Below are 278134 nucleotides of genomic sequence, written 5' to 3' on the forward strand. Positions count from 1 at the left end.
CTCACATTGAAAAATTTCTTCCCAGTATCTAATCTAAATCAACCTTCCTTCAGCTTAAAACCAACATCCCTCATCCTGTCACTACACTGCCTGATAAGAGCCCCTTCCCAGCTTTCCTGTAGGCCTCCTCTAACTACTGGAAGGCTGCCACTGCAGCTGGAACTCCAGTCATCTGGTTGCCTGCTTAATCATGGTAACTTCCCAGTTCAAATATCAGCTGAGTTATTTGCTCCACACCCCAAGTTGAGCTGCTTCAGCAACTTCGGTTTGTATTCCAGAAGTCTTATTCTTGCTTTGGTATGCCCAGGTCTGCAGGTGATTGTTGCAGGAGTCTGGAGACATTCCAGCCGTTCTTGGACAGTAACATTGATTATTGCCAGATCTTGCAGAATAATTTTCTAAGTGTGTTGGGCAAATGCAGTGTATTTCAGCATCTTGAGTGCTACACGGGAAGGGTTAGGTTCGCACTTGAATATTGACACAGATCAGCTTGCGGAGGTATTTGTTTCTTATCTACATATTTGAGGTATGTTATGGTTTCTCCTTATCCTTTCAGGAAATGCATCTCTGAAGTTGATTGTTACTTTTTCTTTCATTCCTGTTTTCTCTGTTCTCTTCTGTTGTAAATATTACAGTGTATCCTGTCAAAATAGCAATTTACTTTGAGACAGACTGTGTTCTTACAAAAATTTCCATCTTGGAGTGTTTGTGGCTGTTTTGTGTGCTGACTGTTCAGTGTTACCAAGTGACAGAGCAAGCCTTTATTGCAGAGTCAGGATACCTGTATTTGTAAAGCATCTACAACAGGTAGCCCTGATATACATTCTTTAATAGGATTTCATCATGTTTCTAAAAGCAGCTGAAAGAAATTGCTTTTTAAAAGTGCCATATCGCATTAAATGGGGTTATGTTCAGTTATCCTCTGTCGGGTGAAATAATTCACAGCTTCTTTAAATGCAAGCTGGGAAGCTGCCCCCAGGCATTTTAAGATTTTTTTTATTTATTTATTTGCTAGACTTGGAAATACTGGAAATAACAATTTAAGCAGAATCCATAGCTGTAGATGACAGTTGTCTGGTGTAGATTTTTATTCTTCTTTAAGCCTCATCCTACCATCTTTGGTAATACCAGAAAAATATGCTAACTTGGAAGAAGTTTAGTGAATTCTTTTCAAGCTCTTTTTTTTTTTTTTAATAAGGATCGCTTAAAGTTTTTTGGCTTATAACATATTTTCTATGCACGATATAAAATATATTTCACATAAGGAGTTTAACTGAATCCTTTAGCAAATATCAGGGCTGAATAGATGAATTAATGTTATTGATAAGACTGTTTTATGGACACACAAAATTAGCATAATATGTCTCATTTTATTATGGACTGTTAGGTATTTTCTTACAATGGTCTTATGGAATTGTCAATACTGCATTCAACAGAAGATTAAATACATATGTTTTATGTCTTAAAAACTGGAAGTAGGCAAAAATGTGTGCAACTGAGTCTTTCTGTGCATTCTTGATCTCTGAAAATGCAGTAACTGTGTTCCAGAATGAAGGGCAGCCTTTTTCTTTTCTTCAGCCATCCTCAAAACCAGCAGGTTTTAGACCTAGTGATTTGGCATGTGGTTTTGAAGAAAGAGCAGTCAGGTTTTGGTTTTTATTACAAAGAGGTAAGACAGTCTTAGTTTTGCAGGCTACCATCTTGTAATATTTTTAAAATAATTTATTTGTAAATAAAATAGCCAATATAAGAAGTTTTTCTCTTAAGTATAAAAACGAAGTGCATTTCAACATGCACTATGACTTGTATGTATTGTCTGTTGCTGGTCTCCAACAAAAACACTAGATCTGATTTGTTGATATTGGTATATGAACATATTTCCATTTAGAAATATGTAGGTCTAGGAGAGTTTGAAACTGCTGCCAGCTGCTTATGGTAGAGCTACCATCAACTTTTCTTTCCCTTCCCTCAGTCATGCGGGGGCCAGCAAAGCATGGAAGGCTTTCAGCAGATCCTAGAGCTGCTGGCACTGATAGTATGATCATCATTCCCAGAGCCTGGGCCACGCACCCTAGTCTTCAGGACCCCATCTTGTAGACAGCAGAATGAATATAATTCTTTTCCAGCTGTCTGAAATGGATTTTCCTAAATTAATTTGCAAGTACTTAATATGCTTCAAGAAACCTAATTGGACTTGTGAACTCCTTACAAATAATAAAATGCAGTGTATTGCAATAAATATTCTGATTAGTTCTATGCAATAGTGTTTGAAAATGTCAGTAGTTCAAAACATTACTAAAAATACAGACACTGGCTACCTTGAGCATAAGCTGCATGTATGTTCTGTAAAACACTGGTTTTCTCTTCTCTAGTTCCCACTAAGTATGAATTATCATGAGAAGAAGAGACAGGAAACAGTTAAGTGAAAGTAGGGCTACACACAAACGTATAGTTCATTAAACAAAAATATATTTTTGTCTCTGTATTATCTAGATAGATATATGCTATCTTAAATATAATATATACATAGGCACTATAGTTTTAAAACTGTAGACACTCGTGTTCAAATATGTATAAAAGTGGTAAAGAATCCTGTTTTCTGTATGTCAGTAGGGGCTTATATTTGATACTCAAAACACTGACATCCTTATTGACTTTTGGCCTTAAAAGGTCTAATGCCAGTTAATCTATTAGTTCCTGTAAGAGCGCTCAAAAGGTTAAAAATGTGAGAAAATTATCCACCCAGATTAAAAGGTCTAGAAAGATAAATGTGCTATTTTTGTACCTGATTGACCCCTTGTGGAATATCAGCAAAATGCTTAGACATACAGGACCCAGTAACTTTAATGAAAAAAAGAACCATGAAATGTGATTTCAAATAAATCTTTCAGATGAAGATAAACCACTCTATATACATGCAGCTTAATAGAATATAATTGTTTTAATCAGTGTTTGACATACACAGTCATTAACTATACAGATAATTTCTACCTTGTTTAATAAGATATTAATCCCACAGCTACGCAGCAGTAAGTGGAAATCATGTGGTATCCAAACAGTAGTGCGAGTTTTCTTTTTTCCCAAAGCGTTATTATAGAGAGAACACTTGCACTGTAACTGGTTTAAGAAGTTACTTTGATTTTATGTGTAGGAGTTTAAGCTGGTGTATCACAGTACTTCAGCAGTGCTCACATTCACAAAAACAGACTGTCCTTCAGACATCTGAGGCCCATTTCAGAAGCGTTTTGCTTTGCTCTTTCACCAGCAGAAATTACTGAAGGACACACATCTATCTACTTTCCCCTGTTCACAGAAAAAGCCTCCCAGGCAGAGGTTTCAGTTCAGCACATTCATTACCTTTTAATTGCTTCTAAATTGCATTGTGACCTGCCACATCAATAGCCGAATCTCACAGAAACTAGCACAATCTGAGCGTATGTGTTGTTAAAAGCTTAACTGGCAGTTGTTTTGCTACTGGACTGCATAAAGGACACTACATGAAGGGCAGTGTCATTTTGGGATGTTTTTAAATAATGTATCATTAATGTTGTTTCGAAGTAGCTTTAAGTATCAGCTTGTTTATATGCCAGAAACAGTTCTTCTGGGCATTTAGCGGCATCAAACTTTGTTATATTACTATCAGATTTGAATATATGTTTTGAGTTTTAGTTCTCACTAACTAAATGTAAAAGTTTCAATGTCAGCTGTGGCATTGAAGAGCTTCTACTGAAAATGTACTTCCATGCAAAGTCAGAACTGAATAAAGCATTTTATTTAAGATTCTTAGCCATGGTATAAAAACCACCCTTGGAGAAAAGATAAGCTTGAATAGGTTTTAGGCTGAGCTACAGCAGGCATGATGCCATAAAAGGTAAGCTATCATACCAACCACTGAGGAAGCTAAGGTATAAAAATTGTTGCTCCCTTGGAAGACTTATTCAAAGCTATTTTGCAGTCACTTATAGAGTGTAACCACATCACCCAACTTTCTAATAATTTCAGGCAGCAAGCATGTGTGTGTTATTCCTTTGGTTTACTCCTTCACGCCACCAAAAGAAAGCACAATTACTGTAAGCCAAAGTGTGTGGTTCAAAGCATTGCAAGTGCACATTTCCTTTCTTTCACCTCTTACTTTTGGTAATACATGTCTATAGAATAAGTAAAGCCATTGCTCCTTTACAATGATGCTCTTTGCATCTTTTACTGGAAGAGCAGTTAACAGCAAACAACAGCACTATTTTAACATGGCAGCTTCCTTTTAAATTGCCCTGCTTTTTAGGGATTGCATCTGTTATAGTAGATGACACTTGTCTGCTACAAAGACTGGTGTGGCTTCATTCTGTAAGACACTTTCCATTTTAGAACTAGGAATCTTTTGTATTGTTCCACAGGCTGCACCAGTCTCTGCAATGTGGGACACTGCAGAGATTCAAAGGAAGGTGGTTTGATTCTGTTTATTGATGATTTGTCTGTTGGCTCTTATGCACTAACACATAGAAAAGTCTAGGTCATTCTTGAGGTGTTTTCAAGTTTTGAGGCTATTTTTTACTGAGCACTTTCCTCAGAACAGGCTTTCCCCAAGCATGCTAGGAATATTAGAAGTCCTAGATGTCCTTAAAAGTACAACAGCATCACCCAACTCCTCCCAGGTTCCTAAGCACTCTTTCTTCTAACAGGTTATGAGACCCCTGGAGGCAACAAAATGCTGAAACTGGCACACAGAGTGAACTGGCAATGCTGAGGATGAGGAGAAATACCAACAGGTGTCTTTGCTGGGATTCTTGGTGGATGGGGCAGCCAGAGACCTAGAGTGGCCCACTGTTAAATGTTTACTACAAGAAAGATGGATACCACATCCAGGTAGAGTTTGAGTACTCAGGTTGTATTGTAGTTCAGTAGAACCACCTTTCAGGTTGTATTCTTAATTCACATACTCATTTGGATGTAAGGGTATTGAGAGACAACCATGCAAGGTATTGCAGCTGCAAACCAGTTTTGCTTTCTTTTGGACTATCTCTCAGCTATTACTGAACCTTGGATGTCTACAAAGAGTTCAGGAAACTTTGCAGACTGAAATGAACTCTTTGGCTGGAAATAATACAGGAGTGTGTTATTGCCTTTTGTCTAGTTAAAGACATTAACAAGATTATTAAGCTAATTAGATTCACATATAAAGAAAAATGCTGACAGAAGATCTGTAGCTACAGTTATTTAAGTAAGCAGACTACATAGTTATACTTGTCAATTCTGACCTTAAAAGCATAACAGTTATCCACTATATAAAGCGTTGCTTCAAAGCTACTTTCAAATTTATCCTAAGGATGAGAAAATAGATTATTTACAAGTTTTATCTAGGTTAAAGCAGAGTATTAGAAATATTAACTATAGCTATTAACTGCTTTCACTTTCAAAAGCATTTTGCTTTTTGCTGCATTAAAAACAAAAAGAAACTGATCTTTCTGCTCTGTGCCCCAGAAAACTCTCTTAGTACAAAGGATGTTAGACTACTGCATTTCTACAGAGTTCAATGGTATATTTCAAAAAGAGGTCTTTCCTGATCTTTCTCTCCATATGGTAGCTTTAAAATGTTGAGTGACATGATCTACTGCAATGCTCCAAAAGTATTTGATTGTAATCAAAGATAAGTCTTTCCTCTCAAAGAGAAAAAGTTAAATGACCTTGCTAAATAAAAAGCTAAATTCAGAAGCGTTTAAAAAAAAAAATATGAATGCATATGTCTTAACTTCAAAAGTTGAATGACTCACTCCAGGCACAGGCTTTCACAGGGATTAGTCATTTCACTGTGGGTCTTCACTCCTTAATAAGCGCCATACAATGTTTGAAGCAGGTACTCAGTTGATCTCACTGTCATACCCTGGCTCTGCCTGCAGTAAGCCAGGTGGACAACACTTGTGCCTAAACACTGGATAACTGTTGGGTGTGATAAGCATGGCATAGCTTATAATTCACAACTGGGATATTGAAGTATCCAGGGAAAAATTATTCAGACTTTCTGCTGTCCAAATGTGATATGGAAATGTGACCACTTTAAGTGTTATTTCTGCTATAAATTCATTCAGTCTTCCATATAACGAAAACTATTCTCAGCCACCATAGGCTCAGTTGCCAAAGGCTCTCTGGTTGCATTCATGACTATCACCACATGAACTGAATTAGCAGCTCTGTATGTGTTAGGTGTAGGTTAGCATTGCTGCTCATGTGCTAACTCCACTGTACCACTCTTGCAAAGCAAAAAAAAGTGAAAAATTGCCCAGCAGTCAGTGCCACTGAAGGGATTTTCTTGCTGGTGTGCAACTGACTTGTAGCTAATCAAGGTCTATTTTGCCCCTTTGTCCCACTACTTAGCAGAGGGAGCAGGAAAGAGGGGAGCTGTCTTGCAGCAAGAGGATGTGAAGTGGTGTTGGGTTCCCTCAGGCAAGGACAGACCTCAAAGCTCTTTGGTAACAACTTTAAGTTGCACCAGGACCAGTATAACAGAGTGTCTTGCTGAGACTTAGAGTTTAACCAGACTAAGGCTCAGAGGTGTTTTCGCTTGATGTGCTAGGCTTGTTTTGTACCTTCTGACAATTGGAAAGGTGACATCGTTGTTCCAAGGTCACAAGAGAGGATAAAGGAACCACGGGAAGAGAACCTAAGTGTCCTGTCTTTCATTCCTACACATTAGTCTCAAAATATCTTTGCTTTCTTTGTCCCTACATGTTGATCTCTTTTACTTCCACACTGCTGATGTGTTTTTCTTCTGAACTGTAGAAACTGCCAAGCTTTGAAAACAGTGTTGTGGGTAATGAATGGTATCAATTTTGTCGAAAGAACTGTGTATGCATAATATAACCATATTAACACTGATGAGCTAGCTTTTATGATTGGTGAATAAATCCTGAGGACTAGATCCTAAGTAAAGTTAATATGTGCCACACAGATATTAATCGATGGAATAAACTATTCCTCTTTGTCTCTGTAGCACTGTGAATGTTTTAACTGGAAAATATTCATGGAAAAGCCCAAGATATTAAAACAGACTGAAACCTCCTATATTTTTCTTCCTGACTATGATACTGAAATTTTGGTGTCTTTTTACAGTCTGAAATGAAAATGGCATAATATTGAGCAGAAGTATTGCAGAATGAAATAAGCACACACCAATAAAATAAAGTAACTTCACTATGGAATCTTTCCATCCTCAATTACATGAAATAATTCTGTTTATAACTTCAGATGAAATGTTGTTTAATGAAAATCTCATACAGTTTGAGAACCGAGTTCTGTGGGGTGAATGGTATTTAGTGGGAAAAGTGTAAGAAATTACTCTGCATATGAAGCGAACAGAAAAAAACATACCTAAACAGAGCAGGAAAAAAATTCTGAATTATGGCCATCACTGAATCGGCTCTGCTTCATAAGGTTTATGTGTTACAGTAGTTAATAAATATTGCACAGTCTACCTAGAAGTACTCTATAAAACCATCTCGCATAGCTTTCTGTCCTAGCAGTGGCAAAATGAGGTTGAATATGTGGTGGCAGCTGAAGTAAGCTCCTGTAATTCTTGGAATAGAAAAGGTCACGATGAATCTTCCATCTCTAATACAGTAGTCTCTAGATTGCTCAATTTTATGTTCAGCTGCATGTGTTCTCAAGAGCCCACTCGGAAAGGGAGGTTTTCTAGAGTACAGAGAAGTATAATTATACCTGTGAAGGAAATGTGGGTATGCAGCAGTATTACGTTACAGGAGGGCTATGTCAATCCGGGAAAATTCTTGAGGCTTCACTAGATTTCAGTGGGACTGAAAGATGAAATTTATCTTTCTGTGTCAACTTTGAGAGTTAAAATATCCAGTTAAAACATCTTTACCGCACAGGAACTCACAACCACACACAACCATGTGAAAAATAAAAAAGGGAAGCTGCAAATGTCGAACGACTTGTCACTGTGGGGTTGCCTTTTAGTCTGTTCTAATCCAATACCTGAGTGAGGATATAAAAATAAACCAAGTTACTTTTACAAATTTAGAGATGAAGCAGGAGATTTTCAGTAATCAACATTCCTTCGTCTGTGGCTACTCATACGGGCTTCGCAGAACTGAATGAGATTTCCTGAAGCGCTCTATGCAACATTGTCTATAAAGTTACTTTGTCCCTTTGGAGATGTCTCCCAGCTCAGTGCCCATTTATTCTTTCTTTCCAAGCATACTTTCATCCTAACCTCTCTTGTCTTTGGAAACATTACTTGTATTTCCTTTATTATGGAAACACTGTTAGCAAACCATGGCAGCTGGGAAGTTGCATTTAATAATGCCATAATACAGCTGGATATAGATATATGGGTCCAGCAGCTTGAGCCTAAGTACAGTCAGTACATGCCCTTTCTCTTATACAGCATGCATCCTAATGCATCATAACACACATTTACTAATTGGTTTTATAGCTTATTCACTTACTGCCCGTACCAATCATTTTTCTTGCTGTGCTCCAGGCTGTATTCCCTGATTTCGTGTGTCTTGCTGTGTAACCTTGAAAAGTGCGTGAACACCATAAATGTTGAAATTAGATTTGAAATTAGCTTTCTTTATGGGCTCTCTTTCCCCCCACTATGGTCTTGCAAGAGAATCACCTTTAGACTTTTACTAAAATAGTTTAGCTTCTAAAGTATTGGATAATAAATTGTTCATTCTAATGTTATTTCTTAACAGTTGCAACAGAAATTATTTGTAAATATAAGAACAATTTTCTTGTGACCTCTTTAGAGTTAAAAGGATGAAAATCAGTTTGGCTGGTACACCAGCAAAATTTATCTCATCTATTAAAAGTCCCAATGTTTCCACCTAAATACCTACTTCCAGAAAAGTAAAAGGTGGTTGGAGAGTTAGACATGATCATGTGTATTGTGAGAAAGTGCAGCTGGGGAGAGCTCTGGACACTAGAATCCATTATCTAGTTTCTTCTGTTGATTTTTAGATCATTACACTTATATGGTCTGAGAGCTGTCTAAGTACTTCCTGCAGGCAATTGACATCCAATGTGTTATCAGCTAAAACAAGAGAGATTATCTATTGTTTGGAGATGTGTTTTCTTCTCTCAACACAGTACTGTGAGAGCCTAAACAGGTGGTGTATACTACAGGTATATGCTTAAGTACCTACAGATGGGTGAAGTGAAACCCGTCCCTGGCAATTAATGTGTCTGAGGATGAACTTTGAAACATGTTTGAGAGAAATAGTGATGGAATAAGAGTGTGTTAACAAAGTTACACAAGCTCCCTCCCACCTTCAATATAAAGCTCTTTACTTAAGAGAATTAGCTAGGAAAAATCCTGTCTGGAAGATTAACGAAAACAAATTCTTGAAGCAAGTAGTGAAATGATTAATGAAAGTTAATCTTCAAGTAGAATGTGTGGAGATTTCACTGTTTCAGTGCTCACAGTGTGTCTGGAGAAAGTTTTCACTGACTTCAGTGGATTTGCAAGGACTTGCACTGTCAACTGGGCTGGAGCTGTAGCTTCAAATCCTTGTCAGCCAATCAGAAGGGGCTGCTTCTGCCTAAATTAGTGTCTTAAAAAAAGAAAAATCAAAGAACGGTCCTGTGTGTATAGAGAAATGAAGGACAGAGAAGATATTACTTGGTCCTCATATTGTCTTATTAATACCATAGCTACGAAATTTCTACACAGATAAGATAGTATTTGTATTTTAGGCAGTTAAGATTTTTAACTTTAGAATTGGTAGTGAATTTCATCGTATAATAAAATTTTGTCTACCTCCATATTTGCAGAGAGTTAGGATCCAAGTAGAAAATGGTCATCAAAACTTAAATAATTCAAGCCTATCATCTTGTGCTTATAACCCCATAGCACCTCAGAAAAGAAACTCATTATTGATTATGCCTAAGGCTTAGGATAAATTACGTCTCTCTGTAGTTAATTGTACCCCACGGTACTGTGTCATTTCTGCTGTGGCAAGCTCAATTTAGTTTTGTGAAAGTATTACTCGGTCAGATTTGCAGATGGGTCTAATAGATACCCATTAATTAGGTGACCACAGAAAATGTAGAGCTGTCCAGTTGGGAAATGGGACTTCGTAATGAATAATGTTTAGATGTGCCAGTATTAATGGCATCTCAGCATTTGTTGATTTGTACCAGCGAAAGCAAATCAAAGAACTATATAAATAGGTTCAGCTGAACTTGTGTTTTGCATTGCAGATAAGTTAAAAGTGGCTAGTTCAGGTTCAGATCCTAATCTATTTTAAGTTATTGCAATGTTAAGCTCATGGCAAGGTTGAAGCCTAACATTGCTTATTTATGTCTAATCGTGTATCAGTAGTAGAATGAAGAATAAAAACAGTGTTTGAAAATAGCAGAGACTTGTCAACTTTATATCTTTCTCATTGCAGTAATAAACTTGTTTACATAGCAGAACCCAGTTGTTGGGATGATCTCAGCCTGTATGCTCTTGTAAAAAGGCAGAAAGCTCAGGATTTTGTTGGAGCATCTAAGCTTTCATTCTGGCATCACTTATTTGTCATGGAAATTGTTGCATTTAAGAACCATTTTAGCAACAAATCCATATTTCTACTGTTCTTCCTGCAAAGTGGCTTGAAACAAAGTGAAACCAGTCACACATCAGAGCTGTAGTGCCTTGGCTTTTGAAGTCTATGTTCTCCATGGAGGTGCCCAAAATCTCCTTATTCTTTGGTGTAAGTCCTCTAAAACTCATAGTCTACTAATTGATTGCACTGTCCCTGTATTGCATGGCAATTAATGTGACTTTGCTCTTCTAGACATGTCTCTCCTCTCCTAGCTGCTTCTTGCCTGAGAATTCTCTTTTCCATCAGGGAAGAGATCAGTCAGGGCTTAGAATCTAACAGTATAAAAACTGTAGCATTGGTTTCTGTGGTTGTGTTTGTCTTGATATATGCTTTGTTGAAGCACAGTGGAAATAGTGTGGGAAACAGTTCAAACCTAAAAGGCTCATGTCCCCTAGGGCAGTGTTTCTGGGTACCTCTTGACCTTCTGTGATTAAAAGTTCTTTTTAAAAATGACTGGATAAACAAGGACTACCTTGAGCAAAGGTCTTCATTGCTTTGAGGATTATTTTTAAAGCATAATTAGAATCAGCAAAACTGAAACACATAAAGGTCTGTAGTAAGCATCCAAATTGCCTTGAAATAAGCAATCTGTTGTATCTCCGTCTTTATAGAACAGAAAACTGATAAACTGGAAGTGCTTTAACGGTTCAGGTTACTTCTTTAGACTCTAGTCTTCTTAGAGTTTTCAAAAGCTCTGTGGAACTGTGAATGTCTCGTTTTGCTTAAAATAAATTATATTACAAAAAATATCACCAAGAAAATGGTTGCAAATGTAGCAAATGCTCTTTGATATTACATATAGTCTTCTCCAGCATGTTAAATTTTTTTTTTGACTCTTAGATTAATTAATGCCATATCAAGTTATTTGGAATAAAAGTAAACTGGGTAGAATTTGCAGAACTATATTTTTTCTCAGTGGATGGTTTCTATGGAAAGCCCACAATACATCAGAGGATTCTTTTGTGTGTGTGGCAGCATTTGGAGAAAAATAAGACTTTGTGAAAGCAACTTCTCAGATTTGTAGATGAACAGGAAAAACTAAAGGTCTAATTTACTATAAGCATTGCTTAAAAGCTCCCAGTTCTCATTCATCTAGCTTGCCCAGGTGGAAAAACACTGCTTTCACCAGAGTAAAATATTATCTTTGTCTAGAGCAACACCTACAGCTTGTATATAATTTCACTGAATTTAGTGATTTATGGTCTACATTGTATTATTTTCCAGGATGATTAAACAGTGAGACAAGAACATGAAATGATTAAGAAATTGATTTGGCAGGGTTTCTATAGCTACACTTAATATGACTTAATTATTTCTTGGAATTATGATGAGGTTTACATATTCTTAATTGGGTGAAACTTTAAGCTGGAAACATAATGTAGTATTTTATCTGGCTGACTGATTTCTATGTTTAGTCCATGTGTACACAATTTTAGAGTAGCTTAATGATCATCTAGTTGAAATGTCTACCATGTGTAACACCAATTTTTGTCCTAGAAATAAGAAAAATAAACTTCAAAATCTCTAATGAAAGTTGTACACTATTCTATACTTATGAAGACAGTGCATTTATTTTTTTACATGCACTTAGTTCCGTGAGTCTTCTGCCGCACATTTAATATTTACCATCTTTCACTTTACAGTCTCAGTATTAATTCTTCACTGATTCTGCACTGAAGCTAATATATCCACACTTGCTGACTACGTAGATAACTTTGTTAGAAATGAGTATTCTTATAAGGCAGCAAGCAAGCAGTTTTTGTACATTACAAAAGAGAATGCTTTATGACAACTTTGAATTTGGATTTTATAGAAGAAGCTTATTGTTTATTTTTTTAAGTATGGTTTGAAAACGTTTTTCTTTATGGTCTAAGAGGACAGAGAAATAAAATGTGAGCATTGCCTAAGTGTTTCCTGAAAAAAATTATAAAGTATAGTAGCTTGCAGAATATAAGGAGAATGCAAGAAGATGTTTTCCCTGTGTTTTCATCTAGTGATCAACAATGTCTGAGATTATGTCTCATGGGTTAGACATGTGGTTTGACACATGCCTAAAACCAATTAAATGTTTCAGTCAAAACATTGAGATGTTCCCAAAGACTGTTGTACAACCAGCAATTATTATTCTTTCAGAGGCCAAAAGTATTGTCTCCTTCTGTGGTACCTTGAGTGTAGTCATCAGTTCTTCTTTCTAATTGTTATATTGTTTTATCTGTGTGGAAACTATAGATTCATCTGTCTGTCTGTTCCTTATGCTGTGGAGCGTAGAATAGAGCAGGTTGTCTGTCCCATGCACCATTGATGCCACACTTGCAAGAGGTTCCATAGGCAAATGCAGCAATCAAAACAATCAAAGACTTTCATAACTGTAAGCTTATAAATGAAATCTTTAATCTCAGTGGTTTGGGGTTTTTTTGGTGTAGCTAAGTGAATGGGAACACAACAGCCTTGTTATTTAGAAGCAGAGAGTTCAAAACAACTCACAAACACAAAGTGATTTTTTTTTTAATGCACTTAAAACCACTTGCACAAGATCTCCCTTCTAGGGGAAAGGAGGCGTCAAATACATTTCAAATTAAACTTACTGGAGTATAGGTACCTCTCTTTGAAATGGGAATGCAGATGGATTTTCAAAGGAAATTATCTTAGATACTTATTGATCACTCGGTATCCCCATGGCAGAACTGCAGAAATTCCTGTTGATTTCTGGAGGCTGTTTCAGCACAACTGTCACTGTGCCCCTGTATCTATCTGGGATCTTCTCCACCATTTTTCTCTAATGCATGAAATCCAACGGGGAACACATCTGCTTAGGAAAAAGGTCTGATGTTATTCCTCATTTAGGTGACATCTTGATCAATGGAAATTGTAAAAAGAGCATAGTTGATTGTTCAGGATCTCTACCACTGTCACAGTGATACTCAACTAGAAGTGTAAAATACTCATTAAAATATCAGTAACAAGAAGTCTGATAAAGAAACAGACTACTTTTTATTTAGTGGAATTATGAAATAAATAGTTAATAATTTACACAAAAATTCTTGTAGCACTTCCAGACTAAAGGACGACTCGTTGTGATGATGATGCCTCAGACAGAAGGAAATTTTTAAAATTTCTGTGAGAAAACAAAATAATTGGGGGGGGGGGGGGGTGGGCACGGTGGGTGGAGGAGCAGGAGAAACATTTTTCCAACATTCTCGTTGGTGGCACACTATGCTAGCCTCTTCTTTTAGTTACACTTTAGGAAGTATATGAGTATGAGTAAGTTGTCCTTTTCTGCTATCTGTCAGTGCTTTTCTGTTTCAGCTACATGCAAAGCTATTGGAAGAAACAGGAGATTTGCTCTTAGAGAAGGCAGATTATGTATGTCCTAGTTCTTTGGTCAGAACAATAGCAATAGTAGGACATGTAGATGAGGGAGCTGCAGAGATCTTAATGAAAAGTTATTGATTGGGTGGCTTATATCATGTACCTTTTTGTAGTCTTGTCCTGAAGGTACTTTCCCAAAGTCTATGTTGGATACGCATAGCACAGTTGTGAGTAATGTGTGCCAACAAACAGATTTTCTTTTGCCAGTCCTGACCCTGCACCAAATTCTTGTTTTTGTTTTGGGGTTTTTTTCTTACGTTCACACTTCTGTTCGTGATAGTACCTTTCTGGCTGATCTTGATTTTTAGATTTCCACAGTATATTTCTTTCCTTTCCAGTCATTTCTGACTGATGTTGATTCCCTGATGAACCTTGGTCACAGATCTCAATGTCAAGTAAAGCTTCTGGAATTCTCAAGTGTTGATTCCTCCCCATCAGCTTTGGCTCAAGTGTCCCTATTTTCTCATGACTGTCCATGCTTACATGCCCTGCCCTAGGAGACTGCCTTTTGGCCTCTTCAGTGTAGCCACTGATAAAAGTCCAGCAGCACCTCTGCTTGCATCGTTCTCAACCTAAATAACAACTTCTTTTTATGAGATATTGATAACTAATTATGGCAGGCTATTGTATTAGAGTAGAGGCCAAAGACAACACTCAGATTAGGGTGACAAGGTTCTGGGATTCCTTCATTCTTAAGAGACTTCTCTCTCAAAAATATGAGGTCACTGTCTGAAAAACTTCTGTTCTATTCATGCCTGCATTGCACAGCTACAGATCTATGAAACAGAAAAGAAATTTATACTCATGCACCAGCAAGTTTGTCCATATGTCATTGTGGAGGACATATCTCCAGCAGCATCGAATACTGCATTTTGTTGTATTAATTTTCACAAGTCCTTTTTGCATGTTACTTCAGTCATAGTATATTGGCCACTCTAATGTCACTCACTGTAGCTTAGAGCAATTATCTGCATGCTTCGGAGTGAATTCTGCCTCACAACTGAGAGTTAGATTACTGGCTTGTTCTCAGCTTCAAGTTTCATTGAGTTGTCGGTGTGCCATAAATGTGATCGGATATGGGTTTTGAATGTATGAGGTAAAGCACTTGCTAAAACCACTGAAAAATTTGGACTACACTTGGCAAAAACCTAGAGATGTAACGCAGTTGGTCTCCTTGTATATATTAACTCAACACACTTGTTCTTGTAATTTAAATAAAATGCTTTCTGACTTAGAGATTCTATGGGTTATCCTCAGATAGTGCTGTACACAGAACCTGAATGACTGACTTCATCTCTTGACAGAATTTGGGCTATAAGTAGTGTACAGAAAGAAACATTGATTGAATAGATACAATCTAATAACATTCAGCAAGACTAAGATTAAACCGAAGAGGATTTTTTGTACTAATGTAACAGCAGCAGCAATGATTTAAGTACAGCAAAGCCACGTGAAAACAATTATTTTTATAACTCTGCTTGGACCCATAGGAAAAAATATATCAATAATACAGTTCCCATCTGAGTTACTATTTTTTTAATTTAGTCAACAGTTGGATATATATTTAATTGAACAAAATATATATTTCTTTAGTTTCCGTAATTATAAATATTGTATTTAATTTCTTTCTACCCAATTAATTTTCTAATAAGAAACTCTGCCCTAGAAAGTAGATACGCATCCAATGCAGTAAGGAATAGCACCAAGCTAGGAATATTTCCTCTAGATTTATAGGTTGATATCTTCAAGTTGGGTCATAATAGGCTTTTTATAATCTTTCAGCTGTCCAAAAGATTGGTTTCCTAACTTGACACAAATGTGTATGAATTCATTAATATGGAAGATGCCAGAATTTCAATATACTATGCTTTTTGAACTGGCTGATCCTATAGCCATAATAAACACAAAAGGCAAGCGGTCTTTCTCACTAATGTATTATTAAAAGCCAGAAGGAAAATTATGTATGTTATAGAAAACATTAATTCTCCCTGGGCAGGTTCTCAATGCCTTGACTCCTTTCTGAGAACCCTTAGAAATGGTTCCCTACACAAATTCAGGATGAGAGGGCATTGCCTTAAACTCTGCCAGGGGAGGTTCAGGCTGAACATTAGGAAAAAAATTTCACAGAAAGGGTCATTGGGCACTGGCAGAGGCTGCCCAGGGAGGGGGTTGAGTCACTGTCCCTGGAGGTGCTTAAGGGACGAGTGGACAATGTGCTGAAGGGCATGGTTTAGTGATCGATAGGAATTGTTGGACTCAATGATCCGGTGGGTCTTTTCCAACCTGATGATTCTGTGATTCTATGAAATTTGTCTCTGAGCAGATATGTGCTCTTAAATATTTCTCCACCAGCTCTCAGATGCACAGCTCTATTAACAATTTAGTTGTGATTTCTTATACAAATATGTCATAGTTCAGTCAGATTCCAATGCTGCCATCAGATAAAGATGCTTAGTTCTTTTAACAAAGTGCTAGTCTTATCATAATGGTAGTTTCACAGGAAAGAGCAAAATTAAGGAAAACATAAATCTGACCCACTGACACACAGCCGCATTCATAAAGAAGATTACAAGAGGCATAATAACTATGTTATTACCAGTCGGAGTAGAGATTTCATGGCAGGTAGGATCCCATTGTAATCTTTCCTTCGTTTTTTATGCATATCCAAAGAATTTTCAGTAAGTGTTGTGATAAGTTAAAGTAGGAAGCAATTAAACAGCTTCTCTGTTTCCCCTGTCAGCTTGCATAGCAGTATTTTATTTCTCAGGTGGTATTTTGCTTTAGAGAAATATGATTGACTCACTGCCACACTAATTGACTGCCTCTTATTTTGTACTGTATTTTGCAGAATTAGCCAAAATCTCTTTTCCATGTTCTGCCTTCTCTTGGTAATGTAACAGCACAAGACCTGTGGGGGAAGAAAGGAGTTTTTAAACAGAACACAACTAACAGGAAAAAAAGACTCCAAGGGCCCTAACAGCAGTATCCCCAGTAGAATTCTTCACGAATATTTTTGGGGGAATACTGCAGTGATGTTAATGGGAAGACTTTTGATTCTGTGCCTAAGAACAACACTTTGGAATACAACATCGTATAAGAGTCAGTAAATTACAATGAACTTCCATTTCTCCTTTTATTAATGCATCTGCTCATGGTTCTGTGATGTGGTCTCATGAGCTGTGACCTCGCTTCTTCACCAACACATTTCCCTGCTGAAGAAGTGAAATAACATTACTGGTTTTATTTTAGCTGGACTTGCTGAAGTACTGTTTTTCTTGGGGATTACAAAGACATGCTGGTTTTCAGTTAATAAGCAACAAATCCCAGACTGGAAAACCTACTGCAGGTGCTTTGTTTCTGCTCAAGTGATGTCAACCCATTTGGTTAGTGGTGTAAGTAGTTCAGAGAAAGATATGCAGATAGCAGTGGTAGTTCTGGGTTATTAACAGTCATCAATTAAAAACTACAAGACTAAGAACAATACCTAGAACTTTAGCTGAGAAGTGAGTTACTTAAGACAATTCATCATAAATATTTTTAGCTTAGTTTTTTTGACACATGCATCAGAAGAATCACTTAAAGCAACATCTTCTCTTTTGCATACATTAAGTTGATTCACCAGCACATTGTCTTATATATAGACATGCTGGTTTTATGAGTATTTACTTCTGTGTAAGAACATATATTGGGGACTGAAATTCCATCATTGTGATTAGAAGTGATACTACAAGAGTTTTTCCTCTAGTTAGTACAGTATAAGTGGCTTAGATGATTCAAAAAAAAATAATTGAATCCTTTCTGGTTTTCATGGTGTGGTTATTTTTATTTTCTTCCTTCCATCTGCCATCTGGATATAAACCTATTGATTTTTCTAGTATTTTATGTTTGTGGGGGTTTATTTCTTTTTTTTTTTTTTCTGTTGATGCAGTAGATCAGTTTCCTTTTTATTACAGGGAATCTTTTTGACCCAGTTTTTGGAGGACACTTATGTAAACTGAAACAAAGATTAGTTATAATGATGATGTGAGCAGGGAGATAAAACTGCATTGATCCAACATTGACTATGGTCAGGAAGAATAAATCACACCCTAAAGAATAAGGATGGTGTCAATAGCTTTGAACCTCTTTCTTATTTCATATCATTTTGGTTTGTGAATATGTGGTTATTTTTTTCCCATGTTACTATTTTATTTACCAGAAATTATCTTGACAGGATTAAAAGAATATTGTCAAAGGCCTGCTGAATACTTTTAGAGAGAAACATTGCAGATTCTAGTATGCAGATTCAGGTAGCTGATAGCCTTCTGGATACACTGTAGAGCTCTGTCAAACCACTTAAAAAGAAATGATGGCTCAGGCTCTACATAGTTATAAGTTTATTTTAGTTATATAGGCTCAGAATTAAAGCAACTAGTTCTTGTTTCCAGATTCCTTTTAAGGTTGCGTAGCAAGCTCTGTTGAAGAAGAAGGCAAGTTGGGGTTGATCCTAAAAGTTAAGGTTCAAATTATAATGGATGCATTAAATCACATCTCTGAACAGAAAAGCTACAATCAATATATAAACCCCTATGAAGACTACATGTAAATTAAACCTAGATGTGTAACTTTAGAAAACCAGTCTCCAAATAGTGTTTCTGGTTCTTCTTGAAAGTACCCTCACTTAGCCTGACCATAGAGATACTTTTTTTACTGAGCAGAGAGCATGCCTGTCCAGGTCAATTGGAACCAGTTTCTCAAGCAGAATACTCTGAGAAATGGTGTCAAAGGCTTTACTGAAGTCCAGATACACAACATCCACAGCCTTCCCCCTGTCCATTTGTGGATAACCTTTTCATAGAATGATATCAGGTTAGTTTGGGAGGACCTGTCTTTCATAAACCCATGCTGACTGGGCCTGATCACCTGGTTGTCCTGTGTGTGCTGTGTGATAGTACTAAAGACGATCTGCTCCGTGATCTTCCCCAGCACTGAGTTCAGGCTGATAGGCCTGTAGTTCCCTGGATCCTCCTTCTGACCCTTCTTGTAAATAGGGTCATAACCTTTGCCAACCTCCAGTCAAGTGAGACTTCCCCAGTCAGCCAGAACTGCTGGTAAGTGATGGAAAAGGGTTTGGTGAGCACCTCCACTAGCTCCCTTGATAGCCTTGGCTGGATTCTATCTGGCCCCATAGACTTGTGATTGTCTTACTATTAAAGACTGAAGTAAAAAAGGCATTAAGTACCTCAGCCTTGTCCTCATCCTTTGTCACTGTTGTTCCCCCCTGCATCCAGTAAAAGATGGAGATTCTCCTTGGCCCTTCTTTTGTTGTTTATATATCTGTAGATACATTTTTTTTTTTTATCTTTCTCAAAACTGGCCAATTAAAGTTCTACCTGCACTTTAGCCCATCTGATTTTCTCTCACTTCATCCTTGTAGTCCTCCTGAAGTGCCTGCCTCTTTGTCCAAAGCTCATACTTTCCTTTTTTTTTTTCTGAGATGCACTCAAAAAGCTCTCTATTCAGCTAAGTTCATTTTCTTCCCCACCAACTCATTTTTGGCATATGGAGGTGTCCTGCTCTTGCATCACCAGGATTTCCATCTTGAAGAGCGTCTAGCCTTCCTGGGCTCCTTTGTCTTTTAGGACTGCCTCCCAAGGAACTTTATCAGTCAGCCTTCTAAACAGTCCAAAGTCTGCCCTCCAGGAGTCCAAGGTGGCTGTTCTGCTGACCCCCTCCTTACTTCTTCAAGAACTGAGAATTCTGTCATTTCACGATCACTGTGCCCCAGGTGTTCCCTAACTGTCACATCTCTCACAAAGCCTTCTGTTCGCAAACAACAGATCCAGCAGGGTGCCTCCCCTAGTTGGTTAGCTCAAAAGTTGTGTCAGGAAGTTGTCTTCCACACACCTCATATCCTGGTGAGATATGAGAAAACTTTGTGAGAATGAAAAGGATTTCACATTCAGATTTTTCTCTATTGTAGTCATTAGATACTTGCTATTTTGTTAACACCTTTCTGAACAGTCATCTTTCACTGACTATAAGGAATTATAAGCTTGCATTTTACCTTCTTTGTGAAATTTTGCTGGGTTCACCAAACAAAAATGGAACCATTAGTCTTAAGAGGGGATATATATTCATAAAGTCTGATTAAAGTCTTAAAAATATGAATTAGCTCCTCTCAAATGGATATGGAGAATTTTGGCAAATTGCACATTTTTGCAGAAAATTTTAACAACACCATTGTGCTGAAGTCCTATATTTTTTGAGGACCCAAAAGCTTAATCGGAAACAAAGTTCTCTATGTTCTTGAACTGTGGAATAGAATAATTTGCTCCTATAAGACATTTCTTAGCAAGGTGTTTAATTAGATGATTGGAATTTCTTTTCATGCTGGGCTTGTACAGAGGAACCTAAGAAGGTATAGACGGATAGTTGGAAAGTATTTTAGACCCACAGAATTGGTAGCCTGATCAGGCTGGGATCCCATGCTCTGAGTTGCCTCTCATTGTAGGGACGTGTTAGATCTCCAGAACACACCTGGGCACGTTACATATACTTCTCTATTAAGATGTTATATGACGGCTTAAAATAAAAAAACACAAAAACACAAAAAAAAATCCAAACCCCAAAATAACCCAGAACATTTCCATGGGAAACACCTACTCTCTTTCTTCATTCATGAAATAAATTATGATTTATAAAGAAAAGTAATAGAAATACAGAATAAAATCATAGAATACTTTGGGTTGGTAGGGGCCTTAAAGATCATCCAGTTCCAACCTCTCTGCCATGGGCAGGAACACGTCCCATTAGATCAGGCTGCCCAAGGCCCATCCAACCTGGCCTTGACACCTCCAGGGATGGGGCAGCCACAGCTTCCCTGGGCAACCTGGGCCAGTGCCTCACCACTCTCAAGGTGAAGAAATTCTTCCTTATGTCTAGTCTAAATCTGCCCCTCTCCAGTTTATACCCATTGGCCCTAGTCCTATCACTATAAGCCTTTGTAAACAGTTCCTCCTCAACTTTCTTGTAGGCCCCTTCAGGTACTGGGAGGTTGCTATAAGGTCTCATTGGAGCCTTCTCTTTTTCAGGCTGGACAACCCCAACTCTCTCAGCCTGTCCTCATAGCAGAGGTGCTCCAGCCCTCTGGTCATCCTTGTAGCCATCCTCTGGACTTATTCCAATAGTTCTATATCCTTCTTATGTTGAGGATTCCAGCACTGGACACAGACTTCCAGGTGGGGTCTCACAAGAGAGGAATAGAGGGGCAGAATCACCTCCCTCAAACTTCTGGCCATGCTTCTTTTGATGCAGCCCAGGAAATGATCTCATTTTTTTTCCGGGATACCAAAATCCTTCTCATATGAATTGGCACAAGTACAAATCATTCTGTGGAAATCTTGGGCCACCCTCTGATTCTTCTCTTAATAGGTTCTTTGTTTTCTCATTGAGAGTTGACACAAGAACATCAACTTTAGTCTTCTTACCTGACTCGTCCTTGGTAATGAATTCTCCTCAAGAGAGTGGAGGACTTTGTTTCCCAGCTAAGAGGAAATATTTTTTATAACAACTATATACATTTGTGGTGTCTGTTACTTAGCCTCTGGCAAGAAGAAAACCCTGTTGCCTTCCAGTGCAGGAGTGTAAGAAGGGGTTGTGGAGTGGCTTTTAGATTCACCAGCTGTCATCCCTACTCTGGTGGTGTCTGTAAATGAGAAGGAAGCATTTGAAATGGGTGAGGGATCTGTGGTTTACCTTCTGAGGCACATCGGGGGAGAAATCTTGAATGTTTACATATATAAAGCTACAGCGGCAGTAGAAAGGACAAAGAAATCGAGGAATTGTTAAGGGGAAGCAAAAAAGTGTAGATGGATACACTTACAGAATAGAAGAGAGACTAAAAGAGAATTAAGAATAAATCAGAAGGAAACAGGGTGAAAATACAGAGGGACTACAATTGCTTGTGGAAAGCAAATTTAGATTCCTTTAGTTCTTGTACTTCCCCCTTAGAAAATGGAGTTAAATCAAAGTAATGAAGAGGGTAGGCAAGAAGGGTCATAAAAGGAGAAGAGGAATCTCAGATTAAATGGATAATAAAACAATTACTGTGGAAAATATTAGAACAGGTGACCATATGAAAAATTTATTTTTTCAGTTGCAGACGAATATGCATAGGGATAAAAATTCACCTAGTGTGCCAAAAGCAATAAGGACAGTCTTGGGTGCTCTATCTGTTTCTCTTTCCAGATTTTATTTAATTTGACTACTAATTTTCTGACTAATATGTGCTGCCTTAAAGTACTGGAGAACTATTTTATGAAATGTGGAAAATAGTAAAATGTATCTAATTATCTGTTTCTAAGCCTGGCTTTGTGTTTATTATTCGGGGCACCAGCAAGATACACATCAATTCTTAGGAAACTGATTTCATTTCATTAACACCCCGACTAGCCATTTCTCTTGCAAATTTATTTTTTGGCGATTTATTCAACCAAGTTATGACGCACTTTGTCTTTACAACATATTACATATCTCATATTGTGTCCTCAGCAATGGTTTGTATCTTGAACACATAATGTGAAATCACATGCAGTATTTGGTGGATAAAAATTCATGGGAAAATTGGCTTTGTATATCTCTAGTCAACATACATTTAATGTAGATTATTATCTACGGTTCTGGTAATAACCTGAAGCCCTGGGTACAGTCCATTCCTGCCAAAAGGTCTCAAGATACTGTATTTTACTGCCTGGTACTGCTCTCCTTATGGTTTGCAGTATTCATTTTTTCATTACATTTTTTCCCTCTAAAAAAAAAAAAAGGACAAACTATTTGTAGAAGGCAGTAACTTAGTAGTTAACAAAGCAAAACTCCTTGCTTTAGCATTCTGACAGCAATACCTAAAGTATAACAATGTGGGTATGTGTATAAATTAAAAGAATCAAAATTCTTTTTCAAATGAAGATGTGAATGAGCTTGAATTTGCTTTGTATACTTAATTTTAGTATTCATTTTGGGGGTTTTTTTGTAGCTTACCATGAGAAACTGATGTTTGCATCCACGAATTTTTCGTAATACTCTACATGATCTTCTCCAAATTATTTGAGATCAGTAAGCAGAAGAGATTACATAAGCCATATCTGAAAGCTCCAGATCAGTTTAGTCATTTAAATGTTTTTTTTTCTAGTAGAAAAATAAAAAATGTATCTCAGTAAAGATCATTTCAATGGCTATGGAGACCTAAATCTCCCTAACTCTAATTCAAATAACTAATCATATTCTATAACCAGTTAAAAGCCAAAAATTTGTAACAGGCAGAAGCAGAAAATAAAAATAGCTAGTAAATAACAACACAAACAGCTTTGTATAATAACACTTCAGTGGTTTTGATTCAGTAAACAGCACAAGGATATCAAATTGAACTACTTGATCATTAAAGAAAGAAATGTGACCTATACGAGGTAATTCTAATTAAAATCCAGTGTCTGTGCACTGAAATTTACTTCAGCCTTTGCAAGGTTTTTGCTTTCAAAACTAATTAGTTATATAAAGTGAATGTGTTTTGATTTGGGGGATGCCATATTCATAAACCTGTGATACCTAATGCCTGCTCAATCCCCTTGTCTTGCCTAACTTATTCTCAAAAAGTACTTGAGCTTTGTGGCCTGCTGTCATTCTTTTACCATGATTTTACACTCTCTTTCCTTTTTGTTCCTTAATTGTGCTGTCCTCAGAATATTCACTTGTTACTGGTTAGACTTTGTTCATAAGGGCATTTTATATTTTCTGAAATGTATGTACTTGTGGGAGGTAGGACACAGCAAAAAATGTATTATGGATATCACCTGTAATGGCAATTCCTATTTTTAATCCTGTGCTGGTAACTCAGTTGTAGTCCTTGAGTTAGCCAAGAAAGATCAGAACTTGGACAGGGAATAGCTCAGTCTGGATACCAAGCTCTGCAAGCAGCTGAAATCCTAAAAAATTACATTCTAGCTATCTCTAATAATTATTAGGACATACGAGATTGAAAAATTTTGCACAGCATGTCAGACAATGGGAGAGGAGAAACTGCATTTTTTTATTGTTCTAAATGTCTAAAATCTGTTATTGTGCCACTTGCAGAGGTTGCAAGCACCACCAAGCACCACAGCATTCTGCGTGTCTACATAATAACATCTCTGCAACTGCTGCTGCAGTCGCTTTTGCTCTTAGGTTAAACAATGTAGTTGATAGCAGAGATAGACTTTCAGGTTACCTCCCCATTTGCTAATGAGTATGACACTGCAAGTCAACCATCCTCTGTGGAGATCAAAATAAGGCATTCACTGTTCATTTTAAATTGTTTTGCACCGCTGGTTAGAAAGTAATCAGGGTCTCAGAGAATCCAGAGTTTATAGTGTTTTCTGTTGCAGATAAAAAGGCATTTGTAACATGAACGTGTTAGTAAAATATTTCTTAGCTTACCATAAATCATTTGAGATCACAGGCTCTTGTTAATGGAGTAATAACAGCTGATCTTGTTCCTCACATGTTTCCATTGGGGTTTGCAAACTAGATAAAATAAAAAAAAAGACATCTTAGCATCAAGTAATGTTATAAAATGTTATTGCAGTAATGGTGTGTTTTCCGTAATCTTGATAGGTTAATGTTTGGTCTGTCTCACCAGAGGCATGGTAATATTTAAACGCTTTAAGGGGAAAGTTTAACAGTAAAATTATTTTATAAGATGTGGTTTGCATGGCAAAAGGATGCAGTTTGCAAATGCAAGTGCCAGTTAGGAGGTGTAAGGTATGCATTGAATGAATGACACTACAGCATCTGAAGACCAGTGTTTGCCTCTTTATTTTAACTTTTAGTATTTTTTATTCCTTCTTCCCCTAAGATTGATTTCTTTGATTTGTTTAAGCATTCTCCACCCAAGATTTAACAATGCCATCAGCCTTTTACTAGGATAATGGCTGAGATGAAATTGCTTTTAACAATCATAGTTAGTTTTAAGTGTGGTGATATAGTCTGACAAAAACAATTTTGTCACAGTTTGTGTACTTAATATCGACCAGATTCAGGACAAGGTAAACTGGCTTTAAAGAGATTTATTCTTTAATAATGTGACATTCTTAAGGATCTCTATAAACAGACAGAATAAGTTGTCTTTTGTCAAGCCGGTAAACATTTACCTGTTTCTTTAAGCAGATAATTCATTGTTTATTGGGTTTAACTTTATGGGACGGTAATTAAAATAAGCCAATGTTTCTACATGCAGATGAGATTTTGATATATATAAACTCAGGTTCACTAAGCACAAGTGAAGGCAAGTCTTTCAAATGCTTGGTGTATATATGCCTTCACCAGAACCAGGAAATCATTGGACCAGAAAACACTAATATATATCGTCGCTCCTGCCCCCCCTGCAAAATATTCTGATATCTAGATCCCCACTTAGATGCATGTAGAGGTCACTTTTAGTTGTACCTGCAGATAAATCACAGTACTAACATGGCTTTGCTCTAAGCATTAAAATCTTGAATGTGTTGCTGTGACTAAGGTAGTTCACTTCATATGGTTTTGGGGCAAATGAATTCTGCATTTCTCTTTCTTTGTAACAGCTGGTGTAAAAATCTGTTTTCATATTTCCATTATTGGGTATGGTCCCCTGAAATGATAAACAATTGATATTTTCTGGAAATCCAACTGTATCGGGTTTCACTGACAGCAAACATGAGTGCTAGTGGCAAGCGGTAAGATTTGGCTTAAAACAGAATTTCCAGTGCTTATTTTTCTAGGTCTCCTGTAAGTAAGTCTTAAAGTATGAAATTATAGAACAATATCAAATTATTTCTGCTTCAGTTGTATTTATTGACACAATTCCATTTTACTGACTTTCCCTCATCCTTTTTTTAATGTCTTATATCAACACCATATTTGGTTTTCTGTCAAAAAATACTGCAATATAATTAAAATTTTAAATGTAGTCAAATTTTACATGCTGGTTTGTTATGTTCTTTTTAAGAAGTGAACAATACAGCATACTTAAGACTAATTAAAATTAAAGATCTGCCTTTTAGGATATCGTCACAGAGAAAGACTCTTGCCTACTCCATAATCATTAGATGTCATTTGTTTGGACTTTTGGATATAAATCTGTGTAGATTGCTCATAAGAATATGAGTACAGTCTTTTAATATTTGCAGCACAAGGTAATTCCTTATCCAAGTGAAATGATCTTCAAAAATCAGAACTTGGTGTAGTGTTCTGAAACTTGGGAACAGCAGAAAAGGATGTACAAGTTCTATATTCTTTGAGTGTAGTTTATCTAAGGTTTGATTCCTTTTAAGTTAACATTTTTGGTGGTTTTCTTTTCAAATTCATGATTTGTGCTATTTTTCTGAGGTATTTAATTTTTTTGAAAATTGTTAGGTTTTTTATTTTCATCTTGATATTTTTGAGAATCTTGGTATAACAATGGAAGGACCTTCTGGTTCCTTGATAGATTTTTGCTGTTGTAGATAGCAGAGCCATATTATCCATTTTCTAAACCAACAGATATGCAGATGTCTTCAGTTTTGGGGCCAAACCTCGCTTAGGTTTAATTACTAATCATTCCTCTTTTAAAGTGGCCTCATTCCATTCCATTTTTTTCTCTCCTCTGCTTTCAGGACAAGAAAGACTTCTTACAGCCCATCAAGCAATGAACTACATATAAATATATTTACCTCTAAGGAAACGTCTCCGTAATTTCCAAAGTCCTTCCAAATCTATTTTTCTCCCTCTCTTCTTTACTCCTCTCCCCTTCCCCTTTTTTTCTCTTTGGTCACTGGATCTAAAAAGTTATTTTGTTTGTGATGAAGTTTAGTCCTAAATTGATGAGAGTTTCTTTTTTTTTTTTCTGAAAAAGCCTAGAATGTCAAACCTACTTGTTAATGCAGAGCTTTGGAGGAAAGGAGGAAGAAAGGAATGGATTATTTTAAGATTGTAAAAAGCTATCTAAATCCATTTGAAGCCTCAATGAATAAAGCCATGTATGAAAGATAATTCTGAGAACAGCAAATATGCTGAATATCGCAAAACATCTCAACAATTTTGTCAGCCACACTTCAAATTTGTGTTTTATGATACTGTTGAAGGAGAAATGACAGGGAATGTTGCCTTGTTGAGAATCATGAAGAATTACAGATGTGTCATTCATGTTTCTTTAAATTTTACCATACACCCAAAAGGAAGGGATGTATAAAATATCAGTAATCAAATGAATCTTGAACTTGTTAGCAAGATAGATTTGATGCTTTCTTTGAGCAGACATCTTGTTTGACTGGAAAAGATCTTGCCTCCAATTCCTGTCAAACATGTCGGCTTCTTGCTGTCAAAAAGTGCTGTTCCGTTTCTGGTCTTTCAGCATCACTCTTTTGCTATTACAAAGCTGGTGCTGTTGTCTGTCAAGCCTGCACAGTCTCAGTTGGCAGACTTATCTGTCTGCAGCAGGATTAGACAGAAATATGTCTCCTTCACATGATGCTGTAGCCTTAGGGTGCACCAGCCATGGGAAACTTGAGTACATTAGCTTCAAAGAAAATGCAACTTCTTCTGACAGCATATTCTACAAACTACCCTTGAATCCATTCGTCAAGTTGGTTTTTCTATGTCTTTAATATTTACCCTTTGTATTGTTTAAATACTTCACCACTTGTCTCTAATAGTTGGGTATTGTAACAGTAAGTGTTAGACCATTCTATTTATTTTATGTTGGTTAATATATTTCAAGATATAATGAAAAAGTGGCAACTGGTCCAGTACAAAATGGTCCTGTACTTGGCAGCAGAAGATATGTATAAATGGCATGACAAGCTTTAATAAGAAAGAGTTTCCCAAAATTGACGCTGTATCCTGACGAATGGTTTTCTTCAGAAGAGTTAATGTGCTCCATGGATTTATTTGGTGGAGAAAATAAGAAATAATGTGACTATCATTTGTGAAACTCTTGTCATCAGCTTATTTATGCACTGCTTCTGTTATTGCAATCATATTAAAAGAGCAAAATATAACTTCAAGACATAGTTATTTTCATTAGACTGTGTACATACAGTCACGCTCAAATATTTATGGACACATGCACAAGCTTCCAAATGCACATATATAACCACGAATGAACGTTTTGTCTTCCAGGAAACAGCATCTCACAGCATAGTTCTAGTTAGCATGTAAAATATTAGGTCATAAATTGTGTTTATGCTTTTTGGGTTAAGTTGTGTCATTCTTCAAATAGCCTGGTGTTATGCATTATAGCATTTAGTGCCTGTGTAAGCTACTCGCATATTTGCTTCTGTGACAATGGTGGTTCTCATCCATGAAATTTCGTATTGACAGCAGACGTGAAGCTACTAAGAGACTACGTAACTTTTTGCAAATCTGTTGCTTGACCACTGAGAATTCTTCTCTAATGCAGGTTTCTTACAAACACATTTACAGCTAAACCTTTACAAATCCAACCAAAAAGATGAGTATTATGGAGCGTTTACAAAAAGCAATTATTTTCGAAAACTTCAACTCTTGGAGAACAACACACAGAGAATGTATTCAAGGATAAGGTCAGCTGATCTTTAGCAATGATAATGCTGGTGAAAGTTTGAGGGTTTGGGTTTGTCTTTTTTCTCTTTTTGCAATACTTACCTTTTGGGCAGCAGTGAGCAAGTTTTGCCAGGGATTCATCTGCAACATTTTCTGTAAGAAAATATCTATATTTTGCTGAGATAAGCTTTGTGATTCACCTCTGTGCAATCAGGCTTCGCTCAGGCTTTATGGCTAAAGATCTCTCTGTGGTTCATACTCAGCACCTTGGGACTGCAAGAATTATATGGTTTCAGCCATGCTGGGCTTGATTCGAGAGCAGGATGCTGCTGTCAGTACTGAGTGGGAAATCAAAAGAAAGATATAGCTGACAGATTTTAATGCAGAAATAATACAGAAATCTGACTGGAGCTGAGAGTGGCTGGTGTGTAAAAACCTGTGGTGTCAGAAAGGTAGTGAACATAATTGTTGAATAGGGAGAGGCTGGAAACCTGTCGAGAGGAAAGTAAAAAAAAGTTGCACAATAGGGTGAAAAATAAAGTCCAATTTAGCTTTTAGGGTACTAATTCAAAACCAGACCAGGCTGAAGATTTAGCAACACAGGCAGAGATGGTGTTTTTGTCTAAAATTTTTTATACACCCTAGCTGTTGAGTTTGAAGATCTGTGTGTATGGAGGATTGCCACAGTGACTGGGAGCTTAGATATTGTGTGTCTATGCTGCATTTTTTATGAAGGTGTTGGTATCCTTGGGTGCCCCTGCTGTGTTTCACAGTTATATGAACTGAATCCTGAATTAATTATAATATTTATTGTATGTGTTATTAATCAAGGATCATGGTTTAAAAGCAAGATCTCTTACATGTAGTGATTAAGTCAGATTTCCTGCTGATACATGTCTTATATTCTTTAAAAACTTGTATCTGTGAATAATCTTCTTTTTTCTATTGCTAATATGGAGCTATCTGTGTGCTGGATGGCTTGCCATTTCCAGAGTGTAAATTAGTCAATTGGTAGCTGCAAACAGGAGATGAGCCTACCTGCTTTCCCATCTGTGGGAACACTAATTAGAGTTTTCTTTTTCTATTTAGCCATCTTTTTTTTTTTTTACTGAAACTTGTAGGAACTTAATTATGTCTGAGAATTTTGCTGTCCCTTACCCTGTACCAGTTGGATTTTGATAAATTTAAACAGTTGAATTTCTCAGTTATTAATGTAAAAACACTGGAAAAGGCAGCGCAGCCACGTAAGTTTCATTGCCCTAGGAATTAGGGCTAAAAAAATTACTTGTCTCATAGCAAAACTTCAGTGATGCAGCCAAGCAGCCTAAGCCATAGTTTTAGGTCATGTGCAAATATTTATTCCTGCCAAGCATGCATTTTCATATTACAATGGTACAAAAATCAGATTCTTCTCATAATCAAAAGCAATTATACCACTGCCTATCTTAGCAATAAGATCAATAGAATGGAGTGCAGATGCTGCCCAAATACTTATTCTCCATGACTCCACTGGATTATTTTTAAAGTATCCTTTAACTTAATGATATATAAAGATGGTTTTGAATAGTTTCTTCCTTAACTTAATCTTCACAAATGCTCTCAACAATGAGATTTATCTAAATGTCTGATCTGTACTGTTCAGAACAGAAGCTGTTACAATGTTAACTAGACCTTCATTTGTCCTTTGTCATGTGTTAACAGCGGTAATGTTCTGATTTTGTGACTGCAATATAGTTCTCAAGAGTGTAATTTGTCCCAGCTAGACCATCTGAAAACAGATACTTCATGCTCATTCTACCTCAGTAATTCAGTTATTTCTTCAGTAATTAATGTTATTTTAATCAAAGTTTTTATATATACCTCCCTGTATGTACCTGGGCATAACCTAAAGGAATCCCAATAATTTTATGTCCCCTCTTTCTTATTGCAAATTTCTCCATAAATGTCTCTGATTATAACAACAGAAAGTTAATGAAACTGAAAGCCTCGTTCCTGTTTATTGCATAGGTTAGAGTATCTGCTTGAGACCACTCAGGATCTGGCCACATATTTATAACTCCAAATAAATCTGTAAACTGCAGTAAATATAAAATTCTGTACATCTGTTGTTTGGGGGCTGGGGGTGTTTGCTTTTAATGCTTTTAAGGATTTGTTTTGCTTGTTTTAATTCAAAACTTTCTGTAGTCGCTATTATAAAAGTTTGCACAAATGCACAGGAAACCCTTGCAGTAAAAATTATGCAGTCCAATAAAATAAACCATTTTTCTCAGCATGAAGTTGGAACCACTCTTTCAGGCTGAAGTCAAACAAATACTTGAATATGTGCTTAAGTATTTGAATTAAGCATATAGCTACGGCTAAGCCTTTCCTTTGCATGTCTAAATGAATAAGATATGTTTTATTTTGTTTCTGCTTACAGTACTTACGGAATTGTATTATCTATGATAAATTCAACATTCTTCTGTCCAAAATTCACTTAGTTTGGTAAGTATAAATGACCATGAGCATAAGAGTTTTTGAACTTCTCCCCTACATGAACGAATTTGAGAGCTATTACAAAATTTTGTCTATTGCATTTTGATATAAGAAAGTACTTGGATAATTGCTAAATAATTAAACGTCAGAAAGTGATTCTATTCTACGAACAATTTCTGTGCTTTAGAGGGGAACAGCAAAATTTTGCATTAGGGCAAAACTTTCAACAGGGTTTGTGGTTTTTTTTTTTGTTGGTTGTTACTTTCTTTTAACCCTTTCCTACACCCTAAGAATCTCTCTCACAATATAAAACTTGAATGTGAAATTCAAGGTAGATTCTTCTTGGCATATATTTCATCAGCAATGAACTTTCTGTAATCAGAACTTGGAAGCAAAAACATGAAGACTTGCAGCAGTTTTAAATACAGAGTCACAGGGGAAAACAAAAAGTAACTGATGATTGGAGGTCTGAACCAGCTGTTTTCCTGGAGTCCAGGGAGTCCAGGGTTTTGTCATTTAATTCCCTGTTCAAGACTGTAAATACTTGCAAGTGATAGAGACATTGCTCTTTCTGCTCCCACTTATTTTGCTCCCAAAGGAAGAATGGCTGAATCCTAAGACATATCTTTTGCTTTCCTTTTCTTTCTCTCTTGGCAGCTGTGTCAAGTTTTCTCACCTCTTTAAACTGCTTAATACTCAAATTTATGCTCAGAAAACACAGATACTTTACTGAAGAACAGCAACCAAAGGCACAGAACTGGATTATTTCAATGCAGGGTGGAGCTGAGGGGGGAGGCTGAGCTCCCTGCCCTTGCCTCTTAAGCACCACCCTGTCAGGCTCCTTCCCTAACAGCTGCTGATTTGGCTAAAGCTAACAGGCACAGCTTGTCCAGATATCAGGACATCCCTTCATCAGGAACATACCCTGCTGCTTGAGACTTTACTGCTCTTGATCAGAAGGGCTGGCTCAGGCTTTATAAGCAAGACAAGCATCTTGCTGGCAGTTTGTGGGAGTGACGGGCAGCCTGCATTGCCCAGGTCTCTCAAGACCACACTCAGGTGGGTCTGTGCACACCAGAGCCCTGTGCCTTGACAAAGTAACCTGGACAATAGAGTGCAAGGTTGCCTTTTCCATCACTACCGTTCCCTTAGTCAGCCTCAGGGGCAATCCCAGCCCAGTACGTCTCATGGTGGCACCTAGCAGAGCAAGTCCTGTTCTTGGTTCTTTCCTTCTCTCCCCTCAGTCTAGCAAACGTGCTGCCACAAAGGATGACTGAGAATTCCTTTGCAAGGAGAGGGAAGTGGGTTCCCATTTGCAGCTCACACTTGGCAATCAGGAGGAGGATGGACATATTGGGTCAGATAAAGATGAGTTTAGACCTATAGAAGGGTGGTGAGAAAGCACAGGGATCAGGAACAGTTAGGGGAAGATTTCCATGCTTGAATAAAGTGTGGGAAAAGAGAAAGTCCTCATGAAAGTGAACCATCTGTACTGATATGTACTCTAAAACTCTCCTGCCCTCTTCTAACTTCTGTCCCACCCAGAGTCCTTACAACAGTGCTGTCTTCCTCAAACCCCTTCAACTCATTTCTTCTCTTAAGAATTCATCTGAACATATAACTTTATCTCATTGCCCCTGAAAAATTCCACCTTATCTACAGGGCAGAATGCTTTGAGATTACTTGGTTGATCAGTGTTGTGGTACCCAACAAATACAATGTGCCCAGGTGGCAGTCAGTGGTGACAATGTCAGCCTTCATATTTCACAGTCATCTCTCCAGGCAAAAGAAACAACTGTTTCACTGTGCTTGCAAAAAGAAAAACTCTTGTATTACCCTAGCTGTAACAGCTTTAAGAATTCTAGTCCAGAAATAACATTTCTTGCTTGAGCCTGCCTGAACAGTGCAACAGAGGATTAGGACTGTCAAGATACAGGCATCTACTCTCAGTCATCTTGGTGAGAAACAAGTAGGGAGTAGAGGGCTTTTGTCTCTGCCAGACCTTCCAAAGTCCCTGCCTTGCTTCCTCAAGATGCTTTGCAAACCTGCACAGATATGAATGCAATTTGCAGCATTTGACTCTAGTACCCTGTCTGGTTGGTCTCCATCTCCTGTTTTCAACATAGTTCCCCAAGAGTTTCTTTTGATTTCAGTTTGCCTCCTGCTTCTGACTTGGTTTGATGTTATTGTTTCTCCAGACACTAGAAAACTCATTCAGTCAATGCTATGCTGTATTTTTTTCTTATTTTCTCACTTCCTTAGTCAAGAGAAGAAGAAACATATAAGTATCCAATGGAAGTCTGCAGTGAGAGCTGACCTTGAGACTGATTGTTCTTTTGATGGTATAATAGATCTTATTTGCTGTATGCTACTAAACTGTGTGAACTGTAGGCAACGAACGGCCAGAGTCCTACTATGGCTACTATGAGCAGTGCAAGCTCTTATTTCTGTAGAAGAAACTAAAAGGTCAAGATAACCTGAAGAGATCTCTCAGAATTTACCTTCTTGCAAAATTTCAGAATTGACTTCCAGCCTATTCTGTTTTTCACTGCAAATGCCTTGTCTCAAACTTGTAGCTGATATTTCCTGTTTGATGTGAACAGAACAGACAGTTGTCAGCTGCTGCCAGTGCAGGGGGGAAAGATTCCTTCTGAATCTTGTCAGAAATGCTGTTTTGAGGTTAACCCCATTTTATTATGCAAATACCGCAGTCCTAAGCAAAATCTGGATGACCCACCTCTTAGAAATCAATTACAGATTTTGAAACTTCTGATGAGGTTAAGTCCTGCATGCCCCATCAGACTACTGCTTTGTACAGATTTCAGTCCTTGGTAGTTTTTACTTAGCTGTTTCTTCACTTCTTTAATGAGAGAATAGCACTTCTCCAAGTGCTTGAATAGCAACCAGATCTTTCCAAGAGGCTAGTGTAGCACTGAACCTCTTGTTCAGGCAGTAACAAAGCAGTCTGTGTGGAACTAAGAATGAAGAGAACTGGGGAGAGTGATACTGTTTTAATGCTCTTCTTGTTGACATCTAATTCCCTGGATACTCTTTGAAATAGTTACTTTTCTATAAAACCAGCAGGGCTGTTGCCATTAAGAGACTTCTTGATGTGTCTTGCTTCAAGAGAATTTTTCATGCTGTAACTTATGTACACATGTGCATGCCTATGCATAGAAATATAGTTACTGAATTTATGGCACAAGCTATTACTGCTTTCCCTTTTAAGCAATCACAAACAAGACTATGAAAAATTAAAGGCGGCTACAGTGGAGCTGTTGATGCACTAATGTAGAATTACTTAATCTATATCTAAGCAGTTTGATCCATGCTATCAATACCAAGATGAAAGGATAGTTTCTGCTCTTCTAGTAACTAGCCTTTTTAGAATTCTGTCATGCTGAATTACATGGCTCTTATCATTTGCAGATCTTTTTTGAAAGCAGCCTCAGGTTACATGCATATTGGATTACCACGCATCAAAGAGATTAAAATAGGTGTGTTGTAGAGATAAGGGTTTTTTCTTTTTCTACTTGCAAAAAAATATTACATTAAAAAGACTCTTCAGAAGAAAACAAAAAGGGGTGAAAGGAACCAAACTGAGAGAAGGAGCTCATAGTAAATTGCAGAATGGCTGACAGATTCCTGACAATAAACACAGGTGTTTTGTTTCTTGCTTTAATGTGTTTTATGTCCTCGTGAAGAAGCATAAAGTTAGGCATTAACGTGTGAGAATAGAAGCTACTTACACATTACCAGCTCATTTTATAGTTTTGTGAAGTTATAAAGAAAATGGCAGTTACTTTCAGATGGTAATTTTCTCAGGTACTCCTCACTGACAGACCTGATGTTAATTTATAGGTGACCGAATATCTTTCAAAATGCAACACTTCAATTTATTCAGCAATTTTAGAAGAAGAGTTAAGGTGGGGCATCTGGTTTTAGGATTTCTTTTATCCTGAGGTTTGTAAATTTGAAAGTGGCATTTGATCCCATTCCTATTACCTATTAGCAAAAATAAAAAAGCCAGCAACATGAAATTGTGAAGAAATTATATGCTGCTATTCATAAAAACATTTCAAAGAGCTGCCTGTGCACGGAAGGATCAAAACCAATTAGGAGATCATTGAAATTGCAGTTAAAATTTGAAAGAAGAGTAATTCTCTCTGGAAGAATGGCATATACATATATGTCTACCTCGTACTCTTGTTTACTGAGGGAAAGTCCAAGCTCAGAGAAAGGCTTTTGGCCTTCACACCAATCCAGTTCTTGAAAGCTGACAGATTAACTGATGTTGATTCAAGGAGCTTTGGTGGTGGTGTTTGATGGGAAGGTCTCCTGTATTGAGTAACTCAACTTGCAAAATAAACAAAAGACTGAAACACTGTGAACTGTATCAAGTATAACCCAAAAGAGGTTATCTATGGTGCAGGATATTCTCTAGACAATCTAAAAAGGACTGGGTTTGGAAACTTCATGGCTTACACATATACCTCCAGATGATGTGAATATTTTTATTTAGAGCATTATAAGGAAAAAAATGTGTTAGTCTACTAGCATCATTAACTACTAGGATTAAAGACACAGTATTAGAAGGAAGTAGAATGTAGCTAAGATTCTAGAAGGTGTAGGGGAATTTCATTTGAATCATAAAATCATAGAATAACCAGGTTGGAAGAGACCCACCAGATCATCGAGTCCAACCATTCCTATCAAACACTAAACCATGTCCCTCAGCGCCTCGTCCACCTGTCCCTTAAACACCTCCAGGGAAGGTGACTCAACCACCTCCCTGGGCAGCCTGTTCCAGTGCCCAATGACCCTTTCTGTGAAAATTTTTTTCCTAATGTCCAGCCTAAATCTCCCCTGGCAGAGCTTGAGGCCATTGCCTTTTGTCCTATGCCCTGTCACTTGGGAGAAGAGGCCAGCTTCCTCCTCTCTACAACGTCCTTTCAGGTAGTTGTAGAGAGCAATGAGGTCTCCCCTCAGCCTCCTCTTCTTCAGGCTAAACAACCCCAGCTCTCTCAGCCGCTCCTCATAAGGCCTGTTCTCCAGACCCTTCACCAGCTGAGGACAACTGTGTATATTTTTCACCACATCTTGACCAAGGAATATTCAGATTTAATACTGACACTGAAACAGAGTGGCAAGCAGCTAAACTCTGGTGGTCTTACTTGCCTATCCCTGAGTGGCACAGAAGTTACCATTCTCATTCCTCCTGGCAAGGGCTGTAATGGAATAAGGAGCTCCCAACCAAGTTCCTCTTGTTAAAGCACATCTTGAGGAGAGAGGCAAGTGTTTTCCATCTGTTTGTGCATCAGTGCTGTAGCTCATTCTTTGTGACAATAAAGGTGATTCAGCACACAGAATCTGGGAGCTTTGTAGGGCTCTATCCTGTAGGGCTTTATAGTGGTGCATTGCCCAATCCCACTCACCCCTGCTATGCTTTCTGTCTACAATAGCATGCTTTGTAACTCAGATGTAGCTGTGTTTTGTACTATGCTATTTCTTGTACATATTTCTGAGTACATCCTCAAGATTATAGGTTTATCCTTGTAATCAAAATGTCATTCAGATTGCATTCCAAGATCAAGCTCTTTATTGCACTAGTAGTGATGAATCCCTGAGAATGCCTAGTATCAATCACTAAATCTATTGATTTAGGAGCATTGACTGAAGATTAACATAATGACCACTCAGCTTTTCTAAAATACTGTATAAACTTAACAATGGTCTGTGCCTCCCACATGTATGACTCAAGATCATAAACACAGCAAAGCCAAAACGTAACATTTGGCTTTTCCTTAAGCCTGCCATCATCTTATGAGCCTACAGATAATAACTCTGAATTCAATCCACAGGGACTGTATTCATACCAGTTGATTTCGCTGAAATGATTTCTGGCAAATTTAACCCTTCCCAGGGAAGTGGTCTGCCTACGGGTGCAATCTGCTGTTTCCTGATGGAGTCAAGACAGTGGGATTTACAGAGGAACAACCCAATTTTCTGCCTGTTCATCAGGTCATGTTTGAACATGCTATATGAATTACTTTGCAGTCAGAAGCCAATAGTTTACAAAACTAACGCATATTATTTTTCTGTAACCTCATCACCTGCGGTGTTCAGAAGATCATTGTTTTAAAATTTATTATCTAGCAGTAGCAATTGGCTTACTGGTAGGCCTGGTAGACTAACTTTTGTAGCAAGACTTGACGTATGTTTTGACTTAGTTTTTGTGAAAGAAAAAAGAAAAAATCAATCAGGAAAACTGAAATTCTCAAATTTGAAGGGCTGCATCAAAATAAGAAAATATGTCAGCTAATGCATACTAATCAATGCTTTGTTTTTCACCTAGAAGTTTCCAGTGAAAAAGAAGTCTCAACCAGCATAAGTAGTTCATCATGTAAGGAAGTCCATGAAAATGTGAATGTGCTGATTCTGAGCTAAAAAATACTGATAAATTTCATATAAAGGCAATCCAGGAATAAGTTTTTAAAGATTCTCCATTATTCTGCAATTAGTTACAACGCTAAGGTTATTTCAAGGGAAAGAAAGTAGATTTGATAACTTGTTTTCTTTCTTATTTCTCAGATAATTTATTAGTATTGAGGTGGGAAATCTGACTAGTTATTACCGGTTCCATTGCATTATGTCTGAGCTTATATAAGGGGTTGTTTTTTTCATTTCCTTTAAGCACTTTGTTAGCAATTTTATTTCTATACTTGGGACTCCAGCAAGAGTGAGAAATACATTTTAATAAATTTAAAATATGTTATAAATTTTGAATAAGAAACTTCCTCCTAGATTCTTGAGAGCTTTTGGATGTAGACTAAGGTGACAATGGACTTCAGGGTCTTTGGCAAACAGTGGACCTAACCTGGAGCTTTAAGGTTTGCCACGAGCCATACTAAGGTATCTTTTACTTACAGATAAGTCTTGCTGATGTCTTGTTTTGCAGACATATCTTTAATTATAAGATTTTACTCACATTCCATCACTTCCTTGAAAACTTGTGATACTTAAAGTTTTCAATCCTTTGCTTAGTGCTGCTGAGTTCTTGCCCAAATAATCTAGGTCCAGATGATTATGATGTCTTAATTAAAAAAAAATTCATTTCATGTGAGGAATAAGGATCAGAGGGATTATTAAAAGCAGAGTATTTTCTTCTGTGCTAATACATTTCAAAATAAATGTCAAAGGAAGAGAATAACAGAGTATATGTCAGCAGTTCAGTGTCCTCAGAGCAATGCATCAATAACTTTTTAAGATCTTCTGGTTCTTTCATTTCGTATTTAATTAGGCTTTATAATTTTAATAGTAATTTCTTTGAAATTAATACATTGATGCATTCAAATATTGGACTTGAGCTTTGAGAGTGAAATTCCAAGATCTTCTGACATATCACAAAAATCTTATGGCAGCATAAGATCTAAATTCATACTTCAAGAATTTCATACATTGCTCTCTCATTCTTCACAGCTGCTAGCACCTAGCTGAACAAAATGTGTCTGGTTGTTCTAATGCCTGAATTTTGGTATCTTTCCTCACATTGATGCCATTTATCCCAAATTCTCTTGATGCTAACACTAGTGTTGTAGGGGGATGATTTGTGAATTGTGAGTTTTGAAAATCTTAAATCCCCTGTAGCGATAAAGGAACAATGAATGTTTGGGGAACAATGGGGGTTGGAACAGGACGATCTTTAAGGTCCTTTCCAACCCAACTATTCTATGAATACTCCTCTGTAGCTACAGAAATGGTTCTCCTAGAGGAGTGCCAGTTCATCATGGAGAGCACAGGACAAAAATGATCACAGTTGGGTGCAGGGACTGGCTTCAGAACTTAATTTGCTCCTTCCCACAACCAGGGACTGGGATTATGAGTGGATCTCCAAGAGCCTGAGTCCTGCTCTTTGTCAGATAGTAAGCCCCCTGCATTATAAGTGTAGCCAGCTGGCTTAGAAGCCAAGTGCAACTCAAGAGTCAGAGTTTGGTCTTCCTGGCTGTAGCATCTCATCTGAATGGTTCTATTGCACAAAGCTGTTCAGTCACAAATCCCACATTTTGTTCATAGCACTGGTTCAATGCGTGATCTTAAGGAAGTCAAATCGCTCATGATTAAGCGAACCCTGACTGGATACTAGGTGCCCACCAAAGCCTCTGTCACTCTCAGTCCTCAGATGGACAGGGGAGAGAAAATATAACAGGAAAATCATAGGCTGAGATGTGGACAGGGAGAGATCACTCATCAATTGCCATCACAGGCAAAATAGATTTGATTTGGGGAAAGATTAATTTAATCTGTGCCAATTAAATCACAGTAGGGTAATGAAAAATAAAACCAAATTTCCTCCCACCTTTCCCTTCTTCTCAGACTCAACCTCATTCCTGAGGCCTGTACCTCCTCCCCACCCAAACAGCCCAGGAGGATGGAGAATGGTGTTGTGGTCAGTTCATCACAAACTGTTTCTACTGTTCCATCCTCCTTAGGGAGAGGACTTCTCACGCTCTTCCCCTTCTCTAGCATGGTGACCTTCCCACAGGAGGCAATCTTCATGGACATGAGTCCATCTGACAGGCTGCCGTTCTTTACAAACTGCTCCAGCATGGGTCACTTAAATAGAGTGCAGACCTTCAGGAATGCATTTCACCAGCATGAGTCCCCTCTTCCCCTATGGGGTCATAAGTCCTGCCAGCAAACCTGCCAAACCTGCTTCGGTGTGGGCTTATCTCTCCTCAAGTCGTGCCAGGAGCTTATTCCAGCATGGGCTTTCCACGGGGTCATAGTCTCCTTTAGGTACATTCACCTGCTTTGGATGGAGTCCTCCCCAGGCTGCAGATGGATATCTGCTCCACCATTAATCTGCATGGGATGCAGGGGGTCAGCCTGCCTCACCATGTTCTCCACCACAGCCTGAAGGGGAACCTCTGTTCCAGTGCCAGAAGTACCTCTTCCCCTCCCCTTCCACACTGACTTTGGTGTCTGCAAATATGTTTCTCTCACATAACCTCACTCCTCTTTTTGGCTTCAGCTGCTGTGTGCAGTTCATTCCCCTCCTGCCCCCTTCTTAAATATGTTATCACAAAGGCATTACCACCATCACTTGGCTTTACCCAGCAGAGGGTCTGTCTTGCTGGCATTGGCTCTATCAGAAGTGGGGGAAGCGTCTAGCAGCTTCTCACTGAAGCCATGGTTGTAGTCCACCTGCTGCTAAAATCATGCCACATAAACCCCGTATGTTGCTGTATAACAACTGATGGTGAATGCTACACTTTGTGTTTATTATAGCATTCAAATTCTACTCAGAGAGTTTCCAAACAACAATTTTGGGACCCTGACTTCTTGGAAGTAAAATATTTCATCTTTTAACAGCCCATCCTGGTGTTTTTCCTGTAGTCCAGTCCCTGGGAATATTCCTGGATTTTAAGTAGCTCTCCATCAAGAAAGAATAATTTTCATTGTAGATTTCTTTCAACACAATTTTTTTTTTTTCAAAGTGCAGCTACTATGTTAGTTCTGTTATTTAGTTTAGCTGTGTTTGGAAATTCTGTTACAGGGGGTAGGTTAAGTGATTAAATAGTTTCAAAATCTGCAGTAAAAACCAAGCCCTACTATTGAACTCTCATCTCTTTTCTTACTCTTAGAAGGATTCTGAAAACATTGGGAAGTACTTACCATAATTACGTTTTTTAAATATTGCTGGATTTTTTTTCTTTACCAGATACAAGTCAATTAATTTCATTAGTATTTTACATTAAGAGCAGAATAATCATAAAAAAGAAAAGCAGGTGTTGCAGTTATGCTTAAAGCATAAACAGTTACAGATCTGGCAGGAAGGAGGACAGGGGACCTTTGGTTCAATGCTAAGCATGCCTGAGAGTAAACCTCTGCTTTAATAAATGATTAATTATGCCGAAATGTATATTGCTTAAAGCATTTGTGGTTGAGTAGCATTTTTAGGGCATTAAGGGATTAAAGTGAAAGAAATTTGGTTTATCATACAATTAAAACTATTTAGAAATAGGCTTTAATTCCTGCTGCATTCAGGAAAACAAAAGTGGTCTGATTTTTTATCTTCACTCATCTCAGATTATTTTTGTCTTTGTCTTTATACAACTGAGTTACACATTCTTCTGAATAAATTCTAAATGGCTGGTTAGCAGGAAAGTAAAAGCAAGCCTGAACTCTTTATAGCATTAAATTAAGGACAAATTACTAAGATTATTTTTGTGATTGCTATCTATCGTAGACTTTAGTAAAAATAATCACACAGTGGAAGTGTAAAAACTTTGATTAAGAGTTAATCTGTTGTAGTTCAGATGGCATTAAGTTATAAGTTATTACTGGAGAAACTGATTCAATCAAATTTGCAGAATGGTGACAGTTTTTCTCTCAACCAAGACAAAATCTCAGTAGATAATTAACTGTAGGTTTTGAGATTCTCTGTCTGAAAGAGCAAGGCTAGAAGGTATTTCGGAACAAAAACAGACAAAGAAACTGAGCAAAAATACTGTGTTTATGTTTAGACATGTCTGTAATACAATTCATTTTTAAAAAGCCAACTGCAACAATAGAATTGGAATGTCTAAACAGGTCAAGTACAACTGTTTTGTTTAGCCAACATACATCATCAGCTTTCTTTAAAATTTAAGATCTGTGCTACAATTTCTGAACTAGAAATCCAACTACATTTTATTTTGTTAAAAAGAAAGCTAGCATTCTGACAGTGACTGAACTGATGCTGTAAACAGGAATCTTACCTATAATATTTTTTAGCAGAAGGAGGAATAAAGGATTTCACTTTCTACGTAACATGCAGTAATGACTAACATTTAGATTCTTTAGTGTGTTAAATAATATTCCATATTTGATGCAGCATATAGATATTCTGTTATAAAATATGTTTGGTTTCTCTGTCTTTCTCAACCTTTTATCACTGGCCTTGTAATGCCATCAAAGTTTTATGGCATATGATGATTGTGAAGTCACTTGTTTTCCTTGAGAGATAATAAATTTTGAGTTTCAGTACTGCTGAAATGTTGCCAGTCAAATAAGTCTTGATATGATGTCCAGTGAGGACAAGTGAGTGTGCTTGTGATGGAACCAGATCAGCCTACACTTTTCACTCTGTGATTAGTGTAGTATTCTGAAACCTTTCTAAATATTAAGATTTTAATTGAGACATATAATTCATCCAAGGCAAGGCCATTTTCTATTTTTTTTATATTAAGGAAAAGACATAATTTACAGAGGTATTAGAAAAAAATTTAAAGTCCAGTTGTAAAAGCTACCATAGTGCTACCTGGAGTGTTGTGAAGAATAAGAGCAGAAAAGCAAACAGACAAAGTCAAATAGATTTAAATTGACCTGAGGAACTTCTATAGGCTATTCTAGTTGTTCCAAAAGACAAATACGGGAGATCAATCAAAGAAGAAATAAATATACCTCTAGATCTCATGAGCAGCTTCTTGTCAGAAAATAACCTAGGCGTATTCACTAGAATAATTAAATTCTTAAGTTTCCAAGAAAGTCAGGAAGTCATCAGAATAAAAGGAAGTTACGATTTCAAATTTCCATTCCTGTAGAGAGTGCATTTTAGATCAAAATTGTATAAGCTATGTATAACAGTGATTGTGGGAATGCCGTCGATGTGATTTCTGCCCCTTCTCTCTCTTTGTCTCCCTCCCATTACGTTATGATGTGCATGTCAGATCAGATCCGAGGGACCTGGGCTGTGTTCGGGGATTCATTTCTGTAACTTTGGGTGGTTGCATCCCTGTGTCTTGGCTGTGCGCCCCAGTATCTCGGTGTGTTCATGTTTTCCGGAGCCAGAAATAAATACTGCTTTTGATATTCACCTTAGGAGTGACCATATTGGCCTCCGGATCGCCACATAGACAAATGAATCCACTTTCCCCCCAGTCAGGGCCAGACACAAGTGTGTGGCTTGTGGGTCCGGGTTGTGACAGCACTATAGATGCCCTTCCCTCCCTCTGCTCATTTAGTGCAACCTGTGATCTGTATCTCCAGATTGAATGCAGTGGTAACAGTACAGCAGTGTAAATTTTAGCACCTGTTGTTTATAGAAGTGCAGACAGGAGAGCAGCAGCTAGAGGATGTTTCCCTTGAAGAATGTGCTGCTGAAGTCTTCCTGGGCACTAACCTGTGCACTTCTCCATACTCATGTAAATTGGGTATTCATTCATCTTCTTGTAATATAATAAGGAGTCCAGTATTTTTATAAAAGAGATTTAAAAAAAAGAGAGTTTTTAAAAATGTCCACTCTTCTCTTTTTCTCCTTGAAAAAAGTTAATATTCTAGTGAAAAAAAGTTATATATGCATTTTGAACTTGTAGTAAGAGATGAGTGTGGTGAATGAAGGTCACAATTAACAGGGAGAATAGAGTTTTGTAAGGAATAGTCTCCCTACTGTTAACCCACAAGTACTTATTAAGTATTTAATATGGTACAAGACATGGTATTGTGGCTTATGCCTGTGGAATATTGCAAGGAATCAAGACATTGAGCAGAAACATAAATAGATAACTTGCTGTATTCCTTTCTCTTTGCCACTTAAAGTTAAGGTGGGATAGTTCCAAACCTGATGTTCAGATGGATACTTGCGTCTACATGATGACTTAGTGAACTACTCAAAACGTCTCCCTCTCCCACTCCCTCTCCTCTCTCGCAACCACTGCTTTTGCCTCACAGAATGCTTTTTAGTTCCCATGTGCTTTGGCAGCAGTAAATATTTTTTGATGATTTAGATTGGATTCACACGTGGTCCATGTTGAAGAATTAATTACTTTTGGTTTTGCATGGAATAGTCATTGAAAGCTAATTAGCACTGTCTAGTACTCCCTTCCCTCCTTGCCACATGCTGTTAAGAGAGCAGAAATGTCATAGGACTGGGCATAACTTTCTTTCCAGCAGCTGAATTAGAGTGATACTCTCTCCCTAGGATGTAAAGCGTGACATTTCAAACAGGAGTGATAGGAGATGGTCTTGGTGTTGCTCAGTCTAACAGAATTTGAGCATGTAAGGCGTTTTCACAGATTTTGAACTAAAACAATAGTGTGCAAAAGAAACATTGATAACATGATTTGTTAGGCCTGGAATACAATAAATGAGCTGTAACATATAAATTGGATATCTGTGCACTTAAGTAAAAACAAGACTTTCAGCAACAAGCCAGGAACTCTTCAGCTAAGGCAGCCAGAGGAACAGAAGGTCCTTGGAGCATTAATTAATTAGAGATTGGCTAGGGGCCAGCTGTGAAAAACACAGTTAAACTACTTTCAGCTGACGTAAAGCCAAAACTCATCTAGAATGTTATACTCTGATCTAGTTAAGCATGTTTGCAAGGTATTGGAACAGGTGAAGCAGAAAAATTTTTAGGTGGATACAAATGAGGGCCTGGAGAACTCCCCCTGGCCTCCAGAAAGGAGAGGAGGAATATGGGCCTTTACTGGGCTACAAATCCACCCTTGAGGATTTCTCAAGCAACAGCACAGTACCTTGCAACAGGAACAGTCTTACTGGGATTGTGGTAGGGAGTTTGCTTCCAAGTAGTTCTTCTACTGCTTGGTCTAGGATTAAAAGACTGTGTCTTTTCCCACCATGTGAATTCCACCTGCAGAAAGAGGTAAGTCCAGCTTACATGTTAATACATCTGCCTTGCAAGACCTATCCAACATCCTTTCTGGGTTATTCTGACAAAACAAGAGCTGGGTGTACACCACTGTCCAATGATCAAACCAGAATGAAAGCAAGAAGAAAAAGAAACAAAAAAAAACACCAGCCACCCCATCAAAGCTCAAAACAATGTTAATGCATTGATCAGTGTACATTTGTACATACACAACAGAATTTAAAATTATGAATATACACATAGAGTATGAATAAATGCCGTCTGAAAATCTGAATTTCCAGAGCCTATTAACTGATACATGTATGAATGGAACTACATAAAATGATATGCTATAGTAGGAGTTTACACTGAATGCTACTGAAAAGTTCTTTGGGTCATGTAGACATGAAGTGTATGGATTTAAATGTTTACATCACACACATAAACAATATTTGCTATTTTCTGTAAAGGAAAATTTAACTTAATCCATCTCATAAGCAGCACGTGAAACTCTAACAGACATACTTCTGTTTTATAATGGTGTTCCCATAAATCACACACAAAGTGGTAGTTTCATGCAGTCTCAAACTCCTAGGTTAAATGAGAACTAGTAATTGGAATTAGCTACTGTTTTTGTTGGACTATCTTTGGATATATTCATCAGAATTAGTCAAAAAGCTAGAAATGTCCTACTATGTGGTAGTGTTCAGTAAGATATCTAAACTGTTGATGCTGCTAGTACCTCAGTAGAAAAAATAGATTATTGATTTTCTTAGCTATTAAAATGCATGGATTATCCACTGCAGTAGTGATAATTATTTGCAATGTATAGATCAAAAAAATATCTATTGCCTTCAGAATCAAATGCAGTTAATAATGTTCAGAAATACTCTTCAGTGGAACCAAGCATTTCAAAGATGTTGAATGCACAGGTTTCTATAAAGTACCTTTTCCCTCAGACTTTCCTTCAGTTCTTTGAACAACTATGTTCTGAAATTTAATTTTTAGAGCAGTGGAAATCTATGATAAATGTCAAACTGCATAGGACATTTAATCAGATAACTTATTGCAATGCTATTACAAGTTAACCTATGCCAGATGCTGTATTTCCTTTTTGAGTAAGAAACAGAAAATGTTCATGTGGGATGACATGCACAAAGAGAGTTCCAGAGCTTTAAAGTTCCAACAGCCTTGTAACGCTATTTGACACACTCAAGTGTCTTGCACTTTAACACATTAATTATGGAAAACAGTGATATCACCAAGAATGTTTTTGCCTTGAGTATATCAGCACTAGAAGCTGCAATTCACTCTGAAAAACTCTGAGCTGGTGTATCTTGCTGGTTTTTGTTGCTGGCCTTTTCTTGGCCCTTTCAGGGGAGGAATAGGGAGTTAGGGATATTAGAGAGAATTATATGTTCCCGTTTTCAGGGGAGAAGACTTAATTTCATAAGTTTGGCAGTCTTATTTATTTCTCCCACCTATGCAGGAATGAAGTAAGCTGGGTGACGCTGCTGATTTCAACACTGTGTGTCCCAAAATCTGGACATTAGCTGCCGAGCAACAGGAGTTTGATAGTGATGTTAAGCCCTAATGGATTTTTTTTTCATTCTGTGGGATACCTAGGAAGCTTGTTCTATGTATTTGGTTTTCCAGAAGGTTTATTCATATAGGATGCTGTTGGCCCATTTTAGTGTGTGCAGAGCAGAGTACACTGGGAAAAATAGATGTTAAGGATGGAGGCCTTACCCATGCTTTCAACAAGCTGTCCTGAGCTTTTTCATCAAATCTAGCTAAACAGTTATGTACTTTCCCTTCCATGAATAGTTCTTTGCAGTCTGAATAAGGCTTTGCAGACAGAATAATAGTGTTCTTTTGACCTGGAGAAAAAAAAAGATGGTAATGCAGTGGATAGTTCCTATCCCCTCATTTTGAGACAAGGGTTTTTTTCGACTTATTCAAGAGATGTAACTTATTTTTGTGTGTATTTTTAAATGTGTAGTACAATTCTCAATGGGTAACCTATACCATGATTCACTGTCTTTCTGTTATAAGTAAACATCTTCTTTCACACGAAAAAATCTTATGTTTCTCCCTACCAGACAGATTATCTCATGTTTCACATAGGGATGGTGCTGAGCATAGGTAGTTGCTGTGAAGAAAATGTCTCTTTCCAAGTCATTCTACATGAGTACCCCTCAAAAGCAAAGCCCAAAAGTGGATGTTATTTGTTTTCCTTTAAATTAACTTTTACCTGCCTGTCCATCAAGTATCTGATTTTATTAATTTCTTCATTTTGCGTAATGCAGAACAGTGACTTACCAAGGAATGCATGTGCTTGGTGATTTGAGTTGTTTGGATGCCTCTCCTCTGTCTCCCTGTACCATAAAGAGCTTTTGTTTTACTTAGGTGTATGCATTTGGAGGCGTTTTCAAATTGACATACAGTAGATAAAATTATAAATATTTTTTAGGTTGATATATTAAGGCACAATGCATTAAGAGTGTGTAAATTGAAGCTTACCGCTTATTTTCATAATCAATCTTGACTTTTCTATTGACCTTCATTTCCTCAGAGTACTGTTGCAGGAAGAGATCACAATTTTTTCAAGCCATATGTTTTCTGAAGAGAGTTGTATGTCAAAATTACTAAAAATAAAGCAAATAATTTTATCCCCAATTGCAAAATGCACAATAATGCTGAGTAGCACGATGTTGTCTGATTTGCATATATCTTACTTTTATTACCATAATATCTTTCTATTGTTGGCATTCTTTACCTACGCTCTCTATCTTTATACTCTCTATTTTTGGTTAATTTAGAATATTCTTGGTTATGGCCAAATTAGTCTGAGATTACCGTCTCTGCCTATGGTGATATTTATTTCTTCTTCAATGTCTTCCCAGATCTTTTTGAACAGTGCATTTGAAATTACCCTCTCCAGTTGTGGCACAATAAATCATGACAGTTGGAATCACCTAAGGTCAAAAACCTTTTTCCAGAAGGACTTGCATACTAAATGCATTGAGAAACGCGTTGTAACTCTTAAAAGGCAAAGTGATGAATAAGTTATCAAAGGAACTTTTAACAAGAGTGGAAGTAATATAGATCCCACAGGAAGCTATTATGACCCCATTAATACCACAAGCCAAAGTTTTACTTTCTGAATATAATCTAAATTGCATTGAACTCACCAGCTATCAAGGGAAATAGTTGATGTGGTCTTGTGGTCGATTCATTCCTTTGATTTCTCCAATTGTCCTTTTCCCTCCCCTCTTTGTTTACATGAATGGTTCAAATTCAATTACATAAGGTACGGTGATTTGGAAAACCATTGTTTGTAACAGGGTGATGTTCCTTGATGCTTATGAATAATAGTGAAAATTTCTGTGATGATCCATATGTGATGCATTCAAACCTTAAGGTACTGAGACTTGAGCCATACAGTCCTCCATGTGCATTGCTCTTCTAGATCCTCTGAGCATGTTAGGTTTTGGATGCACCCTTCCTGAAAGGCTCGGAGCACCATGACCAGCACAGCACTGAAGCAGATGCTTGGCTTTGCTGGAATTAGTACTTTTCAAGCTGAAGGTGTGCTTGGGCAATATGGAAAAGATGGCCAAAGGTACCTCATGACTTACCTCACCTATGTATGAATAAGAAATTTTGGTTAAGGGAGTGGTTTTTCTGTTGTGTAAACCATCTGCAAATCATGAATACTAAGGTGCTGTGGGTGCTAAAATGAGTGTCTGTGCACAGGGTGAAGAGGAAACCTATTCTGAGAGTTGGAAGTGTTAAGATTATGGTTGGACTTGATGATCTTACAGGTCTTTTTCAACCTAAACAATTTTGTGATTCTGTGAGCATGATGTATGTCTGCGTGCATATGTAAAAGTGCTCCATGAGGAAGCACTTGCCTGCACGCGTATTTTGGGAGGAGGCCAGCCCCAGCTGGAGGCACTGCTGTAATTAGTGGTGGCAGCTCTTTCCTGACCATGACCAGGCCAATAGCTGTGGTCAGCCAAGAGCACCATCCTCCATACAAGCTTCCAGCTTGAGGAGCTGCACTTACAGCATTCCTAAAGCCCATTATGGGACAGCTGTTCTCCACCTGCTTAGCAAGTCAGGGCCAGCCAAGTGATTGTTGGCTGATGGAGGTTGTGCTGGGCAACAGAGTTGGCTGCAGCCCTCGTCCCACCTATGCTGTACTATCCATCACCCAGCGGTCCATAACACAGCCTCAGCGCTGATCCTGCAAGACACCTCATCTGTCAGCCCCTGGGCCATCTCCTAGCTGGCAATGGCTGTTGTCTGACACCCTTCCCCTGCAGCCAAATAATGTCATGACTAAGCATGACTCCATTGTTTCTCTTCCCTTTCCCTTTCCCCTCACTTACTAGGGGATAACGGCAAACAACTGTTTCCTCCTGAGCAGCCTCCTGTGAGCACAGTGACACACTGGGTCTTGACCAGCTCTGCTCCAAGCAGTTTTATGGCACATGGCTTTTCTATCTCATCTTTTTTTGTCAGAGAGGTTAGCTCATCCTCACGAGTTATATAAATGCATCCCTGGAATAGATATTATGCTGCAGTTAACTGCTAGCAGCATTGATTTAACCTGGAAAGAGTTAACTCCATTTGTTCTCACAAAACCACAAAAAGCATATTGTTTAAAGACAAGATTTTGCACTTTCACTGTTTGGGAGAGTGAGACCTAGTTCTGGTATATTTAAGGAAAATGTCTAGGTCAAAGGAAAAAAAAAGTTTGTCTTTTGACTGCATTTTCTCCAGAAGGCAGCTAACAGGCTGCACGCCTGCCCTTCCCACCCCCAGCAGTTAAAAGTTTCCAGCACTTTGCACAGCTTTGTTTTTAAACCAGATCTCCTTATAGTGTCCTCACACAGGAAAGTTTTTAAAAATAATATTAAGTGACTTGAGCATGTTAAAACTCCTCATGGCATATAAATGTGTTATTTCAAATATTTCTTACTTGTATATAGCTTGTGTGTTTCTATGCATTTAGCATTGCTAAGCAGTGACAGGAACTCCATGGTGAAGCATACCAGCTACTAAAAGTGTCTATCCTTAGCTTCCTTGTTATTGTGAGCGGAGTCAAAGAAGGGGCTCTACTAAATGGAATGACATCGCATGCAGCAGTCCACAGTAGATTGCTGCTAAATAGCCTTCACTCACAGGTTTTCCTTAAAGAAGGATTTGTGTGGACCTAATGTGAAACAAAGAAACTTCATCCTTCATGCTTGACTCAGGCAAGCTCCAAGCATTCCCGGGTACCTTGACATAGTAGAGAATGATCCCGAAATGTCTGTCTTCCTTAGTGAGGTGGAAATTTTATGCCATTTCTGGCCTTTGAGAGAAGCTTTTGCAGTTTTTTTGTAGTTGTATTTTTTTATTATTATTATTATTCTACAGGATCTAAATATAGGGCATATGCTTTATATTACTATTTCTTAACCAACTTCATCTAAAATATTTATTAATGTCTCATTTATGTTGTTAAGTTGTTAACTCCACTTCCCTTCTTATGCTCACCGAATTAAAACATTATCCTAAGATACATAAGAAAAAAAATCAATTAAATAGGATGAACTCTTAAACAAGCTCATGCCCGCAATGGAAAGAACAAAGCTGAGCATTGAGATGGTTTTGTAAAAATTAATTTCAGTCAGACCAAAGCTTTTGAAGGAATCTGATTCTTTATTTATCCTTTCTCTTCTGCATTTTTAGAGTCATGCATTCAACATTCCATCATATAGTACATATCAAATAGCCAAGCAGCCCTAGAAAGTACTCATTATGTATGCCCTTCACATTTTTTGGCAGCTTCAATTCTATGACTCATTTTATCATGAGCTTCCACTTTGATGGCCTTTAAACTGCCTGTTCATAGGTGTTAAAATGACTGAAAAGTTTGAAATCCTTTCTTGGTACAACTTATTTCTATAACCCAATTAAATCAGATGGTGTGAGCTGTTTCTTGACCATTCTTTCTTGTATTGCTCATTGCTTTATATATCAGGTTTTCAAATGTTAAAACTTGAGGAAGCCTGAACTTTCTCTCTCCCTTGTTATCGTGGAATGCAGCTAAAGCCTCTTTGTCATGAAAATGTATTTGATAAGCACTTAATCATTAAAAGATTAAAAATAAGTTGTTTAATTTGTCCATGACAAACTTGAAATGTATTTTTGGAATATGCATCTGATTCTTATGAGTGTGGCTAGATTAGATTAGCATGCCCTGCTGGGTCAGATGTGGACTCTAAAATGTCTGTTTATACTTGCTGTTGCTTTTCCTCTCTGGAGAGAACCCTTTAAATGCACCCTGCATGTCCTTTTCCATAGCCAAGTGTGTGCGTAGAACGAGAAACTGTTCTGCATGAGCCTGTATTGTTATAGTAGAAGATGTCGTAGATCTCTTTGGCTTACATCTCTTTACCTTACATCACAACAGTCACACTAAATAGAATGACCATCTGGCTGTACTTTAAGTACACCCTAATCCCATTTCTCTTTTGATTCTTATGTAGGAATCTGCTACCACTCACTGTTGGAAACAGAATGGCAGCTCTGCCCACGTATGGCAGTTCTGCATTTCAGTTTCAGATATCAAGCCATGTGATCCCAAGGAGGCAAGAGGAGCTGGAATTATGTTGTTATTTGTTATATTTAGGCAAATGTGAGAGCAGGTTACCTTTTGTCATTCACTTCAGGGCAGGGAGCGATATTCCTGCCTTGTATTCTGCTGCTCTGTCTCCTGTCTCCTTACAGCACCTCCAAGCTGACTGTCATTTTGCAAAGTTCTAGACAGTTGTCATATAAGATATTAAGCTATTACAGTGTTATGTGTCTCCATATGGAGCCAATCTAATGCTAGATTTTTCTTTGGTGTGTTATATGTAACAACTAAAACTATATGACAATGAGTTTTACTCCTTTTCTTTAAAGAATTCATGTGATGTTATATTATGACATTGTTCTCATGCTTAACTGAAGTGAGATACCAGTGGAGTAGGAGGGAATTTTGTCAGCAACATCAGAGAGCTAAAAATGTTCTTTAACGATGCTAGAAAACTTTTGCTAGCATCAGATCACCTCTGTTGTACATATAATTGGTTATAATTTGGTAGCATACTAATCCACATTGGTGGCTACATGAAGTTGATTTTATAACTTTCAGCTCTTTCGTGTCACAAAATTGGTTTATTTGGTGTTTATGAACTTTTTCTTTAATGCATTTGGATAAATTCATGCAATGCATATTTCAGTACTAAGAAGAGAAAATTGGATATATTTGATGGTTCTTAGCAGATACTAGCTAATTTTTATATTAGATCAACCCAAGATTGACATTAATACTTTTTTCCAAAGAGATGAGGAGTGACATCAAGTTAACTTACAACAGGTGAGAAAAAGGAGCTAGTGTCAGAGCCAAAGTGTAATTATTAATCTCAGGGTTTCATATATTCAATTGGAGCACAACTCATTCTTGTTCAGCCTTTACTGCTGGGAAAAATGCTCATCTTTGATTGGATTAGGGTATCATCTCAGATAAATTATAAAAATTTAAACTGTTCTTCCAGATTTATGATGTATTTCTCTGTACAACCCAGCAGCAGAGGAACAGTGGAGTTTTCAATTGACAATATTGGACATAATCACAGTGCTAAAGAGGGATTTGAGGGATGTCACCCTTCACTAGTATTTTCTATTAGTTCAGTTTTAAATATATAACACTTGTTTTGAGAGTTACTAATGAAATACAAGTGTGGAAAGTGGTTTGTGACCTTGGTCTCTCGCTAAGCTAATAATGTTCAGGGGAAACAGGATGGTTTTGTGTCACTGTTTCCAGTTTCGAACTTGTATCAGATAAGCTATTTGTAAATCAATCCATTTTCTCTAACAAAACAAAATTGTTCAGATATTAAAAAAAAAAGCTTTATGCTACAAATTTTGTGTGTGCATAAAATCTAGTTAAATCTATGTATTATCAGGAGTGTTTATTAAGAGATTACTAAGAACAGAACATTTGGGACAATAGAAGATGCATCTGTGCCAGTATTTTAAATATGAAGTGTATTTTATACTTGGAAACAAAGAAGCCTGGAGGAGGTAGAATAGTGGTTGTTTGAAAATGACCACGTAGTTAGGCTTTGAAACCTGAGCACACTTAGGATTTTCAAACAGAAAGAGCTTGTGGACTTTTATTTTCTCATTACTGTGGAGGGAATTTATGTGTATTCTGCCAGTCAGCATTAACAAGGGATAGCCAAATAAATCTCCTATTGCTTTGAGGGTTAATCTCTAGGAGTATAAATGACCAGTGGCATTGTTATGCAAGGGGAAATGCAAAATGTTTTTTTTACAGACCTTAACATTTAAAATGAGAATAATGCAATAAGTGTTTATGGTGCATAACCAATAATGCAATTTTAGATTCAACTTTCTCGCATCAAAAAAAGCAGTGACGTGTACCAAATTCTACTGTTATTATTCCAAGTGTAAGTAAATATAACATTAAATATACAAGAAATCACCACTAGTCATTTGTGAAATTATCTAAATACAAATTAGCACATTATGTACTCACTAAATTTTAAGGACAAGTACATAAATTCTCTGAGTAAATGAAATGAAGCAATTTTATTGTCTTCTAAGGCTTATAGAAGCCACTGGAAACAGAGAAATCTTGTCCTTGGCCATACTTTGTGCAAATAAAGATATAAAATATCTCCTAAATATGTATGCGTTACAGTGCAGTGCTGGTAGGATAACAAACATAAAGATGTCAAACAGCAGCTAAGTCTAACTGGGAAAAAAATAACCTTATTACAAGGAAGTATTAGTGACAAAAATACAGATTGGGTCATCTTTGGGTTTTTAAGAGACTGGAGTCTCTGACATGTCACTCAACACTTGTGCAAAAAAGGGGCTCAGTAAATGCAGCAAGTGCCTGCATCTAATCCAGACTCTTCTTTACTTCCCTGCCAAAGATCTTGAGTGTTAGATGTCTTATCCTTGCCATGATGAGGACCCTCCTATTTCCCAACCTGTAACATGCCTTTTGGTCTCAGAACTGTACATTTGAAACAAGCTGCTGTAGCAGTCATATTTTTCCAGGGCCTCTTGTGTCAAGATTCTTTCCCTTATTTCACACTGCTGTTCTTTTGCTATAATTCTCATGGCCTTGCATCTTTAAACCCTAATACTGCTTTTGTAGTAGTTTCTCCTGGGAAGCAGTTGCCACTCCTGTGAAAATCTCCTTCTTTCCCTACATTTTCTTACTCATTATTCTATGAGCTTTTGTTTAGAATAGAGAAGGACCAAAACTTAGTGCAGAACACAGAAAGCAATTAGTATTTGCGTATTAGTTCAGTATTACCCATGCACAAAAGCTGAGTAACCAGTAAGCATGTAATACTTGTGTCAACACGCACATTAAGAATGCTCCAGTCCCACAGAAAACATCATTAATGGCCATCACCAACAGGGAATTTGAGAGGATCCTGATGAAAACTGCACAGTGCTGGGAGAAATTACGGCATGTTCATGGCCGCCACACTCTGCTCTGGAGAGAATATCCTGAGGAAGTTTTTGTCTGGGGATTGATTTCATCACTGCTCTTTCCTGCTTGCCACTGGGAAGAGCTCTCCTCTCTGCTCCTCTCTCCTCCTTTTTTACCCTAAAGTAACTTCGAAGTCTTTGAAATTTTAATGTATGCCATTAACTATGAACCCTCCTATGTTCCTGTCTCAACATCTTTTGCGCAACGTTGTCTTCCATGTGCACATGAGAACAAAGATTCCTCCTGTTATGGTCCTGTAGCTTAAACAGAAAAGATGGTAAGTATTCCACATGAAATGTTATCCTGAGGCAGATAAGTGGCCAATTTATCTCTCTCAAATCCCATATCTGTGTTCAGCTTATTGATCTTCACTGTTCCAACTTACTGGTGATAAAGCACTCTATATCCAGCCACCGATTTATATAGTATTCAGTTCTGTGCTTGAGAACTTTTCATCCAATTGTATAGAAGCCTCTTCATAAAGAAGTGTTGCCATATAAGTATAGCAAAATTATTCTATGTTTGGTTGGATTTACATTTCTAGTCAGCTATAATGAATGTATTTTTCTCCTGGTTCAATTAAAGCACATAACGCAGGACCACTAGTTACCCTACAATGAAATTCATCTCATTTTGATCACTCTGATTTGAGGATGATTTATCCTAATTCCAGATTTCTGTATGCCTTCAAAATACATGTAGAACCAAATATAGAATGGAGTCATGATCAGACTTGGATAGTCTTTAAAAAACATTTTCAAAAAGGTTTTTCAGAAGGCTGGAATGGTCAGATGTAGCCTGATATTTCTGCTTTTTCTCTGAGATGAATAAAGCTAACTCTCAAAAACTCTGACGCAATCTAATCTTTTGATGTTTCTTAACTCCAAAGAAAATGGAATCTTTCCAGAGGGAGGTCCAAAGAAACTCCAGAAAGAATTTGGAAGAGCTTTGAAAATGATAGCCAGCTGGTTGTGAAGCAGCAGGCTGCTACTAGAGAAAGTGCTGCAAAGCTAATAATAGCCTGGAAATAATGGCTAGCTAGCTTATGCTTTCAGAATATCTGCCTGAGTATATCCCCTTCATCCAACAGCTAAGTATTTCAGCTCAGAGACCACCTGTGTAAATCATCCTTTTCAAGAATGTGAGGTATAGAGGAATGCCATGTAATGTGTGTTCTTCACATAAATAATCATAACTACCATATTGTTAGTTGACTGACTTCTGACACACAGCATGTAAAACCACATTATTATTGTTTAAAAAAAAGAATGCTATATATACACAGAAAATTGCTTCTCTCTTTTCTTTAAAAGATAGAGAGCTATAAAGCTTATAAAATGACAGTTTGACTGAGTATACTTATAAAATTATATGCTTTACTTTGAATGTCTGCTCCAGTGATACTTGAGCTCAAACAGGACACAGACATATGGGAAGACTTATTTAAAAACTCAAAGCTTTACGCTGGTGCTGAATAATTCAATCTTTGATGCATTACTCATATGAAATAGGTTACTGCTAGATGTAATTCCATGGAGTGGCTCAGCCTCAGAGAGACCTGAGGGTGTGGGTACACTATGTAATGTTAACACTTTGGAGACAGGGATCATTCCTGATATAGGACATGTGTCTGTATAATACAGACATCATTAGGTCTTACCTGTCTAATAAGAAATATTGACAAATATTCTGAAAGAATAGAGCTGCTTACATTTTTAATTAGTCCTATTTACCATAAAAGTTGCTTAGTTTCTTTATGAAGTGCTCAGCTGTATCATATAGACCAACATACCTTTAATAACCATGCATGTTACTTTGGCCAAGTAGTAACATAATTAAATACAAAGGAAAATCCAGAGTAAAAGATACAAATGGATTTGGCTTTAATGGGCATCTTTATAGTGCATTTCATCACTTAATTTCTCTGGTTTCACTGACATTTCCCATTCTGTATATGAACACATGGGAGTGCATGGCCTGTCACTCTGCTCAAGGTCTGTGTTTGATAACAGAAGTAGTGGAAGGCTAATTGAGGAAGCTCAAGCCGGTCAGTGATATGCAGGCATTCTTTTGGACTGGATATATCACCCCTAATATGTATTTTGGGCTGTGCTATGAAGATGATGCCTCAGTTTAGGTGACATCAGGTGATGAGGTGACATCAGGTGATGAGTCAGCAGAAATTAATCTCTCTTGCCAGGTCCTAATCAGAGTCCCACCCCAATTTCATCTCTAGCCAACAGGGAGGAATGAGAGAACAATATATTACAATTTCAACCTATACAAGCATTACAGTGTTACGTTACACAAGTGCTTAGAATGACAGGTAATGTACTTATAAACCTGGGCTAGAAGTCTTGACTTCAACATCTTGGCTTTCCTACTTGGCTCACCATATAAACGGTGTCACAAGTTACGGTCCAAGTAAGAAATCCAAAATTTTCTGTTTGTTGCTGTACTATAAATTGGAAAAGCTGCTTATGTTGAATGATTGAAAACTAAGCAACTAATTTTATAATTTTAAGCCATGAGGAGAAAAGGTTTCCTGATACGACTGCTCAATACTGAGGAAATATGAACAGTTTGTAAAATGTTTTAAAATAAGCAACTGAATAATAAGTGGATAAGGAATAGAAGAGATCTAAAGGGGAGAAAAAATGAATACAAGGGGAAAAAAAGAGGAGTTTGTGACCTAGAGAGTACAGGAAAGAGGAGTGAGAACTATGTTTCTAACAGAGTTAGAGGCCACCATACTGAAAAAGGATTCTGCTATAATTTCAAACCAAGGTATTTGATATCTAAACCTAAATGTCAACATTAAAAGCTGTGATCTGATTTCAAAAGCAACATAGACCTTCCTGGTCCAAGTTGCTGTAACACTACAGACACCCACCCATTTAGTCTTGGAGTCTGTAAATTAGGATGGGATAGTCACACTGTTTTTTTCAATGCCTAAGTTCACTTCTTTATGCATCTATTTGGAAACAACAGATCCTCCATTGCGGTACAGTATCGATCATAATAAAAATTTTGTAATCTATTCTACAGCTTCTATATGTGACTAAAATGCTGGTTTTATAAATAGTAACTGTTCAACATATTTATTTTTTCATAGTTTACTGGTTTTCCCTGTAAATGAGTTACATTTTTTGTTTTCTTTTAATTGGAGATAAGAAGGTGGCAAATATAAAATATTTTTTGTCATATAAATGTACAGTGAATGTTTGAGGTGGAGCAAATGGAATGCATTATTTGTATTCCTCTTGAACTCTGAAATTCCCAGTGGTGGATTTTGCTGTCACTTCCAAATGGCTTCCAGATTTGCCTTGCATTGGGCAATGTTGTGTCATAACCAATACTCTTTAACCAAGTGACAAATTTTGAGGTCTCCATCCAATTATTTGAAATTTCTAGCGCTTTAAATCCAATCGGTGAAAATCATCTCTCTTGGGCATAAATGTCAGAGAGATTTGGTGGACTTCAATGAGAACAGAAATGTGTTTCTGATGTGTTGCGGTTAGACTTCACAGGAACTCAAGGTGACTTCCATTGTTCACAGGTCATGGGGCATCTTACCTCTTGTACACGCTATAGAATCAGCTGTTCATCATCTTGGTGTTAGAGGCATACCTAAAATATATGTGTGTGCGCATATAGATAGAGATAGATGTATATACACGCAGCCCTCTAACTAGTTGTTCTGGGTGATTTTGACAAATAAATAGATCTGTATGTTTGAAAGGAAATAGAAGTGTGTAATGCAACTTCACCACTTGATTGAAAGCTGACTGCTTGGAACATCAGCACAAATATTGCTTAATTAACTTAAAAAGGCCTCCTACCTCCAAATGCTTTATTCTGTCTTTTAAAATGCAAAATAGTCAGACCTCACTTTACAATATTTTATCTGTAAATATAAGGCAGAACTTTCAGAGATATGAAATACCCATTGAAACCATCACTATTGATTTAATATAGTTAAAAATAAGGGCCAGCATAAGGGTCACTAATCTTGCTTTCCAGTAAAAGAGGGAAATATATTTAACCACTGTATAAATGCTTCAGTAGGAACAAGACATAACTGTTTTAAGAAATTTTTGGTAATTTCTTCAATCTGAAATGTGAGACAAAATATTTATTGACATTTCACCAAACTGAACTTATGTTTGCCACACGTGCATTCTCTGTATTTACAAACAGCAATAGTTTACAGAAGTATAAGACAGATATAAGTGTCAGGAAGTCAGACAGGAATGAAAATGAAAATAGTTCTAGGAATAAGCATCAGGATTAAGCAGCTGTAACGACAACATTATTTGCCTTGTTCCACTAGGATCCTTAATCAAAACAAAACACTTTTTGTCATCCTTCGTTGTTATTGCATGCAGACATACATATGCAACAGTTAAGTAGTGCAAAAGTAGCACAGAGGCCGTTTCCTACAAGTCTTAATTTTTAACTATAACTAGCAAAGAATATAAAATAATGTGTAAGTAAAAATAGAAAACATCTTTATTTGGATTTCCATGGAAAAAAGTAATCAAAGTTGTATGTGTATGCTTTACAGCATATCTTCAATGTCTTCTCTTTCTTTGAGAAGTCACTTCTCTGTAGCAAAGTTTTTTAGCAGCTAGGAATGTACCATGGCAACAAAAGCTTGAAAGAAATACCTCTGGACTTTAGTGAAGCTTTTGATAAACCGTCACCTGGGAAATCATGTAGACGGAATAACATGGGGGCCAGGAGGAGAAATATAATGTGACTGATGAGCTGTTTGGAGAGCAGATGGTGATGTATATGGAGAGGAACATACCAAACGAGAAGTTCTTTAAAGATCTGTGTTCGAGGGTCCAAAGAAGTAATAAAATGATACAGTGATGAAATTGCCTGGGGAAAAAAATAAGCTGGAAGGCATTATTAGGATATTATACATGAAAAAATGGAATTATTTTATTTAGTGTAATTATAGTAATAAAAGTAAGTTTAGCAACACCAGTTATTAGTGCACATTCAAAATTTAATCACAAGCTCTTCAACTGTACAACCAGCAGTTCCACAAACTGGAGCTTCTAATCATCACAGAATCACTAGGTGAGAAAAGACCCACAGGATCATTGAGTCCAACCATTCCTATCAACCACTAAGCCATGCCCCTCAGCACCTCATCCACCCATCTTTTAAATAATTTGATTTAAATTTAATCATTAGTCATTTAATCATTTGATGATAATCAGATTATCTGAATAAGCAAGGTCCAACACAAAAGAACCATAGAATCATTTGGTTGGAAAAGACCTTTGAGATCAAGTCCAACTGCATCTGTCTACCACTACAACATATCCCTGAGCACCTCATCTACCTGTCTTTTAAATACCTCTGGGGATGATGAGAGTCTGTGCTTGTTCTCCCCATGTATTCTACTCTTGTAAGACCACACCTGGTGTATTGTGTCCAGTTCTGGAATCCTCAACATAAGAAGGATATGGAACTGCTGGAACAGGTCCAGAGGAGACCTAGAAAGATGATCAGAGGAATGGAGCACCTCTGCTATGAGGAAAGGCTGAGACAGTTGGAGTCGTTCGGCCTGGAGAAGAGAAGTCTCCAGGGAGACTTTATAGTAGCCTTCTAGTACCTAAACAGGACTGAGAGCTGGGGAGGGACTTTTTAAAAGGCCATGTAGTGATAGAACAAGAGGAATGGCTTTAAGTTGGAAGGGAGACAATTTAGGAAGAAATTCGTTATGTATGGCGTGGTGACGCACTGCCACAGGTTGCCCAGGGAAGCTGTGGCTGCCCCATCCCTGGGGGTGTCCAAGGCCAGATTGGATGGAGCCTTGGGCAGCCTGAGCTAGTGGAAGGTGTCCCTGCCCATGGCAGAGGAATTGGAACTAGATGATCTTTAAGGTCCCTTCCAACTGAAACCATTCTACAATTCCATGACACACAGCTGCATATGATGTTGCCAATGTTCAAAGCAATTCTGCAGATCATTTTCTGAATGGCTGTTGAGAATCTCTGTCATTTTTTACTTCCACATCCTCTACTGACAAAAACTCACTGTTCACTGTAGCACACTGACATTTTCCGACCAAGGCTAAAAAATGTCTTTATTTGAACACAAGTCCACCCACGCTGAATGAAGCAATCAAGTTGAGCCTTGTCTTACTGTGACAGGTTTGAACATATTCTATACCCATCTCTTTGTCTCTCCCCTCCCACTGTTGGTTCCCAAGCTGTAGGGTTAGTTTTTTTCAAACCTCATAAGTTTATGCACCCTGGATGGCTGGGAGTTGTGAGTGTGCATGAACAAATCCACTGTAACCTTACTGTGTGTCAGATGATCTGTCTTGTGTAGATGCCTGGAACTAAAGCTGTCAGTGCTCAAAGCACTGTTATGTTACCTGAAATACTGTGTGTAATTCTGGAAAACTGAATTCAGACTAGAGTGGGGAGGATCTGCAGTATCTAACACTCGTTGCAGAAATACTAGCAGCTAACATGGAGTCATAGCTCTCTATGTAAAAAGCTGATGCTCAGAGCACAACAGAGCTGTGTAGCCTTACCAGCTCAGTCCTGGAAGTTGTACAGTGCCCCAACACAGCAGTGTGCCCTTCCTAATTAGCTCAGCCTGTCTGCAGGTGTATTCACTTGCAGAAATTCATAAGTGGTATTGAAGTGAAGGGTCAGTGTTGGTACATGAACAAAGGAAGATTAAACTGGAGGTAAATAATTCTGGGCTGGAAATGAGAAAACTGATTTTAGCTATTAGAAATGACATCTGAAGTTCTGAGGAATAATCTCACCACCAGCAGCTGAGAGATTGAACACTGTATGCTGTTGAGATGTCGATCTAGTATATTTGTGGAAAAGAATATCTTTAATATTTTTCTGCAGCATGGCGGTTTGGATCAAAGGCTGCGGGTCCTTTCCCAGTCATCTTGTAGTGAAGGTTATTTGTTATTTCCTAGGTGCCACTGTCATGCTTTCAGGTTTTTTTCACGCAAGCGGATGGAGTTGTGTACAGTTTTTGGCTAAACTAGTTACAAAGGTGTTCTGTGCACACCTTAGCATCCACACAACGGAACTGTTAATGCAGGTTGCCTAAGTAGATACGGCATTATATTCCTGCTTTGTTGTATATCTCTCTGGTATTTGCTTTCAATATAAAGAAAAAGCAACACCATGTCTTTTCTACTGCCTTCCTGTGGGCAACAAGGAGATGTTTTTTTTATTTTAGTGATGAAAAACATGTAATATACATTTTTGTATGTAAAACTAGGAGTATGCTGCATGGAAGACTTCACAATCCAATGTTTCTAGCTGAGTGTTAGTTCTCATGTAGTATTTGACAGTATGAAATTGTTGGACTCCATGATCCGGTGGGTCTCTTCCAACCTGGTTATTCTATGATTCTATGAAATAGTCAAATCCAGACACAGGGTGTGCATCTGACCACTTAAAAAAGATATAAATTTAACACTCAAGCTTACTCTTTAAATGGCAGTGGAAAGTCCAGATATCATTAAGTAGCACATTAACTAGCTGTATTTAGCCTCAAAAATTAGCTTCTGATAGATTCTTGGGATGAGATTTAAGGACCTTGTGTAGATTTCCCAAGGATTTCCCAATTTTATATTTGCTCTAGAAGGGGTTCTACCAAAACTCAATTTATTTCCTGTACTGTATGGAACAATTTTTTTGAATTCTAGTGTCTGTACAGAGCAATCAGCAAGTGAACTCTGTTTCCTGTCAGACACTGTCTCTGTCCTGCTGCTCCTCAAAGACATTCAGCTTGAGTCAATGTTTTATCTAAAGAAGGTTAAATAAAAATAGGGTTTTCATGTTGTATTAATATTAATGAATGGCTTGGTTTTCCATTAAACTGTGACACTTTGGGCAACACATTCATTTCAGTTGTTTTCTGTTGTATTTACGGTTAACGTTGCTTATCTGCTGGTGCAGTGCTCTCTCACCTTTCAGGATTGATTCTATTGTGCCTATTAAACATCCCTTGATACAGTTTGGTGTGTCATAAAGGCCCTTCAAACTGAATTTGATGTACTTGAGAATAATCTCAATTCTTTCAACCCCTTTGTGTGCAATTTGAGGAAACAATGGTATCTGTTAAAAATTTAGAGGAGAAAAGGAGTGGATTTACAATCCCTGGGAGGAGGTTGTAAACTCTTACTGGGATACTTATAAAAGGACTTTATCACACTTGAAAAGCAGAAGTAGTGGAAAACAACCTTCAGAAATGTAACCTTCAAGGCTGCTTCTTCTCCTTGAGGAAACTGGTTCTGTGTAACTTGTATTTTTTATTTTGCAAGAAAGTTAGTTTTTGTCTTTCTTGTTTCACTTCTTGAAATTATTTCAAATGTGTTGGTGGTTCAGTAGAGCAAACACTAATAGCTTTGTAAATAGGAATCCTGACCCTGCACTGATTAGGGTCCAGTGATATCAAGTTTTTGATAAGATATAGAGAGAGAACTAGGAAGACTTAGCAGCATTTGAATCTTTCGTAATTCTAGGCCAGGGTAGTTCTATGTGTGTAACCTCAGCTGAGTGTGTCATGGCCAAAAGACAAGGTAATTGCATTGCATATCCTGCTGTAAGAGAATTGTCACTCTCAAGCTAGTTTTTCTGGTCTTGCTTCCACATTACAAAAAGTGAAATTTTCATACTTCCCACATTTTTGGTGACATTAGATATAAAATCAAACAGGAGAGTAACATGATGACCAAGTGATCCATTGATGTAGCTTCATCAAGCTGTAAGTGCTGGTAATGAAGCCCAAATCAAGTAAGAGAGAGGTAGTTGTACTTGTAGTATGTAGAGGGAACTGCTAACAGTACAATTCATACAAAATAGATTCATAAGAAGGAAAGATACACCACTCATGTACCAACCTCTTTCTGAATATTTGTGGCCATTGCTCTCCCATTTATGTAGGTGTGTTAAGCACTTACTTTTAAGCGTTCCTCTTACCACTGTTATGAAGTATTTTATGCTTTGCTCCCAAAAGATATCAGAAAGATATCTGATAGATTATCTTTGAAAATAATGCTGAGGATAACCAGATGTAATTGCAATTCCTCCCTGTTACAATATTAAAAAAGAGAGGAAAATTGTTGTAGCTTCAAAAACAGTTAGCACTTGTATAGCTGCCTGTGGTCCCAGCTTAGAAATTGAAAAGTATCCTGTGAAAAATAAATAAATAAATAATATTATTTAACTATGATATAAAATGGTTGTAAATAACCTGATAGCTGTGTAAATTTATTAACTGAACAAAAAAAAGAATGCAAATATTTGCTAGTAAAAATTTAAGCATCATTTTGCTTGCCACCACACAGACAAATAGTAAAGGCTGTCTGCGTAGATAGATCACAGTCTGCATGGTAGAACATCATTAAATCATTTGACTAAATCAGTTAACATGGTAACTTAAAGGATTCTCATTAATATCTGTCTATCGTATTTAGGGAGAATCCTGAAATTTGAGAATGTTATGCATGAGCCAGAAAAGTATTGTACTTAGACCAGTAATTAAAATATCTCTTCAGTTCTAATGTTGTAATATTGAGATTCCAGCTGTGTGAAAGTCTTATATCACTTTGTATCTCAGGCTTGAAAGAGGTGAAAATTTTTATGTTCAAAAAATAATAGGCTTTCCCTAAGGAAGCCATTAAGCATCTTGCTTCTCTATGGTTCTCCCTAGTGTTTCAATTCTTTATAATCTTCAGTTCTGTAAATGCTAATATTGTCTATTAGTTTAATTTGTGCCAGACAAATGGTGATCTTTTATAAAGCAAAGCCATTCAAATATTACTGAAGGTATAACATCTTGCAAACAGTTGAAGTTAAAGCCCCATCCTTCACCTGAAATGAAGCATTCTTTATTGACCCTGACCATCATTTATGTTTGTCGGCCAACTCTTATTACAAATATAGTCTATATATGAACAAAGAAAATATAAATATTTGAACATCAGTAAATGTCTTGTGATTAATATTGCAATAAATCTGTTGATACGGAGGATTTACTGTCTCAGATTTATGAATTAGCAATTAATTTTCAAGAGAATTGACCCCTTTTTTAACTTTGAATTTTGTCTAAGGATTTTTAAATTATTTTCTGTATACCCCAACCAGCTTTTTGTTGCTTTCTAATTCTACATGATCTCTGACCATGTCTGTGCAGTTCTTCTTTATTCACAAATTAAGGTGGTGTTCTAGATTTCTGAAAATGAGACAATTGTGAAATGTCCTATAGAAATATATTCAAGCTACTTTAATTATTTTTTTATAATTACTTAATAATCTTTCTTGAAGTTTCAAAACTGAAAACTTAAGGGGGGCTTTAATAAATATAAATATACTTTCACAGAACTCTTAAACTTATTAACACTTTCAAATTATCAGCCTTCCAAGAATGGATTAATTACCATTAGTAGATACATTTGTCTGGGTGTGTGCAGGAGTGTTTCTGACAAAAGTACAACTTGCCCTCACCAGCCTAAAGTTTTTAGACAGGTACAGGTACTATAATAACAAATAGAAACACATTTTGAGCCACAAGATCCATCCTGAGAACTGGTAAATGCAAATTTATGCAGCTACTGTTGCATTGTCTGATGTGTGGCACTCTCTGAAGAATAATAGACAGGTAACTCAGGTGAGACTCCTGCTTTCTGCCAGGTAAAAGCATCTATGTCAAAGAAAAGCTGTCTATAAACATCAGATTTTATTTGATTTCGACAATGAACTAATGTGAGGCCTTCCAAACTACAAATATTGTCCTTCTGCAGTAAGAGGTTTAGAGGTACAATGTTCTTATTCAGATGGAAGAAATAGTTCACTTCTAGGAAGCCATGGGCAGTCTTTAGGGCAGGTCAAAGGATGTGGAAAGATAATATTTCTCTACTGACACTATAGTGGTATAGTTTATTTCACTTTAGTTGTTCTAAGGCCTGGGCTGGCCTTGCCTATTCTTATATGCACATAAAGCTGACTCAGGAAAATGTATCCCCTACTTTCTTCATCTGTGGCATCTTCGGCAGCAATACTGTACTATTTGCATAATACAATCTTTATCAACCCAGAGCTTTTACTATTATAGGAATCTGTAAACTGAGACATTTAGCTTTTATGTTTATAAAAGTTACTTAAAATAAAACCAGCTTTTGTAATCCTCGTGCTTTTATCTAGTGAAAGCCGTTATCTTACTTTTAGGGAAGATGTTACTGATTTTCAGATCAGTTTTACCAAAGATACAAGATAGATATTAATTTTCTTCTCTGAATTAGCACAAGTAATTCCGTGCCACTGAATTTATGCAACAGCTGTGTAAAACACAGTCTTCCAGAGAGTACTGATTGGTGCTCACTAAAATGCCTTATAGGGTCAACTGGAGTAATGATGATGACCATTAGTTCTAACAGGTATCATACCTATTAAGTTGTATTTCACTGTGGAAGAATTATCATGTATAAAATCTGAGAATAAAATTAGTAGGTAGTGAGCATTTGCCTTTTTAGACAGAATCACTGGCCTTTTTGCCAGCTATTTTGCTTTTGTTGTATGATACAGAGAGGATCCGTACTAAGGCAAAATGTGTTCTTGTGTTTTCGAGCATTCCTCTTGAGAAAAACAGATGAAGCTTGATGTATATTTGTGTACTTGAAACATGATCATACAAAGTAAACAACTCTGCTGGCATACCTGCAACACTCAGAGTTGCCACAAATAACTCTAGTTTATGCTAAACAGAATCCTCCATTCCACACATATCTTATACAAAAAGCAGAGTCATTTTGTTTGTAAAGATGACTGAAACTCAACATAAATGTACTGTGAAAATGATTACCACAGGTAACCGGTAAAAAACAGCCTAAGCAACTTTATATATTTATAAATATATCTCTTATTTTCAGTATATAAAAGAAATTACTTTTTGGCAGATCATTTCAACCAGTCCACACTCTATAGTTCTATTTATTTGAGATGGACTCAAAGAAGGACCTGGACCTGGATCTGGGCACCTGGCCTCCAGTGATGGTCAGGATCTGAATCATGTAAGTGGTCTTTAGCTTAGCTATAAAGTTAATCAAGGAAAGTCTGGGATCCGAGTTCATTATAATTTGGAGATATTTGAAAGCAAAAAGCTTTATGTTGTGTCTTTAACTTATGACACCTGAACTTTATTTTCTTTTAATTAAAAGATCTGGGTCTTTCACAAAAGTAGCTTGTAACCCTTATATGAAAATACTCTGTGAATGGCGTTCTGTGATAAGTCTGATCTGGAAATAAACATCATGATGTATTCCCCTAACCACAGTATATCCCACATTTAAATAAGATAAGACTAAATAGCTATATTTGAACAGTCGAAGACACAAACACAAGTGTATATTCCATAGTGGAAAACAATCAAAATGCCCACACATGTTTTAATTTATCGCTTTTTTTATATCAAATGTTGAACTAATTATAACCTATAGTACTTTTGTTTGCATTCCATATATACATAATAAGTATTGGCACATTTCTCAGGAGAAACGTAGCTTCCCTGGAATAATGATTCTGGTGAATTAACATTCTGGTGAAAGGATATGGTTTTGCTTAGCTGCTCTTTTTTATATTATGGTTTCACACCTGGTTGAAGGTACAATCAAGGAGGATGTTCAGCAGCTGTGACCAATACAAATGCACTGGGTCCTAGATACCACAGTATCCCTGTGCTGATAGGCCTTTCTCTTCTCATCTCATCGATGAAGTGACTGTCGTTGCATCTGAGTGAGTCTGCAATTGTTAGAGTCTTTTCTATCAAAAATGTTTGAAGTAACAGGGTATAGCTTCTATGTTTTTGACCTTTAGTATGTGCATTCTTCTCTATCTTTATAGACTAGTAAAGGAATAGCAGTGAACAAGAATTGGACTCTCCTCTTTCCTCAGAAACAATAAGGTTCTATTCATAAATTCCAAAACTGTGTTCTTGTTTTCATAACCCTGAGAAAATGTAGACTTCTTCTTCCTTACCATGGGATTCCTTGATAGACTTCACATATATCTTACTATACTTTATGGCATATCTTGACCTTTGTGGGTTATTCTGGTTTGGACTGAACTTTAGTCATCTTAGCTCTCCAGAGTTATTCTCTTCTCTATCTCCTTGTCTTTAGTCTCTTCCAGTGTGAAGTGTCAACTGTTCTGACTTGTGCTTAGTTATTCTAAATGGTTTTTCTTTTTTTTATTCAGTTATTTTCATCACCATTTTGTTATGTTTCTCCAGGGAACACCTGATGTGAGCACAGTGCTTTGCATCTGAATTAGAATATTCTGTTCTGTATGAATTTTTGCAATGTATCTATTACATCAGGGTCTCAGCACCTCCCAGTAGTCATTAAGTAACCAGACCTGTCACGCATTATTTGCTTTCCTTATCCCGTCCTTAGACTTACAGAGGAGTATTTGTCTCTGGTATGGTTTTTTGTTGCCATTATTTTGAACATGAGGTGTATTTATTTTTGGCACCAGGAAAGAGATGAAAGAATCGTATTTTGCACTTGTAGCAGAAGTGCCAAGTTCTTGGTTACCAGAGATATTCATCCCAAAGCCAATCCCCAAATAAATAGGAGTTGCCTAGCTTTTACAAAGGTATATCTGTGAATTTTTTTAGTAAAAATCTAATGATTCCTATTACTGCTGATATTTGACTACTCACAGAGAACTTTTAACCATGAAATTCACAGTATTTTACTGATGAATCTTAAGGAAAAAAAATACTGACTTGCTATTCAGCGATGTGTCTAAAAATGTTTCTTGGAATGTGATATCTAATTTCCGTTATAATGTAGTCAACAGTATTGCTTAGAAAGAGGAATAAGATCTGTTTCTTAATACATATGTATTTTTTCTTAACTTCTCTAATAAATTTAGTACTGGTTATTTTTTGTAAATGTAATTACATATGCAGGTTACAGCTTACTTGCTTTTGTGTCATCTTCAGAGGTACTGTATTGGCTTCATCACTGTCATATATGTAAGTGTGGTGGTAGCATCTAAATGTGAAATACCTATAATGAAAACACAGATGAATACTAAAAACTATTTTTTTCCCCATGAAAATGATGCATTACTTATTTACAGATTTTTGAAGTAAAATATTATGAGGGAACTAATGCATTCATAGTGCTCAGAAAATTGAGTCAGAATTTGTTATCTGATAAGGACTGTTGATTTTATCGCCTCTCTCCATCCCATGAATAGTGAACACTGAGGCTCTTCCTGCTCAGAAAGGCTTATTACTGTTAGATTGGCTTCTAAACCAAGCTAATACAGGTTACAGAGTGTAGTAAATTGGCAGCTGCTCTCACTGATGAAAAAAATAATTGCAGTGTGAGGCAGGAGAAATTCTAGACTAATTTTTTCCTTAGCAGAAAATAGGTATTATCAAATTCAGGGAAAGCTATGTTAAAGTAACCTCGAATTCTTGCCTTAAAGCCAAAACCAGCTGGAATTTTCAGTCATGGTAATGGCTATATCTGAGCAATTGCATAATGAGATTCCAACACCTGAAGAAGTCTCTTGTATATCCCCCACCCAATTCAAAAGTATTATTTTTCCAGAAGAAAACTAGTATAGCAAAGACTTTTTTCAGCCCCCTTCAGAATGGTGTCCTTGAGACCTTTTTAATGCTTTCACATGGGCTAGACTGGTAAGGCTGTGTATCTGAAACTGGAATATAACGTTTAACTTTAGGAATTCAGAATCAGGTTATTGTAATTTCAGAAAAGCTAACAAGGAGATCTCAGCATTAATATGAGTATAATCAGTAAATTTAAAAATCAGGTTATTTTAATTACTTTTCTCAAATTCTCATGTGTAGACAAGAAAATATGTCAATTGCTAATTAAATAAGATATGTTATAGTAAAAAATATGAGGAGACTGAATTAATTCATACTGCTTTATGTCATAATGATCAGTGGTTAATGGTGGGAAATTAAATGTGAATAGGGTCAAAAATGGTTAAGCAAATATATGGTAAACAGTTAGAAGACCTAATATAATCTGAGGAGCAAACTTCCTTGGCTTCTTTCATCTCTGATTTTCAGTGACCCAATATGAATTGTAAACGGGTAGATGATTGCTAGGCAGGAAAATTTTATTGAGTGTTCTTTGCCAATTTCAGCAATAATGTCTTTTGAAATTCCTGCAGATCATTTTACCACAATCTTCAGTATAATTTCCTTTCTACAAGACATACCATTTTACTCTAGCAGAAGGAATACTTTCAGAAACTGGGGTAAACATCTGATGCAGCTTAAGGATACACCCTGAAGCAGAACATAATATTTGCATAAGAAATGACTGGCTTATCACATAAATTTTCCTGTGTAATTTGCTAGCTTGCCTCCAAGGGGCATGTAAACCTGAAAGAGAGAGAAGTCAAATGTAAAAGAGGTATTTCTGCTTCAAAAGAGCATCTTATCTGAAGAGTTAGTATATTGTATCCTGTATCCTGATGGGAAAGAGTTTGTCTCTCTGGAATACACTGAAAATTTTGTAGACAACTTGTGTGATGACTTAGTTAATATATTGAAGATATATTCCTTGTATTTTATGCTGCAAAAGTATGGTATCTTATACGTCCTTTCTTAGAAACTGAATTGCAACATCAAGGTTATTGAAGATGACAGAAGTATTTCTTTATAACTGAATTTCTGAGAACTGGTATTGGTTTATCAGAATAATGTATCCCATTTTAAAGTAATGTAACAAAGAAGCTATTTTTAAAAGCAGGAGGAAGTGATATACATGAGGTAAAAATGTGAATTAACTACATACAATCATCAAATCATTCAAGCTGCATACAGTAAAAGATTGGAGAAAAATGGTGACTGGGTGGTGTTGAGCATGCACATAAATAGATTACTCGGAGCTGAAAATACAGCTCTAAATACCAACACTGAGAGAAAAGTGTAAAAGGGATGGTAGAGTGCTGGTAGAGTGTGATACCAAGAATTGCTGCTTTAAATATTTATTTTTATAGATGTTGCTGGTTGGTGATCAGGAAAATTGGAAAGAATCTTTCCACTCACTGTATTTTATTAATCACAAGGGGCTTTCGAGAGGAACATAGTTGTACGCAGTTGGTGAATTATGAATGTGATACCTCTCCTGCATTTGACAAATAGAGGGTGTTGTGTGTGTAAGCCAATGTCTGTTTGAAATCAGTAAAAAAGGACATTAAGTCCAGTGGGCAGCAGATTAGATTCTTACTCATTGAACATAAGAGATTTATCATTGATTCTTATTTGCTTCTCTCAGTCAATAAACTACACACAGCGCTATCTGAAATATTACTCTTTGTTGAGGTCAAGTGTCTTCCACATGTCAACTAGTTCATGACACTAATGGCTCAGAGGTGTTTTCTGGAGAAAGGTGGTGATCATCTGTGATTTAATTTAAGGAACCTCGAGGTTATAAAACACAACGAAGGATTTCTTTAGGAAATAATTTGTAAATTGATACTTATCAAATTCAGTGAAGTAAAATCAGGCTGCACCACTGGTCCATTCACCTGTAGATTGTGCATATTTCTTCGCATTTATCCAAACCATTGAAAGCCAGGAAGATGCTATTTCTGTAGGATTGCCTGTAGTCATACACGTATGCAACTGTCAGCATCTATCTTGTGGCTATAATCTATTTGTAAGATTCAGATTGTTTTTTCTCCTTATTTGGCATTTGTGCAGAATTCAATGCATGAATGCTTAGACTGTATGAATCACCCAACATCCTTCCAGTGACCTCAGTGGAGTCACTGGGTTTACCTCAACAACACAAAAAATAAAATGTTGCTCTCGTACTATCTTCAAAATAAGTCTTTGTGACTTATTGAAGTCTGGGTTTGTAAAGTTGTTGTGCCCAAAGCACAGTGCTAAATAAAAAGAGGTTCTGTTGAATAACCGGAAAGAGTCTTTGTGGCCAGGCTTTTGAGAGCCATGCTGTGTTGGTCTCTGCTGGAATCCATATTTTGCATATCTTACAACAGCAGCATTTTCTGTCAATGCCAGAGCTGTTATAGTCAGTCATAATTCATGGAAATATAAAATCTTAGTAATGCCAAGTGGTAGGAGGACAATAATGCCAGACTCTTTGCAATGCATTACACAGGCATACTCTAAACAAATGGAAAGTTCTGTGACTGAGGATGGCCAACTCTGACTCCTTTTACAGCAAGCATTTGATCATTTGCATGTCATAATGTTTTTCACTAGACTGTAATTCTATGAGAATGTATAATATTCTTTCTGTCATTAGTTTGGCCATGAAATCTCATTGCTACAAACATATCAGGAGGCAAAATCACCCACCAAATGACTAAGAACAGACTCCACCTCATTAAATGGGTGATTAAATTGAGCAATGCCATTACCAAAGTGAGTATGAGGGAATCAGGTGAAGGTTAAGAAATACTGCACTGATTAACAAGCTCAATTATATAAGGCACAAATTCATCTTTTGGAGATATTGAAGTGAAATAGCAGTGCAGTGTTGCAGATGGCAGTTGGCACATCAGTCTTGTTCTTGTGATAAAGAGGAACATCTGCAAAATCTGAAGCAGTAGTGTAATTCATATTAAGGTTGAGAATATAGTTTGAATGTAGCTGAAACTGAGTCAGAAACAGGAGCTTTGTTGTTCCAGGAAGAATATGCAAGCAGGGATTACAGAGTCAGAGTTGCAAAGATCACTCTGGTGCCGCCACAAAAGATACTTCATAACATCAAAGCAGAACTTACACCTGGCTTCATGTCAAAGGCTGCTTGGTTTGCTTTGTTACAGATGCTTCTTTCTCTTTCCCTTCACTGCATGAGGTGGTGACATTGCTCATCTGCAAGATGGATCTAACATCTTTGTAGAGCAGCATTTTCATGCATTAGGACAATCCTCTGTTTGCCTGTTGTGAACAGGCTGTCTACTTTACAACACCTGGGCAATGTAAAGAACCAGCTAATGAAAAAAATCTTGTTTTCTGAATACCTGCCTGCACATTTCTCTCCCAAATGCTAACATAAAGGCAGATTTTGTAAAGTATTTTGCTGGCTAACATGCATGTGGATAGACAGAGGGGCCTTTGAGTATGCTTGGGCACAAACTCCCGCTGAAGCTTTGATAGAAGTAAGCTTTCCATTGTCATCTACCATGAATTCCTTCAAAATAAGTAATAAAGCCAAAGAGGGACCTTAAATAATTTCACAAAGGGAAAAGATCAGCTGGTTTTCTCACAGTACAGTGCTGTGAGCCAAGCTGTCATTGGCATGGGAATAGGTTTTCTCCATTGGCTGTTTTATCCTGAAGGAATGTTTTAATATTGACTGTTCATCTTTTCAACATCTGCTTCTTTCAGTTTTTTCTCATCATCTCTTTTTTGCTTTCATCATTTTGCCATGAAGGGATTATTGTAGGTGAAAATCTTTTAAATGCATCCCATTCAGATTCAGTTGAAACTTTCAGAAGCCTTTAAGCCTTTGCTTAAAGCCTTTAAATTATTGCCAGCGCTATACTGATCACTGCTAGAGACCGGGTGCATGATAAAAACTGTGTGCTGGGGAAAGAATTCATAAGGCCACGGTGAAGCCAGCAGGGATGGTGCAGATCATAAACCCATTTACTTCTGTAAGTGTAGTGATTGAACTACAAATCCCTTCCATTCAAGGTGGCTGAAATGGGGGAATAAATATATTTTTCTCTCAGAACTATGTTGAACACTTGCACTGACTTTACCTGTAGCTATGGTATTCAGCAATCTTGGAAATCCAGTCCCTATAATTCACTGTATTCACCCTTCAGGGAGAATAATGTTAAGTTCTGATGTGTTACCTGAGCCAGTAAAGATTTCTTCATGTTAATGAAGTACCCTGAAAAGAGATGAATGTTGGCTCACAGGCTCTCTGAATTCAAATATTCATGTAAAACTACTCAAAATTTTTAGGTGTGGAAACTACTTTGTCCGTGTGTGATCTCCTATGGATACAAAAAGTTCTCCCTAGGGATATTTCAATACTTCTATAGTAAACAGAGAAGCACTGATCATAAGTAAACTAAAGCTGAAACCATCTTTCATCCTTTGTATTTCAACATTGGATTCATATGAGTTAGGCATAGGTTACTAAACTTCAACTACTACGGTGTACGGTGTCTAGATTATTTTTTGCTATGTCCCCTTAATAAACATAAACCCAAGCTTGGGCATTATTACACTGGTTTTCTTGTTTTAGGGATTAAATTATTTACAGCAAGTAGTTGCTATGAGTATTTAATATGCAATGTTTGATACCAGAATGGAATTATGATTGTAACTTTCACCTAAACAAAATGGTATTTATTTTATTCTGGCTTGGTTATCTTTCTGGCTTGGTTTACTGTGATTTTGCTACTTGAGCTGAAAAAGCAAGGAAATTAGTAGGCCCTGTAGAGGTGGTAGGAATAAAGGGATTTACTTATGTAAATTTACTTATGTAAATTTATTTATGTAAATTTTCTACTTTGTAGTCCTCAAAGTCTGTGTTGTTGAAAGCATTGATCAAAGTATGTAAGTGAAGTTCTGCAGGAACACTTGGTGGTTTTGGGCAAAGCTCAATTTTATTGCTTCACTCTACAAAGAGTAGCGTTCTTCCTAAAGTGTAGTTTCTTCTCTGCCAGAGCTGCAAAGAAGAGTGTGGGTAGTTCATTCTAGCTATCCCCATACCATCATGCTTCATGTCTTGTGAATTTATTCATCTGTGGTTTCCTCCGCATTACAAATTGGTTCAAAATTTTCACGACACTTTGAGGAAATTAGGAAATAAGCTTTTTCCAATCCTATGAATAATCTTTGCAGACTATTCAAATTCCTTATGCATGTCCTTGCACATGTTTTAAATAAATATTTTTTTTCAGTAGAATATTTGTATCTTTCCTCAGTCAAGGAAAAATGTCTATCCAAGATCTTTTCTTCTGCTTGCATTATTTCAATACGTATCTATATTCTCCACAGATTATTGACAGTGAATATTTTCCTAGGCAGACACACATTAATTCACTGATACTCGTTAGTGCAGAAATAACCTTCTTTCTGCTAAAAATTAAGCCAGAAATCTTCCTCACTTAGTCTCACTGGAAGATTGAGCTGAATAATTGAAATGTGCTTAACCGAACATCTGCCCTTGACAACTGGCAAAGGGATGCCATCTTCATGCAGAAAGTAGAGCTGGGTATGCTGATGCCATCTACTCCACCGGCCGATAATATTTTTTGTAATCTCAACATTTTTGTGTACATACATTATGGTCACTATCCTGCCTGCACAGGTTAAGAGGTTCTTGTTACACCTGAAATCAGTTACAAACTCTCTGCTTTTCTCCTACTAATCCGCACTTTCCATGCAGGTGAAGCTGCCTATGAATAGGTGTATTATCGTGAAAGGAAATGCTTTTCTGATCGAGATCTCTTAAAAAACTGCAGAATTTTAGAAAACTAAGAGTGGAAGAAAACTCTAGAGTGAGAGTCCCCTTTACATATTGTAAACTGATTTTTGCCTGTTTTACAGTAGCCTGATGGAGTTGGCCCATGATTGTCCTACAATCCACTATAGATAATCCAGATAATTTTTATTGTCCACCTTAGTATCTAGAAAGGTCCATTGTAGCTAAGAGCTCACTCCTCCTATAAAGTAGAGAGGATTTCAAAGTTCAGCCCTTTCATGTGGGAAAAGATAGGAACAAGTCATATACACTATCTAATCATCAGCAAATGAAACTGCAGTCTGTGTAAAGGCAAGCCCTTCTAATAAGCTTCAAAAAAAGACTTTTACACCACCTTTAATGTTAATTTTCACATGTCCTTCAAGACCACCTGTTATTCTTTTGGTATTCATGCACACTGTGGCAATGATATCAGTATGGAAGTGCTTTATCACAAAGCATATTTTACTTGAAATTTCATCCTGTTCATGGCTGGCAAAACAGTGTATTCACTCTTGTATGGGCATCAGAGGAATCTAATTATATTAACAAGGAAAACTTTATAAAGTATTGCCACAGATATTTGCTTAGGATATATGGGAAAAAAACTTTGTAGTCATCATGGTAGCCTAACACAAGAAAAGTGTTTTTCTTCCTATTGTGTATCTGAGATATCTTCCTATCTATTGTGTATCTGAGTATTTGACTCTCAGACCATTTAAAAAGTAATGGATTTGTGCCACACGCCTGGTATTCAAAATTTTGCTTAGCACAAGTAAAAGAAGTCCATTGCTTCCAATTTTTGTGAAGTGGATCTGAAGTTATGCCAGTTGGAACATACTGTTATAAAATTGCACTTTTCAAATAGAGAGAAGATGAGTACTCTAAAGAATTCGGAACCATTTTCTCAAAAAACTTATTTTTTTTTAGTACTTCATTGCACAACAAAGAATAAACAAGTATATCAGGTAGGACCAGTAGAAGATAAGATAAAAGAAGATAAGATGAAAATCCTGTCTAAATAGGACAAAAAAAATTTCTTGGGTTGTGGTTGATTAGATATGGTTTGGCGTGTGGGTGTTTGGGTATTGTTTGGAGGTTTGTGTTTTGTTGTAGTTTTTTTTAATTAAGCTAATGAATGCAAGTAGTATGTCCCTGGTTTCTACATAAAATATAGTAAGACATATACCCAAATAACAAGTTAGTAAAGATTCATTTTATGTTTGTTGCTACTATTTTTCAATATTTTCAACAAGTCTGAAAACATGAACTCTGGGGCCTTTTCAACTTTATCACTGACGCAATGATCTCTTGTTAACATGAGCAAAGAATGCAAGGGGCATTTTAGTCCTGGTAGAACATCCCACAAGAAATTTGAGTTATCTGGGTCAAGTGTTAGGCAGAAATCACTGTATTTACAGTTGAAAATCTCCAGACTAATTCATAGGTGATTGATCATCTTTTGAAGATGGTGTATGGAACTGACTCCTACGGATTTTTGGAAGTATCTAGTATCATTTTTGTCCCTATCTTACTATAAGCTCTTTTCCATTTCTAGTTGTTTGTATCAGAGTATACTCTGTTTTTTATAGAACGTGGATAAAAAGAATTTGTCTGCCAAATTTGCTGGTTTAGCTTCATTCTTAAGGATACCTTTTTCTCTTTGAAATTAGTGAAAGCTTCCCATTACTGGCTTTGTAGGATGTTCACTGATAATATACCCTTATCTGGTATGCTAAAGCCAGTATGTAATGAAAATGCCTCATCTGTACTTTGAGCTAAATTTAGCTCTGTGAACATCTCTGTTGCAATGCAGGAACTTCTGGGGTACATGACACAACCAGCATGCATCCCTAGGAATGTAGCCTTGTGGGAGGACATTGCATAGGACGGTTGTTTGACAGCAATTCCCACTCCTACCTGAATATTTTCTTCCCAAATTTGATAAGCCAGGGGCAAGGAGTATTGTCGGTCACAGTGTAAGTGCTGCTTTGACTCAGTTCTGTTCTGCCCAAGAGATGTGAGGCTGTTTGAGAAATTGTCCTCATTGTTTTGTCTCCTCTTGAGCAGTATTAGGTTCGACTTGAATCGGTTTCTCAGATGCAGATGATGCTGTTGTTAATAACATGACACTTGAAACATACTGTGCCATTACATCAGCAATGCAGATGCATAAAGTAAATGTGATAGTAAATCCTTTATGCTTTAGAATGCAAAAGGATCTAAAGATTGCCAGTATCTTAGTATTTGTACAGGTGCAGTCTCCATAAGTTAGCTTTTGTTGAATTATAATGATATTTTGTTGCTTTTCTTCTGAATATCATACACACTTATGGCACTTTAATTCTAGATTAGACTGATAGTCACTGTTTCCTGTGCTGACTTTCCTTAAAATATTATTTTCTGGTATGTGAGTAGCATCATTTTATTTCGATGATCCAGAGGGACAGGAGTCAAGCCATTCATATTAGTACACTGTATAAACACAGTAATATAACCACGCAAACATTCTTCTACAGCGGAATTTCATTTTTACTTTAAATAGCTTCACATACTTTGGCAGTAATATTTTTTCCATGACAAGATGTACAGAGGTGCACCTCTGCTCATGTCTAGTATTACCCACTCCGTGCAAGAGCATACAATTTTCTTGTCAATGCAACTACCATTTCCATCTAACAAAAACCTCTTTCGAGAGGTCTCTGAAATTTAAGAGAAACTTGCAGTAACTCATGCTTGTAATCTGTGATTAATACCATGGGTCATGTAAATCAATGTTCTATTTTACAACAAACTCTGATTTCACATACTATGTCTTAAGCTTATACTGAAACACAAAATCTGATTATTATAATTTAGTAGACTGGTGGACAGGTGACAACAACAATGAAGTCTAAAAAATTGCTGCATGAAATCCTGAGATTAAAATGTATTTGTTCAGATGTGCACAAAGTAATTCAAAGAATCCTATAGAGCTGGACGAATTACAGTCTGAAATAGCCCAAACAAAAATCTTTGCATTGGTATGTCAGAAATGTGATTTAGTGTAGTCTTTATTATATTTATGATCAGGCTATTGAGTTTGGGGAGGGTGAGAGTGTGTTTTCATAGGAAGGCCTTCAGTAGCACTGAACACTGGATATACTGAATTGTTTCTTTGAACCACTTGTAACTCAAAGGCTTGAAAAGTCACTACGTTTTCCACATAAACCACAACAAAGATCAGAGTCAACATTCAATCTTCATGACATTAGAGGCACTATTTGGGACAGAAAGTTAAATTCAGTTATGAGTTTGTTACATGGAAGTATTATTTAAAAACTACAGTAGTTTCTTACCTGAGGTGCTTGTATAATGATTAAAATTTCAGAAATTTCAATATTTTATGAAAAGACTACCTGCCAAAGCATGTTCAATGACATATTTGGAACTGTCACTGGGTTTGGCAGTCAAAATTAAAGACAAGGCGAGATTTACATCTTATAATAAAAAGCAGTTGTTCATAAATATGCATGATCTCTGTAGTTCTACCTCCAGCCTTCAGGTGTCTCAGTGAAATATCTGAGCTCTATAGGACAGACATCTTAAACATTTGTATTTTTATTTGCTACAGATTTTAATATTTATAATGGCCACATTACAGCAGAGTGGATGAAAACTTTTCTGGTGCTGAGGGCATTTCTGACTTCTCTGACTAATCCATTTTGCTGCCCTGATTTGGCCTGGAAACAGCAAACAGTTACTGTACTGAATAATCTCACAAATTCCTGGAGCTAGCAACACATGTTGTATGCTGCTGGAAAGTGTGAAAACCATGCTTTGCAGTGGTAATAGCTATTTGTTTATTTTTAATTTCCTGGTTCATGAAGTGCAACTCTCAGTCTTGTATAATTCAGACTGTGCTTCTGCCTACTTGCTATGGCCCATGATTATCCAGATTTCCAACCGTCTGGTCCTGCATTGAATGAAAACTCAAGGGGAAATATTTCAAAAGCACCAATGCAGCTAGACGGCTGTCATTCCTATCTTTGATTTTTTACTTTCTTTGGCCTTAAAATTTTCTACCTAGAAAAACAAGATGATACCACGTTTTTTGAAAAAGAAATAGATTGATTCCTTACAAGAGCCTTCCATTCTTAATTGATGTCCAGGTTAAGACTAATCTCGTATTCATACAGAACAAGATCTAATCATTTTCTTTTTCAGTTAATCTGCCTTGCTGTTAGCTCCTGAGAGTAAAATAGTAACATGCTAATTTCTTTTGGCTTCATGGCCAAATATAAGTATTTCTCCAGGCTCATTCTTTGCTGTTCGTCTAATAGCTGTTTTAAGGTTTATGAGAAAAAGTAAAACCTACCACAGGGATAATCTCAAAGATGGCAAGCAGCTTTTGCCAAATGGTTCACAGCAGCCCTGCAATTATTTTATTGCTTTATTTCTCAGAAGGGAAACACTCTTTTCTCAAGCTTTTGCTGTAAAAATTGTGAAACTAAAAAAAAAAAAAATTATTTCTGTTTTAAAGGTCTGATTTTAACATGAAAATTATTTGCATTGTAAATGTTTTCTAGGCAATTTACTTGTCATGAATGTCTATTGTATTGGAAACATCTACGGGGAATTGAATATATTATTCTGCATGTACTCAGGAATTTATAAAAAGACACAATGACAATAACAATAGAAATATTATGACTAGCTGCAAGCCCCCACGTACAGAGACTGGTTTCAGCTCAAATGTGACTTACTGAGGTCTGAGTTTAAACCAGTCCTTCTAGCAGGGATTAGGTAAACCTTATTGTACTTTCATAATAAGGAGAGCACCAAACCAAATATAAATATTGCATGGTATTGACAGAACACATCCAGAGCTAATGCACAAAAATAATGCAAAAAAATAACACATAAGGCTTAAAACACGGTTGTGTTTGTGCCAGCCTTATTCTGAGTGCAAAGCTCAGTGTTGTTGCTGAAAACATAGGCCAAGAAGTGTTGCTATGGCCCAAGCTCTGTTCCATTTAAAAACCTGCAGCCAGAGAGGAATCCTTGAAAAGCCCTTCCTATTTTTTGCAGGAAAATGTGTCCTAGGGGCAGTGGTTTTTGTTGAAAATCTGAGAGAACTTGATTTTTACATTTTTGAAAAAGTGAGCCTGAATTCAGCCCTCAGCTGTTCTGATCAGTCAGTATTTGCAGTAGCACAGGGAAAGCACAGCAGGCTTTGAAGTAGAAGAGAGTTTTTCCAAGCACTAACAGGACTGAGATGCAAACAATTTGATTTATATCGGTGAAAACTCTCCAAGCAGTTTCTTTTATGGCAGTCTGTATTTCAGCAAATCTTGATTTTCCATTTTAAAGTTATTAGCCTGTTGATTTTATTTAAATGCAGTTGCTCATAAGAGACTGAATTGCACTGTGGTCAGACGCAGTGCAGGTGGTGGTTGCGTGTGTGCAACAAGAGTGTGCTGGTTTCCATTGTGCCTCCTTTAACATATGTTAAAATTTCGGGTTTCATTCTTTCTATAACATTGGGAGCATTCAGGGATTTGGTAGAAAGCAAAGGCATACAAATGGAGTTCAGAAGTGAAATTATTACACTATTACTTGATTAGAATTTATTGGGATTTTTGCAGAAAGAAATTGCTGGAAGTTGTCAGTTCACTAAAAGTAATCATTTTTCTCCAGAATGCAGTCTACATGGAAGTCTCTTTTAAGAAATTATTTGTAATTAATAAAAATACATAATTTTGATGTTTCCTGTATGGAATGTACTAAGAGGTTTAAGTTTAAAACTAGACTTTCAGTTAGTCAGTGTTTCTGAGATTTTTGTCTGTTCAAGCCTTTTGAACTGGGGATTTCCTCTTTCAATGTGAAAACGCCTAGAGATGGAAAACCTTTACCTGTCAGGCCTTATTTGCTGTTCATTGTTGGACAGGAGAATTTAATTAAAGAACAACTGTGTGAGATATTCCCTCCCCAACCATTTAATGCCACCCAAACAGTGGAAGAAAGCTGTTGTTATTAAAACACTAGTAATGAGAAGATTAAGGTATGACCGTAATTGTCCTAGAAATCCTTGAAAGAGCCAATAAAATACCCCTAAGTATAGCTGATATGTCAGAGCTCTCACATCATCTCTGGTGGGGAGTTGTTCTCCATGGGTGATTGGTGGAATGTGATGCTTTAATGTGGAATATCATGCTTTAATATGAACACTGGCAGTGGTGAACTTCTTGGAAAGTTTTTTCTGGTGCATACATAGTAGCTCCCGGAGTCAGGAGAGCACAATCCTGTCTGCCTCTGAGCTGGGGCTGGAGTTAGCACCAGGCTTGGATAGCGTAAGTTTGCTGTGAGGGCAGTTGCCGAGCTCGTGCTCTGCTGGCTGCTGCCCTGCTGGCAGCGCAGGGGCGAGTGAAAGGCTTGAGCTGCACTCGGCAGCTCTGCTGAGGCTGCCTTGGAGAATGGGGGATCCTCCAGTGCCAGGAGAGCCACCAAGCAGCCGACTCTCAAACAGAAAAGAACTAGCTGGAACAGGCTGCCCAGGGAGGTGGTTGAGTCACCTTCCCTGGAGGTGTTTAAGGCACGGGTGGACGAGGTGCTGAGGGATATGGTTTAGTGTTTGGTAGGAACGGTTGGACTCGGTGATCAGGTGGGTCTCTTCCAACCTGGTTATTCTGTGATTCTGTGATTTAGCTGGCACTGGATTCATGCTCTGTCACAGATCTGAATTTTAATCCCTGACGGTGAGGGTATAATATGATTTATCCCATCTTCACCCTTTGGACAGCAGCACTTGCTGGGAAGGTGTGAGCAAGCCTCTGAATGGAAGTGAGCTGTGCAGCTTCCCTGCACCTCTGTATGACTGCTGATGGGTTTGTTGTATTTATGCTGGGCATGATCTGAATAAAAGTAGTAAAACCAACGGACCTGTGACTGTTCACGATGATGTGGGATTGTAACTGCATTTTTTTTATAAAATCCAAATATATAAGGGATTCTGTTGTTAACAGAATTACCATAAAAATCTTTAGCTAACTTAATGATACAGCACAACTTCACTGAAGCTCCCACAGACTTCACAAACTGCTGTTTTCCTGTCAAAATTAGTGCAGGATCATTTTCTAATTAATTTTTCCACTTGGCAGCTGAAGCCACTGCTCACCCTCTTTCTTGCAGTGTTCTAATATTGCACTTAGAGCCTCACAACAGAGGCAGAAAAACACCTGCCCAGTTAAATAGCATTCAGAAGGCCTTTTTAGCCCCTGTTTATTTGGCAACTATGAAACAACTGACCTGGCAGTGGGCCTGCTCCATACTAATCTGCTGAATTGGGCTTGAGTGAAACAGTACATAAATCTAATAAACCACATAAACGTTGTTATGGTGAAGGCTCTTCCCAGTAAAGAGGAGATACACAGTGCCATGCAGTGGGTTTATGCCTAAGCCTCACAGAGGAGGCCCAAATTAAATCGTATCTCCAGAAGTTGCTGCTCCCTAGATACCAATATTAAAATAATCTATTTCTAAAGATAAATTTTTCCCACACCTCAGAAGTGAAGTACATCAAATGCTGCAAGAAGGAAAAAATAGTAGCTGTAAGGATGGTTTCAGAAATTTCAGTGTGTGTAGAGGAAACCCAGGGCTGTTAGCATATTTTTTTACCTTTTTGACAGCAAGTAAATGTTCTGTGGCAGACAAACATGCAGGAAATAAAATTTTATGTTGTACTGTAGCCATACTGATTACATATCTATACAAGACTGGCAGACTATCAAAAGACACACATTTTCAATGTTTCTGAATGTGACTTGAAAGCAGCTTGACTTCTGTAATCATAAAACTGACAAGTGTACTCTGCATATGTGGACCAGATGATGTCTCTTTTCATATTAGCATGGTGTTGTACAACCAGTCCAGTGAGATCAAAATGTACTGAGAGGCAAAGAGAATTTTCTATCTTGCCTAAATATTGATTACAAACCAGTTAGCTCCTTCTCTTTTCTAGCCTACTAGATTACTGTTTAAAATAGAAGTAAGCACTGCTGACAAGTGTTTCTTTTCTGTTCTGTACATCTTAGCAAGCTGGAACCAAATTCTCTTTTCATTTATCTTAGGCTAATCCCTTATGGAGGAGTGCTGCTGAACATGAAAGCAATGATAACTTATTGCAGGCATATAAATATCTTTGTTTATATGTGTACATTTTTATACTTGCAAGATATCTAATTGATCTATACTGTACATGTAAGTTGGATTTTGTTTTTTCCCTCTCCCACCAGTACTGTCACACAGAAATACATAAACCAGGGGTAAGCATATCCTCCAAAAACACCTCCATTTTTCAACTGTTGTTCCTGCCTACTAGAAATGATGTGCACGATTTCTAGCTCAGTTGAAAACTGGGAATAATTCATGATGCTATTATCTTTATTTATGGAAAGGTAGTACATCCAGGTAGAAATTATCATTCAAAAATTGAGTACATGATGAAAAAAAACCCAAATATGGCAACACAACAAAATTCAGTTGTATTTTTGAGCTCATTTCTTTCACAAGGATAGTACATTGGTGTACATATACATACTTACCACACTGGAGAAAGTAATTGCAAGTAGGTAAAAGTAAATGTAAACAATTTGACTCCACTGCAGATGTCAAGGCCTTCACCATTAGTGTCAAAAGGTATTGTTGTGGCTACTGCTCCCTGGTTTGATGAAAAGTTCTGTCACCATCATACACAAGATTTTCTTTGTTTGTGTAACAACACTATGAGTTATTGATTAAAGAAGAGGGGAAAAACAGTACAAAGCTGGGAAATTAATTATTGTGCAGAAAACACACTTACTGCTATACAAAACCCAGGTACAGCAAACTGACAACCCCAAGGAAAAGCCATGAACTACAGTAGTATGGGGTGAATTGGAGTAAAATACAGGTTTGCACATATCTCAATGGAAATGATCACTCAATTAAAAAAAAATTGAGAGTAATCCTTGGTTCGGGTATTTTGGTTTCAGACATTTGGACTTTTACATTTTAATCTATGAACTTTAGTCTGCATTTGGTGAAAAAAAAATGTTAGGTAATCATCTATAATGCTTGCAAATCAAGCAAAATTTCAAAGATGAAAGTACAGCTTTTCCTGGGTTGCTTTTGCCTAAATGTTCTCAGCTATAATGTACTGCCCATGAATCAAAGAAAATAATTTCACTGGAAGTAGGGGAGAGACTTGGACAAGCATATGTCTATTACTTAAGAGGTAGCAAATAATGGATGGTATGGAAAGTACTGAATGTTCAATGCTCTTTTGCTGCTGACTTACAGAATGCTTTAATGAAGTTAGATGTTTAATAGTGTTAAAAAAAAAAAGAATAAAATAAGGATTAGGAGGATATTCCAAAGGTAAGGAAAGAATAGATTTCAGGATAATTTTAGGAAAATCAGAGGTATTAAGGTCAAAAAAAAAAAAAAGAATACTTGCTGCAGAGCTCTTGGGAAACTAGCCAAGGCAGTCTGACAAACAAAAGAGACAAAGTAGAGAAAAACAGGTATAACACTGCTTAAAATAGCTGATGTTCTGTAGTGTATAACTCTTGTCATCTGACTTGCATATCAACAAAGATATCAGATCAAACTATTACATAACAACATTGTAGGCACTAGGAGACTTATTAAGTTATGGGAAAACACTAGCATGATACGGATAGGATAAGCCTAGTCTATTTTGCAAGCAAAATTAATGGTGGGAAGCCATAAATGGGATGTATGTTGATTTTGCCCCAAATCTATCAAAAGTAAGCTGACAAGTCAAAAATAAAGTAGGTATGTTCAGCTGTCATTCCCAAACAATAGTTCAAAAAGATGCTTTTCCTTTTTGTCATCATTGTACTGTAGCCCAGATGTCATATGTTGGTCAGCAGGATAAGGAAGCAACGCACATTTTAGAGTTTCTTTTTTCTTGCTGGCTAGTGATAATACTCAAAGCAACAGCACCACAGCTTATGTTCAGTGCAGCACTGACTCCCAGGACACAGAGCAGCTGTCAACTGGTTTTGCAGGCTCAGAATACATTCTCTCATATTTCACTCCAACTCCCTGAGTCAGGGATCTCAGCCGTGTCTGAGGTGCCATGGGCAAAGTTTGCAGAGAGGAGCAGACTCTCCCAATTACACCTGATTTACAGTGTGGTGGCAAGGAGGGATTCTTTCCAGTGTATGTTTGTGCCAGTGCATTTAAAACACAAAACTTGGGTGCATAACAGTTCAGCTTCTTGTCTGTCACAGTTTAAGTTACTGGTTTATTAGATATTATCTATATCATCCCTTGCCTCCCTTATGGCTTCACAACAGCAGTGTGGTTGCTAAAATAGTGTAGCTGACTTATAGCCTGATTACTGTGTCTACATATAGAAATTGGAAGTTCCTAGGGTAGTGTTCCAGGGTGATGCTTGTTCTCAGCAGGAAGTTTCAGGCAGGAACCTGATATGTTGTCTGTTGATATCCAAACCAGAGACCAAATTTAGGATTCTGTCACTGTCTCTGCGACACATCCCTAGTGTCACAGGCTGGTTGCACAGGCTTCTGTATCTATATGAATGAAGCCTGTCTCCGAGAAAAGCCTAATCTCCATAGTGGATACCGAGGGAAGGGCTTGTTGGGATCATTACCAGAAAATTTCTCTGCTACTATTGCTGAAAACAATTCAGTGAAATAAATACAATGCTTTTCAGAGAGAAAAATATATAGTGCACTAAGACATTCAGTGTAACAATTTTCAGCATGCTTTCTGCATAACTAGCATTCTTTTAGAGAAAATAACTAGAAGGCACCTTTAGAAATCTTTTTTTGCTTGGTGCTTTTCAGTATACAAAGCTGAGAGCACCACGCTAGCACAGATTTTAAAGAGCAACTGCTATTTATGCTGGTACTTCAAAACCTCCTGAAGTGAACTTTTCTTTGAGCTTCTCAGTTTAAACCTCAACTACACATTGTCACTGTGATTTACCTGTGGATGCTGAGCATTAGCTTAGTCAGGAATGCTGTATGTAGCCTTTGCTCAAAGTCAAGACAAAATCTACTATGAAAAACTCTATGCAGTTGAATGCGTTATCATTCCATAGGTGTTAGAATACATGTGTATGCTGATCTGTACTTTGAATAAATTTTATAGCTTTAAATGATCAAGGTTTGAAATAAATGATTGGATATGCCTTGTGAGAAAATGTGTGATGAATAAAAAGATGACAGATACTTTGTTTTGTGCTGAGACCTGGAGCAGATTTATCTTGTTTAAAAAATTACTATAGTGATGATGAGATAATAACTTGAAATTTCATTTTCAATTAAAAGAGAGATTTGCTCAGACAAGGCCTTCCTGGAATGTTTAAAATCTTTTCAGGCACAGTGCTGCATTTTGAGCTTTCTACCCGCTTCTCCTTTTATCTGTATAAAGTTGCATTTGTATATGTGAACAGCTCACTCTTAGCAAAAACTTATGACAAACGTTCCCTGCTGAAAAGGGACGGCATTGATTTCCCCACAGCCAGCTTTTAAACTGTAAAATCATTCCATTCACTTGACCTGTGACTTGAAAAGAAGACTTAGGAATGGATCTGAAATCCTTATGAGTGCTGTTAAGTAACATATATGTGGCAGAAAAGACAGTAGCACCCACTCAAAACCTGCGCTGGTTTTAAGCATGTATTTCTTGTGAAGCCCCAGCATACTGTATAGTTAATATACACATTAAATTATCTCCTCAGTCTGAGGGAAATGATACCCTTTAACTGAAAAAAGAAAGATAACCTTTTTTAAACTTACTGAGCAGAAGCTGAGGAGACCTGAACGTCCTGCCTCCTTCTGGACTGGAAAGTATTTCAAACATTTTTTGTGACATTCCTTATTTGTCTGAACGTTCTTACGGTTAAGTATATTGCTGAAAAAATATGGGCCTTGTGCTGTACTTGTGCAGGGAAACTTTAAGGTGCCCAGCCACTTTACAGTGCCTGTTTGCTGCTGGTGTAGTGTTAGGCACGTTTCCTACCCCTGGCGAGCTTACCCAGTGATTCCAAGACTTAGGCATATTTACTCTCCAAACACATAGAAAAGGCAATTTCAAACAAAATAAGCAGTGAAAACTTCTGTTTTGAAAAGACTTCTTGAAATAAATTGTTGCTTGATTAATAGCAGACCTTTCTTATAGCTTTCTGCAAAATTAACGTTCTGTTAAAGAAAACGAACAGAAGTTGCCTCTATAAGCCTTGGATTGCTTTGGGTGTGGGCCTTTCCATGACTTCACCTGCTTTGGAATCAGACCAGTGTAGTTCATTAAAGAAAGATTGATGCCATAGAGGGTAGATATCTTTGGATTTAGCATTACGCCAGCAAAGATGTGGCATTTTCACAGGCCTCCATCACTGGTGTGGTGCTGGCCCAGCCCCTGAAGTGCACACCCCACGGAGTTGTATTTCCTACTCTACAATGGAGGAGCTGGCACAACAGCAGACTTCGTATTTTTGTCAAAAACATAATATGCAGTAGACATATTATGAAAATTTGCTTAGTGAAATAGGGACACTAGAGAAAGAAAGCATGCGTGCCTGACAAACGGTCCAAGCTGTGTTCTTGAATGTAACATTAAAACTCCTGTCTGCAATTGTCCTTAAAATCATAGCATCAAAGCTCATCCTCTTTCTTACTAAAGTAGGTATTTTGTGAAAAACACAAATTAACTCACTCCTTATTAGTAATTTTCAAAATATCTCAACTTTTCCCGTAAAGGCAAATCCTATACCTTATCCACTTAGACTGTTGTGATACTTACAGTCTTTCCCATATGCTGGTAGTTGCTCATTTATCTTGCGCTAGTGATAGTCGTCTTAGCTGACCTGTGGTGTGACTTTAGCTGAATAGAATGCAAAACAGGAGCTGGTAAAGAACATTTTTACATCGGAAGGTCATAAATATTGAACAGATTCTCTATCACGCTTGTAAAGAAGGGTCTTGCGCCTCTTTTGGTTTTGCAGTCAGTCTTTGAAAAGCAAAGGCCTAGCAGGAGTAGTGGGGTATATATAGAATACTTCTTCACACTTCTAAAGGAGAACAAGACCCACTTCTGGAATTTTAATAATAAGTACAAAGAGTCTGAGATTTTTGAATCTACATTAATGCAGCGCTAGTACTGTAATATCAGGCTCTCGAAAATCAGAATATTTTAGAAGGTTGGGCTGTTCTAAGTGTAATGTGGCTAAGCTGCATATCCCACATTACATATGGCATATTTTAATGGTAAGAATGTATTAAAACTTACATTATAAAAGCCACTTTCTTGTTCAATATGAGAAGCTTATGTTAATGAAGAGTGAGAGACAAAGTCACATTTGAAGGTGATCTGTTCAGTGGTTAGGAATTTTCATACCTTAGTTTCACATCTTATTTTTTAGACATTAAGTTTTTCATTTAAATAATCATTAAGAGTGCTGGCTGAAACAATCTGTACTCTACTTAGAGTTAATCCATTTGCTATTTAAATAACATCAGGAACTCTGAAGAAGTGATATTTCTTGTTTTTCTAAATGAAGATAGATATATAAGTCTCACATATTTTTTAAAACAAACAAACATACTTGGAGATTTTTGAGAGTAGCAGCCAGCTTTAAGATGCTCATCTGTAACCTTTCTAGTCAGGGTGCACTGGGAAATACAGGTGGCTGAGGAATATTTCACTCTTTTTTGTTTGAGACCAACACTGAAAATTCTACATTGAATTCATTTTATGAGAGACATAGGAGTTATCAGTTTATAATTATTAAAATGTGTGAGGTATTTTTACTTCTTTATGAAGTAAAGTACTTCTTTCTTTTAGAAATCCATAAAGAAGTATTACTGGGCATTTCAGTTTAATTCTAGAGCCTTATTTTGAGGAGAGTTGCACCAGACATTTCCTGATCTTTCCACGGTCTTTAAAAGAAGCAATACACTATGGTGGTTAACCTTGACACCTGATTGTAGGAACCTCATGTCGCTTAGAGTTTTCACACTGATTCAGCAGGGCCTTGCACTCTGGCTCCAGTGGAAGGAAGCCATCTGGGAAAATGTAGATGTGGTGGAGACCTGACTGAGTACAGACATTTCATCCCCATGTATCTACTGTGCTGCCACCAGTCCTAGCCCTCTGGAGACTTCCCTTGTGCCCACAAAGCAGGAAGACTACAATGGGGAATGAAACACCTCTGCCCCACATCTCGTCCTCAGGCTCTATGATTTGTGATCTTCCCTAGGTCACTTAAACCATTCTTTTTATCTGTAAATATAACTTGTATCTCCTTAGGAGTCTTAATTTAGCCTGACTTTAAAGATACAATCTGTCTCAACTACTACTTACTGTGTTACCTCAATAAGGACGGCACGTTTAGATTTTACACTTTTAGCTTTTACATTTTACACTTGTACATTTTTCTTTTCACAGGAGGAAAAGTGGAAAAACTGGGGACTATGGAATTCCTATGTGTTTCAGGTACCAAAGGGTGTTGTTTGTTTTGGTTTTTTTAAATTAAGATTAGAATCTCATTAGGAGAGACATTAATATAAAATTTAGTTTTTCTTTTTTTTTTTTTGAATGGTTCTTAAAGCATAATAAACTCTCATGTAACATGCTGAAGTCCAAACACAGTTGATAAAGACAGATTATAGTCTGACACAGGTAAAGTTTTTAAATAGAAGCCCTTTGCTTCCCTTGCTAAGTTAAGCTCCAGCTGTGCTTTGGGCTTCCTGACCCCATCCCTATACAACTGGGCAGTGTCCCTGTATTCTTTTTCAGGTTCCCTCTCCCTGCTTGCACTACCTGTGCAGTTCCCTCTTGTTCCTGAGTTTGACCAGCAGGTCTCGACTCAGCCACGCTGGTCTCATCCCTTCCCTGCCTGATTTCCTTCACCTGGGGACTGGGCGCTCTTGCGCCTTATGGAAAGCATCCTTAAATATTTGCCAGCTCTGTTCTGCTCCCTTTTTCCCATGTACCACAACCCGGGGGGCCTACTGAGTAACTCCTTCAAGAGTTGGAAGTCTGCTTTCCCAAAATTTAGGGTCCCGACTATATTCCTTGCTTGCCCCATATCCCTCAGGACCTTGAACTCTACCAGGGTATGATCACTGCAGCCCAGGCTGCCTCCAATCTTGATGTCACTGATGAGTTCACTAGTATTAGTGACCATCAGGTCCAGTATCGCATCCCCTCCAGTGGGGGTCTCTATTAGCTGGGTTATGAAGTTATCTTCGACGCGCTCTAGGAGTCTCTTGGATTGCCTACAGCTTGCTGTGCTACTTTTCCAGGATATATCAGAGTGGTTGAAGCCCCCGAGTAGGATGAGAGCTTGTGAGTGCGAAGCTTCTGTTAGCTGGAGTTAGCTTCATCAGTAGTCTCTCCTTGATCAGGTGACCTGTGGTATACAGCAGCCACAAGGTTCCTGTTGGTTCCTTAGTCTTTTATTCTGACTCACAAGCTTTCAGTCTGTTCGTGGCTACTCCTCAGCAACAGCTCTTCATGTTCTATCCCTTTCCTGACATAGAGGGCAACGCTTCCACCCCTCCTCCCCTGTCTGTCCCTTCTGAACCGCCTGTAGCCATCAATAGCAACACTCCAGTCATGCGATTCGTCCCACCAGGTTTCAGTACTGGCAACCAGATAACATGATCTTAACAGGTACTGTTATCTGGAGATTACTATAATAACATATCTGGCCCAAATCCAACAGCAGATAGTTCTGTTCTCTGCTCCTGTATACTTTGCTGCTGGCTACAGTTAAAATTGAGCATGTTTCATTCAAAAAATATTAGTATCTAGATACCAACTATTCATCTACTCAAAGATACAAAAGGAACAGTAAAGCTTATTCACTTCAACATAATGACTTTGTTAAGCAAACGGGAACAAAAATAGCTCTGTAGTATAGGAACAAAGAGAGTTTCCATAAATTGAAGAACAGGACAGGGATGACTGCTACACTTTCATGAACAAAACTGGTGATTCCTTTGATAAGCAGCATCACAAAACCAAGCTGTATATAATTAAAATGTGTTTTGACTTCACGTAATTGTGAAGACAGTGTAAATCCTTGGAGCTATATCCATCAAAATAAAAGGATTCTTAATTAATAATTTAAAAGCCTAGCCACTCCAGTGAATGTTCCTGCAGGCTGCTTGTGACTACCTTTACAACCACTGGAGAATGCTAAGCAGAAACAGCAGTGACCCTTATGGACATAGATACTCTTTTTCCACATATCACTTCCTAAATAGTTTTTTAAATAATCTTTGGATTGTTAAGTTCTTTGCTCTCTGCTACCCAGGATGCTAGCTAGTCACCACCACATTGTTGTAAAGATGAAAAGACTGGAAATAACACCTAGACATCTTCACTGCTCCATGCTGACAGGGCAGAGGCAGGCTGTATCGATCGTTGCATCTAACTAGTAATAAGAATGTACACTCAGCCTTGTGCCGCTTTACATCAAAGCAATATAAGCCAAGCTTTCCTTTTGCACAGGCCTGCATTCATTTCTCCAGTTGTCAATATGTCCTGATACAGCTTTTAGACACTTATCAATATTTAACTGCACTCCTATTGACTCAGCAATTACACAGTAATTGATTTAAGATTGATTATCACCATGTTAACATTTTAATGGTCAAAGACTAATACAACTAACTGAATGTGAAATTATATTAGGTTTTTATTACCTTTGTGCATGCACATTACTGTCACCAGATTTTACGTTTCACTTAATGTTGTATTGTTCATCAAAATAGTTAAAGTATTAAGCCCTGTTTTCACAGTACAGCATTTTTATTAGAACCAAAACATTCAAATGGACTCCTTCAGAATATCTTGTTACTGGTTAAAACATATGAAAAGGGTGTGTACTGGTAAATAATGAATTAATCCACTGTGCCAAACATAAGAGGCAGTTAGCTAAAGATAAGACAATAAAGTTATTTTATCAACTGCAGTGTTGTATCCAAGATCTAGGTTTGATGAATGATGCTTTTCATGAATCATTTTCATTGATTTCTTGCATGGAGAGGCCTGAGGTGTAGTCAGAGCCAAGACAGGTTTGAGCTCTGCCAGCTGTGGTGGTTATAAATATTAGCAAAGAAGAATATCCCATAAATAAAACTAAGAACATGAAAAGATGGAATCTTTTTCCAGTACAACAGTGGTTAACTCAATCCTACTGATTTTGATAACTGTTCAGAGTTCTTGGTGCATGAGATGGAGTCAGAAGTTGTGTGTGATCCATTACGTACCAGAGCAGTGGAATTTGAGGGCAGGACCATAGGCAGTCAGGACCAGTTTGGGATTTTATATGTTAGACAGGAAGTGGAATTACAAATAGTTACTTACATTCAGCAGGTGTAAGACAAGAAATTGTCATAAAATACAGATTTTGGGTAATTCAATAAGAATGGGATCTGATTCAAGTACAACCTGGTGATCTTGCCCACCTTTACATTGAGGACAGTAGTACCTCACCTTTACTTGAGCCACATGACAAAATGTCATTCTTATCAAATAATCTGAGGGGTTGCATGAGTGTGGGAAACCTTGAAAGACAACAGGAAGCTTTCTCAAATTGTCCAGGAGAATTATTCCTGAAGATCTGATAAATCTATTTTTTAACAAGATACTGGTTGAATCACTCTTGAAAGGGCTTCAAACTTAGACTGTGATTTGTCAAAAAATACCATTAAAATATAGAACCAAGTATGTAAGAGCAGAAGGCATATTTTAAACATACAGTTTATTCAAACGTGCTTGTTATTACTACCATAATAATTCAGATCAGTAGTTTTTCTCCAGTGAAAAGCCCATGCAAATTCTGAATGTAGGGAAAAAAATAGATCCTCCTCTACAAATAATGATCACTATTGAGAAGCTGATTTTGAAGCAAAGTTCATTTCCATCTTGCACCTGCTGCACTTATTAGATGAGCATTAAACATCCAGGAAACACTTCTGCTCTGACCTTACTGCAATTTAATTTATTTTGCACTGTTTGTGCATAACTAAACTAGGTCTAGGCCCTGGAGTGGACAGTTTGACTCCTCTCATTGACTGAAACTGAATTTAGGACAGTTGGGGAAAAAATAAAAAAAAAATAATAATCCTGGCCAAGAAAAAATAGGGGTTTCTGTGTTAAGGTTCCTGTGCATTCAGTCAGTTTGGATAAAGAATTACACTTTTGGATAGTTATCAGCATAAGGCTGGTAGATGTTGCACCATCACTAATTTTTTATTTTATTTTTTTCCAGTTTTTAAATGAAGTGTGCAGTAGGCATAGAACAGAACTATGCATATTGGGTGTAAAAGTTGATTTTTACTCAGACTACTGATGCTGAAATGAATAAAACATTTTAAAATGACAAACCATTGCATGTGTCTACAGTTCATTTCAGCACTTCATATTTTATTTAAAACTCTTATCCATAGGTAGAAATTATTGAGTTTCATATTAAATATTTCATTTTAATTAAAGCTCAACAGCAGAGGAAAAAACCAAACACACACACCCTCTCAAAAAGCCTGACACCACAGAATTGTAACACAAGTCTTAAAATCTCCTTTTCTAGCTGTCCTGCTTGAGGCTCTGAGGAGCCGAACTTTTAGAGCCATCGAGTGTCATTGTTTTATTGGAAAGACGCAGAGGCTGCAGCTGCCCTTACTTCCTCAGTTATATCCAAGATAGCTCAAAACTCATATCTGGGATAACTTGTCCCTGGGGAAAATGGTCCTTAAGTTCTGGATCCTTGAATTCTGCATGCAACCATAGGCTGTTTTCTTCTCCCTTAACTGACATAGCAGGCCTTAAGCGATGCACTTCATTTATTTATTTATTTATTTATTTATTTACTTACTTACTTGTTTGTGTCTAATGAGCTTCGAGTGAAATTTAAGTACGGGTGTGCTCTCTGTGGTTGCTGATCAGAGCTAAAATGAAGCACACTGAGCTGCCATAGTTCTCATGGTCTTCAAGGTGTGTCCTGTGGCATCTCTGACATTTGCAAATTGCAGGCAGCGATGCTGTCAAACCTTGGATCTACCTCCTATTCTCTTGTTGCTTCTTTCCATCTTTCTGTAAATCCTAAGTGGTGTCCTAAATGGACTCTATGGTGGTGATAATACTTTCTTTTCACAGAGGATTTTAACAAGGTCAATGTTTGAACAGCTTTGAAATCTGTGACATATGACTTGTCTCTTATTGCTCTTACAAGCCTGCATGTTATATTTTTTTTAAAAATACCAGTGCTTTCTTTATATTTAGCTTCCTTAGAACAACTCTGTAAATTAAAAAATTCTTTTAAATATAAATTTAACACTGCAGCAAGGTTATCTGTTCAAGCTGGTCAAAAGAAATGTGAACCTGCAGCTAAAAGAATGCCTAAGCCAGATTGAGCCTTATATATAAAACTCATTATAATGTGGCTGCAGAACCACCAACATTCAAAAAGCCAGAAAGAGAAAGCAGAAAGCAGTAATCAGTAAAGGCAATACTGAAAAGAAGTAAGAACTTTGGCAATGACTCTTCTACTCTGGCTGTGTCTTTCTTAAGCCTATATCTTAAAAAAAAACCAAAAAAAACAAAGACTGTGATTTATTATATGTCAACATTCCTTGGCTCCAAATGTATGCCGAACCAAATTCCTTGGCTTCAGTGTAACAGATGATCCAGAAACAGCTGATTTGTATGACAAATTACACCATTATAGCCAGTCTTGTAATTAGGATGGAAGTTAGATATGTTAGATCCACATTTAGGAAAAAAAGCTACGAAAAGATTAATTGCAGTATATTAAAATTCTAAATTCATCGTCACTGAAAATTTTCTTCATTTTATGCCAGAGTGGAAGAAGTCCAACGCATTTGTGAAATGAATCCAAAACGCGCTAATATGCCATGATGACCTCATTCAAACTTGAGGGCCCAAATGTATTATAAAGCATAATTACTCTAGAGCTAAAAATCTTAACCAAGGCTTTGAGGGCCATGTCTGTGAAACACAAATTAAAATTGCCATGGTTCATGTATAAACAGAGAACTTAATCAAGTAGAACCCATAAAAGCAAGGCCTTCTTAAATTGCCCCAAGTATCAAAACATAAAATGTATTATTAGAATGCCCATGTTTTATTACGATTTTGAACACTGCTCCTTTTTAAATGGATTTAAAGGCCTCCAACGTAGTGAAGATTTCCATATGTTTTAAATTATGCATTAAAATTTCTTTCACATTGGCCAGCAATTGCCACGATAGAATTTCTTTCCTTTTTTTTTTTGTTTTAAACATAATTATGCATGTAAACATGCAGTATTTGGATAGAGTATTATGATTCTGTGCATGTCTTGCTGTTAGGGTAATTAATCTAATTTAAGTTTATTTGAATCATAGAATGCATAAGATTTTTAGTAATATATTGTCAGTCACTGAGATGTCATAGAAGGGGCGATGGTCTTTCTTCATTAGACTTTTTCCAGGATAGCAGTGTAACTTCTGAGAATACTGCTCAGGGCTATTTAAATCAGTACATCATCTTTCTGTTAAAGGTAATCACAAAAGTCTTCTTTCAAAAAGTAACCTGATGAAGACAAGTGGGGTCAAATCTGACAAAGACTAATGATTCTTCACTGCTGAGAAACTCACTTAGTAATGAAATGTTCAGATTAAACCAGAATTTCTGTACTGAGCTTTGGGAAACTACTATTTTCATACTGCAAGTGAACAGAGTTTAAGCACAAAACAAACCTCCTGCCCTTCTTGTCTGACTGCACCATATTAAAAAAAAAAAAAAAAAAGGCAACAGAAAATCCCTGGCACTAGCATTTCATTACTTTTCTATAGTATCTATAGCTTAATTTATCCTGAAATGATTATAGCTTGATGATCAGCTAATTAGGAACATTCATCATAATTTTCCTTGGCTGTTTGCAAAATATTACATCTGGGTAATTTACTGCAAGTTATTTCATGAATGCCTGCTTAAAACAAAACACACACACACGCTATAAGCAGAAGGAACATCTCGTTTCATGATAACATTATTAACAACGTTTTGTAACTGGCTCTGAAACTGCTTATAGGAACAAACTGAAATCACAGGAAATGCATAATGGAGAGTGCTAATGTGCAAAAACGTGTTATCTTTGTTACTGTGTAAATTGTTCTATGTGTCAATAGCCATTTGCTCTACATTATTCCCTGATGGGATGGATGACTGTTGATGCATTTTCTTTTATTTCATATGCATAAAATTATGTAATGAGTCATTTTTACAAAGTTAAATTTACTGTTAGTGTTTGCCATACGTGACTCACGACCAAATGGGCCTTATATGCACTTAAGAAATCAGTGGAAAACATTAAATGTTTTGAAATTGTTAGAATGGCTTTGCTATTTGTTTCAGGGAAGATGCTGCTCAGTCATCTAGTAATTACAACAAACATTTTTGCCATGAAATGGCTGAAAACTAGATGTTCCTTTGCCATTGCAGAGGGAGTGACTCACATCCATGTTAATACCACAGAAAGCAGTTTGATATTTAGTTTTTACAGCTGGACACATTCATTAGGGCATACTGTTTCTTTCCTTCTAACACTGGTCCTTCTGCCTCTATGCTGGGTTGGATTTTGTTTCTCCAACTGTTTTCTCTGATGTCCTGAATACTTTCTCCACCACTCCCTAGATAATAATCCAGCGTCTCTATCCTTCCTTTAGAAGAAAAACAACATAAATAGTTATTGTTCCCTTAAAATTACAGAAACTTATTGCTCACATTCCCTTTCCAGCTACCCTTGTAAGCTCTTGTTTTCCCATCACAAGGCTGCAGTGGCCCAGGAGATGGCCTCTGGACATAAGTCTCCTTGTTAAACTGATGGAAACTGGAGATGCAGAAAGGCAAAGAACAGGGAGGGTGACAATGTCATAAGGAAGTAAGTGAACATTGAGGGAAGAAAGAGAAAGGAGGAACAAAAGGGGGGAGAGAAGGTTAACAGGCAAAAGCTGATAAAGAACAGAGGGCCCAAATGTTGAGAGAGATGGTGATGAGACAACTGGAGAGAAAAGGTCAAGAAGATGACCAAGAACAATAGCCTATGAATAAGGTAAAAGGCATGAACGCGTGGCAAATTAACCCTCTGAGATGCCATAATGTTAACCAAAATTAATCAGGACAGCTCTTCAAATTTACAGGTAGAAGATAAGGCCGTAGCCCACTTCCTAACAGGATATTTATTATAGCATTGCACGGGTTAATTTTGTGCATTTAGCAAATTAATGCTTTAATTTCCCTTCTAAAATTGCTTTTTTTCAGGATTCCCTTTAAGTTGTCTCCCACCTCAATAGCTTAATCTGTATTCCTGATACAATCTTATTCCTATTAGCAATGTTTTTTTCTAATATGGCTTCAGAAAGTGGTATTGGATTTTTGTTTTCTTTCCTGTATGCTCATGGAAACCTGGAAGAGTACCACTGAAGTCCTTGCAGTTCCACAGATGTGAAATTTGTTGAACTGAGAGATTAATCCAATCCCATCTGTGGTTCTGGAAAGCAAGTTTTGTTCTATTGACAAGCCAAATTTTTTACAAAACTTATAGTTTAAACATAGTCATTTATACAGTCAATGTCACATGATCCACACTGAAAATCTAAGAAGCTAGTTAACTTTTTCTATGTATAGAATGAAAAAACATGTTGAGATGCACCTTTAAAGTAAATAACAGTCGCTGTTTATTAGCAGTATTTATACAGATATGCTAGTAAATAGAAGAGGAACTCTACAGCCAGGAATTTTTTTTATGCTATGGATCCCAAACAAGCTGCAAGTACTACAAGTTTAAATAAAATAAACAAATAAAACTCTACGTGTAAAATAATGTGACTCAAAGAAGATAGAAATGAAAATCAAATATGTATGTTTCCCACACAAAGTTCATTGTTATGTAAATCTAATTTTTGTATATGTATAAAAAAAGATTCATGAAATTTGTGGTTTGCAAAATGAGAACTTGATTTTTAGATAATACGGAATATAAAGAATCAGATGTATGGGAAACTGAGCTGGTAAACACAGATTTCTAAATCTTTTGATCCTTGAAATTTTGCTGCTCTGTGACTGCCATTCATAACTTTATCTGTCTTGTCTATTCCAGAATAACTGGCAAAACCAAAAAATTAAATGATAATGTCAATGTCAAAACTTTATGTTAATCAGGGATCTGGACCCAAAGCTAAAGTGAGAATTGGAAGGTTTGTTAGGAATAGATTTCTGATTTTCATTTTTCTTTCAGACAGCAGCCAAAGGAATTGCTGCTGGGAATGATATTCAACAGACCACTCTGCCTTGGAGAGGCCATAACCAAACTAGGCAAGAGTCGTATTGATTTACTACTGTCTTTTGGCTCCACTGGAGCAGCAGGTATAAATTTATTTTGTATGATTGTCTGAGAATGAAGTAAAAAAAAATCCAGGTACTTGTTTCCTTCAAAGGCTAGTAAGAAACAAAATATTTCTCCAAGCAAATTTGGAAGGGTCCTTATGTCATCACTGATCACTGCTCTTCCGTTCAAGACTCCCTGTATTTATACTCCCCTCTTGCATTGTCTAAACACACCCCAGTGAAGTGAGACAGGTTCAAGGGAACTAAAAGTAATATGTTATTTGCTCTATTTGAAGAGTAACTTTTGCATGAGGGAGTGTTGACCAGAATAGTTTAAAGCGTTTCTTTGTATTTGAACAGCAAAAAATACAGTAGATGGTAAACAGTGGAGAGTGACTTCTTCTTTCCAGACCCATATAAATGTTGTCTTGGAAAAGTCACTTGATTCAAAACCTATTCTGTCTTTGAGTGTTCTTCTGTGGTAATCAAATAGACTTTCAATAGACTTCTAAAATTATGCTTTAAATGTTTTAGTGTTTATACAGGAAACAACTCCACACAATAAAATAACTCAGTGTCCAGGTGTTTACCCAGTGTTTGCCTTACTTCCCTAATGTTTATGATAAATAGTGCCCTTACTAATGCAGTGTTTGTTTCCTTCAAGTATTTGTAGACGGCTGTCATGTACCATTCAGTTTCTGCTTAGTTAATCTGTGAACGTATATCCTACTTTTAAACATTTCTCAAAAGTCAAATACATCATTTTCCTTTTCTACAGTGTTTGGCAATGTTTACTTGCGCCTGGCAGTGAATGTAATATTCTCAGTGTGACTGTGTAGGAATTATAGAAATGCATTAAGAACATTATGATATTACTAAGAATACCGCACAGAATTAGATACCTTTTTGTCTACTTTTAAGCTTAGTGCTTTACTGCCCAGTGATCAGGTCCCTTGTAGCTTGAAAAGAGTCAGAGAGAGGTATTCCTGGCATGGAGGGACAGAAACCAAAGGAGAGACGCCTCCACTCAGAACACCAAGGAAGGACCAGTGAGTACTAGAAAACAGAGAAGACCGTCATGATTTTGTCTTTGCTCACCAAAATGAATTAGCACTTCAAGCCTGTAAGAGGTAATTATGAATCTTTTTGTGGAATTGGTTAGTAGATTAAACTGTGATAGTATCAGATGAGGCTAATGACAATAGTTCTGCTCCTTTTCTTTAGCCCTTAATACTAGGTTGGAGCATTCAGTGGGCCTTCTACCAACGGACTGGATTTCATACTATATTTCCCACTATAGTCCCTTGAACACAATATATAAACAGCAGCTCTGTTCCTAAATCCTTAGGGAATCCAACACTTGGAGTCTAGTGCAGCTAAAGCATGAGCATATAAATCTTCTAAGAATAGACTTTAATTCTCTAGAAGAAAAAAATAGACATTCTTTAATTACTTTTGCTTGCTTTTCTTCACTTTACATTTGTTACAATGGTGAATCACAGATATGATAATGTTATCCTCTTTTGGAAATGATTGTTATAATCATAAAAGCAGGGATATAGCTGTTCTTTTGAAATTCTCTCTTTAGGATAGAGAAAAAAGTCAGACTGACTAAGAACTTATCAGTTTTAGTGTGTTTCATTTTTATTTCAAAGGGGAATTCTTGCTAAATTGTAGAGTCAAACACAAGAACCAGAAAACTGTGACTACAATTTGAGAGCTACAATTAGAAGACAAAGGTCTGAAAATAGCAGGAAAAGAGAGAAAGAGGGGCCTTAAAAATACAAAATATTTGTAAAAATTTATAACCCTGAATCAAAAAATATCTCACTCAGGTTTGCACAAGTGTGTCTCTGTGTAGATTGTTATATGCAATTGTTATAAGTAAAACAGATGTCGTAATGACTGAATTAATAGGTGAAAGATTAATGTTATGTATATTGAATCTGGTGTACAAATGTGACTTCCAGTTTGAGACATGAAGCACAAGATCTCCAGGACAGCAAATGTCCTTTATACATGTCTGTTCAGGATCTAACTGGTGGCTTATTGGATTGTGAGAATAAGAACAGTAAAAACAGCCAAGAAGAAACACGCAACAGAGAAGTTAGCTAAACAACTAGAACAAAACAAAAGTAACACAGGGCAACATGTTGACCATCATGGGATTGTTACCATTATGAAAGCAAAATATAGCAGAAGTACACTAAGCAATTCATCAGCAGCTGTTGTATAATAACTTCCCAGCACAATACAGCTTTGATAGTAAGTGTTGATAGATTTGCCTGTTGGGTTGACAGCCCAAGTGTCCTGTCCACAGGGGACATCTGTGTTCCTGCTGCAAGGTACAGAAGCTCTTGCTCTAACTGCACCATGGTGCTCAGCTCTGATTTTCCTTAATTTTAAAATACTTTTTCCAGAAATTTGTTTTCGAAAAAAATGGAAAATGGCAGAAATGTTCAGATATGGAGCTGCACTTGGTGAATTGCTAGTTCCCAATTTGAGACTTCAAAACACTTTTTTTTTTCACATTAATCTAGGACATAGTTTTTCAGAAAGAGGCAAAGAGTTTGTAACTTTGTCTAGGATATTAATACAGTTGCTTTCTATAGCTGCTTGCATTTTAAGTCAATTCATTTTCTAAAAAGCTACAATATGCTTCAATATATTTTTTCAGATATGATATTTTAAAACTCAAATACTCCTTTTCTGCAGAGTAGTGCAGAATTCACTGTGTAAGAATCTGCCAATTTCCCTTCACGTTTGATCTTTGCTTCCTTGATCATTTCCGTAATCTCTATCACTTTAGCTGTCTGTGCCTCCACTTGTAGCATTAACCTTGATATTTTGTAATAGATGTCTCACATGGCCTTTGCTCTTTCCTGTTCTCTCCCTTAATTTCCTTGGTTACCCACACTAGTGGTTTTCTTCTTTTATAGCCTATTTATTTCCCAGTAATATGTTCTTTCCTTGGACTCCCATTTAATTAAATCTGTACTGTCAACTTGAAAATCACATTTCCTCTGAAAATGTTGTGTCTTCTCTTGTTATAAGAAGCCCTTGAGATGACTCCAGCTAAAAGGCAAAGCAGATTGAGGCTGGGGAGAGTAGGGTTGCCTTTCCTTTTTTTTTCATTTTGCTTAACTTGTGTAACATTTCAGCATTATTTGAGTGTCTGATATTTCTGGTATCTGAGAGGATTCTGCCACTGGCTGTTTGCAGAAAGAGGAGAGAAATGACCCCTCCATCCTCCCTTCATTTCCCCTGTGGCCTTTAAGGAACATGTGATTTGAGATCTAGTCAGTACTGAATGAATTAAACTGTATTACGTGGCTGCTTTAAAGGAAAATTAGACTCAAGACCTCTTGCTCCCCCAGTTGTTAGGGAAGGACCAGGATGTGTGGGGGCAATTCTGCAATATTTTTATTACAGTTTTGATGATTTCTGAAGATATAACTGCTTCTGTTTGTTCTTTGTTTTTCCCTGCTCTGCAGTTCTGTACTAATCACAGAACAAATACAGCTCTCTCAAATAAACCAAGTGTTGCATTAAAAGTTCTTTTTGTTTCTAAGTATCCTCCATTTAGAGAGAAATTGCTCCTGATGCACTGAAGCTATGTATTATGGGATTATATCTACTCTGAAAATTTCTAATTTTGAAGCCTCATCCAAGTGAGTTTTATAATAGAACTATCATCTCTAGCTCACTTCAGCAATGCACTTACAATCACCTCACACAAAACGTGTTTGATACTTTAAACCCACTTGAAAATAGATAATGAAAGTGGTAGCAATATTTTCATATTTCCTATAAACCCGAGGATTTAAATTTGATTTTTATATTTAATTAAAAATATTCCTGAAATATATCATGCAGATCAAATTAATATTTTGCTAGAAATTTTATTCTGCATTTAACTGAGAAATTTTGTTTAACAGAATGGAAGAAAAAATACTGCCTGTTGGACTCAGGGGAGTGTAAATACAGGCAACCAACATGTAGAAGAAATACACCTTACTTGCTTATAACCAAAGCTCCTCAAGGTGAACTCTGCTCATTCACAGCCACCACCAGCAGTTCCCTTTTATTTTGAGTTTTTTTATCAGTTCTGCTGTTGTGGAAACTGCTCTTGTGCCATAAGCAGGAAACCCCCAAGCTTCCAAAGAGGCACTGCTGGGAAAAGTTCTGCTACACCATGTAGTGACATGTGTCACTGTGACAATGTTCCCTGTGACAATGTTCCCTGAAGGATGCTCATTTCATGTAAACAACTCCCTTACATGCAAAATATACTCTCAATGACAAATTTGTTATCGTTTCCACTGGAAAGTACTTATTGCAGTTTTATTTTGCAAATTTGGTAATGTGTAACTCCAAAGGTACTTCTCACAACACGAAGTAATCTCTCTGCAGTCTTCCATAATGTACTGTATCTAGTACTAAATCTTTGTGAGGCAAGCACTATGATTGAACAAAAGTTTGAATGACTGCAATGAATAGGGAATGTGGGCACTAGGTAGAAGGAAAAAGATGAAATTTTCTTCCATAAGATAAATGGAAACATTGGATAATATCGTGTTTAGGAATAGGAGGTAAATTTTAGTTCTTTATACAAGAATTCATACAAATATCATATTTTAACACATTATTCTTTTATGCATAAATATTGGGGCTCTTCCTTTCTGATTAAAATGAAATATATTCAATTAGCTTAGATTAACTATTTGGAGAAAGAGTACAGTTTTTTCAAGCCCTAGAAGGTGCGATGGTAACTTAAGAGTTACCATTCTAAAAGTTCATAAAATCTTATTGTAAAGAAAGAAAAAAAAACAAAAACACTTTATTCCTGAGGAACTTTCAGAGCACTCTACTGTCCTCCACAGTCCTGACATTACTTGACTTTCTGGAGCCTCTTGGAAAGGATTTACAGACCAAACGTTTTGTTACCTGTTTCAAAATCTCTGGGACAGATCTTTGGTACTGGTATTTCCTTAGACTAATGTGGATGATATTCTGAGGCTGTTAAGGATTCGTATTATTTAAGTTTACAGTGAGACACCATCAAATGCTGGTGGTAAAATTCTTTTTTTTTTTTTTTTTTTTGCATTACTGGTAAGATGTATAAATAGGAACTCAGATGTATGGTAGCTGTGAACTGAAACAGCTGGGGCAGATAAGGAGTAAGATATTTATCCCTTTAATGGAATGACTATCTGAACAAACAGCATACTGTTTCTTTAATAATGCTCATAATCAACGTATCTTATTGAATATTCATCTGCTTCTGGATGCCCAAACAGCAGCCAAAAGCACTTTTTCCATCTTTAGTTGCCAAAGAGCTTCTGCCTTTTCCATCAGTGTCCCTCAGAGTGGTTATCCATGGCGTTTAGTTTTCAGGTTGTCTTACAGTGAGCATTTTGTAAGGTTCATTTTCAATTTTCAGTTCAGCAGCATTGTAGGCACAGAGCATATTATCATGATTTTATGCACTGTTTCTGTATGCAATGCAGGTTCCTGGTTTCAGTCTCTTCTTTGGATTTTTCATATCTGCCTCTCTTGTCATGCTCTGCCCTTGTAACTGAGATGAGCTGAGGCATTTGAGATAACCCTCTGCGGGTATATTGGCAGCTGGAAGCAAAACAGTCTCATTGGCAAGGTATAATTCAGCATTTTCTTTCACTCTTGATCCTTGAAGATTATTGACCCGCAGAATACATAGCTCAGCCTATTAGGTATACTTTTTAGTTGCTTTCACAGTGCACATGGAGGAATAACAAGGTATGAAGGCAGTACTATGATTTTGCCTTCAGTCAAATTAAATGAGATTTAAATCAGGGGAAACTTCACACAGATGACTTGCACAAGGATCAGTTTTGTCTGAGAACACTAATATGATTTTCATTTTTGATTAATCTGATTCTCCTTTCACACACCATATGAATAAAAAGTAACTTCAGTGAACTCATTGGATCTTCACGATTGCTAAAAAGGACATTTTCTGACTTACGTACTTCAGCATTTTTAACACTAACCAGTGAAAAACAGATGCATATATACATACTCAATGGCATGCATTCAGTCTTTTCTTTGTTATGTTAAAGCAAAAAGAAGAAACAATATGCTAGCTATTACCTTAATGTGTAAGATATAACAAAGTAAAACAGAGCTTCCTCCTCTTTCATTTTGCAAGGAAATTAATTTTGACCATTGCTTTATATGAATTTCCATGATGATAACATAGGTTAAATAGAATTCTCAGCTTTTCTACACAAAGTTATGACATGGACAATTCCTTGTAAATCTCATTATCATAATAAAATCCTGTTAAAATATGCTAGGGGGAAAAGAAACCCCAACATTTACATGCAGTCTGCCTTAGTGATTGGCATCTTTATGGTATCTAAGTGCTCTTCATGCTTCCGTATGAGAATTGAATTAAATAACCTGGAAGCTCAGAGTAAATGTTTAAGCTTGATTAGTCCTTGAAAAGCAATAAGATGGAGAAGATGTTGCAGTACTTGCTTGTGAAACTATTCAGAAATTGAATTACAGACACTTTCAGGGCCACATCCCACCCTTATATAATTTACAGAAGCATGTTATTTCCCTGACCCTCAAACCTCCTGTACAACTGTTTCTATGTTTAATAAAAACAACTAGATCATCTACTTTGACAAGCCAAAACTGGAAGTAAAATTTTAAAGCCCAAAGCAAGCTATTAAATGTCATTTGCTCAGTATTGCAAGTTCTCATTTCCTTCTGCAGCTGAAGGTGTTCAGTACACTGGATGATGCTTGTAATGTGTATGCAGCACATACACTGACTTCAAACTTTTGTTCTGTTTAGAAGAGGTTAATGGTCTCTGAAATCTTCAAAATTAAAAATTCACCTTGAAATGGGTTATTTTTCTCCAAGTTTCCTTGTTTCCCTTTCCATACCCTCTGACTTTGTAGAGTTTAGTCAGTGTTCTGGAAGAGCCAGATAACACGGACGTTACAGCCTCCATTTGAACTCTGTTACTATATTGAGCATGGTGTCTACACTGCGAGCTCATATTGGTACAGCTGTGCTGCAAGTGTGTGTAGTGGATGTGAAGTGGGCTGATAAAAGCATTTTTTTGTTGATGTAGATATGCTATTTCTTGAAGTAAATGGTCAAATCCCATTCTTTTGTCAGGAAACCTCCTTATCAAAACTCAGATAATTACAAGTGGTCCCTGCTGGAGATGGCTTTACAGAGTTGGATCTGCTAACTTATTAGTTCATTCAATAAATGGTTTAGCTGAAGTTCTAGGTATTTCATGTTACAGAAAGCAAGAATACAAAAATGGGATGACATGAAGGGCAACATTATTAGTGTATGCAAAGAAGATGTCAGAACAGGTAATTTAATGGTTACAGTAAGATTTTTAAGAGATTCCTTTAATAATTTAAATGTAGAAGAGTACTGATTTATCAGTTGAAACTAAGATGAGAAAGTGAAGAATAAGTCTTCTAGGCTAACATATTATATTAAACTATCTTATATTAATCACAAGTATCATTTTTTCTGATATCTGATGTAGATGGAAATTGGCAGCACAATTATGCTTTAATATAAGCTATCACAGACAACCAGTTTCAAAAATTCTGGAAAGTACAGTTTGCTTCCTGTGGGCGAATATTTATACTATAAATAATCTTTTGTAGACAAAAAAAAAATTCCCAAGCACTATATCTCGTAGATAAATTATAAAAACGTGAACCGGATTACAGCAAAATAACGTTTCATTAAACTGTGGTGGTCTATGCTCTTCAACTTTGAATTTATTCCAACCTCATTGATAGACGGCTCATTATTTAAACTCCATCATGACTGGTTCAGATACCTACTTTATCTTGAAAGAATGCCGGAAAATAAAACTGTATCAGGGAAGCTTAACACTGCTAGTGATGCATAGGTTACCTGGGTCCTTCATCTCAAAAGCTTCCAAGATAGAAGTAATCCTTTAATCTGTTGTGCGTGTCTCAAGGCTCTCTTTTTTAATGCTGTACTACATTTTCATCTGCTTTTTCATACTTTTCTGAATCTCCTTGCTAAATCTCTTCTGTGTTTATTAGATGGTAGAGATATCCCTTCAACCTTACTGACAGTGAAGGCTTTGGTGAAGTATTTTTATGTATAAAGAAGATGATTTCCCAGGGTATACAAGGGTTCAATACTCATGGCAAGAAAAAGATCTTGAACCCTGTGTTGGCTGACTGATGGGACAGACCACTGAAAGGAAAGGTAAGATATGCATAAAATGGGGTAGGATGGTAAAATGGAAATATGCCTTGCCTCAAAGATATTCTTTTATATCTGGGAGCCGATTTCTCATTCAAGATTCTGAATTTAATGAAATTCAATGAAATTTATTTATTAGCTTCTAGCTAATAATGTTTTTTATTTATATTTTATTATTTTACTTTCACAGTAACAACACTACTTATCTCACACCACAGAATGGCAGATAGTGATGAATAACTCTGCATGCGTCACTGTATGCGGCCAAGGAGCAACTGATGAATCTTTATTGTATTCAACAAGCTATGCAATTTGTAGCCCAGTGCCAGTGAGATTGAGATGCTTTCATCGTCATAAACTATCCTAATGACGATAACATATATGTGACAATAAAGGTAGGTATTGTGTCACCTTGGTAAAATTACAGTTTGGGGTATAAATTTAACTGTGAATAATTGTGTCATAATCTGCATTTGGGCTACGATTCTGTACTGTCTCCTGAATCCCATATACATGAGCAGAGTAGGTGTACAAATGCTACAGAACAAGGTTACTACATAGTACTGAACAGAAGAAATGCTAAATATAACTGGTGAACTATTTTCACACAATTAGTTCAATCACTGCCTTGGCTTGAATCCTGACTCATGGACCCTTCAAAACCATTAAACTTGTGAGTCCTTTTCCTAGTACCTGCTGTAATTGTGCTTGGAAGCCCTCCTGGGAGGAAAAGCCGGTGAAAGATGAGCCTTTGCTGTTAACCGTAAGCTCCCTGCCTGGATCCCAAGCACTGCTGTCTGGACAAAGGTACAACAATATCATTTTTTACTTGCACTGCCTTTGTATTGGAATGGATTAGCAGCAACTTTATGGTCAATTACTTTATAAAGGTAGCTCTAGAAATTCTTCCTATCTGAGGCTTTTATCTGTTTTATATTTTTACAATAAATTATCCAGTGGGTGGGACATCTAATTCTGTTCTAAAATTTTGACAACTGCAGCTGTGAAAGAAGCCTCTGAAGTTGACTGTTGTTTAACCTGTGTGGATATAGATTTAGAAGGCCTCAGGAATAATTTTAGAAACAATTTGAAATTGAGATATTTCCCCTCAGATCCTCCAACATTTTTTTAAGTTCTTTATACTTATAAAAATAACTTAAAAGATTTATTATCCATGTCCATATGTACATATAGGCTTCAAAATGGGTAGAGAGACAATTTTGCTTCCTAAAAATTTGTAGCTGGCTTTGGTCTTATAGTATGCTGTTAATCGTCTGAGATTTAGCAGGATTTTTACTGTTCCTTGCAACCAGTTCCACTGGAAATACTATAAGAACATTCCTTTAGTGTGAGGCTCTACAGTGACTGTTTCAGATGATGACGTTCAAATACTATAGCCTGGAATTAGGCTACGGTTGATTCTGCCTTCCGATAAAATGTATTAAATCTAAACGGATTTGGTCCTCAGAAAGTTCCTAATTCTGATTGCCTACTTCAGATATGTTTGAATTCTGAGATTCACTTCTTCCTTGGTTTTGATGCACGACCTAGTTCTGAGTTGTTCTCAGTACAGGATCCAGCAGAGGAAGAATAAAGGTCATTTGTACAATGCCTTTCCATCTTCAGATTCCTGCATCGCCCAGTCCCTCCCTTGATGACTAAGAAGAGCATATTTCAAGAATAAGTTGGGCAAATTAGGAAATACTTTGTTCTTTAGTGAATTCTCGAAAAATAGCACAGCAAGCTGCAAGCAATCCCAGAGACTCCTAGGGTGCACTGAATTTCTTAACCCAGCTAATAGACATCCCCACCTGAGGAGATGCAATACTATACCTGATGATCACCAACACAGGTGAGTTCATCAGTCACGTCAAGATCACAGGTAGCTTAGGCTGCAATGATCACACACTGGTGGAGTTCAAGGTCCTGAGGAGGAGCAAGGATTATAGTCAGGACCCTAAATTTTAAGAAAGCAAACTTCCATCTCTTCAAGGAATGACTCAGTAGGATCACCTGGAATATGGTTCTTCAGGTTGTCTTCAACGACAACAGCTCTCGTCACTCCTGCTGGATCAACAGACAAGATGAGCCCCTCCCACTGTAGAGGAGGACCAGATTCATGACCACCTGAGGAACCTGAACACACATAAGTCTATGGGACCTGATGAGATGCATTCCAGAGTCCCGAGGGAATTGGCTGATGTGGTTGCCAAGCCACTCTCCATAATATTTGAAAAGTCATGGAAGTCAGGAGAAGTCCTTGGTGACTGGAAGAGGGATAACATTGTCACCATTTTTAAAAAAGGTAGAAAATATGACCCTAGGAACTACCAATCTGTCAACCTCAGCTCTGTGCCTGGGAAGATCATGGAAGATCCTCCTAGAAGCTTTGCTGAAACACATGGAGGATGGGGAGGTGATTAGAGAGAGCCAGCATGGCTTCACCAGGAGGAAGTCCTGCCTGACTAACCTAGCGGCTTTCTATGATGGGGTAATCACAGCAGTGGACATGGGAAAACCAATGGATGTGATCTGTCTGGACTTCTGTAAAGCTTTTGACACAGTCCCCCACAACATCCTTCTCTCTAAATTGGAGAGATATGGATTTGATGGCTGGACAGTTTGGTGGGTAAGAAACTGGTTGGATGGTCATATTCAGACAGTAGTGGTCAACAACTCAATGTCCAGATAGAGGTCCATGACTAGTGGCATCCCTCCGGGTCCATACTGGGACCAGTGCTGTTTAATATTTTCATCAATGATACAGACAGCAAAATCAAGTGCACCCTCAGCAAGTTTGCAGGTGACACTAGGCTGAGTGTTGTAGTTTGCCACACCAGAAGGACGAGATGTCATCCAGAAAGACCTGGACAAGCTGGAGAACTGGGCTTGTGTGAATCTCATGAGGTTCAACAAGGCCAAGTGCAAGGTCCTACACCTGGGTCAGGGCAACCCACAGCTTCAATACAGGATGGAGGATGATGTGATGCAGATCTTCCCAGCAGAGAAGGGCTTGGAGGTGCTGGTTGATGAGAAGCTTGACATGAGCTGGCAATGTGCACTCGCACCCTAGAAAGCCAACTATATTCTGGGCTGCATCAAAAGAAGCATGGCCAGCAGGTCAAGGGAGGTGATTCCTCTCTTGTGAGACCCCACTTGGAGTATTGTGTCCAGTTCTGGAATCCTCAACATAAGAAGGATATGGAGCTGTTAGAATGGGTCCACAGGAGGGCTGCAAAGATGATCAAAGTTCTGGAGCACCTCCCATATGAAGACAGGCTGAGAGAGTTGGGGTTATTCAGCCTGGAGAAGAGAAGGCTTCAAGAAGACCTTACAGCAACCTTCCAGTACCTGAAATGCACGTACAAGAAAGCTGGAGAGGGCATCTTTACAAAGGCATGTGGTGATAGGACTAATGGGAATGACTCTAAACTGAAGAGGGACAGATTTAGACTAGGCATTAGGAGGAAAATCTTCACCATGAGGGGGGTGAGGCACTGGAACATATTGCCCAGGAAAGTTGTGGATATCCCCTCCCTGGAAGTGTTCAAGGCTGGATGAAGCCTTGGGCAGCCTGATCTAGTCGGAGGTGTCCATGCCTGCAGCAAGGGGCTTGGAACTGGATGATTCTTTAAGGTCCCTTCAAACTCAAGCCATTCTATGATTCTGATTTCAAAAAAAATATGATCTAAGTTGAGGACAAGTTTAACATGAGTCAATTAGGCAACATCACTTATCACTTCACATTTTGAAGTTTTCCAGGAGCTCTTTCTTTTAACTCTATTAAAAAAAAAAGTCTATTTTGGTTTTGATAGGACAAAGTTTTGTTGAGTTAGCTTCCCTATCCTTTCACTTTGAACATTATTTTAAATCTGTTCTGACAGAGATATCATCAAATATCCTCATGATTTCCTTAACAATGTATTCTTTCTTGCTATAATACTAATTAAATATCTGGTGAAAGCAATGGACAAGCGATATTGGGCAAATTCCACCTAGCCTGAGACTATTTCTCTTATCTTCACCAGGACCCCAAATCTGTGACTTTAATGTGCCATAGCAGTAAAACTGCAAGATCAAGTAGAAAGCTTAAACTACTTATTAATATCTCTTATTACCATGTAATGTGAAGAAATAAGTAATACAGTAAGTATGACTTGTACAAATCAGGATGCTTTGCTTAATTTAAAAAGTTCCAAAACTAGAAAGTGTTCAGTACAGATTCACTCATTGCAAGTGGTTCATAAAAATACCTCAAGTGGACAATATTGGAATAATATGTATATAAGATCTGAATTTTCTGTGAGTGATTTTATCTGAAAAGTCCTACACAACCTTTTATATGCAGAAAATCAAAAAATCACACTTGGTTTGTGTGGTTCAAATATTGTCTTATTATCACCTGTGAGGGACCTCAGCGCAGCATTCTCATGCTTTTGTTGCAGTTTGAATTATGTTTTCCTGTCAATCTCTTGACCCCTTCCTGTTTTCTAAGGTAGCATTTATCCTGAAATTTAAGAACTCACATATGTAAGATTTATTCAGCCACATGTATTTTTAAAAAAATAGTTTGTATCTTAATGAAAATTATATAGAAAAATCCTGTCTGCATTGAAAATACAGGGAGTCAAGACTGTCTCGTGAGCAAACCACTAATTGGATGGAGTTTTCTATATCTGACTGCAATTTCTAATGCCATCACCAGTGATTTTTTGTCATCCTGAACATAGGCTTAGATTTTTATTTAGGGAATTAGATGCATGAATAACTCGGAGAGTCCTGGATCTCAAAATCTACATTCTTTATCTGTCTTATGTGTAAACTTATGCTGTTCCTCATCTTGCTTTCTACATAAAGATGTAAGCCCAAAGTTTATCAGTCTTCTAACTTAGTGAGATGCTGGGTGATAAGGATAATGCTTGTTCTCCTGAAACTTTATTACTGATTGTTTCATTCCGCTGTGGGCTAAAGTATCATTCTTTAAATCAAAGTCAGAATGATGAGACCACACAGGTAGGCAGAGACATAGTTGTGCAGTAATTATCTGTGGTTTTGTCTGACTTCATAAAATGAAGAGCAATATAATATATTCTCAAATATTCTCTAGTTTTGACTAAGTATTTTTTTACTGGTTTAACCACAAAATAGGGAATTTATCTTCCTTTCCACACTTTCTTCTCACTTTAATTTCATATGCAACAGTATTTTAATTATAGTGGTGATTTTCCAACACAGACACAAAATTGTTTTTATTCTAGAGCTATATCAAAATCATCATAGATGAAAAAATATATTTTACACATCTGCAAAGTAGAATATATGTTCTTCTTTCTCCCTTATGAGAAGAATGACATCAAGAAGTGTTTCCTAAGTTGACACACAACACATGGAAATAATACATGTTTTAAAGGGAAAAAAAACCTCAGACTTTTCAGTTTGCTGTAGCTTTGAAATAATTAGTCTAATACAAAAAAGCGCAAATTACCAATGGATCATTCTGCATGTCATCTGTCACTGGCTTTTTTTTAGGGAGTAAGGGAGTAGGACCTCCGCCCACAAATCAGTTAGGAGAAAACCCTCACTTTTTTATGCCTCCAAGTCATTTTTACAAAGGAATGTCATTTCCATCTATTTCACCTTGTCACAATTAAAAAGTTAATACATAGGCAGGTTAACAGCAATACCCTGCAGAAAATATTTTCTAATGTTTTTCGTGCAGGAGATCTCTTTTTACATGTGTATTTGCTAAAAATGGTAAAGTCTGTAAGTTAAGTTTTAGTCCTGCCTACTGGATGAGGAAAAGGCTGTGGATGTAGACTTCCTGGACTTCAGTAAAGCCTTTGACACAATTCTGCTTTGGAAACTGTCAGCCTCTGGGCTGGACAGGCGCACACTCTCCTGGCTGGAAAAATGGTTGGATGGCCGGGCCCAGAGAGTGGTGGGAAATGATGTGAAATCCAGCTGGAGGCAAGTGACAAGTGGGGTTCCCCAGGGCTCAGTGCTGGGTCCAGCCCTGTTCAATGTCTTTATCAATGACCTGGATGAAGGCATTGAGTGCACCCTTAGCAAGTTTGCAGACGACACTAAGCTGGGTGGAAGTGTTGATCTGCTGGAGGGTAGGGAGGCTCTGCAAAGGGATCTGAACAGGCTGGACTGCTGGGCTGAGTCCAATGGCATGAGGTTTAACAAGGCCAAGCACCAGGTCCTGCACTTGGGGCACAACAACCCTATGCAGTGCTACAGACTAGGAGAAGTCTGTCTAGAAAGCTGCCTAGAGGAGAGGGACCTGGGGGTGTTGGTTGACAGCGACTGAACAGGAGCCAGCAGGGGCCCAGGTGGCCAAGAAGGCCAATGGCATCTTGGCTTGTGTCAGAAACAGCGTGACCAGCAGGTCCAGGGAGGTTATCCTCCCTCTGTACTTGGCGCTGGTGAGACCGCTCCTCGAATTCTGTGTTCAGTTCTGGGCCCCTCGCTACAAAAAGGATGTTGAGGCTCTGGAGCGAGTCCAAAGAAAAGCAATGAGTCTGGTAAAGGGGCTGGAGAACAGGTCTTACGAGGAGCGGCTGAGAAAGCTGGGGTTGTTTAGCCTTGAGGAGACTGAGGGGAGACCTCATTGCTCTCTATAACTACCTGAAAGGAGGTTGTAGAGAGGAGGGTGCTGGCCTCTTCTCCCAAGTGACAGGGGACAGAACAAGAGGGAATGGCCTCAAGCTGCACCAGGGGAGATTCAGGCTGGACATTAGAAAAAAAATATTCATAGAAAGGGTCATTGGGCACTGGAACAGGCTGCCCAGGGAGGTGATTGAATCACTATCCCTGGAGGTGTTTAAAACACAGGTCTATGAGGTGGTCAGGGACATGGTTTAGTGGCAGATAGGAATGGTTGGTCTCGGTGATCCTGGAGGTCTTTTCCAAGCTAGTGATTCTGTGATTCTGTGAAATGATGAACAAAAATGAAGTAGAGTTAACACAATTATAATTTTTATCACTTGAGGTTAGCCAGTGGGAAAACTGGCTCTCTTGCACTATACTGTTTTGTATTTAGAGGTATCAGCATAATGTTCTCAAAGATCTCCTTGGAATATAGCTTTTATTTAATAGAAAATGCATCACATTGCTGATATCTGAGTGAGAGGTGGCATGTTCATTACCAATTAGTTTTCTTAGGTGCTCAGCAGTTTCAAAGTTCACTGACAGCAGAAGATTGCATCTGGGCCCAAAAAAACCTAAGTGTTGTGTGTTGGAGCTGCCTGCTGTGGAAGATGGGATGTATTGGAGGATGGGAGAAAGAAAGATTGTTCTCAGTAGCAAAGTCTATTGATTTTGAGACACTGGACTAATGAGATAGTAATACATCTGCAGGAGAACTAAGGTGATTTTATGATTAGTGGAAGGCATTCTGGGGGGTGGCTCAATTTATGCCAATGTCCAGTGTGTTGGTTTCTGGCACCAGCTGAAAAAAACAGCAGTCCATGGAAAACAGTTGAGGTTATAGTAACGGTGGTGGTTATATTTGATGAGGAACACAACAATGTATGCAACCATCAATCTCAGAGTCTTTTTGCAATGAGTACAGGCCTCCATATCAGAGAAAAGTATGTAAATTCACTGGCTTGTGACACATGGGGGCATAGGAGATGGGATCTGCCTTCTCCTTCGAACTCTGTGACAAAGTATAACTCTAACTGCTCTGAAACTCAGGGACTTCTTCTCGTCATAACTGCAAAGGCATATACTGATGTAAATCCATTTGGCTTGATTCCATCCTCTCATTGACCTGAATGAAAGTACGTTGCAGTCAAGTAACTTACCTCAGGATGAAAATGCCGAGTGAAATCATAGTCATGTCTCTGGTCCAATATCACTTTTCTTTTTTCTCTTTTTTTGATTTCAGATGCTTAAAAAGAGAGGAAATTGGCCTGTTTTCCCACTGTGTTGCATCTTACATAGTCAACTGGACTTGTGTAGAGGTAATGCACAAACTTCCAACAAATAATCACTTTTGACTTGGAAAAGATCTCCTTGTGGGCATCTCAGGATTCATACCTAACTGGCAAAAAAAATTTTTCCCTCATCTGCAGTAGAAATTCTGCAATGCAGCCCTTTAGCCTAGGATAAAAATGTCCCGTGCAGAAGGAAATGAAACAGGATTTTTTTTCACTCAGTTTCATTTGAGGAACCCCCACTACTTTGTATCACATAAGTCCTGTTGACCCACCCTGAGGGTCCCTGAGGTCTTTTTACGTTACTTCTCACAAAGACTGTAGCTCCATCCTGAGCAGTGCTGCATTTCGTCCTAGGTGGTGCATTGTTTTGCCTTCTTTGCTCTGTGGTGTATTATATAGCAGGGGGAATATGATTGGCTAATGAGAATATTACCCATGGCTACCTTAGGAGACCAACTACATTAATAATGAGACTTTGTGTCTGAAGATCCTACATCAGAAATAAAATAGCGAAATATCAGGCAGGAAAACAGAATTATTCCTGTTTTATTCTAGCAGGAATAAGCAAAAACAGCAAAGGAAAAAAAACCTAACCTCAAATCAGTGATTTTCATTTAAATCTGCTTGAGTATGATATCATTTAAAGAGAGTGTTGGATTTCTATTCATTCAGCATAGTTCCCAGGTCAAATACAACTGTTTACACATTTGACTGTAGCAGTTCTGCTCAACTCTTACCCATACATTGTCCTTTAAAGAAAGAAATGTATCTGGAGGCAGTCTTTTTTAACAACAAAACTCTCCTTGATCTGTCATTGCAGGTGTGGTTGAGAAAAGGCTTTATTAAGTGTTGTGAGAAGACCTCTATGTCCCTCACAAGATATAGGCAGTGCTTGTGCAATTCCTCTGCATGTTTCAAAAATATATTAAACATTAAATAAATGGAAAATTTTAATGCTAACTATCAGACCATTTTTCCCAGACAGAAAAAAAATAAATAGCAATTTAAATTAATACAATATTGTCTTTGTTGGTGAGACTTCATTAACTGATATAATATAACTGATATATAACTGATATAATATAGATCATATGTTTCCAGTGAAAGAAAGAAGTGTGTGTGATAGCTGTCTATTAACAGAGAATTCAAGCTGACTCCAGAAAACAATCAGATTCTGACTTCTATAGATATATTCTTTTACAGACAGTTTTGCCTGCATTTTCATAGCTAGCAATGGTCGTTTAAGTGGAGAAATGCAGCTCCCAGCATGAAAGGATTATTTTGCTTATCTTCCTTAAACCTTCTCCCCAAGTATTCTATCAATATGAGGTCGTTTGTAGGAGACAACTCAAATAATCTTAATATAAATCCTGGTTTTTGGAGCTGTGATTTGAAGTCGCATGGCATTCCACAGTCATGTGGAAAGGTATTTACTAGAACTGTTTTTATTCATTCTTTCATTCTACTGTCACCTAAATCTAAGACCCAGTAGGAATAATGTTTTTCTGTAGCTGCCCTGGCAAATATGGCTTTTATTACAGGAGATTCACACAGCTTTCAAATCCAATTAGACTCATGCTATCTTGCTGTGTTATACATTAAAATTTAGTAAATATATCTTACAGAATGACCTGCTTATTCTTCCATAGAATTTATTATTTTTATTAAAGGTTTCTTCAACCTGAAGTTTTTGTTCTGTTTTGTTTTATTTTGTTTTTCTGCAGTGGGTTCTTTTAGGAAAGGGAAAATGTGGAAACACAGAAAATATGTTTAGAGGTGGTGCCTGTATGGTACAGTATGTTCCATCTGAGGTAACAGGGATGACTTGCTGGTTAATAAAAGATAAAACCATTTCCAGGGCCCTGAACTAACTGGCAAAAGACCATATGAGGCAATTTTTTTTTTCTGTGTAACCTTTTTACAAAACCAAAACAAACCAAAAAGGAACACCCTTCACCCCTAGTTTAGTTATCCTACATATGGGTTGGAAATATATGTCTCATTAAGTAAATTAAGCCACTGCCCCAAAGATGCTTTGTGATGAGATTTCATCAAGAAAAAAGATTTACTAAGATTCTGCTTAGTAAGAGAGACCCTAGCAAAACCATGGATCATTATAGCCAGAGGTGGACCTGATAGTTTTGTGCTGAATGACCAACTGTTGATTTTGTTAGGTGTCAGAACTTTTCATCTAGCACATCAGAATATGAACTAATCCACTAAATATTTGATTCTGTGCAAAGTTAAGTATTACAGGCTTTAATTCTTCTTTATCAAGTGTCTTTATTGAAAATAAAATAGGCACCACTCAGGAGAACAGGAGGGGAAAGGTATAACAATTAAAGCACAAATAATCAGAGCATGTGATTCCATTAGAATTTATTATTAAAGTATGCTTTGTAAAAATATGTTATACCTTTAAAGGTATTTTACCTTGCTGAAGTGTTCTAGCCTAGAGCACTCAGGTTTTGGATCCTCATATCTTGCAAAGATAGTCCTGGGAAGCGAAATGGGCTCTATGAGGCAGCATAAAGCCACATCCTGCTCTAGTAAGTCTGGTCAATTTGCCTGCAAACTGCCCCAGGGCATAGCCAGAACAGGGGAAGTCTGCACCCATTGGTGCTGCCTCTCTAGATTCCTTCCTCATGAACCAGGATGCCTTTTCTGATCTGGGAAAGATCAGACCTTTACAGAACAAAAGAGCGCTTCAGATATGGTGCTTAATGATTCCAGGAGGGCTGGCAAGCCCTGTGTCTGCATAGTGTTGTGCCTTGGACTGATCCTTTCATCTGGCAGCTCTTGGATTCAGGACCCTAGTGCTACCTTTGCCTCTGCTCTTCCATGTGCCAAGCATGAGTACCATATACCTGAGGATTGTACTTGGCTGCTTTGCTCTTCAGATATCGGTTTGCAAAACGAAATCCTACCAGATCTGAGAAAGATCTGTTTGCTTTAACAATTTATTAGACTTTTGTATTTGTAACAAAGCTTTCTGGATGGCATAGTGGTTTCACTTTGTTTATCTATTATAAGCTATTTTCATTCCTATGTTTTTGTAATTTAATTCATTTTAACTTGTGGTGTTGTGAGATTCTTACATTGAGATCATCCTGTTTACTCATGCACTTAATTCGTCCCTGCAGCTGCCATCTGAAAACCTTGTCTAGCTATAGCTGTCTCACAGGATCAGGCTGCATACGCTGTTGCTCACAAACATTTTGTGTTATATTTGCTTTGTTGAATGATCTGGTATCACACTGTACAGGAAGTCTTTCTGTCATTTATGTTATGATTTTTTTTTTCAGAACACAGAGCATAAACTGAAAGCGTAGGGTTGGGATTGTGTTTTGCTTTTATGCCTTGTTACCTTGTGGTGCTGTGGTTTGTATTACAACTTGGCCAGCTCTTCATCCAGACTATTCAATTTCAAAGAGAATGTACCTGGAAATAATCACCCTTTCCTCCTCTGTGATACCTGTGCTTTCTTGTCAGTGACTCACTCAGCCACTGTTCCTTTTCTGAACGTGCAATTTTCATAGAAATACCAAAGGTAGTGAATCTACTTTAATGACTAAGTGTATTGAGAATCCTAGCTTGAATCCAACAGAAAGAAAATGAGTGCTTGCCCCCCAAATGCTTTTAAAACTCCACCATAAATATGGCTAAGTTTCAAGGGCAAGATTGCAACTGTGGTATCAGGAAATAGAAACTCCTTTCACACTCTGAGGAAGGAACTAGTTTGCATCTCATTTCTAGGGGTAGGACAATATCAGATAGCGTCCCTGCTTACATGGTCTACTAGGTGCGTGGGTGGGCAGGAAAGAACATGCAGGAGAAGACTGCAACCATATTTTCTTCCCCCTCACTCCTAAGTAGTCTTTGGTTCTAGTTTGGTAGATTAATAATTTACTGTTCTCTTTTGCTCAGGGATGGATACACGGTCAAAATCAACCTTCTGTCAGATATCATGTGAACAAATTGGTTTTTAAGTCATCGATTCAACAGTGACACTTGTTCCAACTGAACTAGTGATACTCCATCTAACTGTTTTCCAGTTCTTCTTTATGCTTTATTTACATCAGCCCCTCTCTAGAGCCAATGGGAGCAATCTCTAGTAAGGGATTATTTTCCTCTTTCAGGTTGGAAAAGCATATATAAAGCTCAAGGCTGTAACAAAGGTGCAAGAACCATCAAGGCATGTGCATCCAGGCTCCTTGCTTTGCACAGGGTAGTCCCTCTGGAAGCAAGGAACTCTGTGTGAAACACTCCTTGAGTTATTGTCATAAAGAGGAATGATCTGAGCCACATATATTGGAGTTGAAAAGACCTCTGGAGTCACCTACTCCAACTTCTGTGAACAGTGTAAGTTGACATGAACCTCAGGGATGAATGTTTTCCTTGAAATCGGTGACCCTTTCTGTCATATTGCCTCAATTTCTCTCATTTTGTACTACTTAATCTACATTTTTCCCATTGGTAATTTTGAGCTATTACTATACTTTTACCTGCTTGCCCCATGCCACCAAGAGTCCTCCCACATCACACTCCACCTTCTTCTTTTAATTAATTCTTCCTATGTACTCTCAGGCTGCAATCATGTCGTCTTACCTCTAGACAGCAAATTCAACAGCTGTTTTTCCTGCCTAACTACTCATAAGACCATAGTTGCTGTCTTCTGAACTTTGAGGATTCTTTTGTGTGTGTGTTTGCTGGCTGCTCTAGTTAAGTCTTCTCTTTTCTTCAAAACCACCACAATTTCCTAGTAGGGAATGCTTAGAGCAGTGTCGATATAGCCTTACCAGTGAGGACTGTGTAAAACACTATTTCAATTTCATGTACAATACCTTTTTTAATGTAGCCACAAGGACAGTAATCCATAGGATTGTAGAAAAAGAACAGATTTTACAGAAGTCAAAGGAAATTCAGTAGGAACTGTAGAAATCAATTAAATATTAATTAGGGCAAAAAGTAGTTAGTAGAATGATATGCTGTATTCCTAATAATCCAAAGACAGATACCCATGTGCAGATCTATATTTATTTTTTCCTTTTTTTGAAAGAAAAATTAAAAAGGACACATAAATTTTTGTTTAAGTCCTTGTTTCCTTGTGTTCTCCGCAAAACTCTTTGAGCCAATCTCCCTTACTGATTATCAGCCCACCTTGAGTACTCACAGTGGTTTATCCCTTGGTTTACAGGGCACACAACACATGCCACCATAAAGTACAATATCCAGAATGCCACTGCCTGCTACCTGGTCCATGCATCGTTTCAAATCACAGCATTTACTGAATTCAAGGGAAGCAGCTCAGAATAAAGGCAAGTTCTGATCTGAAAGCATCAGCACCAATTTTGGTTTGGAGTTAAGAGCATGTTGGTAGTAATACTGTGAAAAGGAACATACAGCTTATCTTTTCAAAATTGCTTTTAAATTGAAGGGGTGGAAGAGTGGCTTATGTATATATTATATGTTTGATTGCTTTCATTTTAATTGCAAATAATTTTGCATAATGCAGATTCAAGATTATTTGAAACACATACACGGTATCTCATCATATTTTTCTCTCAACACATTGTGCAAAAATAATGGGGGAGAAGGATATTTGCTTAAAAACATAAAACTTTAATTAAAGCTATTAATGAGATATCTTTCTTCAGAATATTATCCAATATTGCCACCTTCAGGCCAAAGTGTATTTAAGTGTTTATGGACATTTCTTCCAGAATCTTACAATTTTCCACGTTCATGATTTTTAAAACAATTCTAGTGTTTTTTCTTCTGAGAGTTGAGAGGCAGAGGCCAGGCAGTGGTGGCATTGGGAATTTGTGGAAGTTAAATCTTAAGGAAACAAATTCAGAGGGGAAGAAAACACCACAGTTAATACAGTGAATCCATATGGTGTGTGATTTGCTTTAACAAAAAATCCCAGAGAATTAAAATTACGCTTGTTCTTCTTCTGCAGTTTATTTTTCTGTTGCCTTGTCTCTTGCAAAACTTCTCCCAAGCTTTCTCCTTTTCCTCCTACTTCTACCAAGGAAAGATAAAGATGATTTGTGAAGTGAATAGATTCAATACGGTTATAATTTAGATCAAAGTTTAAGCTGAATTTACAAGAGAAAATTACTAAATTAAGGAGAGACAATGAATTCTGCTGGAAAAGAAAGGAGACTTATGTAATAGTAGTTAAACTGTGATCTTAATCTATAGCAAAAGCATCAAAGCTATTTGGTTGTACCTAACATTTGAGTCTACTTTTAAGACTTCCATGAAGAAATTGATAAATAAAAGTAACCCTTTGAGACAGGCACTCAAATTAAATAACATTCACTTTGTTCATGGCCTTGCCTCTGTTGGTTTCTTCCAGTGCTAAGTAAAGAGATTGGTCCATGGCTGAGAGTTATTGATTTACTGATAATGGAGTCCCATTTCTTGGGTATACATAGCCAAATCCTTTTGGAATATAGCATTACACAAATAGTGCCTTCCACCCAGAAAAAAGTAACATGCTGTTCAGTAACAGCAGTAGCAAACACTCTCTTTGGGCAGAGGCACAATGCTTTACTTCCCACTCAAACTGTTTTGCACTGTTGCACTAAAGAGCTGGCACATTATTCCCCACAGGTGGTTGCATTTCAGCAGCTGGGTGAAGCGAGTCTCTATTTCATCTTTCAGCTGTAGTGAGTGCTAAACATAACATAGGGCTCCTCTATTTCCACAGGCTATTAACCTTCCAAAACCCGTGCCTCTGAGGCTAAACTTCACAGTACTTCAACTTTGATTACAAGAAACATCTCTATTCAAAACCACAACATTAAGTGAAAGTGAATTATGTCCCCTTGCAACATATGATAAATATATGTGAGAGCTTACTGGGGGCTTAAACAGCTTTCTGAACTTAGTCCTTTTCAAATGGCAAGTTTAAGTAAAACCTCTTTGTCTATTTTTAATAACAAGAGGATGGCAATAAACCATGTAACATTATGAACCTCTGTCTGCAAAAGCATTTTAAAATATAGCACTTTATCAATAGTAATTTCATAGGATTTACAAAGCACAGCAGAAGTTCAGAGGAACTGAAAGCTGACATCTCCAAAAGAACATGGTAGACTTATCGACATCCTTGACATGAAAAACCAGCTTTCTTTCGGGTAAATATCCTCATCCAACTGACAACCGAACCACCTAAACTTTACGTTTTCTATTAGCTGAAGGTGATATTTTCTTAATAGGGCAGATGGAAACAGTTGTTCTCAATAAGCAGCTAGGCTGGTTGTTTGACCACAGGTACTTCAACAACCTCAGGTGTGAATACAATCCCAAGTGAACTTGGAGGAAGCAGCTTTATCAAGGAAAGGGAGGTATGAATAAACGTTACATCTAGACTAAACAAGATATTGTATATGCTATGTCTATAAAGTATGGCTTAAAATTTGCAGAGAAAGGTAATAGCTGAACATTCAATACCTCATTCTCATTCCTACCATTGTTTAGAAGATGTGGCTGAAGATGAGATAAGAATTTCTTATGCATTTATAAGAATTATAACAAAATATGAAGGGCTGTAGAAGTGGGTGCTTAGTCAGAAATACTTTCTACAGTGGAAAGAGGAAATAAAAATTAAATTAGATACTAAAGAGAGAAAAGCACATGGAACAATAATTCAGCATTCAGTTACTGGCAAAGGGAGCTTAGCAGTCCAAACAACAGATTTTGTAATATTTAATCTGGAGGATCTGTGGAATTATGCATAGGAAGAGATGTCTTCGCTGTTTTCTCAAATTAAATTGATTGAGGTCTGTGCATTATATTACATGGATTTATTCTGATTAGATCTAAAGCCAAATGTCTTTCTTTCCAAGGGAGATTCAGAAACTTAAGAACTTTTTTCTTACCTTTTTTTTTTCTTTCAATGTCAGAGGACACTGCAGCATTGTTCCTGCATCCAAGGTAGCTCAGGAACTGGCATGCCAATTGGCTGCTGCCTTGTACTTGAAATGTTGCTGCAGTTCAGCGTGGCTACACAGAGGCAGTTATTATACACTCATCCTAGTAGTATTGGAACACTGCGTAATCTCTAAAGTGCGTGAGGGTGAATGACTTACATAAATGTAGAATATTATTACTGTATACTCTACTTAATTGGGACATACTGAATAGGGACAGCTACTTTACTGTGTCTATCACTGTGGAATGGAAACTGATGACAGTGTGTAATAATAACTGCTAGTTAATCAAGACAGTATTGGCATATGTTCTACTTAAGAGGTCTGATTTAGGTTCTGGTAAATAAAATGCTGTTTAGCCAGGTGACAAATAGGTGTGAAATCCTGAACTGTTTTTTAAATACGCACATTGCCACATGAAGAGGTATATTTTTATAGATCCTTGTGTAGCTCAGTCAAGGGTGGCTGAGTTCAGTGGCACTGGCTGAATCTGTCGGCTTCGCACCGAATGTCTTTTGATTGTGGCACTGACAAGCTCATTGGCAGCAGTAATTCTTGCTTGACATTTCTGTAGCTCATAAAAGGCAAGTGTGTGCATTGCACTGCATCAGCAAATGCACACCAAATACAGTGTCACACCGTTCAGTTACAGGCCTGGCCATTCTGACACAACCCAACGTGTTTGGTGCATCTTCTTCCCAGGTTTCCCCAGCAGGACTCATCAGAACCTTCTGAGTGCATAGGGAGCATGTAGCTCTCTTCAAAAAGCAGTCTTACATTTAAATACTTCCCTGCCATCTTCAAGCATGCTTAGCCCTATGTAGTGTGAATTTGGTAAGCCTCTGAACCATGGTTCAGTGAAGTGCAAAGCAGGAGTTCTGTTAAATTAAAGGGCAGTCTGTGGAAGAACTAATTCAGTTTTTAGTGTTGAGAGGCACTGTGTTTTGATGGACTTGGCACATGTGGAAGTGCTACCTCTTTGTCTTCTCAGCCTTAAATCATTCACTTAACACTAGTATTACAGTACATGAGTCCATGCCTTCTTCCGTAAGAATGTTGATCTTGCCCAACAAATCACATATGTTCTTTTCAGAAAGAAACACAAAGTCTTTGATTTCTTTGTTAGAAAGATAATCATTAGGTTGATTCTATGCTGCAAATCATTGTAATCTTCATAATGGGGTAGAAAACTGAAAAACCTGCAGCTGCTCCAGAATGCTTTCCAGCTTTCATAGAATCATAGAATAATAGAATCATAGAAAAACCAGGTTGGAAGAGACCCACCGGATCATTGAGTCCAACCATTCCCATCAAACACTAAACCATGCCCTTCAGCACCTCGTCCACCCGTGCCTTAAACAACTCCAGGGAATGGGAATCAACCACCTCCCTGGGCAGCCTGTTCCAGTGCCCAATGACCCTTTCTGTGAAGAATTTTTTCCTAAGGTCCAGCCTAAATCTCCCCTGGTGGAGCTTGAGGCCATTGCCTCTTGTCCTGTCGCCTGTCACTTGGGAGAAGAGGCCAGCACCCTCCTCTCTACAACCTCTTTTCAGGTAGTTGTAGAGAGCAATGAGGTCTCCCCTCAGCCTCCTCTTCTCCAGGCTAAACAACCCCAGCTCTCTCAGCCACTCCTCATAAGGCCTGTTCTCCAGCCCCCTCAGCAGCTTTGTTGCTCTTCTCTGGACTCGCTCCAGAGCCTCAACATCCTCTTTGTAGCGAGGGGCCCAGAACTGAACACAGGATTCGAGGAGCGGTCTCACCAGTGCCGAGTACAGAGGGAGGATAACCTCCCTGGACCTGCTGGTCACGCCGTTTCTGATACAAGCCAAGATGCCATTGGCCTTCTTGGCCACCTGGGCACACTGCTGGCTCATATTCAGTCGGCTGTCAACCAACACCCCCAGGTCCCTCTCCTCCAGGCAGCTTTCTAGACAGACTTCTCCTAGTCTGTAGCACTGCATAGGGTTGTTGTGCCCCAAGTGCAGGACCTGGTACTTGGCCTTGTTAAACCTCATGCCATTGGACTCAACCCGGTGGTCCAGCCTGTTCAGATCCCTTTGCAGAGCCTCCCTACCCTCCAGCAGATCAACACTTCCACCCAGCTTAGTGTCGTCCGCAAACTTGCTAAGGGTGCACTCAATGCCTTCATCCAGGTCATTGATAAAGACATTGAACAGGGCTGGACCCAGCACTGAGCCCTGGGGAACACCCCTTGTCACTGGCCTCCAGATGGATTTCACACCATTTCCCACCACTCTCTGGGTCCATCCAACCATTTTTCCAGCCAGGAGAGTGCGCGCCTGTCCAGGCCAGAGGTGACAGTTTCCGAAGCAGAATGCTGTGAGAAACTGTGTCAAAGGCTTTACTGAAGTTTGCTGGGTAAAGACCTTGGGCTGTTTTATTTTACCATGGAACCAAAGAGAATTTACAATTTCTCCTGTATGGAGAAACCCTGAATACTGATAAGTCATTTCTGAGTAAAGAGTTGTGAAATTACCATGAAACCAGTACATGACCTCAGAAATTATTTAAACATTCCTTTCAAAATTGGTATTGGGTACCAGAAGTATTGTTTTCCATATGAGAAATTCTTTTAAATATCCTATTCAGTGGATCTGGCAACCACTGGAAGTTGTATCTTATTATAGCTTCTTGAAATACACATTGTAATATAAAATCATTCAAAATGCCTTCTGCTTCTGAGTTCACAGAATTTCCATAAACATTCAGGGTTCCTATGCTTTTCTTTTCACGCTGTCAGCAGTTTATGAACTCTGGAATACTTGGTGTTTTCTTCTTATCCTGAAAGACATAATAAAAGCTGAGCAAACTCTATGATATTGTATTCTTCAGCTCTAACTTGGGTTATAAAATGGTTTGTCAATAAGCAGTGATGTCTTGTATAATATATGTGATGTATTTCTTGACACCTCAGCTGGTGAAGTCACGTACAGATTTAGTCTCTTCTAGCTTAAACTGTCTGGAAATCAAAGCACCTGTTTTAAACCGGTTTAGTAAGTGCTCCCTTTTCTACATGCAGATGTGTAAATAGCCTGTAAATAGCCTGTATAGTGGAGTTCCAGGACAAGGTGAGATGTGAGTCTCTTTGTGGAGATGGTTTTCTCTCTTTTTCCACTAAAAAAAAAGTACTTTGTCTGGCACACATAGCCTAAACATTACCTCTTCCCTCTCTGAAACTCATTTTCTGTATTCCTTATGTTAAACTTCTGTAACTCTTTGCATGTTTTGTATTGTTTGTCTTTAAGCAGAATAGAGCATTACTTGTGGTTTCTTTTTGGAGTTTGTTTTATGACTAGCATACTATTTAATGTATTTTCTGTTCTTTATATTGCCTACCTATTTCACAATTAATTGAAGGTGAGGCTTTGGAGGTCTGTCTCCAGTGGTCTGTACTCCTATAGCCACCGGGGCTCTTACCTTTCTCCTGAGTGAACAAGGTTATTTGATTAGTTCAATGCAGAGGCTCTGTGTGGAGCCAACTGTCTGCTTTCTGTGAGACCAAGAAAGATTCAGAAGTACCTGCTCAAGGAGATTTGTAGCAGAGCTCATAAGAAAGCTATAAAAGTATTTCAGATGTAAATATTCTACTCACAGTTGCAGCTGTGTAATCTAGAGAAGTAGCTACTGATTTAGAGATGTGAAAACAAAATGTAGCCTTATTAACTTAGCTGTTCTTGAGATGCGAGAATGTCAGTTATGAATATTTTGGCCCTGGATAATTAGACAACAAGCTTCTTGTTAACTGTTAGTAGGAATCATTTCTTTGCATGGTCTTAATTTATTGTATTTCAAAGAGAAGGTGAACCACATTTGTGATTAGTTTTATTCTCTGTAAGCCCTTTCAAGTCATAGGATGAAATAAAATTATGACCAAGTCTAACAGTGGACACAGATAAAGATTTTCTCTCTGCCAGGAAATGGGGGGTATGGAAAGGTTTCCTTCCACTAATAGTTCAGAAAAAAAAAAAAAAGTTGAAAAACAGAACAGAAAATAAAGGCAAAGTTGTAGTCTGTACTAGGCAGAGAGAGACCATTTCAGCTCTTCCCAATTTGCTAGAAAATATCTTTGCTTCTCTCATCACCTTTCATTTCCCCTGCTAGCAGCTTATGTTAAAATATTTACTGAAGCTGTTGCTTAAAACCACAGTATCCAAACTGGGGTGAATTTGCAACAGGATTCTTGTAATTTGTGCCCAGGGACTGGAAAGAACTGCACGTCATTATGCAAGTGGCATATGTAACAGTCAGGGTACACAGTGAAACCAAAAGGAAAATAAAGCAAATCACTTTTGTACATGCCTGAGAATTGACACAATAGTTTTCTCTGAAGCGATTCTGTCACATTGTGAAAATGTATGCTTGGACCTTTTAGAAACTTTCTATTATATACTCAATAGACCGTAACAGCTCTGAAGCTAACTGCAGTGTTTATACAATAGAACAGCTCTTTATTTTTGGTCTATCATGCAAGTGTATATCTGAGCAATTCTAAAAGGGCATATTTTACTCAATGGACTATAGCGGCTCCTCTGGAGCCCGTTACATTGCACAGTACTTTGTAGTACGTTGCAGTATCAATGTTAACACAGTCATACCCATCTCTATGGTGTGCTCTTCCAGTATTTTCTAAGGACTGATTCTCTTCCCACCTTCTGAGGTGACTTCACGGAAAGGGTGACTGCCCCAAGCAGCATCCTATTTTGCCAAGCTTCTGCCTCTCTTTTTGTAGAGAGACTTGCCTCCTGGAGATGAGTGGATCAGTGGGAATTAAAGTCATTGCCCAAATGTTACTGGAGGATCCTATGGTTAATCTAAAGTGAAAAACCACAACTTCTCCCAATCACCTGGTAACTCCTGCATGTTTCCTTGAAAATCTTAGGGGGTTTGGTGTACCTGTGGATGTCTTGATATCTTATTCACATGGAATTTATTGCCCTTTTTAAATAATGCAGACACTTGGCTTTGTCTTGCACTGATTCTTGTCAGCATCACCCTGCTTTACATTTCCAGTGACCCAAAAAGGAAGGTGGAGCAGCAAGTTTGGAGTGTCCTGTGAAAGCCTGAGATGCAAGAGCTTACTTCTCAACCCATAAGCATCTCTCCAGGTTGCGTGAGGGAGGAGTTCATCTGTAAGCAACCACTCAATACTATGATGGTTTCCACCTATGCCTGGCTTTCCCTCAGAACTGCAAAACTTGAGCTTGGTGAGGATACTGTATGAGGCAGGAAACAACCTTCTCAGTTAAAAGTTGGACCAGAATCTCAGTTAGTACATGTTAGCTATGTGACTGAATATTTTATATTGTGATCTCTGCTTCTTCCCTTATTTTAGTGAAACAAAATTGATTAATTATTGGATATTTTGGATTTCTGCCTTTTTTTTTCCCCTCAGCTTTTTCAGAGCTGCTGGTATTGCTGAGGCTTTAATACCAGTAAGAAGGGAATTGCATATGCAAATTTCACTCCCTTAATTAAAATCGGGAGCACTTGATTACACTGCTAAGCCCCAGAGCTGCGAATATGTAAACAAAGGTTGCATACTCAGGAAGGAAAATCGAACCCTAAGCCATGTTGTTGTGATAGACTCCTAGTCTGCTGTTAATATGAAGCCCAGTGCAAAATTAAATTCCTTATTTCTGGATTCCAGTGCATGCTGTTCCAGGAGCATACTTTGCGGTTACTTTGTTTAGGCTTGGGATTGTTTTGTTTCCATTCTTTATTTGATCCTTTTTCTTTCTGGTTGGTAGGAATAATGCAATTAAAATCAGGTGCAGCTTGAAGAATATGATGGGGTATCTAGAAAAAGTGATTGACTGGAAAAAAAGAGGTCATGGGCTTTTATTTGGGTTCTTTATTTGTCCTTCGGTATATGGCCTTAGTCCTTCAAAATCCAGAGAATGCTGCTCTTCTGCTGCCTGCCTCCAGAAGTCATGAGAACTTTCACTAGTGGATCTGAGAATATGAGTAGTGAGAGATTTTTTCTTGAGGTAGCCAACTTTCTTAAAATACTTGTTCCTGTCCTTGCACAGTAGTCATTAGCCTCCCTCAGCTATGCTGATCCAACTGTCCTTGATAGATTGGATTGTTCAAATAATCTGGTCACAAGAAAAACAAACAAACAAAAAAAACAAAAAAACCCACAGAAGAACATCCTAGCAGTGTGCATTTTCTCTAAAACAGATAATTTCAATTATCTAATTCATAGCACAGTTCCACAAAGAGTGCTATCATAACTAAAAGCCCTGCAGTGACCCAGGTTTAAAAAATGCCTGGGAGGGAAAAATTGAAGAGCAAAAAATTCTTAGACTAAATCTACCAACATCATGAGAACGCTTTGCAGGTGTACCCTCTCTGGTAAAGACAGTAGCATTACATTTCCATTTTCCTATCTCTTTCTAAGCGTAAAACAGTGTGGTAGTACAGATGATCTGCTTTCCTTACACGCATGTATCGTATTGAGCTGTCAAGTTCCCTTTTTTGATCAGTCAGTTACCTCCCAGTCTTAACAAATAAGAGCAATCCTGGAACAGATATGGGAATTAAAAGGTCACAAGCTACTTATACTTGTGTGGCTCCCACAAACCCTAGGTGTTTCCTTAAGAAGCCATGTATATGGTGCAAAGTAGGCATAACACTGTTCCATGCTGGTTTGTTACACTTGCTTTGCAAATCAAAACTGACTATACATGGTATTGGTAGAGAATAAGACTGTTGTTTAAATTAAACAGCTCTGAGATTTGTGAAGGCTATGGTATGATTGTGTCTTGTTCATGTCTTTAAAAAAGAATATTGCAGAGACTTATTTTTTCAACTTATTTTTTCTGAGGTCTTTTCTGCTTAATGTCTGATTATCTATGGGCTTCTGCTGATATGAAAGATATGTAGCAAAAATCAGCATCTGCACAGATGATGGCCCAGAAATAGCAAAGGCTGATGCAAATTACATATGCAGTCTGTAGATTTCACTGACTCGTTTCACTTACGGATACAATTCAAACCCACTCCCCATACACAGCCTTTAATCAATTAGGAATAGCTAACTATAAAAGAAAATTGCCACAAACTACACAGGTCCAATGAAAACAGAGCTGGCAGGACCTACATTCAAGGAAGATGACACCTACCCTAGTGTCTATCAGAGTGGGTGAGATTTATTGCCATTAAGAATGACAATTTTGATCAAAACCCATACAACCAAACTATGTATTCACTAACTCTGCCTACTGATTTTAGGATAAATATGCAAATTCCTCTACTCTGATCTGTGACTTAGAGACTTCATGTCATCAGGAAAATGGATCTCTGCATTGTGTTTTAATTTTGCATAGTACTTAGTTCATAGTCAAAGTAGTACCCAAACTAGATTATTAACAGAAAGCAGTGCAATTTCCTAAAGATGAACTAGAACCCAAACGCAAAGGGCAAGTTTCTGTTACCAAGATAAACTATCTTCTTTTGTCAGTTCCTGCACACAATGCATTAACATTAATGACAGTTTTAGCCACACGCATGTATATCTCTAATTAACACTAATGGGCAATACATGCATATAGATTTCTGGTTAATGCTGATGGGAATTACATATACGTGCAACACTCATTAGCATTAATGAGGGTTCTCCTGTGGATATCTAATGATCATTAATAGGAGTTACACGCATGTGTGTTTCCCATTAACATTTATGGCATGTGCATCTCTCATTAATATTGATGGAAAATACAGGAAGCCATATCCCTCATATTTGTAGGTGATGCACACGCTGCAAGGAGACAGCTAGTCCTGCCATATCCTCAATGAGGAAATTTGAGCCGTTTTTAATTCTGTTCTGAAGCAACTTCAGTTTGTTCTGTCTTTTGGTTAATTGCCCAAGGTCTCCTTGACCTTGGATTGGTTTTCTTCCTACATGAATAAACTATTTCTGAAAAAGCCTAAACTTTTTTTTCTATGGTAGCAGACAGCATATTAACTCTGCATTTGTTTTTAAGCAAACATATTTCTGAATTACTGTTATTTCATAGAAAAGTCTGTATATGCATTAAGTGGCATAGGGTTGGCACATGCCAGCTGCTGAGTTATTACTTATAGGCACACAAAATTTATTATAAGTTCTTGTGATCATAACTCTGTTTTATATCATGTATAATAATGCAGTATTGTGTTAAACTCTGACACGGTTCCTGATGAATGCAATAGGGACTAAAGGTCATACCTTTCCTTTGGAATAGAAAAGGATTTACTACAGTAGTGAGCTTTTTATCCTTCCAGTTACAAAGGGATTAAACTTCAGCACCCCTTTCAAAAATGTGTTCTTGTAACCTGCCAAATGGTTTCCATGGGCTTTCTATAAGTCTATATTTTAGGTTACCTTTTGAACATCTGCCGTTGCTGTGCATAGTGTTAGTGCAGAGCTCAGGGTTTCGTGTGGTGGGGCAGCTGAGAAGTCTGGTCTTAGAACTTCCCTCTCTCTCCTTCATGGGACATCATCGCTTGGGTGGATGCTGAAGAACTTGCAGCTCAGCAGCAGAGGGTTATGTGGTCTCCATGTGATGTGGACAGGGCTGAGGAAGAACATTGATCTCCTTATTAGGTCACACATACGGAGAGAGGGGAAGGTGACTGCATAAAACTCTGGACTGTTAATGAAGTGATTTGCACATAGTTCTTACCATCTTATCCTGTTGTAGGATAGATTCTCTTTTTCTGTACTTTGATATACCTATCACCTTGTACACAGGAACTATAACCTAAAACAGGATCTCTAGATGCCACTGCAATGGTTTAAACAACGATACAAACTACAATAATAGCCACATCAAATATATGCTATTTAAAAACAAAAACAATATGTTTAGATTTAAAAGTGCCCTTTGGTAAGATAGTCTTATTGCTTTTCTCATTACCGTACAGAATTAGAATACGCATTGTCCATGCAGATTAGTTACAAAAAACCCCGACTTTTTGCAAATAACAGATAAAAATTGAAGAATTACATTTGGCAAATGCAACTGTACTGTATTAGATTCCCTAAGGCTGTGGGAGGTACATATTGCACCTTCCTGTGCCAGTGAGTTCGTTGCTGTTTGAGAAGGCTTCAGCAGAGGGAACGACAGGCTGTATCACTGCAGCGACTGCTCCATTTCAGGACCTTTCTGGAGAGAGGAAGGGGGAGTGGGAGTGTGAGAGCAGTTTTAACTCCCACAAAAGCTGTGCAGACAAACTGCCTCGCATGAGCTTTTTCCACCTACCCTAGGTCTGCCCTTTTGGCAGCTTGTGCTGAGAACTCCTTTGTTGCATATTGGTTCCTCGTCATTACAGTGGTGTAAGAGATGTTGTCACTGCTTTCTTTATCAGCAGATGTTTCATTGCTGGGCTCCATGACCCCAGCAGGGTCTGTGGGGTTCCTATATATAATCTACATCAATCCTCATGAAAATCGACAATGGATCTAGATACAGCAGCCATAAGTGCATTAAACTCTTTATAGGCACAAACATACAGACTCAAACATGTGCTTGCATAACACATATATGCACACATATTTACCCACACTCATATGCACCCATCCTGGAAAGTCTAATAGAGGAAAGGTGGTTCTAGCGCTAAAGGATGACAGATGTCAGAAGGCATCAAGGAAAATCACAACAATAATATTCTGTCTGGCTACAATGGCATTAAAGATTCTAATCTGTAACTACAGCTTTCACTTATAATTCAGAACTCAGCTGCTAAACAAACTAAATAATTTATCAAGTACAATATGTTCTAACTTTGCAGCTTGCAAAAGCTGCAGCCATACCTTTGTTTCAGAGAGTCGTCAAATGGTGGAAATGTCAAGCTCTTCCTTAAAGTGCATCTTCCTCAATTCCCTTGGTAGATAGCACTGATTTTTTTTCTAAAGATGTTTTATTGTTTTTCTCCTTTTCATCAGGGTGGGGTTGCCATGACAATAAAGTAGGATGCCTTGCTGGATTTCACCTTTGCTGTCTTGCTTCATATGATTCTCTCTCCTCAGAGCAAACATGGTGGATGCAATGCACATACAGATGTCTGATTTCAGATTTCTTTCTCAAGTGTGCTTGGCAGCTGCTCTCCTGAGACAGGCAAAGCAGCACTTCACAAACAGCACTTCACTTCACATTCATCCTCCCGCTCTCTAATGGCCACCATCGTGTCTCTCTTGCTTTGTGAGCTCTCTTTGAAGATGGACAAAGATTTTCATGAAAGACTTGCTACCAGAGTAAACAGAATTTTTTTTAAGCATTACAATTAAGGAAATTACTAAATCAGTTCTTCTTTTAAGTTAGTTGAGGTCAGATGGAGAAATATGCCGCAACAGAAGTTAGAAACAGCTATTTCACATCTCAGCAATATGTACAGAGCTAAGCTAGTTACTGAATTTCAAAGGCCAGGTTTAGGTTGTGATGCTGTCATCATAACTGAGCTGGGTCTCTTCCTTCCACTCTGTCGATGTTTATTGCTATCCCAGTTTTCCCCTGTTAGACTTCTAGGACTTGTCCCAGACAAAAAAGAAAAAAGGTACAATCAAATCACCCATCTGGATGAAGAGTTTTCATAGAATCATAGGATCACGAGGTTGGAAAAGACACCTTAGGTCATCAAATCCAACCATTCCTAACTGCCACTAAACCAAGTCCCTGAGCATCTCATCTACCCATCTTTTAAATACCTCCAGCGATGGGGACTCAACCACCTCCCTGGGCAGCCTGATGGCCCTTTCTGTGAAAAATTTTTTCATATATTTTATATATCATTATATATATCTTTCCCACATCTTTCAAAATAATGGTAGCATCTCAGAAATCCAAGTGGAAAGGATGGTAAATGCAAACTTAAGTCATAGACCTTCTGTTTAAACCTTGAAGAGCAACTCTTCTCTCCTTGTAGAGTACTGTTGCTGGAAATACTTGATACTTAAATTTCTGATACACCATCAGAATTTAAAACACCATATCCCAGTAGCCATACATCACAAAAGAAATTGAAAAAATATACATGGCATGTTTATGTGATGTGAATTTTTTTCCCTTTAATGTTTGGGTTTCCCTTTGCAGTTTATCCAGTAAAGAAAAGTAAAGTAGTGATATATTACATTAATTCCTGTGGATTAACCTTGATGCTTTTCTTTGCTGCTTTTCAATACTCTGATTGTAGTGGCTATTCTGAGAAAGTGTTTCCTGATTTCCAGTTCAAGGTCTTGTCCTCTGTTTTCCTTCTGTCTTACTCACTGTTTCCCACTGACTTTACTAACGCTGCCCTGGCAGAACATTGCTGTCATTTTAAAATATCATTACAATATTTGTTCGTCTGACTACGTTGGTCTCTGACTGCCAGTCTCACTTTTTCTCTTGAACGGATTCTATTGGTAGAATTATTATTCAAACATTATAACACCCAAGAGATATGGGTAGCGTCTAGCTTTACCATTTAGTTAATGCCATAGAAAACTTACAATCTGGATGGAAGGCAAAAAACAATGCATAGATATCAAGACAGAGGGGAAGAAGGCTGCAATAAAGACTACATGACTTTGCATGCTAAGCATCAATCTTAGCACTGTGTTGTTTATCTCTTACTTTTGGGGTATTATGATAAAAGAGAGAAGGGGAATCTCCAGAGCTATCAGGTAGTTGTGCAGCTGTTCCTTCAGGAGCTCTTTCATAGGATGAGGTGAGGCAATGAGCATGAAGTTATTTGAAAATCTTGCAGTTAGCAAAAGATGGCTTGCCAGAAGAATGAGTGGTAGCAATTGATTTCTTAATAAAGTCATCACTCAGAAGACTGAAGTAACTATTCTGTGATGTGAGAAAATTTAGTGCACATTATTTTGCTGAACTGCGACTTTTGTTTTCAGCCTGGTAATAATGGTCTGCAAATACAGGTTCACAGCTGCCCTTGTGACAATTACCCATTACTTTACAAGACAGACTGTTTACTCTTTCTGCCCAAAACTAATACTTCTGAGCATGATATGTCACAGCTACAGAGGGTAATATCATGATTGCAGAGCAAGCTGTGTTTTGGCTGCTTCTCTCCAGGTTGCTTCTCAGGGCAGAGGTCGAGAAACTTGCCAGTTGTTTGGACAGGACCAGACAATCCCATGCCTTTTAAACCAGACTTCAGCCTTATTTACTATGCACGAGGCCCAGCTTCACCTGGTTCCAGTAAGCTTTTCCTCAGAGTGGTTGTGACAGTGCCTGCTTATAAGTGACCTTAAAGCAGATTTTGCACAAGAAACGGTATCCATCCAGTCTCCTGAAACATGCAGTATGTGTAGATCCCTTGTCCTGGAAAAATGAGCAGCAACTGCTGATTTGCTGCTATTTTGAAAATGCACCGAGGGAGCAGGTGAAAAGAAGAAAATCAGAATGTTTTTAAAGGGACATTCATTGCTTAATATTTTTATCAAGAGGATTTCAAAGTATTTTGTGTGAGCATTACTGTTATCCCCAGGTTATACACAGTGGAACTGAGATAAGTACAAATCAGCTACTTCCTCAAATCCGTGTGAGAGTTCAGTGATGAAATCAGGAACTGGACTCCCCACGTTGTCTTTCTATTACATGTTTTAACTGTTACATATCCCCATGTCATTTCAGTTTCTGGTATTTATGATTCCAACTCAGCAGCATTTCTTGCTATTTAATTCAATGACAATATGCATGACTTTGGCGGGGGGGGGAGAAAGGGTATACTTTTAGGGCAGCCCAAGTGTGCTGTTTATAGTCTAAAATGCGTTAAGTATGAAAATTTTGAAAATATCCCCCTGGACTTTTTGCTGAGCCTGCCAAGAACAGTGACAATTGGCAGAAGTAATTTTTGTGACGGATGCAAAAAAGCTGACCACATGATTTGATATAACCCTACACCAACTCTCTGAAAAGAAAAATGGAAATTCAACCTGAATTAAGAAATATCCAAACTGAAAACACAGCTTATTATTTATCATATTTACTCTGAGTTAAAGGATAATTTAGCTTTTATGTTATATTGCATTATTAGGACCATATAATACTACTTGATAAACAACTTTTTATAGGCCCAAGGACACACCTGGCTGAGTTGAGGTGCTGAAGCATATTAAGATCACGTAAGCTCTATCTGTAGTACGTTCAAATGGGAAAACTCATAAGTCAAATACCATGTCATTTGTCATACATATAGTAACTACAATGTTTCCAAGATCACATTACAGCAGAGCTTCAGTCAGGTGCTCTTATATTCCCCTAACACTGTTTTAAAAAAAAAAAAAGATATCTGCCTCAAGTTGCCTTATTCTGCTTGAAAAATCAGCATCTGCTAAGAGAAAAAAATTCTCAGAGGCTTCACTGCTGCAGAATAAAGCCAATAAAATGCAGCAATGCAACTGCATTAAGGATGGATTACATTAAAGTTACAAGTATGTACATGATAACATTTATGAAAAATATTTTATTGTAGTCTTTCAAAAAGTCTTGTAGGGCACATAGTAAAATATATTAGATTTTTCATATTTTATACTTAAATAATAATAGTAACAACATGGTAATGGATGATTTCCAAATGTAATAGCTCTTTGTGTTAAGATAATAAAGTTACCTAAAACTTTCATCTGAACAGCAGGTTCCTTTAAGCCCTGTATGCTTGCATTGTGTATTTATTTGGCCACGATGTAAAGAGGAGAATTAGCAACTAGGGTTTGGGAATGACTCTTCCTAAGACAATAAATGCTCAGCCAACCTTTAATTCGCTTTCTCACCGTTCAGCTGAGATGCCCAGTAAGTCTGTTAATTAGTAGTGGTCACTCATGAAAGGAGCAGCAGCAGCCTGTGAAGCACAGCAAGACCTGTGACCTCCTCCTTCCAGTAGCTACATACAGGTGCCTGTTTAGGAGGCTCTTTCTACTGGCCTGTGCTAGAGACAAATTACTATCCTAAAAGAAAAAGCTTGCAAAAGGGCCAAGGCAAACTTTAAATGTGTTTATTTTACGGCTCTTTAGCAGAGTGCAGGCAGAGATGTGCAAGACACTGAACCCAGGAGATCACTGCTCTTCAAACAAGCAATGAATATTTGACCTATAATTGAAGATAGGTCATATTATCTTATTTCTTATGGGTATTGTAGTACCCACAGGTAGTCAAAAAGTCAGAGGAGTTGCCGTATTAACATAATTCATATGCTGATGAGCCAGAGCTGTTTGTGCAGCTGGATGAGGACCATTTCAGTACACATTACCGTTATTCTTCAGCTATGTGATGTCTTTAATGCTAACTGCTGTCTTTATTTCTCTGAGTAATTCCCTGAAAAGAGATGTAATATTAATAATCTTGAATAGTTTAGAAATTTGCCGATACATACTTGAAAATGCTTTAATCCCCTTGCCAAATAGAATCAATGAGCAAATATATGTTGCTTGGAAAATTATTCAGATAAATTAAACAATATCTGTATGCATTTGTTACTATTTCAAACATTCCAGGTCTAAATATTCTTGTTTTCAGAAATTTGATGCAATGTGGATTAGAACAAGCAAGAAAAAAAACTTCTTTTCTGATTAAGAGCATAGCACTAGGAAGGGCAGGTCAGCTATTGATTTCAATGCTCATCTTTGACATGCTCAATGTGAATATAACACTGATACAAATCTAAAGGATTTAAATTCCTTATTTTTAGAATGGATCAAACTCATGGTTCTTGCCAACCACACTATTCAACCTGAGAGAGAGTGGGACATTTTTCCGATTTTGAGAAACATTGAAGTGCTCTTTCTGAAAACAGAAACCAGTTCGTGTCATCACAGCAGACATGGAGAAATGTCAGTGAGGACTGTAACTTCAGTCAAACAGCTCAAAGCAAACTCAGACAAACTTTAGTGAGAAAGATTTTGCATTAGTGCAAATGCCACTAGTTATAAAATAGTGAGGGGGAAAATAGACAGGCTGAAATCTTAGTAGATTGAATCAATTTTTTCCATGAGGCATTAGCAAGGTTTTAAATAGCTGCAACCTGCACATTAAAAATGCCCATGTGTATAATACATGAATAAGGGCACCTTGGCTGAATACATTATGGAAGAAAACTGTCATCTTTACCCCCTTCACAATCACACTTCTACTTGCTTATGTCAATAGACAAGAATAGTGAGGAGCACTTATCAAAAGGTGAATTAAAGAGTGAATCATTGAATTAAAAACCTGTCTAAAATATGAGCATCCCTCCACCAGTTCCTTGCTTTCTACTTCTTTCTCAAATCAGACCATTTTTTCACAGCTCTTTATTTAGACACAAAGCCTGGTAAATGATTATGTTTTATCCACAGATTGACTGGGGATATTTTTGTGATTCATTCACCTGCTGCTCCAGCAAAGACATAGTTCCATCTTCATTTATATACCTAAGAGACAATTCAGATGCAGAAGAAAATGCGTGCTACCAAAAGGAGGTTGCTGCATCTGCTGTGTTTGATATATATGAAGTATGGCAAAAATCTCTCTGCAGCAGTTTGTCTTTGTATTTAGGATGAGAGGACATAATAATGCACTTGCAGGGCAGGATTGACTCATGGAATATTTCAACAAGATATTTAGATTTAAGGCAGTGCTACTCAATAAAATATATATATTTATTTTGACAAGCCATATCTTCCTGGCCTATGAGCCCATTTCAAGAAACAGAGACCCAGAATTTTTGAATCAAAGTAGTTTGACTTTTCCCCCTTATGTACTGATTCCCTATGTAACCATTATTTTGCAGCACTCTCTGTAGAAAGGCTGGCAATTCAGCTTTTTAATGATGCACTCTCTCTAATGATGGAAGGAAAAAAAATGTGGCAAGTTTTCTGGTAGAGGTGGCTCTTGTCTGTGACACTGGGTTTTAGCTCACAAGTGAGTGGAACAATATACAGCTCCAGCTGACGAAGCATATGAATTGCTGTTACCAGTGAGAGCTTGTTAAGAAAATGAAGTGCATGTCTACGCTTCTGCTTTATATTCCATGGAAATCAAAACCATTTTAGGCCCTGTATGCAGGCCTTTGCAGATATCTGAGTTGTGTTTTTTCCATCTGATTCATGTTTCTGCGAGTAATTTATAACACTAGCATATGCAGATAGAGTTTTTAGGCTATTTATGATGCTCCTTTGAGTATACTTCAGCCCTCCTTCTTAACAGGGAGGAAAAAAGTTTTTTCTGGACAATGTTTTACAACAATAGAAATTACTATGATCTTTAGAACATGGAAATCCCTTCCTATTGTAACCACACTTTCTAAGTAGCAGCAGGCTGTTACCTCTGTTTCCTCATTCCATCATAAATAAAGGAAATCTAGTTTGCCCCTTCTTGTGTGACCTTGAGAAATGACGTAATCTTGGCAATCCTAAGGTTTCATCTGGCCTTGGAGTGAAACAAAAGTCCCAGGCTTCACACAGTGGCAGGGTGGACTGTCTCAGCTCTTTCGAGGTTGTGCTGTGCTCTGTGCTGGAGCAGTAGCTGGCGGGGAAGATTGAGTGACAGAGATCATTAGCAACCCTGTGAGACAACACTCTGGCAATCTACGTTTTACTTGGGAACAGGAATCAGTACTGCAGGCAAAAAGGAAAGATACAAGATCACTATAGTATCAGAGCTACTGTGTTTGCTTAAAAAAAAGTAAAATTGGCAAAGACACTGGCAATTAAAGGACTTGGGGTTTATCGTTACCTCCAGCAGAGGTTTCACTGTCCTTGTGTTGTGCACCATGCTATTACACTAAGCATGTGAAATTAAATTTCATTTCTTCTCCAGGACTATTTTAAAGCTGCTCCCATCAACACATGCTTCTTACTTGAAAAGGCTTGCCAAATTGTAGGATAAGAAAACAAAGCGATCAATTCCTGTTTAAAATGATCAGATAATAGTTAGCAAAACCATCTTTTATGGCTGCATTTTCAAACCCCTACTGAGATAAAAGAGGTGTGTCTGTGAAAACATCTGAAACCTCTAAGATACAGCCCTTTTGTGGGAAGGCTGGAATGGTCTTTTCAGGGCTTTTTCTTTATGTTGATAATTTTTAGAAATATAGATTAGAACACACCAAAAAGAAAGGGATGAGACACCCTAAGAGGAAAGCATGAAACAATATTTAAATGATATGTGACTTTATTCTTGCCTGAAAGCATGTTGAATTCATAAAGAGTCCCCCAGGATATTTCACAAAGTGGTGATACATAGCCTGCTTCCCTGACAGGTCATTACTGCATATCATGCTGGGATCTGGTGCACAGATTGCTGGTAGATGCTTTACCTGCCTCAGTCTCAGTGTAGCCCCTGTAAACATAAGTCAAGGACTCTACCTGTGGAATTCCAAATGTCCTGGCAGACCCCAAACAAGAGATGATTGAATTGCATTATAGGATGGAGCTGTCAAAAAAGGTTATCTTGAATTCAGAAGGCTTATGGACAGGATCCTTGCTAAACTCAAGTGTATAACGTGGATGGTTGTGTAGAGTTGGTTTATTGAAGTCCTCCTTTCTGATCTCATGCGAAATAGCAGACTGAGTGACTAAAAGCAATTCATTAAGAAGAGGGAGAGAGCAGAAAAGCAAATACAGGATAGGAGGGCTAAATGTAAAAATGCGGTATAGAGATGAATTAGGATGGATGAAACTGTGAGGAAAAAAATAATTCATTAGTGGAATTAGGTGAAGTCACACCTCACAGCTAGCAGAATTGCCTTTCTGTGTTTCATGGTGTTTCTCAGATGAGATCATCTGTGGTAGGTATGAGAGTTTTTCATGGTCATTTTGAAACCTAGACTGACTCATCCAGACCTGTGGGAGGTGTTAGTGGCACTCGAGAGAGAAGAAATCCCCTGCCTTTCCCCACCCGCCCCAAGCCATCTTCCTCTGGCAAGGAATTACAATCTGATCCTGGCCCACATTCTGCCCAGTCAAGTAGCAAAGCAGTAGCAAATAAAAAACACAAGAACTTGTAGATTGGGTGGAGTTTGATGATCCAAATTCTTTGTTAACTTTAGGCATTTGGAAATTTGCATTGTTTGTGCAAACTGTTAGTAAATAAAAGCTTTTTAATAGCTGCTGATGCTTATACAGATTTTGAGAGCAAAACAGTCAGCTTTCCTATTGGGAAACTAGTACAGCTGTGGAAGATTTAGGGATACATGGATAATAGGAAATATAATTGTGGTACTGCTTGGTAAAATGTTCAGCCTCTGGTGTTCTCCAGGGCTCAGTGTTGGAGCCAGTTTTGTTTATTGTCTTTGTCAACGATCTGGATGAGGAGATGGAGTGCTTGCTGAGTAAGTTTGCAGATAACACCAAGTTGGGCAGAAATGTTGATCTGCTTGAGGTAGAGGAGCTCTACAGAGCGACCTGGATAGGCTGGATGGATGGATGGACAAAGACTAACTCTATGAAATTCAACAATGATAAGTGTTGCATCCTGCACTTGGATCATGGCAACCCGGTGCAATGTGTAGGGGGGGTTGGGGGGAGAATGGCTGGAAAGCTGCTTGGCAGAAAAGCACTTGGGAGTGTTAGTTGACAGCCAGCTAAACATGAGACAGTAGCGTGTCCAGGTGGCCAAGAAGGCCAACAGCATCCTAGCTTGTATCAGAAATACTGTGGTCAGCAGGAGTAGGGACGTGATTTTCTCCCTGTACTCAGCGCTGCTAAGGATGCACCTCAAATTGTGTGTTCAGTTTTGGGCCCCTCACTGCAAGAAGGACATTGAGGTGCTGAAGTGTGTCCAGAGAAGAGCAACGAAGCTGATGAAGGTGCTGGAGCACAGGTGTTACAAGGAGCAGCTGAGGGAACTGGGGTTGTTTAGTCTGGAGAAAAAGAAGCTGAGGGGAGACATTATCACTTGCTGGTCTCTTCTCCCAAGTAACAAGTGATAGAACAAGAAGAAATGGCCTTATATTGGGCCAGGGTAGGTTTAGATTGGATATTAGGAAAAACGTCTTCACTGAAAAGGTTGGCAAAAAAAGAACAGGCTGTCCAGGGAAGTGGTTGGGTTGCTGTCCCTGTAGTTATTTAAAAGATGTGGAGAAGTGGCACTTAGGGACATGGTTTAATGGTGGCCTCATCAATGTTAGATTTATGGTTGGACTTGATGATCATAAAGGTCTTTTCAAAGCTAAACCATCTTATGATTCTGGAGGTAAGCAAAATTTTTTAAATTTCAGACATCTTGGTTATTTAGATTTATTTTAGATTCAGAACCTGCAAAATTAAATTAGTCTTCTGGCAATATTATTACCTTTCTAAAACTAAAATATCAGTTAGCAGTATTAACAGATACATTCTTGTGGTATTGCCATTTGATGAGAAAAAGAACAGCAGCTTTTATGCTAGAATAACAGAATTTCACTTTTGACCAGGTAACGTAATTCCTCAAATCCACTGTGGTCTTCCCATAACTTTTCTGACCAATTGGACATTGAATCACTTACTTCTTGAAATACGGTAAGAAAAAATCTGGTTAACATTAGAATGGGAAATATAATGTGATCTTATTGTTCTTATCTGAATTACCTTTTTTCATTATAGTGAAATAAAAAATGTGTGGATCAATAAACAGTGCTTCAGTATTAGCTAGCAGATTTGAGGAAGCGCAGCTGGGGATAAAAAATAGCTAAAGATTTCTTTGTAGTTGTTAGTAATATACCTTGTGAAATCTTCACTTCTGTATATTTTCTTTCTTCCTTTCTTTCTTCTCTCTCAGAAATAGCCTCAGTCAGTTTATTGATTTGTTTTTACCCCAGATTTTTAAATTGTCAAAGTAGTTGTGACTCCTGGTTTGACCAGATACTATCACCTTGACAGCATTTGTATGCTTGAATCACAGCTACCTGCTACGTTTGCAAAAGTCCTTAAGTTGTGAAGGCTCTACTAGATCATTGGATGGGAGTATTAGAAACCAAGGCTTTCTTACTTCAGTTCTTTGCAACACAAAAGTATACATCAGAGGCTTTATGTAAGCCTTAATAATAGTTTCTTCTTTGAGTGCTAATGTTTTTAAGCATCATATTAACATGTTAATATGATGAATAGATGACAGAAGGTATGGAGGGAAATGATCTATCAATGTGGATTAAGGAACAAGTGAAAGGTTCAATGCATTTATTACATGATGACATGGCTAATCAGTTCCTTGTCATTCTCTGTTTGATCTGCATTACTGAGTTAAATCTTGCTCCTTTGTGGGTACAGAAGGCTCCTTTGCAGTGCAGCCAGCCTGTTTTTCTACAGAAAGTCAGAAAATAGTGCGTGGCTACATGGTGATACATGGCCAGCACACTACAGAAAGCTAGATTCCTTTGCTTGCTCACATGGTAATACTGACCAGTAATACAATGTCAGCAAATAGATGAAGAATTAATAATTCTAAAATAGAGAAAAATTTAATGTTACGCACACAAAAAATGACCAGGCAAGTAAATCATAGAATCATAGAATAGTTTGAGTTGGAAGGGACCTTAAAGATCATCTAGTTCCAACCCCCTTACAATCATGTCATGTCATGGCAAGGAATAAGGCTTCTCTGCCTCAACCTCCCCATCTGTAAAAGGAGTCAGTCCATGAGGTTTCTTGGCATTTAAAAATTTTTATAACCACTCTACAAATCATGAATTTTTTTTTCAGGAGACTATTCCTAATTAAATATGGTTCCTAGTTAGGACACTTTCCTTCATGCTCATTTGCTTTTGTAGCATCCCATTGTTTCTAATTACTATATTTAATTATTCTCTTAGCCCCTTATCTTAAATTTCTCTCCTAACATTGTGATAGTTAGGCTACCACCCTTGGTCAGTGTTCAGTTATGTCATATAATTCTCATAAATGCTCCTCAACAGTCTAATTGTTCTGGTGCTTAAATATATTACTTTTATTTTACCCCTGAGCTTGATATTGCACCATCTACCATTGCTCTTTGTTTATAGCTTTTCAATCAATTTTAAATCCATGAGACAATGCTAATCTCCGACCCAAATGAGATTACTTTTTCCAGTATGATCTCTGAGGTATTGCATCTGATGTTTACTGACGCGGGATACAAGATTGAAAATTGCTCTTTGTTACAAAGTTGTGACCCCCACTTTAGTTGCTGTCGTTTTCAGCAAATATGTCTAGGATCATAATTTCACTCATTGGTGTTCATTGCTCATGTTTCCACTGTCAGTTGCTTACTTTCTTTTTTTAAAAGAAAAAAACCCACAAAAAACAACCAGAAAATAAACAACCCTCACTTCCATTATTTTCCTAGGGATTGTAATGTGATTTACCAGATGATAATTTCCACGATTACTCTTTATTCATCTCCTAAAGTTCGGTGTCATCCAGCCATCTGGTGTCTCATTAGTTCTGCAAAAACCCTAGTCTACAAAGAAAAAAAATTACTCACATGGCTAATTTTAAGTATGTGAATCGTCATGATGCAAATGAGACTGCTCATATTTTTTGAGCCAGGCATATAGATAACTCTTGCAGGACCAGGCCATAAAATACTTTCAAAAGATTTCTTTGCCTAATTGCATGAAGTAATTAAAATGCATGCTGCAATGTAATTAACACTGAAGTGCTAATAGGCCCATATTAAGGTTTTCCATGCATTTCCTCAGCAGCATTTCATTAATCACCTGGGCATTAGATATATGACAATAGGAAGCGCAGTGTAAATCACTATGAACCTGAAGCATGTTGGTGGACGCATGCTTTCAGGGCATTCAGTATCAGATGCAAAGCCTTCATAATTTATTAATTAACCATTTTGCTTTCTGTATCTCCCATTGTGCTAGAGACCCATACCAGCACAGTCAGGCTAGAATCAGCATGATCAGCTTTTTTGTTTTCTTCCATAAATAGCAGATTTTCTCTCTCAAACCACTTTTTCTCACCAATATGCCTATAAAACCACATCTTATTTGTCTTGAATTCTACAACCAGGATTAGGGTTTTTTTCTGTCTATAAAGGTGTTACTGCAAAGGAGCAGCTCTCTTCCATACCCTCTTTCTGACTATATCTGAGAAACACCTTTCAATTTGTTAACACAGTGCTCAGTAAAAACATCTACCCTATACCAGTTTTAGAGTGTCAATACTAAGGTGTGAACCACTTTGTGAAAGGCACCTTGTTATCACTATATATTATAAATATCCTTCAAACACCCACTCTTTGAACTTGTGACTTATCAGTCTGCCATCTCAAATTCACCTCTGCTAATTATGAAATAGTGATCTTGCTGATTACCCCTATAACAATAACATCTAGTTAGGAAGGGAATACTGCTTCTCCTGGCAAACAGCAATGTCTTGTGTTTCATTCCTTTCTGCTGCTTAGCTTATTAAATCCATTTGCACTCAAGTATAGCCAGTTTTCCATGTATCTCTGCAAAATCATGAATGTTCTTTTTTAGGCTCCTGAACTCAGACTGAGTGATGTGGAATATAGAGGATGGATATTGATTGCTATCTTTGACTTACATACCCCAGCTCAGAAATGCATTTAGCTGTGCATTTTATTAACTCAAATAGGAGATTATGTATTTTTATCGGCTTAAGTATTGATCAATGAAACAAAGAGAAATCATGTCTGTTTTCTTAGGAATTATAGTAAGTCTGCAAGTAAATTTCCTGATATCCAGCAAACGTCTTAACTACAACACTGTTCCTCCTGAGAACGTAAGGTCTCTAAGCTAGTCATTAACTGCTAGAAAATTTGAACCAGAAAAGGCAGAAGCAAATTCACCTACCTACCTTTAACTTATTTGACCAGCAGGGAGTAGTTCAGGTTTTATATTATTTATTTGTTATGTGCATTTTGATACAAGAATAGGCACTTCACCAACCTAAGAAGAGGAACATCCCAAAAACAACTCACCCAGGAGAAACAGAGGGACTGGCCAAACTCTGGAGTTAACTCTATGTACAAACATAAAAAACTCAACAAATACTACTTCCTCTAAAAGAAAACCAAACGATGACTTATTCCCAATGGACTCTTTCAAATGAAGAAGTTTAAATTCCCATATTATTTAATCATGTGCCAGATGAGAAGTTATTAATGATAAGCACGGTCTAAATACCAGTGTTAAATCTACTATACAGAGCTGGGAGTTATATATAAGCTGCAAAAATAAATGCTAGAATGAATGACTTCCCCACAGGTCAGAAAGTATTTGCATACAAACACCCTGACAAAAAGAGAAAGTTACTTTTAGACAGATTAAAAGCAACGTGAATTCATTTCAGGCTTAGCGTGAGTCCTGATGAACCAGCATGCTCTCTGGGATACAAAAAAAAAGTGTAACATCTTGGAAAGAAGAGAATTCAGTGAAGCCAAGCCATATCAGAATCATTTCATTCAAAAATCTCCATGTAATTTCCTTTTATTTAAACCATTATTAAGAAATATCCTTCAGCTTATCACCTGTGAAGCATAAGCTACCTTTGGTATTAACTTTGACACATACACAGGACTTGGAGGATTATATTAATTTAGGTGATAGGACCTGTTAGTGAGCATTTGATTGCCCTCAGTGCAGAAGGATTTACTCTTATTATTGATTTGTTGGCAAATATATTGGGTGGAAATCCCCTGGTATTGCTAGTAGCTAAGGATTCCAAATTTCATTGGATTTGTGAGCAATTTCCCTCTGTGTTTAAACTTGTGATCATTTATAAGAAAAGAGCCTGAGAACAAGGTGAAAAATAAATGCATATTTTTATTTCAGGAAAGCTGCCTTGTTTTACTTTGTTCCTGGTTGTTGATTGCATTAATCTGGCTTTTGTCATGGTTACTTTTCCAACAGGCAGTGAACAGGGAAAACATTGCTGCAGGAGCCAGCAAGAAAGGAGACATTACCTCTAACATGCAAAGGGTCATCGGGGCATATTTTCTCTCATACAGAAGGTAGGAAATCAAAACTATCCACCTTTTAGTTGCCACAAATAAATATATGGGCCAATGTGACTCCTTTTATAGTACTATTTCCCTCCTAAATAATTTTCCTCGTTCCTTTAGGCAGGAGTTAGTGAAAACCAAGGATACACCAGATTGAACCCTTGCCATTCCGACCCCTGGGGACGGAGCCGTGGGCATCCAGGCAACTCCTCCCCACTCATGTCATGGCAGGCAGGCCTGGGGCTGATAGGGCATGGAGAGGGCTGCCAGAAGGCAGGACACAGCCAGGGAGCAGGTCCAGGCATCCTTGGGAGCTTGTGCTGGTGACAGCGAGCATCTGGCTTCCCCATCCCTATGCTCTGCCTTGGTCTGTGCTCCAGCAATCAATATATTCTTAGTCCTTGTTACCAGGTCCCCAGGGGAGGTAAAATGATTTACCTTTATCTATTCTTTGCCAAGGGGCAATCCTTCTGTCCCTACACACTGAAATTTCTGGTAGAATACCATAGAAGTGTCACAAATTATGAATGCAGAATTGGGCCTCTAGGACACAAAAGGTCTCCTCTTAAGATTTTCTTTAAGACTATTCATAAAACTTGATCAGAATTAACAACAACAACAAAAAAGGGAGTTTAATTAAACCCATATTGGGAAATGTCTAAAGAAATAAAGGGCTCCATTACGTTCTCTTATTATATCCTACAATATTCATCCAATTAAGGTTAGCACTCAAGTTATTTTTAAGATGTGGCATGAATAAGATAACCTAAGATATCATATGATTGCTCCAGCTGAGACATAATAGTTGAAAGTCATTTTTCCAATAAAAATAACAGTGAACAGTGCTATTAATTCATGGTAATGATGCTGCTGGGAGAAGTATATGACTTCCACTGCTGAATAATCAAGCAAAGTAAATTAGCTTTAAGCAACAGAATGTGTGTGTACGTCTATGTGAGTGTAAACGACCTTGAGAGTAAAGAATTCAGAAAAACAAATTAAATACAGTTTTAAGCATCACAAGAATGTTTTTTAATTATGTATTTTGAATTTTAGTCCATGTGAATTGAAGATTGCAAGGCAAAATTAATTGTCTTTCTCTTCTTACATATTTTAACTAAAATAAGCAGATGTATGCTTCTACCTGAAACCTTTCCAAATTTCAGCTTTATCACATGAAGAAATATGGTTCCTGCCACATTTCACTTTTAGTTCTAACTCAACAAAATCAAAACCAAAGCATTAAATTTAATAAATCTTCAGGTTCTTATTCTTTGTCTCTCAGTCTTTGCTGTCTCTTTCAAGTGGGCTAGATTTAAAGAGAACATTTATCTCCATTGTAGACACATTAGCCTATTCAAGCTGATTTTAAACATTCAGCTTCTTAACATAGACAAATACAGCTAAAAAAATAATTTCCTATTAACTTAATTTCTTTTTATTTCCTACTCTTCCTGCCTCCCAGAAGGTACATATTTTCCTGAAACTATTTGCTTTTCACTTCCGGTACACTTCTGCTATTTAATTAGGTGTGTACAACTTGCACTTTTACTTGTTAAGACTTAATGTGTTAGTTAAAACCCCTCAGTTCACCACTGAAAAGAAATGCTGCCCTTTTTGCAGTCCATTTCTTACATTTTTTCATACATAGATACTCTACACACCTCCACTTAATCAATGCTTCTTTGCATTTTTTCATATTGATTTCCCCACAGTCCTTTGTGTTCCTTCCACTTGCAGTCCCTCTCACCAGACTGGTAGTGGTACAGCAGCTATATGTACATTTTTCTCTATTAAATACAGTTAAATACATCATAGAATCATAGAATCATTGAGTCATTAGGGTTGGAAGGGACCTTAAAGATCATATAGTTCCAACCCCCCTGCCATGGGCAGGGGCATCTTACTAGACCAGACTGTCCAAGGCCTCATCCAACCTGCCATTAAACACCTCCAGGGATGGGACAGCCACAACTTCCCTTGGCAACCTATGCCAGTGTCTCACCACTCTCATGGTGAAGAAATTCTTCCTAATGTCTAGTCTAAATCTGCCCTTCTCCACTTTATACCCGTTCCCCCTTGCTCCCATGCTTCCCAGACAAACTGGCTGACCATGCTGCATTGTCTTTTCACCTGCTCATCTCGTGTTCCATCCTCTCAAAGGTGACTGTTGTGGGGAAGGACTGAGAGGGAGCAAACCAAACACATTTTGTTAACTAAGACATCACTAAAAGTTCGTTTCTGTTCATAGAAACTTCCTAAAGGAAACATGTCTTACCTTTTCATTCCAGTCAGGCTACAAATAAATTTGGGACGTTTAATGAGAACAGAAGAAGAGAGGAAAAAGGACAAGGGAGAGCAAAAAGATGAAGGTTTTAAAGCTTCCTATATACAGAAGTCATATCTGGAAGTAAATGGACTTGATTTAGCCATACCTTGGACTCATGAAGAAAATATATATAGAAGCATTAGCCCTGCCAACAATTTTCCAGCCCTTCAAAACAGTACAAAACTCACAGAATTCTGGAAACCAGTGGACATACAGAGGGTAAAATGTAAAAACTTCTAGCTTTTCTTTAAGTATGTTAATGTGCCTGGCAGAGATTTTTATTTAAATATATAGACTTTAGTTATATGGATTTACATATAAAGATACAAATTTATATGTAGTATGTATACAGATAGAGATTTAGATAAAAAGATATATTTTTAGATGTAGGCTAGATATTTAGTATTTCTTTAAAGATTCAATCAATGATGTAGGAATATTAGTTGAGGTCTTTTGGAAAATGACACATTTTATGTGTTTCAGAATGAAAACACAAAGGAGAGCTCCTGATCTATTTCAGCTTATTTTTCGGAAAAATTACATATATTATAAATACGTAACTGAGGAAAGTAATATGTCAATAACAACAGAAAGACTTACCTTTTACTAAAATTTTGGAACTTTTTAATAATTAGTCTTGTGAGTTAAATTCCATTTTGAAAAGCAAAGTCTTTGAAAGCATAAATTCCCCTGCAGAACAGATATTCTAGTTCAACTATAACTTTCTGTTTGTGAACATATTCATATTTTCAAACTGATTTTGCAATGGAAATAATGAACATGTAGAGGTTTATTTAGAAACCAGATATTGACAGTTAGGCTTCTAGTAACCTGGATGGGATTTTCAGTGTCAAAATGATTTGGGGAGATCCAAGATATCTAATATCTAAGAGAACTAAATGCTAGTCCTGAATTTTTGGGAGATTCACTGTTCTTACTTTGATATAGCTTAGAAAATTGAACCATCTATATTTATGTTTGCATTTTCAAGTGTGCAAAGCACGTTGGCATCATTACTAACTCAATTGTTGCCTAGAAAATTTACTTTTTTTGCATCTCCCTTATATAGCCAGATGAATTAATATCTTTCATGTTAACAAGTTGACACAGGGCTGCATTGAATGCAATATTTAGCATCTTGAGCAAATATTTGGCACAGATTTTTTTTTTTTCATAACTATCATTCTACCAAGTAGTGCTCCTGATACTTCTGTAACAACAATAGCAATAGCAAAAGTAATCATCATCATCATCCTGCCTAGGAAAACAGAAAATACTTCATCCTTTGCCACAGATAATTAGAAGGGAATGTGCAGTGACCTAGACTACTTCCAAATCCATAAGGAAACTACTTTGTAAGTTCTGAACTCCTAATTTGCTTTGCCTGGCATAATTAATATATACCCTATAGCAGACAATATCCACCAGTGTATTCAACACTAAGTGATCTTAGCTTGTGAATTCCTCATTCATTTCAAACTACTACAGGACTTGAGAGTTCAAATATTGTATCTGATGATGTAAGCAGGATTTTCATGTGCTTTCCACATAACAGATGAATGAAAATCTCTGCCATGCAAATTCTTTCCTGGAATGGCAAATGAGTTTGTGACCTAGTTACTAAGTAGAGACAATCACCACAGTATTGATAATATATGCTGTTCTGAAGCTATGATAATTAAGGAGCATATTGCTTTGGGCATACCGTCAAAATTTCAGGGACTGATTAAAATTGGTGGATCTTTCTATTATTTCTTAATTCCTTGACAATACCACATATCACCATGCTAAAAGAATTATAATTCAAAGTGCTTTACTTGTGTTTTGTCACAAAGTCTACTTGATTAATTTTAATTACCTCTCTCTCTGTAAAAAGTCAGAACTAAAAAAGCCAGATTCTGTGGGCACTCATCTAAAGGGATAGTTAAATATTAAGCTAAAAGCAATCAATGTCTCAAGATACACTTGCCTTTGATTTCGCTGACTTCATCTTCAGTTTAAAATGTGTGTCATTTTACTAGGAGAGTGATTTAAGCATGAGAACAGCTTTAGAAACTATGCTGATCTGTTTATAGTTAGCTATCCCAGAAAAGACAGAAATTTGGAAAAACGCATTTGCACAGAAGTTATTTATCAAAAGCTGGAAGAGGAAGTTCCTTTACTTTTCTTAATAATGAGCAGATAATTAATGCTTGACAAGTTCTTTGATTCACAGAGCCTACTTGTGCTCAAGAAATATTCATAAAGAGAGAGTTTTCCTCAGATTTATTCAATATCCAAATGTGTTCTCCAAATATTTTTTTTAATTGTTTCTTCTTCAATGTGATCTCCACTTCATGTTTTTTGGTTTAGTTGTGAGCCGCCAAACAGTACTTTGTATTTTTTACCCCACTCACTCACTCACTAGGTAATCCTCCACAAATTTCACATTAGAGCACTGAAAAGGGCTTTCAGCAAGAAGTACCATGAAAAGGTATCAGCCAGCTATCAGTTAGAAACAAGGACAGAAGGACTGCAAATGTCAGCTAAAGAAATCCATTCATAAACACTTCTGAACAATTATTTCATTAGCAACCTTGTTGTAATCTTACCCAATTACACCACACATTAGCATAAAGCTTCAGCTATTTGCAGACTATGTTCAACACTTAATGAGGTATGTGGAAACAAATGCTCAGTTTTCAGCTCTGTAAACAAATGAGGGATATCCAGAGATCATAGAATCATAGAATAACCAGGTTGGAAGAGACCCACCGGATCATCGAGTCCAACCATTCCCATCAAACACTAAACCATGCCCTTCAGCACCTCGTCCACGCGCGCCTTAAACACCTCCAGGGAATGGGAATCAACCACCTCCCTGGGCAGCCTGTTCCAGTGCCCAATGACCCTTTCTTTGAAAAATTTTTTCCTAATGTCCAGCCTAAATCTCCCCTGGTGGAGCTTGAGGCCATTCCCTCTCGTCCTGTCCCCTGTCACTTGGGAGAAGAGGCCAGCTCCCTCCTCTCTACAACCTCCTTTCAGGTAGTTGTAGAGAGCAATGAGGTCTCCCCTCAGCCTGTTTTATGTCCTGTCCTTATAAAGAAAGAGTAAGTAAGAAAAGGTGACTGTATCAGTAAAGGAACTTTTTACAATGGGAGTCGGTAGGCAGTACAGTATTGAACCGCACAGTAGATTTCTAGGACACTTCACACTACAGTGAGAAGAAGAATGGACTTCTGATAAACAGATATTGTCTACTAAAGTCTAGGGAGCGTTTTTGCGGATGGTCTTTATAATCTTCCAGTTAAAGGGAAGAGCCTGGTTCAGGTTAGCATAGAAACAACTGCTAACAGCCAGTTGAGGTGAGCAAGAAGGAAATGCATGTATATCTCAATCCTATCAGGGGTTCATATTAACATTTTGCATTTAGCAAATTAAAGGCACAAGATTTTAAGCCTGTCTGAGGATATGCCCTGACAGGAAATTTTGGTCATTTAGATATGATGGTCTTCTTCCTTCCACAGTTTTTTGCAACATAGCTTATTGCATATTGCCAGATTTTGCAATACTTTGCAATGGAAAATGTTCCGTCTTCCCATAGCATATGCATGACTTAGACTATTACACTGTTTATCATCAGACTGGCCTTCCCAGAGAGACCTGTGTGCTGCCTCTCAGAAAAAAAAAAAAAAATACAAAAGCCTACAACAAATTGGTTATCACGGGACCAGACTAATTGCTGACTGTGTAGGGGTTGGAATTTCTTCGGTTTGTCTGGTTTCTGGGGGATGGCAGAGGGGAGGAGCAGGACTTCGGGGTTTTTTTCATTTTTGCTCTCTGGTTTTCTGTTAAAGATAAGATGATCTGGGTTGAAGTGCTTGTCACTTGAGCTGTTTAAACTGTCCTCTGCCAGAGCAGAATAATGTTCCACAATTTGGCACAAATCTTGGAAAATACTGATAAGTTTTGCAAATGGCACCTTTGCCCAAGTTTGAGACAACATTATACACCTTGTAATGGTCCCCACCTCAGAGCTACATTTCACCAATATTGCATTTTTGATTTTGTTGCTGTCATTGAAGCATCATAGGAAGCCTTTAAGAAATGTATTTAGTAATCTTTTAAAAAATCCTTTCTAACAGATGGTCTTGTATACTTATGCCATTATTTACAATATCTGCGTTTTACTTAAGGTCCAGTGATACTGTTCTACCAATTTAACTCAATATTAATTCCCCTCTATAACTTAGTCTTAAATTCTTCATAGAATTATGGAGTCATAGAGGTAGAATGTCCTTAATACTTTAATAGGATCCGGGTTATATTACTTTTATGAACTTTCATTTTATTATAGGCAATATTACTGCAGTACAGTAAATTACTGAAAGGCTTACCTCTTCATTTATTTATTATTTCTGACGCAGAAAGCGAATTGCTAATCTGATGGTAATAGGGTTTCAATAGCTCTCAGAATACAAAGTTTGTGTTACTTATGAGTGTCAAGAGTGGACATATATTTTATCTGCCAGGGGGCTACCAGGGCTTTCCAAATTTTATATATAAGTGATACTTTTATTCAGTTATTAAGGCCTTAAATCTTCATCACTGGTTGGAACTATTTTTTAAATATACTGTCAAGCCGAGAGGTAGCAGAAGTGGTAATGTACTTGGGTTTCCTTGTTTCTCTGCTTTGTTTTTTATGGCAGTGTGTGAAATAAAATATTTGGAGAAAATTCATACAAGCTAAACACCTGAGGCTCTAAGGCTCTTGTTAGGTTGGCTTGAAATATCCTTTATGAGGCTTTATCCAAAGTGTATTGGTGTTGACAATTGCATAGTTGCAGTGAGGAAATGTAGTGTGTTTCAGCTGTGTCCCAGGAAGACCTGTGGCTGAGGCAGTGACCCAGGGACTTCTGATGGACTATTGGTATGAAGGAAATGTGTAAGTCAGACATGAGAGCCCTGAAGACCTAGACAACTGAAGGGAAAACAATATTTTCCCTAAATTCAGGCAATTATGTACTTTTAGACAATGGTTTGCAACTTCCTGAATAAACACAGATGTGAAAACCCAGGTTTGGGTGATCAGTTTTAGCACCCAACCTGACACTTGGATATTCTAAGTTTGTCTGAATCCTGTTTGGCCGATAAGAGGTGCAAAATTTTCAGCCCTCCTAGATCATAGATCATATATTGATCATATATTGATTGGTGGAAAAATAGCATTGGGTAACATTTATTGTATTTTAATCCAGAAATAACAGGTGTGAATCTATAAGAACCAAGCTACAAGAACAATTCTAAACGGTGAAGCAAAAAGCCTGTTTTTCAAATTGTCTTATATACCTATGAAATAGCAGAGTCAAAAACTCATTCACATAAATGTTTTTTTTTTTTACAAAAACACTGCAGAATCTTCAAAACAAATTGTCCTTGATTACATGCTTATCTAACATATGGGGGATTTTAACATATACAGACTTCAGTGATATGCAGTTTGGTTACGCTTTTTGAAACAAAAGTACACCTCAGAAGAAACTAGAAGAAGCAGGTATTATTAATGGTTGCTTTTATAATTCTAAAGCAGTTTCAATCTCATTTTTACTTGGACAAGTACTTATATGGGGCTGAAAGTGCTTTTCTATAGAGATAGGCAACAAAATTTGGTTTGTGTGCTCATTTGGAGTTCCGAGACGAACGTTTTGGGACTTGAGCTGAGAAAGTCTTCCTAAGCAAATAAAACTTTAATAGTGATCTAACATATGCCTTCAACCATATGAGCTTTGTTGGCTTATAAAATTTCTATGAGGGTTTGTTTTGATGATGTAAGCAGCATTTCCTCATGCTTCCTACACACAACAATACAGACAACTGCAGGGATATTACACTGTCATTCCATAAATGAAATATTGTCAGTCACCTGTATTCTGTATGAAACAATGCTGTACTGGCAGTCTATATCTTCTCCAATACTTATAAACTAAAAGGTCTAAGCCTGAGGAAAAAAAAAATATAGATAACCCTTTTTCTTACTCAAGTGGATTGCCTTTTTCCTCATCTTTCTTCTGTTTAAGTAAATACTACCAATAAATATTTTGTAAGTCCAATGTTCATGTTTAACAAAAGCTAGAAAGAGCTTAGAGATCTCCTCTGGTATAGAACAGGAACAAATTAATATTGTGATTAACGTGAATTTCTGTAACTAAAACTTTCTCGTGAAAGTAGATAACATTTATTTTACAGAATGAAGAGTAAGAGGACACTAATATTCAATCTCTTACATAATTTAAACCTACTAAACACACTTAAAGCTATTTCCCTTAGTATAAATATTAAGGGATTAAATTTGGGGTTTATTACATTGAGCAGTAAAACTACCATAGTAGCTTTCTCTATTTCCATAAAGCTTCTAGCTCAATTATTAAGGTTCAGCTTAAAATTGTCAATGCTCTTGAGAACCGTTCTGCTAAATGTAAGCTTCTACTCTTCTGATTCAGAAATTCAGCTAAATACTTATAAATAGAAAAGTAGCCCCTAGACAGCTCTATCTGGAGTGTTCTCTGGACAATGCACTTTGCAAATGTGCATTAAACTTTTGAAGCTGGCAAATCTTTGTAGGGCTTTTCAGTCTAAGTATTGGGTGTTCACAGAGCAAGATAATCTGCTCACTTATTCATGTCTTTTACTCTTCTGGTCAAGTTTTCAATGTCAAGTTGAGGAATTAAATTTACAGTGCCATATTTTCTTTTTAAATTAGGATATCAGCTTATTGAATCATTTACTGTGCAAAGATGTAGAAATTATGAGATAACTGTCTATTAGCTTTTTAATAGGTACTGCAAAAACCAGACAATTTCTGCCTTCATCGAGTGTGCTGATGTTAGAGCTTGAGTTGATCCCAATTTTGCCTATTTCTAATTCTCCTCTGTGGGTTTTGAAAATTTGTCTCTTCTACTGTGGATTTCCTAGTTTTATTAAAAGAAAGGCTAAAAAAACAGAGAAAGATATATAAAAACATACATAAGGGCAAACGAGAGGCAAAATTACAATGAAGTCCATACAGCACCTTAATTTACCCCCAGAATGGATTCAGCTCAGGTAGGACTGTGGGAGAAGCAGATAGAGTGAGTGAGAAGAATAAAAACTGAGAACTGTTCTCATAGGTACATTTTAAGGTAGATATATATATATATATATACACAAAGTTTATAGTATGTAAGTTATAAACTCAATATTTAAGTTTTTATAAGGCTGAAGTTAGGTGTGGTATCCTGCTGAACAACTGGCCATAAGCTCCTGCTCATTATCAGTGACAATTCCTCTTCTTTCTAGGTCTAGCAGTTTTTATACCTTTGAGGGCAGGGGATGACACACACACACACACAGAGAACAACACACCAAAACACTACTGTTAAAAATTGTTAAAATACTCTGGAGTAGAAGGACACAGGCTAGGCTAGGGAAATATTGCAAATATTGCAATGCCAAGAAATTTAAACAGAGAGTGATTTTAATAGGGCAAGGTACTGCTGATTTTGCAGCGCAATGGTGACCCTATACTTATGTTGAATGCATCCAGAACAGCACATTTGACTGGAGCCTTGTACATGGCATTGCATTTTTTTGTTGAGAATACTTTCAAATATTCATTCATCTCTGAAAATCAGGAAATAGATATGAGTATCAGGGGAAAGAATACGAAGCCTTGCAGAGCTTTTGCAGTTTCATAGAAAAGATGGAAAAAGGGTCTACTTGAGAGTTCTAGAGATGTAAAATGAGATCGAGACGGGTTTTATTAAAATGATTGGGGTAAACAAATCTGCAGAAAGATGTCCAGAAACCATCTATTCGCAGATAAAATTTCAACCATAAAACACTATGAACAATTCCAGTCCTTGTTGATTGTTGCCTTCAAGAACTTTCAGTGTCTTAGGACTATTGGATTTGGACTGTTAGGTTTTGTCTAGATAGAGTTAGAGCAAGATAAACAAAGATCCAATACTGTAGTACAGTGAGCTTTTATATATTAATTTCCTTTATAGGCTACCTATGGGTAAAAAGCACATGGTAACTAATTCCACTTTCAATACTAGCCCACAAGAAATAGCTGTTGCATGTTGAATACATATCATATACCCTAAGTCCCTTTGTGTAACCTAGACAGTCTTGTGGTCCTAGCGTTATTCTGATTTTTCTCTAGGTGCTATGAAGCAGCAAATAGTGGTGTATTTTAGTAACTCTACTCCCTCTGTCAGCCATTACAGCAGAAAACCTCTATTTAGATTTTAGATGGCTTGATTTTTATTTGCTTCTTGCTACATTATCCATTCTTTACATTTGTTCATCCTTTTCACTGTAGGGTAGTCAGAACAGATTATGGGCTGTCATGGTTCCCACAAGTACTATTTGCAAAGGACAGTTCTTCCCAAAACAGCGCTACAGCATTAGGCAATGGGTACATCTTGAAATCACTTCCAGATAGACACCTTGCTTGAAACCTTCTTTGAATATTGATTTTTCAAATATGCCAAAGCTTAAAGCTTTTTTCTCCTCAAGTATGTCTGAGTTGGCCTCTTCTCCCAAGTGACAGGGGACAGGACAAGGGGAAATGGCCTCAAGCTGCACCAAGGGAGGTTCAGACTAGATATCAAAAAGAAATTTTTCACAGAAAGGGTCATCGGGCACTGGAACAGGCTGCCCACGGAGGTGGTTTAGTCACCATGCCCAGAGGTGTTTAAAAGACGGGTAGATGAAGTGCTAAGGGAGATGATTTAGGTGCAGATAGGAATGGTTGGACTCAATGATCCAAGAGGTCTTTTCCAACCTAGTGGTTCTATGATTCTATGAGTTCCATGTCACCTGAAGAGCACGCACATAAAGGAACTCAAAGAGAATGCACATAAAGGAATACACACAAATACACACCCATCCATTTTTCAGCCAGTGTGTTGGGGCATCCTGAGGATGAAAGACAATCTAAAGCAAATACAACCTGATCTTTCTTCTGTTCCCTCCTACTCTGCTCTGTGTTTTCTCTTCAAGGTCAAGTGTCTTCTGCCACCTCTCAAAACAAACACAAAGATAAAACCCATGCTTCTTGCTTCTGTGGCAGCACAATTGTTATTTAATAGTAAATAAAAACAGTAAGGAAAAAAGATGGCTGTAGTAAGGATTCTTTAACTTGCAAATATTATGGAGGAATGATCTGGATTATATTTAAGATAGGACATAGAAATGTAAATGCTAGAAATCTTTGTCCTTAGAGGCATAAATCAGTTACTGCTTTACTTAATTTAGTTTTTCACATCTTAAGAAATTATCCCATGATTTTCCCTTACAACCTTTTCTTGCACTTTCTATAGAATCTGGTTACTTTCAAAGATGGAATACTAAACAAGATACGTGGTGTTTCTTCTCTGGCACGGCAGATCCAGTGCTCAAATTCAAGGTGACTTAAGGCACAGCTGTTGTCCTTTGGTCCCATAGACAGTTCTCTCTGCAATCCTCTGGTAAGGTATGTCAGAGTGACAAGTCACCTAGATGTATTTAATGTGAAATGAAATACGTTGCTTTTTGTTGCTTCTGTTTATTAATTTTTTATTTTAATGGCATGTCATCTTAAAATATATGCTTGAAAATACTTTTGAACTAGGGGGCACATTAGTCTACAGGTCACTTTATTATTTATTTATGCTTTCTTCTCATACTGCCATGCTACGAGAATTGCAGCAAAAAGATTTTGATTTTTCAGGGGAGCTAGGTAATGTCGCAGTGCAAAGTGAAAAAAATAATCAATAATATCAGATATTATTATCTTCTTTGGTGTGTTTCCTACTGTTTTTTGGAAGACTTATATATACACGGGCTGGCCTACAATGTGTTTCCATATTTGCACAGGAAAAAGATAAAAGTTCTGATAAATACTTTCCTGTTCTGACCTTTCAGATCTCCACTGATTCAGTGGACCCTTTCGCATCCTGGCCTGTGGTTGTGGAGTTGGCAGTCTTAGGTTTACAATTGGACTTGGCGATCCTTAAATGTCTTTTCAAACATAAACAATCCGTGATTCTGTGATAATGGAATGTTGTTTTTAAGTATCAAGGCAATGCAATTGTTCATATACTTGATATGAAGGGCTTGATGTTCTCAGCCTGCTGCATACATGTCCCTTACTCCTATTTCACTGCATACAAGTTGAGAATTTGAGTTGGAAGTTAGCTGACAGCTCTTCGCCTAATCACATATAAAGGCAGAATTCCCCACAGGACCTGCAAACTTGTAACTAGGTGTGAGTGTCTGACTGAGAAGTTACATTAGATCAATGTAAAGGTTTTGCTTTCATGAAGAGTAGATATTAATGGCTACTCATGAGAATCATGCATAATAATGTAGGCTAAAAATCACACCTGAACTGTATGTCCATAATGCCTGAATGTTTAGATAAGTAGCAAGTAGAAAACGTGGATGCAGCTGCCATTTTATATCAACTCCTCGAAAAGAATTGTAGCTCCAAAAGTGAGACTGTGTGAGTCAAGGTAAGAGAGAGATGGGACCTGCAGAAATAAGTAAAGTGAGTTACTTCCTGTTACTTATTTTGAAATTAGCTACATGAAACACAGTATTTCGTTGTCTAATAAGATTTTCCTTTAAATAGTTTGGTTTAAAATATGTTCTTAAGAGTTGCTGTTTTCTGGAAATTCTGTAAGACTTTTCCATGAGAATTGAGCTTAGTTCCAGTAGAAATGGGCACACTTAGGGCTAAGAACCGCAGTCTTATGTTAATGTCAATAGCAGCTCTGTATGAGCATCCAAAGACAGACTTATTTTCCTCAGGGTATGTTCTGCTTTGATGTTCCTAGAGTTTGTAACCCTTTAAAGTTAATGGAAGTTATATGCTGTAGTGTGCATCACAGAAAAAGATATACCCTGAAGTTAAATATAATAACATTGCCTTCACAGACCAGTACTGGGCACTGTGTTCACATTGCTGAAAAACATAACCTGAATGAGGCTCTGAATTTGCCATTTGTGCAGTTATTTGCATCTGTCAGTGTAAACAGAAGTAGGTATATTGGGTTTGTCATGGCAGTTGGTAGACCAACAACAAGTTCTTGCTGCACCACGACAAATCTTTAGGATGGCAAATCAGCAATTTTGCAGCCTGCAGCTGCCATCTCCCTAGCAGAGTCCTGTTAGATGAGGACTAAAACAGGAAATGTTTACTGGCTGAAAGTGATTTCCCTCGTGATTCTGGAGGCACGTCTATGTCTATGACTCCTCTTGCCATTATACAGTGTGCAGATATGACTAGATTTTCTATTTTTATATTGTTACATATGTCCTTGGAATAGAATTTCTTTATAATTTTCCATCTTTTTTTTTAGCACTGCATAAGCATGCATGTGTGTGTTTATGCACATTTCTCGATGAGTTCATATGCCTTTGACAAACCTCTTTGCCTGGCTGTTAGACCATCTGGTTCTTACTTTCATTACATGTGAAGCTCACCACCTATCTTCTTCAAGCTGCTCCTACAAAAACACGGTTTGGTGCGATTCCTTGCTTTGTTATAAGAGACAATATCAATAACTATTTCACAACATAACCAGGCAATGCCACAGAAATGGAAATGTGATGCTTGCCCTTGAGTACATAGCATCATCTTATCTGCTTGCTCTGAATGACACCTTTCGGATGCAACATGCTTTATATTGAAGTGGGGCCACAGCAGCTTTCTGCATCTGCTCTCTCTGTTGCCTGAAAGTGGCTGTAATTAATAATGTGATAGCTAATCAACAAAAATAGCTGCCAGATACTACTTAATGGCCTCAAATTTCTCTTCTCCTAAAACTGAGGACATGAAAGAGAAAATGCATGTGCAATATGTTCATTATTATCTCTTATGTGTTTTGTGTTGAAATCCAGCAACCATGTTCTGCCACAGTCTGAGCCACAATACTGAATAAGAACCTGTTTTACACTACTTATTAAAAGGAGAATTAGAACAAAGCCTGAGGATACCACTAACTTGTGATTATCTTCCTTGAAAACATCCATCTTACACCATAGTTGTAAACAAGTGGTATGTATGCTACTTGCTATGAATGATCAGAACATTATTGTTGTAGTTGAGGGAGCTTTATATTTTAAACAGTATTGCCATCTTGTGGTTATGACAAGTTTTGTCATTCTGTTACTTTTTGTAACACTTTTTCTTTTTTGCATTAGCAAGAATTCCTGAAATTCCATGGCACATACAATAGAATTGGTATTGCCCCAGTTTCACAACATTCACAGAAAAAATTAAAGCCTATATCTGAATGTCATAAACTATTTCATCCGTCTTTCAACAAGATAATTTATCTCCTTCCACTGAAAGGTTTTTATTAGAAGGATGACTGCAAGACACCTGATTGTAAGAGCTGCCTTATTAATTATTACCCAGTTCTGAGATGGAGTCTGTTCCAGATACATATCCTTCAGCAAGTTTCTGAATATTTCATCCATATTTTAACTTTCCTGATGATGAATTTCAAAATATGCATTTGTGGAAGTAATATCTTCAGAGTGGAAAGTCCCAAAATTAGCAGCCTTCTAATGGAAGTAAGGTAAACGCCAACAACAAGATCTGTGTTTACGCAGGACTACCGGGGCTGAGTTGTAATATTTACTGCCATCCATTTTTTGAGCTCGAGCAGTAGGCACTGCTAGAGGACCTACACTACTTAGTTTCTTTTTTAACTCCTAAGATGAGCACCCTATCCTGAAAATACCATTTTGATTGGTAAGAAACTTTCTCTCTGCAATGAACTATAAAGCAAATATATGAAAATAAATTGAGATTTTTAACCATCTTTATGTAATTCAGTAGGTAGTGATAATAGTTATCACGATTCAGGTTTTAGAACACATCATACGTGATGCACTCTTCATTCGTTACACCTAGAACCAGATTGGGGAGGTAAAGGATGAGGATCACACTTATTTATGCATGAATGTAGTGAACATCTGCCAAAATCTATCTAGTTATTTTAATTCTCTGTTTCAATGAAGTTGACCATCTGCTCTGTCATCAGCAAAGACCTTGTTCTAAAAGCTAAATCAAAAGATCACCTGTCTTGTGCACCTTGTTCTCACTTAACATAAACAAAAATTTTAATGATATCCATCTGTGGGTATGATGGTGACCTGAAGCAAGTACATACTCACTGTGTCAAAATTAGCAGCTGGAGTTGTAGGAAGCAGAATGACAATGAAAGTGTTTAGATTCTATCAATAACTGAAAGGCATGAAAATAGGTATGCTGCTTAAAACAGTCACTCTGAATAATTACAATACAGAATCTTCAGACTGCTATAAAAGCCAGTGACACAGAAATTAAAATACTTCAGTTTTCCTCCAGATGGATTCTAAAGTCTGCAATAGAACAATTGAACTTGTATTCTCTTTATATTTCAGGGTACACACTTAATACACAGAAAGATTCTATCACAGCATAAACATAAAATCTAAAACAATAATACAAAAAATTGCCAAATTAGTGTTTAATATGAGAAACTGAGTTTTGTAATATTCTGATTTTCTTTAATATAACTGCTCAAACTATGAACTAGTACATTCCATTTTCTATATTTTTCTTGTTTCCCTCCCTATCAAAATGAGGGAAAAAAGAGGTAGGTGTTAGAACCTTAACGTGACTTTAGTGCACACAAACAGAAAAGAAACACGTTAGAGAAAAGGATACTATCACATCTTTAGAGTTAGTCAATGGGCTTTTATACTGCTTGCATAGCCGTCACTGGCTTTGAGAAGTATGTTGTTAGTTTAAAGAAGTAGAAAGTGGAAGCTTTGCAGGACCATAAAGGCTTCAATAAACTCTTAGCTTTTCATAGGAGGAAATCTGCTAGAGCCAGTAATTATTAGGGACTGACCCCCTTAGCTTAGGCTAAGGAGGACCTGTGCTAGCAGGAAACTCCATGTGCTATTGCAGCCCAGCCCAGCTGCACCTGGGCCTCCAGACTGCTGCCAACACGTACAGTGTTTTGTTACCATTGTGAAAACCTGCAGTTTTCTCTAATTGAGGCTGCAGAATAAAAGTGCATTGTTGATGCTTAGCACTTAGCAAAAAAACAGCATTTATATTATCTGCTTATTTGCAATTCACTTGAAATGTTTCATCTAGCATTGGAGTGATCCTGTTTCTTTGTGCCAAGTATAGTACTATCAGCAAAAATTACATGACTTCATCAGTCTCTCTCAATACCAATTAGTGGTTATTTTTCCAGAACAGTCCAATTTAGATTGTGAAACTATTACGTTATTAGTACTTACAATATCCTGATGATCATGATCCAGCTTGTCTAATTAGGCACATCAGCATGTCTATGTAAGCCTGCTCTTTTGCAGGCAGTCTTGTCAAATTTTTTTTGTTAGAGACTCATTACCCTCACTGAAATATCAGATTTTGTTCCAAGAAGCAGCCTGAAATCAAGCCTTATGTCTGAATTACACATGATCTTTTAGAAACATTTTTAACAATCATAGGATTGCATTCAAGAAGTAGAGATTATTTGATATAAAAAAAAATTCTAGGTATGCTTTACTACATGCAAACTTAGGCTGTAGATTAGTAGAGGCAACAGACTAAAGCATGATATTTGATGAAAGAAAATGTATTTTCTCTCATACGAATTTAACATGTCTCTTTCAAAATACTCCTCACCGTAGCACTCTCTCCGTATCCACCCCCAGGACAGCATGGCACAGTCCCACGGGGACCATCCTGCAGAACCTGCCCAGGGCAGGCAGGACAGGGCTTGCCAGGGAAGTAGCTGCAGCCACCACCACAGCCCAGTATGGCCAGGCAGATCCTTGGTGAGGTGGCCAGTCTGTGGCCAAGGCAGAGCCAGTCAGTTGGGGCGAGGCGCACTGAGGCGTGGGGCCAAGCTGGGAGCATGGCTGGGATGCAACTCAGGCAGGGAGTGAACTTCAGGGCATCTCCACCTGCTCCAGCACAGAGTCCTCCATGGGCTGCAGCATGGATGTCTCCTCCACCATAGTCCTCTCCGTGGGCTGCAGAAGAATCTCTGCTCTGGCACCTGGAGCACCTCTTCCTCCTTTCCCTCCTTCCCTGATCTTGGTGGTCACAGGGCTATTCCCCACAGGTTTTTTTTTCATTCCTCTTCCTGTACAGCATTCTGTCCTTTCTGACATACACTCTCACAGAGGCACCACCAGTCTTCACTGAGGGGCTCGGCTGCACCCTGCAGTGAAGCTGTTGTGGAACCAGGTGGAATTGGCAGCAACCATCACGCGGCAGCTCTGCGAGGCCACCCCTGCAGCCTCCTGCTGCCATCACAGACACCCAATAGAGTCCTTTTAAGTCATACACACTAAAATGCAGACTCTAAGGCATTGCTACCCTGTTAATGATAACAACACTGATGTTTTAATACCTAGTTTTACCAGGTCGTGGTACTGACCGGCCTCAGACACCAAAGGATAACAAGTCCAATACTTAGCTTTGAATACTTTCAGGCTTTCCACACTTTCAAACACAGAACAGGAATGACTGCTTGATAAGGCATGGGAAATAAATACAGATGTTACCTGTCAGCAGCAGCTGCTGCAGGGGCAGTTATTCACATGAAGTGCCACAGACCTCGTCCAAAACAAGGGGAAGCAGAAATCCTAGATGTTTTTTTCAGGTAGTGTTTTAATGATCTGTTTTCATCTTAAGTTTTGTAGAGACCGGAGCCATGGCCAAGTGATGAAGAAGAGGTGGTTCCTGGTGTAGGAGGTCCACGTGCACTCCCTGTGGCCCAAGCTCTGTCCCAGCAGCAGGGGTTTCCCCAGGGCTCAGTCTGTCCTCAGTCTCTCAACGAGTCACTGTAGTTAACTGCTCACACAGATAGTACTGGGGAAAACCAGCCTATGGTATGTAGCATATACTTGATAATTTTTTTTCTCCATACAGAATGGCTTGTTTTAATATATCAGATGTTCATATAGATGACATTAGCATACTGTCTCTGAAGAAAGCACTTTCCTCTGCCCTAAAATTGTCCAGGTAATGGTAAAAAGTAATTTTGAAGGTTGGTATTAAGTATAATTGAATGCATCCAGGGCGCAACTGCAAATCTTTTGAAGCTGTCATAAACCACGCAAACCTACTTCCTCAGTGACAGCTTGTTCAGCATAAAAATGGAATTTGAAGACCCTAAGCTATTTATTTCAATTCAGTGAGATACTCAGCAAAACTTACACTTCTGTTACATTCCGTAGAAATACAAAATCTCCTCAACATATAGATGATGCCATCTGCATTGTAAATATAGATACAACACTGGTTTTGTGTATATGTGTGTGTATATTCTATATACACACATCAGTACTGAGAGTAGACAAGTGAAATACTTCCAGAATTAGAGAGCAGCAGAACTGGGGTTTTAGACACTCTCTATCTGTGACTTAATGCATGCTGTTTCTAAAGTAAATAGCAGCATGGTTTAAAATAGTGGTGACCATGACCTCAATGGCAGTACAGATGGTTTCTTGAGTATCTCTAGCTATTTGTTTTAGAAAATTTGTTTCCACATATTAAAAGTTCAGGAATTCCTCAGTTTTGCTGATGCAAGCATTTGTGGAGCTTTGTGGTATGGCTCCAAGGTAAAAGAAAGCAAAAGATGTCATGAATGTAGAAAGTATCATTTTTCTCTTTATATGTGTTTTAGCACTGAGAAAATTCAGTTCACGTTTGAGATACTGTAGATTGGAAATCCCATGTGGATTTAATTTCATGTAATCATTGTCGTTATAGCATAATTGTGAATAAAATAGTTTTCTAACAACATGACACAAGGAAATTTGAGGTCTGATGGGTTGGGTTTTTGAGTGAAGAATGCCTATTGTTTGTCAAGAATGATAGAAAAATGCATAGAACCACAGACCTAAGAGGTGTTACCAAGGTGCTCTGCAGTAGGATGTTCCTAAAACACCAAAATAATTTTAATTTCCAGCAGTACAAAATGATTTTTAACAGCTGAACAATCTAATTCAGAGCCTGCAAACACTAATTTGTTGTCCCTTTGCTCATATATAAACTAAATTCTTAGGAATTTCTTGTAGACAAAATTTTTTGCCTAGCTAATTTCTAAAACATAATTGGAAAAAAAATCCATTTATTAATTATCCATTTTCAGGTGGGTGAAGATGCCAGTAACATGTTTTTATTTTTAATCAGAAGACAGCTTTTCAATAACTGAAGAACTGAGCTATAGATTTGCTTGAAATTTTTTCATTTTATTAGATTTGTTTTAAATCTGACTTGAAAATATACACTTTATTTGCACAACAGTTAAAGCATAAAAAGACAATGTTTTGAAGTATTGTTAAGAACATGGGAACAAGAACAGGAGGTTATATATAGGAAGAGTCAATCAAGCAGTCAAAAAGAAATAAAGTCATAAGAATAGACCATTATGATAAAATAACTGTCTTATCCTCAGAAGATGGATTTCTTGACATTGAGCTGATGTTTGTTTTTTATTGCTGTCTTCGGTGTTTGGATTGCAACTTTATCGATCACTACGATCAACTTACTGAACATTTGTTCCCTAAAAATAAAGCACATTTTGCTGAAATGGATACAGCTATTATCTTGCCATTGAGGATGTAAAATATTTTATCACTCCATTTGAAAATAGACTACACACAACTGAAAAACTTTCTATCATATAACTTCTCTACCATATATTGCATGAGAGCAGTGGGTTCAGTATAAGAAAGAAAATTAATACAATAATATTAACTTAGTTTTGCAGCTGCTGATAGGAAGCACTGTTGGGGAAAAACAAGATATTAATTAAGGTGATTAAAGAGTAATGAACTATAATATAAAAATGTAAATTTTACCGTACTGATAAAAAGAAATCTTCCCATGAAGTCCATTAGGAGGTAGAGTAGCTTTTCAAAAGAAGTCACTTAGGCATCCACAAAGCTCTGTTCAAAGTAGACCAGATAAACCCCTTAAGAGATAAGTGAAGAAGATCATCTTTTAATTATAATTCCCCAATGGTTTTATCCAACTTTCTGATGTCTAAATGTGGGATAAATAGAACATAGCATTTGAGTGTGAAGATCAAATGAACAGAAAGTTACCTGGAACTCTAGGAGGTGAGTATTCTTCTGAAGTCAGCAAACATGGAAAGAGCAACTGTATTGCATCCATGACAAGTGGGAAGATAGTGATAGTAATTCAGGGCTGGATTACATATTGTTTCCTTCTTTTAGAAAAGGACAGCTCTCCACAGAGTTACATCACTTCTCCTGCTTGTAGATAAGCTGCAGACTTGTTGAGACAAACCTTCTACAATCTCATATGAGGTGAGGACATTGACTTGACTGGTTGTACAATGAGTAAATGATACTCACACAGTGCTACAAGGGACCAGCAGCAGAGACAACACATGGCTTTCCTAATGAGTAAGGGTAGAAGGCATTAACCTATAATTAGGAAAGTGATTTTTTTTGCTTTTGCAGATATTTTGACTTCTGGTTTTGCATATGTAGGGACTTCTTATGCAGAACTGCAATGTTCATGTCCTTTAACAGGCAAGAGAGTACTTATCTAGAGGTCACAACTTAGTTTATAATATGGAGACTGGCAATGAACATGGCAGCTATTACATGTAAAAGATGGCTAGTTTAAAATATCTGTAGAAGTAGATACTAAAATTGATTCCAAAGAAAATTAGAAAACTAGATCCAAATCCACTTCTCAAATCTTTCTGGCATATTTCTGCCCTGTATCATCTATCTCCTATCAAGAATTTTTAATGTCACATTTCTCTTACAGAGCATACAATCCTGGCACCAAAATGTGGCAGGCTTTGTCAGCACAAGGTCATTTTTTTCATTTTCATTGAGTAAACAGACAATTTGGTACAGGTTACAGCACAATAAAGTTTGATCACCGCTGTTCTGAGATATAATTTCCCAGATAAAGCATGAAAGTCCTATCTGCAATACATAAACAAGGTGCTTGTTGATTCACTTGCTTTACTCCTATCTTTTTTGTTCTTTCGGTCATCTGTTTGTTTCGGTCACAGTTTGGTGCTCTACACAAGTCCTCCAGAAGGAGTCTGTCGATTCTTTCTTTATGTTCTATCTTTCTTTATGTTCTATCATCTGTGTTTATTTATCTTGTCAATATGCTATCTGTCAATTCTGGTATTCATTCTAGCTTACTACCTATCTGATTGTTCTGCCATGCTGTCTGCTCACCACTGACCACTGTGTCCAGTCGCTGTCATCGCTCTGTGTATCAGCTGCCCATCACTAACTGCCCAGTGTAGGAAGGGGTAGATTCAAGGCGCATTTGTATGAAGGAAGAAATGTGCCCACAAGCCAGACTGAGAAAGCTATTTTTCCCCCCGTTACTTGTTAGTAGCCGTTATTGCTTTAGTTACTTCTATACCTCATTATCTGTCCTGAGAGGGTTATTTATGTTGCAGTGAGATTAGTTCATGGAAATCCACACTCACTCTATGTCAATATTGATCCCTCTATGATCTCACTGCAGCATCACAGTAAGATATTGTCCTGCCATTTTCTACCAGACTATGGAAATCACATACATTTAAAATACAGTCAAAGTGGTAGTTACAAATGCTGAAAAGCAGATGAGTAAAAGACAACTGTAGAGGTATTCAGATGCCTGTAGAGAGGGGTGATATATGTTTGTGAAGCTACCATGATTTCCAAGAAAAAGCCATTTAGGAAAATACTATTCTTGCAATTGTTTTGCTTTATGGGAAGCATTAGTATGTCTGCAGACCAAAGCTGCTGCTACATCTTTTATGCTTTCAACAACGAGCTGTCACTCCGTGATTTCTTAACAATGCTTGTTTACCTCACTTTTCTTGTTAAGCAAGATTATAAAAGAGGGTGGGTTTTTTACCATTCACTTTGGGCTTAGTTCCAGAAAAGAAGGCAGATGAGAAAACAAGAAAACTGGAGACAAAAAAAAGAAGATTGAAGTGACCCTTTTGGCACTGTCAGTTTGGCTGGCACAATGTTCTTTTCCTCTTCTTTTTGTTGTTGCTAAAGATTTAGTCAATGCCTCTGGATAATGGATAATGGTGTAAAAACCAGTTTATTTTACATACAGATGAATTCCAATACTTAGAATACACTACGAGGTCCTGTAAGATGACGAATCAAAATTTTAGTGACTGCCTCCCACGCATGCTCTAAGGGAACAGCTCATGCGTAATATCAATGTAAATTAGGCCAATATCTGGATGCTCATTATAGCAAACATAATGAGTTCCCCATAGTTATCTTGTCCAAATTCTAAAGGTTAACTTTCTTCAGGGGTCTTCTGAATGTTCCACAGATTGTTTAGAACATCACAGAAATTATGATCCACCATTGTTACCATTTGTCAACTATGAACACACAGAAATCACTAAGCTTCGAAAGGCTTTCTTCACAATTGGAATGAGAACTTAAATATGATGGCAGTTATACTTCCCATGACACCACCCTTTCATTTTTTTTGGAGGGGAAAATAAAAAGAAGAAAAAAATCCTTGGAATATTAAGGAATAATAATGCTGTTAATTAAGCTGGCTATGTCTCAGTCACAGTGGCTGGATAATACCATCTAATTCTTAGCTTGGGACCAAAGAAGATAATGGAATTTCATTCCCTGACAGATTTGGTATTTCCATTTTCAACTCAAAAGTGCTACAGAATCTCTCACACTTTACTGCATTCCTCTAGGTGTAAGTCACTTTCTTAATCATACATTAAATGCCCTGGTTGTTAATATCAGAGTGCCTGGCATGCCAGCTGGGTAAAAACCCAAGCACTTTTGCTTTGACCCTGATAACTGGAGATAAGTCACTGCTATCATCTCAAACAATATCACTGGAATATTTATGACTAAGACTTTTGTATTAAATGTCATCTGAAAGTCAATGTATTTAGTAGAGGGGTTTTTTTCTAGTCACGTTGTTTCTTACCACTGTTCTGATTTAACATTAAGGCAAAGTGAAATCTGCCATGGCATAAAAACATTTGCAAAGGAAATATCTGTATATTGTTCAGAATATACAGTGCAGCAAGACTAATAGACTAAGACTGTTAAAAACACAGATTGAAGATAAAAGGACCAAGCACACAATCAGCAATGAAAAAGGAAAACATATAAAAAAAATGCACAAACTTACTATGCCTTTACATATTCAGCGATTAGTTAGACTGAGACAATTGTTTCTTCAGATGATCAGCTTGCTGGTTTAGGTCCTTTAATCTCTTCTCAGTGCCTGCTACTTATTGGCTGTAACAGTTGTGCTCTGAGAAGGAATCCTCTTATGTTGCATAGCAAATGAGCTCTTTAAAACTGAAAAATTAGAGCAAAGAAATTCAGCTACAAAGTTGATGATTTCATTGTGATTTACAGAAGATTAAAGCTATCATCAGAAAACTCTTATTCGGTCTCTTAAAGCGTGAGCTTTCACACTACTTTTATATTCTGTGATTACAACAATCAATTTTTATGTGCAGAATTCTAGATATGGATAAAATTAGTAATAAAAAATTATGCAAGAAACAACTTTGTTCAACACACAGTGTAACAAATAAAGCTATGAAATACATATCATTTGTAATGAATAATGTTTGTGAATTTCTATTTTATGGTTTTAATTGCAATATATTTTCTGAATGAACAAAGAAATTGCCCTTTTCCATCTCTGAGATTCTGCCATGGTCAAATAGCTACTGAAACTGAAGACCTCTTGGTTAAAAATAACAAGTAACTTTTTTTTCAGTGACTTTTACTTTAAGAGTACAACATTTGGTTCGAAGTAGGTGAAACTTTTGACAGGATGTATTTTTCAAGAGCTTTCTTGCTTTTGGGTGACTGGTTATGCAGAAGGATAATAAAATGCCACACCATCCTTTTAACAGGTCTTCTAGTCAGTTTCATTTTGGGTAGTAGCTGAGGCCTCTATGATGCTAAGTTTGCTGGTCTTGTTAGTTTTGCATTTCTCAGCTACAAAAAAAAAAAGAAATAGGAAACACGCTTTTTCAATTCCTTGAGTATAAGCAATGCCAAAAAAAAATTTGTTAAATCTCTGATTCTGTAAATGCATGCTAAGTTTGTAAATTTGTTCATAGTTTCTATTTCTCTTCCCTTTCCCTTTTCTTTTTCTGTTTTTTTCTTTTTCCTTTCTATTTTTCTTTTATTTTGTATTAACAAGTCAAATACAGAAAACTGAAATGTTATAATATTGTATTTTCTTTGAGCCACATCAGCAGTTTTGAGCCACCTTGAATACTTTGCTTTGCTTTCCCTTGTGGTCAGATAAAATATAGAATTTGACACTGATTCAGTAAAAGAGACCTCATTGAGAGCATGTTTAGCCGATATTCATAGAGAGCCACACAGGTAATTCAGAAAAGTTGCACAGCTCAGTAGTGAATTATTGTTCCCTGTTCTAAAGGAAAGACTTGCAGATGCTGATGTCTTCAATTTGATTACTATTGTTTTTTATCGGGCAGAAGTAAAAGTGCTCTATTGTAAATATTCACTGAAAATATAACACTGCTGTGAACAGATCAGGCAACACAATAGCTGACAGTTTATAGCATAATAATAATACAAGTGCAGGATCAATATTTCATGTTAAGACATAAGGGGCCTGAGGAACTTTCCTTTTGTAAGGACACTTCCATACTTTAGTTTCCTCTTCTAATCTATGATAACATGAAATATCTCCAAATCATTGCTTGCCTAGATAGCTTCTCCGTTAGTAAAACACTGTATTCTGCTTAATTCAGTACAATATGCTTTGTCTACACATATGCAGAGAACATACAGTCAAAACAAATGGACATAAAAAGAAAGTGTCATTTATTGCTACGCTTCATCTTTTTATTCTCTTTCTGTGCTTTAATTGCGAGAAGTTCAAGTGAACAACAGGTGTTTTATAGATACAAAACTGACAACGTCCCCTTGTCTTTCTCATGCCACTACAATTAAAATGCCTCAACATTTATTCAACATTTATTCATTCTTTATTACCCAATTAAACACAAGTACAATTAATTAATGAGAAAATTATAAATTATTCCTCATTGAATATGCAAGTGTTAACTGTTCAGGATCTACCATCAGCCCCAAAACTTTCTTCATGTAGAAATGACAGAAGTTAAGATGGTCAACCAGAGGATCACAGTAAAGTTTACAACAAGAATTGGCAGTCTTAAACTTTCTCTGTAAATTCATTTCAGCACTGTCCCTAAGTTTTCTCTAAAGGATATCATTGCCAGCAATAGATACTTATAGACCACCTGGGTGAATTAAGGAATTTTTCTCATTCCTACACTGCAAATTAGTTATCACTTCATTGATCCTCCTTCTGTTCCAGGCTACTTCCCTTAAATGCCTCCATATGTTGTATGGCACAAAACAAACCATGCTTGAACAACATGTCAATATGTACAAAGTTCAGCTTATTTTGCATTATGATACCTATGAAATGGAGCTATTCCAAATCATACCATTATATGCTCATATTGCTTGAAGAAGGTAGTTACAGTACAGTGGTTACAGTCTCATTCCACTCTTGCTCCAGCACAGTGTCAAGAAAATATCCAGCTTGTTCTTTATTTAAAGGTTCCATCAAGACTTACCACTGGCAGCTAAGTTAGTTTACTATTTGGTGTATCATAAATGCAAAAGCTTCCACAAAACCATAATTACTCTGGGGGTTGTTCTCCTCCTTATGCAAGAGGCCATTAGATTTCCGTAAAAAATCAAATTGCTCAAACAGTAGAGATGAAAATACCCCTCATTTAGGCTGCAACATTTCATATCGGTTTCCAAAGTAAATAAGAACAGCATTCCCTCTTCATGGCTGCCTGAACATAATACAGTTCCTTTGAGCTTTCCAAAAAGCACAAAGGAAGAGACAACTAAGACCAAAATGATACTTGACATGTGACAGAAGAAGAAGAAAAGCAGGAAAAGCAAAACTGTGGCAAAAGTGTGGGGAAAACAAAACATTGCAAAATGCCCACAAAATTCTAATTCTTACAATTCAGCAAATCTGTTAGACATCCTGCCGTACCCTAGCAAATGCCTTAAATTCGATAAACTACTTAACTGAAAATCACATTTTCATTTTCACTGGCATACAAAATCAAGCCCTTAATGACATCAATTTACATATAAAGGAGTAGCAATAGAAATGATAAAAATTTCCTAGTGCTAATAATCATTGGAAGTTAAAGATCGACAGTAAAGCTGACTGTAACTTTGGGTTTCATGATTGAGCTGAAAGACCTGGTGTTGCACTGGATGACACTGCTGCTTTCTTCCTATTTACTGAGCTAAATTATAAGAATCATAGAATCATAGAATAGTTAGGGTTGGAAAGGACCTTAAAGATCATCTAGTTTCAACCCCCCTGCCATGGGCAGGGACTAGATCAGGCTGCCCAAGGCCCCATCCAACCTGGCCTTGAACATCTTCTGGGATGGGTCATCCACAACTTCCCTTGGCAACCTGTGCCAGGGCCTCACCACTCTCATGGTGAAGAAACTCTTCCTAATGTCTAGTCCAAATCTGCCCGTCTCCAGTTTACATCCACTCCCCCTTGTCCTATCACCACAAGCCTTTATGAATAATTCCTTTCCAGCTTTCTCATAGGTTCCTTTCAGGTACTAGAAGGTCACTATAAGATCTCCTCAGAGCCTTCTCTTCTCCAGGCTGATCAAACCCAATAAGGAAATATGCCAAAAAGCTTGAAATAAAAGGAAAAAAAAACCAAAGGCTGCGTACACATCTGGTACATTCAAAGCAAAGAACATCTGGCCCACAATGTTTTATTTAACCTAAGGAAGCTCTCTCACAATTTCTTTTTCTCTATGCTATATTTAGTTCCACTGTTATATACAGAGCCATCCGAATATACACCAGGCAAACCCACTAACTGTGCTCCAACATAAATGAAAATTGGCTCCTCATACCTTCTGAGGCACAGACATATCCTTCTCCATATTCAGCACCTCCTCTTTATTTATGGACACCTCAGATCAATGTGCGTCATTTCAATCACTTGCAACAATAGCTGGAGGGCCTGGGAATGGATTTGTAATTTTAAGGGTAGTCAGGCTATTACATTTAGGATTAGGAAATATCTAAATAACATTGCATAGAATCACATGGGTTATGAGGGATAGAGCTAAATGCATGCCTTAAACAAACAAGGGTACAGTAACTCAAGAAAGTGTAGGCAGTGCAAAAGTATTTCAACGGATCAGGAGGGCTCCTTGGCCTGACCGTGGGGGCTAACAACACCACATTTGCAATAGTTATTCAAATCCTGCCAGGTGGATCTCCCAATCTTTGACATCACTTCAGTGAGCAGATCCTGGGGCTCCCTTTTGCCCTCAGCAAGTCAGTGCTGCCCACAGTGAGCAAGGGACACAGACAGTACAGCCAGACTATGGACCAGGAACACTGCCTGGCCCCTTCCTCCCACCCCATGACTACTTTGTCAGACGTTCCAAGCCCATGGACACATTGAGAGCCTACATCTGCCCCCAGAAACCATGCAATCTCTCTCCCATCACAAAAGAGAAACAGCTTTTAAAAGTACACCTTGACCTCAAACATAAAAAATCCAAGTGTTCCTCTCCCATTTGACCATTCAGATTGGGTCACAGCAAGTACTTCTGGCAAAGCAGACATTCTGACACAACGCAAGGGCTTCACGCTCACCTTTACCTCAGCATTTTCTCACTGCTGACAATGAAATTGGGAAAGCCACAGAATCCATGTTCCATCTGCACAATTCTCTGTGATATTACAGAATAAGTGAGCCTCACGAGTCAAGCATATGCTGTTCTTCAGCCATTGTCATGACGCCTAAGCAATGCTCAGATCTAGAGTGCTTTTCAGACACCTTTGGAACAGCTACCATCAATATTCCCCTGCAGCAAACCACTGGGGCGAATGATGGAAGATCTGTTTTCGGATTTGTACAGGCACAAGCTGACTGTTAACCAGGCAACCCACTGCCTTTGACTGATGTCACAGACTGTAATAATTGATTGACATGGCTCAGCTTCCTCTGCTGACCCAGCCTTAAGTGTGGTTTGTCACAAGAATTGGATAAACTCTCTGTGCGTCTAGGCAATGCTTGTAGCTGACTGCCCACAATGCGGCTGCTCTGGGATACAGAAGTGTGTCCATGTACCAGTTTTGGAAATACTGCATTTTACCTTAACCAGATATTTGTTTGGGGGGTTTCTTGGTATACTTTTTCTTCCCCATGTTTCTGTGCTGTGGGAAATGGAGCGTTGCATTGCCTTAAAATCCACCACTGCATTGTCACTAGCTATGATGTGATAAAGTCCAATTTATTAAGAGAAAAGCATTACTTTTCAATCCGATTGCCATTTATTATTCACTAGATACAGAGAACCAGTCATGCTCAGATATCAAGGAATCACATATTGGGGAAACAGTAATGCACAGACCAAATGGAGAGAGACACTTCTTGAGTTATAACTTGGCATCAACATGAATTGCAATGAATGGATCTTCAGCATTGTTACTAATTTCGAAATTAGCCATTCCGTAATCAGAAACATACACCTGCTTTCCAGTACATTTGTCACCCTCCTTTTGTCCAGAAATAACATCACAGTAGGTACCAGCAGGAAGTCCAGTTTGCAAGAAGACGTTCATATGCCTACATAAAAATAAGTGAATCATACTTATACATTGTTTTAAAAGAGATATTTCAAACTGTGTATAGGATTGTTGAACCTGATGCTGCTCTCTCACTTTGAAGGGCAAGGCATAGTGTCACCTTTCTGATCCTATCCCTTCTTTGCTCCCTGCATTCCCATTTAGGATCCCTAGACCTGGCATGCAATTAAATGACTCTAGCTCAGGCTGTAGTTACCACTGTCACCAGGAGAAGACAATATTGCCTTTCCCATCAGTGTTGCTGATGAGGGATATTATGCTTCTCTCTGGGAACATGGGATCTCCCATTGACTTACCAGTCATCATTATTGAAAACGATGAAGCCTTTATTACCACGGCCAAAAGCTACTTGATTGTTGCCATTGTCCCACCAGTTGGAGAAAGGCTGACCATCCACCACATTACGGAAGATAACCATGTTCCTGAAAATGCAAGGAACGGCTGTCACTGGGGCTGCAAGAGCTCTAAGGACATGAGGAACATGAGCTAAACCAACTGCTTTTACTTATTGCTTCTCCACAGTGTCCTACCTTATTTGACGCCAGCGATGCTCACAAACCCAGTCATTGCCACAGGTAGTGTCTTCATTGATTGTAACAGGCTTCGTTGAGCCATCCATATTACTTGGTGGCCCAACCCAGTCATTGACATCCTGTAAGTAAAAAGACACGTTTTAAACTTCTCACTGAAAATGCAGAGCCTCTTTGTAGAGAAGCTAGATGGAGCATCACATTTCCACCTGCCAGATCCAACACAGGACTAAGAAATCGCTTGACAGATTTAAGTGCACAGGGCTGCTTCTCTGGCCCTGTGCTGATCCTTACTCACCATGAACGTATCTTCAGCAGTACAAGCTTACCTGCCCATTTACAAAATATCTTGGCCAGCGGAAACTCGACATCACACGTGTGAACCCATATGGATGAGCAAGCATGAAACCAACTGCCATTTTATAAAGCCTGTTTGTTAGACAAAAGAAGTAATGAGGCAAATGGAAAGACAAAGCATGCCAGAGAACAGATAAGACAAACAAGCAGAGGAGGAAGCATCATCCACACAAGAGCAACCCCTTACCTGGCATCCCAGAACGTCAGAATGGAAGCTCCACCAGCCCCGTGTCCTCGCTGGTTGTCATGATTATCCACAAACACCAGGGCTCTGTCAGAAGGCACAAAGCCCCAGCCTTCTCCCCAGTTCCTAGACAAAAACACAGAGATTTGAAGCCACCCTGACAACTGTTGCACACAGTGTATCCCAGACAAGTCACAGCATCTTCATCCTTACTTTAAGTAGGCCATCTTCTCTCCATTCCACTTGCGGATCACTGTCCCCAGTTTTGCACCATATTTGAATTCTGTTATTCGCCCGTTTCCAAAGTAGTCACTGCCTTTGATTGGCTCTCCACCCAAGTCAATTACCTGGTACACAAAAAAGACATTGTGCATCTGTTCTTATCTTAAAGAGACAGCAAATGCAGTGTACTGTCCTCAGTAGCAGTGTGTGTTTTACTTTGAGAGAAAAAATATTCAAATAGGTTTACTTCTGCTGTGTAGTTCAACTCAAAGTTGGTATAATACATGATTGATACATGTGAAAACTCCACTGACAAAAGAAAAGGTAAAGCTGAATGTCAATCTGTTGTGGAAGCATTTTTAAAAGCAGATCTACTGTCTGCAGGGCTGCTCCAAAGAAATGGCCAGCTCTTTCTGTGGTAAAGTTGGATGAAGCTGCGTTACTGCCATTCCACTGAAGGAGAAAGGTAAAAGAGATACCAAAGACAAGCATAAAGGACAAAAGGTGGAGATTACCTCCTGGAAAATGAAAGGTTTTGTTCCTGGAGAAAACCATTTGGTATTTAGATCGTTCAGCTTGTCCAGAAATGCTCTTATGTCTCCAGGCCACATATGCTTGGCAGCATCAAGTCGGAAGCCTGCTACACCAATATCAATGAGATAGTTCAAGTACTCAGCAACTTTTGAGCGTACATAGTCCTTCTCCAGGGCCAGGTCAAGAAGGCTGACCAACCGGCAGTCCCGGACCCGTGTAGAGAAGAAAAAAAAAGAAAAAAAAGTTTTCAGGTTCCATTCCGTCAGCTTGTAAACTTTTCAATGAAATGTTTGCATGCTTTGAGGCACAAAATCTATTCTTTTAAATACCTCATTTACTTAGAAGAGTCCACACAAAAATATAGATAAATTTACTATACAGCTCAATACTCAATTTAAGACAGATGTTGAAGGATGTCACCTGTCTGTACAGATGTCATCACAACTGAGGATGAGAAACAGCATGGTGCATTGTTGCATAATGGCCAAAGGAAAAGCAGTAACCTTGAGAAAGAACTGCCACCTATTCAATCTACAAAAAAGAGTTAAGTCGCTCAGCCAGGGTGCTACCTTGCACTGCTGTCAGTTTTCCAAAGGGGCTCCTTATCACGACCAGCTGAGTTTACAAGCTTTAGGAAACAGCTCACCATCTGAGCTGTATACACCGGGCTCAGTTTAGGAGCAAACTCCTGCACGTGCCCACATGAAACGCGTAGGGAGGGTTCTTGATTTTTAAGTACTTAGAATATTTTGCACCTCAGGCATCTTTTCTGTGCTGTGTTCACTACTTCATTCACTTGCCAGGTGATTAAGCACAGGTTTTGTCAAACTTCTGTCAGGGAAAGTTACCTGATATGCATCACCATAATTTTCAATTTCTCCACTTCCAGATCGACATTTGCCATCATTAAAATCCCAGCCAGAGTATGGCACAGCTGGAAAATCTCTGTTTCCAGCATCAAAATAGCTTCCACAGGTAGAATGTGTGCCTGAGCCACCCGCAGATCCACACATGTGGTTGACGACAGCGTCCACATAAATACGAACCTGGAAAGGCAATAAGTGTATTTCAGTTTGTTTGTAATGATGGTGAGTGGTAGCCAGAAGTTTACCACATCCCTATTAAATTGATCTTGTTTTCCCCCTTCAGTTTATTTTCAATTTATGCCTCCTTGGAGGATAGCAGTAGTAACTTCCCTCAGCTGAAACAGTACTTCTTGCTGTAGCAGATTCAGATTTTCAAGGCACTTACTCCAACATTGTTGCATCTTGTCACCATGTCTCTAAATTCATTTTCATTTCCCGATCGAGTGCAGAGCTTGTAGCTGATGGGCTGGTATCTTTCCCACCAGGGTCTGTTTGGGTTAGTAATGACAATGTTTTCATTTGGAGGTGAAACCTGCAGATGAAATTATATACTTCAATAAGAAATAAATTGGTTTTATTTCAATGTTTTAAGGGCAAAATCTGTGCTCAGCACCTCTGCCCTTAGAGGCAGGCTACTGCCCAGCCCAGTCACTCTCTCCCAGCACAAGCTCACGTCTGCAAGATGTCTGTCTTGTAGACTGGCAAGGAATAATTTTTCTTTTGTTCCTGTGCCCAGATCAAGCATGGGCTTGCTTTCAAGGACACATGCGTGGCTGAAGCCACAGGAATTATTTTTACCTGCAATAATGCAATCTTTAGGAAAGCCAAAACTCAACAATTATGCACTTCCCTCAGAACAAGGCAAGGAGGAAAACATAGCTGTGCAGGGGGAGTGTTTCAGAGGAAAGCATGCCCCATTGTAAATGGTCTGTTAGAAATACAATATTATTCATTGTTCCTGCACGATCTAGGGTTGTATCTAACAGCAGCTACTGCTTCCATTCCCCTCTTTCCAACATCAAAGTTCCTTGGTGGTGGCTGTCTCTGATACAGGCATTTTGATCTATTCATTGAATGCTAAAAATCCATTTTCCTACCTACTCACAGGAACCAACTTACCTGAACTCCTCCAAATCCGTTAGGAGCTAAATAGCGTTCACACTCAAGAGCAATATCCTCCCAGCGCCATTCGAAGAGATGTACAATAGATGTCCTCCCAGAGACAGTATTAGGGTCGTACTGTGCCCAGCAAAACCCTACAGCTGCGAGTAGGAGGAGGACTTGCATGATGCCTTCAGTATGTCTGTAGTCTCTCCACTGGCAATTTATACTCTTGCAAATTACAAAGTTCCTATTGCAGCTGTCAAATTTCACGCAGATCAGTGCTATCAGTCATATTTGCCTAGCTAGCTCGATATCATTCTTCTGTTTTGTCTTTTTCTGGATTGCCCAACAGCTGAAGATAAAATACCTTTTCACAATGATTATACATTATCATAAACCAAGCAGTTTGTGAGCAATGCACCCGAATGCAGAATTGTACTCTTTCCAACCACACAACCAAAGACAGGTTATCAAAAACATAACACACAGACCCTCAAAAGTGGGCTCTGGAAGGCAAAAGATTAGAAGACAACTGGAAATCTAACAGTTCAGGGAGACTGGATGTGTTTGCCAGCTTTCAGGGGAGTCTAGCTCAGGATTTGTCCAAGCTCAAACCAGGATACCTGGTCAGCCACTCTCAGTGAACAATAGATGTATCACACAACATGTTGTGGGTTTTCACCAGGTGACCCACATTGGTAACTAGAAATAGATCCCTTTTCATGCCTGAAGTTTTTCTAGCGTCATTGCCTAGTCCCTGCTAGGAACCATTATCAGCTTTCTCCACACAGTTGTGCAGAGTAACTGTTGCTCTACCTGACTGAAAGTCGTCAGAGCTGCAAGTACTTTCCTCTCCAACAGAGACTCTACATAAATTTCAATGACTTATGTTTCACCTAAATCAAGGAAGGAAACCTGAAATCAGATGTAAAGTGACACTGCATATGAGTTTCAGCTGCCTGACATGAAACTGAATTGGAAAGCCAGAGCTGTTGCCCAAGCACCTTCTGGCTTTTCCTACGATTTCCTTCTTCAAAAAAAATCTTGACTTTTGATCCTGACATAATATCAGGTTTTCATTTGGACCTGATATAAGATCAAGGTCTCTGCAACAAGCTCCATGAATAAGATCGAGTCATGTCAATGATAAAACTACACTCTTGAGAGAATATGAAGACCAGAAAATCCCTGACATTTGATGAATAACTGGGAGAAAAACAAAAAATCCACTAAATGGCACATCGCTCCAAGAGAAAAGAAACCTCAGTGCACTTTATACCTGAACTGCATCTATTATGCTCCTTCTGAGACTAGCCACACCATTGAATATGTCACATACATCCTCCGCTTTCCCAGAATTCGTCTTCAAGGACAAAACACAGAAGCAGGTCGATTTGCCCACCTGTTCATTTTCATATCACAGACCTTATCAAAGGTCTCTTTTTCCACTACAACAATTTAATAGTAAATTGCTGCGAATGACCTTGCCTATGGGCTAACAGCAAGTAACCAACAAGACAACCGCACCTTGTGATTGTCAATTCAAGGAGCACAGAAACCTCCTCCCCACCATTCCGTAGTTTTACTGAGAGCAACCAAATGTGCCTGAGGTTAATTTTTACATCACCTTTCCCTGTAGGGTTCTATTAATGTGAGAGTGTGTCTTTGTATAATATCCAATTTCCAACAACATGCGTTTTCCACCGAAATCCACTGCTGTCAGTCAAGAAGAGTGAGGACACATCCTTGATAGCCCAATGCAATGGATGGCCAACCTACTGGCAAGGGGACAGGGAGCCCTCATGACAGAGGCTATTCAGCAGCTCAAGCTGAACAGGCTGCAGTGTTTTAGCAGGCTGAGGAAATGCATGAAGGCAGAAGAGTAGGTGACCATCCTGCACTAATGATTTATGAGTCTTTCTGAAGTACAACCCAAGTAGAAAGTTGTAGTGGGTTGATGCTGGCTGGATACCAACTGCCCATCAAAGCTGCTCTGTCACTACCACTCCTCAAGTAGACAGAAGGGAGAAAATATAATAAAAAGTTCATAGGTTGAGATAAAGACAAGGAGACAACACCCACTAGTTACTGTCACAAGCAAAACAGACTGGGGAAATCAGCTTAATTCATTACCAATCAAATCACAGTATGATAATGAGAAATAAAACCAAACCCTGAAACACTTTCCCCACACCCCTCCCTTCTTCCTGGGCTCAACTTTACTCCCAAATTCTCTACCTTCTTCTCCCCAGCAGTGCAGGGGAACAGGGAATGGGGGTTACAGTCAGTTCATCACACGTTGTTTCTTCCGCCCCATCCTTCTCAGGAGGTGGACTCCTCATATTCTTCCCCTGCTCCATCATGGGGTTCGTCCCATGGGAGACATTCCTCCATGAACTTCTCCAATGTTAGTCCTTTCCACAAGCTGCAGTTCTTCACAAACTGCTCCAGCATGGCTCTTTTCTATGGGGTGCAGTCCTTCAAGAACAGACTGCTCCACAACGGGTTCCACATGAGGTCACAAGTCCTGCCAGAAAACCTGCTCCAGGATGGGCTCCTCTCTCCACAGGTCCATAGGTTCTGCCAGGAGCCTGCTCCAGTGTGGGTTTCCCACAGGATCATAGCTTCCTTCAGGAGCATCCACTTGCTCTGGTGTGGGGCTCTCTCTCTGGGCTGCAGGTAGGCAACTGCTCTACCGTTAACCACCAGGGACTGCAGTGGGACAACTTGCCTCACTGTGGCCTTCACCATGGGCTTCAGGGAATCTCTGCTTCAGTGCCTGAAGCACCTCCTCCCCCTCCTTCTTCACTGACCTTGGAGTCTGCAGAGGTGCTTCTTTCATGTATTCTCATTCCTCTCTTTGTCTGCAGTTGCTGTGTACAGGTTTTATTCCCCCTCCTTCTTAAATATGTTATCACAGAGGTGCTACCACCATTGTGATCGGCTCCAGCTTGGCCAGCAGCGAGTTCATCCCAGAGTGGGTTGCCATTGGCTCTGCTGGACACAAGGGAAGTTTCTGGCAGCTTCTCACAGAAGCCACACCTGTAGCCCCTCCTGCTACCAAACCCTTGCCATGCAAACCTAATACATTCTGCTCCTTGCCTCTGTGAATCATGTATTTAAGAATTATCATTAAAAATCTACATTTATCACACCAAGTTCACAAACTTCACTCTCATCAACAAAACACAATTCGCCACATCAAAATCAAAATAACATCACAACACCAAATGAAAGTAGACAATTAGTCCTTATCTTGCATTCTTCATGCCTCGCATTGGGGACCAAAAAAGGACTGTGGTGTGTTGACCCTGGCTAGACAACAGGTACCCACCAAGCTGCTCTGTCATTCCCCTCCTCAGCAGAATGGGTGGCGGGAGTAGGGGAGAATTAAGATAAAAAAAAAACTTTGTGGGTCAAGATAAAGGCAGCTTAATAAAGGAAAAGCAACAGCTGCATCTAGAAGTAAGAGAGAACAAAAGATTTAATCTCTACTTCCCATCAGGTGATGTCCACCCACTTCCAGGGAAGCAGGGCTTCAGTACACATAGCAGTTGCTCTGGAAGACAGGCATCATAATAAGGGATATCACCCACTCCCCACCCTCAACCCTCTGCCCCTTCTCTTAGCTTTTATCACAGAGCTGACGTCATACAGTACAGAATATCCTTTTGGTCAGGTTGGGTCAGATGTCCTAGCTCTATCTCTTCTCAAGATCTCGCCCACCCCCAGCCTACTGGAGGGGAAGCTGTTAGAGAGACAGTCAAGCTGTTGTGTATGTACTGCTTAGGAGCAGCCAAAACACTGGTGTGTTATCAACGCTTTCCTAGCTACCTTTTTCCTTTTTCAAAGCACAACACTATGAGGGCTGCAATAGGAAAATTAACTCCATCTCAGCCAGACACAATATAAAAGTATTTAACATGGAGTTTCAAACGTTGCATCTTTTTTTGGTATGGTAAAACAACAGGTGCCTAACAAAATGGCTTTGATTTTCAGGGGATTTTTGGGGGACGTGGAAGCTTTGGGCAGATGAGACCGCAGAGGGGTTTGGCTTTTTTCTAAAATCCTGTGCTTTAGTCCATCTGATCCCCCAATATCATTACAAATCCAGTTGTGAAAACTGGAGGATGTTGGTTCTAGACAACAAAATGAAAACCTTTTATTTGCAAGCTATTACACCGCAAACTTAAAAAAAAGCAGGCCTGCTCTTATATTTCCCTATGTGGCCATAACTCAGCTCTGCCAATCGAATACACAATTGATACCACGCTGTAATGGCAGCATTTCCCCAACACATCGCTGCAGGATCAATGTGCGCACAAGATCTAGCAGCATCTGACTAACCAAGAAACCCCTTCAGAGGAAGAAGGCGCAGAGAAGACGGGAAGGACGCCTAAGCAATGTTCAGATCTACAGAGTGCTTCTTGGACACCTTTAGAATAGCAACAGTCAACATTCCTCTGCAGCCAGCCACTGGGGTGCATGATGGAAGATCTCTTTTTGGATTTGTACAGGCACAAATTGACTGTTAACCAGGCAACCCACTGCCTTTGACTGATGTCACAGGCTGGAATAATTGATTGATATGGCTCAGCTTCCTCTGCTGACCCAGCCTTAAGTGTGGTTTGTCACAAGAATTGGATAAACTCTCTGTGTGTCTAGGCAATGCTTGTAGCTGACTGCCCACAATGCAGTTGCTCTGGGATTCAGAAGTGTGTCCATGTATCGGCCTTGGAAATACTGCATTTTACCTTAACCAGATATTTGTTTGGGGGTTTTGTGGCATATTCTATTTTTTTTCCCCATGTTTCTGTGCTGTGGGAAATGGAGCGCTGCACTGCCTTAAAATCCACCACTGCATTGTCACTAGCTATGATGTGATAAAGTTACAGTCCAATTTATTAAGAGAAAAGCACTACTTTTCAATCTGATTGCCATTTATTATTCACTAGATACAGAGAATCAGTCATGCTCAAATACCAAGGAATCACATATGGGGGAAACAGTAGTTCACAGACCAAAATAAGAAACACATTTTCTCCTGAGTTATAACTTGGCATCAATTGGGATTGCACTGTGCTTCAGCACAAAGTTGTCTCCTCTTGATATTTGGACATGCTGTTAATTTCTGGACCAGCTTCCCACAAAGAGAATTACTTTTCCACTTATTCATAGAGCAGCACAATTTAAAATTAAGTAAATTCAATTTTCTCTTTTCATTTTTTATTAGTACTTAAACTGAATAAAGTACACTTTCAAAGGCAGACAGGCGTATACCGTCTCTTCCTAGCACCACTAGCTCTTGCCTCTGTATAGCAGCTATTCAGTATTTCATTAATATAAGCTGATACACTTCATTCTATCACAGTTCATTCAGTGCTGAAGAGCCAAGACAATGAAACTACCGGAGATGCTATTAGCGAAAAACACAGTAGAGAAGAAACAACATGTGCACAACAGATGTGGTTACAATTTAGCATCAACATGAATTGCAATGAATGGGTCTTCATCCTTGTTACTGATGAGGAAATTAGCCTTGCCATCAGCAGCAACGTGAACTTCAACTGCTGTACAGTCATCGCCTTTCTTCTGCCCAGAAATGATATCGCAGTAAGTGCCAGCCGGCAGGCCAGTCTGCAGAGTTACATTCAAAGACCTTTGGAAAGTATTGAAATGCAATAAGCTTTACCTGGATTCTCAAATGCTTTGCAACTCATGTTAGAGACCTTCTCAGATGTTAGGTAATTCTGGAGTTATTCTGCAAAAATTTCTTTGGACACTCCAGAATCTATTCTCCTAGAAAATGGAAATACTCTAGGACTACTGAGTGAGGAGCCCAGAAAAACACCACATGTTCATGGTGCATGTAGGAGCCGTAAGGCTGGCCAACACACACTAGTTAATATAATTTTTCATGTGAGCTCTTCTACTTTATGGGCACTTAAGGGAAGTTGGTTCTAATCACACAGAAACATACTGCTTTACAATGAAGAAAAATAATTATACAAATAAATTAATTAATATAATAATACTTGCATATTTAACAGTAATGACAGGAAGCTTGGGTGTTCTCACTCTCCAGGAACTCTGAGATTTCATCTCCAGCAGTTCAAATTTCACTCTAGTGCAATTTTCATTTTTCCCCACCAAACCCCAGTTGGCTTTTTTAGGTTATCCCATTAAAAGTTCTTGCAACTGTCTCTGTTAGTAAACCGTTTTTTAATGACCTTAAACATACTTGAGAAATGCCAGATTCCACACAGATATTGTATTCCTGACATCATGGTACCCTAGAATTACATATCAAAATAGCTTAAAAAACTCTCAGCCCTAACAGAATTCCTCTCAAGCCATAGCAGGATGTCCAAAAGGAACTGTTGTGATGCACAGCACACTGGACTGGAAGACAGAGTTAACTGAGAACTCAAAAACTTCATCCTTCAAACTGCACATTACCCCAACATACTTCTAATTATTATAGACATGACACATTCCTGTTCTCTTAAATCATCTCACTCTTGCATTCAACACTGCAACGCAGCTTTTACAGCTGGCACTTTTGGACCATATTCCTGAGTCTTTGAGTTCCCTCATTTGTGTTGCTGGTGGACCATGCTCTTCAGTGATAAAGCTAACTCTAAGAACTAGGAAATAGCAAGACCAGAGTACAAGGCCTAACACCTTAAAAGTCTTCCCTGCTAACTAAAAGAATTATAATGTATTCCACTATTACTTACCAGTCATCATTATTGAAAACGATGAAGCCTTTATTACCACGGCCAAAAGCTACTTGATTGTTGCCATTGTCCCACCAGTTGGAGAAAGGCTGACCATCCACCACATTACGGAAGATAACCATGTTCCTGAAAATGCAAGGAACGGCTGTCACTGGGGCTGCAAGAGCTCTAAGGACATGAGGAACATGAGCTAAACCAACTGCTTTTACTTATTTCTTCTCCACAGTATCCTACCTTATTTGACGCCAGCGATGCTCACAAACCCAGTCATTGCCACAGGTAGTGTCTTCGTTGATTGTAACAGGCTTCGTTGAGCCATCCATGTTACTTGGTGGCCCAACCCAGTCATTGACATCCTGTAAGTAAAAAGACACGTTTTAAACTTCTCACTGAAAATGCAGAGCCTCTTTGTAGAGAAGCTAGATGGAGCATCACATTTCCACCTGCCAGATCCAACACAGGACTAAGAAATCGCTTGACAGATTTAAGTGCACAGGGCTGCTTCTCTGGCCCTGTGCTGATCCTTACTCACCATGAACGTATCTTCAGCAGTACAAGCTTACCTGCCCATTTACAAAATATCTTGGCCAGCGGAAACTCGACATCACACGTGTGAACCCATATGGATGAGCAAGCATGAAACCAACTGCCATTTTATAAAGCCTGTTTGTTAGACAAAAGAAGTAATGAGGCAAATGGAAAGACAAAGCATGCCAGAGAACAGATAAGACAAACAAGCAGAGGAGGAAGCATCATCCACACAAGAGCAACCCCTTACCTGGCATCCCAGAACGTCAGAATGGAAGCTCCACCAGCCCCGTGTCCTCGCTGGTTGTCATGATTATCCACAAACACCAGGGCTCTGTCAGAAGGCACAAAGCCCCAGCCTTCTCCCCAGTTCCTAGACAAAAACACAGAGACTTGAAGCCACCCTGACAACTGTTGCACACAGTGTATCCCAGACAAGTCAGAGCATCCTCACCCTTACTTTAAGTAGGCCATCTTCTCTCCATTCCACTTGCGGATCACTGTCCCCAGTTTTGCACCATATTTGAATTCTGTTATTCGCCCGTTTCCAAAGTAGTCACTGCCTTTGATTGGCTCTCCACCCAAGTCAATTACCTGGTACAGGAAAGATAGAGCATTCCTTACTACTTAAAGAACTCAAAAAAGTAAAAGACTTTGCCCTTAGACATTATTTTAAGCAAGAGACACTACTTGAACCAAGTACATTATTTGGGTTACTTGCAAAACTGTGTTTAAAGCTATTTTCTTCATTTTATTTCAGCCTAGCTGTGAACTTGTTTTCCACCTTCATCCTAAATTTCCTTACCGTGATTGACCACTACTGCAAAATTAAGGGTTGGGCCATACCTACATTATATTTAGTCTAGTAATGCCTCTGCTTCCAGCACATGGTTAACCTCATTTCACCATGCAGCTAAAGAATGTTTCACCATTTGCCCTAGACCTTGCAGGCAACATACTAATTTAATAAAACATGTCTACCAAGTCTAGCTTCTGCTGACGGAAACCAACGATTATCTACTTCTTGGGTCTCGTTAGGATCTGTTATTCAAACGTAAAACACAAACACAGAATGTCAAGTAAATGTGGTTATGCCACTGGAAAATAAAGTTTCAAATCGTAAACATCATTTAGATCTTCTGTTGCAATTTATTACTCAGAAATTAAAATTCAGGGAAGTAAAATCTCTTTTTTAAACCAATAGAATTTTTACGCTAATTTTGATGCAGTAAATTTCATCCTAGGTGTGATTTCCAGGTTGCCTAGTTTCAGAAAGTCCAAAACAACTGGGGCACTTTGCACGTAAATTACCATTTGTGGGCAGATTAGAACTTTGTAAATTATGGCTATTAAATATAAATGACAATTTCTATAGATCCTGAGTCTGAAAGCTGCTTGGGCCCAGGGTCAAGCAAAGCATCACTTCTAGAGAGGGACTGAGTCTATACTGTGCCTGATAAAAATATATTTGTGAAGTACAGTTGAATTACCTCCTGGTAAATGAAAGGTTTAGTTCCTGCAGAAAACCAAGTAGTATTTAGATCTTTCAGCTTGTCTAAAATTGCCTTCACATCCTTGGGCCACATATGCTTGGCAGCATCAATCCGGAAGCCTGCTACACCAATATCGATGAGGTTGTTCATGTACTCAGCAATTTTTGAGCGTACATAGTCCTTCTCCAGGGCCAGATCAAGCAGGCTAACCAAGCGGCAGTCTCGGACCTATATGAAAATTCTGAAATGAAATATATTTCACCTAATAAACTGTAGTGTTCTGCACATATTTTGAATTTTGTTACCTACTTTACAATGCCAAATAAAGCCTTTACTAGCCACTGTTCACCATGCATATCTTTGGCCTGGACAGTCAACTCCACAGAAGAAGCGCTAAGAAATCTGCATTCACCCAGCTTGCACAGCTGTAGATGCTGAAGGATTGTAAAAGTCTCAAACCATTAAATATATATTCAGCCATTTAATGCAAATATAAGTAAAAAATTATTTTTACTCCAATGTGTTCTGTATTGAGGAACAGATTCATTACTGTTTCAAGTGCACTCATTTCTTCTCTGATGTAGGAAAGATTTCTAGAAATCCTATTTCTAAATATTTTTAAAATCTTGAGTTGTTAGAACCTTATGAAACATTAAACTATTGTTTTCTGTTCCCTCTTTGCCTTTATTTTCTGTAAATACAAAATTATGTGGATTGATTTTCACTAAAAGAATACTTTAAACATGCACCAAATATACTGAAAAGTTTCTCTAAATAACTCTTACAATGAGTTTCCACAGCCATGCACACCTGCCTGAAGAGAGCAAGGTGCATCAGCCTATGCTGCAAACTGTCCTAAAGAATTGGCTATAAACATGCTTCTCTAGAACTGATCAAGAATTCAGGGACTTTTAAAGCCTCCTCTCCTTCTGCCATTTCTTCAAAACCCCTCTCCCCTCAATTCAGATTCAGGAAAGATCAAACGAATTTGAAAGGCATAAGTTACTATTCAAGAAAGACAGGTATTTATCTTTATAAAAATAATTTTTCATTCTGTGTAGTTTTGAAGTCTTGACCTTGTAATCTGATATAAAGAAACAGACAGGCTCCTAGGAAGAGAAATCTTTAAATAGAAGGTTGATTTTCAAGATTTTAGCATTACTATTTTTCTTCATGAAATTCTAATCTCTATCTTCTGAAACTGAGACCAAAGAAAACTTCCAAACTACAATAAAAGGCAAATAACTCTTAATTTTTTTTTAAAAAAAAAAACAACAGAAAATACCCAAACAAGATAAACCCTAAGTAGGTTTTATGAGCTTCAAAACTCTCTTTGTAAAGTACCTAGGCATACTTGTCTAAATCTGAAATTAAGCCATTAGTTCAAGTACCCCTTTAAGAAGTGATAGTCCTGATAGCAATGCTAACCTCTACTATCAATTTGGATGGTTTTCCATGAGTGTTGTTGTTTTGTTTTTAAAAAATATCTCACATTAAAGAGGAGCAAAGAAACCGCATCCCAGGAAAAGATGTATGTGAAAAATATATTTATAGTTCTAAGTTTACCTGAGGTATATCATGATAATTCTCAATGTCTCCACTTCTAGAATTACATTTACGATCATTAAAGTCCCAACTAGAATATGGCACAGTTGGAAAATCTTCAGTCTTCGCATTGAAATAACTTCCACATGTAGCATGGTTGCCAGCACCAGCATTAGCTCCGCACATATGGTTGATTACTGCATCCACATAAATATGTACCTAGAGGAATGTATTAACATTTCAATTTGAGAAAGCTACTTTCCATGGCGCCACTAACGTTCTCTCTTTCTTTTACATCCTGCCCTACCTCCCTATCTCCTGTTGCTTCCCCTAACATTTTATTTAAAATACTTTACTAACACACCACAATGGTGATACAACATGCATATCAACAGAGAGGCAGTTAACATCGCACCCGCTTTTAAAAAGGGTATAAAGGAGAATCCTGGGAACTACTGACCTGTCAACCTCACCTCTGTGCCTGCAAAGATGATGGAAGAGACCATTCTAGAAGCTATGCTAAAGTACATGGAGGACACGGAGGTGATTTGAGACAGCCAGCACGGCTTCACCAAGGGCAAGTCCTGTGTGACCAATCTAGTGGCCTTCTGTGATGGACTGACTACATGACTGGACGAGGGAAGAACTATGGGTGTCATCTATCTGGATTTCTCTAAGGCCTTTGACACAGTCTCCCACAACATCCATTGGAGAGATAGGGTTTTGATGGGTAGACTGTTCAGTGGATGAGGAACTGGTTGGATGGTTACGTCCAGAAGGTAGAGGTCAACGGCTCAATGTGCAGATTGAGATTAGTGACAAGTGGTGTCCCTCAGTGGTCCATACTGAGATCAATATTTAATATCTTCATCAATGACACAGGTAGCAAGATCAAGTGCACACTCAGCAAGCTCGCACAAGACACCAAGCTGAGTGGTGCAGCTGACATGCCTCAGGAACAGGATGCCATCCAGAGGGACCTGGATGAGCTCAACAAGTGGGCCCATGTGAACCTCGTGAGGTTCAACAAGGCCAAGTGCAAGGTGCTGCACCTGGATTGGGACAACCCTGGGTATCAATACGAGCTGAGGGATGAAGGGTTCGAGAGCAGCCCTACAGAGGGCTTGGGGGTGCTGGTGGATGAAAAGCTCGACGTGAGCCAGCAATGTGCACTTGCAGCCCAGAAGGCCAAGTGTATCCTGAGCTGCATCAAAAGAAGTGTGGCCAGCAGGTTGAGGGAGGTGATTCTGCCCCTTTGTTCTCATGAGAGCCCACCTGGAATACTGTGTCCAGCTGTGGAGCCCTCAGCACAGGAAAGACATGGACTTGCTGGAAAGGGTCCAGAGGGGACCCGCAAAAATGATCAGAGGGATGGAATACTTCTCTTATGAGGAAAAGTTAAGAGAGTTGGGGTTGTTCAGCCTGGAGAGCAGAAGACTGCAGGGACACTAGCTGTGGCCTTTCAGTACCTAAATGAGGCCTAACAAAAAGATCAGGACAAGATTTTTAGCAGGGTCTATTGCAATAGGACAAGAGGTAATGGTTTTAAACTAAAAGAAGGTATATTTAGATTAGATATAAGGAAGAAATTTATTACAATGAGGGTGGTGAAACACTGGAATAGGTTGCCCAGAGAGGTGGTTGATGCTCCATCTCTGGAAACATTCAAGATCTGGTTGGATGCAGCTCTGAGCAACCTGATCTAGTCAGAGATGTCCATGCGCATTGAAGGGAGGTTGGACTAGATGACCTTTAAAGGTCCCTTCCAGCCTGAACCATTCTATGATTCTATGAAAGACAAAAGAACATCTTCACTACAGTGATACCATGTCTTCCCTCCTAAATTAACAGTTGTTTATATCCTTACATTGTTAACACCAGAAGGTACAAAGTACTTACTCCGACATTGTTGCACCTAGTCACCATGTCTCTAAATTCAGTTTCATTTCCAGATCGTGTGCAGAGCTTGTAGCTGACAGGCTGGTACCTTTCCCACCATGGCTGTGAGGGGTCAGTAATAATAACATTCTCATTTGGGGGTGAAATCTGTGAATAAGAAGGTGTGTCTTGGTAACAGGATATTGTTAATGGTTTGTTTGTTTGCCCAGCATTGTTAGAGAAAGAACATAAAAACAGAAAACCAGGTCCCTTTAATGGAAGATCCTCACATTACCTAACCCATGCAGATCCTCACTATCCTCTGCTTATACTGGAAATAAAAGACATAGGCCAAGAACTTCAGCAGGTAGAAACATACTATAGAAACAATGTCTATGGACATAGTATCCTAATTATCTTCATTAATAGGCCTTGGAGATCAAAGAAGGGTCTGAAATCTGAGGGACTTTCAGCAGATAGCCCTGAATCAGGAAGGAACTGACTGCAGAAAAAACGACATAACATTCTCCCCTTAGATAAAAGCATTCTTGATGTGAGGTGTCACAGTTTCCACATAAGTTACACCTCTTCCTTTTATAGACTCTTTCCAGGCAACAAGCTTTTGCTGCTGCATCCAAGTCTCTGGGCATAACCACTTGATCCCAGCATTTCTTATGAAGATCCTTTGGCTGCATGCAACGCAGCTGCCATGCCTTTGTGACTAGCACAGCAAGTCTACATCTGAAAAAATTTCTTTCTGAGACCCAGTCACAGCATGGAATAAAAGGATAACCAAGACCGTAGTCCAATAAATCAGTTTAAAATCAATCAGGTCTGCATGCCTGGAAAGAAGGCTACAAAGAAAAAGTGTGTTATTTGAAAATTATGGGAAAGTTCTCACTCAGGCTACCTTGCACACTCCTGGGTGACAAGAGACAGGCAGACTTCTCCCACCAAGTTTTCCTGAGCAATCTGACAAACAAACTGGAATAGTTTAATAGATGACTGTTCTCCAGCCACGCTACCCCACCCCTCTGATGCTAATGGTTTCACAGGAACACACGTGTGTTGTTCAGATGGCACGGATTCACATCAACACACCTCCAGCAGAAACTCTGCTCAGTTCATTTCTGCCTGCTCACCCCAGGTTCCTGCAAAGAATGGCCTCTTAAGAGCTTACTTGGATGTTAGGCTTTACAGAGAAACTTACCAGTTTGGGTGAAGACAATTAGCAGGCTTTCATATTTATTTATTTATTTAAAGCCTTCAGCACTTTGGTATTCACTCTGTGAGCCCTTTTTTTCAGTCATAGTTTCATTTTATGTTTATCCAGCTCTTAAGAGCTTCCTTTGACTTAAATAATATCAAGCAGATAAACACAGGTTACTCTTCTCAGCAGTAAAAAAAAGATTTGCCAGTTATATGCAATTCTAATTCATCTAAATGTAGTAGCACAGAGTGCAAAACAGGCACTTTGGAGCAATGAAATAAAATTCACACTTACATGATGATGGCTGAAGAATATATTTGTCAGCATTTACTACTTTCATTACAAATACCTATTTGTCTTTCTCAGTACTTGTTCTTTGGTGAACTAAACATTTTCTCAGAAAAACAAATTACCACCTATGCAGCAATTTTACAACCTACAGACAGGAACAGACCTACCTGAACTCCTCCAAATCCATTAGGAGCTAAATAGCGTTCACATTCAAGAGCAACATCCTCCCAGCGCCATTCAAAGAGGTGCACAATAGACGTCCGCCCAGAAAGAGTATTAGGGTTGTACTGTGCCCAGCAAACCCCTATAATTAACAGAAGAAAACAGACACCCATCTTGTGCTCTGTGATCAGTTGCATTCTTCTTACTGCCTATTTATGTACCTGCAAGAGGGTAAAGTACACATTACAAAATACACATTTAAAAGTAAATGCCTATCTCTGGCATCACATTTATTTAACTTTACTTGATTGTCATTTTGTTGGAGAACTGGATTCTATCTAAGCTATATCAACTCCCCATGCTAATTGTAACTTTGTTTCTTTGGAGTTAAAATTCAGATGTTGTCTAATGCAGGCTGTCTCTAACATCCAAAAGTTGTGATTTTATTAGTATAAAGCCCAAAAGATAGAGGAAACAAACATTTCATTTCTCATTCTAATGTATAATATTTTACATTCCCATCTATCCTTGAGAGGCATCTGTTTTAAAAAATGTATTACTATGACTTTTCCATACTCGGACAAGGCCTTGGAGAATCAGCGTGTTTCTTACTGTGAGTTGCCACAAAACCCCAGATATTTTGAAGGTCTAACTTATGTGAGCATGTTGTTCGTGATATATATAATATCTATCATTCAAACAATACCCCTAACCTTGGAAGATCTCTCAGATGCAGAAGAGACTAAACTGACTCAAGTCCAGAAATGCTCAATGTTTAATCTCTGTACACCTGTACAACTGATTTGGATATACTCTTCTCCCAGATTGCAGAGCACAATGACATGCAGAGCCTGAAGTGCTTGTGAAGCTCCATAACCAAGCAATCTCCCTCTAGGCATCCAGGTACAGAGTTCTGTAAAACGCACTGAAGGAGCTCCCTAAAGGAGAAAAAACAGCTGCACTACCCTCTGGTAAGAAAAGCCAGGAACTTTACTTCTATCAAGGTTTACATTGCACTATTTAGGAATTCATTTTGCACTCTTCCAGAAGTCAGAAGCTGATTTAGAGAGTCTGAGATACAAAGAAGTCCTACAAGGAGATCTTTTGCAAACAAAAGGTTGGAACACTACTCCCCTTCAATAACAAAACACAGAATGTTGATACTTCCCTGTAAGCATCTAGTCATTGTAAAAAGATATCTTAACACAGCAACAAGGTAGCGCAAAGAGGGATGATAAGAAACACCAAAGAATTTAGTGAGCGCTTAAAAAAGAACACAAGGGCCTTCAGGCTTGCTGCATGGAAAAAACTTGCACCCTTCCCTGATTCAATACATATTTGGGAATGCACTACTGAAAACATCAGCCTGCTGTGGTACAGATACCAAACAAAAGTTTATATAAAATCGTACGTAATTTCTACAACACTATCCCTCGTTTTTATCTCAATGAAAGGATGATCCATATCTCAGCAGAGGTGCACCCTGGGGAGGAAATTAAATCACAAAACATGCCAGTTTATAAAGCACAGAACCTGTGCGCCCCAAAGCCTGTTGTTATCAGCTGTCACTGTACTTGCCAGGCAGCCACAGTTACTTAGAATGAATTACTTGATAAGTCTAACTTTTATTTTTGCTTGTAAACAAAGTAATTTTGATGAAATTATTTACTTGTAGATCCTCAGCAAAGTATACATAGAAATTTCAGCCATAGGCAGGTGTTCATTGTGCTTCCATTCTCACGAAAGAATGTTGCTTTGCCCTGACAGAAGGAATATACATTAAAAGAAAACAAGCTAGGAAAGTTTGATCTCCTCTGATGAGAGAACCAATTTATCAGATCCGCAATTTTCACTTAGAGTACTAAGCACACGAAGCAGACAGAATAATATATTTTGACCCAATCAGCTCCATGGCTTATTGTCTGAAGCCTCGCTGTATCTTTTTATTTCTTTGAAATAGATTTACGGCTGCTTTAGCTTCAGTACAAGAAATAAGAGAATGGAGATGTTGGCAACCCCAACGCACTGTGAAGGCTCTGGCTTCAAAACGCTCGTAAAAGTTGCAAAAAACCCCAAACACGGGAGGCCTGTATTCCTTTAGGGAAGAAAAGGGAAGACAGCTGATCACAATAAAGAATACGGGAGAGAATTGTTTCTGAGGAGCCCTGTGAGAGCCTTGGACAAGGAGAGCTCGGGTCAGGCTGCCTTCTGCCAGGGCACGGTGTGAAACTCGGCCGCTGTCTCCAAAACACCAGCAGAAGTGTCCGTTTCGAGCGGTCTGACCAGGCCAGCCGAAGCCTCAAGCGTTAAAGGCTGTTACAGACAGCGAAGCGGCCTCCCGGGCCCTCCCGGCGGCTCCCTCCCCCGGGTTCGGCTCCACCGACCGGCACAGCCGCGTTAGGAGCCTCCCGCAAGGGAGCGGCGGGACGCGAGGCGCAGGCCGGGAGGCGACCCCGGGGCCCTGCCCGGCCCCTTCCGCCGCGGCGGAGCGGGGCGCCAGCGGCTGGCTGGGCGGTACGGGCAGACAGGTCGATGCGAGACGGGCTGGCAGCCCGGAAGATGCGTTCCCGAGCTCTGAAAGGAAAGCTGTCCCCTCCCCACGCCGCCCCCAGCGGTTTGGTCCTAGAGGTCGGCACCGCCTCGCTGCTTTGACAGTTCCCTCGGCCGGCTGCTTTCTGCACTTATGGCAGTATTGATCCCAGCGTTACCTGGAGCACCGTGTCGAGTGCTGGCTGGAGTCCTCGGCACAAGAAGGACATTGGATCTGTTAGAGGAGGCCACGAAGATGATCCGAGGGCTGGAGCACCTCCCACTGGAGGTCGCGCTGAGAGCTGGGGTTATTCAGCCTGGAGAACGCTCCGGGGAGACCTTACGGCAGCCTCCCAGTACTAAAAGAGGGGTACAGGAAAGCTGTGGAGGAGTTCTGTATCAGGGAGTGCAGGGATAGGACGAGGGGGAATGGTTTTAAGCTGAAAGAGGGTAAATTTCCATTTTTTTTTTTTACTATGGGAGTGGTGAGGCGCTGGCACAGGTTGCCCAGAGAAATTGTGTGCCCCATCCCTGGAGGTGTTCAAGGCCAGGTTGGATGAGGTTTTGAGCAACCTGATCCACTGTAAGGCACTCCTGCCCATGGCAAGGAGGGCTGGAACTGGTTGAGCTTTACAAACCATTCTACGACTCTGTGATTTTAACAGCTTGGTTCTCTACTTGTAAGTCAGTGTTTACATTAGGACATACTGCATGTTCCCTCTATTATACACCTTTTCATGTGCAATAAACTGAAGTCCCAAAGCTTTGTAAAGTGTCTTGATCCAGATGCAGACTTAAAATGAAGTAGCACGAGGAAGGGTTACACTTCTTTAAGGGCTACAGTGGATTAACTAGTATTCTCTACTTTAATGGAGCTACACAGGGCCTGTCATCATCAGAATAATACTTCTTTTCTCTGGGAACAATCAAAACCAGAGCTAGAGTAAACATCGGTCTGTATACAACACAAAAGGATCTCATACCAGAATCTGCTTGCTAGGCTGGAGTAACAGACTTTGGTAGGAGCTGTAGGACTCAAGTGTTTGTCCTACAGCAGCAACATAAACTACTTAAGGTAACCCAAGTATTTACAATGAAAATGTGTTCTCTTCACTCTTGTATCAAGTGGGAACATATGTTTAAGGAAAAAAATGGAAGTAGTTGGAAATGTTAGGAAACAATAATGGAAAAACAACTCTCAGTTTGAAATTAGGTCTGCTCTTAGCTGTCAACTTCCAAAAATGAAGGGATAACAAAGATGCAAACTGTGCATTCATATCAAATGTCCAAGTGAATTTTCCAAGTTAGTATTGTCATAATTTACCTAGAAACCATGCTACATGTTAACTCCACTTTGTAGGTGACATTATTTTTACTTTCTCAAACTCCGAATTTCTTTGTGCTACCATATAGTGAAATCCCTAAAATGCAAAGTTTTTGAGGAAAATACCCTTAAAAGACCAGAACTGAAGATGATCTTTATACATCAAAACCACATTGGGGACAGGGGAGAAATGTGCATGCTTTTTAAAACTCCATCTCTTACAGCTAATTAGAATGATCTTCTGAATTTGATTTTCAAAGAAAATTCCAGCAAGGTCCACAGCTCACACTTACATAGAAAATAAATGTAATTTAGCTTCTGCTGTCACAAAACCTGTGTTACATTAAGGAGCCAATGAAATTCATGATTGTTACATTATCTGAATCAGCCTCACCTTGGAAATGATGATGATATGAGTGTATTCAAATGTTTAACTTAATAAGAAATGTTGCTGTCTCTATATGCCCTTAGTCAATGGAGAAAAATTGTGAAATTAGCTTGCATTCACTACTTCTTTATGATCTCAGAAACCAGCCCTAATGACTTGTTTAAAAAAAAAAAAAAGAGATCTTTTGACCTGAAATTTCAGATCAAACAGAACAGACATTCTGAGGAAAAGAAGCAACAACCAACCCAGCAGAAATGGCCATACGAAAACCCATTTGATTTTAAAGAATGAAATTTTGCCTTCTTACCTTAAAAAGTTCTCATCTGTATACAAGTTTACTCAACAGATTATCAATATAGGATAGTGAGGAATGTGTTTTGTATGTTTCATTTGTTCCTTAATATAACTCCACCAAGAACGCAGCTGAGCTTTATCTATAATGGAATGGCCACAAACCACTCCAATTATTATTTTAGCCACATCTTTCTCTCTTCTAAGCATCATAAACCCTTCAGTTCTCATAAAACCTCCTCTCTCGGTGTGTTTACCCTGGTCTACTATTCCAAACAGAGATAAGATAAACTAAAAGCCACACAGTCCACGTGGGAACACAGCAAATGGGCTAAGAAAAATTCCAGTAAAAGCATTTTAAAATAATCTGCTAAACCAATACAAACTGCAGAAACAGCAAGACACTTATTTTGGTCCAGCAATCGATACTAGTGATTTATGCTATTTGCAGCTGGCATGATGACAAAACTCAAGTCTTTACACCAGCCCGTTACCACACCACCAACTATGAATTATGACCTAACTGAATCATTTTCTCCTTAAATTCACTGGACCCTCTTGCCAAGTACATGCCTTTGCAATGTTTCCCACGTGGTTTCAGAAAGTTACGCTAATCTTCCTAGTATGGAACAAATCTTAGTGACCTCCACAGCATTGATTTTTATTAAACACACAAGGACCACACCCACACTGTTTTAACTGCTACTTGACTTTAGTCTCACTAGTGATATTTTTCAAGATGTGGATGAACAATGAATGTTAATTACTGAGGAAAAAACAGAGCTTAATTTCACAGAACCAATTCTTGCCGGTGCACCAGTCCTGCTTAGTCTCCAAGATTAGAAAAAGATTTACACTAAAATGAGATTATCCTTAGATTTTATCTTTTCACCTTGAAACACCAACAGCTATAAAATGACACTCAATGAGGGAAGTATTAATTCTGGTGCTTATGAATCAACTCTGAATCATCTAGAACATGCTGCACAATTACAATTGGATTGTTCACCTTTTCAAAGAAAAAAATTCTTTCCCAATCCCAAACCCCACAACAAAATTAAAGGCAAAATGAAGAGGAAAAGGCAAAATGAAGAGAAATGAAATAATTTATTAGAGACTTCACAAGCAAACTAACATGCATTTTATAAGTTTTGCGACAGTTTAAAGATATCTGGAATCTTTCAGATGAGAAAATTTATACTCTGCCTTAAATACTTTAGAAATGCTACTACGCACAGTTCAAGAGTCCTGATGATTACACTGCTTCTTCCCCCAGCTTGATAATAGTTGAAAGAGATGGAGCACGAAGGACCTAGAACATCACAAAGGCACATTAAAAATAAGAACAACAAGAAAATAGTAGCGTTTTGACAACTGAATTGAAAGATGCTTAGTATTTAGAAAAGTGCCAAATTAATTTTATATTACAGGAAGTTAAACAATAATGTAAAATGAAACCCACAAGAAAAATGTAAGTTACTGGCAACAACACTACCTCAGTGCAGAGAACAATCTTAAAAAAAAAAAAAAAAAAGGAGGAAATCAACACAAAGGTAGCAGTGATTAATAGTGAATTCAATTCCAAATACTTCATTGAGAGATAATGTTAGATTTTCTTCTCTACTGAAAAAAGAAAAAAAGTAAGGAATGTACAAACTAAGTCAACTACAGATTGTTTCTCATATACCAGGACAACAGTAATTATAAATGCTCTAAAATACTCATCAATCCTTTAATATTATTAAGGATTCCTCTGCAATGTATTTCACCCAACATATTATTACTACCTACATTTAAAGAGAACCAAGAAAACATCTTCAGCGTGAGCTCGACACAGCCCCAGGCATATCAGTGGAACACTTGTAGCTCACACAAGCTAAGGAACTGGACCACAAATTAGCAAATTATATGACCTTTGCAGAAGAAGGTGAAGCCCACCTTTTAAGACTAGGAACCTTCACTGTGTCTATTCACACAACAGATGATTGATTTTTCATTTTTCCCCTGAAAAAGTGCACTTTGCTTTTAAAATTACCAGATCAGTTCACGCTCTATAAGATGTAAACTCCTCCCCACATCTACTCTGTACCAAAACTTAGATGTAGTTGAGTGCTACAGAAAACATTGCACAAAAAAAGGATACAACAAAAAGGATACACTCTGCATGACAGTATTACTGCAGTATTTACGCAGGAATGTTTCTGAAGAAGAACAGCAGAATGTGGTTTAATTTTACTTGGTTCTCAGTATTGCATACACATTCATTTATGCTACCGATAAAAAGCAAATATGCCTCTCTGATAAAATATACAGTTCTGACCCCTTATGAGATTTAATGAGGGCTGATGAATGAACGAACACTAAACTCCATATTCAGAAGTAAACATTTTTTGATAATTACTTGAACTACTAGGACAACACCAGATTTTGCTGTCTCGTTAATGCTCCTTCAAGTCCTTGCCATTTTACAGACTCACTTTTTCCATCAGGTCCAAAACCCAATCATGTTTCCATTCAATGCAGGCTTTCAAGTCACTTCTTCCCTATGAAGTAGCTGGAGAGCTCTCAACATCAGTTTCTTCTACACAACCTTTCTCCCCAACAGTTGTATTTTAGCTACTGAAAAAAGTGTCACCCCAAGTACTAACTGAAATTTTTGCCAGTCTATCAAGAAAAAGACATTCTAGCTAGCAAGGAATTACATAGTACTTTTATAATCCACACATTTTCTCCACAAAGATAACACCTTTGTACAGAAAATACTAAAAAATAATGGAAATATTTGCAATAACATTAATGAATTTAACACAGCTTCTACCTTCTACCTGAAAATAATCAGAAGTTTAACTCATGACAATTTAGTTGTTTAGAAAAAACCAAAACAAACAACACTGAGATGCAGGATACAGGTCAAATTTGAAGTCCCTCAAATGTTCGTATAAACTTGTTTATATGCATATTTATATTTCAAACGAGATTCCAACACTGTTCTTCCTTACACACTCAGATTTCTAATCATGGAATTCTGCATCATAAATCACCATCTATCAGAATATTCCACCAGGAACAAGAAAACATAGCCATGCAGAAATAGGGTCAAGTTTCATCATTAGTTGAGAAGTGAAATATATATTTTTAATTAAACCTCATGGATCCCAAGAATCTGTTTGTCTATGGCACATTCTGTGATCTTTATGTATAAATGGTGAAGGTAAGGAAGTTCTGTTTGCAAACATTAAACCAATGCACCAATGTAACATGTAAGACTTTCAGGTGCACAAACACATCTTGCAAAAGCACATGTTTGCTGACTCTAGACAGAGTTGACCATCAACATGATTAATAAAAATTAGTTGGAAAGACATGGAATTCCTGAAATAATAAAAGCGTTCAAGCTTCATTTACAAGGCTTTCCAATAGCTAAAATACTTTGGGTTTTACTCACTTGATTAAAAAAAAAACCTAAACTTAGTAACTTTCTTATTAGACATTGGATAAAATAATATAAATACAAGGTTTCTTTCTAATAAGGAAGCAGTAATAAACAAGACTGAAACATTCCCATAAATCCTTGTCCCTAATAGTATATTTTAGCCAAGGCTTGTTTGTCTCTTTTTAATGACCTATACAGAAGAATGCCTGAAAAAAAGTGATCTTTACTTTGATAAAAATAAAATACAGATTTTACAAACTACATAACAATAACTCAAAATAGGAATTGGTAAAATCAAATAGCATCTCAGAAATGAGGGAAACAAGCACTAATTATAATCTGATGAAAAAAGTCCTTAGCCAACTGACAAACCAAGAATCCTACAACTAATATAACTTATATAATATCATATAAGGAATATATAAATAGAATATTTATAATACTACCTTCTTAGTAACCATACTGTGGGGTCTCCAACCAATTTTTAAAAATTGGAAGCAGCTCTCCACATCCTCTATCTTAAACTTCAGTGTTTTTTCCAACGTAACAATGATCAAACATCAAAAACACATCATGGATTAGGTAGTGTTTGGGAAGCATTCAGCCCAAGCTTTAAATTCATTTGGTCTTGGGTGCAGGCACAAGCAGAGTGATGCTCAATTGTAATTTGTAAATGTGTTAAATGCTCTTTAAATTTGAGCTAGCTCATCTACCAAAAGGTGCAGACTGAGAAATAAGTGCTCCTAATTCTTGCACCAGTTACTTCATGTGCTGATTTCAGACAGTTCACTACTCAAATGTTTTTCGGCCACCAAAACCCTCACAGTTTCATTAGTGTAACTTAAGCAAAATCAACTCTCATGTAAAGCAAATACCTCAAGTAAACAGTAGGGAAGTAAAGCTATGTGATAGGAAATGAAGTTAAATAGTGATTACCTTCTACTAAGAGTTACTTTCCCCATCAAGTTTTGACAATGTCAAAAATCAGGACCCTATGTATTCTACAACAAAGGAAGCCTTTATCATCGCAGATTAAGTAGCACTTTCTGATACATATCCTTTCTTAAATCATGCAATTTTAAAGGATGCTGCAACAGTACTAAGATCCTATTTTCCAAAGTTAGCAAAGGCAAAGGTCCGTTACAGAGCTAGCAGAAGTGAATTTACTGCAGGGAACAGTTCTTCAGGATCACTTAATAATAGCAGGGACGTAAAGGAAGAAGAAAAGAGCAAATTGTCTTCAAAACCAAAGTTCCAGAAAATTACTAAAAGGTAAGTGGTTAGATTCTACAGAGTAATTTCCCCCTAGCTTCCCAGATTAAGGATCAGAGAAACTGACAATTACTCTAGGCTATCAGGATCATGGAAATGGCAGTCTCAAGAGTTTCTAACTAAATGAACAAGCAACATTTTAAACTTACACCAACTATATACCTTACATTCTGGTTTTCTGATATAAGTGCACATTTAAGAAAAGAAAATTCTATAGAATGTTTCCACTCCACTAACCCTATTTCTAAAGCAGCCATTAAAAAGATAATAAATAAAAACAAATATCCAGCAATACAAATGAGCAAAATCTCTCAGCCTATTTTCTTTATTTTTATTTTCAGAGAGAGAATCCATACCTTGTGAAGTGTTCTACTTTTTTCTTTTCCCTTCACTGGCATCCTGCTTTGGTCTAGCTGAACGAGCAAATTGCTGAGGTTCTGTTAAGGACTACAACTCTCAATGATAAACAGAAGTCAATCAAGAAGCAAAAAGCTATTATTTCAGCAAAAGTTAGTTTAAAAGCCTTTACTGTGAATCAATTCTACTACAGTATTAAGAATCATAATACTAGTGTCTATTAGTCCAAGATTAGGACCTCACCAATATGCAGTACAAAAAAATGTTAAGAGAAACTGTACAAGACTTTACAATACTAAGTAAAGGACTAACCAGGATCAGGTTAGATGAAAAACAGATTAACTACAGCAGGATAAATGCTTGATATTTACATGTTAATTCCCTAACTTTCATATCTTAGTAGGTATTTGGGAGGAAAAAAGGCTAAAAAGAACTACGGCCCGGGTGAACAAGAGTACAAAGAAAATTAAATAAAACTATGAAACATGTAGACGAAAAATATGGAAGGACAGAAAGAGCTTTAAAACTTAGACAAAAAAAAAACCCCAAAATAACAAAAAAAAAACCCAACACAACTGAAAAGTGTGGAGTTCTCATGTTACACAGGCCTAAAAAGTAACTGACAGTGCAACAGTTCATGCTGGAGAATCAGTCTAAATAGAGACCACTGACCCCAACAGGAACATTTCTTTATATTCTTAATTCTGCAAACACAAGCTTAGCCAAGACAAAAAGTCTTCTTAATTCAAATAAAATGTTCATACAAGCTAAATTCACTTGAATTGCTCTTGCAGGATGAAAGTGCAACCAGAGAACTCAATTTCATTGACTTAAACAAAACACATTTAGTTTCCTATTCCAGAATAGCTGCTTCTGTAAATTTTTCAACTATAAAATTGACAATAGCACACTATGCTACACTGCCTGGATTTCTTAAGGTATTTCTTCTTTCTATATATTTCTAATAAGTAGAATGTCAACAGCTAAACTAGGGACTGTCAGATTACAAAGAACGTAACAAAATGTTTCAAGAAAAAGATACAACCACCATGGGTTTTTCAAATAAGACATATCCATTTGCTTCTTTTAAAGCTTTAGCAGCTGCTTTTTCATTAGGAAGTCCAATGAAAGCCTGTCCCTTCATACGGCCTTCTTTCATCAATCGTATATCAAACCTAGAGGCAAAATTGAGAACTGGGAATTACTCATTTAGCCACACTTTCATATTTCATAGTACAAATATAATTCTCATGTTTCAAGTTGGAGAAATAGCAGCAATGGAAGTAGAGCCTACAAGCAGTAATTATGTCACTGGAGACCATCTTGCCTGGGGGAACCATGTAGTAAAAAGCAACAATAGACTGCAGGCTGGCAAATTGGTGTGCAACTGTAGTAAATACGACATATGGAAAATGATCAGATACACATTCGCAACTTCACTGATCATTCTGTGTCAGTCAGTCAATAAACAGTAAATTTTGTAATGAAAATATAAGAGTAAAATAGTAGTGCCTTCAGACATTGTTCAAAAATAATTTTATTTCTGTACTTCTGATAAATTAAGATTTTCAGAATAAATTAATTTTTAATTTATGAAGGAAAGGACAAAGATGTAGAAGAATAGAGAAAAAAATAGGGATGACCAGTTTTTAAATCAAAATTTTCACCAGTATTATAGAAGTTAAGTTGACATAAATGGCTTAATTTGAACCTAATATCAAATTAACTTACATATTTCGTTCCTCTTCTGACTGGAAGTCAACATATCTTCCAAAAATGAACTTGAGATCCTGAAATTAAATGGCAGGTGTAAGACGAAGGCTGATAAAAAGCTCTTTTGATAAATATTTAATTTGCTTGTCTGCCTACCTTTTCTTGAACTTGTTTAGCTAAATTCTTCACATAAATCCTGCAATTTGGATCACCCGGCTCATAGTTTTTGAAAACAGAAAATTTTTCCATTTCTTGAAGACAGAAAACCAGACAATGTTTTAGCTCATTACTTTGTATTTTTGCTCAAAAAATATTTTTGCAAAACTAAATTTGATCAATTAATGAAAGAAATATTTAAACCATTAGTTGCAATAAATCAAAGAGTTATTAATAGATAATTTATTCTCAGTTATACCTTCTCTAGAAAGTCTGTTTTTTTCGAGATCCCTTCTAGAAATAAATTCTGATGGGATTTCATCCTCCTCCTCTTCAGTTTCCATTTTATCATTTGAACTAGGAGCTGGGAAAATCCTTCCAAAGCCTGTATTATTGATTTCTTCTGTGGCTGCACAAATGTCTGAAATTCAACACATTATGTAAGTCGCCTGTATGCTTATTCGCAAGACTATCACCAGCAAGCAGAAGAGCATTCTCCTTTCAGTAATATTTTAATACAGTAGACTTTGTAAAGCAATTCAAACATATCCTTAAAGACATGTCTTAATCCCTGGTTTGACAAACACACCTGCTCTATATTGTCCTATAAAATCAACTGTACTGCAAACAAACACAATGGAATGTGCCAGTTAAGAAAAAAAATAGCCTTGCTGCTCATGCCCATATTCATTTCAATGGCATATCTAATTTTCATTCAAAGAAACCGTGTATTACTGTAGAGTACCAAGAAACGCAGACTGACCATAACCCTATAAGAAACCATCAGCCTCATTGCTACTATTGGCCAGCATTTTTATAGCAGATAATCAGTGCATCACAGAGGAGGTGTTGGCAACCACTTGAATGCTGCTCTCTAAGAGCTGGAAAAGGAAAATCTGAAATTAGCTTGGTACATTCCATTACACAATACTGAGAATGCATTTGCAACATTTGATAAAAAACACCTTAAAAGAGTGCAATTCACCATAAACACAGAACACATAGGAAAGAAAGAGACCTTTATAGTCCTCTAGACCCTATACTGTAACAAAGCACAGAGTTCTGGGCTTTAACATGGGGGAAAAAGAGCAGATGCAGACAAGATGCCAGTTGTTCTTAAACCCCATATACACTGTTTATGAAAGCTCCAATACAAAAGATGAAAAAATAATTCCCTTGCCTAAATTTCAGCAGCCCTCTACACTGAAACCACAACTGAATTATGAACGCTTACCATTTTTTAATTCTTTTTCTGAGTTTATCTGAAGAACAGATGGGATGTCAGTAGTAATATGGAACTCAATTTTTTTATGACCTACATGCTGTGGCTGCTCAAAGACATCTGAAGGTGACAGTGTAGGATGCAAATTACTGTTTAAAACAAGAACATGTTAGTTAGAGTCAAACACTTATAAAAGCATTGTCAAATACAAGATTTCTTCCAGACAGATTTTGTACTGTTGTTTACGACATATACATGAGTTCTCCACTTCATAAATTTCACCCAGTATAGTTCAAGTTGATTAAAACACTGCAAATACAGTAGCTATGACTGGTAGTGAGAACAGAACCAAGTATTACATACAATATTACGTTATGGGCAGGTACTTATGGAAACCTCTATCAGTAAGTTAATTTACAAAAAATAACTGGACTTGCTGCTGCTCTCCCATACTGTAGAAAATATACATATTTTCACATTATATACTGCATATATACACACACACACTATTCATATATATATATATGTATACTATATAAATAAATCACTTGGAGGAAGAAGGCAGCTATTAGTAAAAATGCATTCACAACTGATCATGCCCACACAGAAGTATTACACTGGTACCTACTGTGTCATAGTATTGCACTTGCAAAACCCAAAATTATTTAAAACAAAATCCACTGTTTATTCTTCCAGTACCACCTTTCATTTTGTGTTTCAAATTTTTATTTTAAGACTTATTTCAAACAATAAATCCAGATTGCTTCTGTGAGGGCCATGATGCGCAATTGTTTTGCTTTAGGAAAGAGGGATTTTTATTAGTTTGATAGCAAGAGAAACACAGAGCTGGAACCAGGCACACTTTACAGATAAGGGTTGTTGAGCAGGCTTGAGTTCAATTACATGACACTTTGAACCTTTAGAGCAATAAATTCAAGCATGAGGATAAGGGAAGACCAACTTCACTACTAAGTTTATATATCAGTCAGGAATGTTTGTTTTAGAACAGCAATACTTAAGCAAACATGATACACAGACTGTCATTTAGTAAAAGGAATAATCTGAAAAAGTACTAAAAGCACAGAAATAATACAAACCTGTGGGGAGTACAGACAGGAACATTCAATAAGTCTTTAATTCTTTGCTTTTTTCTAACACCACGCCTCTTTGTGTTTATTGGTCTTTTAGGCTGAAGGGTTGCTAATTCCATCAACTTGGTCATTCTATTTTAAACAAAATTTTAAAAAGAACCAAAGTGGTTTACAGTTTATTTGAAAATACTTATTTTGAAAACTCTCTCCCTTCTTTAAAGCCCCTGAAATACAGCTTTTCAGAACACAGTTATAAATCCAGCTACCTTAAGACCAAAACTACATTAAACTATAACACACACAGCAAATAGATAGAACACTTAAGTCATCAATCAGAACTGTAATGAATTCAATGACGACCCTTCCTTCCCCAAGCATGCACCTGATTTCGACATCAAAGCTGTGAAACTGCTAAGAAGCCCTAAGCTGAACCATTTTTTAGAATATTACTTCCATTCAGGAGTGCCTTTTTTCCAAATCCATGTACTCTTTCTGAATGCAGGTGAAGGACTTTGATTTACTTTTCAGTTTAAACAGCAACTAAAGAAAATTAATTTAGTATTAATTTAAAGATAAAAAAAAAAACAGCTATGATGCAATTCAGTCCCAAAACTGCAAGAGAATCCTCAGTACACATAATCTCCTATTAATATTACTCCTAGTAATCACACGCTGATGTGTAAAGAACATTTTGGAAGTCAGAGTGCACCTAAGATTCAGGCTGAGTAGTTCACTCAGTAAAGATGTGGAAAAATGAAGAAACTAGGAAACAAGATAATTATTTCTTCCTTCTATCTGCACTCTATTCATTCCAAGTTTTTGTTTTGTTGGGTTTTTTGGTTTTTTTTAGACATGGGAACAAATGATAATTTGCATACCATTTAGCCATTTTCATTCTCTTACTGTGATTCAAAACAGTACTGGTTTTCTGTTCTAAAAGTCACTCTGGAGCTTCCTTAAGCACCTAGAAAGGTTATCTATATATCACAAATGTTAACAGATTCCACCACTTGCTGAACTAAAAGCTAGAAAAGTAAAAATAAAACTTTATAAGACCCCAAATGCTTGCAAATGGCTGTAAAATACATACCTCTCCTTTTCTTCATCATTATCGCTTTCATATTCTGACTCCTCTGCACTAGATAGTTGCTCTTCTTCCTCGTCAGGCAAAGGAGGTTCTTCAGGAGGCAAAGGTGGGATTGGGGGTGGTGGTGCAGGCACTGGTAAGTATTCCTCATACTAATTATATGAGAAAAAGTTTAAAAAAAGGAGCAACTAAATGTTTCAAGAAAAAACAGGCATATCATGTTTTACTTAATAAAAACAGTCAAAGCAATAAATTAAAAGATGACAAGAAGCATTTTTTGAAGTATGTTTACAGCGTTTTATATGCTAAACTACATTACCAATGATAACATCCCACAAGAATTGCTGCTTTCTGAAGTGTAACTGAAAGTTTTCATTCTTTCAATCTGAGCAGTTAAAAAAAAACCAACCATGGCCCTAGCTTTTCAGTTTGTACTCAATTGTAAGGACTTGCCTGAGAGGAACGCAGTCAAAACATATAGGAGGAGGCCTAAGCAGCTAAACCTCAGTTTCTACACTGAACCTTCCACTACTTATCAAAGTTACAGTTCTATTTCTGTATGGAGCGAGAGCTTTGTGAAAGGAATTACTTTTTTCATTGAGACTGCAAAAACCCCATATAAGAAATGCCCTATGTGCAAAATGATCTCTAGCCCTACTTTCAACAATCTTACTACGCTAAACAGCTACGTTCTGCATATCCTTGGTTCCATAAGGCACTAATGACTTCTGGCATTAGAAATACTCCGTGCCTTTTAGAAACTTCTCTAGGAATTTTGAGGACTGGCTTCTCTCCTTACTACACTTTGCATGACTACTAAAATCACAATGCGTATCCTGGTCCAAAGGAGGCAATGAATAAAATTATTCCTAGAAAAGCAGTGTGAATTCATTTATTTGATTGATTTATATCATGGTTTTCTTTACCAGCTAACTCCCCTCTTACCAGAGGCAGATGCTCCATTAAGGCAAACACAGTTTAGTGAAATACAACTTCACTGTATCCAAATAATGTAAGCTATCACTATTAATGCAGGTCCTCACATGTTCTACCTTCCACTGGCAGTCAGTTAAACTACTCTATCTATTCTCTCAGAGAACACAGACTACAGAGCCAGTGTTTCTATTTGTCTTCAAAACCAGCTCTGCCTCAGCTGGTTTCCCTCAACCCTGCCTCTTTCAAAAAACATCCTGGAACAGAGCAAGTCAAATCCAAAAGAACTGCATAACCTCACCAAATATCTGAATCTAATCAGAACTCCAAAGAAACACACAGATAAAAACTTAACACACCTTTGTAAGGCAATGAGCTAATGGTTTTCTTTATTTCCTGTATCTGTAACATGGCGCTCCTTTTTAGAAATATTCCAGCTACTACCATACACATATATTTCTTTATTTGAAGCGTAAAACAGACTTGTTTAGAAGACTAACATGCATATCTTACCCAATGAAATACAGCAAAATTTGCTATCTTCTAGAGATTTCTCCAACTTTACGTTTGAACTTAGATCTCCTACCATGTTTGCTAATATTTTGAATTGTGAATCCATTTTAGGGTACTTAAAACACATTTAAAAAGTTACCATGGGAGGGCGAGCAGTAATTGGTCCAAAAGGTGGAGGAAGATTCATTTTATTCATAAGATGAAGTACCTGAAATGATTTACAATAAGTAAGATTTCCTTTAAATAAATACAAAAATGAAAATACTTCCTTGCTAGGTATAAGACTATAATTTCTGGCAAGTGTAAATCAGTATAGTTTTAATGAAGACACAATTACATCGGTTATTAAACAAAAGCCTGCACTTGATATCCAACGCTAATTGTAAATATGAGCAACACCCTAAAAAAGGCAATCAAAAAAAAGTAAAGTATCTTCTCAGAATAAAATTCCAGGTACTCAAGTCACATCTAATTAAGAAGAACATATCAAGCTAAGTTTTCAGTGTCAATGAAGTAACAGTTACTTCAGATCAATGAAATCTTACTATTTCAACATAGCAAGAAATTAACATTGTCACGAGAAAATTAACTTAATATCTAGTGTGACAAAAAGTATTTCTGTTGATAATTAAAAGAGGAAAACCAAGATGTTTTCATTTTTACACTTTCTTTTTCTGCCATTTCTGACTTACCTGGACATAAAATTTGGGCACGCTTGCCAAGGCATTTGCTATATTTGCTAGAATTGTACTTGAAGGTGGTGGATACAAATACTTGAGGCAAGAATTGATGGGAAAGGTGAGGCTGAGGAAAAAAAGATTAAAACCAAGGAATCTTAGCACCATTGTGACATAATGACTGATAACATTTAATGATTACTAAAGGCTTAACTATTCATTACAACTGAAGCATTATTTTCCCTAAAACAGTTTTGGGCCACTTACATTATGGTTTTAACATGAGAGAACGATCCCTTAACACACGACAGACTTACTGAGCTTCAGCATAATGAAAGTACCAACATAGGCTGAAAGCCTAAAGCACACAAAAACAATCAACATGTCCAAACACAGAGGCACAGCATAGCACGCTCTACAAACATCAAATTCAGTGATCAAAGTGCTGAGTTTATTAACCCAAAAAGAAATTTATTCTTCACGTATGCAAAAAAGCAAATGTGGAAAAAAATAAGAAACCTTTGAAAAACTAGAAGTCAACAGTATTAACACTGGGACAAGCTACTCAGTCCTTAAACTCTTCCTGAGACAGCAATGAATTTGTGCTAGAAGGCTATTATGCAATCCGCAACTTCATGGCTCAAAGCGTCAGTTGCTACTCAACTGTGAGGGTTCTAAACTTGAAATACAATTTCATCTGCGTGACAATTCCTATAGCTATGCATACAGAACAGTAGTATTCTGTAAAACAGAACAAGAGAAAATGCAGCTTATCGCATTCTCTCTTGCTCAACATAACTCTTATTTCAAAAATAATTATCATATTTTGCTACAGTTTAAGACAAAAAAACCCACTAACCCATGGTTGGGTGCAATTCCATTCTCTATTTTAACACAGTTTGGCTCCTTCTTCTCTTCTTCTTTCACTGGTTCTTCTAAACTGAAAAGTAATTTAGCATTAATTAAAACAAGACAAAATTTAATTGCCTTACATAACACATGAAATGTGTTTAATGTCTTAAATTAAAAACATAAGATATAGATTAGCATAGTATTTTTATCAACGACTTCATTAATTAAGTATTAACACTTGTAGACACTCACAGGAGCTAGACATCTAAGGTTTACATAAATATTTATGCAGCTTTAAGTAAATCTCCCTATATTTAAACACTTCTGACTTAAATTTTCTCACAGGGAAAGAACTAAAATTATGTTGCTTCCTATTCAAAAACTCTTACTCTCTGTTCAGAGACTGTATAAAACCAAGTTGAATTATTGACTTGTTCACATTCAGAGTGGAATAAATAACTTAAAACCTCCAAATTTATTTTAATTAAGCATTATCACATAGTTTCTATCACTTAGATACATATGACACAAGTAGACTTGAAAGCCTAATGATACAATGGAAACCACAGTTCTTACTCTTACTATCATCAGGATTTTTTTTTTAATGTTACATGTTCTTTAACTATTTGAAGAATTATTCAGACAGCTTTGTTCTGCTCATGATTCACATAGATATATGCAAATCAACTCCAGCCTAGAAGACAGTAGCTATAATAAGTATAGTCTTATACAGCTATGCAAGCAGGGGTCAATTCTGCCAGGCTCTTGATTTGGAGCAATTATTTATTGCACGCACTGCTTAAGAGCAAAAGAAAATTATAATTCTGACAGTGAACCTGCACAATACAGAGGTCGGCTTACACAGACTAGAGTCTTGCTCTATAAATGAACAATGAACAGGAAGATCTGTTCATTAGTATATTAGCAACTATAGGAATAAGAATGGGAATTATTACATGATTATACTAAACACAATAATACTAACAGATGGAACACAGTCACTTCATCTATAAATATGAACCTGCCTGTTAACACTTTAAATGGTTATGATTTATCCCTTGATTTCACAGTACTACAAAAGTATCATGAATACAGAATATCCTTTCCTTGACCACAAACATAGAAACTAAATTAATATGCACATACCTGTTACACTTCTCTGAGACAGACGGCTGGCTAACTATCTGCACACTATCTTGCTCCTTCGCAAATTCAACAACTAAGGTGTGGCCTAAAAGTTTCAGCTGATGCAGTCTTGACAAAGCCTTCAAATAATTATGGAGAAAATAAAGAAAGGTAAGAGGAAAAATATCAGAACTATTTCAAAGCATAACTGTTTTTCTTCAGTTGGCAAACTAGCAATAGGATGCAGCCCCTGCTGCTTTAAGGTAATTCTGTGCCACTACACAGTCAGTTCTGCACCGTTTCTGCCTTCAAAGAGGCCTTGGCAGCCTCTTTCCTGCTAGCAGGAAGACAAAGCTCACAACTATAACCACTGAAGAGACTTACGTCAACTGAACACAGTAGTGAGCCTGCAGCCATAAATATGATACTTATTACATAGCCTAGTAAATCACTGTGATTTCAAGTAATCAATCTCTTGCTCATGAAGTACAAACTCATTGAGCTTCGGCTAGTAATAGCTGGGAATTTTAAAATCAAGATTCTTAACAAAGACATTAGGCATCTCCAGCATTCCGCACATCTAGAGCATGATGGGCCGATAACTGTCCTCAGCTCGCACAGAGCAACCTAAATTCACCACTGTTCACCTGATAATCTTTGTAACTTTGAGCACTACTTTACAGCATCAACTGAAAAAAATAAAAGCAACACCAAAAAGACCCAGGGTTAAAGAGGGAAATTGAGGACACAGGCTTTTTACCAAATTCGTATTTCAAAAGCATGATTAGTATTACTTTTTTAGCATCCATGTCCCCCATTAACATGGTAGCTTTTCTTATCAAAATTAGGCATTCAAGGCAGTCTTGAACTGAGAACATCACTATGTCTGAATTTTATGGCAAATACGTAATTATGCAGAAGACAAGTAAATAATGTTTGGTTTATACTTAACATGTAAATGCACATACACACTAGACAAGGCCATGATCAGTTCCAAGCCACGTAATTTTGTGACCTGGAAGTGATGTGTTGTATAAGACAACTTCCATAAGCCCTAACCCAACATTTCTTATGACTTTACATAAGTATTCATTTCTTCAAATCCTTCAAGCACTACCTGAAAAAGAACTCTAATGTTACGTTGCTCTGTAGTTTTTTACCCCAACAATGAGTACCAGATGATGTGTAAAATATTCCAGAGTACAACTGACAATTCAGAAAAGCACTTTGCTAAAACATTCAATAACAAACTCAATACAAACCTTCGCAGCTGCATTTTCACTGGGAAAGGTTGCAAATGCAGTATGTTTCTGGAAAAAAAAAAAACAAACCAAAAAAAATGTCATAGAGAATTCAAATAAATATGGTAAGAAATTGCAAGTAAAAAATATATCCACAAGTAATTAGTGGATACAAGTTTGCATATTTAAGAGCTTCCAGACAGGAGTCAGTTAAGTCCTACGTGGAGTAAAGATGGAGTACTGAAGAATTTTTTTCTTAAGAATTTAGAACAGGCACCTTATCCATTAAGAAATTAAGGCAGGAGTTCAGTAATTTGAGGAATATAAAAAAATAATTTTTTGTTTTCTTCTAGAGAGCAAAAGCCATCCTAATCTGCAAGGAAGTATATTGACAAAGAAGTTTATACCTTTTTTCATAAAGGAACATATATTTCAGCACCTCTGAGTAGAGTATTATCACCAAAGCAATTCCTAAAAGCGTCACTTTTCCTGCTATAAAAGTCATAGCTACCGTAATGCTCTGACACTTTCAATGGTTCCTAATTAACATTTCCTCTTACTTTTTAAGTATTAAAACACCTTAAGCTTTCCAAAATAGACCAAGCCCTCACTGAATACACAGTTCACCTTAAACTTAAATTTGTTGTAACACACTTAACTACTTGTCGCTACGTGATTCAGTATTAAAACCTCAAAATGTCAATAGTTACAATAGCAGCTATCAGAAGAGTCACCATCATAGAATCATAGAACAGTTTGGGTTGTAAGGAACCTTAATGATCATCCAGTTCCAACTCCTCTGCCATGGGCAGGGGCACCTTCCACTGGATGGGGTTGCTCAAAGACCCATGGCTTTGAACACCTTCAGGGACGAGGCATCCGCAACTTCTCTGGGCAAGGTGTGCCTCACCATACTCAGACTACAATACTTCTTCCTAATATCTAATCTAAATCTCATAGAATCACAGAATCACTGGGTTGGAAAAGACTCACAGTACCATCGAGTCCAACCATTCCCATCAATCACTAAACATGCCCCTCAGCACCTCGTCCACCCGTGCCTTAAATGCCTCCAGGGAAGGTGACCCAACCCCCTCCCTGGGCAGCCTCTGCCAGTGCCCAATGACCACTTTCCGTGAAAAATATCTTCCTAATGTCAAGCCTGAACCTCCCCTGGTGGAGCTTGAGGCCATTCCTCTTGTCCTGTCTCCCCTCTTTCAGTTTAAAGCCATTCCCCCTCAGCCTATTACTGCACTCCATGATAAACAGCTCCTCTCTAGCTTTCCTGCAGGCGCCCTTTAAGTACTAGAAAGTCGGTATTTTTAATATCCTATAAAAGAGAGCATGAGCCTGACACAAGCTGAGCACATCATTTACCTGCGGTTCTGCAGGAATATGAGGCTCCTTCCAAGCAGCATTCATTACCAGACAGATGCTGCTATGTTTTTATTTTTTGTAATTTAGGGCAAGAAAAACGCTAAAATAAAGACCTGGAGAGACAGCCCCGTGAATCTGCACCCTACCAACAGACATTTCCGCACCTCTTTTCCACAACCTTACTCCCAACAGGCAAGATGCCCAGGGCCGCAGGGAGGCGAGCGGGGCGCCGGCCGCCCCCCTGCCCCGCCGCCCCGGCTCCCGCCCCGCGGCCCCGCTCGGCCCCGCGTTAAGGGCGCGGCGCCCGGCCCTCACCAGCCGCCCGTGGTCCGACAGGACGCGCACGGACACCGCCCCGAAGTGCTTCAGCAGGTCCTCCTTCTCGGCCGCCGCCAGCTCGGCGGGCAGGTGCCGCACCAGCAGCGTCCGGCCCCGCCGCCGGGCCACGCCGGGGTGAGGCGGGACGCCGGGGGGTGGAGGCGGACCGGCCCCCAGCCCCGCGCCGCCCGCCCGCGCCTCCTCGCCGCTCGGCGCCGCCATCGCAGCGCGCCCGGAAGCGAGGAGGCGGCTCGTGCGAGGGCGGAACCCGCGCCCCGAGTCTCGCGAGACTAGCGGCGCCGCGGGGCGGCGGGTTCGGGACCCGCCGGGGCCGGGTGGGACCTCGCAGTGTGCGGGGCGCCGCCCGCCCCCTCGGTGTGCGGTGGTGCCCGCGGCTCGGACAGCGCCGTGCGTCACTGGGGTGACGCCTCAGGGAAGTGGTAGAGGAAATCCGCCCTAATTCGATCTGAAATAACGATCTGAAATAAGAGAGAGAGAGGGGATGTGTGCCTGCTTCCCTGCCCTTAACGGGAGGAGCTTCATGGAATTCATAAAATGGGTTGGGTTGGAAAGGACCTCGAAGCTCATCCAGTTCCACCCCCTGTCCGTGGGCAGGGACACCAGGCTGCTCCAAGCCCCATCCAACCTGGCCTCGAACACCTCCAGGGATGGGGCAGCCACTGCTTCCGTGGGCAAACTGTGCCAGCGCCTCACCACCCTCACAGAAAAAAATTTCTTCCAAATGTCCAATGTAGTTGTACCCTCTTTTAGCTTAAAACCATCCCCCTGCCTCGTCCTGTCACGGCAGTCCCTGATAAAGAGCCCCTCCCCAGCTTTCCTGAAGACCCCTTTAAGGCTGCTGTGAGTTCTCCCCAGAACCTTCTCTTCTCTACGATGACCAAGCCCAGCTTTCTCAGCCTGTACGGCAGATGCTCCAACCCTCTGATCATCTTCGTGGCCCTAGGCCCACTGTTAACAGATTCATGTCTTTCCTGTGCTGTGGACTCCAGAACTGAACCCAGTGCTCCAGGTGAGGTCTCATGGAGCAGAGTAGAGGGCAGAATCACCTCTCTTGACTTGCTGGACACCCCCCTTTTGATGCAGCCCAGGATACAGCTGCAAGCACACATTTTTGGCTCATACAGTTCTCACTAGCATATACCTGAAAAGACTTAGTTTTTCCTTCTGCCACTTTATCTGAATGGCAAGGGATTAAGATTTTCCTGGCACAGATGTTAATGTGCTGCTTCTGGAAAGCAGCTGTTGAGTGTCTGGCAGAGGCAAGCAGCCTGGGCAAAGCAGAGCTGTAATGACACACTGTGCCTACAGGGATGAGAGGGATGCTGTAGCCTGAGGAGTGAGTATAAACCAGCTCCTACTGAAAACAGACATACTGATCCAAAGCAGGTTGTTTGGGTTTTTTTCCCTTTTTCTCAGCCTGAAGCTTTGACATCAAAACTGGGAAAAAATTCCCCGAAGTTGGCTAATGAAAGCTTAGGTCTTGCCATATCTCATCAGCTGGTTGCAGGCTGGCAAAAACACCACCTGCCTAGATCACTGTTGCTACTGGCTCTGGATCTGACAGAACCATAGAGCCTGGTGCAGCTGTGCGAAGTCTGAAAGACTTGGCCTTCCACTGGGCAGTGAGAGCTCAGGGGGCGACCCAATCTGTGGGACTGCACTCTGGGGAGAAAATATGTTTTGTAGGCTGTGCAGTGTACCTGGTGAATAGAGAATGAGCATTTATTGAATCTTTCAATAGAATAAATAAGGCCTTCAATCCATAAAGACCTCAAGGCTCCTTCTTTTCTTTGAAGAGTCATAATGGACCTGGGACCTGTATCTGCAGTACACGTTAGAATCATAGAATCCCTAGGCTGGAAAAGACATTTGAGATCCTCAAGGCCAGCTGTACCTGTCCACTACTAAACCATATCCCTAAGCACTTCATCTACCCCTCTTTTAAATATCTCCAAGGATGGTGACTCAGCCACATCCCTGGACAGCCTGTTCCAGTGCTTGATAGTCCTATCAGTGAAGAATTTTTTCCTAATGTCCAATCTGAACGTCCCCTGGCACAGCTTGAAGGTATTCCCTCTCGTCCTATCACCTATCACTTGGGAGAACAGACCAACACCCACCTCTCTACAACCTCCTTTCAGGTAGTTGTAGACAGGGATAAGGTCTCCCCTCAGCCTCCTCTTCTCTAGGCTAAACAGCCCCAGTTCCCTCAGCTACTCCACCAAATTTTGAAACAGCGTTTGTATGCTTAAGCATGTCTTGTAGCATAGAAGTAAGAAACCATCTAGTGTACCACTTCTTTATAGTAAACTGCTACTTTTAACACTGAGATGTCAATCAAACCAAATTACCTTTCACTTAATTTGTTGAGAGGAAGATCTACTATACATGCTGCATTTCATCATTTTTCAAAGTCCATTCTCAGGTTACGTGTCTAAAGCTAAGGTGTTGTATTTCACATCTTAAAACAGGTGTCAACAACCTTTCAGGTGAAAGCACAAAATACACCTCTGCATAAGCTGAGTGCCTGTTTTTTTTACTCCCAGGCGATCAGGTTCAGGACCCATGCTTATTGTGTGTTATACTTCTGTCCAAGATGCTGTCTTTTTCCACCAAATACAATCAATGCTTTATCTGCAAGTATAGCTTCATTATAGATCATTGGGATGTGAGATTTCAGACATGCTGCCTTATATTGAAATGAGGAGCCTGCGCACTCAGTTATACGCTGCCATTCCAGAAGTAATGGATGTTTTGTAATACTTTTACCAAGCTGTTTGACACCACAAGATCTAGCAATTGCAATCTGCCATTCTCCCTTTATCCTGCCTCCTGCCTTGTGGAATGATGTCTACAGCTATGTGAGGAACAATTGTAGGTGATAAAAAAACAGCTGAGGGAGGGGGAATCTTTGTTTTCCTTCAGAAAGATGAATGTATAACAAGCAAATGGCTTTTAGGATGATAATATCCACAGTAATATCAATTTAGTTCTCCAGAGCTGCAAATCTGGCTCTTGTCAAAATTAATTCTTTCACTCTCATCCTGGTTTGTTGGGTTTTTTTAATTTATATATTCTCTGCCTTATTTCAAAGGTCATCAAGAGAGACTTGTTTTTATCAAAGATTGTCTAGTACAAGATGTTTATTACCTGTGAATCAGAGTTAATTCATCATATAGTTAATTCATCATTACTTTGACTTCAATGTTTAAAGTGTGTAGTGACTTTAATATTTGTATACCAAGTCTTTGGCACAAAAAAAAAAAGCCATTTAAAGCTATACATAAATTTCATTGCATTTCAATTATATGTTGGTGTATGCCTTTTCTCAAAATACCAAAAATGCTGATCTGTTGAGCATTAGCTCTTCAGGATGGTATCAGTGCTGACTGCTGTTCTGCCATTGCATCCTTTAAAGCAGAACTCAGTTTGTGGATCATGGTGCAGAATAGATTCTATCGATTGGCTGATAAGGAAATATATTTCTTCTGTTGAAGAGCATGAGGACCACAAGGGAAAATAAACCATATAATTTTCAAATATGGCTTCATCACAAGTAGAAGTGTGTGTATCAAAAAAATATCCAGTGGCAGGGTGCTCAACCTTATTCTTGGCAGAGATGTCAAGAAAAAGCTAAAGTAATTTCAAAGTATGGGTACAATCTTAGCTCTCGAACTCCACATGAATCAACTGACCTGTAACTGTACAAACAGTGACTTGCAGAACTGTAGTACATGCAGCCAGGACTGTTTGACTGGTTCTCTGAGTAAGATCTGCTTCTACTTTTCCTTGATAGACTCAAAATACAGACTGAAAATACTGTATAGAACTCCAGTTTCTACAAAGTTTCTACAACTGCTCTTGTATGTTTACATACCATTACAGACAAAATGAGAGGTTGATAAGAATGTCTCCATGTGCCACATTGATTTCAAGGCCTCTGCTGTCATGCTTGGCCTGTCTTAATGCATTAGAGTGATAAATATCTCATCCAATATAGAATGACTACTTGTTACTACATTTCATATGAAATCGCTTTCTCAGTACAGAGGTAAACAAAAGTTAATGAAATTGGGAATAGCCACCTGATAAGAAAAATTGATGTAGCATCTAAACAAGTTAAGACAAAGCTCCAGACAGGTCTTCATGAATTCAAGCAAAGCAAGTCTGACATGCTTCAGTCCCGAGGCTTTGCAAGTTCAGTGAAAGCCTCTGGTTCATTATTAGTAACAGCAATACTGTATTTACTGGCCTAGAGGGTAACATCCTATATTACTAGGTCATTATTGCAATAACAACTCTGTAGATCAAAAATATTGGAGTTCTAGGCAGTATTGCATGTTATTCAGACTCAGTTCCCAAAAGGTACTTTTTCTGCTTTATTTCTTGCGAGCTAGGCAAAGCAAGCAGGGCATATGTTAAGAGCTTTAGAAGCCTCAGGACAAAATGTTTTAATTGCTGAAAGAAAAAAAAGGAAACTACAAGAGCAGCTTTGAGACATAAATGGCAGAACTGCTGGGGAAAAATTGGCTTTCGTGGTGGCAGTCCTGTAACTTTCTTCATATTAATATGAATAGTGTAGAGTAACAAAGTCACTTTAGAAATAAGGTCACAAGGACCAGAATGCTGCCTAAAAGAAGAGATTTGTTACTGCTAGCATCAGGTATACATGTTACAGAAGCTTCAGTCATGGTGATGAATTGAATTGTTATGTACCGTGTTGGCATAAATATAAACTCCAAGAGACCTCACGATGACTGCTAAATGTCATTTCACTTGTACATTTTGTACATTTTATGGAGGGATCTATTTCCATGTGGAGTTTATCTGAATACAGTTATATAAAAAACAAGAGTACATGATTTATCCTCAATTAGTGTAGTTTATCAGATTTCTTTTCGGTGAAAAAAAAAAGAGAAAGTAGACTTTTTTTTTAAAAAGCCTTAAGCTAGGTAACTGCTTTCCTGGGCTTCACCTATGATGCTCCCTGAAGTGTCAGTAGACATTTTCTTTATGCTTTTAATTTTTCTGTCTGAATAAAGTACCAAATCAATGGATAATTCACTTTGAATTCTGCTTTTTGTATTTGACCACTAGATGATGCTGTGACTCTTAATTGCAAATGATACTGTACTGTTAATATTTTGCTGCTATTATACAAATCCATATAGATCATATCTTAGGAGTAGCTCTTTCTGCTAATACTGAGGATATCATAGGATTCTAGAAGCTGTGCATATATATATTCTTCACAGAAGAAGATGTGGACTGCTTTGAGTAAAAACATTTGCAAAAAGAAAGTACACCGAGATGAGATTTGATGTGTTTAATTCAGATTTATATTTATATTTCAGTCTGTTTATCTGACCTACATAATTAGTGGGAATGGTGGGTTTAGTTTTAGAATTTATTTTTTTATGTTGTAACTGTATCTAGAATTAAAAGTGACATTTCTGTTTTGCATCTATTGCTAAAAAATGAGATGATCTTATTTATTTCCATAGGCATTATTTCTGATTTCTGTTGCCATAAGTAATTTCACCTTTTTATATTAAGAAGTTCAGTGGTTGAATCCTCACTGTTGGGTCTCTCAGCCAAGAGCTCCATTAGACTTTCAAATAAGACACCATCTTAATGATCTTCTCAAAGTGATTTCAAAAGAACAGCATTATTTCACAAGAACTAATTGCTTTTCACTATTTGCCATTTTTATGAACTCCTACAAACACTTTTTAATTTCTGCAGTAATTCTTCCACCTTCTTGTGGGAAATGTTAACTATAATCAGATTAAACTGCTTGCAGTGGGCAAAACATACATGCTCAACTAGCCACCTCCTGTACAGAACAGTTAAAGGCTCCGTTCAGGTGATCCCCATATGTCAAAAACAGTGCAGGAGTGAAATCGGGATAAACAATTCAGAGTAGCCTGTATGCTAAGGCAGTATGTGTCAGTTCCAGCAAAAGAAGTTTGGGACTAGTTCAGTATCAGCCTTTCACATTTCTAGACATGCATGCAGTGTACTCCTGCTGGTCAGAGATCTGGATCTTGTTTTCAATGTGAGCAAGGAAATTTAACTCTTCGAGAGAGAAGTAGTACATAAAGCCTATTTTTCCCTCACTGAAATAGCATCTGCTAGTCATAGTGGTGCCTAATTGGGAAATTACTACATTGCTGTACAGTTCCAAACTGTATGTCCACAGAAGGCTCTGAGTTGAGTTATTATTCAACATTCATTTTAAACATGAGGTTCCTTTTTGAAAGGTCATTAACAGTTATACCGAAACTGAGTTTACACAGAATTATCGTGGTTGGAAGGGATCTCTAGGGATCATCTGGTCCAACACAGGCACATGTCCGGGCTCCTGTCACATGAGCATACTAATTCTTGGTTTAGTGTATGTTTTCTCTCATTTTCTTTGAGGCTGGATTATATAAAGGACACTGAGTTGCAGTAGTTATGCACTCATTTTACTTCCAGGTATAAACTTACTGACATCTTCAAAGACATCTAAAACTACCTTCCAGAAAGTCACTATATACTTATATAGGCAATAAGTACATGAAGTAAAAGTCCTTAAGTGAAGTATTTGTCATTAAAATTTGTTGAAAATTCTGTGCCAATAGAATAACAGTGTTAGAGACCTCAAATCTGTAGATCACGCTTACACAGTTGGAATGCGTGTGCAGTAACATATTCTAATGAGGCAGCATAATGGAGAATCACAACCTTTCTTCAGGCTTAATCAGATGCTGGTCTTAGGTTCCAAGAGACTTAGAACAAAGACTAAAAGCCACCTGTTTTCCTTCTTGCACCCCATGAGGAGGTAATTTAGACCTTTGTTTGACCTATGGTCCCAGACAGGCACTTCATGAAGTATTTATTCAGTATTAGTGAGGACATTGCCATTCTACCTGGATTTCATCTGGTGTTAAAACTTTTGATGTACAACTGTAAGGATTAAAACTGTTGCAAGAGGCTTCATCACCAGAATTTCCATTTAAATAAATCTGTATATTTTCCAAACCCTGAAGTGTCTTGGGTTTTAACAGGCTCCTATTTTGTTTGAGTGATTTTATTTTTTTTAAAGAAAACAAGTTTTGTCTTTGTGTTTGTACTCTATTTTTAGATACTAGTAGGTAAATCCATTTCTAGTCTGGCAGAACTTCATTGTCAGAAGAAGCTTCCCTGCTGCAAAAAGAATTTTCTTTGATAACTTTTTAAAGCTATCTGGAGATTTATTGACTTGAATTACAACAGCTCACTTTATCGCTAAGGCTTTGTGTAAATCACTCACACAAATTTCTTATGGGATTGTAGTGAATTTCACCCATTGTCACTGATAAATAGAAGAGCTCCAACAGTCATTAATATTAGATGTGTACATTTACTTTATATACTGGTGCCAAAGTCAGCCTAAGATTGGAGTTGGGTCATACTTAAAAGAAGGAAAAGAAAAAAAAGAGAGAATGCTGTCTCAAGCAAACTGCAAAACATACAGAGTATTCAATAGTGGTTAAATTCTTTCTAGTGAGGGGTGTCACCTTTATTGATTTAGGGACAGATCAAAGCACAAAACCATTTTCATCAGAGTAGGCACAAAGTAGTTCTACTAAAGACAACTGACAAGGATTTACTAGTGGAAGGGGGCAGAGGGATTTGAGAAAGGAGGGAGATCTGCAGCTAGAAGGCCAAGTCAGAACCTGAGAAGGGTATGAAAGGAACAGCAAACCAAAAGTCAGTTGGAAACTGTAGAGGAAAAAGGATCAGAAAACCTAAGAAGGAAAGACACAGATAAACGTATTTACCACTGTATAATGAGAAAGTATACTCAAGACCACAGACAAGCTGCACAAAAGTAAGAAGCAGGGAAGAGCACTGGCCAGTGCCTCTCTGAGGAAAAGCAAGCTAGGAGCTGAGCACACCAAAGCCAGCCTTAACAGCCAGAGCCCAGCCCCACAGCACCTGGGCAAGGTCAACAGGACATGGCCAGGGACGGTCACCATATCCAGCCAAGATTCCAGATCACAAGACAAGGTCATTTTGATGATACACGTCTGAAATCAAGGCACAGAGTCAATACACTCACATCAGGATTAGTTCCATTCATTTTTTTCTAAATAATATTCTGATTTTTTTTAAAAAAATCTGTTTTAAATTTCAACCAACATTCCTGCTAAGAAAAATTAATTTAAACTGATGTACCATAGCCAAGCTCCCAAGTTACACTTCTACTGTCAAGAAGTAAACTTCTTTTCTTCTGTTCTTCCAGGAACTAAGGACTGCCACAACCTCAGCATGCTGTCACCAGGGAAAGTAGAAGACACACTCCCTTGTGTATTTGACAAATAGCAATAAAAACCAAAACAAGAACCAAAGCAAATCTTTTATCCAGATCCTAGAAAGCACATCACTGCACTTTATACAAAAGGGTAAACTGAGAAACTGGCTCTTGTGCCTGAAATCCTGTAGCCCCGTTTATGAAGAACACTAGAGTTGTGTGACTAAAAGCACCTTAGCAGCCATTGCAATTAAATAATTGTGTAAAGAATTTCAAACCCAAACCAGGACTAAGGCCAATTTTGAATTAAAAAGTGTTGAAAGCCCTAAGACTTTTCTCCAAGGCTGTGGAAGTGCCCAGCTGAGATTCAGCCCACTTGGCTTTTGTAGTCAAGGAAGGCACTGCATTACAGTGCAGACATCTCTTTAAACCAGCATGCATCTCACAGTAAGAAGTTATGTCACTTGAAATGATGTTACACCAGCCTCCTAATAAATGTTTTTCTGAGCAGTTATAGAAGATTGAGATAAACTATAGTCTGTGCAGAATAACAAACTGGGGAAACTGGTGTTAGAATCAGACTTGGAAATCACTTACAATCCACCTTGATTTTCCTTAAATATTTTTTCAAATATATAAAGTCACCATACACTTTTGGGTTTGTGAATGAAATGTTCTACACAAATTAGTGACAGACAACTGCCAGAAAAGAAATACAAGCTTCCTATGCAATCCAGAGCAAAGTAGAGGAATTCTTATAGCAAGCAGTCTGGCCACATTTCTAATGCTGAAAGGAGTGTTCCAATGTAATATCTGGAAGTGCTTTAGTGCAATGTGGATGATTGTTTTGGCAGGTTGGCAAGAATGAGTTATAGTAGCATAATCAGCTTAAGCTAACTAGCGCTGTTGTCAGAAGTGGCATTCCCACCACCCTAGGCCACATGTTCTGCTTTCTTCCCTGTGCTGGCAGACTGCTGTTATGGTCAAAGAACTGGATGTTTCTGCTTGCTGATCTGACTGAAAGCTAACCCAACAAGAGCAGAATTGTTTAACATTAGGCATGTGCCCAAGATGCTTCTGCTACAAAACAAGCTTCTTGTCCTAGAAGAGATGTATAACCCCTCTGGGGTGATGCAGACCACGTTTAAGTTAGTAGCTTTGTTCTATGTTGGCTTTAGGGATGATAATATTAGACTTTGTGAATAACCCTTCAAATAGATTCCTATGAACATTAATATTTATATTCATTTTGAATATAGAGTTTGCAGAGTTCCTGAGGTGTCCATGTGCTAAAAAGCAGGCAAAGCTCTTCTGAGATATAATTATTTCATGCTAATATCATTTGTCCCTTGTTTACATTTTCCATCAAAGTTGAGTAGACAATCATATTCTTTACTCATGCTGTAAGCCTCTGCTTCCACTCATGAAGAAGGATGATTCCGTGGCTGTTAGTTTATAGAAATAACAGGCCATTATGTGACAGAATGCCAAATGGCTTGAATGGTTTTAGAGACATAATTGGATAACTATGGGCTTGGAGTACGTGAAAGATTTAGAAAGATCTAATTCCTAAGTCTTCTACAATCCATTTAATCTGTCTGTTTTGAGCAGATGTCATGATATGATATTTCTGAGTTTTTTTGTATTTTTTTTTACATTGAGTAAGCCTCAGGAATAGCAAACTAAGAGTTTCACTAGTGTTTTTACCAAAAGGTTTGCTATTCTAAGTATGTTAAACTTTTTTTCTTTCTTTTTTTAACTTTAGGTACGCCTTAGGAATGCCAGACTTAAAGCTTCTCTAATACTTTTACCGTAAGTTTTCCATTCTAAGTATGTAAACTTTTTCTCTTGTTTTTCCTTAAACATTAATAAAGGTCATAGTGCTGCATGCTGAATCAACTATATGTATTTCCTGTGAGTTGGATTTTATTTCCAAATTCGCTGACCTGACTGCTGTGTATGAGTTCCTCTCAGATGGCCATCTGGGAGACATCTGTTAAGCTGTAATATACCCCGGACAGGGAACACATCCTACGGTACAAATGCAAAAAGTTGAGGTAACCTTCCACCTCTTTACAAGTGTTATTTAATAAATGGAGAACAGTAGATAATAAAACACTGATCAAGTTGCTTGGATTCTATCCATAACTGTGGATAAGACCTACTTATGAATTTGGTGACCCTGTATTTGATTACAGAAAACAGTAATTCAACATCTTTGTTGCATAGCTATCTGACTTTTTTTATAGCACTATGTTTCCTTGTCTTAAATAAAATTAAAAACATAATTCATGTGGAGAACTGAGTTGTCTCATTCCTTTCAGCTATCCCAACAGGCTTTAAGAGATTAGTATTTCAGCAAATGACCATATAGGTTTTACCATATATATTCAAGGATTTTTGCTGGTTCCCCAGCTGTATTTTTATAAACTTTATTAGTCTTAATTAAAAAAAGATAATCTCTTACAGAAATGCATACACAATCTAAGCAAAAAAAACCAACTCTCTATGGAGATAGAGGCTCTACCATGCCTAGATGTTGACTTTCAGAAAATATCCAGATTAAAAAACTCCCCATTAGCTATATTTTAGCTTTATGCCAGCACTCTGCAGGCAAGTTCATTCCTTCCCATCATGAATCCATTGATTTGTCTTGTTTTATTCTAGTATTATAAAAATGATCTATTTGAAAAGACTGAAAAACCTCACTACACCACAGATGATGTAAGGCTTGAAATAACTTGTATCTTTTAAATTCAAACAGTAGGTTTCAAATTAAGAAAATTTATATTTTCCTTGAGGAGTACATTGGTATAGCACATCTTATGACATTAGCAAGTTAGTACCAGCCTTATCTGGTTCATTAATGTGGCATAATACATAGCCTCTCTGCATTTAAATCCTTCACTGCTGAAGAAGAGCAATTCCCAGTGCATATCACTGAACCAGAGCAATTCCCTGGTGTATTATACTGTGAAATAAATCTCTCATTGACACCTAACACAGTAGTTCTATGCAACAGCAGGAATGGCCTTGCTAACTATAGTGTTTCCACTGAACACATAATTTTAGTAAGTATAACATGACGTGTTTGTTTGGCTTATGGAGAGGATATGGAAATGAGTTTCAGGAATATTTTTGTTTTAGTAATCGTACTTGCCTATGATTATGTTTAAATAAAAGTAAATCTCAAATTAAGATCTTTCAAATAGTTTCATCCATAAAAGCAGTTCTCTTATTACTTACAGTATGTGCACTGCAAATTTGTTCAGTGAGGGAAATTAAAGTAATTCATAGAAGCCTAAAGTAAAAATTATGTAGTTCCCTATTATCGTATAGAGGGAAAGCCGTTATTACAGAAAATTAAAGAAAAGCTGGAGTCTGGAAAGCATTATGTCTCGTGTTGGTGCTGTATTGCAACAAAACAGAGCAACAGACATAATGTGATATCCAGCTTTCTAATAATCTCTTCTTCTTCCTCCTTACTGTTTGGCTGGGAAGTGTGAGGACGAGTGTGAGTGTGCTCAGCCTTCAGTTGCAATGTCCTAACCACATTCTAGACTGACCTGCAGATCTGCTAGGATTTTCTTAATTATCTTGGACAGCTGTGCTTTCCACGATCATTAGATTGTGCTAAGCTTTTCTCCTGTACAGGGTCTAGTACAGTCTGTACTTTTGTAAAACACTCAGAAAAGAGTCTTTTGGTCGCATTCTTCAGCAAAACCATGCTATGGTTAACGTCACCAGAAGTAAAGTCTTTAATAGGACTTCATCTTTCTGTAATAAAGATCTGAATTGTCACTGAACTTTGCTGCTTCTGTATCAAAAATACAATGAAACAATATTTTCTAGCCAATAAAGGAAAAATAGCTAGTTTTCTCTTCCATTATGCTGAAGGCATCCAGAAATGACAAGATATTGGGTCTGTGGGCTTGCCTAAACTAACATCACATCTAGGAACTGAGAAAAGTATCAGGAAGCAGTTATCTGAGTGAAACAAGACATCACTGATATAATTGTCTGTAAAGTCACATCAGCTACAAGGACAGCTAAGAATGACATGTTTTGCTGATGCTTTTCTTTGCTGACCAGGTGCATAGCAGCAAAGATCAAAGATACCTCAGCAATCTGGAAAGAGCTACTGCAAATATAGCTTATCTGTCAAATCCAATACTGCTTCAGCCAGTTGGCTCTGGAACAAGTATCTACACAAGGTACAAACAGCAGGGAATCAGTGCCTTGCAGGTGCAAGACAAGTGCACTTGGAACAGGTCCAGCGAGCCTGTGACCAGCACACTCACTATGTGTGAGCAAATGCCATGGGCAGGTAGCTAAGTCTTGTGCTATCACTAATTACCTTATTTACATATACAAGTAAAAATACCTCTGACCTGTAATTTCTATTCATATCTAATCCTTGTATCTTTACTTTCTTATCAGACCTTCTGTTCTCTGGCTTTCTTACCTTGCCAATTTGTGATACCACATCTGATATTAAGCCACGCTCCTACCATCAGAACAGCACAGAGCTAGAAGATAAGTTATGGATTGTGAAACTGAAGCTACTCAGCCTCATCCACTGCCTGTTGATGTATAAAAAAGGTCTTTCCATTTTTCCTTTTGAAAAAGAAACAACTTTTATTTTCCATTATGAAGTCTTTCACTCCTTTGCAGAGAAACATTCAGAAATGTATGTTACAATTCCAACTCCCTCCAATTAAGGGTCATATCACGTATGTATGATAGCAGGAGAACAATCAGTCCTGTTAGGGAAAAGTGTAATAATCTTTCCATTTTATGCTATTGAAATCAGTAGAGTAGGACTTTGAGAAAAACAGAAAATTATTTTCCCATGAAAAGGACAAAAGAGAAATTAAATTTCTTTCCCTAGAGTATCTGGACTGACAAGCTGTCAGAATGGGTTTTCTTGATCTGAAAATGAGAGCCTTATAGACCACAGAATAAGAAAAGAATCTTTGAATTTTCTGACCTTGAATGACCTCCTCATCAATGATTTTTGGTAGTATCAAATCAGGACATAAACAATTGCATTCATTATGAGGAACCAAGATTTTTCACTTAGCACTTCAATATTTCATAGCAAATTTGTTACAGGCCTAATCTTCCTATAACTAGCATGGCTTTACTGCATCTGGTGATATCATATCAAAGTTGGTAAATTTCCAAGTAATACCTTGTATAGATAGATTTATATAGTTAAAATTTTCTTATTACTGGTAAATGAGCTTTCCCTTTTTCCATGTACAAGATGTTGTCACACTGGAAATATGCTTAGAATTAGACGTATTTCCACTGAAATATATGGGCTTTATTTTTTATGCCTGCATAACTTTAAGCGTTACATGATAAAGAGGGATGCGAGGAGATGACAAGCCAGTTATGAGCAAACCACAAGCTTTTATTTTATTTAGGGCTTTGTACAAAACAGGATTATGATTCTTATAAAGGCTTCATAATTATTATATGGAAAAAAGTAGTCACTGTGCATATTGGGATATGAATTCTCATCCCTGAAATTTCCTCCATAGTTAATCGCAAGTGGAAAGTCAGCATGGAGGAGCACATCAGGATTCCCCCTGTTGCAGGGTTTTCCCAAAGCATGTCTAATTGAGGCACACTACCAAGATATACCAATCAGAACAAGCAAAGAAAAAGCATGGCACAACTAGGAAGCTCCGTCCTACTGTTTAGTTACAGGCAGTTTAACAAAGCCTGTTGTGTAGAATGGAAAACATCTGTGTCCACTGATATGTTTAGACTGCCCTGGTTTTTAATGTAAGTATCTCAGACTATGAAAACACCAGACAATTATGTGAAAAAAGATTCTCACTGAAGAAAACCTTGCATTATTAGAGGCAGACTTCAGAATCATTATCACCTACATTTATGTATCCATGTTAGGTACTTTGTAAGCAACCAAATAAAAAGTCATTTTTACAGGACAGATAAGACTTGTTTCATAGGGAAACTTCCATCTGAAACAGCATCTAAGCGAGGTGATAAAAACAATCTGATATGAATATACCTGATGTTAGACACACTGGTCACAGCCACAAGTCTGCTCCATATAAATGGAGAAAGTTTGCCCATGACACCAAGCTGTGTGGCATGGTCAACATACTGGAGAGAAGGGATGCCATCCAGAGGGACCTTGACAAGATTGAGAGGTGGGCCTGTGTGAACAAGACCAAATGCAAGACCCTGCACCCGGATTGGGGCAACCCCAAGCACAAATACAGGCTGGGCAAAGAGTGGATTGAGAGGAACCCTCAAGAGAAGGACTTGGGGGTGCTACTGCTGCGCTTGCAGCCCAGAAACCCAACTGTATACTCAGCTGCATCAAAAGAAGTGGTACCAGCGGCTTGAGGGAGGTGATTCTCACCCTCTACTCTGCTCTCATGAGACCTTATCTGGAGTACTGCTTTCCATTCTGGAGTCCTCAGCACCAGAGGACAGGGACCTGTTAGAGTGAGTCTAGAGGAGCCCACAAAGATGATCAGAGGGCTGGAGCACCTCCTCTATGAGGACAGGCTTGTTTAGTCTAGAGTAGAGAAGGCCCCAGGGAGACCTGAGAGCAGCCTTCCAGTACTTAAAGGGGGCTTGCAGGAAACCTGGGGAGGGGCTCTTTATCAGGAAGTCGAGCAATGGGAAAAGGGGTAAGAGTTTTAAGCTGAAAGAGGGTAGATTTAGATTAGATATTAAGAAGAAATGTTTTATTGTGAGGGTGGTGGGGCACAGGTACAGGTTGCCCAGAGAAGTCATGGATGTCCCGTGTCTGGAGCTGTTAAAGGCCAGATTGGACAGGACTTTGAGCAACCTGATCCTGTGGAAGATGTCCCTGCCCATGGCAAGGGGGTTGGAACTAGATAGTATTTAAGGTCTCTCGCTACCCAAACAATTCTATGATTCTATAAAATATCGGGAACAATGAATTTCCACAGGATTTCTAAGTAAACTGATTAAGGAAATGTATATATGTCGCAATATGTAAGCTGCACTAGTCAAGCACAGATAAGGAAAAGGCAATCCCTGCAGCTCTTGAGAGTCAGGCTTGGCACAGCACATAACTTCTTGAGTTATTCTCTCCCACTCTTTAAAAGTAAAACCTGATTATCAATTCCAGCACGTACTGTAGAGAAGCAAGATTCTTCTGATAATGCTGTGCTCATAAATAGCAGATGTTGAGAGCTTCCTGGACACTGGATAATCTTTATATTAAGTTTGTGTAGTCCTAAGAATGGAACTAAGTTCTATGTGTTAATATTTTACTAAATATGAACATTTACTCAAAATAAAGTTGCGATCACTAACAAGTACTAACTAGCAGCAATCACTAACTCTAAACTATTGCAGGATGGAATTAAATTACATTTGTCTCATGCCATTTCCTCTACTTTATTGTTTTGACTGTGGATTATACTAGACCACTGATCAGGCACAGTAAATGAGGGCTAAGTTTTCTCTGAGGCACTGAATTGCAGAAGTATGCCCTGATGCTGTGAGCAAACTGTGCTGGCGCAATAAGCTCTGCTGATTCACTGGAAACTCTTATCCCCCAAAAAGGTGCCTTGCAAAAGTAACTAAAACCTTTGCAAACCACTGTATGAGAAACAGCCACACCCAACACCACTGTGAAATCCCTGCTTAATCTCCTAAATATCTAACATCAAAGATAACCCATTTTGATCTGCTTGAAAAGTCCTGCAGCTGTCACCTGGAGCTGGATCAATCTCAGCACCCAGCTGAGCAACTTGATGCAGAGATTAGTAAGAAATATTCTTTAGCCTGTATCATATTTGTAGCTGTGACTATAATCTTATTTTCTGACCCAAAACCAGAGGTCTATTTTCATGGAATTTCAGCATTCTCAAAGCAAAGATATGTCTTAGCTTTCCTGCTTTACCAGGCTGGCACTACCGTTCAGTGGTGGGCAGTGCTCCAACAATGCTACTACAGCAGGTTTGAAGGCTTGCCACGCATTATACTAATTGAAAGCATGCTCACATTATTGCTTGGATCAGACGTGAGAGCAAGGAAATTCTTGTTTCTGTAGCTCTCTTCATGCTGAATTTTGGTTGAGCAACAGCAAATACCGTAGGGTCTCTCTGTTCCTGACAGAATTTAATCTAGAGAAGGCCTCATTGAAACAGTGGGGGTTTTGAGTTCTTCTCATGAAATTTTGAATTTACTATGAAGAAGCTCACACTACCACAACACATCATATCACTTCATAAGTGTAACAGCTTCTCAGCTTTGCTTGTTGGAATGGAAGACCTAGATCCTTGAAAGGTCTGCAGCATGGTCTGAACAAGCTTTCTTGCTGCCAAAACCAGTCATTGACTTTATGTAATTATAACAACTGTTCCACACAGTCTGTGACAGGAACTGGCTTTCTACCAATAATCATTCAAACATAACTAATGAAAAATATTTAATGAGCACCATCACTTTGCATATTGCTAGGAAACTGGGAGGATGCTCTCCGTGTTCCAGGACACCCACAGTCTATGAAAAAGAGAGAACTGTTTCTGCCCTTATCAACTTCACTATTACTTAAGCACCTAACAACAAGAAGATCCAGCTCTTATGACAGACTAGTGTAAATATGGGTTAAATAAATTTCAGCTCATTTCTAACGGAATTAAATAACCTGAGAAGCTTACCTAGAGGAAGCTAATCTTTACCCCCTAGCAGATTTAAGACACTGTCTTAGGAACTTTCTCAGAGCTTCTGTGAAATACAGTTTTATTTCAAGTATGCAAAAGTGCTGACTGGGAAAAGAGGTCTTCCTGTGTTTTTTTTCTCAGTTTATTGGTTTTCTCAACTGATAGACCTCTAGTTATCACTAGTCTTTAATCATATCTTTCATGTTCTGTCTAGGAGCCAACATCTTGCTTTAAACCTGGCCTTAAAAGCCCCTTAAATCTAGAACAAAAGATTACATGCATTTGATGGAGCTCTGCCTCACTGCTACAGCTGCTCACTGCCTGTGAGTATCTCCAGACCAGCCAAGTCAGAGGGTGTTGCATCCTTCTTGTGCTGGCCAAGCCTTTGTCCCAAGGCCCTATGTTTGCTCTGCCACATTCCTGCTGTGGAAAAATATGGAGACCCTTGGGCACCAGCACTTTGCTCAATTTTGATTCAACAGCTCTAACCCTGCAGTGGCCTCCATGCTTTGCACCTCTTCAGCAGAGTTCAAGGCTGAACTGGGACCACTTGATTCCCCTCTCTGCAAAATGTGAGGTGACCCTAGTTTGCTGCCAACACCCCACCACTGTGCCAGACAAAGGGTTTTTAGAGAGCAAATCTGTGTGGGATGCTACTAACCCAGCCGTTCTCTGCAGCACCCCCTCCAAACACTCCTGAGTTAAGGTTTTTCACCGAGGTAGGAGTGGATCAGTCTGCAGACTCACAGCAAAGCCAGGTAGCTCTTTTGGCCTCGCAGAGCTTTATAACCACACAGACTGCCTGGGTTGGGGACCTGGTGGTCATCTCCCTGTGGAGGCTGTAGGGGTTACTGCAGGTGGGGAGCCAGACATGGAAATCACAGGGAGATGAAGCAAGTGTTTTAAATGCCACCCCAAGAGGGTGAACTGGTGTCATCCATGGTCTGATTTTGTGACTTTGGTTGCAGGCAGCTCTCCTGTGGCAGCAGTTTGAGTAAGGCCATCAGGATCACACTCGGCTTCAGGCTGCTTCATACCTCTGGAAAGAAGGACAAAGCCTTTCAAAGAAAAGAATTCAAAGGGGAAGAAAACTTTGCCCATACAATTCTGTACAATTTTTTCCCAACCAGCCTGCTGGGAACTACTGGGGTAGTAGGTAAGGAGGAACAGCAGTGGATCAGGGCTGCAATGCTGCTATGAAAGGCCACCAAGAAAATACTCAAGACGTTGCTGTTCTTTAATGTTCACTTTGTCTGGATTCCTTGGACTGACCAGGCCTCGACTTCTGAGATGCTTTCTTGGAAACATTTTTCTTGAAGAAAAATAAAACAACAAACTAAAGCCATTAATAATTCCATGGAGTTAAAACATGCCCAAGGTATCACATCCATAAGGAAATTTGCCTGCCCTCCTGCTTTGATGTCAAAGAGACAGGAGACACTGACGGACTAAGGGAAGTTTACATTCCCATTCTTTCTCCTTCTCCACACATCTGCGTGGATCCAACTGAGAAAGGACACAAGGGAATGCACAACAAATGTGCAACCTAAAGAACCACTGCCACACCTTATGGGCAAGGTGAGTGGGTCAACAGTGTTAAAATAACTCCTGGAGACAGCAGGAATGTGCTGGGCTGTAAACACAGAAGGTCTGTGGGATCTGAGAGTGAAGGGACCTGGAACATTATTTCTTTCCTACCCCAAAATCAGTGACTCTAAACAGATCTTCTGGACTGTAACAGGGAACACTCACTTACAAGGAAGACAAAGCCAGTTACAGTGATCTCCTGGATAGTGAGCCCAAGTCACATCTCAAAGTCAAACAAAATTACTTTCTCTCAAAACCAGACCATGCTCAGTTTTTTCTGCCCTGAGCTGGAATCAAGTTAAAAGCCTCCTTGCGTGGCCTCCGACAAAGAGTCTGGACAAATCCCTAGGATGTGCCCAGGAGGAGATAGCCATGCTTGAACAGGCAGGAAATGAGGTGTCCTCAAATATTGCCTCCTTCTCAGTCTGGGAGAGGGTTCAGCAGATTAATTCTCCTGACCTTGCCCTTTTTTGGGTGTTGCTTCTGGGATGACTTTCCTCTCTTTCTCCAGCTCACTCTCCAGCTTTCCGATTCCCTGCAGAGCTTCTTCCAGCATAGTTTCAAGACCTTCAGATCTCTCCTCCACATTCTGAGGATGGATTTCTGTTTCTCTGAAACATGGAAGCAAAGAGAAATAATAAGGTTTTGTTTTCTTCAGTGTCATCAACTATGATGGCAGAGGACAAGTACTCATACCTTCTGCAATGTTGTTTTGGGTACCATCTCAAGAATTACACAGAGAACTATATAGGTTTTTTAGTATGCTGGAATTAAAAGAAGCCTATGCTGTTAGATGTGAATCTAAAATAGCCTCATTATTCAAGATAGTCTTTGAATCAACATCTTCATGACAGCTATGACATATTCTTAGAACAAAATGATAATTTTATAGTAGATGAGTTCTGTTAACACTTTTCATCGCTTATACCACAAACAGCCTAATCTATACAAACATTGTACTATACTTATATGCTCTGTATTTTTGATTTAGAATGATCTTTCATCTTTTCAAAACCACTTATTTCTCTTTGTTTTCTCCTTATCTTTTAGGCTTTTCCTCTGCTTGAGAAGATGACTGTTTTGTCTAATTAAATAGCTGAAGAGCTGCACAACAAACCCATTTGTTTCTGCATGTCCAAAGACCAGTCTTACAGTCTTCTCTGTCTTCAGGATATAATTCTGCATTTGGGACTAGAGCTTACGGCTCAACTATAACCTTTTATCCAAACAATGAAAGTCTTATGTTGTGGATTTGAGCTATGGGAGATGTTGTTTTAGGAACTTGAAGAAGAAAAAAATGCATCTGTATTCAACTTTTTTGCCTTCAGGTGATTGCTATGTTGGCTATTTTGAAGTTGCATCTTGGCATTTTCACAGGATTTGGAAACCTAATGAACCATGATTAAAATTTTCCTATGTCATGGTTTTATAATTGCTTAGATTAAAATGTAGTTGTAGTTGTCATTTCACAAGGTGAACCACTGCCTGCCAATGTTGCATAATCACCAGATCAAATGATATAAGACTAGCACCAATCTAGTAAATTGAATTGTCTTGCAATGTACAAACCAAATCCAATCATCCGGTAACACGTTAAGTTTCCTGCTTTATCTGTTTGCGCTCTGTGTATCCTATGGAGCTGTGTAACAGATTCTGATGATAAAGATAATGATAGAAGTATACTAGCAGTTTGGAAGAAAAATGGCTTGACTTTTATGCACAGCAGCTAACAATTAGGCATAGAGTATATAAAGTATGTTGCCAGTCAATATTTCTGCTGCGCTTCAGGAGTATTAGTTTTATAATGTTTGTTAACCATAGCAAACTAGAAAAGGGTTACGCACTGAAACACAATTGTAAAGTGTTTTATTGGTTTACTTTAAAATCTCAGTTACTCAGTTGATTTATGGTCCTGTTATATATTGAGATATTTTTGTCAATGGATATGTGCCAATTTAATACTGCCAGAAGATCTGGCTTTGCTACACTTATGGTATATTTTTGTCTTTCATCTTTTTCTTCTTAGGAAATTCAAACATCAGGTGCACTCAAGATGTGAAGTTACAATGAAAATTAAGTACTGTCGAAGTACACAATTGCTGAAAAAGTTCTGGTTTGCTGGTTTTGAACTGAGACTAACTTACATATATATCCAAAGTGAACAGTGTTATTTTTAATATATTTAGCATATTGCTTTTGTTAAGCCAAGTAGATCAATCTGTCACAAATAAATTTTGATAAGTCATATCCTGCTAACTGAGATCACAGCAAGTATTCAGATTTCACTAGTTCTTATGAAGTTTTTAGTGACAAACCTATTTATATATACTGTTAAGGCCTTGTTTTGGAGAGGTAAAACAGAATTTGAAGGTGCCTCAAATATTAAATATAAGCTACTATAATGCAAGTATGTTACTGTAAAGTGAGTCTTTTAAGATTGCTGATAACCTGCTGAGTTTTAAATTCCTAAATTTTTGCAGGATCTGGGATATTTTTTTCAATAAGTGTTCATCAAGTATGTTCAGAATTCAGCCTCTAAATTTAAATTTCTGGGCACTGCATCTGCCCTTTCATTTTTAATTTATTTTTCTAATTCTAGAATCTACTGTACTTTTAGAAGAAATAAATTAAAACAGACACAGTAGATCTATATGCACTGCATAAACTTGTTTGTTATATATACTCAGATACAGAATTTCTTCATGAAATGTTCTGAGGTTCTGAGAGGACTTAGGACTTACTGATCTATTTCATATTCTTCACTGCGTCTACTGTCCAGATCATCAGTTCATTTTTTACTGATGTCAGGTCCTTACTATTTTTCTTGCCTAAAATTTTTACATTAAGAGTGAGAGTAGTAGAAAGATACAGTTCAGTTAAAAATTATTGTCAATTATATGGGAATTTGATTTCATTTGGGAGAATAAAGGTAAGATCATGATTAAACAAGAAACCATATATGACTGCCTTTACAAGAAGTATATTTATCCAGTGTAGACTGGACCATGTATGTTTCTTCAGAGTACCCAAAGCAAAGAGTTCCTGGTTTTGCTTTATAAATGAATAAATTTATTAACTGCAATGCCTGGTATGTAAAAGTTGCCAAGCAGACATTTGCAGATAAAACCAGCCAAAGGAAGTAAGAACGACATACAAAGCAAAAAGAAAGTAAAAGAAAAAGGAAAGAGAAAGTATAGAAGATTCAGCAGAGTAAGAAATGAGAAATAAGTAGCAATGATTAAACAAAAAAATACCCAAACACAATTATCAAACTTATTATCATTACTAATACTGTCAGTTCAGAGCCCTTAAATTAGTTATGATTCATTAAATTTGCTGTGAATACACATCATTACAATTTTATGAAGTACATAAAAATGCTAACCATATATAAGTTTACATCCAAAAATCAATATTTTGCAAGTAAGTACAGGGAGGGATAGAAAGACTTGTTTAGACATATATAATGCTAATTATTTTCACTTGTCAATTATTAAAAATATGTAAGCTAGAGTAACTAAAAAGGTAGGAGATGAACGGCAGATCTTATTTTTCCTGGCATTAATTTGTGACATGCTGGTAGCCACACTAATCACTGTTGTCATGATGTTGTCAAATAAACTGTTGTCATGCCTCCAATGATGCAATAAGTAAATGCAAAATAGCTGTGATTACTAACTACTTTATATTGAAAGAAATAACAAAAAGAAAATAAGAAGGAAATGATAATGGAAGCACGCTTAAAGAAGGGTATCCACCACTTTTGCTCTATCTCTTCATCCAGACACTTTTCAGAGAGATCTGCTGTGAGAACATTTATTAGATAATGTATCTTCAAGCTAAGAAAGTACCAAATCATTTTACTTCCCAGCCAGAACCTGTCCTGTGTCATGATATCATCCATAGCATGGGTGGGAAAACAAGTTTAGTAGTGGACTGGGTTTTTTTTAACATATCTACACTAGGTGTGTTGTAAGTGGGCAAAGGAAAAATATTAATAATGTTATGAAATCAAAGGAAGTAGTTTTTTCTCTCTTTATAAGAAGCTGCCCAAGCAGCAACCTTGAAGCAAGCAAATTCATAACATTCTTTGTGTTCTCTGTGATTATCAAGATCAATTTAAGCCTGATTTCCAGGACTACATTGATTAATCAAAGAAGAGTTTAAATTTTAATTTTTATTTGTATAAATAAATACAAGCTTTATGTAAAGATCCCTCAGGCCTCAAAATAAATTTTATTCAGCTTTGATTCTTAAAGGAAGTTTTAAAACTTAAATTATAATCAATATTTAAGGAAGTTCTTTCTGTCCTTGAGCTTAATAAGTATTTTCTTAAACGCTGGTGGACAATTTATTATACAGTTAACAGCAGTATTTTTAAATTCCAGTAGCTTGTCGTACTCATCAGTGATATCAGAAAAATACCTTGCTGTATTTGTACAGAAACAAGTGACTATCTACAAGACACTAGTCTCAAACAAATACTTTACGAGACCTGCAATAAAAAAATAAATATTAAGGAAAAAAACCCAACCCTTAATGAAAGCATTTAAGGAAAATATAAACCTTAAGAAATACTCTGCTAGGTTAACTGAATAGTTCATCTAGGTCAAAGTCTGCTCCTAACAGTAGCAGTAGCAATTGTTATTTAGAGAGATATTCAAGTCTGGCCACTAACTGCAATTTGTTCCTTTCATAACACTCCAGCATCCATAACATCTGTACTAGGAGAAGGTAGTTGTGGATATGCAGCCCCTTTAGTAACCATTTACCATCTTATCACAGCTGAATGCGTCTGGCCCCTTTGTGAATGTATTTGTACCATCTGCCTTCATCAATGCCTGTGGTAGCATGTTCCAGAAGTTGCTATCCACTACATTAAGAAATATTTTATTTTGTCTGCTGTATCTTTTATCATGTATTGTGACAATTGGTAAAAAACAGTACTTCATTCACCTTATTCAGCAGTTTTATAGTTTTGCAAAACTTGTCAGCATCTCATCAGCTTTATACTCTGCACACTGAGGAAATGCAGCTTTGTTAGCCTTTCCCATAAAAAATTGGCTGATCTCTTCTTAATCACTTTAGATACCTTTCTCTGTACCTTCTTAGCTCCTTTATGCATCTCTGGAGTAGACACAAGATCTGCACACACTTTACGAGATGCAGCAAGGGTTTACTTAAAGCCAAATTAAACAGATCTGTCTTGCTCAAAGTGGTGGCAATATTTGTTGATTGCTTCTTCACACTAAGCCAATGATTAAAGACGGCTGACAGTGATAACTCGCACTTCTTTCCTGAGCTCTAGTTACCATTTCTACAATTAGCAACCCATAGCCACAATCTAAGTTATTTTTTCTCTATCTTCTATTTACCCACTTTGAAGCTCATCTGCTGTCTTTTTCCATGCAATCACTTTTTTGATGTCTGTGTGGAGTGCCTCACCATCAACATAGTATCTGTTCAAATCTTTAGCAGCTTAATGCCATCTACAGAAGTGGAGATTCTGTTGTGTGCTCTTCTTCGATCATCAATGAAGACATCAAACAGAACTGATGTCAAGAGTGATCCGTAGAAAACTCCACTGCTGACTATTCTTCCTGGCAAGTGACCATTAAGCCCTTCTTATCCTTTAGCATCTATAAAAGAACCTTCCCCCTTCCTTTGGCAAATTAATTTCCCTAATAACCTTTGACAGTGAACCTTCTCAAAGGCTTTCTGAAAATCAAAGTACGTTACATCCACTGGACCTCCTTTGTGCATATGCCTTTTGACACTGTCATTGAACAGCAGAGGGTTATTGAAGCAGGATTTTCCCTTACAGAGGGCATGCTGACTTTCTCCAACAGACTATGTTAATCTGTTCACTGATCTTATTCCTCATAATTAACTTGACACTTTACCAGGGAGAGAACTAGACTCATCTGTCAGTAGTTCTTGCAAACCCTTCAAGAGCCCTTTCTGCAAATGGAAGTTCCACTGGCAGCCTTCCAGTCCTCTGGTGTGGTGGCAATTTATAATGACAGGTTATGCACTTTGGCCATATATTCTAGAATTTAATATCTGCATTCCTTCAGTACTCCAGCATGAGTGTCATTCAGCCCTAGCTATCTATCAATATCTAACTCACTTATTTGTTCTAATATTAGTTTACTTAAACTGATTGCAACAAACCTATGGGAATCTCTCCAGCACCTCTAGAAGCAGAGGAATACAAAGCATTCACAGAAATTTTCTCTGATATATTTGTCATTTCAGAGAGTACCTTAGCACTCTTGCCATCAAGCAAGGTTTTCTGGATAACTTACTGCTTTCATGTATTAGAAGAGTCTTACTGTTGGTTTGAGCATCTTCCGCAAAATGCTTTAAAATTGTTTTGTAGCCATACTCTTAATCTACATTTTTTCTTCTCTTTAAGGTGAGCATTCAATTTTTTAAAATTCCAGCTTCTTCCCCACATTCTTCACCTTTAATTTTATATTGATCCATAAATTAAGAGTAAAGTTTGATCCATTTGAAATAATTATGAGTTGTGGTGCACATTTTATCTGGTCTTCTAATATAATATGTGTAATAGCCTCCAGATTTAAAAATTCTTAATTTCTGGACGTCTTTTAGATTTTCTTGACTAACTACCTCCTTTTACACAGTTCATGTCTACCGATTGAATAGATTTATGTGGTTTGCTCTCTCCTGCTATCGTGTTAAATATTACTATGTTGTGGCTGTTTTAGCAAACTGGCTGCTGCAGTGGCACCCCTTGAACAAGGTCCTACGCACCAACTAAGACCAATTCCAAATAGCATCTGACCTTCATGTAAGTTTGGGGGGGAGAAATGATTTGATTTTCATTTTTCATATGGGCTAGAAATAAGAAACTTCTCTTTAAAAAAGTCACGTCATCTACCTGTTGTTTAAAAAGAGGAATATCTTAGAGCTTTTAAGCTCTAAGATGTTAAGTTACTATAAACAGATCAACATCCAGTGCCCGAGATTTGTCCTTGTGAGTACTTGTCAAGAAGGCAGTGAAGCCAGGTCAGGCTAGGGACAAATACAGGGAAGTCAGGCAGACAAGCTTCCCAGCACTAAAGTAAATCAAACTACCCCAAGGCCGCAGTGCTAGGCACACTGGGAAGCCCTTTCACCCTAAATGTCTGTTTTCAAACACGCTTCAATGGTGTTCACCGCTCATTTTTACCACAACTGCCTAAAATATTGTTGCGTCTTTCTTTTTTAATTTCTGGAATCACATAATTAGAGACTTTAAAAGTGTCAGGTTTTGGAAACTGCTAAGCTTCACTGCAAAGAAAATTGTGATTCTTTAACCCTCAAAAAACCAGAGGAAATAACTTTTTTAAAATAATGTCTTTACAACGCAGAAGAATCAACCGTGCTCATGTGCTTTGCTTCAGAGACTCTATTTCTCAGGTGTCTCGACCAAGAGGCTTCCCAGCACAGAGGAACTTTTTTTATGACCTCTATAATCCTTTGGCTACGCTGATTGCATCAAACCAACTCACTCAAAGAAAGCTCTGTCAGAGAAGACAGATTTAAAACAGAGGCCTGGAGCTAGCAAGACTTCAGAAGGATCCTGGAGAACTACCACCAGGGGAAGAAACAAGTCTGTTCATTTGCTTAACGGCAGCTATCTGTTTCTGCAACAATATGAGCAAGAATACTCTGACTGGAAGGAAAACAGACAGCGGAAGAGCAATCCCCTGCAGAGACAGACACTTAGGCAGTCACACTCCGCTGAACATAACAGCAGCAGGACCCAAATTATTCCAAAGGTTTGCCCTTGTCAGGAGAAAAAGCCAACCCCGACTTGATGGCTGTCATGCATACGTCAAAGAAAACTGCATGTGAGCACGTACCCCCACGGGTTTTACCCACGCCAAGGAACACGGGATGGCCTGAGCAGGGAGCTTCAAGTAGCACCGCCTACAACGCAAAAAAAACCAAAACCTGTTACAGGAGTAAAGGAGCAAAACCAGGCAGAAGAGCAGAACTTCCTCCTCTTCTGGGTTTTAAGATCAGCTTAGGAATAGAGAGGCACATATCGCATTTTGTGCTTACGAATAAAGCCCGACAGCAGCTTTGGAAAACACTCCGTAGCCAGAGAAGGGGCACAGCAGAAATAGCAATAACAACTGGTCCCTTATGCCTTCCCTTGCCCAAGCATCCTCTCCTCATAACCTCTTTTGATAAGAAAGTTATGGACAGAGAAAAATCACTTTTGAAACACAGAATGCCTATGGCCAGGCATGAATAGAGGCAAATGAGAGGGCAGAAGCAAATATGGGGAAGGTACTGAATTACAGAGGAGAACGAGTACCTCTGACACCACAAATGCTCCCAACTGGGAGGACGTCTGTTCAAGAGATGTTTACGTCCATTCACAAAACTCAGGGAAGAGGATTAGGGAGCTTGCTCGAAAGTGACAGAAAGGGGCAAGAGTGAATAAAGGAAGAGGAAAGGGTTTAGCCCACAGCGATGATAAGCAAAGGGCTTGGAGTGATCTGCACCGCAGATCTTGTTCTTAACGTCACCTCACGCATTAACATGTAAGCAAGGAAGTACCTGCAAGGCACTGCTACGGGAAAAAAAAATCCAAATAGACACTTTCTAGGAAACCTGCATGGTGGGATGTCTTCCTGAAGAGTGACAGGCCCAGCAGCCTCACCCTCATCCCTGGGAAGGTGATGGAACAGCTAATCCTGAGAACCATTTCCAGGCAAATGAAGGACAAGAAGGTAACTGGGAAGAGTCAGCATGGATTCACCAAGTCACACTTGAGTAACCTGCCAACTTGCTAGGATGAAACGACTGGCCTGGCAGGTGAGGGGAGAGCAGTGGTGTTGTACACCTTGGCTTCTATTAGGCTTTTGACACCATGTCCTGTAAGGTCCTCAGAGAGAACCCAGTGAAGCACGGGGACTGGGTGTGCAGACAGCGAGGTAGACAAAGAACTGGCCCAAGGAGCAGGCCCGGAGCATGGCGATCAGTGTTGCACTGCTTCGTACAGCTCTGCTGGAGGCCAGGAACTAGCGGCGAACCTCAAGAGTCAATACTAGGTCCAACACTGCTCAACATCCTCGTTAATGATCTGGATGGTGGGGTAGAGTCTACCTACAGCAAGTCTGCTGATGATCTCAAACTGGGAGGAGCGGCTGATACACCAGAGGGTCATGCTGCCATTCAGAGGGACCTCGGCAGGACAGAGAGAAGGGGCAGACAGGAACCTCGTGAAGTTCAACAAAATCCTGTCCTTGGGGAGGGTACTGGAGAGGTCATGGAGTCTCCACCCTGGGAGATAGTCAAAAGCCTTCTGGGCACAGTCCTGTGCAGCCTGCTCTAGAGAGCCCAGAGAAGCTGGAGAGGACGTCCTCCAGAGGTCACTTCCAACCTCAACTATTCTGCGATTCTGCCACCCATGTGCCATTTACTTACTTGAGGAACCTCAGGCGAGACCTTCGGACGATTCCCAGGTTTCCGTAATCTGCGTAGAACACCTCTGCTTCTTGGTCATTGATCACGTGGTGGATGATAACGCGCTACCACCATTTTGAGACCGTTACACAGCAAAGCTGTCCAGGACGTACTGAAGACTCAGGCATGACAGAACGATCAGAAACAAGTTTACTCAAGTAACAATGTCTGCCAGAGATCACAATGAAAAACTGTGCTTGGTAGGACGCAGGAGATGGATAAACAGAAATACACTTCAGGGTTCAGAAGAATCCTCATTTCTCAAAGCCTCCATGAGATGGATTTTCAGGAGTTGTTTTAATAGATAGTTTATGTTTCTGTTCTACTTAAACCAAGTGACAATAAATACACAAACCTAAACTTTTAACATTTAAATGGTATTCTTGGGGTCCAACAAAAAGTTAACTAATGGGCACTAATCAGCGACTAAATACAGCCATTCTAGTCGTTCACTTTTAACATTACCCTGACTTGGCACAGGGCTTCTTACGAGCCAGGCTCCGGAGTCCTGGCTTACACACACAGTACCTGTCTGCAGCCTGCGATCACACGGTTGCCCCACGGACATCCAGTATTTACTTTGGCACACGACTAACAGCAACTGCAGCGTAGTGGAAGAGTCCCAAACGCACAACGTACCTGACAGACAAACCCACTGATGGGGTTTTGCTTTCAAATATAGATATGACTAAGGCTTATTACCTGCTGCTTTTGGTAAGTGCTGGAGATGGAAGTAAAAGCCTTAACCAAGCACATTAGCAATAGCAATGTCAACAATACAGAACCCTCAAGTTCCTTTCCACAACTTTTCCAGGCTTTTAAAGTTTAAGACCGTCTAGGACACAGCCAAACTATTAGCGATACTTACTGCTTGCTAGATAAAAGGAATGGGGAAGCATTATGATTATGTGATTTAGTACGGCACTGGCATCTCCACATCCAGAAGTCAAGCCTGTAGTGACCGTAACAAACAGCCGGGTGCCCTGTTCCCTCAGTGCAAATACCCAGGTAATAGCACAGAATCAGCATAGCACGTCCTCCCCTCATCTCAAACACCATATCCTGGAGTTTATCGGATGTTTCTGCGTGGCACGCTTGCATGTAGAACCGGCTAGGAGAGATTATACATTCCACAAAGACTCCCACCAAACACAAGCGCTCCAATGGTGGGAAACTGCAAAGGCTTCTGTCCTGAACAGCATCAGGGGGAATTTCTGGAGTCGTTGCCAGATTGAAGATTGACAGCTTCAAATCTAAATCTTGACACTACAAAGGGATAAGAGGAAAGTAGCACTCAAAAGTCTTGCTATGCCCTGAACACACATAACTGGCCTCTGCATTAAGGTAAAAAAATAGTTCTGCTTTCCTGGGAACCCATGAATTACTGAAGATCAGAGAATCCCAACAAATAGCGCAAACTCGGATTAAAACTGTCCCTGGGATCCTAACATCTATTTTCACACCCTCCATCTTCCTTCTCTCTTTCCTCCCTCCAGTGTAAAGAGGGGTGCAACAAAAATACCTTCCTCATATTCCTTCAAGGAATAAAGAAGAGGAACTGATGACATGTTATGTATTTAGACAAAGATATTGAATGGCTACTGATAAAGAGAAAAAAAAAAAAAATCAAAAACTCACACCAAAAAAACCCACCTGCTTGTTGGATTTTACCCCAAAGATGCTGTTTCTATCTTCTGTCCCCATGAAAGAGCACATGACTGAAGTAGAAAAACTATCTGAAAACAATTCAAGACACAGAAGGCACAAATGCATCTCACACGCACCAGAGCTATTTCCCAAAAGATAAAAACATACAAACGCTACAAATCCTATTCTTTTCTCATTCTAGGCAAATTTGTACATCAGTTCTTGGCACAGCTTGCAATTTTGCATCATTCTTTAGCTGCTGTAAACTTTATTCCACTTGAACCAGCGTGCATGGAAACCTTAATCAGACATCAGCCACTTTCACTGCCTCCAGAGATTCGGTTTGTGCCAACAAACAGCACTCCTCCAGCGTCCAGAAGTCAAAACTATTCCAGTTTTACTCATTGTGAGTATGCTACGAGTTACCACTGCATCACACACCAGACAACTTACAGGAAATTTGTCTTCCAGCACACCCCACTGCTTACACGGCTACAGTCAACCGAGAGACAATACTAGCTCTTCGAACCGTTTTTTAAAAAAGCAGATTAGAGTCTCTCCTGCAGACTGAGCGAGGAAGAACACCCTTGAATTCTTTTTGTTAAAAACTTTGACTAAAACATTGAGTTAACCAGGCAGTTAACATTTTTGAGTTAAAGAGTACCTGAGGGAATTCTTGCCTGAGCAGCAGCAGCACCTCTAAAATCCCCTTACATTTCATGGATTTCCTCCCAGAAGTGCCAGTCAACAGTGATATTGCCAAGGGACAGGTTTGCGCCATGAAAGCTCCTCACGTCAGACTGTTACGGGCACACATGATGTTTATCACGTAGTTCACACGTTGGCAGAGACAACAGACACTTCTTTGAAAGACGTAGAAATGTCTACTTAAAAAACACCTTCACAAAATAGCAAGAAAATTATAAGAAAAAGGTAAACAACCGAACACACTGTAAAACTAGCCCTAGAAGAGGCACGGCTCGTAAGACTGGCTAACTCCTTGCCTTAAGCCAGAGTGGCAGCTGCCAAGAGTGGTGTGGATGACAACTTTCCTTCTGCTCGGCACGGCAAGAAAAAGCTGCCAAGAGCAGCAGCTCTATATATTTGACCCTTCTCGGGGCCGAGCAGATTGACTCGGCCCTTGTCCCTCATTTGTCCCTTACAACGCTTCCGCTATTGGCGTCTCATCACCAGATACTTCCATACCTTACAGCAGGCCAGGAATCAGGTCGCATCTTTCCCCTCGACTTGGCAGCATCTTGAAATCTTGGTTCACTGCCTACCCAAACACATTCCAGCTCACTTTCCTCCTCTCTAGGGCACTTTTAAAACAAACCAGCAAAACTGGTGCTTCATGACAAACACGAGTTGCACAAACACGTTCCAAGACTCGCCCTGCTAGAATCTTTAAACAGATGCCCTTTGCGACACATAACAAGAAAAAAATGGGGCTACGTGGACCATCTCTCTCCCTTTTCTACCCTTCCCACAAGCAGACTTTGTTTGATCTAGGGAAATTCCCCACGGACTTCATCCCACCAGACGACAAGGTCTTATCAGAAGAGCCTGCCAAAGTTTTCTAAAGGGTATGTTTCTTGAAACACCGCAGAAAGTCCGACTCGTAGCCCTAAGCTTTCAAGTTCATTAAGTGAACAGCACACCAAATTCAGAAAGAATCCCTGCAACCCTTTCCCTGTCTAGGTACTCCAGCTGTACAGTTGTGTAGAACCACCAGATGAGCTTGGCAGAGGAAATAATTCGCAGCAGGAGAACTTTCCTGAGAAAACAAAGGCCTAAAGATGCTCAAAAGAGGAAAAAAAAATAGAGGGGGCACAAAGAAATTCTCCCAAGCAGGTCTGGCAGGTCAGAGCCTCCATACTTCTCCATCCCTTTCTAAAAATACATTGCTAAACCACAACAACAGCAACAAAACTTTCAAGTCCAACCAAAGAGCAGAGTGGCAACGACAGCACTGAGGTCTCCAAGGACCATTCCTCAGCTCTGCCACGTAGCTGCTAGACACTTAAACCCACGCTACTGCAGCAGGGGAAATGCCACACAGCTACTCTCAGAAGAAGGCTATTAAGAACACAAAAAGAATTGTCTCCACTCTTATTGGGGAACAAGATTATGCTTTACTGGCTTTGGATGATCTCCAACAGAGATCTCAAGACCAGAAAGAGACAAGAAAAAGACCTAGGCTGGAGGGCACATAGAGTTATATATCAGGTCAGTATGACTCTGGTCACCTCCAGCCTCATCTAAATTAGGTACAATTTTTTTTTGGAAGCAACAGTGCATCAACAATACAAACCAAGCAAAAACAAAAGCAGTGAAAAAAATTATCACCCCCTGGACGAAGACATGACAAAGCTACAGATCACTCATCCTGCCACTTACTTGTTTGAGGACATCACCCATATCTAGTGCTTGTCCTTCCACCGGCTCTGACTTCTCTTCTGCCGGCAGGTGAAACCACTTGGCATCACGGATGGGTTCCAAAGGAGGCATCTCAATTGCAGGTGCAGCTGTAAAGAGAATTTAGTTGTTATTCTTTACTTACATATTAAGCAGAAGGAGAATACACCTGGCCATGAAAGCGTACAAGTACTAGTGCCATTTTCCTCATCTCTTGTAGCACCCACAGTCACGGGGATTTGCTTGAGAGGCATCCTTCGCCGTACTAATAAATTCAAGCAAAATAAAACACACTTGCTCTTGCAAGCATGACAAGGGCTAAATAAATTCCTAGAATGATGCTAAGAAAAGTCAGGCATTTGGCAGGAACCTTATGCAATCCTCTGCTTTCTCTCATAGTTGTTAGGGGAACGCTGAGGATATCTACAGGCTCTTCTTCAGAGAAGCAGTATAGCTATGCCTTTCAGATTAGTGCTTCAGCCTCAAAAAGCCCATCTGGAAGGCTTTACCAGCCTGCGGAGCCGACGTGCCAGAGATCCTTCTAGTTTTATTACCTGTTGCCTGGAATTACTAGAAATTCCAGTCCTATACACGCATTCAGAAAGGGCCTTAACATCCCTTCTTTCACCTCGCACTGAAAAACAGTGGCAAACTGTAGAAAACTTCCAGTTAAGCTCTCTGCTACCACAACAACACCCTTGTAACAGCTGCTTCTACAGTACCTCGCAGCCCTTCTGCGCTAAAGCTTAGGGAAACCAGGACTACGACAGCTACTGGAAAGGCAGCAACATCACTTGAAACACAGCTGCTTGGCAGCTACATACTTCCAGTTAAATAATACCCTCCCTCACCTTCTGGCACCTCTTTGTGTGCCCCACCGTGCGGCACCTCTTCCTTCGCTGTCTCACCTTCCAGCTACTTCCTCAGTCGTTGGCAGGACCGGAGCACTGGCTTTGTGAGGGAGACACTTTGTGTTCCTAGAGGGAAAAGCAGCACGTGCCTTCACAGCATCATTCTTTCGTGACTTAACACTTTCCTCCTGCCTGGCAACCAGTTTTGCAATACCTTTGGTGGTCTCATCTGCAATGGCTACCAAAGAAAGAAAGAAAGAAATTATGAGATAACCAAGACAGCAAACTACTGAAAGCTTTATACAAGCAAAGGTCCTCCTCTTTCCTATTCTCCCCACCCTCTTCAGAAGCAGGCGTGTCTTTCAAAACCAATCACACTAGATCGCATTTCCAACAGGGTAACTTTTACTCTCCCTTTGTGAACTGAAATGAACCAGATGAAACAGCCAAGAACCAACCTGCACCCTCATCCCTAGAAATCCAGATCCAAGCAGAAAGGCGCGTCCAATTCTTGGATACAGGATCACAAAAGGAAACTCATCTGCTGCAAGTTTTGTTGGGAAAATGATAAAAGTTCTTTGATACAGACTGAACTTCCTATAGAAACGTTACTGCACTTTCTAAACCAAGAGCAGAGTGCAAAATGTACAAAAAGAACTGGAAGCCTCTGTTATTTTCCAGGAGGAAGGAGGAGAAAAGTACAAAAAGGCAGATTAAGACACAGTAAAAAACATCAACGGCAAAAAAATTAAACAGAGCTATATGAGAAAAAGAGTGACAGAGATACGTGACCTACAGCTCTGGCAACTCATTCTGCACCTCCTGGTTTTAGAGCATCGCTTCATACCAGTATGAGGTTCCAAACAACTCCTCCACTTCTACGGAAATAAAACCTCACCTTTGAGGATAAACGTGCCTTTCTCCTGAGGACAGATTCTGACAACGTCAGGCATTTTTGCCACCAGCTCCAAGGTGGACTGGAAGCCCAGGTCACGTAGAGGGAGAGGTTTGCCGATCATGGCCATGTACTCCCCTCTCCAGCTGCGCTGGGGTTAAACCCTCTTTATCGGTAATAAGCAGCGACCTCACCTCCTTCTTCCAGGCGTGGGGTCTCCTTGCTCTGTCCCACGTGCTCCCTTGCCCCCCACAGAACTCCATGCATCTCTAATTCCAGGAAGGGGGATGCACCCTCGCCCCTCACAGACCATGAAGAACCTTCCCTGTACCCCTAAGGGCTCCCTTACCCACCCCAGAGCTCCCTGTACCCCTAATTCCCTCCTTCTCCTCCTCCTCCGCGAGGGCGGAGCCGCCGCCTCCTGGCGGGAAAATGGCGGGGTGGGGGAGGAGGAGGCGGGAATTTTCCCCTGTTGGAGCAGCCCCTGCGGGTCAGTGGCACCTGAGCCCCCCTTCTGAGGGGGGAAAGGCAGAGCCCGAGGGCCAAAAAGCACCAGCTGTGCTTCCCCGCTGGGCTCCACGTGCCCCCTTGCCCCTCGCACAGCTCCCTGCATCCCTAATCCCAGGCATGGGGAGTGCCCCCTGTCCCCCTCACACAGCTCCCTGCATCCCTAATCTCAGGCATGGGGAGTCCCCCCTGTCCCCCTCACACAGCTCCCTGCATCCCTAATCCCAGGCATGGGGAGTCCCCCTGTTAGCAGAATGACAACACTCATTCACTGGTAAAACCTTGAAAAGGATCAAGTCTTTGAGGCAAAGGCAATAACATTTTTGGTTTACAATTCGGCGCTGAATTGGATGCCCTTCTAGGAAAAGGCCTCACGCTTTACAAAAGCAGTGGGTATATATACTAGTTTTAGGCAAAGAATAGTGTAAATCCTCAAAGAATGAAACGGAGGCAATGGCATTGCTGGACAGTGAGCAGCAAGAGGGAGGTATGGATTATGGAAGGGGAAGGGCTGGAAAGCTGTGGGCTCTTTGACCCTGTACGGCCACAGAATAACTCCGCACGGTGAGTGCCATCGCACCCACCTGGCACAGACACAGTTTTCCTTGGGGTGAGACACGGGAGACCCCAGCCAGCCTCACAGCCTCCTGGTGCTGTAGAGCTAGAGTGATCACGCAGGTTCTTGGCATGTGAACCTCCCTCCAGACCTGCTGGCTCTGCAGAGAGCTCCAAAGGCAAAGGGGCAAGAAGGGAAGAGCTCGAGAAGATCTAAGTGGGAGACGTGCAGTGTTGGGTAGCAACATACAATGAGCAGCCCAAGCACTGTGGCTGAGAGGAGCTGGGAAGCCATAGCCAGGGTCCTCAAGGTTATAAAAGGTTACAACGACTCTGTTGTGTTATGCAAATTAGGAAGGTAACTGTTGAAGGCGGCTAAAGTTAAACAAGTTTATAAAAGCAGAACGAACCCTAAATAAAACGCTTCACTTGGATCACATTGATCGGTGTGTGTCGTCCCGTATTTTCTTCCGTCAAATGGCGCCCGAACAGGGGCCCTCAGGCGGCCTGCCGAAGGTGCCTTGAACGACTGAAGACGCGGCAGAGGGTATGGAAAAGCCGGCCGTAGGTGAGTGCTGTCCCCAGCACTCGGGAAAAAATTTTCAAGGGCTGCACAGCTTAAAGAATTGAGGAAACTCGGCACTGGCCAGGCGAGCGGCCGGGGAGGAGATGGGGCAGGCGCGGACAGAATCTGCACAGAAGCTCCTCCAACATGTGCTCTCCGTGAGAGGAATTACTCACGGAAAAGCTGCCTTGCAGTCTATGTTAACATGGGCTCATCAAAGCGGTGTTGTTACAACGACCACTGCCCTGTTCGAGGAAGAAATTGGGAGAGAATGGGACAGAGACTGTTTGATGAATGCTCGAAAGGAAATAAGAGCCTTTGGCGGTGTCTTACTCTTTGGCGGTTAGTTAAAGAGACGTTGTGTGATATGAAAGTCGAGCGAGAAGTTGCGGCATCGGCTTATGCTGCTATGCATAGGAATCAAGAGAACAGTGGTGGTTCATTTGCATCTGCATTATCGTTCCGTGAAAGTAATTTACCCACGTAGGCACCACCACCACCACCACCTTCCAAAGACTGGCCTTCTCCTCCATTTCCCCCAGTGGAAGAACATGAGGAGGTTCACGCTACCGAAGGTGAGGGACGTAAAGGTCCTCCTTGGCCTCCTCCTCCAGAAAGTCCTTCAATTAATTCCTTAGAGGATTCGTTTAGTGAGGACTCTGAACATCCTGTGTCGCCCTCTCCTGAGTGCTCCAATTTCAGACAAGAATTTGGTAAACTGCTGGCAAAGCTGGAAGAAATTCGACTTCGCCAGGAAAAGGAGAGCCCTCCACCTGAACCACCTCCCGATCGCCCAGGAATGCAGCCACGGCCTGACCCGACTGCCCCGGCTCTGCCACCGATGGAGTTTGATACCGGGACTGGGGGGACCAGGTGGCGGGGGCCGGGAGCGCGTTGGCAGGGGGTAATTAGGGACACGGTTCTAGAAGGGGTAACTGTGGAAGCGTATCCTGTATTGTTAAATACACAGACAGGGGCGAGTGAATGGGAACCATTCGATTGGAAATAACTAAAAGAAGTCAAGGCTGCTTGTACGCAATATGGTTTGCAATCACCATTTACACAGGGTTTATTAGATTTTACATTTACGGGTCATACCCTTTGTCCTGCAGATATTCGGCAACTAGTTCTGTTACTATTATCCCCATCTCAGCGCCTTGCCTTTTATCAAGCTTGGGAACATTTGTGTGCTCAGGAAGCAGCAAAAGTACGCCAGCAAGGGGATCCACTTTATGGTGTTCAAACTCAAATGTTAATGGGTGCAGGACTTTGTAGTAGAACTGATTGGCAAGCTAATTTGAGTAACGAAGTTTTGGAGCTTGTTGCAGTTTTGGCCCAGAGAGCGCTTTACAGTGTAAAAGAGGAGAAGCCGAGTCCACCCTTTACGTTAATTCGGCAAGGACCGGCTGAACCATTTGCGCAATTTGTGGATCGATTGCATATTGCTATAGATAGAAATCCAGAATTGTCAGGGGAAATGAAACCAAAAATGTTAGACATGTTGGCTTTTGATAATGCTAATGAAAAAACTAAGCGAATTTTGGCTACCCTGCCGAAACAGGCAACTACTGCACAATATTTAGAGGCTATGGAAAGAGTGGCTGTGCAAGATCAGGCTACGGTTATGGCTGCAGCTATTAGAACTTCACTAAAAGAAAAAAATGAGAAATATGATAAACGGGACAAAACGTGTTTTAATTGTGGTAAAGCTGGCCATTTTTACAGCCGATGCCGTGCTCCGCGCCGACAATTTAAATTCAACAGAAAACGGTGCAGTAATTGTCTGAGTTCTCTCCACACTACTGCAGCTTGTAGAAATTCAGGAAAGCGATTGATGAGCGCAGGACGATCCCCCCGCGCGCCGACACAAATGCAAGGGACACCTCAGGGTGTTCGGACCGCTGCGCCGCCGCTACAACCGGCAGTGCAGGAGTGTGTGAATCACAGAAATCACGAGGTTAGAAAAGACCCACAGGATCCCTGCCCCTCCCATGGCTGCGGCGGCTCGATGCTGCAACAGCTTCACCGGGCGCTCGGGAAACTTCTGGCCTCCTCAGGAAGCGGCTGGGAGGGAGGCAGCCCTGCTCTGAGGCTTTGCTTCCCAGAGCTCCCTGCTGAGCCCCACAAGGAGTCCAGCCACGCGCCCAAAGCAGATCCAGGCTACGATCCTACAGCTCTTCACTAAGTTTGCTACAGCTCTAAGCCAATTCCATTCCGAAGGAGTAAGGTACAAAGCAAAAAACCAATTCAACAACAGGCTTGAGGATCCCATTGATCCCACGTTTTGGCAGCGAACGCTTGCTCTCCTCAGCCAGAGTGTGCACAGGCATAAACCCCAAACCCTCAGCTTGCTGAGAAACACAGCGAGCAGAGTCTGTGAGGGAAGAGCCGGGAACAGCAGCCCCCAACTGTCTGGGGCCGGGCGGGTGCCAGTCGATCGCTGCTGGCGTGCAGATGGAGCAGGAGCAGGAGTGGGCCTGGCAACAGCAATAGATACGGTGCTGACCACTTCAGGTGGGGTATTGAGAGATTCAACAGAAAAAGGACCATTGGGGCATGGACTGAGTGCTTTATGAATTGGGCGATCTTCTGTATCTCAGAGGGGAACTTTTGTCGTTCCTGGATTGATTGACTCAGATTATACTGGAGTCATAAAAATTATGGTATACACCTTAACCCCACCGGTAACTATTTTGAAAGGTACAAAGATAGCTCAATTAGTTCCGTTTCAAGCTCAGGTACCGAATGTTATGCCTAATCAGAGAGAGGATAAGGGATTTGGTTCTACAGGGCTTCCTCAAGTTTTATTGGCAATAGATATTTCAAAAGGAAAACCAGAAGAAAAAGTGTTGTTAAAACATCCTAATGGTTCTTCGGTCTCTCTGATTTTCTTAGTGGATACTGGAGCTGATGTTACTTTAATTCCCTTGCATTTGTGGCCTCAACAATGGCATTTGGTTCCTGCTGCGACTAATATAGTGGGTGTGGGGGGAATGCAAACTACAATGATAGCTCGGGATAAAATTGCATTTTATTTTAAAGATGGGACGTCAGTTTCAACACGATCATATGTAATCAACTTGCCGGTAGCATTATTAGGTCGAGATGTGTTATCTCAAATGGGAGCCCGATTGGTATCAAATTTTGGGGAGCGACCACTGATGAGCAGCCGGACAAGCCCCTATTAAAGCTCACATGGCTTGTTAAGTCCCCTGTGTGGGTAGCTCAGTGGCCGCTATCTCATGATAGGCTGCAAATAGTGAAACAATTAGTTGATGAGCAATTAAAGGCAGGACACATAGTGCCTTCAACTAGCCCATGGAATGCCCCAATTTTTACTATTCCGAAAAAGTCGGGAAGATGGCGTCTGTTACATGATCTTAGAGCCGTTAATGCTGTTATGCAGGATATGGGAGCGTTACAACCTGGTTTGCCATCTCCAGTAATGATACCCAAAGACTGGGATTTGTTTATAGTGGACTTGAAAGATTGTTTTTTCACAATCCCATTACATCCAGAAGATTCAGAAAAATTTGCCTTCTCGGTTCCGGCTATTAACAAGCAGGAGCCTGCAAAACGTTTTCAATGGGTAGTATTGCCCCAAGGTATGAAAAATTCTCCAACGATATGTCAAAATTTTGTTGCTTGGGCTTTGCAACCTTTTAGGCAAAAATATCCCTTTTTATTAGTGTATCATTATATGGATGATATACTAGTAGCTGGGGAGCAATTGGAAATAGATCAAGTATGAACAGATTTGGTATATATGTTGGAGCAAAAGGGTTTGAAAATAGCTCCGGAAAAAATACAAAAATCATCTCCATGGAATTACTTGGGGTGGCAGATAACCAATAATGCAGTGAGACCCCAGAAAGTGACTATACATACTAACATAAAAACATTAACTGATGTCCAAAAATTAATTGGAGATATCCAGTGGGTTCGATCACTGACAGGGATTACAAATGATGATCTTCAACCATTAATGGATTTATTGGGAACCACTTGTTCAACAAATGATAAACGGCATTTAAATAGTAATCAGAAAAGAGCATTGGATAAAATAGTGGAAAAAATCTTAACAGCTAATGTTGTCCGTTATATAGCAGATAAACCTTTAGAATTAATTTTGATTAATTCTGGCCAGGAACGGAAACACCCATTATGTCTTTTGGGACAGACAGAACAAAAGTTTCAAATCATAGAATGGATATTTTTACCGTATCAACCGAAAAATACTATAACCACTAGACTTGAGCTGTTTGGTCAATTGATTATGAAAGGCAGGAAAAGATGTTTGGAATTGTCTGGGACTGAACCTTCACGAATTTACCTGCCAATTAATAAGGGATATTTGGATTGGCTTATGGAACATTCAGAACCTATTAGGATTGCATTAGCAGATTTTATGGGAGAAATCAACAACGCATACCCGATTAGCAAATTGATTCCTTTGATGCAAAACAAACCTTTGAACAGATACCGATGCGATCTGAAACGCCAGTGAAAGGCATTACATTTTTTACAGATGCAGGAAAGAAATCTGGTAGGGCTGCTATTACCTGGCAAAAGCGAGGACAATGGAACCAGAAGTTAATATTTACACAGCCGGGTGATTCATTACAAACTATGGAGCTACGAGCAGTGGTTTGGGTATTTCAACAATATACATCACAGCCTATTAATATAGTTTCTGATTCATTATATGTTGTAGGTACTGTTTGTAGAATAGAACGGGCTATGATAGAAGTTAAAAATGCGGTTTTGTATGCTTTACTGTTACAATTGCTGTACCTGTTGGAACAACGAGAGCATAAGTATTTTATTACTCATATACGAAGCCATCAACCTAATAACGACAATTTAATATTCCTCTGTCTGATGCACAAGGTATAATCAATTCTTGTCCAGATTGTCAAAAACAAGGTATGGGGTTAGGATTTGGAATAAACTCCAGAGGGCTTCAAGCCTTACAATTATGGCAAATGGAAGTGACCCATATTCCAGAGTCTGGGCGATTGAAATATGTGCATGTCTCAGTAGATACTTTTTCTATGGCCATATGGGCCACGGCACAGACCGGGGAATCTGCAAAACACGTAATTAAACACATGTATGCTGCTATAATGGCATTAGGGGTACCTCAAATGCTAAAAACAGATAATGGGCCAGCTTATGTCTCTCAAAAATTTAAACGTTTTTGTGTTCAATGGGGAATCCGTCATACTACGGGTATCCCACATTCTCCAACGGGTCAGGCAATCATTGAGCGTTCTCATGCAACCTTGAAGTCCCTTTTGCAAAAACAAAAAAATCCTCCTTTTTGGGAGGAGATGTATTGCCCCCTAGTAAAAGAATTCACTGGGAGCGCTGGGAGTCCCGCTTGTCTACGAGGGGGGATGTGGCAAAGCGCCGGCTTGGCTGCCTCGGGAAGGCTCTCCTCTGGGCTCTTGCGTAGCTGTCAGACAATATTGATGCGTGCGAGTGCAGGTAAACGAGGATCCAAAATGCAGAGGAGCCAAACGACCGCTCGGCCAGATCGCTACATTCCCAGCCGTCGTGCTCTGAGGATGGAGGTGGCCAAGTTCCTCCTGAGCCAAGAGCAGGACCCTGCCTTGGTGTCACCCACCAAGAAGGTGAGCGTGTTGCTGAGTTGCAGGGACTGCGCTGCTCCCTCCCAAACGCCCTCGCGGCCTTTCCCAGGGAAGCAAACTGTAAGTTGTGTCGCGTGGTTGCGTGAGGCTGACAGCCCCGAGCGCCGCTGCCTCCAGCTCTGCCCTTGAGGAGCCGGGGATGAGGTTGGAGCTGTAGGGCCTGGGAATGGAACGGGGACGCGGGACCCTGAGCGAAGCTGTTCTGTAGGGTCGTGTCCCTGGGAAGAGCCTCTGGCCCTTGTGGGAGCCAAACACAGCTTTGCTCCATTTTAAAGCCTCATCAGCCCAGGGTACAGAGCTCCTAGGCTGTGAGCCTGTGCCCAGGGACACTGCTGGCGGGAGCTGTTCCAGCACAATGTCTGCGTGGGGAGCCGCTCTGGAACGTGTCTGCTGGGTTCTGAAATCTCTGTAGGAAACATTTGGTTCCTTGTGGCTGTGGCTTTGTCCGCTGGCCGTGAGACGCTGACCTGGCCGCTCTTCTGTGCTCAGATGTGAGCAGGAGAGCTTGCTGGTGTCTGAGGAAAAAACCCTTGGAGCTGTGTCACGGGTTAGCCCCAGCCCGGCTGATTTCAGCAGCTAAAACCGTGCAGTTGCGCTCCCAAATCCCTCCACTCCCCACACCCCTAGAAAGGGGGAAAGGGAAATGAGAGGAATGAGACTTGTGAGTTGGAAACTAAAACCGCAGCTTTAATTAAAATTACAATAATAATAATAATAACGGTTATTGATCTTATTAGGAGTGGTAATATATATATATATATATATACACACAAATATCTGAGATCGCGCCCTCGATGACTCAACGTCACCACAGATCCTGCAGAGCAGAATCGAGGGAATGGCTCCACAGCCAGGAGGGAGCTGAGCTCAGGAACTGGAGTCAGGAACACGCGGGTCCAGGGTCGGGGGCAAACAGAGAGACGAGGTCCTCAGCGGCCGTCACAGAGGAGGGGGCCGACCCTCGTGGTCTTTGGGTTTCAAAGCGAGGGTGACGTAGATGGGATAGAATCCTCTGTTGGTCGCTTTGGGGTCACCTGTCCTGTTCGACCTGCCTTGACAGGAGCGCCAGAAAACCTACAAGGAGCTCATTTCGCGCCACGGCTCCGCAGAGAATCAGCTGGTGATCTGGAAGTATCCAGCCATGTCCAAGGTCACTGAGCTGCAAGGTAGGCAGGGCCCTTTGCCTGGGGCAGGGAGGGCTGCTGGCGGCTGAAGGAGATGTGATCCTTGGGTGGAGCGGAGCGGTGGCCCGAGCTGGAGCTCGGCTGGTGCGGGCTGCTGAGCAGAGGCGTGTGCTGCTCGAGGGAGGCCCTCCTGGGGGCTGCTGAAGGAACGCTGTTGGTGCAAATGCCCGCCTGGGCTGTGAATTCCTGCTGCTGCAGCCCGGTGCGGGGCCAGCTCTGCGAGCTGCTGGGGTTCCCGGGGCCCACGCAGTAAATGTGAGCGTGGTGGCAGAAGCAGAGGGAGCGGGGCGTGCGCCGAGCGGCCCGTCCCTGAGCGCACACCTCCTCTTCAGGTCACACGGCGAGAGTCTTGAGCATGGCTCTGAGCCCCGATGGCGAAACAGTGGCCTCGGCTGCTGCGGATGAAACGCTGCGACTCTGGCGCTGCTTTGCGGTGGATCCCATCAGGAAGAAGGAGAGAGAGAAGGCAGACATAGTCCAGAGCAGCTTCATTCGCCAGGCCATACGATGAGGGCATGGGGGTGGGGGGGGAGCGGGGAAACCTGGTTTCTCCTGTGCATAGTTTCAATGGTTTACCCTGTACATAGCTTAAATGTTAATAAATGTTAATTAACGTTTTAAAATTAACCAAGTGCTTTCCTTTGTCTTTTTTATGGAGTCTGCTGGAAGAGAAGGCCGTGGCTGATGGGAGCAAGCCCAGCGTGGATGCGGAGGACGAGTCCCGCGGTGTCCCAGCAGGACGGTCTCCAAGCCTGGGTCCCCTGCCTTCCTGCGCGCCGAGGAGGTTGCAGCGCCCTGCGCCCTGCGTGCTGCTCACAGAGACAGCCCTGGGGTGACGGCTGGGACGTCAGCGACTCGGGAGCGATCGCAGGGAAGCGTCTGCCGAACCACCGAGCCCAGAGTCATTTCCACTGCCTCGTGGGATGTACGAAGGCTCTCCAGATCAACCTGGAAGGAGACCTTCTGCAGCTGCATCTCCTCTTGATCCCATTTGAGCTGGTCCATGTCCTGCTTCAGCTGAGCCTTCTCCATCTCCATGGCCTCCTGGGATGTACGAAGGCTCTCCAGATCAACCTGGAAGGAGACCTTCTGCAGCTGCATCTCCTCTTGATCCCGTTGCAGCTGGTCCATGTCCAGCTTCAATTGGGCCTTCTCCATCTCCACTGCCTCCTGGGATGTACGAAGGCTCTCCAGATCAACCTGGAAGGAGACCTTCTGCAGCTGCAGCTCCTCTTGATCCTGTTGCAGCTGGTCCATGTCCTGCTTCAGTTGAGGCCACGGAGATGATCTGAGGGCTGGAGCACTTTTCTTCGAGGCTGCCCACCTGCCAAAACTTTTCTGTTGTTTCCACCATTTCTAGTGAGCTTCCACCTAGGGGCACTGAACCTCCAGTGAATGTGGTAACTGTATTTATTGCTGATGGGTGGAGAAGGAATTCTTGCTTCACATGCCCAAACTCAGCTGCACGTGCCCAGCTGGGGTGGCCTGGAAACGGTAGGGTTGGGTCCTTATTATTCCAGCTCTCCCAGTTCCTGAAAGAACTCCTGGCATTGTTCTTCATGCTTCAGAAAGCGACCCTTCAGTTCAGTCAGCTTCTCTTGCACCATTTGCAGGGGTCCTTTCTGCTCCCTACGTTCTTCTGTCTGAGCCCTCCTCAAACATTCGCCTCAGGAGCATGGATTTGATCTCCTCATGCTCCTTCTCCAGCTCTCCTCTCCTTTCTACCGCTTGTCTTGTGTCTTTCAGGTTGTTCTCGACCTCTTCCAGCACCTCTGCCACTTGTGCGAGTTTCCTTTTCAGGGCAGCATTTTCCCCTTGAAGCTCTTCTGTCAAACCCACCTGCCTACGGAGGTGAGCGTTTTCCTGGGCCAGGCAGGAGTAGGCATTCCTGATCTTGGTGAGCAGCACCCGCAGTGCCTCACACATTTGGTAGTCGGTGCTGGCAAGGGAGTCCTCTTCATCTCCAACCACTCGAGCCTGAAGCTCCTCCGCCACGTCCGGTGTGAATCACAGAAATCACAAGGTTAGAAAAGACCCACAGGATCCCTGCCCCCGCCATGGCTGCGGCGGCTCGATGCTGCAACAGCTTCACAGAAAGCCTGGGCAGTGAGGCTGAACGGCATCGATGTGGAAGAGGCAAAGATCCTGAGCCTCAGTGGAAAGGCTCCGAGCCCTGCGGCAGGTGAGGGACAGGCTCTGGGTGAGTCGACTCGGCTGGAGAGCCCTGGGCAGGGGAACAGCGGCACAGAGGCTCCGCATTTGGAGGCATCGACCGGCTTCTGGGAGCTGCTGTGCACACCGGGCTCTCCCTAATCCTTAGGTGTCCAGCGGCTGAGGGGCTGTGTGACAGCTCCAGAGAACTGATTTACCAGAGCTGGTTCAGCAGTTCACCCCAGCAGTGCCGTTAGCGCCCTGCACTCTTCTGAGCGTGGCTCTGCTCTCAGGGCTGCATTTTCCCCGGGAGGGATTTCTCCTCGGGTGAGCAGGGCTTAGCTGGGAGGAAACGGGACCTCCGGTTAACAGAAGTGTTTCTCTGCACACAGGCTTTCAGAACAACGTCACAGCGCTCTGCGGTCATGAGGTGATGCCTGGGTGCGGCAGGAGGAAGGGCAGATACATTCCCTGCGCGCCAGAGCGGGTCCTGGATGCCCCAGACATCCGTGATGACTATTGTAAGTGGGCTGCGATGTCGCGTGCTGGGCATTGAGATCGTTGTGTAGCGCAGTGCGGTTCCTAGGCCAGCGTGGTCTGAGGGACTGGAGCTCTGCCTGGGCTGTTTCGGTCTCTTCTGCCCTCGGGCTGGCATGGACCACTTCTGGGGTGAAGCCTTGTAGGAGCAGTGGTCCCGAGTGCTGGGCAGGTGGCTTGGACTGGGGCTGGGGGACACGCATACCTGGTGGAGGTGGAATAGGGTTGGACTCGGTGATCCGGTGGGCCTCTTCCAACCTGGTTATTCTATGATTCTATGATGAGCACCGGTGAAGGGCAGGGCTCTCCAGGGCAGCGCAGGGTGGCCTGCATTGCATTGCTCTTCCAAACGGTAGATCTGAATCTCCTGGACTGGAGCTCTCAAAACCTCCTGGCGCTGGCTCTGGACACCACTGTCTACCTGTGGCACCACGTCTCTGGGGAGATCATCAACCTCATGGAGACAGAGCACGTAGCTGATTACGTTTCGTCTGTGTCGTGGGGTAACGGAGGCAGCTGCCTGGCTGTTGGCTTGAGCAACGGTGAGGTCCAGGTGAGTGCAGGAGTCGAGCTGGAGCTGTTTAGGGGTTGCTGGAGCTGTGGGGCCTTGGGACGAAGGCTTGGCTGGCGCTAGAAGGATGCAACGCGCTCCGACTTGCCTGGTGTGGGCTGGAGATGTCCTCAGGCAGTGAGCAGCTGCGGCAGTGAGGCAGAGCTTGGGTTTGGGGTTCCTGACCCCTGGCGTTCTCCTTCCGTTCTGCGGGCAGGAGATACAAATTGTTCCCTGCTCCCAGAGTGAGCAGGCTGAATGGCAGAGCCTGCGCGCTGCGGTTTGTAGGGCAAAGCAACGGGGCTGGCGTTTCCTGGAACTCTGGAGAACTTGTTGTTCTGCTTCCCTAGCTGTGGGACGTGGAGCGTCGGAAACGTGTCCGCACGCTGAGCAGCCACGTGTCCCGTGTCGGGTGTCTCAGCTGGAACAGCTACATCCTGTCCAGGTGAAGCAGTGGGTGGGGTTGGAAGGGCGGAGCGGAGCTGGTGCAGATCCTTGTGGATGTGCTCGGCTCACGCCAAGAGCCCGGATCTGCCGGCAGCACCGGTGTGAAACCCTGCGGCAGGTGCAGCCGTCCTGCCCCAGCGCCAGGATGGCTTTTCCCAGCACTGTGTGCAGCCTGACCCTGTGAGCCTTCTCTCTGCAGCGGGGCTCGCAGCGGCTGCATCCAGCACCACGACGTCAGAGTCGCTCAGCACCAGGTGGCCACGCTTGCTGGTCACACGCGGGAGGTGTGTGGCCTCAAGTGGTCTCCAAACGGCCGCTTCCTCGCCAGTGGTGGTGACGACCACGTGGTGAACATCTGGCCGAGCAGCCAGGGGGGCCGTGGAGGATTTGCTCCAGCGCAGAGCTTCCGTCAGCACCAGGGTGCTGTCAAGGTGAGCGCGGGGCAGCTGTGGGCACGCGTTTGTGTGCGAGGCAGCCGTGCGGCACTGCCTGCGCGCAGGGTGCTCGTTGCACGCCTCAGGCTGACCCCTCTTCTGGCAGGCTGTGGCGTGGTGTCCGTGGCAGCCCAGCGTTCTGGCCACTGGAGGCGGAGGCGGCGACAAACGCATCCGCCTCTGGAACGTGTCTTCTGGCACCTGCCTGGGCAATATCGATGCCCGCTCCCAGGTGAGACGTGAGCGTCGGCTTGGATGTAAACAGCTTCTGGTGGGACGCCTGAGCGGAGCTGCTGGCTCCTGAGGCCCCGAGGCAGGGCCGAGGAGGGGGCCGTGCTCCTCTCGGGGTGCTGAGCATCGGCACGAGCAGCTCGTCTTCCCTGCATTGCCGCCTCCTGCCAGGTCTGTTCCATCGTGTGGTCGACCACCTACAAGGAGCTCATTTCGGGCCACGGCTCCGCAAAGAATCAGCTGGTGATCTGGAAGTATCCAGCCATGTCCAAGGTCACTGAGCTGCAAGGTAGGCAGGGCCCTTTGCCTGGGGCAGGGAGGGCTGCTGGCGGCTGAAGGAGATGTGATCCTTGGGTGGAGCGGAGCGGTGGCCCGAGCTGGAGCTCGGCTGGTGCAGGCTGCTGAGCAGAGGCGTGTGCTGCTCGAGGGAGGCCCTCCTGGGGGCTGCTGAAGGAATGCTGTTGGTGCAAATGCCCGCCTGGGCTGTGAATTCCTGCTGCTGCAGCCCGGTGCGGGGCCAGCTCTGCGAGCTGCTGGGGTTCCCGGGGCCCACGCAGTAAATGTGAGCATGGTGGCAGAAGCAGAGGGAGCGGGGCGTGCACCGAGCGGCCCGTCCCTGAGCGCACACCTCCTCTTCAGGTCACACGGCGAGAGTCTTGAGCATGGCTCTGAGCCCCGATGGCGAAACAGTGGCCTCGGCTGCTGCGGATAAACGCTGCGACTCTGGCGCTGCTTTGCGGTGGATCCCATCAGGAAGAAGGAGAGAGAGAAGGCAGACATAGTCCAGAGCAGCTTCATTCGCCAGGCCATACGATGAGGGCATGGGGGTGGGAGGGGAGCGGAGAAACCTGGTTTCTCCTGTGCATAGTTTCAATGGTTTACCCTGTACATAGCTTAAATGTTAATAAATGTTAATTAATGTTTTAAAATTAACCAAGTGCTTTCCTTTGTCTTTTTTATGGAGTCTGCTGGAAGAGAAGGCCGTGGCTGATGGGAGCAAGCCCAGCGTGGATGCGGAGGACAAGTCCCGCGGTGTCCCAGCAGGACGGTCTCCAAGCCTGGGTCCCCTGCCTTCCTGCGCGCCGAGGAGGTTGCAGCGCCCTGCGCCCTGCGTGCTGCTCACAGAGACAGCCCTGGGGTGACGGCTGGGACGTCAGCGACTCGGGAGCGATCGCAGGGAAGCGTCTGCCGAACCACCGAGCCCAGAGTCATTTCCACTGCCTCGTGGGATGTACGAAGGCTCTCCAGATCAACCTGGAAGGAGACCTTCTGCAGCTGCATCTCCTCTTGATCCCATTTGAGCTGGTCCATGTCCTGCTTCAGCTGAGCCTTCTCCATCTCCATGGCCTCCTGGGATGTACGAAGGCTCTCCAGATTGCGGTGGAAGGAGACCTTCTGCAGCTGCATCTCCTCTTGATCCCGTTGCAGCTGGTCCATGTCCAGCTTCAATTGGGCCTTCTCCATCTCCACTGCCTCCTGGGATGTACGAAGGCTCTCCAGATCAACCTGGAAGGAGACCTTCTGCAGCTGCAGCTCCTCTTGATCCTGTTGCAGCTGGTCCATGTCCTGCTTCAGTTGAGGCCACGGAGATGATCTGAGGGCTGGAGCACTTTTCTTCGAGGCTGCCCACCTGCCAAAACTTTTCTGTTGTTTCCACCATTTCTAGTGAGCTTCCACCTAGGGGCACTGAACCTCCAGTGAATGTGGTAACTGTATTTATTGCTGATGGGTGGAGAAGGAATTCTTGCTTCACATGCCCAAACTCAGCTGCACGTGCCCAGCTGGGGTGGCCTGGAAACGGTAGGGTTGGGTCCTTATTATTCCAGCTCTCCCAGTTCCTGAAAGAACTCCTGGCATTGTTCTTCATGCTTCAGAAAGCGACCCTTCAGTTCAGTCAGCTTCTCTTGCACCATTTGCAGGGGTCCTTTCTGCTCCCTACGTTCTTCTGTCTGAGCCCTCCTCAAACATTCGCCTCAGGAGCATGGATTTGATCTCCTCATGCTCCTTCTCCAGCTCTCCTCTCCTTTCTACCGCTTGTCTTGTGTCTTTCAGGTTGTTCTCGACCTCTTCCAGCACCTCTGCCACTTGTGCGAGTTTCCTTTTCAGGGCAGCATTTTCCCCTTGAAGCTCTTCTGTCAAACCCACCTGCCTACGGAGGTGAGCGTTTTCCTGGGCCAGGCAGGAGTAGGCATTCCTGATCTTGGTGAGCAGCACCCGCAGTGCCTCACACATTTGGTAGTCGGTGCTGGCAAGGGAGTCCTCTTCATCTCCAACCACTCGAGCCTGAAGCTCCTCCGCCACGTCCGGTGTGAATCACAGAAATCACAAGGTTAGAAAAGACCCACAGGATCCCTGCCCCTCCCATGGCTGCGGCGGCTCGATGCTGCAACAGCTTCACCGGGCGCTCGGGAAACTTCTGGCCTCCTCAGGAAGCGGCTGGGAGGGAGGCAGCCCTGCTCTGAGGCTTTGCTTCCCAGAGCTCCCTGCTGAGCCCCACAAGGAGTCCAGCCACGCGCCCAAAGCAGATCCAGGCTACGATCCTACAGCTCTTCACTAAGTTTGCTACAGCTCTAAGCCAATTCCATTACGAAGGAGTAAGGTACAAAGCAAAAAACCAATTCAACAACAGGCTTGAGGATCCCATTGATCCCACGTTTTGGCAGCGAACGCTTGCTCTCCTCAGCCAGAGTGTGCACAGGCATAAACCCCAAACCCTCAGCTTGCTGAGAAACACAGCGAGCAGAGTCTGTGAGGGAAGAGCCGGGAACAGCAGCCCCCAACTGTCTGGGGCCGGGCGGGTGCCAGTCGATCGCTGCTGGCGTGCAGATGGAGCAGGAGCACCCAGGAGTTCCCTGCAGGGCAGGTGTCCCCAGCAGCCCAGCCCTGAGCAGCATTTACCTGCCTATGGTCAAGCGCCTGAAGCGCTTCAAGGAAGTGCTCCATGTCAAGTCTGAATTGCTCCTTGTCCCTCTTCAGGTCCTCCCGGGCCGTATGAAGGCTCTCCAGATTGCGGTGGAAGGAGACCTTCTGCAGCTGCAGCTCCTCTTGATCCTGTTGCAGCTGGACCATGTCCAGCTTCAACTGAGCCTTCTCCATCTCCACTGCCTCCTGGGATGTACGAAGGCTCTCCAGATCAACCTGGAAGGAGACCTTCTGCAGCTGCAGCTCCTCTTGATCCTGTTGCAGCTGGTCCATGTCCAGCTTCAACTGAGCCTTCTCCATCTCCACTGCCTCCTGGTAAATGAGGTGCCCTCAAATATTGCCTCCCTCTCAGTCTGGGAGAGCAGACCGAGTCGCTCTAACAGGTCTGTGTCACTGGCATGTTGGGGATTCCAGAGCTGAACACAGGGCTCCAGGTGGGGTCTCACCAGAGTGGAGCAGAGGGCTGCAGTCACCTCCTCTTCTCCAGGCTAAACACCCCCAGCTCTCTCAGCCCCTTCCCCAGCTTCGTTGCTCTTCTCTGGACTCGCTCCAGAGCCTCAACATCCTTCTTGTGGTGAGGGGCCAGAGCTGAACACAGGATTCGAGGAGCGGTCTCACCAGTGCCGACTACAGAGGGAGAAGAACCTCCCTGGACCTGCTGGCCACGCCGTTTCTGACACAAACCAAGGTGCCACTGGCCTTCTTGGCCACCTGGGCCACTGCTGGCGCCTCTCCAGCCACTCCTCTCCCACTTTATCCTTGGTCCCGGCACGACCCCTCCCAGGTGCAGAATCCAGCATGTGCTGCTCTTTCCTTTCCTGCCAGTCATGGGTGAGATCCCAGAGCGGGGGTTGTTCCACAGCAGAGGGCACGGGCGTTTCTGCACGGGGGGAAGGTGCCCAAGGGAAGAACTGCAGCTCTGGGCTCTTTGACGTCCAGCACTGCAGCCTTGGCACCCCTCCCTGGGGACAGCCCCATCCTGGAGACACCCCCAAGCCTTTGGCACTGACCCCAGCCCTGGATGCATCCACCGCTCCTCATTCCCACTGATGACCAACAGGGTCCCTCTTGCACATCCCTAAAGGGCATTTTTTTCCAGAGCCTGGAGAAGAGAAGGCTGAGAGGAGACCTCATCGCTCTCTGCAGCTCCCCTGAAGGAGGTTCTGGGGAGGTGGGTGCTGGGCTCTTCTCCCAAGGAACAAGCCATGGGATGGTAAGAGGGAACGGGCTCTTCCCGCAGCGGGAGAGGTTTAGATTGGGTATGGGGAGAGATTCCTTCCCGGCAAGGGCTGTCCTGCTCTGGAAGAGGCTGCCCAGGGCAGTGGGGGATTTACTAAGGGAGGGATTGAAAAGCCATGCGGATGTCGTGTTTGCTCCGTGGTTTAGTGGTTGGCTTGCCAGAGTTCGGGATGCGACAGGACTTGATCTTAAAGGTGTTTTCACACTTAAATGACTCTGCGATTCGAGGATTGCCTGAGGAACGGGCTGGTGCTGTTCCATGGCCATGCGAGAGAACCCAAAATGCGTATTCTGAGTTGGGGCCCCAGTTTATTTCCGTCCCAAGCTGCATTTACGGAAGACAACAGGACTTTTTAGAAGTTGCGCTGCCTTCCAGCTCCGGTCGCCAGGAGACGTGTGCCACACGGTGAGGTCACAGTGATGGGACGCAGGCGTCCCAGTGACCCAGGGCACTTGTCGAGCTGCTGCCCAGGCATCAGACGCCACAGCCCTTCAGCCGCTGACAGGCAGGACTCCGTCTCGCTGCTCAGCCAAAGGGACGAGGCTCCAAGCTGCAACCCAGCTCAGCCACGAGGCACGACATGGAGTCACCTTCAGAAGACTCATCCTCCGACACGGAGGAGCCCGGTTTGGTGCCTCCATCTTCTTCCAACCACGCAGCTGGTGATACAGCAGCACCCGGTGATGCTGCCAGTGCACCTCTCGCCGGAGAGAACTTCCAAGGTAAGCCTGAGGAGTGCGGGGTGCCCAGCCTCCGGTATCATTGGTGGGAGGACAGCTGTGCCAAACCCAGCCCCTCTTCAGCCCGCAGGTTCCTCAAGAACCTCTGGAAGATCGTCAGCAGCCGTCGCTTCCAGTCAATCTGGTGGGCCGACGACGGAAAGAGCATCGTCATCGCAGAAAAGCTCTTTGTCAAGGAATTCCTGGGAAGGAAGATCTTTGACACCAAGTCCATGGGAGGCTTCATCCTCCAACTGAGCCTCTATGGATTCCAGCCAGTGGAAGGAGATTCTCCCATCTCTATCTCCATCGAGAAGCTGCAAGCAATAGCAGCAGCAGGACCGTCTCTGGGCAAGGTACGTGAGTTCCTCCCCCATGAGGGAACCCTCCAGACATTTGGTGGGGAGAGGGTCGCATTCAGCTAGAAGAAACCTTTCCCAGGCAGGGAGCGAGGATGGGGGTGGGAGCATGTGGCCTGAGTTGGTCTTGGGGTCGTTGTCAGGAATTCTCAGTGCAGGATTTTGGAGGAGCAGAAGTGCTGACCAAAGGGGCCCGCTTCAGTTGAGCCTTCTCCATCTCCACTGCCTCCTGGGATGTATGAAGGCTCTCCAGATCAATCTGGAAGGAGACCCTCTGCAGCTGCATCTCCTCTTGATGCTTTTTGATATCTTGCCACATTCTCTGGAGCTCCTCGTTTTCCTGGGCAAGGTGGGCCTCCTTCACCTCTAGCTCCTTCTCCCGTATTTCAAGTTCGTCTCTCCTCTTCTCTCTGAGGGAACCGAGCACCATTGATTCTGCTGACAGCAGGGAGGTCGAGGTTTCCTTCTCTTGCCTTCTCTCTTCTGAGGAGAGTGGCAGGCGCTGTGCAACGCCTGCTGCTGGTTCAGGGGATGAATTCCTCTTAATCACTTCCTCTTGATTCTCTCCTTTAGGGGCTATTGCTCTTTTTGCATGACTGTTTGCCTGCTTCTTTCTCCGGGAATAGCTCCAGCAGCAGCCAAGAAGCCCCACCGATGCAGGGATGGCATCGAGTACAACATCATGGAAGTAGAAATGCATTTTACAGACCCTGGGCTGTTCCCTAGAAGGAGAAACAGAAACCATGGTCAGATGGTCACGGGGAAGGTTACAGGAAGGTTCAAGTTGATAAATGCCTTCAGGGATTTCTGTTTGCATCAACAGGCTCTGGGAATTCCGTCTGCTCTCCCAGCAGAGCTCCAGGGATCCCTAGTCACTGGTCACCAGAGTACTCCTCACTTTTCACCTCACCCTGAGGCCTGAACCAATTTCCCCTTCATTCTGTGAGTGCTCTGGATGCTGAGGGCTCCCTGCCCCCGGGATGGTCTGTGCTGGCGACCGGCTGCTTCAGGTCTCCCCCAGAAGAGAGAAGAGGACAACTCCCCAGTGACTGAGCCCCCATGCTCTGTGGGGACAGACCCGAGCGCACTGTGCTCCCTGCCTCCTCTGTCTCCCCCCGGGGAGGCTTATGCTGTCAAATCCCAAAACTAGTGGAAGTCGAGGCTGGAGTTGAAGAGCATCATGAAGGATCACAGAGCAAACGAGCAGGGAGCTAAATTGGAAAGGAGCTTCAGCAGCCAGGCCACGATGCCTCCCTACAAACGCTGCGGTCAGCGATCCAGCGCTCGGGAAAGAAATACGATTGTGGAGACAGAGCCCTGGGCAAGGCTGGCACAGTGAAACCAAAATGGGAAACCTCTGGGCTCTGGGCATTTATCCAGAAGGCATAAAAAGAGGAGCTGACAATACTGTGAGGGACTGGAGGCCCTTCCATGGAGAATAAAATCATAGAATCATCGAACAGTTTGGGTTGGAAGGGACCTTAAACATGACCCAATTCCAGCCCCCGCCCTGGGCAGGGACATCCCACTGGCTCAGGCTGCCCAAGCCCCATCCAGCCTGGCCTTGGACACCTCCAGGGATGGGGCAGCCACAGCTTCCCTGGGCAACCTGGGCCAGGGCCTCAGCACTCCCATGGTGAAGAAATTCTTCCTAGCGTCTAGTCCAAATCTGCCCCCTCCAGTTTATCCCCATTGCCTCTCGTCCTGTCACCACAAGCCTTTGTGAACAGCCCCTCCCCAGCTTTCTTGGAGCCCCTTCAGGTACTGGAAGGTCACTATAAGATCTTCTTGGAGCCTTCTGGCTTTCTGGGCTCTGAGGGCACTTTGCTGGCTCATGTCGAGCTTCTCATCGACCAAAAATCCAAGCAGTGACTGCCCAGAAGCAGACACAGGCAGAGCTGACGTACCCTTCGCGCAGACAGATTTTCTGTTCCAGCAGAACTGGTACGGCACTGCAAAATCCAAATGGCAGCCCAAAAGCTTTGTTGATCTCGCCCTGAGAAAGGCGCAGGCAGCTCCCAGTGGAGAGACCACCTGTCTCCTGCAGATCCTCCTGGGGAGTGAATCCAGAGTGCGCTTGCCCTGGGCACCAGAGATGTCTCCAAGGCAACAGGGGAGCATCACAGAGGATGATATCACAGAGGCGGCTCCCACAGGCCGGGGCGGGGCCTGAGGGCCTCCTATCAGGTAGTTGGAGAGAGCAATGAGGTCTCCCCTCAGCCTCCTCCAGGCTAAACACCCCCAGCTCTCTCAGCCCCTTCCCCAGCTTTGTTGCTCTTCTCTGGACTCGCTCCAGAGCCTCAACATCCTTCTTGTGGTGAGGGGCCAGAACTGAACACAGGATTCGAGGAGCGGTCTCACCAATGCTGAGTCCAGAGGGAGAAGAACCTCCCTGGACCTGCTGGCCACGCTGTTTCTGACACAAGCCAAGATGCCATTGGCCTTCTTGGCCACCTGGGCCACTGCTGGCTCCTGTTCAGTCCTTGCCAACCAACACCCCCAGGTCCTTCTCCCCCGGGCAGCTTTCCAGCCAGACTTCTCCTAGTCTGGAGCTGCTCAGGGTTGTTGTGCCCCAAGTGCAGGACCCGGCCCTTGGCCTTGCTAAACCTCATGCCACTGCTCTCAGCCCAGCGGTCCAGCCTGTTCAGATCCCTTTGGAGCCTCCCGGCCCTCCATCAGCCCTCCTCCCCTCGGCTCAGCTCCTGCCCTTTCACTTCCCATGCAGCATCTCTCCTCGCTTCAATGCACCAAAGCGTTAGCCGAGGAGGCGATGTTCTCAGGTTGTGCAAAAAGCCTTAAGTCATGGGGGAAAGTCGTACAGGCCCTGCAGGAGGCCACGCAGGAGCAGGAGACCTGGAGGGCGGCAAGGGACTCTTTGTTGGCCACCCCGGGATTGGGGGTCGGGGCGGCCACGCAGACTCTGCACCCCCCACGTGGTGATGATTATGCGGAGTCTAAATGTTTGCGAGAGGGTGATATGTCCCCTCAATCCCCAAACCCCGACCCGCTCACGGAGGGACAGAAACGAGCGGAATCCTTCTGGGGGGGTTGGCCGAGGAGGCCGGGGGCGCCGCTGGGAAAGCGGAGCCTGAGGAGATCTCGGAGAGAGCGGCACCTCCTGCGCCCCGAGATGGCGCCGAGCGGGAAGGGGAAAGGCGGGGCGGGAACGTTCGCGGCGGGAACAGGGAGGAGGCGCTGGAATTGAATGACGCCTGCAAGCGTGAGGGGGAGGAGAACGTGAAAGAGAAGGGTGGTGCGAGCGAGGGGCGGAGAGCCGATCAGCGTCCGTCTGCTCCGAGCGGCAGGCGGGGCGAGCCGGGGGGAGGGAGCGGCCCCGCCAGCAAGGGAGGTGGGCGGGGCCGGGGCCGAACAAAAGGAGCTCGGGGCCCGGAAGTGGCCGGTCAGTCGAGTTCCGGCTCCGGCTCGGAAACTAGTCCGGGCGGGTGGCCCACAACCGACTGGAGCTCAGAGGAGGAGGAGGAGGAGGTGGGGGTGCATAGAGTTAAAAGCCGACACATCTCCACTCGAATTAAAGAAAAGCCGAGAGGGGGACAAATCCCTCTCACGGATTGGAGAAAAATAAAGATAGCGTGTGCCGATTGGGCCCCATCAGCCACGCTGGCATTCCCGTTCCGGGTGACGGACGGGGGACAGAGGGTCCACTCGCCAATAAACCCTAAGGACGGACAAGCGATTGTTAAAGCAATTGCGGATAAAGGGCTTAATTCTGCCATGGTCTCCACCCTCATAGACAGTGTTTTTGGTGGAGATGATATGCTCCCCTTTGATATAAAACAAGCTTGTGGATTAATATTCGACGGGGCAGGGATGATGCTGTTTAAACAAGAGCGGGAGGACAACTGCGTAAAGCAGCTGGCCCAAGTAGCTGGGGCAGATCACCCACTGCACGGCTCCAGCCGGCAGCGGCTCATGGGAACAGACGCGTGCGGCCAGAGAAGCCATTCGCACAGCTTCTAGAGTTATTGCCAAGCCATCACCATGGTCCATGATAAAACAAAGTGAAAGTGAGAGTTTCACACGATTCGTGGACCATCTCCAGGCAGCAGTCGACTCTTCGAGCCTGCCCGCGGAAGCAAAAGGCCCAGTCGTAGCAGAATGCTTGCGTCAGCAGTGTAACTCGGCAACCAAAGAAATTCTGCGGTCATTGCCGGTGGGGTCAAGTATCGCAGACATGATCAAGCATGTCGCGAAGGAAGAGCATCTAGCCCCAGTCCAAATGGCTGTTAGCACTGCAATAGCCAATGTGATGGCATGTTTTACATGCGGCCAGGCGGGCCACGTTGTAGCAAACTGGCCTCGGTTGAGGGACTCTTTAACAGTTTTTGTTCAGAGTTTCTGTCCACAGGATCAGATTATCAGACGCCCTTGTAACCCGTACACCCCGGTGGCAGGAGAGGACGACAAGTCGACAAGCATCCTGTCTGCACCTGAGAGTTCCACACCGGCGGAAGCCAAACAACGACGACGCAGCCTCTATGGGGAGGGGCTGCTATCCCTTCGTGTAATTTTGATTTTAGGGCTGATGGTAATAATCATATTGGTATTGGTCTTTAGACCCTGTATATTGAGTAAGCTTGTGTCGTTTGTTAAGAGCTGGCCAGCGAAGGTTAACATTATGTTTGTAGAACACCAGCAGCTGCTTTAAGAAGGTATTTGGTTAGCGTTACACCCAGTTACATTCAGGTTACCATTGGCCCAAGTGTGCCAAGTGTTTGTTACTATGAAACTGTTGTTTGCACTTTTTAGACTTTATATTTTAAATTTAGACTTTTGATGTTATATTTGAGGCTTGTTAAGATTTTTATATTTCTTAATTTATTTAAATTTGGTAAGATTATATATTGTTAAGATTTTATATTTGCTAAGATTTTTATAATTTTTTGGCTATTTCGTTAAGCATAGGGAGGGGGGAAATGTGGGTAGCTAAGGCCCGGTGGTCAGAAGATCTCGCGATGTACGGAAAGGTAGGACCCCCTCCGGGTAGCCAATTGCGTATTAGTTCATGATGTAAGCAGACGGAAGTGACGTCTTAAGCCCAGGCTATATAAGGCTGTGTTACGTATCAATAAACGCCATTTGCCGTCCACCACATTGGTGTCTGTGAGCTCATGGACCGAGTGGCCTGGGTTTGGTCACTGTGCCGTTCCTGAACCAGGTCACCACGCCTCCGAAGGCAACAGGATGTCTCTTCCTGGACTTCAGTAAAGCCTTTGACACAGTCTCTCACAGCATTCTGCTTGAGAAACTGTCAGCCTCTGGCCTGGACAGGCGCACACTCTCCTGGGTGGAAAACCGGTTGGCTGGCCGGGCCCAGAGAGTGGTGGGAAATGGTGTGAAATCCAGCTAGAGGCCAGTGACAAGTGGGGTTCCCCAGGGCTCAGTGCTGGGTCCAGCCCTGTTCAGTGTCTTTATCAATGACCTGGATGAAGGCATCGAGTGCACCCTTAGCAAGTTTGCAGACGACACTAAGCTGGGTGGAAGAGTTGATCTGCTGGAGGGTAGGGAGGCTCTACAAAGGGATCTGACCAGGCTGGACCGCTGGGCAGAGTCCAATGGCATGAGATTTAACAAGGCCAAATGCCGGGTCCTGCACTTGGGGCACAACAACCCTGTGCAGCTCCAGACTAGGAGAAGTCTGGCTGGAAAGCTGCCTGGAGGAGAGGGACCTGGGGGTGTTGGTTGACAGTGACTGAACATGAGCCAGCAGTGGCCCAGGTGGCCAAGAAGGCCAATGGCATCTTGGCTTGTGTCAGAAACGGTGTGGCCAGCAGGTCCAGGGAGGTTCTTCTCCCTCTGGACTCGGCACTGGTGAGACCGCTCCTCGAATCCTGTGTTCAGTTCTGAGCCCCTCACCACAAGAAGGATGTTGAGGCTCTGGAGCGAGTCCAGAGAAGAGCAACGAAGCTGGTGAGGACGCTGGAGAACAGGCCTTATGAGGAATGGCTGAGAGAGCTGGGGGTGTTTAGCCTGGAGAAGAGGAGGCTGAGGGGAGACCTCATTGCTCTCTACAACTACCTGAAAGGAGGTTGTAGAGAGGAGGGTGCTGGGCTCTTCTCCCAAGTGACAGGAGACAGGATGAGAGGGAATGGCCTCAAGCTCCACCAGGGGAGATTTAGGCTGGACCTTAGGAAAAAATTTTTCACAGAAAGGGTCATTTTGCACTGGCAGAGGCTGCCCAGGGAGGTGGTTGAGTCACCTTCCCTGGAGGTGTTTAAGGCACGGGGGGATGAGGTGCTAAGGGGCATTGTTTAATGTTTGATAGGAATGGTTGGACTCGATGATCCAGTGGGTCTCTTCCAACCTGGTTATTCTATGATTCTATGATTCTATGATCCTATGATTCTATTCCAACGTTCCCGCGCTGGCGACCTGGAGAGGCCGAGGCTGAGGGCTCTTGGTAGCATTTAAAATGACCTTCAGGATTTGTGATATATAAATGTTTCCATAGGCTGTAGGGGTTACTGCGGGTGGGGAGCCAGACACAGAAACCACAGGGAGTAGGAGCAGGTGATAAATGCCATCCCAGCGCCCCGAGAGGGTGAACCGGCATCAGCCAAGCTCTGGTTTTGTGACCTTGGCCGCAGGCAGCTCTCCAGTGACAGCAGCTTGAGAAAGGCCTTCAGGATCACGCCCAGCTTCAGGCTGCTTCACACCTTCGGAAAGAAGGACGAAGCCTTCCAAAGAAAAGGACTCCAAGGGGAACAAGCATTTGCCCCTACCCTTCTGTACAATTTCTTCCCAACCAGCCCGCTGGGAACTGGAGCATCTGAGGCCAAAGGGTGGAGGAGGTCCCCGGGATCAGATACATAACCAGGCCACACTGCCCTGAGGAAAAACCCCTGGAGGGGCTGAGGAGAAGGGAGGAGGCACGCAGGCGGGAGAGCTGCGGGCAGGGGAAAGCCGGGGTAGCAGAGCTGTTACAAGGAAGGCAAAGCTGGAAAGATATTAGGGCTGTGGGAGGAGGTCGAGGACAAGCAAAGACAGAGGGGGAAGTGGTAGAGCCAGCTAGAAGAGCAGCGGAGATGCTGAGATGGCACGGAGCTGTAGGGGGAGGAGGTAAGGAGTAACAGCAGGGGACGAGGAGTGCAATGCTACTAGGAAAGGACACCAAGAAAGTACTCGGGCACTGCTGTTCTTTAATGTTTGCTTTGTCTCGATCCCTGGAACTGGCCAAGCCTTGACTCCGGAGAGACTTCCTTGGAAACACGTTTCTGAAAGGAAAACTAAACAACAAAGCAAATGCATTAAAAATTCCATGGAGTTAAAACATGCCCAAGGTATCACATCCATAAGAAAGTTCATCTCCCCTCCCGCTTTGATGTCAAAGAGACAGGACACACGGAAGGACTAAGGGAAGAAGTTTTAATTCCCATTCTTTCTCCTTCTCCACACTGACCCACACTGTGGATCCAGCTGGGAAAGGACACTAGGGAATGCTTTCACCCACAACAAACGTGCAGCCTAAGGAACCACTGTCACACCCTCCGGGCAAGACCACTGGGTCAGCAGTGTTCACACAACTCCTGGAGACAGCAGGAGAGCCCTGGGCTGGAAACACAAAAGGTCTGTAGCCTCTCACAGTGAAGGCACTTGGAACATTATTTCTTTCCTAGCCTGAAATCAGTGACCCTAAATAGATCTTCTGGAGTGCAACAGGGAACGCCCACTTACAAGGGAGACGAAGTCAGTTACAGTGACCTCCTGGATATTGAGCCTGTCCCACATCTCAAAATCAGACAAAATTACTTTCTCTCAAAACCAGACCACGCTCAGCAATTCTTTCTGCCCTGAGCCGGAGTCAAGGTAAAAGCCTCCCTGCTCGGCCTCTGCCAAACACACTGGACAAATCCCTCGGATGTGCCCAGGCGGAGAGAGCCCTGCCGGAACAGGCGGGAAATGAGGTGCCCTCAAATATTGCCTCCCTCTCGGCCTGGGAGAGCAGACTGAGTCGCCCTAACAGGTCTGTGTCACTGGCACGTTGGGGATTCCAGAGCTGAACACAGGGCTCCAGGTGGGGTCTCACCAGAGCGGAGCAGAGGGCCGCAGTCACCTCCCTCGCCGGTCCCACTGCACAGAACGTCTCTGCCACAGCCACTGCTCCCTCTGTGGGGACAAAAGAGGATGAATCCCAGCAGTTAATTTTCCACTCAGTAAGTCACCGACACAGAACAATCCAGTTCCACGCCCTGCCGAGGGCAGGGACACCTCCCACTGGATCACGTGGCTCGAAACCCCTTCCAACCTGGCCTTGAACACCTCCAGGGATGGGACACCCACCACTTCCCTGGGCAACCTGGGCCGGGGCCTCACCACCCAAAGCACCAAGAATTTCTTCCTACTGCCTAATCGAAATCTTCCCCACTCCAATTTAGTGACATTCCCCTTTGTACTGTCACTCCACGCCCCTGTAAAGAGTCCCTCCCCAGCTTTCCCAGAGCCCCTTTCAGTTCTGGAAGCTGCTCTAGGGTCTCCCCAGAGCCTTCTCTCCTCCAGGCTGAACAACCCCAACTCTCTCAGCCTGTCCTCACAGCAGAGCTGCTCCAGCCCTCGCATCATCTTTGTAGCCCTCGTTCAGACTCGCTCTAACAGGTCTGTGTCACTGGCATGTTGGGGATTCCAGAGCTGAACACAGGGCTCCAGGTGGGGTCTCACCAGAGCGGAGCAGAGGGCCGCAGTCACCTCCCTCGCCGGTCCCACTGCACAGAACATCTCTGCCACAGCCACTGCTCCCTCTGTGGGGACAAAAGAGAGTAAATCCCAGCAGTCAATTTTCCACTCGCTAAGGTCACCAGCATCAGAAGCACAAGGATTTTCAGTTCTTGAAAACAGAGAAGCTTCCTACATCCTTTTAGGCAACAGCAGTTGCCTGTTTCTCTGAAACACAGAAGCAAAGACAGTGCTGACACCTGAAATCTAAGCAGCTGCTGGCTGGACCCCTAGAAGAAACATTTCGAAAGCTGAAGCATTCGGTCGCTTTGAGTGACGCTATGAAACACATCATGGTGCCAGACAAGGGCATTGCTTGAAGATCTCTAAACGACTTCACAGCACATCTATGTAAACCTTGCAAACGGAATTTAGTTTAAAACTCTGTGTTTCACGAAAGGCCGAAAGGCTGATCTTCATGCCGTTTCCCATTGCAAGCACCCAGCGAGAAATAAAAAGGCCCTGCTGGAAAGCAGCGCCCTGCAGCTACGACAGGCACCTGCACAACAGCAATTTCCTCCTTTCCTTCCAATGTTTCTTCCTCTGCTCCGCGCTTCCTGCAGCTGTTGGCGTCTTCAGCTTCAAGCTGTCCCCGGGTTGAAGAAATGACAGGGTCCTTGAGCTAACGCTTCAGCTGCAGTTCCTGTGAGACACGGTGAGGATTAGGTTGGTAGCGCTGCCTTTGTCCCTCCAGAGAACCCGGGCAAAGCTGACTGGTCTCTGACTTTCTCTTGCACATGGCTAGATTTGGACTCCAACCACCCAGGGAATCCCAAGTAGGAATATATTTCAAATGTATTCAAATCACAGATCTCAGAACGGTTTGGGTGGGAAGGGACCTAAAAGCCCATCCAGTTCCACACCCTGCCAAGGGCAGGGACACCTCCCACTGGATCACGTGGCTCGAAACCCCTTCCAACCTGGCCTTGAACACCTCCAGGGATGGGACACCCACCACTTCCCTGGGCAACCGGGGCCAGGGCCTCACCACCCAAAGCACCAAGAATTTCTTCCTACTGCCTAATCGAAATCTTCCCCACTCCAATTTACAGCCATCCCCCCTTGTACTGTCACTCCACGCCCCTGTAAAGAGTCCCTCCCCAGCTTTCCCAGAGCCCCTTTCAGTTCTGGAAGCTGCTCTAGGGTCTCCCCAGAGCCTTCTCTCCTCCAGGCTGAACAACCCCAACTCTCTCAGCCTGTCCTCACAGCAGAGCTGCTCCAGCCCTCGCATCATCTTTGCAGCCCTCGTCCAGACTCGCTCTAACAGGTCTGTGTCATTGGCATGTTGGGGATTCCAGAGCTGAACACAGGGCTCCAGGTGGGGTCTCACCAGAGCGGAGCAGAGGGCCGCAGTCACCTCCCTCGCCGGTCCCACTGCACAGAACATCTCTGCCACAGCCACTGCTCCCTCTGTGGGGACAAAAGAGAGTAAATCCCAGCAGTTAATTTTCCACTCGCTAAGGTCACCAGCGTCAGAAGCACAAGGATTTTCAGTTCTTGAAAACAGAGAAGCTTCCTACATCCCTTTCAGCAACAGCAGTTGCCCTGCGTCCAAGGAAGCTTTAGGCATCTGTGTAAGGGAATCATGCACCATGGACCTCCAGGAAGCCCTAAGCACTGCTCCAGACTGGGGGTGAATTCTCTATGATTTTTCAGATCCCTTGTCTGGACTCGCTCTAACAGGTCTGTGTCAGTGGCATGTTGGGGATTCCAGAGCTGAACACAGGGCTCCAGGTGGGGTCTCACCAGAGCGGAGCAGAGGGCTGGAATCCCCTCCCTCGCCGGTCCCACTGCTTTGGACGCAGCCCAGGACACCGTTGGCTTCTGGGCTGCAGGCGCATCCATCACCAGAGCTTCTCATCCCATGGCGTTTCTTGGGGGCTGAGGTCCGAATTGACACAAACAACCCATAGCTGCTTCCTTCAGGACAAGCTTTGAAGCAGATCTTCATTCAGACTGGTTCAACACAGAACACCACATGCTGTCTCCAGATACCTCTGATCCAAAGAGGTTTCTCAGGTCTCCTAAATCCAGAGAGGGGACAGGAGCGCCTTTGATCTCTGGAAGGAGAAGACCGTACACTTGAATCCAATTACAGCACTCGCTCTGGGAAGACCTAACAGAAAATTATTACTAAGGTTAGAAAAAAAGAGCCGTTCAAATATTCCCTCATCAGTTAAACAACCTGTCACTGGCTGATCACTGCCACCAACCGATTCCTTCTGGCCAGCACAGAACACCTCTGCCACAGCCACTGCTCCCTCTGCGGGGAGAAAGGAGGATAAATCCCAGGAGTTAATTTTTCACTCCCTAAGGTAACCCACAACAGAGGCACAGGGATTTTCCATTCCTACAGAGAAGCTTCCTACATCCCTGGAAGCAACAGCAGTTGCCCGGTGCTGAAGGAGCTTTAGGCATCTGCGCAAAGGAATGTTGCGCCAAGGACCCTCGGCAGGGCGAAGCCTGTCAGAGCACACTCTAGGAGCCCCAGAAAAGCAGAGTTTGTAAGTGAGCTGAGGGGAGTGGGAACTCTTGTTATCCAAGAGCTGTACATTTCTCCTACCCGATTTCCTGACCCCATGCAGAAGGAGGACTTACTTACCACCTCTCTGGCTAAAAGTTCCCTCCCG

General features: G+C 39.9%; 4 protein-coding genes and 1 long non-coding RNA gene across 7 annotated transcripts; 1 reads left to right on the top strand and 4 right to left on the bottom strand.

Annotated features, from left to right (window-relative positions):
* Nucleotides 1–9409: 9409 nt before the first annotated feature.
* RNPC3 (RNA binding region (RNP1, RRM) containing 3) lies at nt 9410–215083 on the bottom strand. 3 transcript variants are annotated; one of them, XR_011337878.1, is made up of 16 exons: nt 214844–215083; nt 213173–213220; nt 211932–212050; nt 210793–210873; nt 209949–210060; nt 209396–209464; nt 207814–207962; nt 206730–206855; nt 205645–205781; nt 204670–204831; nt 204411–204505; nt 204273–204331; nt 203584–203716; nt 202541–202613; nt 198598–199680; nt 9410–9420 (listed from the first exon to the last, which is right to left on the bottom strand). XR_011337878.1 is itself a non-coding variant. In XM_069862582.1 (15 exons), the coding sequence occupies exons 1-14, from the start codon at nt 215066–215068 to the stop codon at nt 202554–202556; spliced, it is 1575 nt and encodes a 524-aa protein (XP_069718683.1). In that variant the 5' UTR covers nt 215069–215083; the 3' UTR covers nt 198568–199680; nt 202541–202553. The 3 variants fall into 3 exon arrangements, 2 of the variants coding, with proteins under 2 accessions (XP_069718683.1, XP_069718684.1); XM_069862582.1 differs by lacking the exon at nt 9410–9420 and having other exon boundaries at nt 198568–199680; XM_069862583.1 differs by lacking the exon at nt 9410–9420 and having other exon boundaries at nt 198598–198791.
* On the bottom strand, nt 124687–132445 carry LOC138723614 (uncharacterized). Its single transcript, XR_011337903.1, has 3 exons — nt 132099–132445; nt 130668–130860; nt 124687–125083 (listed from the first exon to the last, which is right to left on the bottom strand). It is a non-coding gene; the product is annotated as an uncharacterized lncRNA (long non-coding RNA).
* Nucleotides 174929–179318, bottom strand: LOC138723148 (pancreatic alpha-amylase). Its single transcript, XM_069862037.1, has 10 exons — nt 179116–179318; nt 178382–178528; nt 177980–178176; nt 177112–177343; nt 176588–176721; nt 176378–176500; nt 176163–176262; nt 175834–175955; nt 175600–175725; nt 174929–175283 (listed from the first exon to the last, which is right to left on the bottom strand). Exons 1-10 carry the CDS (start codon nt 179281–179283, stop codon nt 175094–175096), a joined length of 1539 nt encoding a protein of 512 aa, XP_069718138.1. The 5' UTR covers nt 179284–179318; the 3' UTR covers nt 174929–175093.
* Nucleotides 184025–193168, bottom strand: LOC138723491 (pancreatic alpha-amylase-like). Its single transcript, XM_069862581.1, has 10 exons — nt 192953–193168; nt 191306–191452; nt 189428–189625; nt 187859–188089; nt 186829–186962; nt 186619–186741; nt 186404–186503; nt 186075–186196; nt 185841–185966; nt 184025–184759 (listed from the first exon to the last, which is right to left on the bottom strand). The coding sequence occupies exons 1-10, from the start codon at nt 193142–193144 to the stop codon at nt 184570–184572; spliced, it is 1563 nt and encodes a 520-aa protein (XP_069718682.1). The 5' UTR covers nt 193145–193168; the 3' UTR covers nt 184025–184569.
* A 34599-nt stretch (nt 215084–249682) lies between the features above and the next one.
* On the top strand, nt 249683–262354 carry LOC138723302 (cell division cycle protein 20 homolog). Its single transcript, XM_069862249.1, is given in 13 exon segments — nt 249683–249716; nt 250697–250832; nt 251052–251222; nt 255808–256001; nt 259274–259369; nt 259731–259859; nt 260232–260428; nt 260776–260870; nt 261072–261303; nt 261413–261538; nt 261709–261826; nt 262177–262245; nt 262248–262354. Coding segments are annotated over 13 exon segments (1704 nt in total).
* The last annotated feature ends 15780 nt before the right edge of the window (nt 262355–278134 follow it).

Source organism: Phaenicophaeus curvirostris, chromosome 8 (assembly GCF_032191515.1).
Source record: "Phaenicophaeus curvirostris isolate KB17595 chromosome 8, BPBGC_Pcur_1.0, whole genome shotgun sequence".
In the NCBI taxonomy this organism is placed as follows: Eukaryota; Metazoa; Chordata; class Aves; order Cuculiformes; family Cuculidae; genus Phaenicophaeus; species Phaenicophaeus curvirostris.

Bases quoted from the DNA above. Each gene is read 5' to 3' on its own strand.
- LOC138723148 (XM_069862037.1), bottom strand. From the start codon at position 179,283: ATGCAAGTCCTCCTCCTACTCGCAGCTGTAGGGTTTTGCTGGGCACAG. The intron at 177,344-177,979 runs GGTAACTTTCCC...CTTCTCTACACG, and splicing joins AATTATGGTGATGCATATCA to GGTCCGGGACTGCCGGTTGG. The intron at 176,263-176,377 runs GTAAGGGGTTGC...TCTAACAAACAG, and splicing joins CTGACGTTCTGGGATGCCAG to GCTTTATAAAATGGCAGTTG.
- LOC138723491 (XM_069862581.1), bottom strand. From the start codon at position 193,144: ATGCAACTGATCACAGAGCACAAGATGGGTGTCTGTTTTCTTCTGTTA. The intron at 186,963-187,858 runs GTAATTCAACTG...TTCCTGTACCAG, and splicing joins AACCTTTCATTTACCAGGAG to GTAATTGACTTGGGTGGAGA. The intron at 186,504-186,618 runs GTAAGGGGTTGC...TCTAACAAACAG, and splicing joins CTGACGTTCTGGGATGCCAG to GCTTTATAAAATGGCAGTTG.
- RNPC3 (XM_069862582.1), bottom strand. From the start codon at position 215,068: ATGGCGGCGCCGAGCGGCGAGGAGGCGCGGGCGGGCGGCGCGGGGCTG. The intron at 207,963-209,395 runs GTAACTTTTTAA...TCATATAATTAG, and splicing joins TTACTGCTCGCCCTCCCATG to TATGAGGAATACTTACCAGT. The intron at 202,614-203,583 runs GTATCTTTTTCT...ACAGAACCTCAG, and splicing joins TTGAAAAACCCATGGTGGTT to CAATTTGCTCGTTCAGCTAG.